Source organism: Mesoplodon bidens (genome assembly GCF_964165515.1).
Source record: "Mesoplodon bidens genome assembly, chromosome: 13".
NCBI classification, from domain to species: domain Eukaryota; kingdom Metazoa; phylum Chordata; class Mammalia; order Artiodactyla; family Ziphiidae; genus Mesoplodon; species Mesoplodon bidens.
The window spans coordinates 86,946,530-87,234,887 of record NC_138169.1 but is presented as its reverse complement, the minus strand read 5'-3'; the positions used below and the strand labels follow the sequence as shown (position 1 = coordinate 87,234,887).

General features: G+C 47.2%; 1 protein-coding gene across 5 annotated transcripts; it reads left to right on the top strand.

Moving 5' to 3' along the window:
- Positions 1 to 132,755: 132,755 nt before the first annotated feature.
- On the top strand, positions 132,756 to 238,670 carry ZNF516 (zinc finger protein 516). Of its 5 annotated transcripts, none has more exons than XM_081252576.1 (6): positions 132,756 to 132,878; positions 178,744 to 180,701; positions 217,361 to 218,767; positions 224,861 to 224,965; positions 225,818 to 225,885; positions 234,492 to 238,670. In XM_081252576.1, the coding sequence occupies exons 2-6, from the start codon at positions 178,940 to 178,942 to the stop codon at positions 234,549 to 234,551; spliced, it is 3,402 nt and encodes a 1,133-aa protein (XP_081108702.1). In that variant the 5' UTR covers positions 132,756 to 132,878; positions 178,744 to 178,939; the 3' UTR covers positions 234,552 to 238,670. The 5 variants fall into 5 exon arrangements, with proteins under 5 accessions (XP_081108702.1, XP_081108703.1, XP_081108701.1 ...); XM_081252577.1 differs by lacking the exon at positions 132,756 to 132,878 and adding an exon at positions 133,182 to 133,274; XM_081252575.1 differs by lacking the exon at positions 132,756 to 132,878 and adding an exon at positions 136,361 to 136,426.
- Positions 238,671 to 288,358: the final 49,688 nt, after the last annotated feature.

Genomic DNA, 288,358 nt, shown 5'->3' with positions numbered 1-288,358 from the left:
GATAAATCTCCAACCCTCTGTATAACGTATTATGAATAACGAGAGTAAAGTGGTCATAGTGAGGAACTTTTCTTACCTGACAAATTTATTTCTTTTAATGGGAGAAGTTCTGACCTAATGTGGTAGTGCTCCAAATGTGCCCCAGGTATCTTGGGAGAACTTTGTGTGATTTCACTGTAAACATTACTTTCTTTATGCTCTAGCAGAGCCATGATATTAAAACAACCATGTCACGATGATACCAAAGCAGTTGTTTGGAAAGGGGGGAAATCTTCACCTGAAAACGTGGTGGATTGCTTGCAAACATGACTCCCATTCTCCACGTTTTCCTTGTCCTTGCCCTTTGCAATGTGACTCTGAAGCTTCTCCCACTGAGACACAGAGTCTGTTTCATTGCCCTTCAAATTGGGGCTGGCCCTGTGACTCTCTTTGACCTTCAAGTATGGTAGAAGTGATGATCTGCTAGCCCCGAGCCAAGCCTCACGAGCTTTTACACACTTTCACTCTCTTAGGGCCACTGCCGTGAAAACAAGCCTGGCATATTGTACTGCATGCTGAGAGCACAGGAGGAGAACTGAGGCACCCCAGCTGACCCGTAGCTGACTGCGGAGATGTGAAGATCGTCCTAGCAGAGCCCAGACTAAATTGCTGACCCATAGAATCATAACTACATGGCTCTTGTTTTAAACTACTAAGTTTGGGGCTACTTTGTTACACGGCAATAGCTATCTGGTACACTTTTTCTGTTTCACTTTACCAAATCCTCCATCCCCCAGTAGAGGCTTACTCTTTTTTTTTTTTTTTTTTTTTTTTTTTGCGGTATGCGGGCCTCATTGTGGTGGCCTCTCCCATTGCGGAGCACGGGCTCCGGACGCGCAGGCTCAGCGGCCATGGCTCACGGGCCCAGCCACTCCGCGGCACGTGGGATCTTCCCGGACCGGGGCACGAACCCGTGTTCCCTGCATCGGCAGGCGGACTCTCAACCACTGCGCCACCAGGGAAGCCCCTAGAGGCTTACTCTTGTGCAAAAAGTCCTGGTCAAAGAATCAGGAGACCTAGATCCCAGTCCTGACTCTCAGACATTTAGCTGTATGACTTTGAACAAGTCCCATTACTCTTCTGAGCATCAGTTTCCTTGTCTGTATGACGGCATACAAGATACTTCTAGCTGGAACATCTATATGAAAGAAACTGATAAAGCAGCTTAAATTCTTATACACATTGGTGTGAATGCTTTTAAGAGGCATGTCTAACAAATCTAGTCACGTTACACATATGCCACTTGACTCAGCAATCCCACTTCTTTGCCCTTATGCTATGGAAGTAAACACACGAATATACTAGCAGTTATGTTCAAGGGTGTCTAGTGCAGGATTATTTGTATGGCAAAAATCAAGAAATAACCTGAACACCTATCAAGGAAAATGGTTGGACAAATAATGGTATATTCATACATAACATATTATGCAGCTATTTAAAGAATTCTCTGGAAGAACTTTCATGATGTGTTTTCTTAAGTGGGCAAAGTGAGTTTCATGATGTATTTTTTTAAGTGAGCAAAGAAACAAAACAAAACACCTTTGTATGAATATGCAGTTTCTACATAATTGTTTGGCCACCAAGAATGGTTCAGAAGGATACAGACCAGGCCGATGGCCTGGGTTGCAGGCAGCGGTTTGTAACAGCAAAAATGTTGAAACAACCTCAGTGTTTACGTTTAAGAGTTTAATTTAATTATGGCACATCCATATAGAGGCAGACTTTGGCGATACTGTGGGTTCAGTTCTAGACACCCCAATAAACTGAATATCACAACGAAGCAAGTCACGTGAATTTTTTGATTTCCCAGTGCATATAAAACTTATGTTTACATTATACTGTAGTCCGTGCAGTGTGCAATAGCATTATGTCTAAAAAACAATGTACATACTTAATTTAAAAAATACTTTATTGCTAAAAAATTGTAACCATCATCTCAGCCTTTCGTGAGTTGTAAACCTCCGCTGAAGCTGGACTCAGAACAGGCCTCTAGGGGGAGCTCTCACTCCCACCATCACCATCAGTTACTCCAAATAGGAAGAGACTTAGGCTGGCATCTCGGACAGGAAGGCGCCTCCACTTCCCATCCAGCAGGAGGAAGACGCCATCGCTCCACTGGACGATGACCCAGCCAATCAGAGGCCGCAGCGGCCCAACCGACGGGAAGCTTCATGCTTTGGACTTCCAGGTTCTCCAATGAACTCTTTGGTCGTCCCATCTCTTCCTAATTCTCTCCTTTTCCCTATAAAAGCAAGTTTCCCTTCACATATCCCGAATTGCCATTCCTCTGGCTGTTCCCAAAGAAACTCACTTTAGCTGAGAAACATATCTGGCTGTTATATTATTGAAGTTGACAGGCCTGTTCCTTAGTCTTTGGCAGATTTATAAAGGCTTGTGCGTGAATCACATGCATCCTACAGTCCAACTGAGTGCATTACTCTCATTTTTTTTTTCCTCTCGGAAAAGAAAATCATTGTTTCTTCTACTTAGACCCATCGCAAGCCTTAGCACGCTGAAAACATTCCAACCACCAAAGGTGTCGTTTCCGGGCATGAAGCCGTCGGGTCAAGTTCGGCGGACACTTGTTTCCTCCCTTAGCCTCTGGACGACTGAGTAGTGACCGGGTCTGTACGTGTCTCTGTGGGTGCCCATTGTTGTATGGGTTCACTCCTCAGCAGCCATCGGGGTGTGTGTAATTGCCTCGAAATGAAAGGCGTCTAAAAGGGCCTTTCTTCCCCCTAATGTTGAAACGTGCCGCTGTGTCACGTCACTCCTGCTTATTCAAGCCTGAATCCCGGCTCCCTTGTTTTAATGGTTTTTTGTTGGTTTGTTTGTTTTTGCGGTATGTGGGCCTCTCACTGTTGTGGCCTCTCCCGTGGCGGAGCACAGGCTCCGGACGCGCAGGCTCAGCGGCCACGGCTCACGGGCCCAGCCGCTCCGCGGCACGTGGGATCTTCCCGGACCGGGGCACGAACCCGCGTCCCCTGCATCGGCAGGCGGACTCTCAACCACTGCGCCCCCAGGGAAGCCCTTAATGTTTTATACATAGATTGTATCAATGTGACTGGTAGGGCACCACACAATTGCCATAGGAATGAATCGCTGCTGTGAGAACAAAGCCTCCGAAATCGCTCTTTAAAACTGTACTTAAAAAGAGTTATTGTTTGGGGGATGGTTTGTGGCCAGAATTAGCACTTTTTCCCCCCAGAAATTACATTCCAAACACAATGAAAACAATCCCGGAGTCGAGAAGTGTTGCCTTTATACAACATCAAGTCTGTACTCACAATGCTCCAACCGGGAATGTTCCCTGTTTCTGCGTGTGAAATATCTGGGTCAGTGGAAAAGTCGGTTCTGGATCTCATCTGGAGAGGACATTTGTTATTAGAAGGCACAGCTTCCCTGCCAGGAGGCGAGTCTGAGAACTGGCAGGTCTGGGGGCTGCCAGCATTATAACCTGTAAACAGCAGGTATCAGCTTTAAAAAATCCCCCTTATGAAACAGGCTGTGTGTATTTCGATATTAGCAGCGTGAGTAAAAGTACGCTTTTTAAGAAGTCAAACTCTTAGCGCAGATGAGAAAATTACCCTCGACATCATTCACTGGAAACTCCGTGCCCAGCGGCTGTGACAGCTGATTGAATGCAGCTGCCCACGGGGCTGCGGTTGACCCACCCTCTGAGTCAGATCCACGAAGCCTAGGGTCAGGTTAGACGCAAATGACAGAGTCTATTTTGAGGGTCAACTACTGAAAGGAACTTGCTGACCGAATGCTTCAATTTGAGAAACAGAATCCCGTCAGTCAGGGCTCAGGAGCCAGACTGGCAAGACACAGTGTTTCCTGACTATGTGGTTTGTGCAAGGCGTCTCTGGGCCCTTCACCCAGGGACCGTCTCTGCAGGCCGTCCACGTGTTTGTGTGTCGTGTAGACGGTAGTGAGGAGAGAACAGAAAACCCTCAGCTCCTGGAGTCTGGCGACCGGAGGAGGAGGACTGTCTACCAGTGCAGAGTCCTGCAAATCACGCTCGTTGGGATTTGTGCTGGGTGCCGTGCAAGAAAAGTAAAGGATTCTGTGAAAGAGTGTGATGGGTGGGCCTGAGTCCCACGGGGGGAGGGGCACCACCAAGGCCCTCTGTCAGTGACATGTGAGCTGGGAAGCCCTTGGCTCCCCTTGGAACCCCACACGGCTGCGCTCAGCCTGCCCACCCTTTCTGGTTGCAGGTGATATGTGGCTCGTTTGATGGTTGTCATCCAATGGTTTCCCGTGGAGTAATACCTGCGTGCCAGAGCACCTGCCCAGGTGTAATTCGAGAGTAGGCAGCTAATGATTAAAGACGGATATGAGAGCTAAGATATCCCATGTGCAGTTTTCATGTGTCACCAGGCCTTGTGGAGGGCACTGCTGGCACGTAGAGGAAACTCATCCAGGCTGCGTTTGACTTGCTCTGCACAGGAATTCATTTAGAAACAGAAGCACCCACTGCAGGCCACCTGACATGGAGGACTCACGTGGGGTCGAGCCCTGCATAACCGCGGATGTCCGAGGCACTTCTGAGGGAGCTCGTGCTGGTCTTGAACAGAAACCGAGCTCGGAGCATCCTCTCTCCATCCTTACTTTACTCCAACCTGTGTTTCCATCAAGCTTCTGATTAGCAGCTGTATTCTAGGTAGTGGCAGCAGGTGGCGCTTCAGGTGAGTGAGCAACTTATCCAGCGTCTGTATCCGGTGCTGGGACACTCGGCGTCTGAGGATCTGGAGCCCGGACTGACCCGTCCCTTCACAAACCTCACACTGGCGTGCTGGTGGGGTAACGCCAGCCTCTACCCTGGAAACTCCTGCTTGTCAGCCAGTGTTTGAAGAAGATTTGAGAGTAATTTTAACACACCCTTTCAAAATAGTCCACTTTAAACGTGGATTTTTTTTTCCACTATAAATGAATCAGCACTTTTGCAGCATCATCGGATCAAGTATGACCTACATGAGAAATACAGGAGTTAGACCCCGAGGTTTAGTTTTATAACTAAACGTGTTCTCCTCACATTATGTGTGAGCCCCACTGTCTTTTTTTGTTTTGAAGTATAGTTGATTTACAATGTTGTGTTAATTTCTGCTGTACAGCAAAGTGACTCAGTTATACATATATATACATTCTTTTTTATATTCTTTTCCATTATTGAATATTGAATATAGTTTCCTGTGCTGTACAGTAGGACCTTGTTGTTTATCCATCCTATATATAACAGTTTGCATCTACCAACCCCAAACTCCCAATCCTTCCTGCCCTACCCCCCCCCTTCCCCTTGGCAACCACAGGTCGGTTCTCTATGTCTGTGAGTCTGTTTCTGTTTTGTAGATAAGTTCATTTGTGTCATATTTTAGATGCCACATATAAGTGATATCATATGGTATTTATCTTTCTCTGTCTGACTTACTTAGTATGATCATCTCTAGCTGCATCCATGTAGCGGCAAATGGCATTATTTCATTCTTTATTATGGCTGTGTAATATTCCATTGTATATAAATACCACATCTTCTTTATCCATTCATCTGTCAATGGATATTTCAGATGTTTCCATGTCTTGGCTATTGTCATCATGAATATAGGGGTGCATGTATCTTTTTGAATTGTAGTTTTGTCTGGATATATACCCAGAAGTGGGATTGCTTGAGCCCCGCTGTCTTTTGCCACTTCTTCATGGGTGCCCATATTTAATCAAGATTTCTTTTCAGTTGGTATCAATACGTTGCTAGAAGCCCCTCCGGTGACAACACACATATCAATGAAGTAACAAAGTAATTCCTAGATTACACATTTCTTTTTCACATTTGCTACTGTGAAGTGTGCTTTTGGTGAGAGGTATTTGGAATCCAATTCATCTCGTTAGTATAATATGCAGCCGTGTTCATTTTGTCGATTAGGTCTTCGTGAGCAAGGATGCAGATGACGTGCATCTGAGAATCTCCAAGTAGGAGCGGAAGCCCTCACCGGAGGGAGGGGCTGGGGAGTGGCGCTCCCTGGAGAGGGAGGGGGGAAAGCCTTTTCCAGTTGTTTCCACGGTGGGGCCTGATCTCCACGTTGGGAGAACTTTGAGGTGGGAGGTTGGGGGTCAGGGAGCTAGGGGCTACTTGTTATGTGTGCACACACACATGCACGGACACACACACCCAGGGAAGGGAATTCGGGGCTCAAGCTGCCCCCCAGCCCATCATCAGCGCCTGGGTGGACACACCACCTTGGGGTCCTGACAGTGTCCACTCACACAGGCTTGGATTTGGAGCAGGAAGAAAGGAAGCGGATGGGGATGGGAACCTCAGAGTTAGAGACGCTCCTCGAGATTCACCTGATGTCTAGAGATTTCTACCACCCTCCAGCACCCACTGTGCCACGGCCTGCAACCCTGCAAACTCCCAGACACTGATGCCAGGCCACCACCCTCTCTCCGAACGTGCTCCCCGCCGCCCCGCAGGCCTGGCAGAAGGTGCCTATCTGTGTGAGATGGGGGCTTCCAGCCTGCCGCTCCCACCCCTCCAGACTCTCCCGTCCATGTCCAGCACCAACTCCCTAGTGGAGGTGCACCCGGAGGGGACATGGGGGTCTGTGCAGCGCGGGTCCGGGCTGGATGCGCCGGAGCCCCCGCTTCTCCAGTGCTGGCCCCGTGCCGCCCGCTGCTGGCCGCAGAGGAGAAGTGGACAGCTGGAGGGTCACATCCAGCTCTGGGGTGGGGGGACACAGGGAGCAGACAGACACTTCCTCTAGGGAGTTGTCTGTGAAGACCCCAAACTCTTCCCACACATCCGGCTCAGACCGCTGGGAATTCAGAAAGGAGAAACTGGCCTCAGTGACAGCCTATAAAAGAAAGGGCTTCCCTCGGTCCTCCTGCGGGCCCTGACGGCCCTCCGTGTGTCCAGCACCTTCAGCCTGAGAAAAGCGCTTTAGAATCGGGGTCACTCCTGGTTCCCACCAGCGCCTCCCTCGCGCGCCTGCCAACCCCAGTTCAGGGCAGTGCCCCTCAGAACGCTCTTCCTGGGCATGCTGTTTGCCCGAGAGCCCTTTGCGGGAAGTTTGCATCTGGCATCTAACAGTCAGAAAGTCAGGAGCCACATAGTCCCTGGAGCTGGGTCCCCAGACAAGGATGCATTCTGCCCTTGGAGGAGACCTGCTCTGGATGAATTGCAAAGGCTGTGGTCCAACACGGGGACCCCCACGTCACCTGCTGAGCTGCTCTTGTGGTGCCATTGGTGCTGCTTACTCTGTGTGTGTGTGTGTGTGTGTGTGTGTGTGTGTGTGACACCCACCATATTTTCTGGTAATAGCTCTGAGCAGACATGGTATCAGTGGCCATAAAACAGGGCCTCTCACGGGAAGCCCAGGAAAGCAGCACAAATAACCACCAGCGACGCACCATAATAGATGAGAGCTAATGAAAAATGACTTATTAAACTCCGCATTTCATTCTCTGGAACTCTTGAATGGGACCACGGACCCCTCCCCGCTTTGCCCTTTCTGGTCACCTGTACAAATCCACACGCCGAGGTCCTCCTTTTGCCTTTAAGCCTGAGGTGTTTAGAAAGACGACGGATTGTGCAATTTCATCTCAAAGACTTATTCTCGGAAAAATGACTCATATTTACAAAGGCTCGATTCACGTGAGAAAGGAATCACTCCTACCTGCTCGGTCTCCCTTTCCAGTGCACGCTCACTGGTGTTGGGGGAGGAAGGGGTCAGAGGTTAGTGAGAGAACAGAGTGTCTGCTGTCTGCAGCTGCCACGCACACCGGTACCTGCACAAAAAACTGGATGTTAATGGATTTGACCGACCTTCAGTTTTCAAAAGTATCTTTTCCTGGACTTCTTGGCGTTTTCATGTTTTTAGGACAATCCAATCACAGTTGCAACTCCGAAGTTTGAGTTTATAAGCAACGTTGACACAATCTGTAGCTCATGAAACTTGCATCCTGGCAACACAAAAACTTATCATGGCGAAGATCTGTTGACGTCAATGCCTTTTATAACTTATTTGTTGGCAAAAGGAGAGACATACTCTGCGTTATTGTTTTGCAAGTGTGGGATCTGGGTCAGTGTGACCTACAAATTGATAGGTGGCCCTGGAATTACCCGTGTGTTCTGAAGAGGAAGAAACAAAACACACGGTTACTAAGGCCTTGCTTGGTTCCGAGGTCGGGCAGTTTCGCAGGCTCCCAGGAGATGGCATCTGCTTTTTGGACAATAATTTTCAAGATATTCTTGTTTCCCTCTCCCGAGGCACACGGAGAGGGGAGTTTGCAAACCCTGGGGCCAGCTGTGGGAAAGTAGGAAGCTGGAAATGCTCGGGTTAACCCCCGTCTTGTCCTAAAAGCAGGCTGACCCAACCACCCCAGGAGAAGGAATAGCAGGCATGTCTCATAACAGGCAGCCACACAGTACAAGGTCTGACCAGTAAATACTGTGTGATTTTATTTTATTTTTCAGATTTGGTTTATTATTTTTTAATTTTTATTTTATACTGGAGTATAAGTTGTGGTAGTAGTGTGTGATTTTAAAAAGTGGTCTTACAGGGCTTCCCTGGTGGCGCGGTGGTTGAGAGTCCGCCTGCCGATGCAGGGGACACGGGTTCGCGCCCCGGTCCGGGAAGATCCCACATGCCGCGGAGCGGCTGGGCCCGTGAGCCATGGCCGCTGACCCTGTGCGTCTGGAGCCTGTGCTCCGCAACGGGAGAGGCCACAGCAGTGAGAGCCCCGCGTACCACGAGAAAAAAAAAAAAAGTGGTCTTATGTACAAGTAGTGGTCATCGTATCCTTTTTCAAGCATTTTGGGGATCACTCAGGCTCTAAACACAATATTTAACCCTCTTTTGCCACCTCAAGAGCAAAACAAAAGCCAGCAACCCAGATTTCAAAAACAAAAACTAAATGGCAATGGCTCGGGGTGTCTGGGTGACTGACACATCTGGGAGGCATGACTGGCCTCGAGATCTTGGGAGGGCGGAGGTCATATTCCTGAGCTCGTGAAGGACCAGGCGGTCCGCCGAGTTCAAATCCATTCATGTCAGATAACCCAGAGGAGCTGTTATCCTGTTTCCTGGGTAAAGAGGCCAAGTCTCACCAAGTCAGTGCCAGCAAGTGTCAGGCAGCAGCCGGGAGCTGGGCATCAATGCCACCGCCTGGGTGCCAGGTGAGGTCCCGGCACACAGGGTCCCCAGTTAGGGCCCCAAGACCCATGTTATCCGCATGTCTCTCCGTGAAGCGCTGGTGAATGTTCTCACCCAGAGGGGCCCAGGGCCTCCAACCTGCTGCTCTGTTTTCTCAACACCAAATTTTTGGAAAATTAGCAAAACCATCTGGAGTTTGCAATCTCAGTCTCTCCAGTTTTATTTCAAATACAGAAAACGGTCTAATGTTGAATGTCGAAGTTGGCACTGGTTGTAGGTTCCAGGACCGTTGCCTGGTCTAACCCCAGAAATGCAGAAGTGCGATTCTCTCTCGGAGTCTTGTGGTCACGCCCCCTCCAGGGAGCATCCCAGGAGCAGGAAGACACAGGGTGGTGGAAGGGCGTGGAGAGGCCACGGGGGGACCCAGTGGCAGGAGGGTCTCCAACGTGAGGCCAGATGGGTGTGGACAGGACAACTCGGCTGATATTCCTTTATCAGGAGTGTTGGGACTGTCCTGGGAAAACACACAGATTTTCTCATTCTCCAAGAAAAGACTGCCAGTTTCACACGCTTCCATAATTTACTCCTGTGAAAATTATTTTTAAAAGTACAACCTCAGAAGGAACGACTACTCTGTAAATCACAGTCGAGTTGACAGAGAGCAAGTGCTTTCTCTCGATGTAAGTAACTCAGCAAAATGCCGTGGCTGCCCTTATGGCATCAAGAACTAGTAAATGGAGGCTTCGTATCAGTTAGTGAGCGGAGCTGCATTCTTCCCCCTTTCCTTCTCAGGCCTCCGGGAAACAACGGCCTGGCGGGGACACAGAGAAGGGGCGCGTGGCGGACCCGTGGCGGGCCCTGCTGAGCCGCCGGGCACTGGCTTCACTGGAAACACATCTCGACATCTCGCTGGCCTCGTGGGGTGCTGGGAAGATGCATGTTAAACCCTGGAAATCTCCTGTGTTTGTGGGGGGAAAGCAGAGATTTGCGCATCCCAGAGCTCAGAGGAACTGCGGAGATCATGCCATTTCATCAATCACTCAATCATTAGTGTTTATGAGACGTGTGGTTTCCCGGGAGTCCACCTTGATGTCGATCTCCTGCCCTGAATGGAGCAGGGGCGTCTGGGGAAAACTGCAGAGGCAGAGGGTGATGGGGAGGCTGTCGAGTGTCACCAAATGAAGGTGACAGGAGGGGAAGGACCCTCCTGCCTGCCCTGCCCGCTTAGCCCTGGGCGCCCCCTGCACCCTGACGGTCCCCCATCGGGAGAGCATAGTGTCTGCTGCAGGGTCGGAGGGGAGGGGGTGTGGGAGGGGTGTGTGGGGGGGTGAAGATCCCCCCTCCGGGTCTCAGTAAATAATACAGCCCTCAGGTCCCGTGGGTCTAGGGGTTCCCATTCCCACAGGGCCCTCAGGCCACTCGCAGCGAGGCTTCTGGCGGGCCCACGGCATCACCCTCAGACACACCTGGCCAGGTCTGAGCTGCCAGGACAGCAGAGCTTGGGCCGGGAGAGGCGTCTGCACAGGCCCTCCGCCGAGAGCCCCAAAGGGCCCCATCCGTGGCAGTACATTCTAGGATTCTCTGCGGGAAAGCTACACAACTGACCTGTGATGAGAAGTCACCGAAGGTAACCCTCTCCTGCCTCAGGTTCTCAAAGTCGGGAACGTAACTGTGGATCCTGGGAAAGGATAGCAGACGGGAATGGGGTGAGGACTGGAGCAGAAGCGGGCCCCGCGCTGGGATGCTCGTTGCCTGCAGGGCAGGTGGACGCGCGGGAGGGACCCAGTCGGGCCTTCCCGTGGGCGGCCGTGGACGGCTGTGGACAGCAGCTGCAGACGAAGGCTCCTCACAGGACCACAGAGGTTTAGAGCAAGAACGTCTGAGAGACCACCCTTCTCTCCTTGGCTGGTCAGGAGGAGACTCCAGACTCTGGCTGTCCCCCTCCTCGAGCCCAAGGCCGTCCCAGCAGAGAGCGGCCTCGTGGCCTCGACAGGGTCCTTGGAGGCTCTCCTTACTCTTCCCTGCTTCTTTGAAAGAGCCGGGATGCATCAGAGAAGAGAAACGGTGAGGCAGCTTAGCGCTGGGCTAAAGGAGTTATGGGCGCAGAGATAAACGGTCATTCAGAGGCCCTTCTGTTCCTCCGGGTCTTGATAGTTCATATCCACAAAGTGTGGAACCAGTAAGCTCTAATCCTGGGGCCGTGCTTAATCTCTGTCTGGGACGGTAACGTAAGAAGGACACTATTTGTCTGCAGGTAACACGAGTGAGCCACTTTAAGATCCTGATTAAAAAAAATGTCAGTTGTATGTATCGTCAGAGCCAAGGCTGTGATGCGGGTTCCCAGCCGCTGATGTTACTGGCCGGCCTGCGTCCTGGACGTCGGGTGTGAAAGGACCCCTGGGCAGCTCTCGTGGGCAGCCCAGCCGGGGACCCCTGTGAGATGGAAAAATAAAGCTTGAGGAGTGTATATCTGCCTTTCCTTGCATTTTTGATTTATTGTATATATAATTATAGAGATAGTTAACTTCTTTATGGGAAGTATATTAAAGTAGAAAAAAGTAGAAAAATAGTTAAGCACAATCTCATTACCCAGATATACCCACAGTTGATATTTTGCCATGTCTCCTCTGGGGTCTTTATTATTGTTTTTTTAAGCATAGTTGAAATCATACAGTATCTATAATTCTGGGAACTTTAAAAAATTTAACATAGCAGAAATATTTCCTCATGCATTAAACAATTTTGTAAACACAAAATGTAAACACATTTTTTTTTTTTTTTTTTTTGCGGTACACGGGCCTCTCACTGCTGTGGCCTCTCCCGTTGCGGAGCACAAGCTCCAGACGCGCAGGCTCAGCGGCCATGGCTCACGGGCCCAGCCGCTCCGCGGCATGTGGGATCTTCCCGCACCGGGGCACGAACCCGTGTCCCTGCATCGGCAGGCGGACTCTCAACCACTGCGCCACCAGGGAAGCCCCAAAACACAATTTTTAATGGTTGCGTAAAACTGAAAATTCTTTCCCTCTTAAGTTAAGATTTTAATCATATTAATCTTGACTCCTGCTCGCTGAGCCCTTACTATTTGTAGACACAGTGTTTAGTGCCATCTATAGATTATCGGTTTTTAATTCTCAGATCCATCCTATGGAGTGAATACGATTATTTTCCCAATATTACAGATGAAGAAACCAGAATCCGATAGGGGCTAATGGTCCTAATCAAGGTGCCAGGGCAGGTGACCCAGCTGAGCATATTCACACCTCCATCTGAGCGGCCCTGTAGCCTGCGTTCCAGCACGCACTCCTGGGGCCCCTCCCCCATGCCAGCTAAAGACGCCCAGAACTCAGACTGGGGGCAGGACAGAGAGCTGGGTCTGCTGTCCAGGGTCTCACTGGCCTGCAGGGCACACAGGCAGACGCTGACCCCCTGTTTCACTTTGGGGAACTTTCCAATGTGCCTCCTCTTTTAACCAGTAGGGACACTAGGACCTGTTGTGAGCATCACAAGGGATGGAGAGGATTAAAACAAGTGGGCTGTGCTGGGCGCCGGCAGCTCCTTCCAGGTGGGGAGGAGGGTTTGGAGGAACAGGAGGTGTGGGTGAGGGTGTGCCCTGACCTGCATCTCAGAGCTGGTGTGGGCAGCAGCCACCTTGCACCAGTGGTTTGCAAACTTTGGTGTCTAAGGACCACCTGGACCACAGGATATTATCCTACCTTAGAAAGGAAGGAGATTCTGACACAGGCTACAACCTGGATTGATCTTGAGGTCTTTATGCTGCATGAAATGAGCCAAGCAAATACTGTATAATCCACTCATAGGAGGCACGTAGAGTCGTCAGAGGCATAGAGACAGAAAGCAGATGGTGGGGACCAGGGGCTGGGGCAGCGGGGTGAAGAGTTAGTGTCTAATGGGTACAGTTTCAGTTTTACAAGATGAAAAAAATGCAGGAGATGATTACTTGAATGCGAATGTTGTGTGTGTTTTGTCACACACACACACACACACACACACACACACACACACACACACACACAAACAAGCACCAGAGCTCTTCTCTATTGAACTGGGCTGTGGAATCACCTTTGAAGAACTGGAAGCACAGCCTTGGTGCTGATTTATCACAGGTGTGCCAAGACCCAGGGTCAAAAAAAAGGAAAGAAAGAAAAGAATCACCTGGGCAGTGACATGAACCATCTCAGAGGACATGCTTTGCCACCTCTCGTGTGTCTTGCAAAGTCTGGGCTGAGCCCCAAGGTCCCCCTGGCACTGCTGGAGCTGTTCTGGGGCTGTATCGCCCTCTCCTTGAACCAGAGCCTCTGGGACCTGCATCCCGGGCCCCCCCACCCGCCCCTCACCAATCATGCTCCGTCCTCGAGTTTCATTTCAACACTGGATTCCAGAAATTTACGACCACTGAAAACCACCAACCCAAAGGAATGAAGAGAATTCCAGGCAGGCCCCCGTGAGAGATTTGGAGGTGGAGTCCGCAGACCTCTCTCTCTTGGGGGAAGGATGGACTAGAGAAAAGGACCCATGGCGCGCAGCACGGTGGTGAACAATGTGGAGAGGCGGAATGCCAGGAGGGTCTGTTTCTGAGGCTGGCGTTGCTGTAATGGCCCAGGAAGGCGGTGACAGCCTCTTAACCAGGGCTAACTCACTGGCAACCGCATTCAGCAGGGCCAGGATCCAGGCTCAGGAAGCAATTGCCTCGAGACCTCTGAGCAGACAGATTAAATGTTACAAAGTCCCTGCGGTAAATCTTGTGCTTTTTGCTGATAATAGAGCCCTTGGGCTGTCATAACCGTCTCAGTCTTACAGACAATTCACCCAAGTCTGGTTACTTGATTTTCCAGCTCACGGTATATTAGAAATGAAAAATTCGGAGGAGGAACTGAGGGGGCTGCCTGAGACAGGTGAAGACAGCGCCATGACCCTGACAGCAAAGGAGGGACGAAGCATTACACGGGAGTAAAATAATTAACAGCTTTGTCGTCCAGGTCATTTACTGCAGCAAAAAATCTCATGCAACGTTACTGGGGATCCAAGAGAAAATCAGAAATGGTGGCCCCAAAATGGAACGAAGTTTTCCTTCTCGTTGGAACTATTGTGACAGAGATTAAGGACGTTTGCCCCCCGGAGGGTGTGCCCACTTAGCTGTGCCTTTTTCTGGACGACAGGCTGAAGGCTACGGACAGAAGAGCAACAGCTTCCAGCCCCTGCTCTGTCGCCCATGTGTGCTGGGGGGTGGAAATTGCTGCTTCCTCACAGCTGGACTTTCCTTGGGGCTCCTAGAAGGAGTACCTCCACCGGATGGCTGAAAACAACAGGAATCTATTCTCTCACAGTTCTGGAGGCCAGAAGTCCAGAATCAAGGTGTGGGCAGGGCCGCGCTCCCTCTGAAGGCTCCAGGGGACGGTCTGTCCTTCTTGGTGGTTCCCAGCATCCCTTGGCTTGTGGACGCATCACTCCAAACCCTGCCTCTCTCTGTCCAGAATTCCCACCTCTTACAAGGATACCAGACACTGGCCCACCCTACTCCAAATGGCCTCCTCTTAACTAAGTACATCTGCCAAGATCCTATTTCCAAATAAGGTCGCATTCGGAAGTTCTGGGCAGGCGTGAATTTGGGGGACCCTATAGGGTCCAGTGCACCCATCCTTTACCCGTTCCTCTTCTTCTCCTTCCTACCAGCTCCCAGGTTTTCCTTTGGAGGAACGCCCGCCTCCACCGTTCTCCTGCTTCTGAGATGTGTTCAGCCAAATAGCATAGCCAGTGAGGGAGGAAACATCCCCCCTGACCTTGGGTCAGACGAGGAATTGCCAGGTGCTAGAGCCACCATTTCACAGATAACGTGGAGTCGGCCTGGGGTGAGGTCCCTGGGCTCCCAGACACCCCGTCAGAGCTGTCTCCCAAAGGCACCCCCTGCCTGGAGTGCTGCTGTGCTTGACGTGGCCAGTCCACCCTCCCCTGGTGTAGGGCTCCACTTGGGTCCCTTTTATCGCCCAGAGTGTCGTAAGCCTGCCTTCATGGGCCCACAGAGGAGAAGTGGGCCCCTCTGTCTTCAAACATGAGGCAAAAAGAACTTTTCTGCTTTGGGAAAAAGTGAGTAAAAAGGCACTTGGTTGCATAACCAAGCCCTCTGTCATTTGCCTTTCACCCAAGGGTGCAGGGCAGTTAACCACGGCACCCAGGGCCTTTGGGGCGATTGAAGACTCCTACCTCTGGACAGAGGATGAAAGCAGTGTCTGTAAAGAATGAATTGGGCTGGGAATACAGGACATGTGAGACCCCTTGACAGGCTCCAGGCCCTGGGAGTCCTGATAGAGCCTCCGAAGTGAAAAGAACTCAAGTGAGGTCTGATCTGGGGAGTAGAGAATGCCCTGAACTGGGCAGATCCCAAGCAAGCCGTCAGCAGTTCTTGTGCTACGAATGCGTGCAAGTAATATGATCAATAAATGCTAGTGTTCGTAACAACAAATCATTGGGGGCAATAAGCCTCTAAAAGATAAGTATCTGTTTATTATTTTCATGAAAAAATGGTAAAAACTTTAAAAGGTGAGGACTTGAGTTATTTGAAAAATTTATTAGAACCTTCTTGAGAACGTCAGATAAATTAAAGTTGCTTAAAAGCATCTCTTTAAGTGTATGCATGTGTCTGCAAGCAAAGAAGAGCCCATTTGTGCTTTTTCAAATGGAGAACAAATGTTAACTGAAATCTTCATTCAATACATAAATGCCTGTTTATTTTTTCCAGTTCTCCTACAAAGAAACAAGAACTATATGAAGACTGAAATGCTGCTTATTGCTAATACACAAGTTTGCAAGAGTAACTAGATGAAGATTTCTCTCTCTAATTATAATTCTTTACTCTTAGGTATGTAGCTAAGAGAAACGAAAACATGTCCCCACAAAGACACAAATGTTCACTAAAGCATTAGTCATAATCGTGAGAAAGTACAAACGACCCAAATGTCTGTCAAGGGATGAATGGAGAAACAAACAGTGGTACATTCACACAAGGGAATATTATCAGGCTAACAAAAGGAATAAAATGTGATACATGTTAAAAGATGAACCTGGCCATTGTTAATGCTGAGTGAAAGAAGCCGGTCACAAAAGGCCATGGGTTGCATGTTTCCTTCTGTGGGAAAGATCCAGAACAGGCAAATCCATGGAGACAGAACGTGCTTTGGTGGAGACTGGGTTTGGGGTGAGAGAGTGGGGTGTGCCTGCTGATAAGTAAGGGTTTCTTTTAGGAGAGACAGAATGTTCTAAAAATTAGAGGGTGGTGATGGTTGCACAGCCCTGTGAATGTATTTTTAAAAGCACTGAATTGTCCACTTTCAGTGGGTGAAGTCAATGGCACACGAATGCCATGATGTATCTCAGTGAAGTTAAGCACCCCCAGGTCCTACCTGCAAAGAGCTCAGAATCACTACATTGAAGGATCTTTTCTGGGCTTCCCTGGTGGCACAGTGGTTGAGAGTCCGCCTGCCGATGCAGGGGACGCAGGTTCGTGCCCTGGTCCGGGAGGATCCCACATGCCGCGGAGAGGCTGGGCCCGTGAGCCATGGCTGCTGAGCCTGCGCGTCCGGAGCCTGTGCTCCACAACGGGAGAGGTCACAACAGTGAGAGGCCCGCGTACCGCAAAAAAAAAAAAAAAAAAAAAAAAAAAAAGAATCTTTTCCTTTAAGATATTTCCATGTTTTTTTTTCTTTCTGATAATTATCCAAATAATTGGGTCCGGGACTCTGACAATTTAGGATTTTTTTTCTTTTTTTGCAAAGGCAGACAGCTTCTGCTAGAGTTAAAATGAAAAAGTATCCCACGTTTCAGTAACAGTCTTCCTGAGATAAGAACCTTAACTGACAGCTGCTTTCACGACCTTCACTTTTCTCTCCTACGTCTCATCCATACCCACAGTTATAAAAATGCTACTGTACTGACAATTCTTTTTAGAATTCTGCTAAATTAGGAAACATTATTTGTGACACAGTGGGAGTATGATATTGACATTGGTAAATGGATATCGATGGGTAGGTGGATTCAGTAATTGCGAACATTTTAGATGTCAGGTTAGCAGGATCCCTTGCTTTTAAGCTTCATGAAAGCAAAATTTGCCTTCACTGAGCAATTTGGACACTACATATAAAAAAGCAGGGGAGGAAAATGTCTATATTATGTTGAAAGTAACATTACCACATCTTGACAACTGGGTCTTTGAACTATTTATGGTAAAAAGAACATCTTGTGGCATACAACTCCGAGATGAGCTGCCCAAAAAGACAAATTAGAGGAGCCCCAGTTGCAACCACAAAACTGTAGGGCATGGAAATATAATGCCTGTTTCAAAGCAGTCCTCTCAGATCCATCAGCATCCCCGCTACCACCCGCAGGAGAACAGTGGCTTACCTTGTGCGAGCTGGTTCAGAATTAAATGAGCTAGTTTACGCAAGTTGCTTGGGACAGTGTCTGGGATACAAAAAGCACTTGATAAGCATCGACTGTCATTATTATTGTTATTATTACTATTATAATTTTTACCTGCTCACCAAATAGCTCTTATAAGTGTCCTGGAACTGAGCCTCCTGACTGTCCCTGGCTTGTCTGGGTTTTGTGTCTACCCTTGAGGTGGTCCCGTCCCTGGGTGGGAAGTGAGTTGCCAGCCTTCAGTGCCACCCAAAGCACAAGGAGTGAGAAGGGGGGAGGAAGAAACCCCCCCCGCGAGTGGACTGGGGCCATTATCAGTGGTAGGCAATGAAGCTGGGTGGCCTGAAACAGCAAATGTCCACCCTGGGGGGCTGGACCAGGGGTAGGTAGGCTGGTGAACGCCGGGACGCGTTTCATCCCGGGAGACCAGTGCATGCTGACTTGTGTTTGACACGAGAACCATAACAGTGGAAGTGCCGAGAGGCGGGCGTGCGCGAGACCAACTGCCGGCTCCTCCGTGAAGTCGTGTATCTGAGCCCGTCCTAGTCGCTGGAGAGGCAGTGCTGGGCTGGGAGGGAGTCCTGCTACCATTAGGGGACGTTCTGGTGGAAGCAGACGGACAATAAACAGGGAAGCACTGGAGTCTTCTACAGAGAGGGCAGGGAGGAGGCAGGAGGCCTCAGGAGGGGGCCCATTTGGGCTCAGTCCTGAAGGATGATGGGGGCGACGTCCACGGGAAAGAACTGCAGGCGTGGGATCCTGAGGCAGGAACAGGCGTGCCTGGCTGGAGCCCTAGGACACTAACAGTGTGTCTCCAGGTCCTCACGGTGAGAATGTAAAATAGGCGTCGGCACAAGGATCGGAAGATAAAACACAGAAAGTCTCCTATCCTTGTAGGATTATGAATGCTTTTAAACTTTTAAAAGTAAATGTTTATACACCACCATAAATCATATTTAAAAGGAAAAGCAGTTACTAACCAGCAAGCACCCACCCAGGACTGCACAGCAGGGCTGGGCGACGATGCGGGGCAGGGGAGACGCTGGGCTGGGGCTTCTGGACGAGGGGGCTGCATCTCTGGATAAAGTGGGACAGAATCTGACATGATAAGTTGCTTAATAAGAAAAGAGCCACCTTCTGAGGATTTGAACCAAGAGGGAACAGCCTGGAGGGCTTGGCCTCGGGAGACAGGGTCTCTGGGTCCCTCAGTGTGGCCCTGGGCAGTGGGGTCTTCATCTGAGCCGCAGGACGACTGACCACGGCTCTCCATCCTCCGGGGACCATCAGGATGAGGAAGGGAAACAGAACGTGGAGGTTCTTTGGAGACTGGAGAAGACAACTCAAAACTCACATGTCATTGACAGCATGGACCGAAACGTACTTACCTTCAAGTGGTAAAAACAAAGAAGAGTGCTTTTAAAAGAAGTCATGTTCCCTGAGCAAGCAAAGAAACACATCCTCACCAGGTTAATCAATCTTAAATCAGCTCTGTTTAAAACCTACAGACTCTCCAAGTATGGGTATATCCTACTCATGGTTGCATTTTCCCTGATGATGGCATTAAACTGTAAATTTAAATAGAAATCGAGAATTTGAAGATGGGGGTTCAGTTTTGGACGAATCACCCCGTAGTAGATATGGTTTGAATGTAGCCACCTGCAGGATGATGGCTTTTCTTTCAGCTTGGATTCCCTGGATATTTTTCAAACACTTAAGTAGCATTTGTTTTCAAAGTTAATAAAAAGATTTTTACATTGCAGTTGAGAGCCGAGCAATAAGAAAGTCAGTTCCAGCTCATTGGAAGCTCTGGGAGATGTCCCGGCCCCTTCTTTGGGGGATGGGGTAGGTAGGAAACTGTGGAAACCCCATTTTGGTTCCAGAACCACTCCGAGTAATGGGGAGAGGCCACCGCATCCAAGGGGATTTTGGCAAAACCAGTGGGAAACGATCCTTTGAAGACACAGTGTTTCTGAAGAGGGTGGTCCCTTCCCTGTTCCCACCCAACTCTGCTTTTAGCTTTAACATGTTCGTACTCGGAAATTCTGATGGTGAACAAAATTTATAATGATGTTCAAAGGCTAAAGAAGCCGAAAACTTGAAGTCTTGAGGAGATAAATATTAATGCCTATCGTGTTCCTAATTATGTTTCGTTAAAGCTTGGAGAAGAGGGCGGCTGAGAAAACATCAGAGAAGATTGTTTTGTCTGGAGAGGAGAGGGCAGGGGAGATGACACCTCCTTTCTAGAACATGAAGAGGTGTTCTTAGGGCAGAAGCTGCCTGTCATTCCCTCCTGGGTCCCAAGGAGAGCAGTGAATTGAGGGGGGAGTGCTGGGCCCCTGGTCCTCAGGCCCCCCTCACCCTGTCTACTGATTCCTTGGTGCCTGGGGGGGTCACACTGGGGACAAGGAGACCCTGGGCTCCCCTCAGGGCAGTTCCCTGCTGGAGACAGGAGGTCACAGGTGTGCTCCACGGCAGCCTGGAGCCAAGAGGGTGCCCCAGTGGACACCTTCCTCCCTGTGTACCCCCAGTTTGGGGGCTGCTTCTCGCTCCAGACCCTTCTGTTTCCTCTGTGACACTCTCAGCTCACCCTGCTAATTCAGTCAGCAGAATAGGAAAGGGAAACAGTAAACAGTAGGGAAATGGGAACACCAAAGGTTAGACTCTAGGGAGACCTAAATCGACAGAAAAGGGCTTCCCTGGTGGCGCAGTGGTTGAGAGTCCACCTGCCGATGAAGGGGACACGGGTTCGTGCCCCGGTCCGGGAAGATCCCACATGCCGCGGAATGGCTGGGCCCGTGAGCCATGGCTGCTGAGCCTGGGCGTCTGGAGCCTGTACTCCGCAACGGGAGAGGCCACAACAGTGAGAGGCCCGCGTACCGCAAAAAAATAAATAAATAAATAAATAAATAAATAAATCGACAGAAAACCCTTTGGACGACCTCACTGGGCTGAACTCAGATTCCCGACACCCTCACGTTTCCAGCCTTTCCGGACACGACTGCATCTGTGTCAGATATTTTTAGTTTATATAGTAGACTCTCTGTGGTGCTTATTATGTGACAGGCACTGTTCTCAGGGCTTTGCAGATATTCGCTTGTTTTCTGCTCTTAGGATAAAGGGAAGCACCCTTACCAACCCTACTTTGCAGATGAAGAAATAGGCACAGCCTGGAAAAGTAGCTCACCCAGACCACGTAGCTGGGAAGTGGGAGACATGGATGGAAAACCTACCCGCTCTGCGGCTGTTGATGTAAAGGGTCATCAAGCCTATCTGCATAGGTGCAAGAAAAAACCAAAATGACCCCCGTGTCCAGGTGTGAGTACGTGGCGGTCATGTGCATCCACGCGGTAAGCAAGGATGTACAATGGAGTCACCTCAGCTGAGCCTAACTCGAACCCCAGCTCTGTTTGTGGGGGTGCTGTATTACCTGCCTTGATAACTTCATGTTCCTCTGAACCGCACCAGCTTTGACTGCTTCAGACAAAGCTGGTGCGGTTAGAGGCCCCACTTGCCCACTTGCTCGTTCCCTATCTGCAGCCCACCGTCACCAGGGCTGAGAGGACCGCACCCGTTTCTCGGGTTGGTAAGAAGGCTGGGCTGTCGACTAGGAAGCTGGCTGGACACCTCGGGTGAGCATCTTCCGTGAATCAGGGCCCCTGCTCAGCTGAGCAACATCTGCCCACCTGCCAGCAAGGAGATGAAGAAGTCAAAGCACATCTGTGGTTGGGGAAACATGAAGGAGCCCACGATTAAACAGACATGCACAATGTCCCAACCTCTTTTGGTCCTGCCAACGTCTTCTGCAATAATATCTAATCTCGAGAGCCCTGGGAGAATGTTTTTAATCATATGATTAGTTTTGCATGGTACATAATGAAGAAGCAGTGAGTTTAAAAAGCATTTGTTGATTGGTATGTCACTAAAGGTTTCATTATAACGTTCATTTTAACACAAATGTTGATCACTTTGATTATACATAAAGACACATTTCAACTGTCCCTATGGCAACAGTGATATTCTCCATTTAATTTATTTTAAAATAATTACATGGTAAAAGCATGATTTGTTGACAAATGCATTTTGTGTGTGTGTGTGTGTGTGTGTGTTACGCGGGCCTCTCACTGTTGTGGCCTGTCCCGTTGTGGAGTACAGGCTCCGGACGCATAGGCTCAGCGGCCATGGCTCACGGGCCCAGCCGCTCCGCGGCATGTGGGATCTTCCCGGACCCGGGCACGAACCTGTGTCCCCTGCATCGGCAGGCGGACTCTCAACCACTGTGCCACCAGGGGAGCCCGACAAATGCATTTTGAAATAAGATATTATATCCTGTTTGGTTTTAGCTCATTACATATCCTAAAATGTAGATGGACATATATCTTCATGTCATAATATCAAAAACAGCAAAAAGCACAGTCATAGTCTATTTGGAATTCTTGCATTTTGTTATTTAAAAGCCAGTTGATATGTTTCCATAATATTTATATTTTTATATGTCCATTATCACATGCACTTAGTTAATACACTTTTAGATACATGATAGAAAATTACTCTATCTTAAATGGAAAATTTTTATATCATTATTTAATTCTTTGATATAAAAAAAGGTTTTTACCATTTAGCAATAGGAAGCCCTGCAAGGGGGTCGGAGTTGGAGTATGATGTTTCTGGCATGCAGTTTTGGGGTTTATACTGCTGGGGGTTCACTCTGCTTCTTGGGTTTGTAGGTGTTTGTCTTTTGCTACATTTGGGAACTTTTCATCCACATTTCTTGGAATGCCTTTTTGGGCCCACTTCTTTCTCCTCCTGCTGGGACTCTGATGACAGGATGTTCGCTCTTTTGTTCTAGGTGCACAGCTCCCTGAGGCTCTGCCCACGTGTTTTTTTCTAGTCTGTTTTCTCTCTGCTCCTCAGACGGGGAAATTGCTGCTGTTCATCCTGAAGTTCACTGGTGCTTTCCTCTGTCCTCTCCCGTCTGCTTTTCAGCCCATCCACTGAGGTTTCCATTTCACTGATTGTATTTTTCAGTTATAAAATTTCCATTTGGTTCTTCTCTGTGTCTTTTCTTTCTTTGCTGAGAGTTTCTATTTTGGTTGTTGTTGTTGTTTGTTTCAAGTGTGTTTGTCGTGGTTTGTTGAAGCAGTTTATTTTGAGGGTGCTTTAAACCTTGTCAAATAACCAACATCCGGGTCATCTTGGTGTTGGCATCTGCTGAGCATCTCTTCTCGCTCCGACTGAGATTCTCCTGGTGCTTGGTCTGATGGGTAAGCTTTTTATTGTAACCTGGATATTCGGATTATTCTGCTATGACAACCTCTGCTCCGGAAGGCTTCCTCTGATACCACCCTAACAGGGCGCGGGGCGCTGCTCTCGCTGCCAGGTCAGGGGACGACCAGTCTCCCTGAGGAAAGGGTGCAAGGCTGGTACCCAGCCTTGCTCTGGGCCTCTCCGACGACCTGGCTGTGCTGGTGTCAGCTTTCTTCCCACTAGATGGTAGTAACCGTTCTGGCCCTAGGGCCCCGCTCAGCCTTTGCTGGGGTCGGGGGTGGCAGTGAGGGTCGTGGATTTCTCCATGGAGTTCGGAAGGTGGAGGGCAGTAACTAAGTCACAATTCTCCGTCCTGCTAGGCCGCCCCTCCGGCCAGAGAGAGCAGAGAGAGCACACTCTTCCTGGGACCTCGGGTCTGTGCCCACTGGGGCTCCTGGGCTGCTGGTTCCCTGTATCCAGTTCAGGGTCTAGGAACGCACTCCCACACCTGGCAGGTCTGCCTGTTCTCTTCACTTTTCAGAGTCTTTGCATGTTTGTTTCATATCACATGCAGGGATTCTGCCTGTACTTAGAGGGGGGACGGGGCGATGTGTGTCCATTCCATCCAAGTCCTCAACTGCAAACCCCCTGCCCTGTCTTATCATATCAGTTTCTCTTGCTCTGTCAAAAATTGTTCTTTCCCTGTTTATTCCCATTTTCCAGAGCTCAGCATGTCCTGTTTGAGACCTTCTGCAGCAGAGTGGACCAGGATGAACGTGCGCTTCGGAATCAGATTCACGTTTCACTCCAGCTCTGTGACTTAGGTGCTGTGTGATCTGGGTAAACCGCCGGCCTCCTGCATGCCAACCGCTTCCTCTGTGAATGAGTATGATGCTCCCTGTCTTGTAAGGTTGGAACACTCACAGCAACGCACGGTACATGGAACCGAAGGCTCTCGGAGGGTGGGAGTTGGTATTATCAACACTCTCCCTTACGCTGGCATCAGATTTCACAGTTTAATGTTGGGTCTGTAAAAAGAAAAAAACACACACACACAAATATTATCTTCAAAGGACAATTATTTGTGATTTGACATCTGCAGTAAAAGTTTCACACATAGGCCCCCTGCACCTATGGGCTCACTCACCTAGCCACCTACCGGTCTCAGCACAGAAGGCCGGCCGTGGGCAGTGCGGACACGGTGGGATTTTCACAGCGGACTATGGCAGGCATCGTCTCCATCTAGCACTAACTGCTCTGCGTGTTCCAGAAGCTTCCCTCTGTGACAAGAGCCTCGTGGAAGTGTGACATTGACCGAGGTGAGTGAGTGCCTTCTACATTTCACATCAAGTTTTCTTGTAAAGTGTGACAAACACAAAGGAGCCGAATCTTACCCCAACGTGGTCTCTGCCATGGGCCTCAGAACATCGCCTGTGGGTGTCCCCTCGTGGCCGCACTTCCCAGGCTGGAGCACACGCACAGCGGCTCTTACCTGGCGACCGTGGACAGTGCTGGCCGTGAGCTCGGAGCCGCTGCTGGGTGGCCAGGTTAGTGACTTGGGCACAAGTGGATGCACAGGGTGGCACGCAGGGCATGTGAGGGACCTTGTGCTGGACCGGGGAGAGGGCCTGGCCTCTCTCCCTCTGCTTCTATCATCTGCCTCTGCGTTCTGCTGACCAGCAGCCCGCACGGACCCACGACTCCTTCACCACGAGAGGATGTGAGGTGCAGAACCGTGCTCATCTCCGCCCTCAGGCTCAGATCTTTAAAGGCTCACTGCTTCAGTGGCACAAAGCCTGGCTCTGGGGCAGCCTGTCCTCCCGCTGAAATTGGAGCTGGCGGATGTCGCCTGTGTAGGAAAACACAAAGGTAATGGTTTGAATGTCTTTAATTTCTGTGTCTTTCTCCTACAAAAATGCCTTTTACTTTTCTCTGATACCTGTTGCTTTTTTACGCAGAGGTGAGTAAAAGCAAATGTACTATTTGATCTCGCACAGAAAGTCATATTTAATGATATTTCGTCGGCTAGGTTAACAGTCCACGTGAACGAGTTTGAGAAACATTCAGGAACAGAAACTTCCACTGTGTTCTTGCGTTTCCGATAACGGTCTTCCTGTTGGCAACTTTTTAGCTGTGTGATCTCAGACATGTTGCTTTACTTCTCAAAGCCTCAGTGTCCCTGTTTGTAAAGTGGAGATAATAAGAGTCCCACCTTCAGAGGGTTACTGTCTGGATCACATGAGTTAGAAGATGAAGGCCCTTAGAACACTGTTTGGCAGAGAACGTGAACCATTTTCCTGCTGTGATTAAGGAGGGTGGTAAAGTGTTACAGGCAATTCTTCTCCAATATTCACGCCACAACTTGCCTTCCCCCTCTTGGTTGCTATGGTTGGATTTTGATTTGTAGGGCCCTCTGGATTTGGGTAGAAAACAAAAAGCTTCACATCTGGAAACTGGTGCCCCCCGCGTGGCCCTAAAGCTTCTTGTCCCAAGCTGTCCAGGGTCAGCCTTGCCCGGATTTGGCTCTTTCAATTTCATACCCTATTATATACATGTGGCATTTCTCTTTCACATGTGGAAAGACTTGCTGAAACTGGTATCATGTCTAAATACACTATTGGTACTCACTCAAGTGTGTCTCACAATACTCTGTGACAGTTTTTTTTTTATATTAGCAGATTCCCTAGTCACCACGGTGCTCGACCTCCAGGCCCATCTCCTGGGGTCCTTTTGCACCCTGAAGACTTGGAGGGGGGCCTTGGATTTGGCCAATTACATTTGCTCTTCCAGAGACATTTGTTGTTCCTTCCCAGGGTCTTCTGCCCTCCTGGTGGGTGGCCAGCTGATTACTCAATGATTTGTTCCAGTAACTTCCCAGATACTGATTCCAAGATGAACAGTCTATAACTAGGTCCTAGGCCATCTCTTTTAAAAGGTGGCAATTCCTTTCGAGGAACGTCAGGAGACTTTTTCTGTCCTCTGGGACCCCTCACATGACGGCTCATGTCCCATTGTGACATCTGCCAATGCCTAAAGTGGTCCAGAGACGCCCTAAGGGAACCGATCCTTTGCTGGGTAATGGTCCATTTTTCCTCTTCCTCTGCAGCCTTTCCTTTCCATCCATCCATCTCTCGTGGGGATTGTGCAAGACGGTTCACAGAAGCACTCTTCAGCAAAAATACTGAACTCAAACATGAAAAATACATATTCTGGTTTTTTGCTTTCCGTTTTAGGGGAAGGCGTTTTCCTTTATTTTTCCTTTCATTTAATGTATTTGAAAAATGCTGAGATTTCTTATTTCTCCTGTGCTGTGGAACCGTCTCAAGCTCGTCACTCTATAACTACTGGTCACTAAGACCTGTCTTTGTGATCTGGTGTGACTGTGAGTTTGTGACGAAGCCACTTTAACACCCAGGTTTGCAGTGCTGTTCTTCCGGATACCATGGGGGTGTGGTCATCTCTACAGGTGTCTAAACGCAGGTCCTTCCTGGGCACAGTATGGACTCTGCAGTGTGGACGCGCTGGGCGGGGCAGGCCCGCTGCTCAGTTCCCTGACAGGCGAGTCCACGCCGTCCCGGCCCCCTTCCGGCCCCGCACCCCCTGCCTGGGTCCGCACGCCCCACGGCTCCTGCCGCCAGGCCCCCTGCACCCAGCAGGTGGCCTTTCTGGATGGGGCGCCACAAGGCGGCCCCTCTTGGCTTCCTTCTGTGGGGTGTGTCAGTCGCAGGGAAAGGAGCCATCGTCACCACTGGGCCAGCGGGAGGGCAGGGGCTCTGGACGGCCTCTGCCTGCTGGGCGGAGGTTCAGGTCTCTCCCTCAAACACACCTGGGTTGGTAGATGGGCATCTTCCTGAGGAGCAAGCCTTCCACTCCCTGGTTGAAAACTGCCTCAGTTCCCCGTGGGTTTAGCAATCCCATTACCTTGGTTTTGGGAAGGAGACATCACTGGGAGTCACGTGACGTCTGCCAGGCCAGTGACTCACACCCCATGCTTCCCCTCCTCTCCCCGGCACGCTGGTGACGCCGTCGGGTGGGAGGAAGGTGGGGAGGCAATGAGAGGACGGGTGAAGGAGCAAGCGGTCTGGGCCTGACAACACGCGAGGCCCTCCTGGGAGTTCCCTCCACTTCTGTCCCGGCTGGGACCCCTGTGTCCTCAGTCTCACGCCTTCCTCTTTCCTGGCTGCATCTTCTCCGAGAGGAAACACGTCCTTCATGAGTGTCCTAAAGAGGCTGCAGAGAAGCACAGATTTTAGGTTCTGGCATGCCTAAAAACGTCTTTACCCTCATATTTTATGGTTTGGTCGGGGATAAAATTATAGGTTGAACATAATCTTCCTCTTGCAATTTCCCTAGTTTTTATTTTATTATTTTTTTAATTATTATTATTTTTTTTTGTGGTACGCGGGCCTCTCACTGCTGTGGTCTCTCCCGTTGAGGAGCACAGGCTCTGGACGCGCAGGCTCAGCGGCCATGGCTCACGGGCCCAGCCGCTCCGCGGCACGTGGGATCTTCCCGGACCAGGGCACGAACCCGTGTCCCCTGCATCGGCAGGCGGACTCTCAACCACTGTGCCACCAGGGAAGCCCCGTAGTTTTTATTTTTGTCTCTTTGTTTTTATAAAGGGAAATATCAAATGGCCTGATAAACTGCCAGGGCCCTGACCCAACCATGTGTCACAGCCCCACGTGTAGCTGTTTCTTTGTCATTGATCATGGACGACACACTTTTAAATGATACACGCGTACTGGTAACTCTTGGTTCCTCAGCTTTCTCTTACTGTCGTCTTGCTGTTGGTTGATTTTCATGGCAGCTTGTAAAATTTCTATTTTTTGAAAATTCTATAAACATACATAAAAAAGAGTAGTATATGAGACCCACAGGTATACCCATCATCCAGCTTGGACAATGACCAGTTCATGGACCATCTTGTGTTTCACTCAGGATTTTGAAGGCTTTGTCTTCTCCCTTCCCTGTGCTGAGGAGTCCTATTCATTCTACTGTTTCTGTGTGTGAACTGTGTTTGCTTGCTGTTCCCGCTTCAAAGCCCTTCGGATCTTCTATTTGGTGATGGTATCCCCACATTTCATGATGATGGACCCTAATGTGGACCCAGTATTTATTTTACATTTGTACATCTTTCAGTGCTGAGAAATTTCCCTTCACTTTATCCTTTAAACTGTTTATAGAAATTGTTTTATTTTAACTCTCACACCTATAAATCCCAAGGCCTTTTATTTATTCCTTGCCCATACATATGTGTGTGGGTGCATGGGTGCCTGTATTCATCTGTTTTTGTTTAATGAATGCAGCATCTGCTTATCTACCTAATATTAATATTGATTCTTTAAAGTTTACTTCTGCTTCCTTCATTTTCATTGACTATTTCCTCTAGGTTAATTTGTTCTATTTTATGTTTTCCCCATCAAATTTCTAGTAATGCTTGACTATCCTCTCATATTGATAACTGAGGTACTAAAACCCAGGTTGGTTGAGCTCACGGTGGGGCTTGTGGATGGGTAAGGGTCGCCCACACCTGGTTTCTGAAGGTCTGGGAGTACGTGGGGATGGGGTTCAAAGAGCAAAGGGCCTTTCCCAAAATCTCCTGCCTGGATACACTCCCCGTGCTGACCTTTGGCGGTGTCTGGGGTCCCACATTCAGAGCACCTACTGTTCACTTTCTCCACTGAATAAACCTTCAGTTTCCTGCAAGACAGAGAAGCGAGGGATAGTGGTCCTCACCTGCTACTCAGAATGCTGGAGGGGACCCTTCTCAGTGGCTTCCTTGAGATGAACTACCTCTCTTCCGTCAATGTCTCCATCTATAGACACTTCCTCAGCTCCTCAAAGCCTTTACCAGTTTTCACTCCGTCCTCTAAGTTCCATATACTTGTTGAAATACCTCACCTGCTGCTGTCTTTTCTCCCATTCTCTTTGTTACTGTGAATAAAACTTTTAAAATTCTTTTGCAGCGGGTTGAGCAGAGAGAAGATAAGTGCATCTGTTCAATCCACAATGTTAAACAGAACACTGGTTTGTTTCCTAGAGTTCTTTTTATTTTTCTGATTTCACTTTTTTCCTTCCCTTGAAATATTGCATCTGGTTATGTGTGTGACTGATTCCTCTAAACCATCCACCTGCTTTATCTTTAAATCTCCCACTGTTTCTTCCCTATTAAGGAGCAGTTACAGCCTCTGTGCTGTTCGATTCCTCCAACATTCTGAAAGAGGAAATTCTCTCCAGTGTAGTCCAAACAGCTATTTGGTGGTCTGTGGTCAGCTGAATTGTTTTTCCAGAATGTAATGGAATTAAACGCCCCATCATAAGTAGATGTAACTGAATGCTTTGGCAAGTTGACCAAAAAAGGTTTCCTCAACCTCCTCTCGGTGTGGATGGCTATAAATAGATTCCATCAAGCTGTGGCCCTCAATCTTAAACTCTTTGGCCTTAGCACTGTCTGGTTCATGGCCTCAGATTTCCTGAGAGATTTTACTCCGTGGATCATAACGTTTATCCCCACTGACGCGGAGCTTTCCTGCCATGATGGTAGAATGTGAGAATGTGCAGGATTTTCTCCCCAGCAAGGAAAGAACTGAATTTCTCATTAACTTGAAGAAATTTTTATGATCATCAAATTGTTCAGGTCTGGTCTTTTCATAAAGCTACCAGAGGGGGCTTCCCTGGTGGCGCAGTGGTTAGGAATCCGCCTGCCAATGCAGGGGACACGGGTTTGAGCCCTGTTCCGGGAAGATCCCACATGCCGCGGAGCAACTAAGCCCCTGCGCCACAACTACTGAGCCTGCGCTCTAGAGCCTGCGAGCCACAACTGCTGAGCCTGTGCACCACAACTACTGAGCCTGCACGCCTAGAGCCCATGCTCTGCAACAAGAGAAGCCACCGCAATGAGAAGCCCGTGCACCACAACGAAGAGTAGCCCCCGCTCGCCGCAACTAGAGAGAAAGCCCGCACGCAGCAACGAAGACCCAGTGCAGCCAAAAACAAATAAATAAATAAAATTAAAAAAAAAAAAGAAAGCTACCAGAGGGAGGAGAACGGGGGGTGGGGAGAAAAGAAATGATGACTATTTAAAAATGGTGTCTTTTGTTCAAGTTTCTAAGCAAAAAAAAATTTTTTTTCAGGAAACAGGGAGGACGCTGATAAAACCCAAAACACTTTGAATGTCAGTAGTCGCTCTGCACGTGCTTCTCCTGGACATTGGCACCCCTTCCATCCTCACAGCCTTTTTCTTTCTGTCCTGGCACTAAAAGGGTTAAATACATACTGGGCCATGATTCAAACTTCCTTCCAGCACTTTAAACTCTCAGAAGCCCATGCAGAGATTATTATCACTTCCTGTTTTAGCCAGGCTCCTCTTAATCTTTGGCAACTGTATTTCACTCGCTCTGTTTTCTCTGAGCCAGAAGGGCCCAGCCTCACCCTTTGAGAACCAATAAAGGCCGCGGTAAAGCAAACGACCCAGACCCAGATAACTGCACGGCCAGAACAAAGCGTTCCTGCCTGACCCTGATGACGATAAATGGCAGCGACATTTAGGCCAAAAAACATCCTAGAGGTGCTGAAAGAAAGGTGCAGTAAGATAGAGGGAGACTTCTAATCTTTTGGAATAAAAAAATTATATATTACTTCTGCTACATACATTTGGAACATGTTTGAAAAAGCAATTGACCTATGTTTTTAGGCAAATTCGTTGATCCGTGTCATCCTATTATATCTATTTTGTGCTCTATTTGGTCATAACATTGTTTGAAGATCATTTGCTTAATCTGAAAAGTGAGAATGGAGTGTTTTTCAAGCAAGCAAGGGGAGAAGTGAAAAGAAGATGTGAAAAGAGCAGGCTGGTCCATATGCTGGTCTCACCAGTTGACGGGGGACTGGAGGGGTCTCTGTTCTTCCTTGAGCAGTGAGAGGCTGGAACTAACCCGTGAAGTCAGCAGACTTCTGTTTCTGAGCATTCCCTGACTACAGGAAATACAGCTGAAGTCTGACGTGCTTATCAAACTGCAGTCCCAAAATAATTCAATCACCAACAAATTTCCCCTGTATAGATGTTTCAGTAGCAGTACACAGTCACAGTTTCAGTATATATTTCACCTTTATGCCCAATGTATAATCAGTTGCTTCTAAAAATATATTGTAATTGTTCAGGTAAGGGAGAAAGTTTATTTTCCTAAATGGAACATAAAAGGATCAATTGCATTTAGAAGGAGAAAAATAGCATAGTAAGTGATGTCTTTCTTGGAGCTGTAGGTCTTGCTATCATCTGGGATTTTTTTCTGTATATATGGGTATAGATCATTATTGAAATAAAAGCAATGGCTTTTTAATATTCAACATTTTTTAGAAACATAGGTATTTATGTCCTGTTGATGAGGGAATATTTTTTAAAAATGGGTCATTGGAGTTATTTTTTATTTTTTTATTGAAGTAAAGTTGATATACAATATCAACTTTAGTTAGTTAGTTAGTGTTAGTTTCATGTGTATAGCCAAGTGATTCGGTTATACATACACGTATATGTATATATCTATATTCTTTTCTTGATTCTTTTCCACTATATTTTATTACAATTTACTGAGTATAGTTCCATGTGCTACCCAGTTTTAATCCTTGTTGTTTATCAATTTTATATATGGTAGTGTGCATCTGTTAATCCCATACTCCCAATTTATCCCTCCCCCTTCTTTGGTAACCATAAGTTTGTTTTCTATGTCTGTGAATCTGTTTCTGTTTTGTAAATAAGTTCATTTGTCCTATTTTTTAGATTCCACGTACAAGTGATATCATGTATAAGTGTCTTCCGCTTTCTGACTGACTTCACTTAGCACAGTCATCTGTAGGTCCACCCATGTTGCTGCAAATGGCATTATTTCATTCTTTTTCATGGCTGAGTAATATTCCCTTGTATATATGTGCCACATCTTCTTTATCCATTCCTCTGTTGATGGACACTTAGGTTGCTTCCATGTCTTGGTTATTGCAAATAGTGCTGCTATAAACATTGGGATGCAGGTACCTTTTTGAATGAGAGCTTTCGTCTTTTCCGGATGTAGCTAAGGGGATATTGAAAACTTTTTCTTCCAGCTTCATTGAGATATAATAGACACACAGTACAAGTTTAAGGTGTATGAATATTAAACTTATTCCAAATTTCACTCTACACAATCCCACTCATTTTGTATTGAGACTTTTCCAAGCCAGTATAGGAAGGACCCCAGAGCCTTGATTTGAGCAGGAGGCAGAATGGCACAGACTCTCCAGTAAGACACCAAAGTTCAAACCATGGCCCAACCATCTGTTGGTTGTGTAGACACTCTATCTCAAAGTTTAGGGTGAAATGGAGATAAACCTGTTCCACCCCGTGGGGTTGTTGTGTGGATTAAGTGAGTGAACGTGTGCAAGATCACTTAACACAGCAACTGGTTGTTATTCCTACTTAAGGGAAAACCTGGACTTACCCAGATAATTGTGATGGTTGAGGCTTTCCTGGTGGATATGGCCAGACATCTGAGGCCCCTTTCTGCTTCCAAAAGTAGACATTTATGCCATAATTTGGGACATGAGCAAGTATAGTGGTGTCTGAGCTTCTGCTTCATTATCAGACATGAATCATACCATTTGTCCTCAAGTGATTTTGCATGGGTAGTACGGGCAGGGGTCTTGGAAAAGCTAATTTACAGATAGGAAGTGGCTTTCTCTCCTCAAGGAAAGTCCTTGATAGTTACTGGTGCCATTTTCAGGGCTGAAATTCTTTTCCTTTTAAAGAAGTTTGAGACACCAGATGAAAGACATTGGAAAGTTGTAAAGTAGGGTTAGTTGAGTAGATTCCAACATTCTTCACTAACTGGGTAGTTTCAAATAGCTAAGATTCACACCTCCTTGCAGACAACAGCTTGAGAGAGGATGGAGGGAGGGGAGGGATTTTGGAAGGAACAGGGTTAGGAAGACACAGTCATCTATGGGAAGAGCCCATGGAAAGGGTGTCCAGCCAGACTGCAAATCTTTCATTTTCCCTTTAGTCAGCTCATATTATACGTAGAGGATAACAGAGAGTTACAAAATGTAATTGATGAACTGCTGGCAGATTTTGGGAAGGCACAGCCTAATTCAGATGAGATCAAGGGGGCCAAGGGCTGTGAAGTGGCTGGAAGGGAGCAGGGGCCAATTGGGGGGCTCTTTGGAGAGGTTGTCTCCACTGGGGGATTTTTATAAACCCTCCCCAGCCTCTTGCCAAGGACAGTTTTACCTGGTGTTCTGTTATTTGCAACTGAAATACCCTAAGTGACATAGGCTTGCAAATCCAAACTATCTCAGATACAAGAATTATTGGAACACGATTGCCAGACAAAATACAGGATAACCAACTATATTTAAATTTCAGGTAAAGAATGAACAATGTTTCAGTATAAGTATGCCCCAAATATTGCATGGGACATACTTACACTAAAAATTATTTGTTGCCTATTTGAAATTCAAATGTACCTGGGGGTCCCGTATTTTTATTTGCTAAATCTGGCAACCCTGTATTGGAATGGGAGTGGATGTATATGGTAACTGAAAATTAGCATCACATATGCCTCAACTCCCAAGGAAGGGGTGAAATTAAGGACTTATCATTTAAGAAAAATATATTCTAACAGTCATAATGCCATATTTGTTGCATGTATAACAGTGTTAAAAATGGGAGTCTTTTATTCCAGTTTCCGCCAAGGCCTCAAGATAATAGGTGTCAGCTAGTCCCATATCCATGCAGGTGCAAGACCTCTGGGGCGCTTTCAAAGGAGGTGGTGAAAGTCAATTTCATGATTCTTGCCCCTCATCAACCTTCTTAGCAGAAGCTACAAATTCACTTTTTTTTTTTTTTTTTTTTTTTTTTTTTTTTTTTTGCGGTATGCGGGCCTCTCACTGTTGTGGCCTCTCCCGCCGCGGAGCACAGGCTCCGGACGCACAGGCCCAGCGGCCATGGCCCACGGGCCCAGCCGCTCCGCGGCATATGGGATCCTCCCGGACCGGGGCACGAACCCGTATCCCCTGCATCGGCAGGCGGACTCTCAACCACTGCGCCACCAGGGAGGCCCTACAAATTCACTTTTAAGCCAGGATAAACTGGGGGAAGAGAGACACTGTCATTCTAAATGAAGTTTGGTACTTTACCATATAGGACTGGGCACTGTAATTTCTGATATAAGACTATTATTACTTTGAGAAGTGACCAGAAGACTGTGTAATTCAAGAGTGGTTGGAAAAGTTATGAGGACCAGCCTGAGATTTCACGCAAGAAAGAGACAGCCGGGGGCTTCCCTGGTGGCGCAGTGGTAGAGAGTCCGCCTGCCGATGCAGGGGACATGGGTTCGTGCCCTGGTCTGGATCCCACATGCCGTGGAGCAGCTGGGCCCGTGAGCCCTGGCTGCTGAGCCTGCACGTCTGGAGACTGTGCTCCGCAACGGGAGAGGCCACAACAGTGAGAGACCCGCGTACCGCAAAAAAAAAAAAAAAGAAAAAGAAAGAGACAGCCGGCAAAGCAGATTAAGAGGCATGTGAGGGTCGAGAGGAATATGGCTGTTTCCTGCTTGTGTCCTGAGTGTCCTGCTCTTCCATGCCATGCTGCATGTTCCTGAGAACCCAGCCCTGGTCTGAGGCCCCGAAAAATATTAGTGCATTCAGTGCTCTCAACAGCCCAGTGAGGTACACAGGTATATTATCATTATCTCCAGTGTACTGGAAAGGAAACCTAGACACATAGAGGTCGAGTAAGTCACCCAAGATTACACATTTACGGTGAGGCAAGGCCAAGATTTGAACTCATGCATTCTGGCTCCAGGACCACCTCTTGTAACCATTTTTAAGTGATTACTATTAATTAATCACTTAATCACTATTAAGTGATTAAATATTATTGTAACTTCTCATTAAGTGAAGCAAATGCAACCAAATTTACATTAAAGGCTTCATATTTTCTATACCTCAATAATTTTATTATCGTCACCACCCCAACCACCATTGTCATCATCTCATCATCATCACCTCATCATCATCATCACCTCATCAACATCATCATGGTGTCATCATCATCACCTCATCATCATCATCATCTCATCATCATCATCTCAACATCATCTCATCATCATCGTCATCATGATGTCATCATCATCTCATCACCATCACCATGATGTCATCATCATCACCTCATCATCATCATCATCACCTCATCATCATCATCATGGTGTCATCATCATCACCTCATCATCTCATCATCATCTCATCATCATCTCAACATCATCATCATCTCAACATCATCATCCTCATTTCATCATCATCTCATTATCTCATCATCATCATTTCATCATCTCATCCTCTCATCATCATGATATCATTATCATATCATCATCATCATCTCATCATCTCATCCTCATTACCATCATCAATTCATTAATTCCAAATCCCCACCAAACACTCTCTATATACTGTGCACCAACATACTTGCACTGTCTTGTATCACAGGAATTGATGATTTTTGAAATAATAGTGCCATGACTAGCGATTATCATTTACTGAGTGCATAATATGTACTGTACTGAATCCTTTACTTATTTAATCCTCTCAACAAGCCCTCGAGAGTTAGAGAATAAACCGTCCACAACCAGTAAGAAAAAGATTTACAACCAGATCTTTCAGATCTGCTGCCTGGCCCTTGACCATCACAGCATCTGGCCTCCCTGACAGGGTTTCCTCTCTCCAAGTACAGAGATAGACTAATGGACTTAGCCTGGGCAAGAGAAAATTCCTCTGGGACGCCGTGGCAATTGCTGACACTCTCTTGCATTCCAATCTTTGTCCTTGATATGTCCACTTATTGGGAGACGATGCTTCAATATTTGTAATTTAAAGAGCAAATATCCTTTACCTTGCTCCCTGAAAAATACTTAAGTAAAAATGATGATTGCCAGCTAGCACAAACAACAGGAGGGCACCCACCTTTCTAACATTTGGATAGTTAAGGAGGTCTGCAAATTTGGAAAACAATATAGCCATTACCAGGCAGCCGGCGTGCCCCTCCTGATGCATTGTGGGTCAGAGAGAGCACAGTGTTTTGTAACCATGGAAACAAACTGAGTTTGAGAAGCCTGAGAGCAAGCCTCCAGCATCCAGATTACCCTTCAAAGTTGGCAAAGGGGGAGAAACGCTCAAAAATCACTGAATGCATGGGAAACTAGTTCTAAAATATCTAGACCTTAATGAAACCAATTATTCTGGCTGACTCAGGAGACAGGGAGAGCTGTGACCTACAGAAGTGTCGGTAAGTCAGTCTCCAGCCTCTAACGGAAGCAAGAGCAGCAGGGAAGCCTCCTCCCCTCTCCCGAACTCACATCACAGGTCTTGCGCTCACTCTGTCTCTCTTTCCGGAAGGATGTGCCTTTCCGAAACTCCACGGGAAAGAATCCACCCTCCCCGGCAGCTCTGCTCTCACAGCCCTCTCACCGTAAGAGAGGACGTCCCCAGCAACCTGTCTCTCCCAGCAGACACCTCGGCAAGACAGGTCCCACCGAGGGACGTCCCTGGAAAATGCAATCCTTCCTTCTCATGTTGGCACCTTCCTGGGTGTTCCGGGGATTATGACTGAGAGTCATGGTCAAATCCAGTGGATCCTGGGAATCCTTTCTAGCCTCTGTGCCTTAGGGAAGCAGGGCTGGGGTCACATCTACTTGTGTCCATTTGCAAAAACAGCTGTTTTAGCTTCTACAGACTCCCCGAGGCCCAAGGAGCCACAGCCCTTACCCTGCGTTCTTGACTTTGGTCCTGGAGAGAGATGGATGGTGTCCTTACTGCCCTCGCACAGCCCCATCTGCTGCTCTGGTCTTAGCTGCATGTCCACCAAGATAAGAACTTTGGGCCAACACGTAGTTTTGTTTTTTTTTTGTTTTTTTTGTTTTTTTTTTGTTACGTGGGCCTCTCACTGTTGTGGCCTCTCCCCTTGCGGAGCACAGGCTCCGGACGCACAGGCTCAGCGGCCATGGCTCACGGGCCTAGCCGCTCCGCGGCATGTGGGATCTTCCCAGACTGGGGCACGAACCCGTGTCCCCTGCATCGGCAGGCGGACTCTCAACCACTGCGCCACCAGGGAAGCCCCGTAGTTTTGTTTTTTGAGAGCAAAATCTTATTGGGTGACTTGGATTAACTGACTCGGGGTGTGGGGTGCCCAGAAGCTCCACATCTCCGTTGGTGCTGAGGACACGTTGGGCGTAAGTGGGCAGTAAGCAGAGAGGATGGCAAGGGGGAGCACACCCCCATTCCTCCTGGCCCAGCAGCTGAGCCCCTGCTTCCTCACGGACAGAGGCAGCTGGACCTGACCTCGGCTTCTCCTGAGGACGCAGCCTGAACATCGATTCCATGAGAGTGTAGCTGGGGAAATAGCCCATAATGCCGCAATTATGGTTCATCTGTTGCTATGGTATTTCTGTGGCCTGTTTGGATTCATGAATGTCTTGATTATCTTCAATTCCCGTTTATAGAACACTCTGTTCATCACAATGGATTCTGAAACCATCTTCGTAGGGTACTCTGATAACAGACCCCATTAGTAATGGCACTATCACAATGTGCACAGGAAGCGGGTGTTGTTTTAATAACTAAAATCAGGGAAAGTGAAAGAAAAGACGTTATGAGAAATGACATTATCATTCTAATAAGGGAAACTCAGCTTTAGTTTAAATTACAGTTGACATAAATGGATGTTTTGATGTCAAAAGATACCATTTGATATCATTGAGGCTTTGACATCTAGTTGGTGGCACAGTTGAGAGGAAATATTATTTGAAGAACAGGTGACTGATTTTAAAGGGACGCATAATGAGGCTGAAGGAGGAGATCGTCAATAACCCTGGCTCGCAAATCTCTGGTTTCCAAAGAAACTATGTTGAAAACTAACTAATTCACAGTTCAGTCTTTTATGTATTGGAGCCTATATTCGGAGAACGTTTACAACTTAGGAATAATAATGTATAATAATTATGCATTATAAATAATATTAATACTATAATAGTGTGAGCAATAAAAAAAGAGAAAAAATAATATCCTCCTATGGGTAAATGAATTACTGTGTAGTCAGGCAACAAAATTCTGTATCACAGTGGAAATGAATGACTTAGAGCTACATACATCAACACCCATGGACAACATACCAAACAAACAGGCAGGAAAAAGCAGAACGCCTACAATATTATACCACTTACGGAGACTTCAAAACTATGCAAGACTAAGCAATATATGATTTAAGGGTACAGTGCTATGTGCAAAAATTACAAAGGAAATTAAGTGAATAAGGAACACAAAAATAAGCGAATAAGGAACATAAAATACACACACACACACTCACACACATATATGCATGAATATATCAACTATGACCTTTAACAATATTGGTCCAGTTCTAATGCTTAAGCTGAGTGGTTGGTCTGGGGTGCTTGTAATATTATTCCTTGTATCTTGTGTATACGTTTTAATATCTTCTTTTGTATTTACGAACCATAGTAATGGCCATCAACTTGCTTTTCTTTTTCTACCCACAAATGTTTATTTTCCCCTTGTCCAGGCAGGGCTGCCCCAGCACTTGCTCCTGCCAAGCAGGGATGTCCAGGCCTCCCATCTTCACAGAAAAAACTCACTTGGGTCAGAGGACATACTCCCTACTGCTCTGTGCAACAGGATTAGAAATGATTCCTAACCCCCATGATTACAAGCCAGTAATAATGAGTATAACTAAGTGGCTGAATTCACAAATATGTGAGTTTCTGTCTACAAAAAGCAATTGTGAACCAGGATGATGATGATCATTTCTATATTTTTCAACAGAACGTGTTGGCAAAATCATACAAAATAAAGTAGATGATCTTTATTGGCTCTCTTCCTTTATATGATTTTTCTGGAATACAACAAGATCAAATTAGAGAGTATCCTACAGTTTCCCTTCCCCTCTGATTTGGAACTGAGGCAGAGGGAGGTAAAGAAACTTATTTAAGGTTGTAAAACACTGAGTGTCCCCAGGGGCTCAGTCTAAGCCCCTGTCTCCCAGATAAGGGGCCGGCCCATACCATGCCCCCCGCCTGTGTTCTCCCCTCTGATACATTACCATGAGAGGGAGGACCACTTGGGAGTCCAGCAACTGTTCTAACACAAAGAGCACTGATTTGGGAGGCAAGAGATCTAGGTTTAAGTGCTAAATCTATAATCCACAATCTACCCTGGGGAGTGGGCAAAATTCCCAACTAGATTCGACAACACATACAAAGGTTTATGTGCAAAATCGAACGTGACCTAAGTGTAGCCCAATAAGCAACGGCAGATGCCTGCTTGGCTTTCGTCTCCATTAGCACCTTTTTATACCATGATCTTTCCATCTTCCAGTATTATTGGCAGCACCCTATTGGGTGCTAAGCCTCCTACGAACACCTTGCAGCTTTTGACGGTCCAGGTGAGGAGGCCTTCAGTAGGGGTCTGGGGCGGCAGTACCCGAGGGCACGCTCTTTATACAAGGAAGAAACCAAGATGGTAGCGGTTAAGGGTGACCCCGAATCTTTAAGAAGGAGAAGGCTAGGAAAACATCTCAGGCCCTGTCTTTGCCAACAGTACACGTCTTCTGGTTGTGTCCTAGGCAGTAGAAGAGCCAGATCACGTCCAGGAAGCAAGCCTGCCTTCTCTCACGATCAGACCCCCTTCTTCTGGTGCTTCCCTCCTGGGGGCTCCCAGCCTCTAGTGCAGACCCATCTGCTGGTGAGCATTCTGGCCACAACCAGAACAACTACATCTGGCTATTTTAAGTACAAGAAATTTATTGGTGGGGTGTGAATGCAGAGAGGGTCACAGAACTGACCCAGGACTCAGAAGGCTGCCAGGAACTCCGGATTTCTGGAAGGTCAAGGAGCAGGAAGCAGCATGGCTCTCTCTTCGCATGAAAAGTCTGGCCAACAATACAGTGACTGTGAATGGATTCTAAGTACCACTTCCCGTCAGTGAGTCAACGAGTTCCCGCGTAAGAGCATCCAGCAGGTCCCGCAGTGGGTCAATGCCAAGTTCAGATGTCACAGGGCTAAGAACGGGAGTTACTCATGGTCCAGCTTTGGTGGGGACTGCCATGCACTGCATCCCACTAACACAGCACATCTTGGGGATTCTGCCAGGACACAAGGAGTGACAAAGGCCCATTGAACTGACTCCTTCGACTCTTCTGGATTTATACATACATACACGCACAGACGCACACATGCACGCTTTCCTCCCTGGATGTTCACTTCCAACAACGAACTAGTGCTCTTTAAAACACTGCGGCTCTCTTTATCTCAAGCAGAAGACACGCTCACTCCTTCACCAACGGGCGACAACCCAAAGCCTCGATGGTCACCCTCCGCGGCCATCCTCAGCACCAGCGTCCCTCCCTCCTCGCATCCCACTCTGTGCCATCTTGCTGTTCTGAAATCTGCGCACTAAATGATGGCCAGCTACCAACAAACTATGTATACAACAGTGAGGAGAGGAATGAAAAATGGAAATCAATTAACTCACAAATATACACATGACACGGCGAGGAAGGAAATACCCATAGAGGCTCCAGCATGATTTCTGCAGCCGCCAGAGCTGATGTTTATGACCCTCTTTCTACCATCGTGTTTGTTCTGCCTTCAGCCAGGATCTCGAATGGCCTGAGGTCCTCTACATAAGGGTTTCCCAAATATGTGTTCTTGAGGAATCTGAGAGTTTGCTGATCCTGTCTGTAGAGGATTGTATTAGTCAGAGTTTTCCAGAGAAAAAGAACCAATAGGATGTGTGTATATAAAGAAAGAGATTTATTGTGGGGAATTGGCTCACACAATTGCGGAGGCTAGCAGGTCCACAATCTGCACAATGGACCATCAGCCAGAGACAGGTGATGCCGCAGTTCAGGTCCAAAGGCCTTCAGCTGATACTTCCCTTTTCAGAGGTTTTTTTAAAATTCCAGCCGTCCTCATGGGTGTGAAGGGGTATCTCATTGTGCTTTTGATATCAATTTCCCTAACCACTAACAATGTGAGCATCTTTCCAGGCGCTTACTGGCTCTCCGTATACCTCCTCTGAAAAAATATCTATCAGGTCCTTTGGTCATATTTTAATTCGGTTCTTTGTCCTTTCGTTGTTGAGTTGTAACACTTCTTTATATGTTCTGTATCCTATAACCTTATCAGATGTATGATTTGCAAATATTTTCTCCTATTCTGTGGGTTTATTTTTTCAATTTCTGAGAGTGTCCTTTGAGGCACAGTTTTTTTTTAATTTTGAAGAAGGCTAGTTTATATATTTTGGAGGTTGCCTGTGCTTGATGTGTCATATCTCAGAAAGTGTTGCCTAATCTAAGGCCATGAGGGTCGACATCTATGTCTCCTTTTAAATCTTTTATAGTTTTAGCTCTTTGATCCATTTTGAGTTAATTTTTGTATATGGTGTGAGGTAGGAATCCAAATTCATTCTTTTTCAGGTGTCCCAGCACCATTCATTAAAATGACTATTCTTTCCTTATTGAATTGTCTTAGTTTCCTTGTTGAAAAATCAATCAGCCATAGATGTATGGCATTATTTCTGAACTCCTGGGGGCATTCTTTTGATCATTGTCTTGATTAGTGTAGTTTTTTATTAGGTTTTAACATCAAGATTTGTGAGTCCTCCACCTTTGTTTTAATTTGTCAGGATGATTTTGGCCGGTTTTGTCCCTGGCACCTCCACATGAACTTGAAGATAAGTTTGAGCTTCTTGGACATGCTTGAATGTGTTAAAATGATAGCAGGGGCTCACAGGAGGTTGAAGAACAAGACTTGTAAAACTCACAGGAAGCCAGAGAAAAGGAGCTCGGGCTGCCCTGGACACGATGTGATGGCTTCACCTCAGCATCTGTGAACAAACTCCAATTGTTCTTTTGTTGTTGCTTTGCATCCTCCAGTTCCAAAGTCCTGGTGTGGGTGTCCAGCTGGCCAAGTCCAGTTGCCATGTCTGAGCTCTCGCTATCTGGGAAAAGGAGAGCAGGCTCACTTTTCCTTTCGACTTTGGTATCAGGAGCTGGGACTCTGCATCAGGTGACAGGTTTTCACTATATTTTTAATAATATTCACTACATCTAAATGGGGATAATTGTTTACTTGTCTGTAACTTCCATAAAAGCAAGTATTACGCTTTGTCCAACATTTTTATCTGCAGTTCTCTGTAAGAAGCATTTTTCCCTAAGGGACTGTGTCTTTTATTTCACAAAAAAAAACCCACATAAAATAAATATGCGTTGAAGCATAAAGAGAATAACAATCCTATAGCCTAGGAGGCAGGTATAATTATTATCGATCCCGTGGTACAAACAAGAAAAGTGAATCTTTAAGAGTAAATCATTTACTAAAGTTCACATAAAAAGTGAATGGTTGGGTGTAAACTGAGGTTTCCAGACTCCAGCGCCCACAGTCCTGGGCACTATTGTACCAGAAGGTCGTGGGCCTGGACAATGGCCTTTAGTATGCGGATCAGTTTCCTAGAGCTGGTTCACAAACTGGGTGACACCACAAACTGGGTGGTGGCTTAAAAACACCAAAATGTATGCTCTCCCAGCCCTGGAGGCCAGAAGTCCAAAATCAAGGTGTGGGCAGAGTTGGCTCCTTCTTGCCCTGAGGGGGAACCTGCTCCAGGCTTCACTCTGAGCCTGTGGTCGTTCTGGCGACCCTTGGGGTCCCTCAGCTTGTGGACCCCCTGCCCCATGTGGGCCTCCATCATCCCTGGGTCTCTGCGTCTCTTCCTCTCTTCTTATAAGGATACTGGTCATTGGTATAGGGCCCACCCTGATCTAGGATGACCTCATCTTACCCATTGACATCTTTAAAGACCCTATTTCCAAATTAGATCACATTTTGAAGTTCCGGACGGACGTGAATTTGGGGAGACACTATCCAACCCAGTTCAGAGTCACACAGACCTGAACTAGGGTATTGGCCCCTCCTTAGCTTCGCGACCTCAGAATCCTCACTCACCCGGCAGTTGTGATGTATAACGCAGGTGACAGTACATCCCGGTTTGCCTCAGACAGTCCCTGTTGCCCTGACATCACTTTAATATTGTCCCCATTTACTCCCCAAGGTGCTTCCATTTGAACAATAAATGGTGCAGTCACCCCACGCGCAATGTGTGTGAATGTCTAATACACAGGAGGCCCTCAATAAGTAGCAACATCTCTTATCAAAAGCAGCAGCATTCAGTAACAGGGCCACAGGTTTTGGGTAAAGGCTTTCTGTCACCTAGGAGGGGAAGGCGGAGCCCACCGTTGACGGCTGTGGCTACAAACCAAAGAGGACCATTCATGTGTGGAGTGTGAAAAGGAGGGTAAATCACGCGCTGACTGGAGTTCGCAGAGGCCTCGCCCATGAGTAGCTGCACCGTCAGCACTGTGGCTATGGTCAAGGGGTGTATTTACGTCGTGGGTTAAAAGGCAGGGCTGAATCTTGTTCACTGACTTCTCCCCTGGCTTAGCACAGTGAGGCAGATAGCACAGCTTCTAAAGTTTGTTGATTTCCTGAAGGAGTTATACAGACATTCCCAAATCGAGGTTCATTACACTCAAGTGGGGTAATTCCAGCTTTCCAAGATGGACAAGCAGAGTCTAAATCGCTTTTCTTTCTTCTTTGTAAAGCGACCTCATTAGACTCTTCCACTAGCTCTTAAGGCAGGGCCTTGAACTTTGTATCGCCCCGTGTCTGCCCCCAGCCCAGGCCTACTGAATACAAACATCCAGGGTAGAGCCTGGGACTCTGATGTTTCAAGACCATCCCTGGCGAGTCTCTGCTCATTAACTCAGGAGGCGAAGCTGCTACCAGGGGTACCTGTGATCCAGCTCCAGCAGGAAGAAAGAAGGAACGAATGGCAAGGGCCCAGCACACTCCCTTTACCTATGTGTCACCAAATGTAGATTCAGAAACAATCCTGATTCTCCCGAACACCTTTTTCCTCATCTCCTTCAACATTTCCCTCAGTGACGCCCTCGCATCTTCAAATCAACTCAAAGGAAGGTGCAACCTTTCTCTGCAGCTTTAGGACTGTGCTGTCCAGTATGGCAGCCACCTGTAGCTATTTAGAGTTAAATTAATTAAATACAATTTGAATTCAGCTCCCTGGTTTCACTTCAGGTGCTCAGTGGCCGCGTGGCAGCTCCTACATTGTATGGTGCTGACATTGGGAGCTTTTCATTGCTGCAGAAGCTTCTATTGGATGGCACACCTCTGGCTCTAGAGGGGTGTCTGCTGACCTTGGATGCAGGAGAGTCACGGGGAGCTTTCAAAACCCCAACGCCCAGGCTTCACCCTTGGCCACTTCATCACAGCTTCTGGGGACGTGGCCCAGGCCTCTCTACCGGTGCCCGGGTCATCTGGAGGGTTGTTAAAGCAGAGATGGCCGGGCCCCGCCCACAGAACTTCAGATTCAGTAAGTCGGTGGGGGGGATGTGAGAACGTGCATTTCTAACACTTCTCCAGGGAGCTTGGAGCTTCTTTCACAGCCAATGCCCTAGAAGGCAGGCAACCCAGGAGACTGCATCCACCCCCCAGAGCACCACACCGTCCCTTCTGGCAGGGCACCCACCACCCTGCACTGCAAGTAGCAGCAGAAAGCAGGCCAAGCCCTGCTTCTACGTTGCTGCCCTGTGGCCCCAGGAGAGGGGCCCTGGAGGCCACTGGAACTACCCAGGGCGGGGGCCAATGTCCAGCTCAAAAGGAAACTTCGCCCTTGCTCCCACCTCCGCTCCATCAATTTTCTCTGCGTCATTCCCAAGTTCCTGAGGCCATGGGGACATGGCACCCTCTCCAGCGCAGCCTGGCTCCAGGGTTCGTGAGAAGGAGGGGCTCACCCTTTCCAGATGTCCCCGCCATGCCCAGAGGGGGATCTTTGCAAGTCCTCCGGTTCTGCAATCCATCCAGTGTTGTCTGCCCACTGGTCCCCCAGAAAATCATATTAATGGGTCCTACCTGGGAAGACAGTGGCCCTGGCCTTATGCAGCCTGAAACTTCTGGAAGCCAGAGCCAAATGGGTAATATTTTAGGATCACACGTTGAGACCCACAGTGAGACCAGCCCCACAGGGACCGGTCTAAAGGGCCCCAGGGTTTCACCTCCAATCTCTGCCTTGGTTCTATTCAAAGGGTTTTCCTCCAGGATCACACGGATTTCCTTCTTTTCTTCTTCTTCTCATCCCATCTCATTTTAATGTGGGCTTCTCTTCACTCTAGATGAAGAAAAGCATTTATAAGGTATGAGAGTCCATCCCTCATGTAACCCATATTTTCCATTAAAAAGCAATGAAGTAGGGCCTCCCTGGTGGCGCAGTGGTTGGGAGTCCGCCTGCCGATGCAGGGGATACGGGTTCGTGCCCCGGTCTGGGAGGATCCCATATGCCGCGGAGCGGCTGGGCCCGTGAGCCGTGGCCGCTGGGCCTGCGCGTCTGGAGCCTGTGCTCCGCAACGGGAGAGGCCACAACAGTGAGAGGCCCGCATACCACAAAAAGAAAAAAAAAAAAAAAAAAAAGCAATGAAGTTGCATGGACGGACCTAGAGATTGTCATACTGAGTGAGTCAGCCAGACAGAGAAAGACAAATACATGATATCGCTTATATGTGGCATCTAAACAAAGGGTACAGATGAACTTATTTACAAAACAGAAATAGAGTCACAGATGTAGGAAACAAACTTATGGTTACCAGGGGATGGGGGGGGAGGGATAAACTGGGAGATTGACATTAAAAGATACACACTACTATATATAAAATAGAGAACTAATAAGAACTTACTGTATAGCCCAGGGAACTCTGCGATACTTTGTAATGACCTATATGGAAACAGAATCTAAAAAAGAGTGGATATATGTATACGTATAGCTGATTCACTTTGCTGTACAGCAGAAACTAACACAACACTGTAAAGCAACTATACGCCAATAAAAATTAATTTTAAAAATAAATAAATAATAAAGATAAATGCTAACAACAACAACGACGAAAATGAAGTTGCTCTAACCTAGTCCCAATTTCTGTGCCTTAAAGAAATAAAGGATAATTGCTTATCCATCAGAGTGGCTGAACTTCACCAAACACCAGATCTTAAATGCCATTTTGAGGCCAAAAAAAACTGCACTCTTTCTTAATACCATGTTTCTATGGGTATATTAGAATACAAAATGAGGAAACTGAATTCTACCACAAACTTGAAGAAAAGTTCCATCAAATCGTTGGAGAGAATGTGTGATAATAAAGTGTAAAGGTTTTTCATACCCTGAAAACACTGGTAAGCAAAGGATCAGCTCCTTGGTCTTGTTCCAAAGACTTCCAGAATAATAATTGTTAAAAACACAAAGAGCAAAACGTATAAAAGTGCAACAACACTGTTTCAGGTTTACACACCCACATGCACGTCTGTGGATTACTCCGGAAATCTAGCCCCCAGTTGAATCTATTTCACAGAATAACATAAAATGTTTACAAAGTCCGTCCTACATCTCCCAGAGATGTAAGTTTCAAATCACATGGTGCTTTTTTTTTAAGCACTTGAGCTCAAGCAGGAAGAGATTCCTTTTACGCTGGAAAGGAATCAGGGATTCGGGTCGCATTTTAGCTCATCTTTCATTTTCAAGCACTCCTCAGACGTTAATAAGCGTAATCCCCTAATTTGGCGAAGAAACCCAGCCCCCCAATACCGGGCTTTTTCCTGGGCTCTAACAAAGAGAGCAGGTCCGCCCCAAAGCGGGGAGGGGCTGCGGACTCCCCAGACCTTTGACCACCCTTTTGCCCCAAGCTTCAGCTTTTCAGTTAGGAAGTTAAAGAGAAGGAAAGAGAAAACATATTTAAAATTCAATCCCAAGAGCGTCTACGCATCATTAAAGACAGACCTTTGTTCCGTCACTTTCCGAACTTTAAATGTGAATTCTTCTTCTCAAGATTACTGCTGGATTTTGTTCTTCTGGGGAAAAAAGAGAACACTTTAAGCACCCTAAAATGAGGCTTTCACCTGATACTAATTTTCTTCTTAGTTATAAAGGCTATTGTTTGCTTGAACAAAGAGAAATAGGAGCTATTAGCAGCTGTTTACATTATAGGAATGAGGGCACCGAGGGGGGAGGGGAGGAAACCTCCTTCATTAACGAGCAGGGGACGTTGATAACTGGGGAACTGCAGGCCCGAAAAAGGAAAGACAATGCTCATATTTTCTAGTCCTTCCACCCATCCAAGGCGCTATATTTACCATCTCTTAAATGCCACTAACACATTTTAGATAGATCTAGGTTGAGTGTGAAATTTTAGATTAAACAAGCAGGTAGAGTCTGATTTTTAAAACAAAAACAACACACCACCCTAGAACTCTGGGATCAGGCTTGTGTGGAAACACTCACTGCAGGGCCAGGCTGAGCACACAGGGCGGCCGGGCGTCTGTGCCATGTCGGGGTCGCCCCCCGCCCAAGGAATCCTGGCCTTTGAGGAGGGGCCGCAAACCAGGCTCTCGATAAATATTTATAGAACAAATGAGTGAATGAATTTCACTTGAATTAAACATGACTCCTCTGTGCCCAGCATAATTCACTTTCATTTCAGTGATTGGAAGCTTGGCTGAAGAGTGTCCTTCTGAAACCTTAGAGCAGAAGTTTCCTGTACTGCCCAGCTCCCTGGAGAGCCTCCAACCTGGCCAGAGGCCGAATGAAGCCCTAACGCACAGCCCTTCATCTGAATATTTTTATTAAGGAAAAAAAAATCGCAAGCGATGATATCCGGTGACTGGCTTCTGCCACCCACCCATCTCGCGTTCCACCTGGTCATGTGCTGGTTTCAAACTCAGGGCACAAGCAACACAAGTCAGAATTGTTTCTTTTTTTAACCTTTGGGGAAGAAACAGAAATGGAGGAGAGGGAAGAGTAACAGGGGCGGATTAAACACGAGGCAGGTCCAGGCTTTTACTATGACTGTTGCTAACTCACCAGCTAATCAAAGCATTAAATGCAGGCGTAATTTGTCCGCGGAGGTCCCTCCATTGTTCCCTGAAGCATCAAGGGGGGTGGGAGTGGGATTCAGTGTTTACATCCACGAATCCTAAAGGCAAGGCTAATGCCCTTTGCCATTAAAGCTGCGGACCTTGCTGTATCTCTCTTGAATGGAACAAGCTACGTTTTGAAGGACCATTGTCTTCCATGTGGAAATATTTATTTGCTGGCCACTGCAGAGCTGCCAGGAAGGGATAAAGCATCTCCTGCTGGAGTTTCAGAAGCCAGTCTCCAACCGCTCGATTATGCTGTGTTCTCTGCCTCTCCCTCACGACTTCATCTTTTTTTTTTTTTTTCTTTTTACTATAAGAGACTTTCATTAATTGCTTCTAGAAAGCCAGGTGCATTGCAGTGGATCTCTTTGGCGGAATCCTTGTTTCATTATGGAGCACCTAAGGTGTGCTGGCTAGTGGCAGCGGGATGCAGAGAGGAGGGGCCCCTGGCCCACCTCTTCGGGGCCACCTTGAGCTGGGAGGGACTCGGCTTTTCCATGACACACACTGACTTAAGTCCTTCAGAGATTTAAAAATCCCCTCTGTGAGCCCAAACTTTCCCGTTGCTGGCCAGAAAAAGAGAGTTCCCAGGAGTTTCGGTTCCTGATGCTCCGGGCAAACAGCATTTGCACAAAATGGGCCTGGGGGGGCGGGTCTCAGAAGTGCCTGTTTTGCACGGTTTACAAACACGCTCAGGTTGCACTTAGCCCTTGTGCTTGCTTTTAAAAGTGAAATGTTGGCATTTTGCATTTAATCCACACTAAAGCTCTTTGGTATCGGGACTTAAAAGGTCTTCCAATGGCCAAGACTTTGCAGCTTGGATAACATCTTTGGAAAGGTTAGATGAGGCCATTTTCTAAAGCCGTTGTGGGCACAAACACAGGACTTTCTGCCCTGCTGGAAAGGCGGGAGGAAACGGGGTTCTGCCGGCCCAGCCTCCCCTCCCGTCTGTCCGCCTCTGGGTCCGCGGGGAGCTGCGGGCGCTGCAAGGCTGCGGGCACTTGCACGAAGCATCCCGGCTGCAACGAGGAAGGCGGGACCACCTCGGTCCGCGTGGCCGCGGCCTCCCAAGCAACCGAAGCCGGATCCGGAGCAGGCCGAGGAGGCGCGGCCCAGACCTGCCAGCAGGGGGCGCCGCGGGCCCCTCCGAGACAAAGGCCCACAGCCCAGAGCCGGGAAATGGGGGCGGCGCCCGGGGCCGAGGTGGGCTGCCAGGGGGGCGGGGCCTCGTGGCCCCCTCCCAGCGCCGCCCCTCCCCCTCGAAGCCGCAGCCCAAGCCCGCCCGCGCCCCGGGGCCCTGACCCGGTGCAGCCCGGCGCCCCCAGGGAGGGGACGAGGGATGACCTGGTGTCTTTCCTAAGATGGTTCCCGTTGGCTGCGCGGTCGCGGGCATCTGCCCCCGTGTCACCGACGGGCTTCCCCCCAGGCGCAGCGCGGCTGCACTAGTGGCCGCGAGGAGGGGACCCCGGGTCCGCATGGGCACGGCCGCCGAGGCCTGCGTGCTCCCTTAGGTGTCCGGGGGCACAAACCCCAGCGTCCCGACCCGGCGAGCAGGCCGGGCAGGTCCTCCCTCCCCGGCCCTGCCGGCCCCGCCGGCCCCTCCCAGCGGTGACCTCATTCCCAGGCTGGGGAGCGGGGTGAGACCGCCGCCCGGGCCCAGGCATTTGCAGGCACGCGCAGCGCGGGCGGCCTCGGCTTGTCTTTAGAGACACCGTAGTTTTGTGTGGCCCAGGCCACCTTCCCGACACTGGAGCCCAGAGCACTGACAGACTCCCTTCAGTGCTGTGTCGCGGGACGCCCAGGGCCTTTTCGCACTTTGCACCAGGCGAGAGCAAACCCTGGCCGCCGCGCAGAGACCCTCCCCGCCGTCTGCACACACGTCCCCAGCCCGCGGCCCGCGAGGGCTGAGGCTGCTGCCCGGCTCCAGTGCGAGTCGGGTCCAAAAGGCTTGACCGGATCTGCTGAGGGAGACCAGGGCCTCGGGGGAAGCTGTGCGGAGTCCTCAGCTCCCGCCGGGTGCTCGGAGGACAAAGAGGAGCCTGTGAGTCAGGCTTCCCTCCAGCCAGTGGGAGACACACCCGGAAGCATCTTCTCCCACGCAGGCCACACCTGTGCCAGCCGCGGTGCTCCCTGCGCTGCGGCCGCTAGGAGTGCCCGGCCCCTTTGTCACGCTGCCCCAAACATTGGGGAACCTAATACAAACGTTACTTTCCCTGGCCACATAGCCAGGTCTTTCCCAACTTTGAACGGGTTAGCTGGAAAAAAAAAAAAATCAAAGCCAAGTTTGGGGATTAAATTTCCTGTGTAGCTCAATCCGTTACAACGGAAATCCAGAGGGGAAAAAAGAATTAGGAACAAACTTCTTCGGTGCTTTTCCCATGTGCCCCAGTGAACCCGAGGCACCCCTCACCCTCCCCTCCAGAGCCAGGGAAGATCTGAATACTGTGATTATGACAGACTGCATTGGATACATTTTCTTTTTTAAGATAAAAGTTTTATTTCAGAGAGAAGCACAAAGCCGCCACTGTCGTGAACAAGCCAGGGTCTCGAAGGGACTCAAGGACCTTCCAGAGGGGAACAAAAGGCATTGGCTCTTGATTAAGGAAAGTCATTGGTGGCCCAGCCCCTGGGCCTCTCTTTCCCTCCTGCACTCCGGCCCCTGGGCTCTCCCTGCAGAGTTCTGGGGGCGACAGACCCGCTCTTTCCCTCTCAGACCCCTTACTCTTGCTAAATCACCCCCAGGCCTCAGCCAGCCCCTGCCCCTGGCTGTCATCCCCGTTACCCCCCAGGGTCCTTGGCCTCCTTAATCGACAGAAGTTGATCAGAGGCCAGACAAGAAATTCAGGCAAGGCTTTATCAGGGCCCCTGCTGCAGCACGAGGGAGCGAGAACAAGCAACAGATTCCCTTGCTGGCTCACTCAAGTGGGGCGGAGCTGGTTCTTTGCACAGGGTGAGGGGTCGGGCTGGAGGGGTGACTTAGGGGGTCTGCCCACCCCTTTGGCGGTGTTGAGTGCAGGGGGCATGCGCAGTGCCCTGCTTTTGCTCCCAGCTCTTCAGAAGTGGCAGTTAGGCTCTTCTGGTCTTTTTGTATCTTCTTGTCCGTAATTTGTCCCAGCTGCACATGCACAGAGTTACTTTTAGTCCCTAATAGTTTCTTTGTATTTTGTTGCTGGAGGAGAAGTTTGTCCAGGTTCAAGCACTGCAGCAAAGGGTCCCAGGCCCCAGGTCCCAGCCTGTCTCACCCCTGCAGGACTGGGTTCACCTCCTGGGTTCCCACGAGATTCTCCCCATTACCCCGTAGAGCCCCAGCCTTGACCTTCCTCCATGCTTCCTCTGGTCATTGCCAACTTGGGGGGACCCCACTCAAACATTCGCTCCCACGACATGTATGGATTGAGCCCCGAGTACAGTCTGAGCACAACTCACTGCCCTGTCTTGGGGGCTTCCATCTGCCCTTTCTCTAGTTCACCCTCAGCTCAAGTCCCAGAGCCACGTAGCCTGCAGGGGAGGGCGTCCTGGACCCTGACGCTTCCAACTGCCCTGAGTCTCTGTCCATCCTCACAGGTGGGCTCTACCGTCTGACCGTCTGACACCAGTCGTCCCTGATTTTCTCCAGGTTTCTGGAATCTCCAGTCCTGGGCAAAGGAGGCAGGGTTCTCTGACTGCTGGTTCAGGGAAGTGATTAAAGCCTGGCTCAGAATTCCTTCTCTTTTTTACCCCTCTCTCCACCAGTTATCCTCCAGAGATGTCGTTTTTAATTTCATCCCAGGCGCTCCTTCCTCTTCTTCCTACAAAGTGAGCACCGTCTCCAAGCCTTAAACAAACAAACAAACAAACAAACAAAGAAGGACCTTCCCTTTCCCTTCACCACCAACATCTTGAAGGGAACAGTTTCCAAGCTGCTTCGGCTCTGTTGACTTAGACCCCTAGAATCTGGCTTCTAACTGAATCCTTCTGTCCTTGTACAAAATTGCTGTCTCAGGGAATTCCCTGGCGGTCCAGTGGTTAGGACTCGGTGCTTGCATTGCTGAGGGTTCAATCCCTGGTCAGGGAACTAAGATCTCACAAGCCACGCGGCGCAGCCAAAAAAAAAAAAAAAAAAAAAATTGCCGTCTCAAAGATCAGTGACCGAATAGCCTATGTTTAGTTTTAATTTGGGTTTAGTGTTCAATGGGCAAGTCACTGTGTCCATCATTAAGCACCCCTGTCACCTCCAGGACACTCATCTGAAAGCAGCCTCCTTGTGGAAGGGGTGGTGTGTCCTGGAAATACCAAGGGCCTCCAAGGGGACAGGACCAGAAGTGGGGTTTAAATCCAGGTATAAAACCAGAAGTGTAGACTCTGGGACACCAAACCTCACAATCCCAGGTACATTAGTTAGCTATTGCTGCATAACAAAATATCCCCAAACTTAGAGGCTTCAAACAATGAAAATCATTTATTGTCTCACACAGCTTCTATGGGTCAGGAATTCTGGACTGGCTGAGATGGTGTTCTGGCTCGGAGCTGCTGCAGAGATTGCATCAAGGTGTTGGTTGAGGCCATGGTCATCTGAAGGCCACGTCCAGGACCGTCGACTCACATGGAGCAAGCCAGTCCCGCGTAGTGTGAAGTCGGCACGGGGATGTTCGTTCATCCCCACAACTGACGGCTGTCTCCCTCCAGAATCAGTGATCACAGAGGTCAAGGCAGAAGCTGCAGTGTCTTCAAATACCACACCAGGCACATCACAGGACGTCGTTTCTGCATTGCGCGTTCAGTTACACAGCGTGGGCGGGATTACCAAGGGCGTGGATACCTAGGGGCAAGGTAGGTCAAGGGCCATTTGGGGGCCCCAGCAGGTGAAATGAGCCTCTGGAAGGCGGAGGGAACACAGCTTTATAGGACTACCTAATTCATAGTTTTCAAACCTTTCTTTATCTCTCTTTTTTTTTTTTTTTTTTTTTTTGCGGTACGCGGGCCTCTCACTGCTGTGGCCTCTCCCGTTGTGGAGCACAGGCTCTGGACGCGCAGGCTCAGTGGCCATGGCTCACGGACCCAGCCGCTCTGCGGCATGTGGGATCCTCCTGGACTGGGGCACGAACCCATCTCCCCTGCATCGGCAGGCGGATTCTCAACCACTGCGCCACCAGGGAAGCCCTCTTTATCTCTTTTTTTAAAGCTGAACGCTTTTATCGAAATCCCTTATGTCAGAATCAGTTTATACAAAAATAAAAATGGAGCCTCCCTCGCTCGAGCTGCGCAAACTGCTGGGTTCCCTCCCCAGCTGTCCCTTCTCTGCACTCCCCTCCCCACCACCATCAAGGGGTCCTTGAAGCTTCTCCAAAGGACAAAGATTTCGACCCAGAGAGCGTGAGGAAATGGTCCTGCCTGCACCGCTGGGGCCACTGGATGTTAGGAACAGTTTTGGGAAAGCAATTTGGTGACAGCTATTAAAATTTAAGTACACGTGTCCTTTGTCAGTTTTACTTCTAGGAATCCATCCCACACATAATCTTTCATAGGTGCACAGAGATGTAGGTACAAGGCAAACTTTTAGAGGCACTTAAATGCCTGTTTATAGAGGACTGCTTACATAAATGATAGGACATCAGGCTATTACGTGCCTATTAAAAAATTAGGGATTTTTACATGTATTAATGTGGAGACATCTATTGTTACATTAGAAAAGCAAGCTGCAGAATACTACTTACAGTTTGATCCTCTATATGTGCACATATAGTCTTCATGGTCAGAAAGAATTTCTGGAAGGTGGTAATGTGGTTTCCCTCTGGGAAGTGAGAACAAGGAATACGTAGGTCGGTGAAGGGATCAAGAGATTTCGTCTTCCGCCTCACCGTGTGGCATGAGGGATCTTAGTTCCCTGACTCAGGGATTGAACCTGGGCCCCCTGCAGTGGAAGCGCGGTCCTAATCGCTGTACTGCCAGGGAGTTCCAAGAGATTTCCATTTTAACTTTACACCATTTAATATTTTTTAAATTGCTTCCGACCACCTTTTGAAGATTCACTTTCTTCTGGTGAAATACAGTTCACATACCATAAAATTCACCATTTTTGAAGTGTACAATTCAGCAGTTTTTAGTTCACTCATAAACGTGTACAGCTATCACCACTATGAATTCCGGAATAAGATGGACTCATTTTCCAATAAACATTGTTGAAGTAGAATGGGAAAATCTTCGATTATTATCTCCTGGTGTCCACGCTTGCTTTGGTGGGCAGGTCACTTAAAAGGACAGCCCGTGGAGGGGCAGTGGCCATCGCATCCCCACTGGGACCTCTCCCCACACTTCAGACTTTTGAAACTCTTTCTGGAGGCCGTCCCCCTACCTCATTACACACTTCCATCCACAGGTGCTCACGTTGTGTATTTTGTTTGCTGGGCGCCTCACTGATTCTGGATTTCTCTCCACCAACTGCCGTCGTGCCATCCATTACCTATGGTCACAGCCAGTGATTTTAACCAACACCACCACTGCTCATCCTTAGGTATGTTCCTGGACATTGCTGATCCTCCTAGGGACTGCACCACGGGTTTTCTAAGCCCTGAGTGCAGGGAAGCAGGAAACACTGCATAGATCCACACCAGGATGAGGAGGAGGTATTCACCAAGACAGCCGGAGCCTACGCTTTCTCCCTCACTGCTGTGATAGTGAGTAAGGATGACCCTCTGTATTCTATTTCAGTCCTCAGGCCCCTCAGGTCTTCGCAGCTGTGTCGCCTTCCTTCACAAGTTCAGTCCTGAAACCGCTAGTGACAGTCCAGTCTTTGGGAACGCGGGCTATCAGAAGACCAGGTTATCCTTGGTCAGACCCTGGCCTTTTCCGTCTTGACTGAGTCTACCTTTGGTGTCTGGGTTTCCCCTGGTGACAGCTGCAAACCCCCCATGCCCGAGCTCTCCATATCGGGGTTCAATCCCTCCCACCAACCAACATCTTGGGTTTCCCCGAGGGCCTACTGCATTCACGTCTGTGGGTCCCTTCCTCGGGCCCAGCTCCGACACAAGCCCTGGACCAAGGCTCTGGACCTGTGGCTAAAGGCATTTTCCCCTCATTACCCTTTCACATCGTACATCAAGCCCCTAGTTTGGGAACTATTGGAGCATGAAGCCCCTCCCTGGAATCACCAGGTCCCAATCTTATTTCCACATTCCTACACCAAGTATATAAAGGTGCTTGGATTCGTAATCCTGGTGCGTGCAGAGGCTGGCCTGACGTGCCACCAAACAAACCCAGAGAGACAGCGACCACTGCCTAGTGGTTGGTATCTGACGCACAGAGAGACTGTGTGCCATTTATAAACGCCACGCAACATGTAATGAAATTGCAGAACCTGTGAGGCTCAGGACACTTAAATGTGTTCTGAGTCATCTTGGTGCCTGTCTGCAGAATCTTAGCAGGAAATGTACTTGAGGAAACAGAGAAAAAGGAACTCAGAACAAAATAAAATGTCAGTGAAACAAAATGTTTTTGCTGGTTCATCTTCCAGCCAGGAAGACCCCAGCAGGACTAGCTGATTTCTTGTACGTTTTGAAGGGCATTTGTATAAATCCAAGGGTAGAGATCACTTTAGACAGAAGAGAAACCAGAATGTATAACTACGAATGTTTCAGTACTATCAAATTAAGTTCAGATTGTTTTGGTTAGTTTACTTCCTTATCTTCACACAAGAGAAATCAAGGGAAAACTTTCAAGGGAAAATTTGGGCCCCTAGACCTCATCCTAGTGGGTTGCTGGTTTTCTAGACTCTCTTTTTTGAGATTGCTTTTGCCCATCCCTGCAAATTTAGATGATACCTTTTCTTTTAACCTGAAATTGTGCAGGCTCTCTCTGTTCCTACACAGAAGAACGTGAGCTGCCTCAGCAATGCTGAGTTGTTTGTTATATCTTTTTCTAAATTAAAAACAAAGAAATAGAGTTCAGGTGACTGTAGGAATGGAAGCCCTCAAAACTGCTTTTGTGGGGACTGCCCTGGTGGTCCAGCAGTTAAGACTCTGCACTCCCAATGCAGTAGAGCCCAGGTTCGACCCCTGGTCAGGGAACTAGATCCTGCATGCCGCAACTAAAAGATCCCACGTGCCTCAACAAATATCCCGCGTGCTGCAACTAAGACCCACCAGCTTAGCCAAATCAATCAATCAATCAATATTTTTAAAAATAATAAAGTAAAAATTCCAAAGACCTTAAAGGTATTGCTTTTGCATCCATTGGGAAGAGGCATTGGATCCCCCAGTGGGGCTCTGTGGACAAAAACAAGCACGTGCCGGTCAGTTGTGGTTTTCTCTGGGGAGCAGTGCAGACTCTCCTTTGCAAAACAGAGACTCCTCACATCTGACTCGGGAGGGACAGCTCTCCAGAGATGCACACGCACCCGGTCATAATCCCTGCTTCTGTGCTCCTGAACTCCCTCCCTTTTATTTACAGGGAATGATATCTTTTAAAAGCCTGTGGGTGAAACTCACGCTCAGCACTGAACCTGAAACGTGGTCCAGCCCTGTGCCCCGAGGCAACATCCCGACCTCCTGGCTCGTGGTCCCTCCTCTTCCCGCTTCCCCGCTTCACCCCTTCCGCATCCTCCGCGCTCCTTTCCTGTCCTGGGTCTCCCCACCGCCTCCTGTTCTGGAACCACGTCACCGTCCACAGCAGCTCCTGCTTCCACGGGCCCCGTGACAGCCCTCCTGGGATGGGCAGGGCAGCACGTCGTCTTCACCGAGAACCGCCCAGCGCCCCCCATGGCCAGGCACGTGTGTCCTCTTTCACAAACGGGAAACCGAGGCTTGGCAAGGTACTTGCCCCAATCTCAGCTCAACAGACGCCGAGTCAAGACTTGAAATCAAATCTGTCTTCCGATTCCGTGCCCTCCACCTTTGCCCTATCACCTCCGGTTGGCTGTGCATTTTCTGGAATAACTGCAGCTACAGCGTAGCGAGCAGTCACGCGGTACCAGGCACGGCCTTCCTGGGGGCACTGTGGTCGCCTTCCCCTCTGCTTTACGGACAAGAAGGCGGGCTCGGATGGGTGCGCTTGCCTGTGACGGCCCCGCTATGAGAGCGGAGGTGGGCTCGTCCTGGATGGCCGGGCACCAGGCTCCAGGCTCTGGACTCCACTCTGCCTCTGCCATGAGCGAAAACTCATTGCGTGGAGACCTGGGTACCAGGCCATAGTGGAGAGACCGAGCATGCAGCCGGGGCTCCGTCTCTCCCTGCCCTCCTTGAGTCTTGGTTTGCTGGGCAGCGGAAGAGGAGGGTCTCCCCTGCCTTGCACAGTCATCGTCCGGTTGCCCCCACCAGGCTTCGGGGCACTTAGAAGGCGCTCGTGAGCGTTAGGGCTTTTCATCGCTCTCTCTGACAACCACCCTGCTCGTGGACACTAACTAATCCTTTGGTCCCTACCGCAGTCGCTTCTTCCAGAAGGACTTGAAATGTTTCCCAAGTTCCTGAGCGGGGGGCTAGCAGGGTCGAGGGAGAGCACTGGTTGTAGCGACATAGAGAACGGCCCCTCCCCCGTGCCTTGGCGGCTGAATGCCACCATCAAGTTCCCTTTCTGCACCATGTGGTCCCCCCAGCCTGCGCCCACCCTGGCTGCCCGTCCTTCTGCGTCCCCACTGCAGTGACCCTGGGCTCGGAGGAGGCCCTCCTGGGATCAGGTGACGGGCGCATCACAGGCGTCGGTGTGAATATTGGGGCGGGACTGGATGGCACCCTCTTCCTCTCCATGTCCCCATGTCTCTGTCGGATACGTATCTAAGTGTGAAAGAATCTGTTTGTGTTTAGAGCTGCCTCCTTTGGAAAGGCTTTGGTCAAGCTGTCTGGGCAGTCAGGCTGGGAGGGGAGCTGGGGCGGGGGGGGGCAGCACCCCGGGGGGGCAGGGGGCCTTCCCCGTGCTCCTGGGGGTGCACTGCCTGGGTCTCCCGTTATCTTCACGTTTCTCTTCCTCTTCTTTGCTTTCCTCTTTGCTTCACCCAAATTAAATGCCCACGATCATCTACGCTAGTCCACATATACCAATATGCAAATCTCTCTCATCCTAGATGGAGGAAAGGATTCTGTTTCGGGTGCCTGCCCTTGTCTGGGATAGTCAGCACAGCCCAAGACTGGCCAGGACGCGAGAACACTGGCCGCAGGGGCACCGGCCACCAGCCGGAGGGCGCAGCTTCAGACACGTTGGCACTGGGCACCAGATGCCTGCATTAGACGTGTCCCCGGGCTGAAAAACACAAATCCCGACAGCAGTAACTCCGTGACAGTCCCCTCCACCGACACACACACGGGCATGTGCACGCACACACGGGCACGCGCGCGCACACACACGCGTTGCTTTTCTTGCATAATTTACTCTTCCCTCTGACTCACAGCATTTTTCCCTAGTGCGTAACTGAAACCAAACACCTCCCATTACACACCCTGGGAGCACACAACTCCTAAAGGGAGATGCTCGAGTGCTTCCATGGTAAAAGTATGTAGTCATTAAAAATAATGTTTTGAAGCCAGAAATTACTTATGCACTGACAGTTTACAAAGGGAGACTGAACACCTTTTTTTCCCAGTTATTCACAGTAATGTCCTACTGTTACCATAGATACAGATCCACCGAGGATGGCGGACCCCTTCTCAGAGATCCGTCCACTCCCTCAGCCCCAGGTCAACAGGAGGGCATGTGGAAGGGGGAAAACTCAAGGGCCACAGTCAACCAAGCCCTCCAGCTTCCCTGTTTTCAGGGGGTGGCAGCTGGGCTTCAGGGGACTTGCAAATGTGGACTCGTACGAGGTTGGCAAAAGTGACACACTCAGAGGAATTGACCCTGACTCGAACCAGGTCATGCCCCGCACCCCTGGGCTCTGCTCAGTGGGCAAGCCCTCACTTGGCCGGCAGAAGCCTTGTGCTCCCCTCCAAAGGCAAAAGCAGTCATGGTTTTTAAGACTTGAAATAATGCACCAACGTGGCTGTCACACTGTACTGACTCTTGTCAGTTCTGTATTCAATGTACTGTATTCTCTGGGAAAAAAATAATTTCAGAACAAAACAAAACAACAAACACTGGGCAAGTTAAGAACCTCTGGAATTAAATACAAAGGGAATAGCCTAGGCTTCCAGATGATGTGACCAAATGAATAGAAAAGCATTCAGAAGAATAGGGCAAATTCAGAAGTCGGTGGGTCCAGGTGAACATGGACCCCAAACTCTAATTCTGGGTTTTGCTTTGAGCTGTGAGTTAGTTCAAAAACCCAAGAGTTTCGTGTTCGTAATAAATGTATCATGTTGATACCCGTTACAGCTTGCTTCTTATTCTTTTATCTGCTTAATTAAGTCTAGGACTACATATTTATGGCGTTCAAATTTGTCCTTTGAAGTGATGAAAAAAAGTTTTGGAAAAGGCTAGTGTGGATGGTTGCACAATGTTGTGAATGTAATTAATGTCACTGTACACTTAAAAAAGGTAAAATGGCACCTTTTATGTTTATATGTCTTCCACGCTAGAAAAAATATTTTAAGTAGCCACCCAGAGATCGAAAAAATGTATTTTGTTTTGCTTAACTAAAATTAGAAACAGAAAAGGAAACCAGAATGGTATGGTTGGTTATCATGTATTTTGTTAGATGCACGTAACAGAGATCACTTTATTTTGCCCAGAGCAATTCAAGGATAAAATGAATTGATTTACCTAAACAAACAAACCTAAGTTGCCCTTTGAGTGCCACGGTTGGAAACAAACAACAGAAGGCAGTATCTGCCCAGTGGAGCGTGCTTCTCTTTCTGCTGTGTTTTAAGGTCTGTGAGGCTGTGTTGCCCAGTGGCCCTGGGGCAGGGATGGTCAAGGTTTCAGGTGTTTGGTCCCAGTCCCTTGGGGATGACTCCACCTGCCCCATCACTGCTGCTGTCTCTGCAGGATGCCATCCAGGGGACCCACAGCTGCCCTTAATAAAGGCCAGTTGTGTCTGAACCTGGTCAGTATTGCTTCGAAGGGTCCTAAAATGGCAGGGTTGGGAAGTGGGGTTGTGAGGACACTTTGCTTCCCCCAGAGGGGCTGGGGATGCGATACGTGGTCTGTATACCTAGACCGGCGTCTCTCTGAGATCTGCGTAGAATATCAGAGATCTCTTTCCACTCCTTCCACCATCTCTCTTCCAACAAGAAGCAGAAAAAGAGTTTGCTAAGAGTGCTTACATAATTGAAATATTCTACTAGATACCATGACATCCTCCATAGATCCTGGCAAAGTCTCCATTACTAGTGAAGAAAGTGAAGACGAACGTCTGAATAGAGGAGAGATTGTACTGATTATAATTCTCCACTTCACATTCCTGGGCGTTTACGGAGGCTTTTTCTATGAGTTTATATTAAAGATGCTCTTTGTGGCTGTGACTGCTATTTGCGTATGTGGACATGACTGAAAAGGCTAAAATGGGACCAATCCTTCCTTCCACTGAGCGTATGCATGAGGATTTTAAAAAACACAGAATTTGCTTGGAGAACAAAATCCGCCCGCGTAATGCCTTGCTGTGGCTGTACACCACCCACTGTGTGCAGCGATTTAACCTGATGGGTGAAAAAGAAATCGACCTTTGGTTTTCAAATGGCAGTTCAACACCGACACGAACCAAGACCAGGAAAGGGTGTTTCATGGTTAAAGGCCGTTTGTCTTGCTGTTATGAATTGTAAAAAATGGTTAAAATATGGACAGTTGGAAGTAGAAGGATGGATGGGTGGATGGATGGATGGGTGGATGGATAAATGGATGGATGCACAAGGACAGCTTGGTAAACGTTGAGCTTTTTAAGGAACGTAACTAATTTTATTTGTAGTTTTTTCAAAACAGGCCATTTCTTCATCTTTTAAACAGTTCACAAGAATTCAATCAGTACTACATAACAATGGTAACTATGGAAAAAATATACATATATATCACGTTGGATCTAATGGGGAGGCATTCCGACAGCAGTTTCCTGATGTATTTTGTGATTTGGGAGAACTTGCTAAAAAGCAACATTTTAAGAAAGTAGAAATCTTTTCCAAAATCACATCTAAAATCTGCTTTTGTGGTCAACTTTATTTAACTTCCTGATTTAGGGGGAAATGTAGATTTTAGACCTCCTTAGAAATTATATGTAATAACTGAATATATTTTAACCTTTCAGATGCACTTATAGCAATTTAATATATAAGAAGTTACTTTGGGGCCTCCCTGGTGGCGCAGTGGTTGAGAGTCCGCCTGCCGATGCAGGGGATACGGGTTCGTGCCCCGGTCTGGGAGGATCCCATATGCCGCGGAGCGGCTGGGCCCGTGAGCCATGGCCGCTGGGCCTGCGCATCCGGAGCCTGTGCTCCGCAACGGGAGAGGCCACAACAGTGAGAGGCCCGCATACCGCAAAAAGAAAAAAAAAAAAAAAAAAAAAAAAAAAAAGAAGTTACTTTGAAGACAAAAGTTGTTATGGAAATGATAGAATTAAAATTCTATTAGACACAAATGAATTCCCATGTAGTTAAGCTTTTCAAAGTATTAATGGATCCAGCCTTATTATTTTTGTTAAAATATTTTTTAGGCTTTATTTTCCCTAATTAAAAGATAAATTCTTGTTTATCCACATGCAAAAAAAAGCTGCATATACTTGACTTTAACGTTAAAATTGATACTCTACGTAAGCTATTTTGCACAAATTCCTTACCAAACTAGATTTATCTATCCCAAGATGATAAAACAAAGAAGGTGATTGGGGTAAGATGTTCTGGTTTATTAGTGCAATCACTGGGCTGTGAGAGGACCTTTCAGAGCACGCGTTAAGAGTTTCAGTAATAGGTCAGAGGAGAAAACAAGATGGGTAATTATGAATTATTTTTAAGTCTGTGAGCCCCTTCAAGACAAGGCTTGTGTCTTTCCTTTATCCCAAATCCCAAGATACAGGATGTCCCTTCAAAAACATTTAAAATATGGATGGATGGATGCATGAACAAAAGGATGGATGGATGGATAGATGGATGGGTGGAGGGATGGATGGGTAAATGGATGGAGGGGTGGATGGATGCACCGGGACAGGTTGGAAGAGGAATGAAACCTATCAGACTTGATTGATCAGTGGCAGCTTACAAATGGAAAGGAAATTTACATTGAATATAGAGTTATTCAATGTACTTAGCAACAGTTCTCAAAGCATGACCTATACATTATGTATGTAAAAAAAGATTGGGGCATTTGTCAAAATGCAGACTGCTGGGATACTCTTCTAAGTTAGGATTGTACAGCAGGGTCCAGGAAAGTGCATTTTCAGAAGCTCTCTATGCATAGCAAAGTTGAAAATCACTCATAAGTAGTGTTACAATATAAAGGAAATAAGACATCTTCTATATTTTTATTATGTTTTCGATTTCTACACCATAGGGTAACTAAGAGAAACAGAAAAAGGAAAAAGAATTCTCTCATAGGGATGACACCCCATAGGCATGGACTGGAAACAAACAAAATTCAGACTGGTTACCCAAGAATAGACTGAACAAGGCATTCTGTACCACAGTGTAGGAAATACATCTCTTAGCCTAAAGACACTCTCTGCAATAATTTGAGGATTATATTAGCAATGTCTGACATTTCCATATAGAGGAAGAGTGAATAATTTTATGAAATGATACTTTCTTTGACAGAAAAAGCATCTTGAACATTTTAATACAATATGAATGGAAATTACTCAGAAATCCCATAGTCTGTTTCCATCAGTAATAACGAGGGCATGCATGTCAGGAGAACAGAAATGTATTTCAATTCAAATGCCTAGGGGCTCAGCACGTTTTGTACATTTAAATTTAAAAAACGCATAGGTGTACGTTCAATATGAATCACTAGAATTACAGGGTAGCTTATGAATTCTGTGCATTTCAGAAACATATTCCCTGAAGCTGATGAGTTTAACACCAGTGTGTATGATTCAAACTATAGCTTCAACATTTATCCTCAAAACATTCATGGATGCGCAGTATATTTTCAGCATCTCCTCTGGGTCATTCTCCATGAGACAAGCACGGTGCCGGGCATGTGTTTATTACACTTCCATCTGTCCTCATGGTCTTCATTTCCTCTCTTGCTCAGCCTACACGGCTGCCACGTCCAACCCTGCTGACATAGTGTGTCAGTGGTGACAATACGGAGGATCGGATATTTTTTGTTATGTCACGTTGCAGGTCACAAGGCACGTGCACATTTAGAAAACGTGATACTGCCCCTTAAAGCCTGGTAAGAGATAGACATCACACAGAACCTTTTCAAAGATTAAAAGACGGGTGCGTTGCAAGTGGAACATTTTCAACACGGTACGCCAACACAAATATCCAACGCACAGACAGTGAGCGAAATTCCATCTCTCCCAAACACTCAAACTGTCCTCATATCAGATATATGGAAATTTATTTGGCACAATTGACCCTCTGAGTCTATTCCCCTGTTTGTAAAATGACAATAATCCCTACTTCCAAGGCTGACGGATAGTCACCTGGCCTGCGGCTGCTGTGTCCATGGCCACATCCATCGTCCATATCCATATTATTCTGGTTCGTTGTTACCTGTACAGGTCATTAAATATTTTGAATATCAACATGCCTATCTCAGACACTTGTTTAAATCAGACGAAATCATTGTAACCATTATTTATCGAATAAGACATTGTTCAATAAATTGGAGGACTTATAAATTAAGCCCTTAAATGATATTATCACGTCAGAATAACTCAACTTTAAAGGTGAAGAAGTGGGACCCAGGTGCCCTCACCTCACAAGGGGCAGCGTGGGTTAGAGCCTGAGTTTCTCTCTCTCAAGCTCTCCACCGTACCCTTTGCTCACAACCTTGCAGCCCCCACCTATTTCATGGGAGCGCTCAAGCGCTGTCTCCCTCTTTGAATGTCAGTCAGTCTCCTCCACACCAAGACTCTCTCTGGCATCAAAGGTGAGAAAAAGAAGCCTTTCCAAGCTAGCGCTCATGCCCGGGCTATTGTGAAAACGGTTATTTTCACATTGAGAATGAGTGAAGAGTGTCATGAAGTCAGTGACAAAGTATAGACAAAACTAAAAAGGGGTGTCACCTGTGACTGCGTTTATAGAAGGGGGCGCATCTGAGAGCTCTTCACCTTGGGTTGGGACCTGGGCGTCAGCAAGCTGGACCGTTTCCAGAAGTCAGAGACGAAGGTGGAGGAAGATCTGGAAAAGGTGACCAGCACAGCACACGACCTGAAGGACTGAAGGTGGTCAGCCTGGAAAGGGAAAGGTCTGAGGAGCATCGCGATGGCAAATTCGAGGTCATCCCTCCACATGGGAAGGAAATTTGACTTATTATACAAGCTCTGGCCTGAGGGCTAGGGAAGAAGGTTGGGGATGCGGATGGAAGTCACGGTGAGGTTGGTTTCAGATTAACGTACGTTCAGATTTTTAAAAAGAAAGACTTTTAAGTTGAAGCTTGTTTCCAGTGGCCTGGAGAGTTCTGTCACTGGACTTGATTAAGTCCAGGCCAGGGAGTACTTGGCGGGGCTGCAGAGCACAGGAAAGCCTTTGATCTATGTTTGGGTTACATGGGCTCCCAATCTTGAGATCCCAGGAATCTGAACTGTGAGCAAAGAAAGATGCTAATCTTTTCAACTTGATATCTTATGCTCAAGACCTGCTATCCATTAAAAGTTTCACGTTGACTCTTGAGTTAAGGGTGGCCATTTGGAAAGACTGCTGGCCATCAAACATTTTCCCGTGGGGAGAAAAGTAGCTATGCATTCATCCATTAGATAGTTACCCAGGACCTACTATGTGCCATACGTTGTTCTGGCCACTCGGATTACATCTGTGAACAAAACAGACAAACATCCTCGATCTTGTGGGTCTTACATCCTAATAGGAGGACATAGACGATGCTCAGTAGTTGTAGAGAACAAGTAAACTACATTGTGTTAGAAGAGCCGTGAGAAAGGAATGAAGGAGGAACCAGTGCACGGGGGTGCAAGTGCGGAGAAGCCATGACAGGTAGGGTGGACGGATGGAGAGGATGAGGACTCCATGGGTCCTCTTGCAGGGAATTCTGTGGATTCGGAACCCCTAGAACTTTCACACTTCCCTTGATTGATGCTAGTCATTGGTCTCAACACTGTCACTAAACTTTCTAAGAGTGGCCCAGATGAAGAGCAAAGCTTATCCGGTGGAATTGTTGCTATTGGCGTTTGTTGCTGTTGGGTTTTCTTCCCATGCACTTGCTGTAGGTCAACACGAGTGTCAGTAGACAGCAGGCAAAGAGGAGAAAGAATTCAGGGTAAGTCACAGATTGAGAGGCTCACACCGAGCTACTACCCTGCCGTGTCCTGAGAACTCCAGCCCTGGAAGTGAGCCTCATAAGAGGATGAGGGGCTGTGATCGGTGTGGAACTCTGCTTCAGTGAACTGGTCCCACACGTTTGGAGGCAATGTGGCCCCATGTGCCTATGCCATAAAAAACGTTCAGCTCCTTGGGCCTTTTCATCTTAACTTTTAAATATTTGCACAGTTTGCACATTATATATATTTGCACATTATAAGAGGTACATCTATTGAATGCCTGTAAATATTTCAAACAATGCAAAAGTAAAAAGAGTAGAAAATGAAAGTGAAGGTTTCTCTAATTCCCATAGATTCACGGTTACAAGTTCTTTGTATGTACTCCCGTTTGGAAACAGCTCTTTCCGTGTTTAAGTATGTATATATGTTTGTAGGGCTAATAGTGCATCACGTGCATGTGTATGTGTATAATAGTATATAGAGGTATGTGTGCTACTTACACGTGTAGTGTCTTATTGAAATGGAAAAGGGCTCGTCTACATTCTGCTCTGTGACTTAAACATCCGTTGTGGACACTCGAGTGTGTCAGTGCAGTACACAGCCACCTCGCTTTTATTTGCAACATTGCATAAAATTTCACTCTATGACAATAGTATAGTTTATTTATCTAACTTCTTTCTGATGGAAATTTAGATTTTTTTCAAAAATTGTACTGTTAAAAAAATTCTGCAAGAGATGTTATTAGACATACATGTAATGAAAATAAGACTCTTGTCATGTGTTGAGTGTTTTTAAAAATAAGTTCCTGAAAGTGGAATTGCCAAATCAAAGGTGTGCATATTTAACATTCTGATAGATATTGTTAGTTTTCCTCCCAAAAGTATAGTGTCACATAACAAGATGTGCCTACTTATTCACATACGTGTTCATCAAAAAGTCGTATTATTATTTTAGTCTCTACCAGTCTGATACGTGAAAATTAATATCCAGTCTCTTACTTTGTATTTCTTTCACTGTCCTTAAACCCCATTGGTGATTTGAGTGTCTATTTCTAGGGACTAGTTGTTGGTGTGTTTCGCATCTCTCTCTCAAGTTGCCTTTTTCTTCTTAATCTTTTGACCTTTACATATTAGAGAGATTAATACTTTATCTGGATAAATTACACATTTTTTCCCATTTGTTTTTTATGATATCTTTGGCCAAATTAATTATTTTTTCCTTTATATTTTCTTGGTCTTGCTTCAAACAACAGCAATAAAACCTTCTCCACCCGTCAAATTAAGGTATTCTCCTCTACTTTACATTTTTATTTTCTAATATACATTAACCTATCAATATAAATTCTTGGGACGTCCCTGGTGGCACAGTGGTTAAGAATCTGCCTGCCAATGCAGGGGACATGGGCTCGACCCCTGGTCCAGGAAGATCTCACATGCTGCGGAGCAATTAAGCCCGTGCACTACAAGAGCCCACGAGCCACAACCACTGAGCCTGCGTGCCACAACTACTGAAGCCCGCACACCTAGAGCCCTTGTTCGGCAACAAGAGAAGCCACCACAACGAAAAGCCCGTGCACCACAACAAAGAGTAGCCCCCGCCCGCCGCAACTAGAGAAAGCCCGTGCCCAGCAACGAAGACCCAACACACCCAAAAATTCAAAAAAAATAAAATAAAAAAATATATATATATATATAATTTCTTTTGAGTGTTGTAAGGTAGCAAGCCAACTTTTCCCTCTTCCCCTAAAGATTATCCAATATCTTTTACTGTTTATTAATCAAGCTTCACTCCTTTGATTTGAAATCTAATGTTTATCATGTAGTTATAAAACCTAAAAATGTGCGTGGGCTTTCTGTACCATTTATTTTGTTCCCTGAATCATCTGCCTCTCTGTCTATTGGAGCGGCTCTGTCACAGCTGGCCCCCTGGAGGTGGGCTTCCCAAGGCCTGCATACCTTTTTTTGTGGGTGTGTGGTACGTGGGCCTCTCACTGTTGTGGCCTCTCCCGTTGCGGAGCACAGGCTCCGGACGCGCAGGCTCAGCGGCCATGGCTCACGGGCCCAGCCGCTCTGCGGCATGTGGGACCTTCCCGGACCGGGGCACGAACCCGTGTCCCCTGCATCGGCAGGCGGACTCTCAACCACTGCACCACCAGGGCACACCTTTTGCTCTCACGCTTGTCTTAGCTGCAGGGCATTCTCACTTTCAAATTGACTGAGGACTTTTCAACACAAAAATGAGATATGAATTGAACTTGTAGTTAAAGGTTAATTTGGGGAGAATGGGTTTTTCTAAATATTGAATTTTGTCATGTAAGCACAAGCTATAGCTCTTCATTTTTTTCAGGCTCTTATTTTCCAGTAAAATTATTTAGCTTATGGCATATACATTTCTTATATTCAATGTCAGCTGTGATATAGTCCTTACTGCTCTTGTGAATCATTATATATAAAAAATACGATAGAATTTTATGTGTTTATATGTATGTAAAAAAGATAATTTTTATATACTTGAGCCACTTTTCTAAACACTTAATATTATACTTTGACTAAATTTTTGGCTTTTCCTAAGTCCACAACCATATAATCTACTCAAAAAGATCATATTAACTTTTAATTTTCACATTATTGTTTTCTTGTCATAATAACAGAACCTCCAAAACAGATCAAAATAATACTACTAAGCTCTGTGGTCTGTTTCTCTCTTGAATCTTCAATCACTTTCTAGAAATGTCTTTATAATTTTAATGAATAAAGGTCTTCATCAGGAATGGCTGTGAAATTTTTAACTGTTATTTTAACATCTATCTAAAGGATCATAACATTTATTTCCTTTAATCTATATGTGTAGTGAATTACTATTGCTTTCCAAGAATGAAACCGCCTTGGTTATGGGATATTGTTTTTTTAAATACATTGCAGATTTGTTTGGCTCATATTTTAAATGAAAATTTTTACATTAATTTTCATAAGAGATATTGATCTGAAGTGTTCTCTTTTTTTGGTTGTTCATTTTAATCTCTGTTTGAAATGTCTCTATACAGTATGTACTTGTAATGAATTGTCCTGCTCTGAGATAATTTAGATAACCGAGGAAATCCCTGTTCCTTGGGTTTATATAATTGAATTTTCCTTTAAAACTACTAGATAGATCTTTGATAATTTTTTCATTTTGTATAGCTTTCAGTAATTTTCCCATTTATCCTTTAGAAATAATAGGAAAATACAGACCGCAAAGCTGTTCATTGAAGCGTTATTTCTATTAGTGAAAAATTGAAAGCAACCTCAATAACCAACAGTAGGGGAATCGCTCTATAAATGACCTGGGTTGTTTGCGAGACGACCATGCAGCTCTTGTCAAGCATGTAAACTACATGCTAAAACAGAGGATTCAGGACACAAAGGTGAATGTGTGTTATCATTTTTTTTTTTTTTTGCTGTACGCGGGCCTCTCACTGTTGTGGCCTCTCCCGTTGCGGAGCACAGGCTCCGGACGCGCAGGCTCAGCGGCCATGGCTCACGGGCCCAGCCACTCTGCGGCATGTGGGATCTTCCCGGACCGGGGCACGAACCTGCGTCCCCTGCACTGGCAGGCGGACTCTCAACCACTGCGCCACCAGGGAAGCCCTGTGTTATCATTTTAATCCTGTAAACAAGACAAGTGTGAAAAAGAAGGGCATCCATGACATGATCTCTTGGGATTAGAGACTGTCTGCTTCCTTTTCATCTTCCAAGCTTCCCATAAAACAGTGTAGAGATGGGAGAGTGGGCGGCCCAGTTCTTACTCCGGCTGCAGGCCTGTGACCGTGGCCAAATCCCACAACCTCTCTGTGCCTCAGGGTTCCCACTTATCAGCTGCAAGGCTCAAACATCCTAATATAATCATATAAACACAAAAGAGTTTCTGGCACGTAGCAAATACTATGTTAGGTATTTCCCAGTTTTTAAAAAAATATTAAAGGACAAAACAATGTTAATTGTTTTCTTCCTCAAATGCATCCCATAAAAACACCTGCTCCAATAATTGCATGTGGAGATTCCTTAACTAAAAGAAGAAGAAACTTGCTAAAAGATAAGATGGAGGTGGGAGATCTCAGCTGATAAGATTTCATTTAAGAAGCAAGACGACCTCTTTTTCAAAGAAAGTATCTTTAAACCAGAAAACATTTGCACAAAAGCCCGGACTCTGGAAAAGTATGGAAGGGAGAAGATGACAGGAGAATGATTTGTGGGGGCCGAGAAGAGGAAATGGGTCTCCATTTCCTTTAAAAGGCAAGTCTTGGTAGAAATGAGCAAGTGGGCTTCCACCATCAGTCAGCCCTCCATGTCCCCAGAGCTGAAGCTGCACCGTTTCTTCATTCTGCTCCCAAACACGCTGCATCTTTCCTTTCTGTGTATTTCACCATCTCGATGGGGAAAAAAAATGCTCCCTTCCTGGAGCAGAGAGCAAATAGTCTGACAATAAGGGCAAACAGTTTTATGGCAATTTGGACCATTAAATCAGGGGACAGAGCTCCCAAGCATTTTCATTTGGCAACAGTCCGGAATGATCCAGGGGCCACAGAGTCATATGGGAGGTAAACACAGTCTTTGGCTGTGTTGGTGATTTCTGTGTGGACAAAGCGCAATATTCCTGGCCCGCGGGTTTCCAGCTGCCAGGACTTCTGGACAAACAGAGGTTGTGCGGTGATTGCATCCCATGGCCCTCACCTGGGGGCAGAAAGCTCTCCGTCTCTGGATGCGCAGGTCTCCTGCTCTGGGGACTTGAAGGTGGTTTTTCTTATCTTGTCTGGAAATTAACACCAACCAGGGCCCAGACGCCACCCTCTGAGCCCCCAGACGCCACCCTCTGAGCCCCCAGGGCTGCCTCTGTGAGATGCGGGAACTGCTTTGTCTTGCAGCTCATTTCCTGTTTACCTAATGGTTTTGCAGGGGAAAAGGCAAACGTCTGTGAGAAAATCCTAATGAGGCCCGTCTTCCTACAGTCTGTCCACCCGCCTTGCAGGTTTCATTAAGTTAATCCTCAAGATAGCTCGGGGCCGTTCCTATTTACAGACAAAGAAATGAGCACACACGGAAGAGCTGGATAAAGATGGTGGCCGTCCTCCTGATACAGGACGCGGCAGCAAGGCCGAAAGCAGGATCTTTAACTTTACCACCTCTCAGTCCAACGCACTGCAGAGCACAGTAGGTGAATCAGACCAAAATTATGAATAAATTCCAGGCCACCCGTGGAATTTGGGGGACAGAAAGGATTCACCACGGTGGCTCTGGTCATCAGAGAGGACACGGGCCCTTAGGAGGGCGTGGTCAAAAGGGGCTTGGAAAAGGCTGAAGGTACCAGAAAGTGTGTTCCTTGCATTTGGTAGTCTGGCGGAGAGCGGGGGCAGGTTTCCCCTCTCAGAATAAGTGGCTCTGGTGGCTGGTCTCTCTGTACGGAGCTTTGATTGATTTAGAGATGAGGTTGATGGATGAGCAGTCATAGCTCTGGTAGGAAACAGCCCTCGCAGCTGGGACCCCAGACCTCATCCACGTGGAGTCCTGAAGTTGATGGCAAACAAGCCCAGAGTGGGGAGCTTCAGGAAAACGGCCCAGTCGGCACCAAACGTGCCAGCTGCGGGGCCTTGGGGAGCTCACGCCAACCCACGGGGCTGCCCCCTACCTGGGCCTCTGGGACCTGGTAACATTTCTCTGGGACACAATTCCCACTTTTGGGAAATGAGGCATCGGAAACCAATTCTCTATAAAATTCCTCACAGTTTTGAGTTCTGAGTCAAGGGTGAAAAGCAAACAGTGAGAACGCCAGGCCAGGTTCTCAGGGAGGTGGGTCTTGCATGGAGGCCTCGGGGCTTTCTGTAGAGCAGTGGGGATCCCCGAGATCCAGGCAATGAAAACAGGGTCACTATGTCCAGAAGGCTAGTCCCATGGCCGGGCTTGGGCGGGGGGAACCGAGGCAGGCACAGTGGCCCCCAGAATAGCTGATAGGGAGCGGCGAACAGACGACAGGGGCCCGGAAGGAAGAAAGGGGGTGATGCAGAAAACAGCACCAACTGGGCTTGTCTCAAAGGCGCAGGAATCCAAGCGCCTCGCGGCTCCGTGCAGGAGGAGGGTGCTGGCTGCAGCTGAGAGGTTAATAGAGAGGTGGTTTAAAAATAGGCCTGACAGTCGTGTCCCCTGTGATTCTGCTCTTGATGCTTCATGGGGGAAGGTGGGGAAAAGCGACACTGGTTATAAGTAGACGCCCAAGGAGCTGCAGAAATCAGAATCATCTTCAGCTCCCTTTTCCTGAGCTCTTAACCTACACCACACAGCCTGCCAAGTGTGGGTTTTTTTCAGTTTTTTAAATTGAGATAAAAGTGGCATAACACAAAATTAACCATTTTAAAGCAAACAATTCAGTGGCCTTTGGTCCATTCGTGATGTTGTGCAGCCGTCACACTCTTTCTGGAACTTCTTTGTCACCCCATTAAAAGCACCCTAGGCCGCTAAGCAGCCTCCCCCCAGCCTCCCCCCACCCACTGGAGCCTCCCATCTGCTTTCCGTCTCTATTCCGGATATCAGAGAAATGATCTCATATAGTTTGTTGCGTTTTGTGACTGGCTTCTTTTACTTAGAATGCTTTCAACAAAGCTCATTCACGGTGTAACGCGCCTCAGAACTTTAGTACTTTCTACAGTCCAATAATATTCCACTGTGTGGCTGCAACACGTTTTGTTCACCCACCGTCTGCTGATGGACATTTGGGTTGTCGCCCCCTTTCGGCCGTTGAGAAGAATGTCACTATGAGTATTTAGGTCATGTGTTGGGTATTGCACGCGTCTCACTGTTTTCAGAAAGTCTCCAGGCAGCCCCGTCTTCCCGGTGAGGAAGTCAGGTGAACAGGCCACAGGGATCTGACCCCGGACCCTGTGCTCTGAGCCTCCATCCTGCCATCTGATGGGCTTTCCCTCAACGAGCCTGCGCAGGAGAGGAAGATCCTCAGCCTCAGGATGTGGAAGCCTCATTGTGCGGGGCTCCCTGCGGGGTTCTGGACCTTGCTGCACCCTGACCACTAGAATGCAAATGACCCGTCGCCCAGCCATCCTGCCCTGGGAAAGGCCCTGCCGTCTGGAGGGAAGTGGGGACCAATGGGCCTTGGGAAAGACCTTCCTGTGGAGACAGGTGGGTCAGCCGGGTCTCGGGGAAGATTCCACCAGGAGGCTGTGACTGCAACCTGCTCTAAATTAAATTTAAAGACAAGCTTAAAAAGAACGAGGGGGGAAGAAATCAAGGACGTGCTACTGGAGCAATTAGAGTTTGGGGGTCAGTGCATAGAAGCGTGCGCCCTGGAGGGGAGGGGGATGTTCTGGAAGCCCCTCCCAGCGCCCAGCTGCACCACAGCCTCGAGGCTGGGCAGGTCTACGTTTTGGTGGGGGGGGGGGGGGCGGAACCAGGGCGTTAGGGCCTGAGGGTTTCTCACTGTGTTTTACTGCTCACGATTTCAGCACCTTTCCCGGACCGAATTATTTGAATTATTCGAGTCTCTTCCTCCTCTAGCAAATGTAAGTTCCGGGGACAGTGCTTGCGGGATCCTGGCTTTGCTGGGCAGCCCTGGAAAACGAAGGACCGGTGAGCGTGATGGAGCTTGCCAGAAGCTCGGCTATTTATAAGACTGGTGGTTGTGAGTCTTCCTAAGAAGCTCAACAGACCCCTTTTAATAGCTTTAGAAAGGAATTAATATGCCTCAAGGAGCAAAGGAAAGATTCCGAATGCGGCTTGCTGCTGGTAAACACCTTGCAGGCTCCAATCCTGGGGGCACGGTGTCCTTGCTGCAGTTTGCAAACTAAGCCCCACCTAAAGGAAGTTTCTTATTTTACCAGAGCTTGACCTTTCCTTGGCTCCCGCAGGGGGTGACCGTCCCTGTAACTGTTAGCATTCCATTTCCTCCCCAACACAGCTCCTCTGAGGCCGAACTGTCAAGAGAGCACTTCTTACCAGTTTATTATTTGCATTTAAAAATGGCTCTGAGGCCATGATGAAATCATCTCAGATGGCTTTAGCCCACACTGAGCCCTTTTTTCTCTGAACCCTTTAAAGCACGAATAATCTGTGCCACACAGTTTAGCGCATAATTACTGTTCTCTTACTTTGTTCCCTAATTGTCTCGTGTGTGTGTGTGTGTGGCTTCCCTCCCCCATCTCCCGATCTAAACTATAATATTATCTACTCTTTGAGAGACAAAAACTGTACTTTATAATTTCCCCATAGTTTCTCCTCTTTCCACACTACACCCTAACATGGTGCCAGCCGCATGTTAAGACATAAATTTTGATTATTAGGTAGTTGGAAACCAATTTAGTTTCAGGATTTGAAAAAAAAAAAAAAAGCGTGGTGAATTTCAGGGACCGATCATAGAGGATTCTTTGTTTCCTGTATTCAGTGCACGGCCGGAGAGAGGCCGAAGTCGGGAGAAAGCACATGTTTCACAAAACCGGTGATTTTAGGAAAGACACACACCTCCCGGGTAACAGTTTCAAGCAATTGTTGTTGCTTTCACAGAGTCACACAGGCAATCAATCACACGCCTTTGGGTCATTTTAAAAGATTTAACTGCATAAAACTTGGAGACAGGGATCATTTTTAGAGAAGAATAAGGAAATCATTTCAAATTCTGTCGCTGGCTCTGTGCACATTCCTCCGTGATTTGTTGTCTCAGATTTTCCCCGTGTCCTGGGAGTCAGAGGCCGGCCGGAAGCCGACGGTGGGAGCCCTAGGTCCTTAATGTCCATAAAGTGGGATTTGGACGGGAAGCCGCAGAGACTCCCAAGCCCCACTCTCCCTTTACCCTGGCCAACTCAGTTTCAAACCAGCGTGGCAGCTGAGCCCGGGGATGGTCACTCTTACTGTGATGCCTCTGCTGCTTCCGCGGACTCTGTTTTCAAGCCCGAGACTCCTTCTTAGACTTAAGCCTTCTCTGCGCCGGTGAAGGACCCTACAGCTTCCCACCAGTCGGGGGTTTCTAGGGGCAGCTCCTTATCTTGATGGGGAAGGATTTGTGTGTGAGAACGCGTCTGAGGACAAAGAGGGGACTCTGTGAGTAAATCCAAAGTGTTCCCAGATAGGGTTCTGTTTTGATCCTTATCTGTGTAACCCTATCTCAACGGGGGAGGACTCATTTCCCGAGGTTCCATTAGCACTCAGAGACCATCCAAGCATAAACCCCTTGGCAAGATCAGAACGTTCGGCTGAAACCGTCCAAATCTCCCAGAACTGGTTCGAAAGTTTGGCTGGATTTTAGAATTGGCCAGTTTAATATTTTGACACAATTTTTACAGATAAAACATTTTGATTCGATTTGTGAGTTTTTTCTGTTTGGGGTTTCAGGGTATTTTGTTTCATTTTTATAGCTTCCTAAAAGCAGCCTGACATTTGGGGGGAAGTGAACTAGTTCTGGGTTGAGAGACTTTTCGTTTTCATTAGTGATGGGGCTATTCATTATTCATTAAACCTCTACGTGCACAAGATGCTTGTGTTGCACATAATTAAAGTAAAAAAAAGGACAATAAAAGCATTTATTTCAGGCTCTAAAATGACAGTCCGTGCTTCATTGCATAATCCTAGTACGTGACCTCAGCAAGTCCTCTAAAATGACATTATGAGGAGCCAGTTCAAATTATTAGTGGCTCATACAAGCACAATGTGATTATGTTTTTTTCTTTGGGGACAAACAAACAGGTAGTTGTCTTGTAATGAAGATGCCCTTTAGACCTTTAGTCATGGAGAGACTGGTTTATGCGATCAAGTTTTTTAAGAGCTGTTTTAGAATTTGTGGTTGGTTAATTTTGTGTGTCAGCTTGGCGAGGCTGTTACGCCCAGTTGCTTGGCCAAACGCCCGTCTAGATGTTCCCGTGAAGGTGTGTTCTTAGGTGTGATTAACATGAAATCAGTAGTCTGGGTAAAGCCGATCACTCTCCATAGTTGGGCCTCATCTAATCAGTTGAAGGGCTTAAGAGCCCAGACAGAGGTCTCCCAAAGAGTGAATTCTCAACACTCCAACACAGAAACCCTTCCTGAGTTTGCAGGCTGCTGCCCTGTGGAATTCAGACTCAGGACTGCAATCTCCACGGGGCTGCAGCCTGCCAGCCTGCACAGATTCCAAAGACTTCAGCCCCACACCATCTTGTGAGCCAACCTCTTAAACCTGTCTCTGTCTCTGTTTGTATGTTTCTCTGGAGAACGCTGACCAATACAAATATCGTATGGCCAGATGCTCTTAAATAAGAGCGTTTAGGTTAAAATAAGCAAAGAATCCTTCTCCTTCCCAAGTAGCTTGAGTCTAAAGAAAAACAGAATATACATCTTCACAGTTGGAAAAGAGAGGTTCATGTCACTCAATAATTGTAAGATTGGCACATGTACAATTTTTTCATGAACAATCTTAAGAAAAACAGTTTGTAAAGTAAAATATTTAGAGAAACTAGAGGTAACCAAATGTTATTTTAAACAGCAACAAAAAGATTTATTCAAACCTGTATGTAGATATAGACAGTATAAGTGGTCAGATATTAGCAGTTAACTTGCCTGGAAAGAACTACTCCCCCCCAAAAACCCCAAAACAAAACTCTATAGTTCGATGCAGAAAAAAAATACGGTACTTGTTTGCTAAAAGTAAACAAAACTTACAGCTTCATTGAAAACAATTTGTTTTGTGAACAAGTGGCTTTTTTTGATTAGCCTCCGTCCCACGTCATAACGAGTTTGTAAGAGAAGGCCAGCTTCAGAGCCCAAGCAGAAGCATTTCAGATTCTCTGCTCAGGAGGATGAACCCGTGCAGATGAACTAATGGCTCAGTGAACCCAAAATAAGTATAATTGACGCTAATGGCCTTCAGGTCCATATATAACCTTTCCCAGGGAGGCCTCTATATTGTTGGACAAGAAAAGCATTTGCCCCAGATTATCTGGGATGCGAATGCCAGCCAGGTAAGTAAACATCCTAGGAGAAGCAGTTTGCCGGCACTCCCCCTGTGATTGTGTAAAATGAAACTTCATTTGCCACATAAATAAAATTTGATCAGTTTCTGAGACGTCTCCAATTAAAAAGTAGAAGTAGAAATTTCAGTATAAGTCGATATAAAAAAAGGAGATAATAATTTATATTTACATGGCTTGTAAACTTTGCAAAGCACTTTTCCCCCTTACTTGTATCTTTTTCACCTTTAAAAGAATTTTATTGAAGTATATCTGATTTACAATGTTGTGTTAATTTCTTCTGTACAACGAAGTGATTCAGTTATACATGTACATACACTCCTTTTTATATTCTTTTCCATTATGGTTTGTCATAGGATATTGAATATAGTTCCCTGTGCTCTACAGTAGGACCTTGTTGTTTATTCATTCTCTATATAACAGTTTGCATCTGCTAACCCCAAACTCCCAATCCTTCTCTCCCCTACCCCCCTACCCCTTGGCAACCACAAGTCTGTTCTCAGTATCTGCGAGTTTGTTTTTGTTTCATCAAAAAGAATGAAATAATGCCATTTGCAGCAACATAGATGGACCTAGAGATGATCATACTACGTGAAGTAAGTCAGACAGAGAAAGACAAATACCATGTGATATCACTTATATGTGGAACCCCTCACCTTTTTTTTTTTTTTTTTTGTGGTACATGGGCCTCTCACTGCTGTGGCCTCTCCCGTCGCGGAGCACAGGCTCTGGACGCACAGGCTCAGTGGCCATGGCTCACGGGCCCAGCCTCCCCGCGGCACACGGGATCCTCCTGGACCGGAGCACGAACCCATGTCCCCTGCATCAGCAGGCGGACTCTCAACCACTGCGCCACCAGGGAAGCCCCCCCCACACTTTTTTTTTATCTTGACCTTTACAATAACCTCAGGTGGTAGGAAAATCGGGCATTTCTATCACCTTTGAAGAGCATAAAAGTGAGATTCAGAGAATCTAAACGGACTTGGGCAGGGGGCTAACAGCCCTTCTCCGCAGAGCCCAGGGTGGGGCTCCCGGTTCCTGACTCCCAATCCAAAGCCGTTTTGTAACATGTAGGGTTACGTTACACAGGGGCAAAATGTGATTCGACAGTGCTTTTATTTCTCTGACTAGAAAGGGGCCTTTGAAATCAGATGGAAACAGGAAAGGATGAGAAGATACATTTACCCGAATGTCACGGGGGAGGGGCCCTGAGCACGTATTAGGAAACTCTGCTACTTCAAGGAGGAATCACGAAACATTTCTGTGATATAACAGAGGCGTGTCTGGGAGAGTGCTGACTGCACCCCTGTGCAAGACCCCAACTTTGCCTCAACCCCCAGCCTCCTTGCCTTTGCCAAAGCTGCCCTGAACACGTACCCCTGGGCGCTAAGTGGTGGCCATGAGTCTCCTTAGTGGATGGGTGTTGAGATGACACCTTCCCCCCTTTTATGGCTGCTAGGTGTACACGGGGCCCAGTTCTTTCAGGCCTGAGAACTGTCACTGACAGAAAGTGGCCCTGGGTGGAGGTGACTAACAAAGTGTGTTACCAATAAGAACTGTGAAAAAATATTCATTAGCTTAACTGAAAACTCTCCAAAGAGAAATAAATGTAGAGAAGCACAGTATGTACCTGACGAATGGAAGAGGAAAAGGGAAGCTAATTCCAGTTTGTTAAAGAAGCACAGCACAGCCACGGGAATGGGAGATGGGTTTGTCTTCCCGATTGTCAGATAGAGGTCCTGTGATCTCAGCAGAAGATGGATGGTCATTAGCTAAGCAGACAGATTGGAAAGAAATTTGATAACCGTACAAGGTGCAGAGATTCTATGACATGCAAGACAGTAGACTAGCATCATATTAGCCAAAAAAAGACCCACGCTGTTATAAATTGCTTTTAGAACAGGCATACATGAAAATATGTAAGTAACAGCTTAGGGAAAAACCCAAATGAACTTTCTGGCCAACCCAATACCTCCTAACTAAATGATTCTTGTCTTTTTCTGTGACATCAAATCCACCTCTAACTTATATCCATTTATATACTCCTGCAAGTTCCACTTTCTGGTTTTCCACATCTTTGACTTGAACAAATACACACAAAATTAGGATCGTCTCTAATCTGGGCATCAGAGTATCTCCATCCTTTCTCTGAAGTTGGCCTTTCAGCTTCAGAGACAGCGTCTTCCCTTTCACCTGGAGCCAGACTGGAGGTGGAAGCAGAGGTGTGCGTGCCTGAGGCCCATGACAGGGCAGGGGCAGGGCCCTTGTGGGAGCGTGGAGACGTCAAGGCTGAGTCAGTGCGGTGATCTTAAGCAAAGGGTGCTGGACCCTAAATCCTCAGGGCCGCCATATTTGGAGACTTTCGGCAAATAAGAGATGCTGCCGATGGCCTCCACTGCTCTGGGAATGAAGCGACGTCACACCCGATGGCAGACAAGCATTCCAGGAAGTTGGGTGACACTTCAGCTGTCTTAGAATGAGCTCTGATTGTCCACAGGGTGACATCTAGAGCTGCCCCCCTGCCCCCCATGAGTGTACTGGCTTCCTGGAGATGGGCTTTCACGTCTACAATATCCCCACACCCCCACCTCAGTGACGATCTCCCAAGAATCTGCTAAGGGCCAGTATCTGTAATCCATCAACAGATATTCAGAATTTCGGTACTGATACATCAATCCATCGTTGTCATTGGTTGAACACTCACTATGTACTACAGTAGGGACAGCTCTCATCTGCTTTCTCGTCTCCCACCCCTTATAACATCTCCCACCACCTTATAAGCAGGAGTTATTGTTTCCACTGGGTAGAGGAGAAGCTGAGATTCTTGAGGAACTAAGTCATGTGCTTCTCACTCCTAGTAAGACACACAGAGACTCAAACCTAAACTCATCCCCTTACTCCACAAATACTCACTGAGAGCCTGCTATGATTCTAAGTGTGAGGTTTATTTCATTGGACCAAAGCCTTCCTACGTCTCTGCGCTTCTTTGAAGGATGAGGAAACTGAAGGCCAGAAAAGTGACGTTCCTGATCGGCTAAGCTCGTGACCGGCAGAGACAAGATCAGGATTCAGGTAACTAATTCCAGATCACTTATCATTGTTTTCCTAATGAGTCTGTATATTTTATTATTTGTCTTATATAAATATGTCTGACTACCTACATATGAGTCTTGTGAGTTGTTTTCAGGCGTCCTTAACAAGTTCCTTCTAACTTAATAAATAATCTAAGAACACCTCCAGCTATTATTATTCCGGTTGGTTATCAGAGGAGACAAAACTAATTTCCCATTTCCAGGCCTCTGTCTTAATGAAGTTTATTTCTGTCCAGAGTTCTATGCATTTCACCAGCAATATGGGGGGATGACATAAAAATACGTGAATAATTTCTGCCCTCACGTTGGGAGTTAGGAGTGGTCGGTTTGGAAAGAATGAAATAGATGAACACAGACATACATGAAGTGGTTTAAAATTGATTTTCAGGTGGACTCTAACTTCTGAGGGGTTCCTGGAATAAAAAGGGAAGGTGGTAGGTGATCAAGCATCCAGGTCCTCAGAACTATTCATTCTACCTTTAAGAAAGTGTGTGACATTTTGGCTTTTAATTAATTAATTTATTTATTTTTGCGGTACGCGGGCCTCTCACTGTTGTGGCCTCTCCCGTTGCGGAGCACAGGCTCTGGACGCGCAGGCTCAGCGGCCATGGCTCACGGGCTCAGCTGCCCCGCGGCATGTGGGATCTTCCCGGACCGGGGCACGAACCCGTATCCCCTGAATCGGCAGGCGGACTGTCAACCACTGCGCCACCAGGGAAGCCCAACATTTTGGTTTTGAAGCCCAGAATGTGGGGAGTTCCCTGGTGGCCCAGTGGTTAGGATTCCGGGCTTTCACTGCCGTGGCCTGGGTTCAGTCCCTGGTCGGGGAGCTGAGATCCTGAAAGCTGTGCGGCACAGCCAAAAAAAAAAAAAAAAGAAAGAAAGAAAAGAAACTCAGGATATGAACTCATATTTCCATTGACAACCTATGAAGCATCAAATACACAAATTGAATCCTGTAGACATAAGAGGACAGATAACAGAACGTTGACAACAGTGAGCTGGGAGTAATCATGGAGGGCTCCCTGCAGGAGGTCAGTCTTAGCTCCACCTTCAATGTCGTCTCTGAATTGTCCTGTGCTCTCTTGACAGAAAAAAGAAGAAATCACACCTAGTCTGAGGGACTGCCTCCTGCCGGTGATCAAAGGCTGTGTCTCTTTTCTGTGGTTTCCACCCTGTCCTCGCAGGTACACTGAGAAGAAAGAGACAGCAAGAAAAACCAAATGCAGGGAGGAGCACAGAGAAAAGAGGGTTTGCCCGAGGAAGAAGATGCAGAAAGTGGCGAAATGCAAGCACTCCTCCCACTTCTAAGGGGACCTGCCAGGGGGAGCCCAGGCTGTATCCCCGAGATGAGATGCAGAGTGCACTGCACAGGATCAATGTTTAAGGAACTGTGTGTTTCCTTAAACCGCGTGTATCCCACTTTCTAGGGACACCACCATTGTCCATAATCTTAGACTTTCTAAAAGTCCACAGCCTCTTCCAAAGGTGGAAATTCCCGTGTTTGGCAGCCTGGTAACAAATACAAATGGCCAGCTAACCAATGGATAAATGCAAGGGAGCATCGACAGTCACAAGGATAACATGTTCAGCGTTTTTGCAGAAGAGATACTCAGTGTTAAATGAGACAAATGAAAGGAGTGAAAACTGTCTCCGCTGATCTAGTCCGTTGTCTGAACTTTCCAGAGTCCACTGAAGGCTAAAGCCCCCTACCTCCCCCCACCAACCCCGTGTGAATGAGGACATCTGTAACGAATCTGAAAGGTTACCTGCTGAAGCTCCTGCACTCGCTCAGTGGCCCGCTGGGCTCTGGGATGTAAACAGAGAAGACAGGTAGGACCCCTGTGCCCGGGGTCTCTCTCCACCAGGCCCACCATCCACGTGAAGCTCTTGGTGAGCACAGAGGACCGAGCCGCCTGGCGGGACTCCCTGCCACGTTTGCCTTGCCACGTCCTTTCCGGGTCACGGTCCACACACGGCCGTCCAGCAGCCCTTCAACCCCTGGTCGCCCCCCAGTCCCAGGTGGGACCCTTGTGCTTTGTGAGCGTCTGCACACCATCCCATGGGAGGGGGAGGTGGGTGTGTGCCCGTCAGCGCCCTCACCTGCACCCGCCACTCTGCAGCAGACCCTGAACAGGGGTGGCCAGACCACCCGCGTGTGTCCCGAGCCCCGGGCCTGCCACCAGCACCCTGCCCAGCACGGGTCCCGCGGGAAGCTCCTGATTGCAAATCCCAGAGTCCAGCCCCCAGGTCCAGCTGGAGGGCCTGCTCTGCACAGTCTTCAAGTGCCAGGGGAGACATCCTGGCACCTGGAAGTCTCCCCGGGAAGAGGGTGTACTTAGAACATGACTCGAGCAGTTACCCTGCTGGGAGAAAAGTTGAAAGCTTCCACTGAAGCACGACTTTACCAGCAGGAGCCTCTGGGCCGGGGGCTCAGCTCAGCCTCCGCGCGTGGAATCGCGTGGTTGGAAGGACCCGCTGGGCATCGTCTGTGCCACGGCTCCTCACGCCTGTTCTGGAAGCAAGATGGAGACCAGATGGGGGCCGCCCTGGGCAGCACAGATGCGGAGAAGGGGAGGGCAGGGCCGGTTCTCTCGCGGTCCCCGGCCTGGTCCTGCCGGCTCGGGAGGGATCTGGAGGGAAATCAATTGACTTGACGTAAACTGCTTTCAGCCTGAGGCCCAGGGAAGACCCCTTGGATCCAAACAGGGGCAAAGACTCTCCCTCATTCTCCTCCAGTTTTCTGAGAGCTTGTGCATCTGGGGCAGTTACATAAGGCACCACACATGTCAGGTGTGCGGGAACCTCTGGGGGACGCTCAGGAGGAAGGTCGCAAGAGTGCCCGTCCAAAGCTGGGGTGCCATCCCTGCCAAGCCCTCAGAAGGGCCAGCCTGAGGTCAGTGTCAGTTGGGACTTCGCAGTCATAGAAGATATTTCCCTGCTGCTTCACAGGGAAGGAGAGTCATAGCGGAGATCCATGGAAACGTTGCCTGTTCTGGGCACGTGACAGATGGTGAATTAAGCATGAGTCGAGTCCTCCATTAGGAGGACAACAGGCTGAAGTCAGTCCGAACCAGCACAGCCAGCTGTGCAGTTTGGCTGCAAGAAAGTAGTCAGAAGAAAGTAAGTCAGTTGGGCTCACTTTTGCCCCCAAATTCTTCAGACTCTTGGCATGTGCTCTGAAGTGTGTATTGATTTCTGTCCTGCTCGGTGGTGATTGCTTAAATGTCTCCAGCTGGGGCCTCGGCAAAATGGATGGTTAAAAATAGGGGGCAACGTGGTCAACGTGGGTCAGACAGAAACAGCTACCCAGGTAGGGAGAGAGGAAAAATGTCTGTCAAGAAGAGAAAAACAATCCACTTACAGCCATAGCGTCCAAGGACACCCTAGCCATTCAGTTCCTGAAACTTTTCAGTTATGTCTGAAGTTTCTGGAAAGAAAATCTTGGCCCCAAATCTAAATTGCCAGCCTCAGAGCCTGTTCTCCTGCCCCACTTCTTTAAAAACCAACTCATTCTGATGCAGGCAGGAACCAACTCATTCTGGTTGTTTATGGTGTTTACACCAGTGAAACAAAATGTAAGAATATTTGGAGCCTCTCTGTTCAGTACGTGTGTGTAAAAACAGTTCTGGTCAACCAGAGTTCTAGGCTGAGATTCACTGATCAGTGTCACCAACACAAAACCAAAAGAGCTGGGCCTGAATTCATCCACACCCACCTCCCCCAACCCTCTACAGAATTTTTCAGTTTCACATGACTTCTGCTGAAAGGCCTGCCCCCGTGGACTTCCTAAATGGTACTGAGGTATTTTGCATGTGTCCCTGCAGGGATTTCACGACTCATCAAGTCTGCTTTACCTCTTTGCTCTCCGCTTTCCCTGCCCTCAAACCCCCTGCACACAGATACGCAAGCTTTTATTCAGAGTGACCGGGTCCCAATAGTGAACCACCCGTGTGAATGAAGCGTGTTTTTGCCACCCTGAGAGCCACCTGGTGACAATGGTCTCCTGCCCTCTGGGTACGACCTCTCCCCATCATCTCAATGGCTTAAGTTTTTACTTTAGGATCTTAATGTTTTCAGAAACTACCTTGTAGTTATTTTAATTTTTGCACTATTTGTAACATGAGACTGTTACATTGGCTTCCCCCCCCATTTCTTTTTCTTTTTTAAAAAATTTTATTGGAGTGTAGTTGATTTAGAATGCCATATTAGCTTCAGGTGTACAGCAAAGTGAATCAGTTATACATATACATATATTTATTCTTTTTCAGATTCTTTTCCCATACAGGTTATTACAGAATATTGAGTAGAGTTCCCTGTGCTATACAGGAAGTCCTTATTAGTTATCTATTCTATATATAGTCGTGTGTGTATGTTAATCCCAAACTCCTAATTTATCCCTCCCTCCCTCCCTCTCCCCATTTCTTTGATGGAACAACTGAGGAAATGTCAAAAGTCTAAGCTGGGGTTACAATTCCCAGGCTTTGGGTGTCTAGACTCTGCCTCTTCCTCTCACCTTCGTGTGTGTAGATTTCCTGATAGAACGAGCTCACGGACAGCCGTCTCTCACTGCAGCCTATGGGATCACTCTACCTCTGTCCTCAGGGCCGTGAGACATCCGTCCCACCTAGACACCAACTATTACCATGGGATGCCAAGACCAAAACTTCCCCAGGGTGTCCTGTATTCTCAGCCAGATGCCACATGCACTGCTATCCTCAGAGGGGATTGAGTTCAAGCCAGGAGAGACTGGAGATCGGTGTCATCTGAGGACAGTTGTTCCCAGGAAAGCCTGGCTAAGGAAAATCCACTTAAAAGAGAATGAAGGGCTTCCCTGGTGGCGCAGTGGTTGAGAGTCCACCTGCCGATGCAGGGGACACGGGTTCGTGCCCCGGTCCGGGAAGATCCCACATGCCGCGGAGCGGCTGGGCCCGTGAGCCATGGCCGCTCAGCCTGCGTGTCCGGAGCCTGTGCTCCACAACGGGAGAGGCCACAACAGTGAGAGGCCTGCGTACCGCAAAAAAAAAGAAAAAAAAAAAAGTGATTTACGGAGGCGTCCCTCACACTAATTCTCGTTAGAAGTTGCCATTGACCTGGCTTAGCCCCACAAAGCCTGCAAGAAAGGAGTGTGGGTGATCCCATGGCTAGAGACCAACCGCTCCGACCTCACTGGGGAGAAGGATGCAGAAAAGCGAACCAATCAGGAAAGAGCCCGGGAGGAGGTGTGTCACTCAGGATCCCTCTCCTTTTTTTCCCCCCATGAGCCCCATTTGTCCAAACTCTATATTATAAAATGTTAATCGTCTATTCCTCCAATAAGCTCTGAAGCCAAAACAAACAAACAGGAATCTCTCATGTGTAGATATTAAAGCTCTCTTCAGTTTTCTTATTCACTAACTTGCCACCAAAATTAAAATACTGTGTCATTTCTGAAGACCAGAGCAACCCTGGATTTCCCCTGCAGCCCCTGGGACAAAGGGCACCAGCCGGAATCCACAGCAGAGACGCAGCCCCCGCATAGGTGTGGGAGGGCCCTGCTGCGCTCCAGCTGAGAAAGTGCCACCTCCCTTGGACAGAACATTCTGGAAGGTGGTTAGGATGCAGATATCTACTTTCCATGCCTCCCACTCCGCCCCTGATTGAAAAAGATGGCCTCGTGCAGCAAAGTACTACTGAAATCTCTCTCGTCTCTGCTGACCCAGACAGAAGAATGTTTCCTCTGGGTGTCAAGTCTGTACTTTATACTATATTTTATTCTGTGCTTCTATAAACGTTTACTATTGTACACTTTTTATACAAGATGCTCTACTTTGAATCTTCCCTATCCCAGTGCATGGCTTGGAGCCCATAACTAACAGGAAATGTACCTACCTACATGGGGAACCTCATCTCGGTGCCTCTGTTGCTACCACGTGGCTCTGTCCTTGAACTTACAGGCCCTCCCAGAGCTGCCCTCTTGGGGCACAGTGTGGGCTCCTGGAAGTCTCTGACCTTTTTAAAGCCTGTAGCCCCTCCCCCTCCTTCACTGCGCCGCCCCCAGCATCCTGCCCAGGGGGTGGGCACATCTCTCACCTAAGCACCTCTCATCTGCCCCGGCAGATGGACCCTCACGACAAGGCTGCGGACATGTGCACAGTGTAAGGTGTGCACGGTGAACACCTGCAGGGCTCCCAGGATCGGAAGGCAGCCCAGGGATCAGCGATGGCTGCATTCCCGTTCTGCTCGCGGCCCAAGTGGCAAATGACCAGTGTTTCAGAGCCCCTACCGGACAGCCAGGCTCAGAGCCATTGTCCTGTTATTCTGGGCCAAATTGGGTCCCCGCAAAAGATGTTGAAGTCTTTGACCGCCCCCCCCCGCACCGCCCCGTACCTGTGAATGGACTTTCTTTGGAATTAGGGTCTTTGCAGAGAATAAGTTAGGATGAGGTCATTAGAGCAGACCCAACCCGGTGTGTCCGTGCCCTTATAGAGAGGGTGCGTTTGGACACAGAGACGGACACGCACAGGGAGCACATCAGGTGAAGGTAGAGGGAGAGCTCACAGCGATGCGTCTACAAGCCAAGGAGCTCAAAGATTGCCAGAAGCCACCAGCAGCCAGGGCAGAGGCCAGGAGCACAGTGCCTGCCACAGTCGGAAGGAAGCTGGATCTGGACTTCCAGTCTCCAGGGCTGTGAGAGGACGGATCCCTGCCGTGTGAGCCATGCAGCCTGAGGCCTTTTGTTACAGCAGCCCAGGAAGCTCATCCAGAAGTGGGCTCCCTCAGCACGCGGGGAGCCTAGGGGTCGCCGGCCCGGGTGGGCACGCGCTGTCCCCGGCCACCTCCCCTCAGTGGTCCCCAGGACCCATCCAACCACTGGCCACGGCAGAGACACGGACTCGCATCGTATAGGCAAGGAGAGGGGTCCTGCCAGAGGACTCATCCCAGGGCCTGGGGCCAGCGGGCAAGCCAAAGGGAAGGAGAGTTCCTCCCAAGTGGGCCCAGGGACAGCAAAAGGACGCGGGTCCCTCTCCAGGGGAGACAGCTGGTTAGAGACACACCCGCCCGGTTGGCTGCAGCAAATTTGGCCTCAGGCAGGTTCTCCTTCTTTAGTCCTGGCACGGGTGGGATTTTGTGTCACGTCAGCTCCAAGCTGTGCCCTGAAGCCCTCACTGACTAATTTCTCAAGCCAGTCGTCACCTCCGCCACTCCTCAAGTCCCCAAGGAGAATATTCCCCTGTTTCTTTTTTGCTGGTACTTAGAAACCCTCTATGTCACACACCATCCTCCCTGCCCTCCCCGAGGCGGGGCCCAGGCATGTGAGTGCACACAGACCCCATGCTTGTTGAGAGACCGTTTAAACCTACAGGGAACAGCAGGTTTTTCTTCCTGGCATCTTCACATAGACACACGTTCTTCAAGGCGCACAGAGAAAGCAGCCCAGGCAGCCCTCTTGGATGGCTCCCCGCTGCCTGCTTGGGTGGGTCTGGCACAAATTACAACTATATTTGAGTGTTTTCTTCTGGGTTTTTTTCCCCCCTGGACAGCTTCATTTATACAAATATCAACATCTCACTATTACTACTACAGCTAGCATCGCCCTCTGAATTCGGCAGTGCCCAAGTCCAGCGCACGGCTGTGTAATGTTCCTGGGGCAATACACAAGTCCCTCGCTCAGCCGGGCACTTTTTTCAGGACTTGGGAATGAATCCTTGTAGAGGATCCATTTTAAACCACAAGCCTGAATGCACAGTGAGAGCCAGTATCTGGAACAGCAGATGATCAGGTCACACTGCAAAACAGAAAATAGGAAACATTAACTTTTTCCTGTGTGAAAAATATTTTAAAATAATGGAACCAATCTGATAGCACATCGAGAACATCTTTACTACTCTGAAAAGCTACAAAGAAGAGCTCAGTCATTGTAGGGTTTATTTCATTTTTTTCCTCTGCCTGAGTTGCACTTTTTCCAATTTTGGAACATCACTACCTTTGCAAGAATGGGTTTTGCTTTACAAGCATTCTCTCTCACACGTTTGCCTTTTTGCAGGTACTAATGTCACGTTGAGACAAAGGAAAATACCAAGTCATAAATCAGGGTATTAATGGGCAAAGTAAGTCCACGGTGCTGAGGAAGCAGCCATTCCTCGTCTTCCTCAGGTGCAATCGCAAGATGGGCAAGATTGTAGTCTTCTGACAGCTCCACCCACCTGAACGCCGCAAGCACATGTGAGATAGTTATCTTCGGATTGCTCTAGCCAAGGAGTAAAAGGAAATCTTAACCAGAGCTGTGACATCCCCCCAAGGATATATTTCACCGGCCTGGTGGCACAGCGGAAAAGTGGGCTGCGACTTGCAAATGACCTGAGCAGATCCCCCTTCCGATTGGCTGAGCAGCCTCCCCGCCCACTACCTGAAACTTGAGTTCCCCGCATAAATATCCGCAAGTCACACTGCAGGGAAAGACCATCTCAGAAATGCTGCCTGCCCACAAACAATTTCCCCCAAGAAAGGGATCTTGTAGAAAGTACAGGGAGACAAAGGGACCATTTGGAACACACACGTTGAATATGAACGATTTCTTTAATCAAATGATAAAATATTAAATAAACCTTCTTGGGCACAAAAACACTAAAAGTCTGCATATTCTGCAAGCATAATGAATCAGCAAGTTGTTTTTTCAAGCCTTCAATTTTAGTGAAATTGACCTATAGTTCAAGCTAAAGCCTATCTTTGGCTTCCCACTGCTGCCAAAGCTTTTGAAAATTTAGAAGGCAACATTCCAGCTCTGGAAAGTCTGACGCCTTCCTGACACCTAACATTAAGGTTTGAGAGCAAGATGAGAAGCCCGTGCACAGGTGCAACTCTGAGTAGCAGGAGATATCAAGATCGCAGACCAGGCACCAGCTGGGCGTCAGACGCCTGGCGGATCTTGTTAGGAGGCTGCACGTCAGTGATCGGATCCATTCCCCACGGAACCCTGACAAATAATAGGAAAGATGGTGTCCATTTTACAGATGCAGAAATGGAGGCTCAGAAGGGCTAAGTAATTTGCCCAAGATAACAGAGCTAGGAAGCGGCACGCATGGAATTTTAATCAAGCCTCTTTCATTTCAACTATGACCAAGACCGTCTTCTTTAAAACATTAAGTAACTACATGTTAATGACAAATTGCTTTTTCATTATTCATGAAATAAACTGCCAGTATTGTTCTCACCTTTGGGAAGGAATCAAGGACCACAGACAAAAAGACTTTCTCATTTAATCCTTCCTGAATATAGCACGGCCGGTGACCACACAAATGAAAGGGCTACCTGCCCAGAGTGGGTCACTACTGCTTTGTGACACTGCTTTCCCACATGACTCAGTTTACAGAGCGTCCTGCCATGTGTTTCTACATTGATTGTTGTAAGAATTCTTCCCAGTCGTACACCGCACGTATGAGTCATTTTTCTCATTTTGCAAATGAGGAAACGTAGGTTCAGACACGTCAAATGATTCACTTAAGATCACGCAACAGGAATCTGAGCTTAGATGACCGTACTTGAAACTCCACGATCTCTAAAGGAAGTTCAACCTTGAGGAGGCAATACCCAAAGTCTTCTCAGTTCTATCCGTTCTAAAAGTTTATTCGTAAATTCACATGTTCTAAGGATTTTTGGAAAATATTCTGGGGAAAATTCTCATCTGATACTCTAGTTCCATAGATGAATTCTTTTTATACTGTCATTTCCATTTAAAAGGGAAATATACAATTGATGGATTTAGGGTATGAAGCCCCGACCATGAGGGCACAGGTCACAGAAAGCAGGTCCCTTCCAGCGGGCAGCAGGGCCTCTGAGGTGTCCTGTCCTTCCTGTCATCCCCGAGTGGACTCCTCACTTACCCATAACTAACCTTTTACTGCAGAGAAAACTGGGATCCAATCATGACTGGGCAGCAGTGGACGCCAGTGGATTCCTTTAAGTCCACAAGCACTGCTGGTCTTCCCGTGTGCACACGCAGCCCGAGGCCTCACTGCGCCTGCTCACACCTTACCTGGTCCAGGTGCCTGGGGACTCTGGAGCACAGCTGTCCTGTTTCTGGATGGCACTGCCCGCCTCTCCCTGTGGGGTAAGTTCTGAACCACACCCTCCCGACACAGCCTGGTTCGGGGGTGGGAGACGGTCTGTCTGGGTGGCAGGTGGGAACTGGAGTCCAGACAGGATGAGGGGACCCGGGGTGCCCACCAGGAGAACAGCCAGCACACTGCGCGGGGCAGAGCGGGGCAGGGGTTTTGAGTCTGCTCAGGCGGCCATGATAAACCCCATGGGCTGGGTGGCCCGGACGGCAGGCATTCGTTTCTCAAGGTTCTGGAGGCTGAAAACCCAATGCCAAGGTGCCAGCTGAAGGGACCCCCTGCTGGTCGCTCTGCTGCAGATGCCACCTTCGCACCGTGTCCTCACGTGGCCTGTCCTCGGCACGTGCACGTGGAGTGCCCTCTCCTCTTCTTATAAGGACACCAGTCCGACCAGATCAGGGTCCCACCCTTCTGACCTCATTAATTACCTTAATTACCTCTCTAAAGGCCCCACCTCCAAATACAGTCACACTAGGGATTGCATTGAAGCTGGAGATGAATTTAGGGAGTATCTTCATTTTACTGTCCAGTCTTCCAATCCATGGACATAGGGTGTCTTTCTATTTATTCAGTCTTCTTTAACTTTTCTCAACAAGGTTTCATAGTCTTCAGTGTACAAGTCTTGCACTTCTGTTGCTAAATTTATCCCTAAGTACTTCTTGTTGATGCTACTATAAGTGAAATTGTTTTCAAGGAATAAGGAAGTGTGGTCATTAATTAATTAATGACTGAAACAAGGATGAGACCCAGCCCAGCCCCCTGGGGGCTGTGCATCAGAGGAGGAAATACAGTTAACTCAGCCCTCTGTCAGATACTATGTATATGCACATACCTTCCACCTCAAGTGTGTTTCCTAAAGTAAATCCTGAAGATATTTTCTGTGTACGTTTCATTCACTGTAGGAGAACGGAATGAATGGGACACCTGCTAAAGCAGGCAGGGCGGGGAAGACACTCGCGGTGGGGAGGAGGGGCGGGGCAGAGATCTGAAGGTCTGGGGATAAAGCAAAGGACACACGTTTTGTGCCCTGAGATCGTGCATCTTTATGAGGCCCTTTAACCCGTGATGGACAGGGTTTGGTTTGCTCTCCCACACAGTTTTCTCAAATGTAAGGATGAATCACCCGTTACAGTACAAGCGTCAGAACAGCTACTATTTAATGTATAAAGAAACTCCCAGACTGCGAGTCTGCCATCTCTAACAAACCCCGGAGGACTGCCCTCATGGTCACCATCCACCCCCAAGAGGCTTAGTGGCAGTGTCAAGCTTCCCAGCTGGCGCCCACTAACACAAACGAATATTTTCACCCTTTGCACGCACACGCTGGGTAATTTCTTCCCTATATGTAGTTTTACATACATTTACAATTTATGCGCCGCTATCTCCCTCTGCCTGATTACAGCATATTAGTGACATTTTTGTTCGCCAGCTATTGAAATCTCAAGTGTGTAATTAACATGGGTGGTAAAGGTTCAAATCCATTTCTATCAGTATCTCTTAGAGGATGAGATGCACCAGACAATGCGTTGCCGATTTCCCAGGCGAATGAGGGGGCCTCACTCTTGGAGTAATGTCATTCCGAAGAGGGCTTGGCACAGAGCAGAGTAAACAGCTCAGGAGATGTTTGGATAGCGGCAAGGAGACATGTTGTAGCACTGAGTGCAGTTAAGTCTCAGTGAATTCCTGGAGGAGACTGTACGCTCCATTCTTGGAAACGCCTAAAAGAAAACATAGTGGAGAAAAAAATAAAATAAAACAAACCCAGGACTTCCCTGGTGGCACAGTGGTTAAGAATCCGCCTGCCAATTCAGGGGACACAGGTTCGAGCCCTGGTCCGGGAAGATCCCACATGCTGTGGAGCAACTAAGCCCATGAGCCACAACTACTGAGCTCGCAAGCCACAACTACTGACCCCGTGTGCCACAACTACTGAAGCCCTCACGCCTAGAGCCTGTGCTCCGCAACAAGAGAAGCCATCGCAATGAGAAGCCCGTGCACCACAACAAAGAGTAGCCCCCGCTCGCCACAACTAGAGAAAGCCCGCGCACAGCAACGAAGACCCAATGCAGCCAAAAAATAAATAAATAAATTTATTTTTAAAAAGTAAAATAAAATAAAATAAAACAAACCCAGTGCAGACAGAGCCAAGTTAAGGCAACGAGTCTCCATAAGCCAACATGGGACGGATGGAAGAAGTAAAAATACAATACCACTATTCTTAATGATTTAAAGTCCCTTCCTGCTCATGCTTTTAATGATAACATCATGTAGAATTTTGCTGAGGTGTGTTTTCTGAGGTTTAGAATTCTGGCCAATCTGTGCATGTCAAGATTCATTGCACAGTTTTACGAGGCATACTTGAGACTCAAGGGCAGAGAGACAGAATAAAATAAAATTCTCTACCACCCAATCTCCTGATTTCCGCGGCAGCCTCAAAATTACTTCCAGGAAATCTGTTTCCTCCCAGCCTTTCTCCCTGCCTGTTGTTAGAAGGAGGTGGTGGCCCAAGGAGGACAGCATGGAAACCCTCATAAAACAAGGCCACCAAAGAAAGGCAAAAAAAGGGAAGAATCAGATTCACAACTGATTCTGTATTTAGAAAGATGAACAAAACAGAGCAACTCCACACGAGGCCACACTGTCCTTGCCTCTTCACCCGAGGTAGATGCGTCTTTAGCCTTGCTGTTTCTGTCCAGTGAAACACGACGATGACGGGACGGATGCAAGGAGCATGTTTACGTACCGCTTGCTTGGTTATTTTCAGCAGGAAGACCACAGTGTCGGAAGAGAAGCCGGTGAATAAACTAAGGAGGGGCCCCAATCACTTCCAGCTGAAGCAGGTCTCCGAGTTCCTGGTTCCTGACACCTTTTGAAACAAAAGGAAACGTGCCGCTTTCTGGGTCCTGCTGTCTGCTTCTTTGGAAGTCTTTATGTTTGAGACATGGCAACAGAAAGCAGCAAAGACAGTCACTTGTGAAATTTACTCCTTCTCTCTCACCGAGCAGTTCTTTTCCAGGGGGGACCCCTGACCTCCCCCCCAACCTCCTTGGGGTGCTTGACTAGGACCCATGGGAGATGTGGCAGGTCCTTCCCACTCGGATGTGACAATATATTGTGATGGGGACGCCCCCGGCGCGTGGGGAAAGGGGTCATGACGTTAGGGTGAGTCCTGGGCCTCTGTGAGGGTCTCATGGCTACAGGATGAGGCATCTGAGCAGCGCTGTGTCCCCTCCTGCAGGCAGGACAGACTACAAACCACAGCGCACTCTGACCCTCACGGGGCCGCAGGACATCCCTCCGTGACCGCAGCACCTCCCAGCCCTTCTAAGGAAAAACACAGGCTGCTAGACAGAATAAAGTTAGCGACCCGCAGACGCCCGGTCCCGAAGCGGAAATGGAGCCTGAGATTCTGTGCCTTCTGCCCAGACTCGGTGACGAGGGACCCGCGTGTCCTACCTGAGGCCTTTCCCAGGGACACGTCCAGGGCGAACCCCTGCTTGCTCCGTGGCTCAGGGTCCAGACTCGCTGGGAAGACGCGCCGTCTTCCGGATGTCGTGGGCTGGACCCTCGGAAGATGGATTGGGCTGATGGACGGCTAACTGTACCCTGCAGGGTTTCAGGTGGCGCTGGTGTTCAGACAGGGGCTGGGGACACAAAAGCACAGGGGGCCTGCCCTGGGCTGAGGTCTCCGGAATATGTTAGGACTTCACCTGCGGGGAGGATGTTTATACAGCATCTCCAGAGGAAAACGGGCACATGGTCCCTTCTCTTCCAGATCCAGGTCTCTTTTTAACTTAGGGGTCGTCACAAAACCATTTCTTTCTTTCTTAAAATGGTTTCTGCAAGTCAGACTCAACTGTTCAAGAGCATTGCCTTGATACTGATCATAACCCTAAATTTTTGAGTCATCGATTCTTAGCACACACACACACAGGCACACACACAGGCACACACACTCACACACACAGTCACACACGCACACAGACACATGCACACACACTCACACAAGGCACACACACGCACACACACGCACACACAAACATGTGCATACACATGCACACGTGCACATGCATGCATGTACACATTCACACGCATGCACACGCATGGAGTCTCCAGCGCCCAAAGCTGTTTAAGGTATTTAAGCTTGTAGTAACTTCAGCTCGTTCTTGGGGGCAGGTGGAAGCTGTGAGGTGGAGCTACTGTCCCCATTTGGCCCACAAGGAAGTGGGGACCCAGGAGAGGAGGCTGGTGTTCCTACATGGTACCATTGACGGGGGGCGGGGGGGCGGCGCGGTTTGCAAAGCCATGCTTGTCACATTTTACTGCTTTACAACGTTTACTGAGTGTTCCGTGCACCAGGCACTGCGAAGCAGTTGATGGATAGATTTTTTTTCAGTTAAAAAATTTTTTACTGAGGTATGATTGCCATGCATTTTATTAGTTTCAGGAACACAACATGATATTCGTATAGATTGTGAAATGATCACCACGATAAGTCTAGTTAACGTCTGTCACCATACATAGTTACAGAATTTTTTTCTTGTGATGAGAGCTTGTAAGATTTATTTTCTTAACAAGTTTAGAATATGCAATACAGTGTTTTTAACTATGGTCACCATGCTGTACATTACATCCCCACAACTTATTTATTTTATAACTAGAAGTTTGTACCTTTTGACCTCTTTCATCCATTTCTTTGAAGAGAGTAAGTGGATAAGCAAATGAACACACATGATGAATGCCCTTGGCCTTGGCGGGGGCGGGGGCAGAGTCCTCCACCTGCTCGAGGCTCAGGTCAGGCTTCCTGGAAGAGCTGGGAGACGTTTGCTGGAGATGCCGTTCCCTCTACGCTCACTTGCTTCTCTCAGGACATCCTTCCCTTACACTTATTTCAGCCCCCAAATCCTCCTCCAGCCCAGACGCAGCAGCCTGCCAGGCCTGCTTCCAGAGCCACAGAGGGAGGGAAGTGAACTGAGAAGCCAGTTCACACTCAGCTGCTAACGGCGGTCATGATTTCTGAGGTTGCCCGCCCCTCCCCTGCAGGGCTACATGTCAAAAGTGCCTGCCAGCATAGAATAATTCTTTCATCCAACTAACTGAGTGTTTAATAATGTAATTTCACAAATCAGTGGCAGATGAGCCACTGGATTTGTATATTTCGCAGATGCCTCTGCCTGTTCATGAAACAGTCCTGGTTAGAAAACGCACACGGTTGCTCATTCACTCAACAAACATGTAATGAGTGTCTCAGTGTCGTGAGGACAGGCTGCAGAGGTAAAAATGTATGGCATACCTGTGCAGAAGAGTCCCCCAGTCGGAAGCGTGGAGCGGAGATGTACACCGTTAAAGATGTCAGGTGCTCTCCAGGTTGAAATCGCAGGGCGCCTCAGGAAGCCAGCAAACCACAGGGGTTTTCCCTGCTGAGCACGGACGTACAGGCCTCCCCTCCAAGATCTGCTCAGCGAACCCGAGCCTGATGCATCTTCGCTTCTGTGATTCCAGCCTCACGTCTGGGCTGGCTGCCTGTGTCCTCCTGACTTGCCTTGGAGGGTTTCTCCAACTCTGGGTGACGGTGCATTCACCAAGGCCATGGGCTGCATCATCACACAAAGGGCCAGACAACTCTGCGGGATTCCTGCCTTGTGCGAGCCTGGTACCTTCCCCCCAACTGTTCGCCCCCCCAACTGCCAAGGGGACGGCCCCGCACGTGGGTCCTTGCCTGGGGGGCTGGGTGCACCCACAAATGCAGAAATGAGATGGTCCTGTTCAGATTTCAATTCCTCCCAAGGAGGGGGCGTCACGGGCCCCTCCGCTGTCCCGCTTCCACCGGTCCCCCTGCTACCTGTGGGCGGCCCCAGCCTGCTCGTTTTAGAGGTGGAGCAAGGTAGGAGGTAGATCGGGGATGTCACGCAAAGAGCCCGGATCATCCTGCCCCTCCTTTATCTGGCGGTGGGGTGGAGGGAAGGCAGACGCGGGAGGCCAGGCAGCCCTCCCCCAGACACCAGGTGGAGACGGGTCCCTGTACGTCAAGTGTAAAGGAGATGTGTCCTAGGTGTGAAGGTTATCAGTAAGTGCTTAATATTTTAACAGCTAATATTTTCATTTAGGCCTTATTTATGCTACAATAGATTTCTTATCTTGTTATATGCAAATCTGACCCAATACTGGGCTCTGTTCACATAAGCTGCTTCTCGTGCATATTGGATCAGGGACGGAGGCCTATGGACTCGGCTGCGGGGCTGAACTGGAAATCAGGAAATAGGAAGTCCAGTCCTGGGAGCGTGATTAACCTCTTTGAGACTCAATTTCCATATCTTAAAAATGATGTGAGATGAATGATCTCTGAGGTTCTTTTTAGCCCCAGAATGCAACGACATGGAGCATAATTTGACTATTTAAAATTAGTGTAGGCATCAATCATCATTGCGGCTTTGCTTTTATGACATCATGTTGATCGTGGACATATCATTTATTTGGTGCCAATGTTTTTAAAGGAATACAGCCTCCAACTAAAAACATTGTTTGAGAAAAATATTCAGCTACACCCCAGGAAACTGCTGATTTTTGACCATCTTTGACGTCACAAAAGGCAATTTCATGTGGGTCAACCTAATATTATCTCTTTTAAAAGGATGCACTGGGCTTCCCTGGTGGCGCAGTGGTTGAGGGTCCGCCTGCCGATGCAGGGAACATGGGTTCGTGCCCCGGTCCGGGAAGATCCCACATGCCGCGGAGCGGCTGGGCCCGTGAGCCATGGCCGCTGAGCCTGCGCGTCCAGAGCCTGTGCTCCGCAACGGGAGAGGCCACAACAGTGAGAGGCCCACGTACCGCAAAAAAAAAAAAAAAAAAAAAAAAAGGATTCAGTTTAAGACGTGATTTCAGATATAGTGTGATTTTAAAAAATTCTGTGGAGAGCTACAATGAATACTGAGAAAAGAAAAAGAATGTATCATAAAACATATCCACTCTGACTTTTCACACTTCTCATTTTATACGTGAAAAAAATGAATAGAATGAAGATTTTTCCTTTCCTTAGCCTCTACCCATTAAATAATCTGACCACATTGCAGAGTGTTGTATTGTCTGAAGCAGCTCTTACGTGTTGTATTTAATCACGCTTAAGAAGTGGGCGATGGCTCCATCCCAGGGTTACAAAGAAGAAACTGAGGCACAGGGGAGTTAGGGCGTCTGCCCCGAGCCCCGGGTAGTGTCTGGGTTCAAACCCAAACCTCGGGACTCCAGAGGCCTCGCTCTCGCCCCTCCGCTGGCTGCCCAGCACGTGAATACCAACTGCCGTTTATCACACCCAAGCTGGAGGGTTTGAGGTCCTCGCGTCCACACGTGAAGGACGCACGTCCACACAGAGCTGTCGCATGGCAGATGGGTTGCTGTCCTTCTTATGGCCTCTGGTGTCATCTCGGAACCAAGGGAGCTGGTAGAGCCCTGGCTCCGGGCGTCACCTCCTGGGAGTTCCCTTCCTGGGCATTCGTGGCCAACCTGAAGACCTCACTGCATAAGCCCCAAAACTTCTGCTCCAGGAAGATTCCCCTGGGAATGGAGGCAGGCCTCCCTCTCCCTCACAGGGCTTCTTGGAAGTGTCTCAATAACATGGATTCTGTCAAAGGGACGGTAAATTCCCATCAGAGAAAATACGATAACTTGGCAAACCCCCAACTTTAGGGACCCAGGGTCCAGGTGCCCATGTGGATTTACCGCAAAGGGGTGTGATAAAGGTAGAAAGGGACTATTAATCTCTGCAGCTGTGAAGACAACAGTTACTGAGACCTGGGGACAAAGAAGAATTATAAAGGAGATGAGGCTCCGTGAAGGGGTTCGGTAGAAAACCGCTAAGAGTTTGTGTGGTTGGACTGGCGTGGTGAATGTAACATTTATTCAGCAAATTATATTCTGGTGTTCCTTCAGTGCTACACTTGGTGGGAAATGTCAAGGTGACCTGTTGGTGCGTGGACCCTTGCGTTTGAAGCGTTCTGGGGAAATGAAGTGCAGCTTGACAGAGAAGCAGAGTCCTGGGAACCTTAGGTACCTGCGAAGCTCTGTTGACCCTTGGGAGTGGGAAACTGACCCTGGACACTGGTTTATACAAGACTTAAAATATTGTCTCTGCATTGAATCGCACGTACCTGTTTGATGCATTGCAACATTCATTTGTTTACAGTGGGTGGTAAAACTTTGCTGTGACGTTTACAATGGTCTGGGCATGTTTTGGGTGTGGAGGTGGCCATCAGAAAGAAGGCTCCTTGGAAAAGGCTTAAGGAAGTAGAGGGCACTAGGACTGGACCTTGAATGCTGAGCCAGACGTGGACGTGTGGCCATGAGGGCAGGGAGGGGCAGGAAGCTGGGCAGAAGAACCAGACAGGCCGAAGAATGGCCTCTCCTGCCGGCCAGTATGCAGGCCAACCCAGGGCTGGCGGCCGCTGCCGGTGGGATCCGCCTCCAGGGGCAAAGGTGACCTTTCTTTAGCTCTTGCTGTGGAGAAAGAGATGCTTGGCATCAAATCCTATGCCCTTCCTGTTCTAGCGTTGGACATTGGCCAGGTGACCGTTTCTTCATCTATGAAATGGGGTGATGGTCTTACTCCCAGTGTGTGGTTACCAACAAGACTAAATAAGATAACCTGTCCCAAGGACCCAGGACAGTGCCCGGCACTGAGGAAGAGGCCAGTATGATGGACCTCAGTACCATCTTCACCAGCTTAACCAGCTTCTTCACTGTTTTCATCAACATGGCCTTTTGTTGGGAAAGCCCAGAAAGGCATAATGGGCCTCAGTCTCGAGCTCTGAGCGTTGGGAGAATGTGATGTGTGTATTTTGTAGGGTGGTGGGTGATGCGGATTAAACATCGCATTACTAAGACAATACTGCGAGCGGTGGTGCTGATGGTAATACACACGGGAGAGGCAGGGTAGCAAAAGGACAGCAAAACTATAAAAAAATTGTTTGGGCTATGTAAATGAAAAAACCACGTATTAGTTGCTTTCTTTACCTTTATTGCCTGATTTTCAGACAAACTGGTAACAATTATGCATATCAATAAAAAATGTGGGGCTTCCCTGGTGGCGCAGTGGTTGAGAATCCACCTGCCAATGCAGGGGACACAGGTTCGAGCCCTGGTCCGGGAAGATCCCACATGCTGCGGAGCAACTAAGCCCGTGCCCCGCAACTACTGAGCTTGCGCTCTAGAGCCCGCGAGCCACAACTACTGAGCCCAAAGCCACAACTCCTCTAGCCCACGCGCCTAGAGCCCGTGCTCTGCAACAAGAGAAGCCACCGCAATGAGAAGTCCACGCACCACAACAAAGAGTGGCCCCCGCTTGCCGCAACTAGAGAAAGCCCGCACGCAGCAACGAAGACCCAACACAGCCAAAAATAAATTGATAAAATGAATAAATTTATTTTTTTAAATGTGCCGATTAGCTTACTCCTTTTTAAAAAAATTCTAATCAGTCTTTTAAAAGTAATTTTTATTTGATTTTCAAAGACTAAGCCAAGTTCATGTAGGCACATCATTTACAACTTCTGAACTATGTAGTAAGTTCACCTGCTAACACCCGAGGGCTGGAGGGGAGGAACATGGCTCGAGCCCAGATGGTATCGTTAGTCTTCTTCATGGCAAGAGTCGTATATGGGTTCATGAAAAAAATTAGTATTGACAATACCATTTCCCAAGCAATATATCCTCAGCCTAAAACATTCAAACACAGGAGAAATGTATTGTCATAAGTCTGTTAGGTCCTGTGAGAAACTCCCAAGTCCAGAGTCTATCACCTCCTCGTCACACCTGCACCTGCTCTGGCCTCAGAGGCACCTGGCGGTCACCCTGCATCGCTGTACCTGCAGCCTTTCCTCCGCACCCTCGGATCTCCAAGGGTGACACGCAGACCAGGAGCATCAGCATCGCTGCGGAACTGGATGGAAAACAAATTCTCAAGCAGCCCCAGATCTGCTGAACCAGCTCTGCCCGCTGGAGGGGGGCGGTGATCACGTTTCCACAAGCCCTGCAGTGACTTCACACGCGTGCGAGGCCGCCGGGGATCCACACTGAATTAAGTGTGCAAACACAGACATCAAGACCCCGGGATTCTGCGGCCTGGGCTGGGTGTCCTTCCTGACTCTTCATCTTGAACTAGACTTTTAAGGAGGAAAAGAGACAAGTGTTCAGTGAAGAACTCCCTAGGATATGGGGAAAAAAATAGGCCACTAAATGAATCTAGGGTCATTAAAATTTAAAATTACAAAATTGTCCTGAGATGTTTCTTACCTGTGAAATATATATACACACACACACACACACACATAAAGGTACACAAATGTGAAAGAATAAAGAATGGCCTCCGCGTCTCCACCGCTCAGCTTAAGAACGAGAACACCACCAGTCCAGCCGCCTCGGCTGCATCCTCACCCGCCCCTTCCAGCCCCAAGCCCATAAGGTAATACTTCTCCAGGTTAAGGACAGATCAGTCTATGGGCAAATCAACTGAAGACTAAGAAACACACAAGAGGAAGGAAGCTGTGAGGAGAAACAGGGACACACAGGGACCTTCTGAAACGTCTGGGGACCAGAGACCTTGGAAGCAGAGGCAGAGGCAGGGGGGTTGCACCTGGAGGGGATGGTCCCCCCTCAATGCAAGGAGTGGGGAGCCACAGATCCTGGGGCGGGAGGTGCCAACAGGCTGGGATGAGGACTCAGGAATTTGCTGGCAAGGCCTTTGGGAAGCGGAAGGCATCCCACTGGGATGTGATTCTGACTCAGTTCACTTTGCAGCCGTGCAGCCATGTATCAAGTCAAATAAAAATAACACCTCGACAGCTCCACCATTGATGAACCTGAGTTCCATCCCGGTTTTTGGCCATAGGTGTTATTTCTGTCTGGCTCTCTCCGGTGTGTCTAAAACTCTCTCCAAATGCAGAGAAAACAAAGACACTCGTTCAAAAGAAGATTATTTAAACCATATTCTGGGAGAAATTTCACCTGCTTACGTCTATGCCGCTTATCACGCGACTCAGAAATGTCCGTTGTCCAGGAGTTTCACAGAATCCACTAGGTCTGTGTGCGTCATCTTTTTGAAGATGAGGATGTCATCTTTTTACAGGATTTTAAAGTAAAACGTTTCCTTCAGCCAACATAGGCTCTGACTTTGCTCTCCCAGTGTTCAGAGTGCAAAGATAAGGAAATGGTAAAAAGTCAAACTGTCTGTTCTTATCAATGTACTGAACGTGTCAGATCTATTTATTTTTGGAACCATTTTCTTCACTCCCTATTATTTATTTTCAACTTCTACATTATTTGCCATATAGTTTTCTAATTCCTAGAAAATAGGTAAGATGAAAGGGGGAAATCGTGGCTGAATTTTGCTCCCCAGAAGAGTAACTTATTTATTTAGTACACTGTTAATCTGCACTCAGACACACAAATGCATTTGTTCATTTTTAAATGCATTTGTTTTAAATGCTCTTATATGAGGTTACGCATTATTATAATCATCTGGAGTTTTCAGATATTTGTGTGATATAAAGACAACCCTGAAAGATGGCTATTTCTTGAAGTTGCACAGAAGTTCACACAGAGGCAGAGGCAAAGTGAATCTAAACATATTTCATTATTGGAAGGCGAGGGCTGGAGAAGGGAAGCTAAACAGATACTATTCCAAATTTTCTCTGGTTGACCGAAGGTTTAAAATAACCCTACTTAGAACATCTGAGGGTTAAATGAAATGCTATTACATATGTGTATATAAATCTAAATAACGCCGTGGATGGCACAGAAGAAGCGCTCAGAAACTTGGCCAGTTATGAATTCTGGCTCTGTATTGGCTAGGGAAGAGAGCTCACGGGGTGAGGAGGACAGTGGTCTTGGGGCAGAAGAGGAGAGAGGGGGACCGAGAGGAACCCAGTTGCTGGAGCTTTCCCCTCCCCGCCTGACAGAGCCCTGCCGGACATCCAATGCGTGCTCAGCTGTCAGCCCTGCCCCTCTCCCCTTGGCCAGGGAAACTAACCCTCTCTGGCCACCCCCCGCAACTCCCCCACAGGCCCGCCTTCCTCTCACTGTTGGGACGCCGACCCATTTGCACGAATACCTGTAGTCATCCGGATGGGAGCTGCCTGACCTGCTCCACGGCCACTTTGTCTGGGGAAGCCTCCTGCTCTCCCGCACAGCACCACTCTGCCTCTGGACCACTCCTGCCCCCTTGCCCCGGGACGGCATCACCTTCCTCGTGACCAGTGTCTGTGTCCTGACGTCTGTCTCCCCTCCTGGTGGCCGGCTCTGTGAGGGAGGGACAATCTTCTTATTTACGATGCGTCCCTGCCCCTGGAAGTGTAGGTTGACTCGGTAAAGATCCCCGAGTCCTTGGTGAGTCCTTGAACTTGGACTTTGTGTACTGCTGTTGAACGTTACAGAGTAACCATTCTAGACAGGTCCATCTACAGTGCCAGCTAGAAGGCCACACTGATTGCATTTCAGCAAGGACTCTTCATAGGTGACCAGCAGTCAAATCAAAATCCATGGCCAAGGTGATGCCGCAGCCATTGCTGGAGAAACCTTCCTTTGTGTGAAATTCTAATGTTGCTTTTGTGTGGATTGACAAAGTCTGAAAATGTTCATTTAGATATTAGTATTGTCCTGGGAGAGATTCTGAGTCTTTAGTATTACAGATGAATTCAATCAAATAGCATCCCACGAATTAACTAAGACTAGATCACCACTCTTCATCCCAGTGGAATATTTTAGTGGCTCCAGCCACAATGGTTAGCCATGAAAAGTCACACATCTGGATCACTACCATTTGGGATGGGAAGAAACAGATTTGGCAAGCTACTGGGTGTCACACAAACATGTTCCGCTTTCTACATGAATAGCACGTGGTCACAGGGTGGAGAGAAGGGAAGGCTCTGAAAAGGGCTGATCGTGAGCCAGGGGACACAGGGATGCAGCCACCTGCCCCACAAGTCAGGTGTGGAGGGAGCTGAGGCCACCTTATTTTCACTGTCACAGAGGTTTGCGTTTTGGAGACAAACATCTTTTTCCACTTTTAATCCTGCCATCAGCACCACTGAATATAATCCCTAATCCCTAATGGGAAAACAAAGAAGCAATAAACAGGTACATTGGATCTACCAGCATCATAAAACCCGATTTTTCTTGAGGGCTTCTCTCTCGTGGTTATCTTACCTCCTTTGCCAGGCTTTAGGCAGCAGGTGACCTCTGGGATCCCCTTTCAACTCCATAAGGCCCCTCTCAGAGGATGATACACTCCTTAAAGAAAACCAGCAAACACACACATGCTCTCAGTAACTATGTTTTTATGCCATTTCGGTTTATTGACCTATAAACTGGGCATAAAAATGCAGACTGGGGGGCTTAAACAACAGATATTTAGTTCTCACAGTTCTGAAGGTTGGAAGTCCAACACAAAGGTGCTGGAAGATCCAGCATCTGCTGAGGGCCCTCCTCCTGGCTTGTAGAGGGCCATCTTCTCCTTGTGGCCTCACACAGTAGAGAGCAAAAAAGAAATCCCCTGGTCTGTTCCTCTTCTTATAAGGGCACTAATCCCATCATGGGGGCTCCACCTCATGACCTAATCACCTCCCAAAGCCCCCCCTACCTAATACCATTAGGGGTTAAGTTTTCAACATCTGCCCCTGACGGGGATGTAAACATTCAGACCAAAATAAACCTTGACAAATTACAATCAGTGAAAGAAGCCAGGTACAAAAGGACACGTAGTGCAGGATTCTTCTTGTAGCAGTGGTCCCCAACCCTTTGGGCACCAGGGACTGGTTTCGTGGAAGACAAATTTTCCACAGACTGGGGTGGGGGATGGTTTCAGGATGATTCAGGCATTACGTTTATTGTGTACTCTGTTTCTATTATTATTACATTGTAACGTATGATGAAATAAGTATACAGCTCACCATAATGCAGACGCAGTGGGAGCCCCGAGCTTGTTTTCACTTGCCACTCACTGATAGCGTTTTGATATGAGTCTGCGAGCCATTGATTTATTATGGTCTCTGTGCAGCCAAACCTCTCTGCTAATGAGAATCTGTATTTGCAGCCACCTTGCAAGTCTTGAAGCACAAATGCTGCCCATTAAATTAAATTATGAAACACTGAGAAAAGTGATAAAATAGTGGAAAAGGCAAAATACAAAACAATATTCTGTAACAAGAATGATAAGGGAATATGGGAAAAACTAAATGTTAATGTGTTAGTAGGATATAGTTGGATTTCGGATGAATTTTATTTATTGAATTAATAATGAACTTCATGGAATAAATAAAACAGGGATAAATATAACTCATTTCATCGGTATGTACATACACTTATTGTATATAGACATAACATATACGTGCATACACACACATAACACACATAGACATGCAGCAAGTTACACAACCAGAAATTATGGAGCTCATCTGGTTCCACTGTAAGGAACTCTGACCAATAGAAGTTACTGAAAATGCCAAATGGGCACCATGGAAGCAAGGGAGGACCTGCATCTGGAGTTCTGGAATGTTCCCCAGCGGTGGGCCGGCCCCTCCCATCCTCCCAAGGATGCAGGTGCAGAAGGCATGAGGGTGTGGGGTGTGATGCGGCGGGGCTGAAGCTTCAAGGCAGGAGGAGTTTGTGCCGAGGTGTGGATTCTGTGGGGACAGGCCACTCTAGCAGTGACAGAATTCTCTGCAGGGTGGAATTTACTATTGAATTTGGTGGCTGTCATGGAAACCTCTTCTGGCACCTATGTTTTCAAAAACGTGGGAAACAGACCAAGAATATTTGCCGGATTTCTTGCTGGGTCAGTCCCGTTCTGCTCTCATTCTAGGGCCCAGCAGCACTTGAACCGGAGGGCGGCACCATTCTTCTGAAGACTCTTCCTGTCTCTCTCTCCCCTTCCTCCACCACGGTTGCTCCTGTCTTGAATTATCCCTCACTGCTGGCACTTCTTGAGAAATGCCCCTGCCGACATCACCCCTCACGGGAAGGGCGCTGACTGCCTCAGATGCCTGTGCACCATAGCCCAGGGCACGTTGAAGGAGACCCCCCACGCTCTGCCACGGGAGCGCCCCTCTTCCCAAGCTTCAGTCCATCCTTCATCCATTCCACTGCCCAATTCCTCACGGAGCAGAGAATATCAGGATGGAATCTGAGGGGTAACGGTGTCCTTAGTCACACAGACACAGAAAGAGGCAACCCAATTGTCCATCAACTGGTGAATGGATCCATAAAATGTGGTTCATCCCTACGATGGAATATTACTTGGCAGTTAAAAGGAATGCAGTACTGACACATGATACAGCGTGAATGAACCTTAAATATATGATGTTAGTGAAAGAAGCCAGACACAAGAGACCGCATGTATGACTCCATTTATATAAAACGTCCACCACAGGAAATCCATAGGGACTGAAAGTAGATTGGTGGTTTCCAGGGACTGAGGTGATGGGAGAGTGGGGAAGGATTGCTAATGGATCTAAAGGGTGTTTCTTTTGGGAGCAATGAAAATGTTTAGAAAGTGGATAGAGGTGATGGCTATACAATACTGTGAACGCACTAAATGCCACTGAATTGTTCCTTTATAACGGTTCATTTTATGTTATGTGAATTTTACTTCAATTAAAAAAAAAACTTAGATTTAAGGCTCAGAGAGATTTAGGGGTTGGAGGCTAAGGGTTTAGGATTCAAAAGGGATTGATTAAGCGACTTAGAATTCTAAATATATTTCCTGTGTCATTAGGTTACCAGTCGACCTCTCTGGGCTGCCTTGGAATCCAACGACAGTGAATAAATCACATTGTTCCGAGTTTCAAATAGCTGATTTACAAACAAACTTTCGGAATAAAATCCTTTCCTTTTTAATTGTTGAGGACCGTCTGTAATTTAGTCTCTGGAATATAGTCAATCTTTGGCTTTTGTCCTGAATTCATCGATAAAAAGACATCATAGTGGGAATCTTTGGGGAAGTGAAATTCAATTTAATCCATGTTTTCTATTTGTTAGGTCTTCCGGTAATTGGTAAATGGGGAAGAAGCTTGAAGTTCTTGGTTAAATAGAGGTTTTTGGATTATCTGTGAATTTCAATTATCCATGCTTCACCTGGCCCCCAATTAGCACTAATAATTGAGTTAACTGAATAGAAGTCATTCCCCATCATATCAGTTTAACTAGGGGCTTATTTCTTGTTTCACTAATGGAGACCCCCAAGCACAAAGCCCCTTTCTCTAACCGGCACCCATACCCCCAGCCCACAATTTGTCAAATTAACGTTGTTTAACGGGCACAAAGTTAACTGTATAGTTAATAGTATGAAACAAATGTTCTTGATAACAAAACATATGTTGCTAAGAAGTGTAACCAGAAATTTCTCAAGCGCTCTGGGTCATCCTGGCATTTACAGCCAGAAGGTACTGCACAGCGGATCTGAAGCAGAGTTAGAAATCTTAACCAATGTTTTCAACTGATTTGTATTTTCACTTTGCGTTGAGATGGTTATTGTCTTAATTTACCCCCGTTTAGAATAAGACAGCTTTTCAAAGTGCCAGTTCGTTTTAGCATGCTGCCCGTTTTCAGACGCGGTGTTTATGTTTACACACCACAATCCATGGGACTTTCAAGGTTTCAGTTTCTCTCCTTGGACACATTTGTATTTATATTAAACACAATAAATATCTCCCATTCCAACAGCCCCCTTCTGACCTCCTTTGATCTCTGAATCCCAACACCCCTAAACGCGACATATAAATTAGCCCAGCCCCTCCCGCGAGCCAGGGAGCTGAGGGCAGGGTTTCATGGGCTCTGGGCCCTCTCTGTCTCTCCAGCCTCGTGTTTTTCCATTGCCATGGAGATGTAGTTCTGTGGATGGAGCACAGCAAGCCCAGAGAAGGGAAAAGTCCCTGCTAGGTAGAATTACTAACTAAACAAACGATCATGGTGCCAGGGTGCCGGGGAGGGGTGCCCAGGTTTTCCTTTCCTCCCCACAATCAGATTACAGGTAAAAGTGCAAACACTAGAGAGGAGAGGACGCAGCTGCTCTTTTAAAGGCACAGCAGACACGTTACTCTGCAGAAGACACCGCAGCTGGGGGTGAAAACGTGGAGGGTTTAAGGCTCCTTTTGTGAAGATACGGCTGTCCCAAAGCCCACGTCGAGGTCTTCCCGGTGCATGAAGAAATAGAGCCCAGCAGTGGGGACTCCAGGAGAAGCCTGCTCGAACAGACGATCCATATTGTCCTGTGTGGGTGAATAATAACCCTGCTCTCACCAACACCACAAGCAGGCACTCGCACGGGCAGTTTCTTTCAAGAATTAACAAACGAATCAATAGATGGTTCTTTACTATGGTTTCTAAAATAAGAAAACTGCCTGTGCAACCATCTGAGGATCAGATAAACAGCCTCCTAAGTTTTGCTTTTCTCAACAGTATTTGTTTCTTTTATTTGCATTTCTTTTTAATGATATATTGGATTTTGGTGGAAGCATCACTGATCAGTCTCTAAAGGACATGAAAAAAAACTGGAAGACATAGATCTCTGATGAGGAAGTAAATGGGCGTTTTCATGTAAAGGCATCAGTGATTTTTTTTTTTTTTAGGTTGGCAATCTGCAAAGATTTTCTAAATGCAAAAAATACACAGTAGCATCTAAGGATTAATTATTTATTCTGTTACTTTGGTAAATATAAACTGATCACAATCTGACATAGGAAATGTGACGGTAGTTGGGAAATTCTCTCTTCCTCATCCAACTTTTGTGACATGTCTCAGTCACTTTTCTTGCAAAATGTAATTGAATTCTGTGTGCATTGTCACTTTTATATCATGTGTGCACATTGCTGTGCTCTTACCAACTTTTCATTTCTATTTGATTTAAGGTGTGCAAACCCTAAGCTGTCTCCAGCGATCTCAAGTCAACAAGACACGGGGGCCGAGGTCCTGGTATCTTATATTCAGGCCATCCAATGCCTTTTAAAAGTGATATTAATTGGCCTGTTAGTCTTAACAATCACTGAGTATTTTTTGGTATTTATTCAATATAATTCTAGATATTGGATTTTTTTTTTAAGACAGCAGTTTTTCTCATGCCCAAAGACTGTTTTTTACCCCCATTTTCGACTTTCATTTTAAAGAACCAAAGTGACTTTAACGTCCCTTAGAACTTGTTTCTGGGTAACAGAGATCACAGTAAAAAAAACATGCTAAAGTCCACTTAATTTTCCTTTTCTAAATGCAACATAGTTCATTCTTTCACGTAAGTCTTTCCCCTTCGGTATGAAGACCAAGTTTCTCCTGATAAGATCCTCATCCCAATGTCAAACCTGGTTCTTTTAAATGGGCTTTTAAAATATCGACTTCCCCGAAATCATTTCAGGGCTTTTGACAGTGCAAAACTGACATGCTTGGAGATCTATTTATAAAAGAAAGGAAGTCTCAGTAGAAACTTCTCTGGTCTTGGTGACATATCATAATATTAGTGCAGGTGGTCATTAGTTGGGGATTTTGGGGAGAAGAGAGATGCAGAAAGGGTAGTCAAAATTACTGATATTTGACAAATATTCATCTACACAGTTTAAACACCTGTTTCCTAGCAAACAGGAAAGCCCCATCTCTACTCTTGGTGGGTTTTTTATTTTTTTGGTAAGATATGCACTACAGAAAATAAGAATATAGATTAAGAAAATGGATATGCCATAATCCTTGCCATTTTCTGTCATTATGGCCCTAGTGAAATAATTATTTTCATTACTGTCAATAATGTAATTTTTAAATGATCTCTATAACATTCCTAAGGGTTTCTGATAAACATTTTATGTACGTATGATGTGGCCTCCTGGATTCGGCCTATCCCACCAGTGTTCCCAGATGTAATATTCTAGGAATTTGCTTGCTTTCAAAACAAATGGGGGGAAAAAAGCCTCCCGAGTACTGACCAGGAGCTCTTACCTGCTGCCGTGCTGAATGCAATTTCCACTTAGCTCAGAAGCAGCTCTGTGAGTGGAAAGGCCTCCGATTCAGCATGAAAGGCCATGGACCCCGAAACACTCAAAAGGCTGCCTCTTTTGCACCCCAGGATCACCCAAACCTCTACTTTCTCCCACTCTCCCCAAACTCCTCTGGCCCATCAGCACACAGAGAACTCTGGCTGAATGTTCACTAAAAGCAGAGTTGTCTTTGTTCAAACACTTCCGAGTGTTTTACTGGTGAAAATCAAGGGTGAGGTCTGAAGGTTCACGTGTGTGTCTCCGGGTTAATAACCTGGTGTCACTTGGTGAATGCTGCCACGAAAACTTGGCCTCTGTGGCCGTGTATCTCAAGGCCCCGAAAAGAGACTCCGTGAGGTCAGCTTGTAAGTGGCTGACGTTTCTCAAAGGCTATTAACAAGAAATGGCTTCGGATTCTTAGAAATCAGTGGTATCCTTTGAAATTGGTATTGTTATTGAAGTAACAAAAGAAATCCCCTGGGAGCCATTTAGAAGCAGTTTGTTATGACCAAAATTCCCGGTAGTTTAATTGTACTTTTCCTGTGAGCCTGTACACTGTGATGTAAAGAATGACCCAAACACTGTGCTGGTTGCGAGTGTGGGGTGTGTGCATGATACAGTGTGTGTCTCATGTTGCTGCCGTCCTGCTAGGGCCAGCGGTGTGTGCACCCTGCCTCACGGTGTGCAGTTCAGGGGACCCCCTCGAGTGCTCTTGTTCCGGGACGGAGGTGCCCAATAAACCCATGATACCATTTGAGACAATAAGCAATTAAAAAGTAAGCTTTAGGGGGCTTCCCTGGTGGCGCAGTGGTTGAGAGTCCGCCTGCAGATGCAGGGGACACGGGTTCGTGCCCCGGTCTGGGAAGATCCCACGTCCCGCGGAGCGGCTGGGCCCGTGAGCCATGGCCGCTGAGCCTGCGCGTCCGGAGCCTGTGCTCCGCAACGGGAGAGGCCACAACAGTGAGAGCCCCGCATACCGCAAAAACAAAACAAAACAAAAACAACAAACAAACAAAAATTAAGCTTTAGGGATCAACTGTGTACATTATAGCAAAGAAATCGGCCAAAGAAGCCTAAAACCCACCAAAATGGCAGGAAGGAGGTGGTTCGAACCTAGCAAATCATCTTTTTCAAGTAAAAAAGAGACTTTATTTTGTAGGAGAAATGTCAGCTGTGAAACTTGTCTTTTGCAATGCAAAGACCTCTTGCAAAAGAAATGTCCCCTCTTGTGGCAGAGGCAATAGACACACAGCTCTTTTTAGCCTTAGAGTTTAAAACGCTTTTTCCAGTTACAAAAGTACATGGCCATTTTAAAATCTATAATTTGGTGCATATAAGTAGCCTCTTAATAGGTTGCCATGAGTGAAAACTATTATATAATTGTGAAGAGCTACTGACAAAGAATGTTATTAAGCATTTAAAGAAAGCAGGCGACCACGCTGAGGTTTTCAGGAAAAATCATCTTTTCCAGTTTTACTCAGAACAAAGGGAAGACGATCTCTTTTTCCTGGGATGTGGAGGCCGTAGATTTCCCCCTCTGCTCTCATAGTAGAGGCTGGCCCAACAGCAAGGAAGGATTCAGGTTCGGGCCTTGCAGTTCTTAACGTTAATCATTAACTTCTCTGAAGTCTTGATGGCATTTCAGTGGAACTACAAATATGCTACTTTTCCAAGTAGCCTTCCTTGTAATTTCCCATTTTACCCCCAAAGTCTAGTTAGAAGCACCGTCCTAACCTGACTCCCATAGAGTAAGGGAAAGACTCAACCTGCCTCTAATTTTAATGGAGAATTTGAGTTAAATAAGATGGGTAAAAGGACCACGAATACTCTTATACTGAATACTTAATTTGCATGTTCAAAGCTGATCATTAATCCTATATTTTAACTCTGCCAACGTCAGGAGGTATTATTTTCTGACGCGTCTGACAGTTCTAGGGATAAACTAGACTGTTCTGTTGCAAAGCCCATGAATGGATGTAAGAAGCGTTTCTGTATCAAACCTAAAGACCATTCACTAATACTTGGAGAATAAATTTGTTATCACATTAAGACTAAGGGTAGGAATCCTAGAACAAATTGTAACCAAAGTAGAATCATAACTGGAAGACAGTGTTTATTAAAATCCAGTTATAAACGTAATACCTATACATCTATACTCACCTTCACACGCTGTAGGGTTGCAGGGTCTGTCTGCAGCTTCGTGTTATTGAAGTGAAATAAAGATAAGATTTCTAGTGGCCAAAGGACCATTGATTTGTTTTTTTCAATGTTGGAGAAAACCCAGAAACAGAGATCCAGCTAAGATGCCTGGAACACAGCTAGCCAAACGATGTTTTCAACTGATTCAAACATGAAATCAATACGACCAGCAACAGCTTACGTAATTCTGAGAAATCAGCAAATCAAATAAATAAAAAAGCTGTCTTTGGACCAAATTGTAGTTTCTAACAAGGCTACCTACTGTGGGTTAGGGGCCTGCTCATTAAGCTTTTAAAGCCGGGCTTCACTAATGCCACTTGAAGCGGGGGTGGGCTGCTCCCAAGCCAAATACGGGACAATGCTCTCCTTAAGCTTATTAAGTTTACGTTTCATACAAATGGCTGTTTGAAATGATTTGTTCATAGACATGCACACGGCTTTCAAAATAACAGTCTTCATACCCTGTAACACAAAAAGGAAAGGGAAAGGGCAGTGGAACCAGTGATGAGGAATTAGGCTGCTGATTTTGTTTTGAAATAGAACATTTGAATATGTTCCTCAAATCTTAAAATTACTTTTAAAAGATAGTAGGTCTTAAATAAAGCTTGTTGACAAACTAATTATTGGCTGAATGCAAATGGTCGGCCTGACAGGGCAGCAAAATGTAGCCAATCCCCTCCACCTCCAACACTGGATTTTACATTCTTTTAAATCTCAACAGAATTTTCTGATCTTTCTAAGAGACACTTGAAAGGAAACAGGTTATTTGTTTAAGCTTAAGTTACATTCGCTGTGTTAAAGCCAGGGACACACGGTTATCCATCACTGAGTTGGCTGCAGAGATGAAGCATAGGGTGTAATGAGGCTCCAGCATCTTAGCCGCAGAAAATCGACCCTATCTCCTTACCCCGTGGAAGGAGGGGCTGGGAGTGGGAGAGCTCACTCAGAAACTAAGGGAAACGCCTAAAAGCTCTCCTTCTAAATCCTCTTCTCAAGCCCAAGTTTTCATCTGGGACAAGCCGAAGAGCCGCTTTCATACCTTGTAAATTAAGAGCACCGTTTCCATTTTGTGTGTTAACAAAATCAATCACATCTCGAACCCCGCCAAACGCCATTTCACTATATTTCGTCCAGTTTATCTTATAAAGACGAGAGTCAAGAAGCTCAATTCTGTAGGTGTTTCTAACTTGTACTCTCAACCAAAATTATTTTACACTCCTCCACATAAGAAGAGGTATAGATTTCTAAAATCTGAAATTCGACATGCCACCAAGGACATTTAAATGGAAAAACAAACAAACAGAAAAAGACTCAGATGGGGGCTATTCTGATTCTGACTCTAAAAGAGGAAGGAGCTTTTCTCAACAATTCTCTCTAAGTTGAGGGTTCCGAGCACCAGAGGAAACGCTCCCACACCAGCGGCCGTTTTTGGCAGGAAAGCCAGCAGTGGTGGGTGGACAAGTAAGAGGATCTCTCCCCTCCTCGTCCGCCCAGAGATTCTGATCAGCATGAAAACCCAGCAGAGCCGGGGCAGAAACAATGCGCAGTGTATTTCGTGTCGCTCATTTATTCCACCTCTTTCTCCCTCTCACCGTTGAAGACAAGATTTTAGTGTTTTTCAAAGAAACACAAAGCAGAAGCTAAATAATTAAAGTCTGCTGTTACAGGCCCAAGAGGCAATTATTAACTAGAGAATATTTATGCAGTACTGTCAAAGCTTCTTTTGAAATATTGAAAATGCTCCCAGAGAAAATGCAGTACTTTTTAGCGTTTTCGAAAAAACGAAATATATATCAACTTCCCAAACACTAGGCACATCTGCTCATCTGAAACTCAATACTGCTGTCCTTGTAAGGTTTTGTATAACTCACTTCCTGTCTACATACTTACACAACAGGATATTTAAATAACAAAACAATGAAGAAGCCAGGCAAAACTACAGCACCCCTGACATCACATGTGCATTTCTTCCTTTCCTAATCCCATCTCTATGTGTTCTGAGTTGCAGAAATAATGAGCACACACAAGGACATCTTTAGACTAGTGATTGCCTATAACTGCACACAGAAGTAGGCAAGGACCCAGTGTTTATCCGGGCCTGTTTACGTTGCAAGGGGCTCTTTGCCTCCCAGAGGAAAAGCCACTTGTGGCCCCATTGCTCACGTGCTTCTGAGGTCCACTATGATTTCCAGATCAGTTTTCCCATCATAATGAACAAGCACATGGAGGCACATGTGGGCAGATGTTTCATGTCCCTCCCAAATCCACCAAGACTCTTGCCGTATTTAACAAATTTTAGACCTTCAACCATATTTTCATTCACTTCTTAAAATACATGACTTTTTTTTTTGCAAGTCAGTTGGTCTTTAATTAGGAAAACATTGGTTATTTCCACATGTCTTTTTCCTCTTTTCTACCTAAGGTTAAAATACATGACTTTTGTTTCAAGCTCACAGAGATGTAATGTCATTTCAAATGTACACACTAAAAATACTTCAGTTAAAGGAAACCTTTTCCATTAAATTAAAGTGCTCTCTGCCTCGTGTAGATCAAGGTTTCCTGGTTTGGAAATCTAAACTAAAAGGAATCTTCATTGTTTTATTACTTCCTTCATTGGAACATTACTGAACATATATTATAAATTATTTTACCACAGCTTTCATCTTGTCATTAGCGCGGATCTATTGTATGTAATCAAGTTTTGCATATGAAAGTGTAGGATTAAGTATCTTGCTGATTCCTGTGTTCCCTTTTATTGGGAAAGGTGCACTAAGGGTCCCCTCTTTCCCTCAGCGTCTGTGTGAATTAAGTTAGCACAAGCACATGCATTATGAGAATCAAAGCTGTATGCCAAAGACTATACTCAATCTGAAAACCAAGAACACATTTAAACAAAGAAAACAATCCTGTATAGAAGAATTCCAACTTTAAAAACTCCCAGGGGTTGTAATATCTCCACTCATCACTGGAAAATTACAAATGTCTTGCATCTGTATTTATAGATTTAACAGACTTGTATTTCAATGAAGTTATCACAACTTAACATATGCAATACAACACTTAAGAGATTTTTTTTTCAAATATAAAATTAAATATGCTTGTGTTATGGAAGAATTGAGAAACATATGAGGGTAAAACACTAATCACCCGTCATACAAGACAACCACTGATTCACATTTTGTTACCTATTAAAAAAATAAACAAATACAATATGTTTTCATAATTATGTTAATATTTACATATGCCATTTTAAATCTGAATCACAGAATTCTAAAGTGGGAGAATTTATTTAGTTCTGACTTCTCATTTTTCAGATGAACCAAGTCCCAGGGACGTTAAGTGACTTGACAAAGGTCACACAGGTAATCATGGCAAAGTCAGGGCAAGAAGCCATTCCTTCCACCTCTCTCCTTCAGATGCCGAGCTGTCACTCTTCACACTGGCCCTTCTCTAAATGACCAGAGGACCAGGGAAGCAGGGCATACTTGAGAAAAAACAACTTGTAATATAATGTAATACCTAGGAAGATGCATTGTCTTTCAGGCCATCAAATCCCCTTTTTGTGCATGACAGACCCAGACCATTGGTAATGACCCCGCCATTTTTTAATAGCAGCTTTCTTGAGATATAACTCACATATCACGTACCTCACGTATTCTGTCTGTACCTTCAGTGGCTTTTGTAACATACACAGCAGTGTGGAGCCATCACCTCAATCTAGGACCCAAACACTTCCATCACCCCACATCCATCAGCAGTCCCTCCCCACTTTCTCCCAAGTCCCCCACCCCTGGAAACCACTCATCTACTTTCTGCCTCTATGGATTTGCCTCCTTTGGACATCTCATGTGAGTGGAATCTTACAATATGTGGCCTTTTGTGCCTGGATTCCTTCTCTCAGCATACTCTTCTCAGAGGATCTTCCAGGCTGTAGCGTGTAGGACAACGTCATTCCTTTTTTATGGCTGAATAGTTTTTCATTGTATGCTTATACCACATACTGGGATTTTTTCTTTTTTTAAATTCTTTTGGCCGCACTGCGCAGTATTCCGTATCTTAGTTCCCCGACCAGGGATCAAACTCATGCCCCCTGCAGTGGGAGCGCAGAGTCCTAACCACTGGGCCACCAGGGAAGTCCCACATATCACATACTGTCTATCCATTCATCGGGGGTACACATTTGGCTGTTTCCACTGTTTGGCTGTTATGAATAATGTCTCTATGAACATCCATGTATAAGTTTTTGTGTGGGCGTATGTTTTCATTCCTCTTGAGCATATACCTGACAGTGGAATGTCTGGGTCACATGGTAGCTCTGTGCTTAACCTTTTGACGGGCTGCCTGACTGTTTTCCAAAGCGACTGCCTCAGTTTACATTCCCACCAGCATTGTATACGGATTTCACCACATCCTTACCCACACTTGTCATCATCTATCTTTTGATTCTCACCATCCTAGTGGGAATGACGTGGTATCTTGCTGTGGCTTTGATTTGCATTTCCCTAATGTCTAATGACGTTGAGCATCTTTTCTTATGTTTATTGGCCATTTGCATATTTTCTTTGGAGAAATATCTAGTCAGATACTTTGCCCATTTTTAAATTGGGTTATTGGTCTTTGAATTATTGAATTGTCAGCATTCTTTATATATACCAGATACAGGTCCCTTATCAGTAGGATATAAGATTTGCAAATATTTTCTCCCATTCTGTGAGTTCTTTTCACTTTCTTGATAGTGTCCTTTATCAGTTTGATTGGGTCTGATTTATCTGCTTTCTTTTTTGCATGTGGTGTCATATCTAAGAAGACTTTGCGCGTATTCAAGTTCATGATGATTTAATATATATTTCCTTCTGAGAATTTTATAGTTTTAGCACTTACATTTAGGTCTATGATCCATTTTGAGTTAATTTTTGGGTGTGCTGTGAGGAAGAGGTCTAATTCTTTTGAATTAGACCTTTTCATTCTTTTGAATGTGTGTGTCTAATTGTCCTACCACCATTTGTTGAAAAGACCCTGCAATTTTTAATATGAAGCAGGAAAGCATGACTTTTAGATGATTTCAATAAAATGTTTTTGTGTGTGTGTGTGTGTGTGTGCGGGGGGTTTTGTGGTTTTGTTTTTTGTGGGTTTTTTGTTGTTGTTGTTGTTGTTTTGGCCATGCTTCGTGGCTTGCAGGATCTTAGTTCCCTGACCAGGAATTGAACCCGGCCCAGGCAGTGAAAGCTCCAAGTCTTAACCGTTGGACCACCAGGGAATTCCCTCCAATAAAATGTTAAAGGAAGAGAATGTAGATCTGAAGTAGGAACAATACTACAGTTGTCACACACTATTTATATCCCTTTAAAAAATCTGGGGTATTGTAAAAACAATGTAAAAACTTTACACTAACTAACTGATCTCTTAATTGGTCCTAATCTTAGCTTTTCTGCAGCCTATGACTCTGTGATTCATGAGCTCCTGTAGATAGCCTGACAGAATCCTGGCAGTTTAAGTAGGGTGACCTTAGACTTATTCTCACTTTCCATTTTTGATATCTTTCTTTTCCACATTGTGTCCTTCCAGGAAATGGTCACATTCTTTCCAGTTCTCAGCCCACAGCCTCAGAAAGGGATAATGGCTCATCAAGATTTGGATGGACACTCTGTAGGTATTTTCTTTTTCTTTCTTTCTTTTCCTTTATTTATTTATTTTTGGCTGTGTTCAGTCTTCATTGCTGTCGTTGTGCTGCGTGGGCTTCTCATTGAGGTGGCTTCTCTTGTTGTGGAGCATGGGCTCCGCACGGGCTTCAGTAGTTGCAGCACTCAGGCTCAGTAGTTGTGGCGCACGGGCTTAGTTGCTTCACGGCATGTGGGATCTTCCTGGACCAGGGCTCGAACCAGTGTCCCCTGCAGTGGTAGGCGGATTCTTAACCATCGTGCCACCAGGGAATTCCTGTAGGTATTTTCACTTCAGTGAATTACTTGGGGGAAATGAACACGCAGAAGGACTAAATGAGCACTTGGAGCATCATGGTAGATGCTTGAGGGAGAAAACTTGCTTAATTCCTCCCGACAGGAAGTGCAGGTCGTTTCTGACCTGAAGGAGAAACATGATTAGCAATTCTTTTTACTGAAAAAAAGATGGGGTTTTTGGGGATATGCATATAGTTTTTAAATGGTCAGGTTAATCTGGAAAGTTTTTACTGCGAACTTTGGTTTTCATTATTATTCTGTCACACTAGAACTGATCATTTCCTCAGTGCTGGTGGGAAGCTAGCAGAAGTAACTTGTTCTCTTGTTTCATTTGAAGACTTTTCCCCAGTAGTCTGGTGGAAGGGATTTTTGCAGGTTTTTAAAAGGTTGTCTGTGGGTGTTTATTTCTTTGAAGCCAGGGATGATTGTATCCTACAATATATTGTGGTACATCCATACAAATGAATTCTGTGCATCTGTCATATTATTCACATGGAATGATGTCATGATATGTGGTTGAAGTTAAAAAGTAAGTGTAGAACAATGTATGCTGCAAGATCTCTTTTTTGTAAATATATATATGTATATACATGTATATTTGCCTGTTTGTAGTTAAGAGGGTTAATCCCAGGCATTGGAGTTTGGATAAAGGAGGGGGTGGGGAGATAATCTTTTTACTGTATACACCTACATATGTTTGAATATTTCATTTAAAATAAGCATGTATTACTTCTGTAAGTTAAAAATTAAAAATTTTTAAATAACCCAACTCCATAAACCATTTAATCTGGTTCTGGTGCCTTTAAAACAAAATATCCAACTTTATTTTCAAATTTTTCTGAAATTATTTTGTTTATTTAAGGATGCTACTTATTCTTTAAGTCAATTTTGGTAACTTATATTCCTTAAACATTTTTAGAAACTTTGTTTCTTTTGGATTATTAAAGTTATTGATATACACACATTGATATAATTACTCTTTTAAAATTAAAAACATTTTCATATCTTTTATTCCTAATGGTTGATTATGTGTATTTTCTTTTTGTCTGTTGATTAGACTTGGCAATGTTTATCTGACTACTGATTTTTTTTGTTAGTGTTACTGTTCAACTCAATTATTATTATTATTATTATCTATTTCATTAAGTTTTTTGACTTTTACCGATTTTTTTCTCTTCTACTCTTTTTAGGTGGATTTTATTTCATTTTTTTGGACAACTTTCTGAGTTGAAATCTTACTTCATGTTGTTTATAATAAATGTATGCTTATTTAAGACTTTGATACATAGAGCTGTCTCTTCTTTTTTCCTCTAAGTGGTAATTTCCAATTGGTTTTTCTCTTTAAAATCTTTAAATTTCTATTATATTACTTATATATGGTATTTTAAATTTTTGTTCTATTATTATTATTATTATTATTTTTTTTTTTTTTGTGGTACGCGGGCCTCTCACTGTTGTGGCCTCTCCCGTTGCAGAGCACAGGCTCCGGACACGCAGGCTCAGCGGCCATGGCTCACGGGCCTAGCTGCTCCGCGGCATGTGGGATCTTCCCGGACCGGGGCACGAACCTGTGTCCCCTGCATCGGCAGGCGGACTCTCAACCACTGCGCCACCAGGGAAGCCCTTTGTTCTATTATTAATTACTCTTCTTTTCTAGCAGGTGGTTGGCTATTTCTGTATTGTTAATTTCACGTTGTTTGCATGGTGGCTCAGAAGAATGCCTGTATGATTTCTGCACTTTGGAATTTATCCGTAGTTCCTTGTGGCTTTTTTTTTTTTCTTTACAATGACTATTTCCTAACTATTTGCAGAGAGGGTATATTCTCTCTTCATTAGCTAGAGTATTCCATGTTTTATTAGTTCAGCCTTATTGATTGTGTTATTCTCAACTATTTTTGTTTCTTTAACTTGTGATGTCTGTTAGATGTGTGTTGAGTCCCTTAATAAAGTGGATGATTTATCTATTTTCTTGATATTTTTTAGTGCTTGCTTTATATGAAGCTCTTGTGTTAGGTATCTAAATGTCCATGACTTTAATCTTCTTATAACTTTTACCAGTTTGAGCTATCCCTTTTATTTCTTTTCATCCTGAATTCTATTTCATCTGTTGCATCTATTACTACATTTAATTTATTTTTATTAATACTTGCTGATGTCCGTCCTTTTATACTGAACCTTCTTGTTTTGTTTATGGTTGTCTCTCATGAATAGCATATAACTAGATTTTAAGACCAATCTTGGAGTCTCACTTCTCATTTATTTTCATTCCTAATACATTTTGACTCATTTTACACTGTGTGTTTTCGATTTACCATGATTTCTCCACATTTGTGAGTTTTAAACAAATTTTCCTCCTTCTGATTTCTTTTCTAGTTGTTACTCATAAATTTTGAACACATATATTGAACCTTTCTTTTTTCCACCCAACACAAACAAAAATCTTACCTTTTTTTTTTTCTTCCTTTTTTCTTTTTTTTGGCTTGCAGGATCTTAATTCCCGGACCAGGGATTGCACCTGGGCCCCCAACAGTGAGAGCACCGAGTCCTAACCACTGGACCTCCAGGGAAATCCCACCATGTTTTTTTTTCTATCTCCTGTGGTCTTGAGGTTTGGAGCAATTATTATTCCAGATAGTTATTGTTATATTTCTTATAATCAACACTTACTTAAATGCAGCAACATGTTTTTTTTTTTCTTTTTTTCTGATTTCTTCACTCACCCCTGCTTCTTCTGTCTCTTGTCTTCTTTTAAATTTATTTTTTATTTCCAATTTCCCTTAGTCTGCAGTTCAGAAGAAGAATCAAGGCCCTGAGGTTGGCCAAAACTTGGTGAGGGAACAACATAAAGTTCCAATTCCACATGTCGAGGGGATTTTCATAAGGGAGTCAGCAGATACAGAATGAGACGTAACGTCTAGATTTAGCATCGAGACGGGCCTTGGGCCTGAAGGACAGGAGGGCGGCTTCTGGGGTAGGTGCCCTGACAGCCAAGACATGCAGGGCCTCAGAATAAGCCTTTCAAGAAGAGGTCCAGGAGGTGTTCTTGCTCCCAGCGGGGCAGCCGGCCCACATAGACCTGGGCTGGTGGTGCTCCCCACACACACGTCAAGCAGCCCCTGTTTATAGGCTGTGGCCAGTCAAGGGGCCCCACCGGCGGGGAGCCAAGGGTCGTGTCCCAGATGCCTGGGGCCACATGGTGTTTCTCAGCCTCCAGAATCCGTGCCTTCACTTATGACACATTGGCATCCCATCCAACACGCTCACCTCTGTCCTGCCGTCCGATGAACCACAGTGATAGAAAGGCCTCTGCCTTGACCCCAAGACCCTTCCAAGTAGGGGCTGAAGCCGGCTGGTCTCACGGCCAATGTCTCCCCATGGCGGCAGCATCCGCGAGGTTCCCGAATCCAAGGGGGGCACAGTAGTGTCTGACACCCTTGGCCCTTCTCTCTTCCATCAGATGGCCTCTTCCACCTCCAGGAAAGAAGGGTGCCTGCTGGGTACTCCACCGGCCTTTCTTTGTCCTCAACCTCCATCCAGGACCCCCGTCTTCTGCCCAGTGTAAGAGGCCTCGGGATTTTGATCTTCAAGTTCAGTGAGACCTTACCTCTTAATTGATTTCTCAGCCACCAAACCTTCCTCCTCATTGCAGTCAGAGCCACCTTTAAAAACAAATCTGGGGGCTTCCCTGGTGGCGCAGTGGTTGAAAGTCCACCTGCCGATGCAGGGGACGCGGGTTCGTGCCCCGGTCCAGGAAGATCCCACATGCCGCGGAGCAACTAAGCCCGTGCACCACAACTACCGAGCCTGCGCTCTAGAGTCTGCGAGCCACAACTACCGAGCCCATGTGCCACAACTACTGAGCCTGTGCTCTAGAGCCGGTGAGCCACAACAAGAGAAGCCACCGCAATGAGAAGCCCGCACACTGCAAACAAGAGTAGCCCCTGCTTGCCCCAACTAGAGAAAGTCTGCAGCCAAAAATAAAATAAGAAATAAATTAATTTAAAAAACCATACCTGATCGTGTCCTTCTCCTGGTTTAAGTGCTCTGGTGGCCGCCAGGCGCCTTCAGTGAAGTCCGCCTTCCTTTGTTCGGCCCGGGTAAGTCCTCGACCACTCTGGGCTCACAGACCAGGGAGGGGCTCTTAAAGCAAACAGCAAGTTCAAAACCAGATTCAGGCTGCTTTCAACTAAGAGCAACAGAAATCCCTGGCTCAAGGCTGAAACAAAAAGGGACACTCATTTGTTAAAGTCCAGGATAGGGTGTCTGCTCCGAGCCTGGTGGAATCAGGGGCTGCCCACTCCTCCAGGGTGGTAGGTGGCCCCAAGGCACCCCCGCTCCAGGTGACCGCCTTGAGGGGCAAGGAGGAGAACTCTCCTCCACCTCTGTGATCCCTTTCGTCCACGAGAAGGCCCTTGGCTAGAAGCCCCTCCACCCCCACCCCAGGCAACTCCCCGTCACGGCCCCCGGCCAGCAGTGGCATCACCTGGACATATGGAAACCAAACCCCAGCCGGGGGAGTAGGGCCACTGTGTCAGCTTAGACCAAACCGTCTTCCCAGGCAGCATTGCCCGAGCATGGGCTGGACAGCACTCAGGGTAGAGGAACGGGCTGGAGTGATTGCCGGTGGGGAACCAGCAGAGTCTGCAACAAATATTGGAACCAGTGGGAGGGCGGTGAGGACAGGGCACCGTGGGAACATGCGTGTGGGTGTCTCCCCGAGAGCCAAGGCTCCCAGGCTCCATCCCGGTGCAACGTCTCTGTCGAAACCCCTGAGCAACGTGCAGCCCGAGAAGTGTCCTCACAGCTGGAGACCCAAGGCCGAACGCAGTTCCTCACCACGAACGTGAATTCAATACATATGAGTTGAGTGAATGACGCCTCTGTCTCTGCTCATCTTCTGTGTTTAATATGTTATTATCATTGTGATAATGTCAAGTGCCGTGACGGAAATCACAGCGGACGTTTTAGGCTTTATGACTTGCGTGTGGTTTTACTGATACTGTGTACATTTAAAGTCAGAGGTTCCTTGTGTTCCTTTCGCCTCTTAAATTTTGTTTAACATCATTCATTTTTTTTTTTTGAAGACTGTTAAGGTTATCATCATATGTGCAGTTGACCTTGGCAGATAGAGTTGAGTCTATCCAGGAATTATCCCAAATTTGCGGCACCTCATTGACTGCTACATTTTGCGAGAAAATCTTGGCTAGAGAAAGAATCACCATTCTTATTAAAATTTCTCAGCATCCGTATACCAGGGAGTGTGGAAATTATACAGAACAGAACAAGGGCATTGTTCTAACTTCAAATATCATAACAGGGCAGAGTCACACTCACACAACAAGGAGGAAAGTCCTTCCTGTAGTACGTGGGACAAATGGATTTTAAGAGCTGTACCCTTAGACACATAATTCTTAAAAACATCATACGAATTCAAAACAATTTGGCTTCTAAATGACTGCGCCACAAAGGAAACACAACCACTTTGAGTTTTCAAGCTTTAAAGGAGTTAATAATTTTGAGCCATTTCACTTTGCTGTTATGAGCAGAATTAAACTAAATGAAATAAACTATACAAAATGTAGTATGTGTAGTTATTATGATTCCATAGGACAAACCCTTTACTTCTATTTCAGAAGGAATATAATGGTCATCTGTTCTGATCACAGCTGGTGTAGGGACACAGAGACTCACAAAAACAACAGTGCCTCCGTCTCTGGAAGATTAGACGTTCCACAATTAACGCACTCTTTTTTTTCACTTGTAAAGAATCATCTATAATTCATAGTTCCTGCCTTCATATCTGTGGCATTCTCTAGCTGTTAACTTTGAGTCAGAAAATAGGTATCTCCACACACAAAAGAGAAAAGTCGTTGTGTGGCTTTTATGACTCCACCCTAACGTGTACAAGACCAATACATACGAAACTCCCATCACATTTTGGAAATACGTGTTCCGTGCAGTGTTCATGGGACAAAATTTGTTTTTTTACTTGGTTTCTATATTTTTCTCAGAGCGTGAGACCACCAAACTTTTTACAATCCCTTGTATAAGTGTTCAGTATTTATTCCCTGTTTGGTTAATCAAGACTAAAATGGTACCGAAATGAGTAGGTAGGGTATTTGCACCATTATCGTCCCTGTAATTTTGCACAGCAAGGGAGGGTGAAGTAAGACTGCACGATGATGTGTGATGGGGGATAGAAAGACGTCCATCAATGGAAATAATATCATTACAGCTTCTTCTAGAGCAGAGTTTCATTTTTGGAATCCTTTTGTGTTGTTGGTGATTGAAAGAAAGTTTCATCAAATTTTCAATTGGGGGTACATGGGAGCACATCACCGTGTTTAAAAATAAGATTTAAAAAAAAGATGAAATTTCCTGGCTTTGGAAGGGTAAGCGTAGTTGAACAGTTATCTACGTAATACTTCATGAATACAGTTTTTTTTCCCCATTAGGCGTTTTTGTATTTTCTAAAGACATGTTCTTTACCATGAGAAATATTTGTAAAATCATGTTTTAGTAATGTGTCCTGGAGAACGCAAGCTCTAGGATGGAAGTTTATGATTAGTTTGCCTAAAAGTTACTTCTGTGCTTCAGTCTAGGAAGTCCCAATATAAACAACTGGATAACCTCAACTGCAAAAAAAAAAAAAAAAAAAAGTGGTGTTGGGGAGAGGTTGGAAAGTAGAATATTGTTTTCCAGCCAATAAGTATGGGGTAATTTATTTGCTAAAAAAAGACAAAAGACATATAGAAAATCACTCCATTTTTAAGGATTGTTTTATTTTTACCCATACCCTACTTTACTGAGTTATGATAACTCAGAAGCAAACTAGAGAGAGAGAAAAGCCACCAGCCGCTCCTTCTGTTGGCCCACTTTGCCCACACGACGGGGAGACCCCGGGTTGAGTGGCAGCCCCTCCTCTTTGAATTTCCTCGCTTTTGTAAATTTGTCAGTCTGTCCATGAACTTTGTTTGAAGAGAGTTTGGCACTTAATGGATGATTGTATTGTATTGTAACTCACAGTGTAAGACATCTTTTCTGTATTTATTTTAAATAAAGGCTTTCTAGAAGCCAAAGGGCTTAAGCTGCAGGAAATAAAGAAGTAAGTGTGTGTCCAGACCTGCCAATGCTGCATGTTACTCAAATGCCCTGACGTCCACACCCCAGAAGTTTAGGCAAACCCAGGGCAGTCGGGAGGCCTCGCTTGTTGCGGGAGGTGAGGGCAGGTTAGCTCGTTTTTGCTGGGGAGAAGCCAAGAGGTGACAGGTTCTGGGTCTGTGGCCCCAGGGAATCTGATCTTTCTCTGCCCTGGGGGGTGGGCAGGGTGCCTGGTGGGGGAGGAACCTACGTTTCCCATCATACTGGAGAACATCTAGATCAAGTATTGAATGGAAACAGTTCTTAAACATTTGCAGTTTGGGGTGTGAATCCCAGATTCGCTTAGGCTTGACCATACCAGTGGCATTTTATGAAAACAAACAAGAGTTTGAAAATCAGTGAGGATGGGGTTAGTAGATGCAAACCATTATCAATACATACAGAATGGATAAACGACAAGGTCCTACTGCATAGCACAGGGAACTATATCCAATATCCTGGGATAAGCCATAATGGAAAAGGATATAAAAAAGGATATGTCTATGTATAACTGAGTCACTTGGCTGTAACAGCAGAAATTCACACAACTTTGTAAATCAACTATACTTCAACAACAACAAAAATAAAGTGACTTATACAATTGAAAAAAAAGAAAATCAATAAGGAAAAATCAAACGGTTCTAGAAATGATCCCCATTTCAAGAGTACTAATACAATTTGGGATAACATTTCTGATGCCTTCAGTTGTTTTAAAACAACATAGTAAATGAACATATAATTTTATAATAGTGATTGCGTCCCTATGTGGCCAGGGAGAACCTGAATATTCAGAAAAGAACTTACATTTGTCCACATAAATACACTGTTCAAACAATGTCAAGTGATTACACATGTTCACTCTTCTTGCTCCTAATAACTCGGAGGGCAATTCCCATTTTGCAGACAACGTACTCAATGTACATTCTTACTAAATTGTAGGTTGAGAGTTTCACCTCCAGACTACAGTGAGGCACACTGTCTGGACTGTGTTGGTTTGGTGAACCTGTCATCGCAGATGCAGTCCCTCACAGGCTCTACCAGCACTTCTTCCTGAGAACCTGTAGGAGGAGGTTCACGTAGATACCACTATTAGGACATAATGTTCTTTGGTGGAAAAATGGACGTCTCATTTTTCAGGTAGTGCAAATCTTGTAAAGAATACTACTTCCCTCTTCGTTTTGGATGCTAGGAAGCTCAGAGGAAAATGCTGCTACCTCTTACAGCATGTGGGATCAACGTGTGCTTATCTTAAGCCTGGTGAGCTGATCTTGACCCTGATTTAATTGTTTTTCTACTCTTGTTTTTCCGAACCCAATTCTCCCACTGCTTACCTTTTGTATTTTATATGTCTTATAAAAACCAATTCAAATCCTTTGAGAAACTAAAGATTTTTTCATAAAGGTTCTCTATCCACCAGTGAGCACGTTTTCCCGCACAAATATGTAGCACACGTCACGTGTCCAGAAGACAACAGTGCTTCGATGTGAGTGACAAATGCCGACCAGGGGCTTCCCTGGTGGCGCAGTGGTTGAGAGTCCGCCTGCCGATGCAGGGGACACGGGTTCGTGCCCCGGTCCGGGAGGATTCCCGCATGCCGCGGAGCGGCTGGGCCCGTGAGCCATGGCCGCTGGGCCTGCGCGTCCGGAGCCTGTGCTCCACAACGGGAGAGGCCGCAACAGTGAGAGGCCCGCGTACCGCAAAAAAAAAAAAAAATGCCGACCGGGATGACACACATGGTGTGAGTGCAGAGGATGTGATATAACTTATGCACGTGCAAACACCAATACACAGAGCCGGAACTGGGTACTGGAGCTCATGCCAAGCTCCTAAAGCTATTATGAGGAGACACAGATTTGGTTTCATCCACCTTAGAATCATCTTTAAAGTAGCCGAGGCCATGTTCTCTGGCTGGTGGATGGGTTGACGTAAGGGTTAGTGACGCGTTCCAGGGCGGCTGCCTCCCCACCCCCTCCCTGGCGCTTGCCAGCTCTGCCCGCTGGACGGGGCCATGAACACTGAACTTGAGCATGTGTAAAATGGGACGATAGTGACACCTACCTCGTGGGATTATTGGGAGGATTAAATGATATAAAATGTAAGCTCTTATGTAATAAATATTCTTTGTTAAATGAGCGCTTAATCTAGTGCCTGGCTTAGGAGTAGTAAATGTGGAATGAATGAACGAAAGAATGCACAGTTGTGAAAAATTAGGATTTAAAATTTTTTTGAACTTTCGTCATCGTGTGCTTTAAACGATGACTGCTTACTTGAAGTATTTTTTAAATTGTTCATTGTATTACATGTTTCAGCGACCTAACGTGACTCCCTCACATTCCCAGCTCAGCTTGGCCACCGTGTTGCTGACATGAAGAACGAAAGCTTTTCGGTGACTCAATTAGTACAATTTAGTGACTCAATTGTAGAGATCCAGCCATTTGTCTCTTTCAAAAATTCCATTTTGGCCCCCAGGTTAAATTGCATGCTATGGGTTCACTATCTATTTGGGGCACACCAAAACACCTCCACGTGCCCTAGAATGGAACGTCTGCTCACTGTACGCCAGTGAGGCCCCAGAGATACACACGTGCCCTGGTTCCATCGCCAGAAAGACGGACCCTCTTTAACCAAAGGCTTTCCTTGGGGCCAGAAGCCTGGGGTTGTCTTAGTGCCTGGCTGCATTCGTGAACACATCTCAGGTGCCGGCAGGTCAACTTCACTGTTCCTTTTTATTGATTTTAATTTTTAATTTTCGGATTTTTAATATGCTTCCTCCACTTTGGGGGGATGTAGTTTGGTTATAAGTCATCAATCAGCCATGAAACTACTAACCAGAGAGTAGTTAACTCAAATTCGACGTTAGGTTTGCTCTGTGTAGTTTCAGCTGCACTGGTTTCCATTTGGGAAGAAGATGGGGCGTTTCTCATATTTCTCCTGAAACTTACAAGGAGGCCAAGACAAGCAAAGACAGCCAGATAAGATTATCATAAGAGAAGATAAATTCTTGAGAATTGTTTTTATTGAGATTGTAGTCACTTTGTTAATCAGTTTATTTGGCAAAGTTCTTGCCAGCCTGTATATATAACTGCTACATCTTTTATAAAGAAGGCAAAATCGTACCTAGTTACATGCTACAGCGTGGATGGACCTTTGGGACATTATGCTCAGTGAAATAAGCCTGACACAAATAAACAAATATTCTGAGATCCCACTTAGATGAGGTTCCCTCGAGTAGTCGAATTCACAGTCACAGAAAATAGAATGGTGGTAGTCCGGGGCTGCGGGGTGGAGGAGATGGGGAGTTGTTGATGGGGACAGAGTTCCTCTTTTATGAGATGAAGAGAGTTCTGCAGATGGACAGTAGCGATGGTTGTACAACACTGTGAATGTACTTAACGCCATTGTACTGTACACCTAAAAATAGTTAAAATGGTAACTTTTGTGTTATGTCTCTTTTAGTGCAATAAAAAGTCACTAAAAAAATTGTACCCAGGGCTTCCCTGGTGGCGCAGTGGTTGAGAGTCCGCCTGCCGATGCAGGGGACACGGGTTTGTGCTCCGGTCCGGGAAGATCCCACATGCCGCGGAGCAGCTGGGCCCGTGAGCCATGGCCGCTGAGCCTGCGTGTCCGGAGCCTGTGCTCCGCAACGGGAGAGGCCACAACAGTGAGAGGCCCGCGTACCGCAAAAAAAGAAAAAAGAAAAAAAAATTGTACCCAATCTTATTCAGCCATAAAAAGGAATGAAATTGTGCAATTTGCAGAGACGTGGATGGATCTGGAGACTGTCATACAGAGTGAAATAGGTCAGAAAGAGGAAAACACATACCGTATCATATCACTCACATGTGGAATCTAGAAAAATGATATGGATAAACTTATTTGCAAAGCAGAAATAGAGACACAGATGTAGAGAACGGACATATGGATACCAGGGGGATGGGGGGAGAGGGATGAACTGGGAGACTGGGATTGACATATACACACTACTATGCATCAAATAGGTAACTAATGAGAACCTACACAGTTCCCTGTGTATAGCACAGGGAACTCCACTCAGGGCTCTGTGGTCATCTAAATGGGAAGGAAATCCAAAAAAGAGGGGATATATGTATACGTAGAGCTGATTCACTTTGCCGTACAGTAGAAACTAACACAACATTGTAAAGCAACTATACTGCAATAAAAATGAATTAAAAAAATTGTACCCAGCCTTCCTCATCAACAAAATGTCTTGACTCCTTAATTATGACAGCGACTCACCCGTATCCTGACCACTTCTTTTCTTATGGTTCTGATTCTAATATCATCAAACCACCTAAATGTCAAATTCTGCTTTCCTTCAAACTGTCTTCTGTGATGTGTCCAATGAGATCTCACGCGAAGGTTTCTGAGCATTTATTCCCTCCTCGGTTTCATTACAAGTATATCTGCCTACCCACAGTGAAAGAGATGTTGCTGGTTCCCTTATTTTATTTTCAGTTCTCTTAGAAAAGTTTGCATCAACATGCACATGTAATCAGTTATGCATGGGGAAACATAATGAGATTTGGGGGCAGAAAAAGTCATTGGTTTTGCTGTTGTAAGAAGTAAGAAGTATGGTGTTAGTAACAACCTATCTGCTAAGTAATTAACATACTGTGGGATCCTGTGATAAGAAAAACACTCCCTCCCTTCCCGAACATGGGAAATCTTTCCAAAGAAGAATCCTTCCTGAATTTGTCTTTCCTTAAATGAATTCTGCTCTGTGGCCTACTTCCTTTTATTCTTCAAGCCGTTATGAACTGCATCTGTGGAATTCCGTATCAGCTCTTCTGCAGCCAGCTGCTGCCAAGACTTACTTAAGTTGACATTAAGAACAGATTTGAGGTCCCTCTACCTGCTGTGAGGTCCTGATGTAGTTACCCCAAACTGCAAATGGTGAGAAAACGTGCCTGCAAATCCCGGGACTGTTAGTATATTTTCTATGATGCTTTTGCCTCAATTCTGAATCTGCACGAACGCTCTGACTGAAAGTTATTAAAGATATCTTTGTCATTAGCCAAAATCGGTGCACAAGAGTAAAAGAGAACCCGTGCTGCATTAAGAATAGGAGTAGGGGCCACCATGGAATTTTCCTCTGAGCAGAAAACCAGGACAGATTGTTAAAACGGCTGATTCCCTGGGAAGGTTAGGGTTTCTGCCGTGGGGAAAAATGAGGAAACCATTCTCTGTGTCGCGCATATGGGTCTATTTTGCACAGATCTGGAAGAGGCGCTTTGCTGATTATTAAACTATTGAAAAATTCAGGTATGGCTTTTAAGGTGTATTCAGAGTCGGACACCGCGGAGAGGTGAAGAAATCGTCACAGAAGTCTTTCAAACAACACGCAGGTTTCCACCATGACTGACTAAGCCTAAAGCCCAGACAGGCTGACCCAAATTGTCAAATTTACACAAAAGACAGCACCAGAGAAAGCTGCTCAGTGAGAAGCTAGGAGAATATGGGCAGGGATCACATTAGAGGTAATGGTGTGTGTGTGTGTGTGTGTGTGTGTGTGTGTTTAGAAGAAACATATAGTGTCTATTTCACTACTACAGTATTCATCACCTTCCATAAGAATTAAAATTTAAGAAACAACCGAGATAGTTTCCTACACCACGATTAAAAATGTTCTGTTGGTTAACTTCGGATTCAAGCAGCCTGAAACCATTTTGTAAAGACTATTTAGAATATAATCACAACTTTGCCTCTCATCAGGGCAGGGGGTCACCATATGTTAAATTCCATACTGAATCACTCATGCTGATGGGCTGTTTTCCCTTCCTCCGTAATCTAAATACAGCAGATTCTCTGAGTCTCCAGGTTCTAAGGAAGGGAAAGATTTTAGGATAGAACAGCAAGTTAGGACTGCGGTAATGTTTTTGAAACCATCAGTGACTAAATAAATAGCCAATTTCCATTTATACGTGAAATTGCCACCTACTCCAAACAGTATAAAGGCAGGCAGCAGCTGTACTGTTCTTAAAACAGCCTTTACCTAGGAATACTTGTTGACAATTTAAATCAAATTTATCCCTAATCCACTCTGAAATCTCTAAATTTAAGTTAGTTCAGAGAGCTAAATATTTTATACCTGGACTTAGGTATATGATGTCATTCTCCTTTCTCAGATATAATTTAGAAAATCCTAAGAAATTCACACAAAGACTTAACATTAAATATTTACTAATAAGTAGTGCATTTAAAAATTTGAGCATGCATATTTAATAAATATTTTTAGTTTGTCTTAGATTTCACACTATAGTTTAGAGAGTTTCACTTCCAGCTTTCAGACGGACAAGGCCTTTTAGGAGGTTCTTTTTTTTTTTTTTTGGTATCTGTCTGTTTTTCACTTTTAACTATTCTTTAATGGAATCTCTTAGGAACCTTTCTGATCTAAATGCCCAATAATCACACACCATTGCCTGACTCATGCAGACAAGCCATTCAACACTGTTTCATTAAAAGCCATTTTCCTTAGCTTGATGGGTCAGAGTCCCAAATCCTGAACAAATAATTCATTAGATCATAACAAGGGAAAATAAGTATTTTTTCTCCAAGTATTTCATTAACCAGAATTCTTGTCTGTTATAAAATTATAAATAACCAATGTATATCCAACCATTAATCCATCAGGCTTGCTGACTTCTCTCCACCCAAATACTGTAATTTACCGAAACATTTCAAAATAGGAGAACTTCTTTTGGGGGATTTCAGGGATGTATATTTTGTGCAGAAGCAGTGTCCTTAATCTCTAATGGGGACTTTAAGTGTTTGAATATATTAAACAGTTGAAATTTTGACAATGCTGAATATGTTATAGGAGTAGTGTGAGAACTCATATATTTTGTTTTGATACCATTTTTAAAATAGTGTGTTGACAAATGAACAGTAATGTAAACACATTCAGCTCACGAATGGTGCTCTCACCAGTAACAAAACCGAGCTGGTCCTCAAGCTGCCATTTTCCAGGATGTAACTCTTACGGCCTCTCAAGTTACATTCTCAGATTCTGCATGCATTGTAGAGAAACAGGGAAGAAAAGCACACTATTATTGTAGAACCCGCGTGGCCCTGAGTGAAATCACATGTGGGTGATAAGCAGGCTGGAGAAAGAAGGCAAGTCATGAAAATCACAATTTTATGTGGAGGAGTGTGGAAGTTTTGCTCACTGATTTTTGGTCTAACTTGTCAATTTTCCACACATGGAAGTTATTAGTGCAATCCTGTAGTCTTAAATAGACCTAAGAATTTTTACCATGGACTCAAATCCATTCCAAAATACTACACAAAGTATTAAAGTTTCAATAGGCAAATTTTAATCTCTTTGGGGGTGCATACATATATACGTGATAGTACGTCTCTATATGACATTTATATCCATGTAATCAGTGCAACGGGGGGATACTTTTATTTGTGCATTTATACTCTGCATTGTAAAGAATTGTGGGCACTTCAATACTTTTCTGTGAATCGGGCTTAAATTTGATTGTTCAAGAATACATCGCACTTAGGCATTCAGGCTGAAACCAGCAACAGTCGTCAACGACCTTTACCATGCCTGCTCTCCGCATTAGTGCAGATCATTAATCATATTTTATGACCAGGGATCCTTCTCGCAAAGGTTCTCAGCCGTCTTGCTCCCTCCCTGTCTCTCTACCCCCCACTCCCTTGCTTCGTGGAAACGCACGCACATGCACACACACGCACACACACCACACACCCTGCACTCACGTTGCACACATGCAGAATGGCCCACTGGCTGAGAGTCCAGCTTTGCAGGCACAAGTCCCTTCCTGGGCGCTGGTCCGTAGTGGTTTCTGTTGTAAATGCCCTGAGCTGGAGCGGGCCCCCGAGCTGCTGCAGCAGCCGTGAACATTAGCGAACGTTAGGCTCCGAGAGAAATGCCACCGCGGAAGGTAAGGCCTGGACCGTAGCGCGGCCTCCACAGCAGAGCCACGGCCGTGTCTTGGATGGAATCCATATCCACTGCGGATCGTCACGAGGTGAGCAGAACACGGCCAGGAGCCTGGTGGGAGAGGGCAGCGTTACTCCGCGCAGGCCACCGCTCCCTGGGTCTATGTCACACCCCGGCTCGCGCGTGCCGGGGTGGGGGGCTCCCGCTCCCACAGCCTCCCCCCACCCCGTCACCTCTCCTCATTCCCCTCCATCTGCCCCCTCCCGCCCCTTCCCCTCTGCAGCCCCCCACCCCCCGTTGAAAGCTTTCTGGAGTCAAATTGGGATTTCCGTTCTCAGGCTCGACTTAGTGCAACAGTAACTACAGCCCACGGAGAATAGTAATTGGGGTGAGAAAGTGGAGTTTGAAAAACAAAAATTAAAGTGGAACTTTTCAAGGATAAAAATAAAAAAAACAACAGGCATTTTTTAATTGACAGACAGCAGAATCTTGTTCTGAAGTCTTTCCAGTGGGACCCCATCTTGATTCCGGACTTCATCTGCAGATACCCTGTGCCTGAATACCCCCAGCACCTTTATCAGGAGGTCAGGTGAAACGCACACCCTAAGCGGTTTGTAAACCACGCGCGGCTGGGACCACCGGAAGGATACCCGCCTATAAATCTGGATTCCAGGCTTAGTGCTCAGGTGCCCAAGCCGGCTGAACATGCATTCTCAGCACGCCTGCACGTATGGATGCGTGCCTGTGTGTGTATCCGTGTGTGCGCGTAAACAGCTTCCCGTAACTGGATCTGCGGCAGCGCTAGTCCTTGGGAATAAGGGGCGACAACTAGCCGCTGGGATCGGGATTCAGTGCTATTAGGGGAAGAATTATCAGTGTCTTGAGTCATCGCGAGCCTCCAGACTTTCCCCGCAGTGTGGCAGAACTTTGTGCTGATGAGACAATAGTGGAGCGTGTGCGTTTCCTACAGGGCAGACCATTCCGGGGCTGGGGGAAGCCTCGGGCCTGCGCCGGGCCGCTGGGGCCCGGTCCCCTCCCCGCGCCGCGCACCCCCCGGAGCCCGGCCGGCGCCGGGGTCCCCGCGGGGAGGGCGCGTCCGGGGCGCGCGCGGACGGCGCGGGGAGGGGGCCGGGCGCGTGGTGGGCCCCGCGCGCCCTCGCGCGTCCCCCGCGCCCGGGCGCAGCTGGCGCGGTCGGTCTAGTGCAGCGCTCGGCTCCGCGCCTCGGGCGCTCGGCTTCACCTTCAGAGGCGCGGGGCGTGCGCGTCCTCCTCCCCGGGCCACCCGCCTCCCCGCCAAGGTAGGGGCCGGGGTGGCGGCGCGGCGGGGCCCGCGGGAGGGCGGGGGGCGCTGGGACCAGGCCTCGACGTGTGTGGGACCCGGCGTGCGCCGCGGGGGTCGGGGCTCCGGGAAGGGACTCCGGGGCGCGGGGAGGGTGGTTCGCTTTCCCGGTGGCTAGTTGCTCCGCTCCGCAATTCCGGGAGAGGGAAGATGCAACTTCGGGCGGCCCAGCGAGCGCCCGGGAGGTGGCTTTTACCGCAGTGGAGGGGCGGGGTGGGAGCGCGGAGGAGGCTCCGGCTTTGTACACTTCGTCAAAGGCGACGCGGGAGGAGGGGAGCTCGGATGCGCTCTCCATCCATTAGGAGACAAAGAGCAAATTGCCTTACTTTAAAGTAAAACGCTCCGGCTAATGAAGGTGGGTGATGGGGCCTCGGGGCCCGAGGAGCCGCTCCAGTTATTAAGGGTTTGGTTGATGGGGTCGATGCCAGTGGGGACCGAGCGCTGCTGCCTCGGGGACGTGCTTGCGGGGAGGGGCGTTGTTCCCCCCTCCCCTGGCTGCGTGCCCATCAGCTGGGAGCGCATAAGTGACCCTAACATTATGGAAGTGAGAGCCCGGAAGGGAAGTTAGGGCCGGAGTGGGGTTGGGGACGAGGGTTCTCGCAGTGACTGAGGCGGGGTGGGGAGACGGGGTCTGCGTGGCAGGGGCTCCTCGGAGATGCACCCAGCCTGGCGTGGCTGGGGGCGGAGGAGGTATTGATCGCGCTGTATACCCGCGTATATACTAGAAAAGAATACTTGGGGTGTGTGTTTGGGGGTGGTGGTGGTGGAAAAGCGCCTCGTCTGCCATTTCCAGGGGGAGCTAACCTACTGAAGAGTTACGATCAGTATTTAGATTGAACCGCCTCGTCGAGTTTTAAAGAAACTTTGTATGAATAAGTTTGTTAAAAGACAGCCTAGTTGGGTATTTGAAACAGTGGTTCATGAAGGAAGGTTGGTGTGCGGTGACAATCAGCCGTGGTGGGCTGGGGGGGGGCGGTGGAGCTTTGCTATTAGGGACCCGAGAGACCGAGCCTTTTACCCGAAAAATGTGGGTAAGTCAAACTCGCTTATTATCAGCGTTAATAAGCTCCCCGCAGCAGACCGGGATGTGACCAGGGGCTTCTGGGGTTGTGTGTCTGTGTTTTACTCATTCCGCTGGGCTTACTGATAAAGAATTACTTGGTCTCCGGGTGTGCAAAGATCAACTTGCTCAGCCCTCTTTTAAAATATATTCATTCTGTGCCTTATTTAATCCAGATGCACAAAAAGCCATTTGCTGCTTCATTGTTGTTTTACATTTTTTGAAAAGGCGACTGGTGTAACCTGTGGAATTTGAAATGCAAATAAAAGCCTGTGGGAGTCGAGGCAGAACAAATCAGCGTTTATAAAGTGGAAAAGATTTAATGTCTTTGAGATCATTGCGGAGGAAAAAAACTGGAGAGGGGGAGTGATTTTTCAGGGAGTGAATTGTGACGTCAGGTCTTTTTGGAAAAGATGTTATTTTTAAGGTCTGAAACCCGGGTATGTAAAGTGCTTACAGGAAAAACAGATTACAAGATTAACATCTGTTAACATGATCGTTTATCTCCAGCCAAAAATAGGTCAGTTCTTTCTTAAGGAAACACGAGTGCTGGCGCATGCTTAAATAATAAAATTAAAATAATGAGTTCATAAATTAGGACCAGCGTTTGTTCTAATCTGACCTGTGAAGAACATTTTTTAATTTCGAGATCAATGAAAGGTCAAAGTCCCTTTTGGGTGTTGAGAACAGCTTCACCCTGCGTCCATCCCCTCCCGGATGACCCCCTCCTTTTCACCGCGCTCTCCCTGTCCTCCCCCACCCCGATTGCTAATTTCCCCTTTCATCCATTGAGGAAGTACAAAATATATTTAAACGGATATTGTCTGACGCCCCCCCTCGTTAACGAAGGCAAACTCTCTCTCGGCGCAGATGGCTAACTTTCAGACCTCTGCTGTTGTTTTACCAATAAATGAAACGGTAGGGAAGGGGAAAAAAGGAAACAGCCTTGCGAAGTCTCCCTGCCCCCTGGGTGTGAGTGACGGCTCTCCCGGCCAATCCGCAGCGGCTTTCTCCATCCCGGAGGTAATTTGGGGTGTGAGTGTGTACGCGCGCGCGCGTGCATGCGCCCATGTGTCTGCACACTGTTAAATCCGACCAGCCCCGCGCGTCCTCAGGCTCCTGATTTGCACAGTTGTGAGCTGTAGACGTGGACACGCTTTTATCTGAGTCTTTTCAGCTAGGTGGGCACGCGGCAGTCCAAATGGAGACCCTCCCTCCGCCGAGTGTCCCCCCGTAAGGAATGGGCGTAAGAAGTGCTTTCGGATTCAAGTCGAAACCTGCAGACGGGGAAGAAAAGGAGTGATGCGATTGTGCTTCTCAGAGACTGGGGAATCGAAATGTGTGGTTCCTTCCGTCACGTTCCCACGCGGCAGGCGCGCCCTGCGCTCTTGGGGTCGGAGGGATGGAGCCCACTCGCCGGGCGCTAAGCGTAGCCAGGTCGAGGATTGTTGAAACTGGTGTTAACTGTAAAAGTGAAGGGCTCGTGGACCTTCCAACCTCACATTTTATTTTCTCACTGGCAGTTGATACTTAGTCCATGGCAAAGGCTAGAATGTGACCTGCTCATGGTCAGCGTTCTGCTGCCCACCCGACTTATGAATGCGAAGGGCTGGCCGTGGCTCCCGCGCACAATGGGCACATTCACGGGCGGAGCGCGTCACGGGCCGCCACTCGTTTCCTACGGGTTTAACCCGGCACCAACTTCCCTAGGAATACTGGTAGTTTTGTGTGTGGACACATGCTACTAGCCATGTAGCATCTCTGTTCCGTGTTGCAGTGGCTGTGCTGCTTCGCTCTGGGATGGATGGCGATGCTGCAGGGAACGGGTTAAGGATCCACATGTGCCCCCTGCTTCTCCGATACCCCTGGGAGGCATCCTGCGACCCGGCCTGGTCCACGCACGGTGTGTCCGGCTGCAGAGCCGCGCGGAGGTCTGCCGGAGGGTCCCCGGGCGACCTTCGTCCTCTCCCATCAAGATCCTAACTCGGTTACAAGGTGGTGTCGAGAGCCCCGCGCCTCCCGCCCGGGCCATTTCCGCCCCCTAAATCCGAGTACGACTAGATTCTCTTCCCCCCGCCCCCCAATCTCTGTGAGCTCGCGGACTGAGGAATGGGCAGAAGGGGGAGGCGTCGCTAGATTAAATCATTCCTATTTCTGTTGCTCCCGCTGGTGCGGCGCTGGGCCTGGGGCGCCTGGGGAGGCGGGGGCATTTACCTGCCCGCCCCGGGGGCGGCGGCCTCTCGCGGCCCGGCTAACTGGGGGAGGGCCGTGGGCGGGGCGGGCGGGGCGGGGAGGTGGGGGAGGGCCCGGCCCGCCCCCTCCCCTCCCCCCGGCGCCCGCCCCCCGCCCCCGTCATGTGGAGCGGACGTCACACGCCTGCACTGTAACCCAAGAAGTGAAAGAGACGGGGACCCACGGCCCAACTTCGCACCGTAACAAAGGCGGGGGTCCGTGCGGGCCGGAGAGGGTCTAACTGGGGAGGGGTCGGGACGGCGGGAGGGGGCGAGGGATGAGGTTGGGGGTGGGGAGTGCAGGGCCCGGGGCTGCTCTGGGGCGGGAGACTGGGGGGCCCGGCCGGGGGGTGAGGGCCTGGTCTGGGGCGGGGTCTGCGCGGGGCGGAGGAGTGCGGGCCGGGCCGGGTTGGGGCGGGGGGCGGGGGGCGGGCTGCGCTGGGCCCCGGCTGGGGCGGGGGTGTGCGCGGTGGCGGGGACCGCGCTCCGGGGGCCGAGGCGCGGCGGAGGCCAGGTAATTGGTTTCTATTTTAAACTTCACTTTGTCCTGGCGGAGGTGGGGCGGTGGGAGAGGCGTGGCCCCCGAGCGATTACATAAGTGTTCATACCTGACCTGGTGCCGGGCCGCGGGCAGCGCGCGGATTTGTGCGCGAGGGGCTGGTGGGCACCGGGCCCGGGCGTCCCCGTGCGGGGCGGCCGCGCGTGGAGTTGCTGTGTCCTGCGCGTGGGACCTGGTGCGTGTCGGCCGTGGGGACCTCGCGTGCACTCTGGGCTGCGGCTGGAAGCCCCGGGGTGTCCGTGGTTGGGGGCCGGGCCTGCCGGCGGGGTCCACCGCGTAACAAAGGGCAGGGCTGCGGGACCCTGGGCCGCGCACCGCGCCGACCTAACGGCAGGTCACAAAAGTCTTCATTAAACGTGTAACAGACCGGCATTTCCCCCATGAACCTGCCCGTAGGTCTCCAGTCTTGATTAAAGATGACTTAAACATTGAGGTGCTCCCCCCCCGCCGTGGCGGTGTGATAAATACCATTAAAGGTCTGACCGGAGGAGAAGCAAGGGTGGTTATTCCCCCAACAGGATCTTCGCCAGATTATTTTTCATGCCTTCCTGTTAGTATGATCGGAGTATTTTGGTTTAGGAATGTAAGTGCTACTTTAAGGAACTAGGCATGCATGCAATTTGGTAGGATCTTTCTACTGCCGCGCAAAAAAAGAGAGCTCGTTTTATCATTTGTTTGTTCCTCCTTCATTTTCTCTTGCATTCTTTGATTGTGGCGTCAAAATAGCTGTGTTATTTATGTTGACACAGACTGGCCAGAATTAACTATCCCACGTGCCACTGCCGCGCAGTTTCCCCGCCTGTGTGCGAAATTGGAGGGTGCGGATCTGGGCGGCCGTGCCTGGGTCTGGGAGTTCGGGTCCCGGAGAAGGACAGTTTCACGAGAGCAGCTCCCATGCTGTCTTGAATGGACCCTGGGAGACCCTGAGCTCTGAGCGAGACTCCAGTGTTGTGGTAATGGAATTCGAATTTTGATGTGTTAAGGTACAAATATATTATGTCTGGTATTTTTCTTAGTTCATGAGTAAGGCTTTATTTTGTTAAATTTGCTAATTTGAATAAAATGAAACGTTTAGAGCACATTAACATTCTAAAAAAAATAACAAGCCCAAGGGATGTGCCATAAAGCTAACTGAGAAGAATGCGAATGTCTGTAAAATGAAACAGAACAGCCAAGGAGCGTATTTGGTAGGTACAGGATTCAACAGTGGAAAAAGAGAGAGGAGTTTTGCTTCGTTTCATTTCCGAAAGCTTTTGTTTGTCAGCGTAATCTTTCCAAATGGCTTAGTATACTGAAACTTGCTCCATCAAGGACTTTTAACTTTTGGATGTGTAACTGATACTAGTCAGTGATGACTTGAGAATAGTTTTCATCACTAGTCTTAATCCCATTGTTATTTGTAGAGGACCTTTAAAGTTGACTGACTAATTTAGAGATTAAAGTTTCCTTGGGGCTCTGAAGTCCCACATTTCTAACTTTATGAGACATCTGAGAGACCAACGCAGAGTGAATAGAATGGGAGATGTCTGTGAAAACAGGTCGATGCTGAAATCGCCTTGTCTCCACTTCCGGGAATTAAACTTTAACTTCATTTACCTTACTTGCTCCTACGTGGAGATATTTGAGTCTTACAGGTGGAGCATTTAATGGGGAGATTAAGTTTAGCAACAATTATGTGAAAAAGAAAAGGAGACTTCTTTAAAGAAGAACTCGAAGTGGGGTAAACTCTAACAGATGGTTTTCAGCGTTACTAAACAGGGAAAAATGATAATGTGACCTAGGAATTTAAGTAGAGTTTAGTCATGGATAGTTCTCGAAAAACCAGTGCTCAGTTTATTGGGTTGCTGTGGATTCTTATTTATTCATTTTCCAGGATACGTATTGGTCTTATTCATAATTTACCAGAAGGACTCTTATAAAGAATTTTGTGGGAGTGGCTCTAAGTCTGGCTGGAGATTGTGTTTAGAGTTTCAGCTGCATTATACCTTAATGGCATAGAAATAGGAAACTGAAATAGAAGCTGATTCTGTTCAGGGGGAAGGAGCTTGTCCGGACGTGTGTACTTTCCTTTCATAATATATTTGTTTTCAGTGTTCAAGACGCTGAACTCTTTTGGTTTTTATTCCATTTTCAACATTGCTTTTAGTTATATCATTAAAAGTGGTATTTTGCTTATAATGTAGCTAGATTTCCAACTGAATAAAGCAATGCTGTTGTGCAGGAAACAAATAACTTTTTCATTGGTGTTTCATGGCCAAATTTAGCTGGAGACAGCTAACCTTTCTGGGTGATAGGCATAGATTTCAGCTGAAGGCATAGAACTAATGGTAGAAAGCAAAAGAAAGTGAAATGTATTTGATCAGATATCTGCAGTTATAAATATTTGAACGTAGAAGTAAGGTTCCTTCTTCAAAAGCAGACATCTTACATGCTGTAAATGTTTATACCTAAATTTTAGCACTTGGATGGACTTATTCTGGCACAATCAATTCTTTCAAAAAATGCATCTCTTTGCTGCCCTGACTCCTCCCCCTCAAAAGCTCTAGAGGCTGTGGGGAAAGTTCCATTCACTCTCTTCTTACTGAGTGCCGTCCAGAGGATGCTTCCTAGTGGGCCTGTGTGCTGCATTGCCCTGGCCCTGCTGCCGGTGTCCCCCTCGCTGTCCTTACACCACAGAACTAGCACCCAGCACGTGGACCCGCCTTGGCTTGCTTAGCACTGGGCACCTTTGATCTTTTCTTCCAGAATTATTAATGTCTAAATAGGAAGAATTCATTGCATCACTGTCTTTAGCTCCCAGACCCTTATGCTCTTGGTAGGAAGTCTCATCTCATTTGGATTTGCATGTTTCAAGTGAACAGAGCCGTGTCAGGAGGTGGATTTGTTCTGAGGTCTGATCAGGTGGTGTTTGGACTACATCTCCATGTGTGGTATAGAGACAGGCTAGCAGGATGGAGCTTTGAGAAGGCAGATGTGAATGTGGAGTGTGGGTGTGCGTCCCTGGGCTGCCGTTCTGTCTGCTCTGGAGTTCGGGTACCAGCAATTTTTCGACTCTTGTTCTGCGCTGGGCTTGGTGCTAACTGGTGGCATGAGTCACACAGGTGACGGTGGCTCTCTTCTCCTTCCTGTCTTCTCCTTGGGGATGTCACCGCCAGCCTTTTCCGTCTGATGTGACCAGCAGGATGTTGGCAGCAGCCTGTTAGGGTTTGAATGTGCCTTGGGACCACAGGAGTGACAGCATTGTTTAGATTCATGCCTTTGCCTCCATCCTGTCTGGACCCAGGAACGAGTGAATTGTGGGGGGGACGGTAGGGAGGTGGGACATTTCTCTTTGATGGAGGGGTGACCTCTGCCCTGAGTGAGCTGAGATCCCGCCCTACCTCTCTCCCCAGAGGGGGAGTGATTTATGGGAGGGCATCCTCGTTATCCTCTGACTCTAGCTATGAATACCTTACAGTTTTTAGAAATTTCGGCAAATTGTCACGAGCCCATTTTAAGAAAGAAGTCACATCAAATGTTGATTTAAGAAGAATTTCTTAATACAAGGAACCTCATGGGAAAAATAAAGAAACACTTTCACTATAAATTTAAAATGCCTCATCCAGTTCTTTTAAAAGCATCTTTATTTTAAAATTAATTTTCTTCAAGAGAGGAGTATTTGAGGGTTATGACTTAAATAGTCATAGGGAGGATACATATATAGGCACTATAAATGCATTGCTTGTATTTGAAATTTATACTATCTGCTAAGGTATATCAAGTATATTTTAGATGGACTGGTAAAACTTAGCAGTTGCAACTGTCTGTTTTGTGTATGTATTCTTTATCCCTTGCATCTGGCTACACGTGATTTGAACAGCTGAAGCTTTTCTTTCCAAAGCTAGTGCTGGTTGTCATATTTATGCCCAGAATGAAATGTTTTCCAGTAGCATACATTGGAATCGTAACGAAGTATAATTTTGTGGCTTTCAATATCCCTTAAAAGTAGTTTTCCGAAAAAGAGCTGGCATTTAGTCTTCAGTGCCAACGGTACTGAAAATTACAAAGCAGAAGTAATTAGAAACGCAACTATTTTTAGAACCCAAACATGTAAATATGTGTAAAATGATGAGTAAAACACCACACCGGTGAGTCGAAACAATACATTTAAAAAGCAGCTCCATTGGGTTTAGATATGTTTTACAAATATATTTCAAATATACGTTTTACAAATATATTTTACAAGTATAGTTCAAATATGTGTTCATTTGGTAGATGTTCTTTCTTTTTCTTTCTGCTCTTTTGTTGTTGTCGATGATGTTTTGCTGTCAGGAATTTAATCAAGTCATTGCATTCCAAACACTGACTTTAAGAGACATGTGTTTTATGTGATTGTGAGGTTCAGACACCTCCTCAATGGAGTGTTGAAAGTCGGTTGAGATGTTAACGTATTTTATTTTCAGGACTAAAGTAAGCTGGTGTTTCATTCCTTCAGAAGCAGGTAGGCTTGTCTCTCACCGGTTCTGGCACCCGGAGGATTGCTGTTGTCCGCTCAGCCCTCGGATGCAGCTGTCTTGTTATTTTCTTGCTCATTTAGGGGATGGGGAGCTAGGCTAACTTGTGGTGTTAGCTTTCAGGGTGGAGTTGAAGGGAGACTGAAAAACTGAGGTTCTCTGGTAAAACTCTAGTTTTTCTCTTAGGCAGTAAGAGTGAAAGAAGAACGCTTTTTTCAGCATTATTTGGTCTCACTTGAAAAACCCTCCCCTCTTCACCTCTTCCCATGTGGAAAGAAAGGATATTTGTTTAGGAATTTTTGTCCTTTGTCTCAGAAAAGGGCAACATGCGCCTGTGTTTGCCATATGGCACTGTTTAACCTATGTTGCTTTGGCTGACTTGGGCTGCATGAGGTACTGATTCATTTCAGCATTCCAGAATGTTCTTCGAAAGTTAGGGCAGTGAAGGATGCAACCAGAGATGTGCCGAGAGGCTGTTCCTGTCTCTAGCAGCTTCTCATTCTGTTGATATTTGAGGGCTGTGAGCAAGTGTCACTTTTTTTTCCTGAAATAATTTTTGTGGGAAAGAGTTTGACATTAGATGTTGGCTGATTGTGTTGATTCAGGAAGACACACAGCCCAAAGTGAGCAGTTAATACTTCTGCTGGTTGTAAACAGGCTGAAAGTTGGGCTAGTGAGACAGGACTTTCACTGTTTCGTTCCTGATTATTCTGGTGACTTTGACCTAGAGCTAAAAAAAAATGTGTTGTTTTTTTTTCCCCTTAAAGAATTAGCTATTTTTTTTAAATGGATGGATGAGCCAGTGGACAGATGGGTGATCCTGTTCTATAGTTTAAACTTTTGTGGTGCTGTTCTGGGATTATCTAGATGTTTTCACCTTGTTTTGTTCACACATGTTATTTTGAATTTTCAGATAGACGTGGATTTAATCACAAGGGTAGCTCCTCTGCTAGATGCCATGTCTCAGGAAGCTGTGGACGTGGAGAATCAAGATTTCTGCCTCCATTTTTAAGGTCCCGTATGGCTGTGGAGTTGCCCACCAAAGCTCATGTGTGTCCAGATAGTCTCCTGCTGAATCTGTCTCATTAGTTTTAATCATACTGTGTTTCCTGTTTTAAGGAGAGGAGTAAACACATTTATACTCATTCATGTGTGTTGCCTGTAAAGCGTATGTGGGCATATGTGGATGGGATGGTACCTCAGAGAATCTGAGTGGTGTGATTGAAGGCTGCTTTGGGTGACACATCATTTATATTGACACCGTCAGTGCCCCGGGGAGATTTTTGTGCCAGTTGGAGAAAATATGATCATTCACATTGATAATCATAGTCCCACCAGATGGAGATTCATCATACCAGAGCTTTTTGTGTCTTTAGCATGACCATTAGCATAACGGTGATAATTTGTTCCTTTGAGTAACACCAAGCATAATTTAAATTAGTGTTATTGTGATGACCCAGCCAGGTGCTCAGGTGGCTTCCTTAGTTCAGACGTGGCTTTTTACTTTTTAAAACAAGAGGCAAGGACGATGATCTCATTTCTAAAACCAACTTGAAAAACACAACTATGGGTAAATAACTGAATTCCTAATGTAAAAATACTTGCCATAGCAACGTAAACTTGGGACAATTCTGCAGAGTCATGGGATTAGTGGTTTAGTGGTAGGATTAAAATTGGCCTCAGTAAATTACCCTGGTGACAGAAAAGCAGAATCTGTTAAGGGTTTTACAGGAAGATTGGCTTATCAGTTATTTTCTAGGTTGATGAAAGATTATGGGCTGCTTAAAATTTGAACTTTACAAAGGAAGGTTAATTTTCCTAATAGCTACACATTTTCAAGTATCTGTCGGGATTGGTTAAAAAAAGAGGTTACAGCAGTTAGAATTTGGGATTTTTTGTGCATGTGGGAGTCCATTGGCCATCCGTGTTCATTTAGCTACAGACGTTCAGAGGGCAGTTGAGAGTATGCATTTCAGCCAGCGGTTAAATTAGGTCTTTCCAGTGTCCATGGAAATAGTAGACTATTTTGGAAAGTGCATTAGATCTTTGGGGCCACAAAGGCACCATTTAGACGCTTACTGAGCCGTACCTTCGTGGCCCGAGCAGGTTACGGGAGTGCATTGCTCCAGAGTAGGGTTTTCATGTCTATCGGGAGTTTTCAATTGATTCTACAGAATGACCATGAAGGGAAAAACTTACTTTCCTGGTTATTTACTTTCCTTTGTACATTTATGGTATTTCTATTTGGACTTGTTTAAAAAGGCTCATACTGAGAGTTATATGTGTGTTATTTGCAGCTGACTTAGAGATGATTTGGGGGTGAATCTGGACATTTTACAGGTACTGAACTGCAGAAGGACTTAGTGATTTGGCTGAGGCCCCAGTGATGGAGCCGAGCTCAAACCCAGGTTTCCTGAGTCACAGTCTGGCCTCTGCCTGGTACCCCGTGCTGAGCACACAGAAGAAAGCGAGGTCGCAGTCTGAGTCCAAGATGAGCCTGTCGAGAAGGTGCAGCGCTGATCGAGCTCTGTGAATGTAGACCCAGCAAAGTGGTGGATTATTTAGGACAGGAGGGAGAGGGCTCCACTTCACTTTCACTTTCTGATGCTTAAATCTGTCTCCAGAGAGAAGAAAAAATGTTGACTAGATTTTTGCAGCTCTCCATGGGGATATCGTGTTAGTGGGAGAACTGGATAAGCCGTCCCACTTCAAGGCCACCCAGCATCGCCGAGCTCAGACTGGGAGGAAACGGGGAAGCCCCGTCGTCACCCAAGACCTGGCAGCTGTGGGCACCCGTTCCCAGCTCAGCACGGGGCCCGGGCACAGATTTTCTTGGGAAACCCAATGGTAACACCCTACTCTCATCACTTTTTATAAGAGAGTAAATATAGAAAGCAAATCACCAGCAGGGGATAGAAAGTCCTAGAAGAAAATAGCAAAACATGCAGGACAAGGGGTCCTCGAGGACCAGATGGCTGAGATAGACCCGCAGTCTCTGGTGGGCCTCCTGTCTGAGGCCGCAGCAGAGGTGAAGCGCACGCTGGTGCAGAGAAGGGCACGTGCAGGGCTGGGCTCTCGTCGCGATGGAGTGGGTGACTGCCAGGTGGGTTGGCGAGAGCCACAGGGGAGACCAGAGCAGGTGGGCACCTTCCCTCGTGCACATCTTTGGTGCAGGTGGACAAGGTGGCGAGGAAGAGGAAGACAGGTGGGGGAGAGGGGCAAGCCGACCATGGTGAGACCACACTTCCCTTTTCCCTGTTGGCGATGGCAGTTCAGACAGGTGACCACGGCACCCATGGGACGGGCTGGCGGGGTCTTGCTCTGCTGCTGGATGCTGTATAGGGGATCCGTTCCCTCTACCTGCTCCGGCAAATTTGGGAGCCGGGCCAGGGTGCCGTGAATTTGTCTTCATCGTGCAAGAGCCGCTTAGAAAACCTGTCTCCTTCGCGTTCTCCACGTGGGCAAACATAGCCAACATTCTAGGTTTTCGCTTAAGGGGAAAAATCAGTAAACTGAGACCCAGATTTTGCATTTGTTTTCCATTCTCTTTAGAAGATAGTGCTGAGTGCTTCTTCATTATTTTCCTGACACTGTGCCCTAGGTAGTTTGCTACCTTTCTAGAAATTTCTCAAAATACGTAATGACCCATGTAAACTCAGATTGTAGAGATTTATTTAATCGGTGTATGGACATCATCCTGTATTCCCTTCTGTGAGGATTTTGGCAGGCTTGTTGGAGAATCTGGTGACTGAAATCCTGTTGTTCGTCTGTTGGTAGGAAGAGTTTGCTTGTTTATCCCCATTCCATAAAGGGTATGAGGTACACTTGAGGTCTACATTAAATATAGAGTAAAACTTAAATAAAAGTCAAGAACAAGGAAATGAAATAATAGGTCCTGACAAGGGGAAAATAGGATTCCATATCCAGATCATCGTGTTCCCTCCCGTGGGTATACTTGGACCAAAATTTATAATCTGAGCTTTCTGGTCACTAAAACAAGAGTGAAACAGGGCCATTTATATGTCGAATTGACAATACAGGCAAAACTCACCGGTTCTGTGAAAGAGAAGCCTTTTCTAGCCTGTAACCCTAAAGGAGACCCCTCACGTTGATTTGTATGTTGACCTTTCTCACAGGCCACGTGTTTTCATGTAGACGGTCTTCAATGATGCTCTTAGGGTGGGTCGGCGGTGGCTTTCCAAAGGCGGTTCCTTGGAGCTTCCCTGGTACGAGGAGCCGAGGGCATCAGAACACAGTACCCCACATTGAGAGCTATTTTTTGAATCACCATGACAATATGATCCCAGGTATTGAGCATTAACAGTTTCTTGCTATATTAGAAGTTGAATTTTTATTACCAAGGACTTAATAGACGTGAATCAAATTGGGTGAATGCCTGAAAAACCAGCCCCCCAAATAAATAGCTCATAAATGTTCTACCAAGGCTCATTTCCTTTCCACAAACATCCATCTCACACCCGCTGTGAGCAAGGCTCCCACATTCTATGTGTATTTTTTTTTTTTTTTTTTTTTTTGCGGTTGGCGGGCCTCTCACTGTTGTGGCCTCTTCCGTTGCGGAGCACAGGCTCCGGACGCGCAGGTTCGGCGGCCATGGCTCACGGGCCCAGCCGCTCAGCGGCATGTGGGATCCTCCCGGACCGGGACACGAACCCACGTCCCCTGCATCGGCAGGCGGACTCTCAACCACTGCGCCACCAGGGAAGCCCTTGTGTGTATTTTGTTGAGTATTCCTAACAGTTAGGAAGTCATTCTAGTCCCCTTCCCCCCACCTCCTTAACCACTGAGACGCTCGCGGTTAAGGAACTTGGGTTATCTGAGCAGAGCATCTTCTGGGCAGTCACCTTGAGTATGACCTTCCGCATGCTCCTTGAAGCCTAGAGACTTTGAGTCTTGGTCTGAGCCATCTGGAATTGTGTCGCTGTGGAGATCACATCGTGGAAGGCCAGTGTTCCTCCTCCCGGCCCCTCCCCCTTTCTAGGTGGCCGGGGTTACTGATGGATCCCCAGGAGGAGCTGGGAGCCAGTGTCAAGGGTGCCCTGAGCTGGGGCTGGCCACCTGAGCGTGTGGGCCCCCGCTCAGCACGTGGCCATGTCTGCTGTGAAGGTGAGCGGAGGTTTCGAGTAATAATCCATCAAGAAAGAGGGTGGTCTGGGGATTTGAACCAGGGAAACTCCTGCATCAGCGTCCAGCCGTCTGGCCAGCTAGGGGGGCTTGGCCCACCTCAGCTGCCTCTTCTCCTGGTCGGCTTAGCGAGCCTGCACCAAAGCCCAGAGGGTCCTGAGCTTGGGAAACTGGGGTCTGTATTTGCAAATCTCTAGGGCAGGCGTCGGCAGCCTTTTTCTTCCTCCTTCCTTCCCTCCCTCCCTGCCTTGTTTCCTTCCTTTCTTTCTTTTTAAAAATTTTTATTAGAGTATAGTTGATGTACAATGTTGTGTTAGTTTCAGGTGTATAGCAGAGTGAAACAGTTATACATATATATATATATATATATATATATATCTCCACTCTTTTTTTCTTTTTTTAGCTTCTTTTCCCATATAGGCCACTACAGAGTATTGAGTAGAGTTCCCTGTGCTGTACAGCAGGTTCTTATTAGTTATCTATTTTATATATGGTAGTGTGTATATGTCAGTCCCAATCTCCCAGTTTATCCCTCCCCACTGGCAGCCTTTTTTTGTAAAGGGCCAGATAATAAATATTTTGGGCTCTGTGGGCCAGAACTTCTTGTTAGAGCTAATTCACTCTGCCTTGTAGCAGTTATAGAAGCAGCCTCAGACAACACATCAGTGAGGAAATAAGCTGTATTTGTGGACACCGAAACTTGAATTTCATGTCATTTCGTGTGTCACAAAATACTGTTCTCCCTCTGATTTTTTTCCAGCTACTTAAGAATGTAAAAACCATCCTCAGCTCACAAGCCACACAAAAACAGGTGGTGGGCAGGCTGGCTTTGGCCTTGGAGCCGCAGTAGGCTGACCAGCACACTAAGACAGTGCTGCCTGGTAAACAGAATGCTGCTGTCGGTTTCAATTTTCTAGTTACCCCCTGGAAAATGGTTAAAGACGTGGGTAAAATTAATAATGTGTTTTATTTAACCCAGTAGATCCAAAATGTTCCGTGAACACGTAGATGACATAAAAGTTACTGCTGAGTTAGTTTCCGCTCTTTATTTCACACTAAGCTTCGGAAATCTGGCGTGGCTCTTACACTTAGGGCTCAGCCCGATGTGGACTCGCCCCTTTAGCCCCCATGGAGATGGCACAGCTGCGGGGCTGGAGGTGCTGCCCATGCAGGCGCCCCTGCCGTCAGCCAGGGCCTGGTGCTGAGGTCGATGAGGAACCTCCACTCCTCCAGTTCAGCTGCTTGTAGACAAGGACTCTCAGGGGAGATACGATACTTTGGAAATATCTCAGTCGAATCCGAGCAGCTTAATTAAGGGAGAAAAAGTTCTTTTTTACCACTCTCAAGCCAGGAGCCGGGGTCGGGGGGCGCTGAAGGGAGGCTGGGGCCTGACGCCGCATGGTGTCTGTCCCTTGGCGAGTCCCTAGTAAATTGGCCCAGCACGCTGGGAATCGGGAGCCTTCCTGTCTCCCTGTTCCCTGCTGCCGAGCCCCGCCTCTGCTGTAGCATCCAGAAACTCAGAAGTGTTAATCCCGGGTTGTAGGTGTGTGGGAAGGAATTGTAGTAAGAGGCAGCCTCTGGCTTCCAATCCAACATCCAGTTGTGGTACCTTTTGGCCAGTTCTGGAGCCGGTATGCCTTTACTTGTTCATCTGTGAAATGGGGTGAGATGCTGGCCTCCCTCGAGGGCCAGTTAAAGAACGATGTGCTTTGTACCCAAAAGAAAGGGAGCGGAAAGCAGACTAAATTACTGATGAAGGTCACTTACCCGAGAAGTTCAGAACACAGAAGGGTGGTTCCAGTTTATTCTCTGTCACATCTAGTGGTAACATGTAAACGTATAAACTTTACATCCAGCATAAAAAAGCATTTGGTTCTTCCTACTTTTTGCACATTAAAAAAAATCACCTGTTTATGTTACAAAGGAGGTGAGGATCGTGGTCTAATTCAGTTAGACAGATGCGCCTTATATTGAGCATATTAAGCCTTAAACCTGTTTTAGCCTCATTTGCCACCTTTTTGCTTTGTTAGCCTCACAAGATAAAAAGAAACTTTAGGGCTTCCCTGGTGGCGCAGTGGTTGAGAGTCCGCCTGCCGATGCAGGGGACACGGGTTCTTGCCCCGGTCCGGGAAGATCCCACATGCCGCGGAGTGGTTGGGTCCGTGAGCCATGGCCGCTGAGCCTTGCGCGTCCGGAGCCTGTGCTCCGCAGCGGGAGAGGCCACAACAGTGAGAGGCCCGCGTACCACCAAAAAAAAAAAAAAAAAAAAGAAACTTTATAAAATATAGAAGCTGTTAACTTCGCTTGGGGGCTTAAAGCATCTGGAGTGAAAACCCTGGGCAGAGTTCATTGATTATTTTGTACATCGTTGTTGTAATGACGGTAGGACACCAACAAAATGCCCTTTGTTGGAGGAACAGAATATTTTTCTGAGATTATGCTTTTGCAGGGCCTCCCCCTGCATTCTTCACGGATGAACTCGTGCCGATCTCATTTCTGCTCCCAGGTCCTGGGGATGTGAAATACGGTTGTTGGATGAGAGCTCAGTACACTTTGAGCTCTGTATCAAAGCTCGTGAAAGTGCTGACATAGGGGGTTTGCACTTAGGAGGGCCGTGTGGATGGAAAGGCAAAACTCCTTTTCCTCAAAATGGATCTGGAACCAGTGTGTTTCATCAGTCTTTTTAAAATAGGTCATTTCCATGTAATACTATTAATAATAAGAAAAATGAAGATTCTTTCCCCCCAAATGGGTAACAATAATGTTCAGAAAAGGTGTTTCTCAGAGGGAAGAATAAAGTAAGTAACTCAAAGCAAATGATCTCCTTTAAAAGATGCTTCTGGGCTTCCCTGGTGGCGCAGTGGTTGGGAGTCCACCTGCCGATGCAGGGGACACGGGTTCGTGCCCTGGTCTGGGAAGATCCCACGTGCCGCGGAGCGGCTGGGCCCGTGAGCCATGGCCGCTGAGCCTGCGCGTCCGGAGCCTGTGCTCCGCAATGGAAGAGGCCACAACAGTGAGAGGCCCACGTACTGCAAAAAAAAAAAAAAATGCTTCTTTCAAGGAGATGAGGGTTAAATACAGTGTCATGAATTTTTATTCCTTCATGTCAGCAGTATTTTTGACTATGATTTGTATATTATTCATGTGCTGTTAGGAATTACAGCCAGAGACACAGGTCCTGCCCTGAAGGACTTTACAGTGGGCCATTTTGTGAGTGTTGCAGAGATGCTTGGGGGTGGTTTGGCAGCCAGCTGGAAGGGGATTTATGGGTATAAAATTGCAAGCGAGTCACATTGTGTTGGGATATTTATTACCTGCCACAGGTAGGCACAAAACCCTGCCGTTTTAGAAGACGGCGCAAAGCTAGTCTGTATCCCCATGTGTCTCAAGATTGCTGTTCCGTTTGGTTATTAGGTTTTGTCACCTTTTGAAGGTGAGACCTGGTGAAATTGCTTCCTCATCCTGGGGCTGGTCCTGCTCTTTGCCACGATGCTGTGGTTTACCTGCTATTCCTGCCTGTAAATCCAGGTTCAGGTCAGCAAGTTTATTATTTAGACTGAAGGTCACGTTCCATATCTTGCCCTATCAATCACTGAAATGCTTCTTTGGATAGTTAAATGGTGTCGAGACAGACTAGAATTCTGTTTACTCTCTTGCTTGTGGACTCGTCGTATCAGTGTTCAGGAAACTTATCGGACTTTAAAAAAAAATAAGATCGACTGGCGTTCAGGTAGGATAACAAAGTCCAGATCCACATTGTTCAGCCCTGATAAAAAGCACTGTTTCTCTTTTTCTGTTTCATTGGCCCAACAGAACAGTGCTTTGGAGAGGTGTGCAAGTTTAGGCAAAGGGATACTTCCACTCAAAGGAGAAGTGAGAACTTCTTAGGATCACCGTTTTTTAGTGTGTGGGCCTGACATTCTTTGCAGAGTTTTCTAAATTCACATGCATCTCGAGTTAGATTTCATACGTTGGCTCTTATCTAGGGAATGATTGAAGACCACAGAGCCAGTCACCCCAAATTGGCCATACATCTGGGGGACTCAAGAGCTTAGGCAATTTCTACCCAGTCACGTGCAATTTATGGGGAGGCATTTGCCTGAGGATCTGCAAGTCAGATGGACTTCAATATGACAATAAATGCAAGTGTTCTGATTAAAACATCCCTTTCGTAGACAAACCATGGCTGGGTTTGGAGGCTAGTGGAAAACAGACACAGGACTGCAGGCTTACACTGAATCACTCAGGGCAGAATTTCTTTCCCGTTCACTTGGAAGTGACTTTGTTTAATGCACTTTAAGATGTCTGAAGTTGGAACTACGAATATGAGCTCTGTCCTACTGTTGTAAAATAAATTTATTTATTTACTTATTTTTGGCTGTGTTGGGTCTTTGTCGTTGCGTGTGGGCTTTCTCTAGCTGCGGCGAGCGGGGGCTCCTCTTTGTGGTGGTGCGCAGGCTTCTTATTGCGGTGGTTTGTCTTGGTGCGGAGCACAGGCTCTAGGCACATGGGCTTCAGAAGATGTGGCTCTCGGGCTCAGTAGTTGTGGCTCGCGGGTTCAGTAGTTGCGGTGCACGGGCTTAGTTGCTCCATGGCATGTGGGATCTTCCCGGACCAGGGCTCGAACCCGTGTCCCCTGCATTGGCAGGAGGATTCTTAACCACTGCGCCACCAGGGAAGCCCTGTCCTATTTTTAACTGAGAGGAATTGTAGTAGCTGAGCACAAGTGGGGTTCCTTTCCCGTTACCCCTTAACTTTGTTTCTTGTGTAGTATCTCATTTGCTGGAAGGGAGTTGATCTGAATGTCATTATTCCAGGGAATTAATATGAAGCTATACATTTAAATTATTGAACCAGAATTAAACGTGGACAGCTGGGACCCGAGGTCTTACACTGCATTTCTCTTGCATAAGGGGGTAAAGACACACAGTACTTCACTTTGAAGACACAGAGATTTTCAGAAATAAATTATGTAGAAGTTCACAAAATGCTACGAAGACACAGCACTTTTCCGTTAGGGGTGGGTGGTGTGGAATTCACGGCAGATAACACGTTAGTTGATTTTCAACCACATATTTGAGTAATTGAGTTATAGCCAAATACTTAGGGTAGTGTTCCAGTTGCCTAAATTAAACTATTCCTTTTCAGATAAGTATACAAAATGCAAAGTTCGTAGACTTCAAAGACTCCATCATCTTTGCCGGCAAGATATTTACCATCCAAAGAGGAAATTGCATTTTGAGAAAAAAGAACGTGTGAGAGATTTCACAACATGAATGTAATTTTATTTTATGCAGGCTACGATTTGTTGAATGCCTTCTAGATGCCATTCGCTGTATTAGGCATTTAAATCCAATAATAGCTTAATGAATATATGTAGATTTTTAATATACATATATAAACTTTAACTTAAAAACTAAAATCTGACCATGTTATGTGAGTTTTCCTGCAACTTTAAAAAAAGATTTATTTTCCCAAATTAGTCCTTTTTAAAAAAGTGTTTTATTTTGTAATCTTTATTTATCATTTTTGCCCATGCTGCACGGCATGCGGGATCTTAGTGCCCCGACTAGGGATTGAACCCGTGCCCCCTGCAGTGGAAGCACAGCGTCCTAACCACTGGACCGCCAGGGAAGTCCCTGCAACTTACTTTTTTTAACATAACCTCACAACTTACTCTTTAAGGGATGGGTGGAGTACAGATGTTTGCACACCCCGTCTGTGGTTTCCAAATGCCCAGTACCCAGTGTGGTCCATTCTGATGCATCGGAAGGGAATTGGGGGTGAGCATCAGCCAGTGGGAGTGGGCCACCTCCCGCCAGGTGGATGTTGCCCGGGGCAGCTGCGCTGTGTTTGTCCCCGTGGGGGACTTTGTGTCGCTACCCATTTCCTAGTGTGCAGTATACCTCTGTGATACACAATTTTGTGCACGTGTGAGAATGTTTCTTTGGGATTAGTTCCCTGAGGCGGAATTTTTGGCAGGAAGAGGCATTTTCATTGATGGATGTGGACGCATTTCCCAACAGGATATCAAAATGCCATTTTACAGCCCCGGCAGCAGTCAGGGACCTGCGGCTTTCTCTTTGTCAGCACTTGGTGTTATCAGTCTAAGTCTTGGGCAACTTGATAGGGAAAACACTGCATTGTGTTTTAAAAATTTAAAGCCACATTTAGCGTTTCTTAACGTTTGTTGACTATTATTTCTCTTGTGAGCCACCTGTTCACTTACTTGGTCGGTTTTTCCACTGAGTTATTCATGATTTGTTGCTTTGTAAGAACATTTTGTTTATTTAGGACAGTAGCTTTGTGCTTTGCTGTTGCTCCCCAAACATTCAAATAGCCTACATCTGAGTTGTTTCTCAAAAGGTGTGTGACTGAAACTGATTTTTTTTTTTTTTTTTTTTTTGCATTTGAGTGGGTGAAGGAGTGTGTAACAGTTCTTCTGATTTCTTACCTGATTATTGTTCTGGTTACTTTTTCTCTTGATTCCTGGATAGATTTTGGACATTTATATTTTATTAGAAAATTAGTAATTTCTTTCAATATTATCACACTTATTAATGTTTTGAAGAACATTGTATTCTTTTAATTTTCCTTCCTTTTGTGGTCAGTAGACCTAATTTTCCCCAGCTCCTGCCTTTTTTTCTTTTGATTAGGCCAGCTTGTCATTTTTCTCCTTCATTGGGCTTATCAAAGAGCCAGTTATGGACTTCATTTATCAGTTTTGCTGTTTTTTTCTTTTTTTCTGCTTTGTGGTTACCTTTTAAAATTCAAATTTAAGGATTTTAATTTTTCTTTGTTACTTTTTGATTTGAATATTTCACTTACGTATTTTCTTTATTTTTAAATCCTGCAGCTGGTTATACTTTGAGTTTTCTGTGTGTCCCATAAATTTTGACACAGAGGAGTTTCAGGAGAGTTTTGCAATTGCCCTGTGATCTCCTCCTGCCCCAGGAGTTGTTACAGAGAGTTTAAAATTTTCCAAATGGGTGGACTTTTGTTAGTGTTGTTTTTGCTTTCACTTGTTAATTTTTGGTATCACAGTACTATGTACGGAGCTTGGGAGATCTGTGCTGTTTCTGATTTAAGGAACTGTTAGAGCCCATCTTTGTGGTCAGCATGCAGCCACCTTATCTCCTATTGTCACTTTAGCAAAGTGGCTGGTGTGGGGTTTGATACTTACATACTAGATTGGACTCTATTTTTTAATTCAAGTCTTCTATTGTTTTTGCCTCTTTAATCTGCCAGCTTTAAGAGAGATTTGTTAAGTCTCCCAGATCCATTTTCTCTCTTTTGATCTTTCCATGTATTCACTGGGGTGTTTGCTTTGTATATTTTGTTCTCTGTTATTTGAGTTTAAAGGTGTAGGACAATCTTATTCTTTGTGATTTCTTTTTTTTTTTTTACCCTTAATCATTATAGTATGACTTGTGTGCAATTGAATGCCTTTTGAACCATGAATTAAACTTTTCATGATATTTCTATCTTCACTGTTGTTTTTGTTTGCATTTTTCTGGTATATTTTGTCTGTGTGTCCAAATTTTCTGAGTTCCTTCATTTTGGGTGTCTTCTGTACAGGGCATATAGTTGGATTTAGTTTTTAACCCTTTCATTGAGTCTTTTAAATAAGTAGATTCCATTTATATTTTTTGCTGAAACAGATTTCTTAGGTGTTCTTTCCTAATTTTTTAAAAAACTTTTATCTTGTTTTATGCTTTCTTCTTTTTTCTTTGTTTTCTGTTTATAGGTGTATGAGTTATGTTTCCTCTCCTTTAATCCTTGAAATCAGAAGGTAGATAGAAAGTCCAATGTTTTCAGTTTTACTAGTGGTTATATTTATAACTTTTGCCTAAACCCCTGTTTCTCAATTTATCAACTTCAGTAACAATATAATTTGACTTCCTCTTTGGGAAGGGTGAAGAAATGAGTGCTTCTGTTACCTTCCTCCCTTTATCTCTTCCCCTCTCCCCACACAGTGTTGTAATTCCTTTTTTGGATGTTGTTTTAGTCTACTATTGTTAATTTATTATTTTACATTGTATATGCTGTCTTGCAAGAAATGTAATAATTACATGTTTATATGTATGTCACAGTTACTTAGACTTGATTCTATTTACACTTATTTCTTTGCTTATTGGGTTTAGTGATCATTACCAGATATTTTTCGTTTTTATTTTTTTGCCTGTGAGTTCTTTGAATCTTCTTTTGTTTGGCCGGATTCCCTTTCCAAGTAGATGGGAAAGGATGGTTCTGGGGAGGACAGGAGTCCTTGCTGGAGTTAGTTTCCTGAGCAGGAGAGGGTGCTGGGGAAGGACCGAGCAGCGGGCAACGGTCAGAGCCCAAGAGAGCCTCGAGGTGCTCGTGTGTGTGTGCGCGCGTGGGCATGTGTGTGAGCACGGCAGGTGACGTCTGAGAGGTTGTTAGGGGCTGTGAGTGATCTTGAGGATGCTGGGTTCTGTCCACAGGGTAGTGGGCGTCCTGAGGGCTCCCACCAGTGGTGAGGTGATGGGTTCTGGGTGGCCCCTCAGTGGTCCTCAGCAGGGGGCTCACTGGCGGGGGGACTGAAGAGGGGGCTGTTTAGGGAAGGCGGTGCAGGGCAGTGCGGAGGGAGGGTGGTGCTCGGGGCCAGACCTGTGGCCGTGAGACTGGAGAAGGGGGACCCGAGAGGGGCATTGGAGGGTGCGGTCCTGGAGACGTGGAGACGGATTGGGCCCGTGGGAGATGGAGGGAGGCCCAGCGTAGACGTGGTGAGTGCGGGGCCCGGGCTTCCAGGTCTGGCCCTGGTAGAGGCTTCACCCAGACGGTGTGGTCCAGCTTCCTAAGACGGGCAATGTCTCCTGCGCTGGGCCAGAATCTCTGTCCAGTTACATCATACAGTTCTGTGAGGCCATCAAATGTTCCGGAAGAGGCCTGACTGCTCCTGCGGGAATGTTTCGACAGCAGTGGCCTGGGCCTCCCGGATCCCAGAAACACTTGTGTTCCCTGCACCCCCGACAGAAGTGGGCAGGTGACAAAGCACTCAGTCCACACACGGGCACAGTAAGGGCCAGAGAAATAACGCAGAGGCCACACATCCCGGTACAGAGAAGGGGGGGATGAGGCCCAGGAAAGCTCCCCGCAAGGGGTTGCTTCTGTCTCATGCCAGGTGTCGGAGGGGATGCAGTGCCTTCTCACCTGTCCCACCAGCATGCTGGTGGCAGAGGATGCCTGCCTTCTGAGTTCAGGAGGTTGAGGGTTTGATGGCTGTCATAACCTCTGAACTGGTGATACATTGTACACACGTGTAGAATTATTCTTTAAAACTTCTTAACAGCAATCGTGTTTTTATCTGATTCTAATTTCTTCTGGCCAGCAGGTTGGTGAGGGAGACCGTAGGTCATGTCTTTGATGCGGGTAGAATAGGCATCTAAAAGTTGTCTTTTAATTAATCAGCTTGCAAGAATACTTTTAAGAAAACTACGTGGGAAGGAGAAAGGAATATAGAAGGAATTTTAAAAATCAGGTTTATGGAACTTTATGGAAACATTGTCAAGGGAAGGGTAAGCCCTGCAGTATGTAGGATTTAACATAAAATCACAGAGAAGAAGTTCTTAATATGAATTAGGTCAGAGCTTCAGTGCTTTTGGCCGAGGATGGTTGTAAAATATTTGTTACCAAAAAATGAAGTGGATTAAAATTCTCAGAATAAACCAGAGAGCACAGAAGAGGATTCGTATGGAATTTCCAGCCCAGGAAGAAGTGGGACATTCCAAAGCTGATTTATAAAAGGGCTCCTTGGATCAGAACACTGCACAGTGTCAGTTAAATGCCGCATCTAAAATAACTTGAACTTGGAATTTCTCAAGCCATTAGTGCAAAAAAGAGTCACTGTGGGAAGCATATCGTGCTGGATAGAAATATACCCTTTATGGGTCTCTTCCTTCCATCTTTGAATTAGAATTGTATTCTGAAAACTTCTGGTTTGCTCCAGAGCTAAGTTAAAATTGGGGGAGAAAAAAAGGGACTCTTTTCTGTAAGTTTTTGGCCCAGACAACTCAGCAGAGAGCATGAAGTGTAACAGGGAGTTTACAAACAGGCTGTTCCAGATGCAGCCCATGAAAACTGGCTGCCTCACCTAGAAAACAAGTTTTTAAGCAGTTCGTGGATTCTAGTGATGACCTCTGACATCTATAGGTCTAATCCTCATTTGAGGATAATACTGCTTCCAGAGCAACATATTTTAAGTAATTTTAACAATTGATTATTGACCTCATGAGGCCTGTAAATATTATTCACTTTTGTCTTATGATCTTTAAGGTAGTACAGTATTCAAGCATTTTAAATGATTTTAAGCATTTAAAATCTACATTGTTTTGGCTTTTTATTGTGGTAAAATATATAGAAGGTAACATTTGCCATTGTAACGATTTTTAAATGTACAGTTAGTGCCTATGCTGGTTTTTAAATTAGTGAATATTAGTTGAAAGGAACATAAGACAACACCATGATTTTTCTAGGTACAGTGTGACTTAACCTTTCAGATTCCAGGGCTTGAGAATAAAAGAAGATAAACATAGAAAGTGAAGTCTCTGTTTAGTCCCAACATTAAAATTATATTTTTAAAAATCTTAAAGTTTCTGGTCGGGAGACTAAAGTTACCAAAACCCCTTTTATCTGAAAAGTGAATCTCCTCCCTTGGCTCAACTCAGTAATCTTATTTAATTTCTTTTTACATTGAAAGAAAGCACTTTTACTCTTAATGCAGTAGTGGAAACTATTACTAGGTTTTTGGTTATTTCAGTGTGGAAGGGAAAATATGTAACCTGAAATCATGAGTACTTTCTTTTAACTGTCCGCTCTGTACAATACATACATTCATAGATCTGTACTAAAACTTACTTTTAAAGAGCCCTCTAAATATAAGGATGTAATGAGTGTAGCTTTCTTAGTAAATGTAAAAACAGGACAGCAAATCCCTGATAATACTAAGTTTGGGTGTCATTTTGGGCTGGTGACCTCACTGTTGCTGCACAGTTTACTAATTTTACATTTTGCAGGGAGAAGGTAAAACCTTTCTCCAGGGCAAGGGAACTTTAGCACAGCCTGACTTGACTACATCAGCTATTTATATTCAGGCAGACGGAGCTAAACCTGTGGAAAGACTGTAACTTCATTTAAGAAAGACTCTTCAGGAATGAACTTTGAATGCCTCTAACATCGGTATGGGAGGCTGGAGGCTTGGGACCTGGAAGCTTCCTTTCAGTGCCGTATTTATTCCTTCTTTGCAGTGCTGTGCTTCGATGGTTCAGGATCTTTCATGGTTGGGGGAGCACAGAAACTGTGAAGCACTGCTAAATGCAATCTGTACACCCCAGGCCCTTTGTTGAGGTCTAAACAGGGTAGGTAACGGGAGTGTGGATCGAAGTTTCCATTTCTTCCCCCCGAGTGAGAGTTTCTGTCTCATAAATACCTAGTGTGGTGGGGTTTCTTATTAAGGGGACGTGGGCCTGTCCCCAATCACAAACGCTGAAGGACACTGCCAGTCTTCATTTTGCCGTCTCTAATTTCAGATAAATGAACACATTTCTGCGCAAGTGGGAAGCAGAGATCGGTGGCCCGTTTCTCGACCTTTCTGGTCCACAAGAGCAAGTCTCAGTGTCGTGTTGTCACATATGCACCAGGAGACCTCCTCCAGGTGCCTGTCAGCATGTCTGGAAGTGGCGCTGAGGCTTCTGTGTGCAGATGGGCACGGGCCGGGCTGCGTTTACGGCCGTCCAGGGTTACTCAAGGTGTCCCCTTGTTCTCAAGCTCAGGTCTGGAAGAGGCTATGGTGCCTCTTGGGGAGAGGCTGTCCGGCAGGACAGAGGGGCTAGAGATGACCAGGCAGTGGCCAGAGGCGCTCAGACTGCCCTGCACCTATTCTTACTTTTCTGTAGTTGCCTTGAGGGTCTGTGATGCATGTGGTTACCTTATCCAGGGAAATGCATTTCTCTGGTAACAGAAAAATCAGGAATTGAATGTACTTACAGTTTGAACATGTCTGCAGATGCAGGAAGTTACTAAACTTCTGCTTTGAAAACGAGGCTGCCCATCAGATTGCAAAAGATTTTTGAGGCTCAGACTCTAAATTGATTTGACGTGTCGTGTCTTTCTGAAGATCACAGTCAGCGCCGGGGCCAGGACCTGGCTTCACATCCCCTGGCCAGCACCCTCTATGAGCCAGTTGTAACTTGCAGTCCCTGGCGGAGAGGGGTCACTTCTGCCCCCGGTGCTCAGAGGGGTGGGCCTGGGCAGAGAGACTGGTGGGAGATGTTTGCTTTCACCGAAGTTGTTCTCTGAGGCGAGAGAAGCGGGACCAGCGGTCCTTACATTCCTCCCGGCCGCAGATTCCTGGTGATGCTCCCCGAGACCCAAGGTCGCTTCTCATGGACTCTACATCCCGGACCCCAAGGCCTCACGTCTGAGCCTCCGGCAGGCCCTGAACTGGCCTCTGTTTTAGTTTCTCCTTGGAAATCTAGTCCTCGGCCCCTGCCTCGCCTGCCCCATTCGCGTGTCGCTGCAGGGTCCACGGGCCGGGCTCTGCAGGTTCCCTGGTCCTCTACCCATGGCCACAGCACGTGGTAGCTTCCTGTGTCCTTGACAGTCTGACTTCAGGTCCTCCTGGCAGTGAGGGCCTTCATCACCTTTGCCTTCTTTGTCCACTTGCCCCCTGTTCCCCGCCATGGTCCCCTCCCCTGGGGCCTGCTTCCCTGCCAGGGCCGCCTTGCCGACTCCGTTCCCCAGATTCGGGGTGCGCACCCCGAAGGTCCCCTGCACCCTCTGGCTCTGCCGCAGCGTCTCCTCCTGTGCGTCTGCGGGAGCCCCTCCTCCATCCCTGCTGCCTTGGTCTTGATTTCCCTGGAACCGACCGCATGCACGGCGCCGCCTCCGCCCTCCCCGTGGGCTGAGCATGCAGGTCCGATTTGACCCGCCGGGCGGGGTTCTCTTTCGGGTCCTCCTCATGCTGCCCGGGGCTTGTAGGGTGAAGCCCGTGTGAGGAGGAGGGTCCGCGTGTGGACAGTGGCCGTCGTGCAGGAGACTGGGTGGTCTGGGCCGGGCGGGGGCCAGCTGGGCGTGGAGGTGACAGGAGGTGGAGGAGGCCCTGGAGCCACACGGGAGGAGTGTCCCCTGGGTGATGTCACCGCCCCTGAATCAGCAGAGAGGCATTAGGGCCCCGGCGGTAGGGGCAGCCACACAAACGTGCACTGTGCCCGTTTTTCAGCAGGACCCTAATAGCAATTAATGTAGTCAGTGTCACACATCAAGAATATGGAAGGAGGGCTTCCCTGGTGGTGCAGTGGTTGAGAGTCCGCCTGCCGATGCAGGGGACACAGGTTCGTGCCCTGGTCCGGGAAGATCCCACATGCCGCGGAGCAGCTGGGCCCGTGAGCCATGGCTGCTGAGCCTGCGCATCCAGAGCCTGTGCTCCGCAACGGGAGAGGCCACAACAGTGAGAGGCCCGCGTACAGCAAAAAACAAACAAACAAACAAACAAAAAGAATATGGAAGGAGCTTGAAATAATATTTGCTCCCAAGGGACCTCAGCAATTTCCAGCAAGACTTAGACGAGTCACGGGGGACAGGGAAAGTCCGAGAAGCAGCAGTTGGAAGCCCGGGTCCGTTTTGAATCCAAAAAGCCTCTGTGCTTCTAAAGCTTGGATCCAGGGTGCAGTGAGCACAGGAGAGTATGGGCGGAAGCGGGTCTCTGCAGTCCTCCCCGCTGCTCAGGCTTGTCATGTGCCTCCAGCTGTAGAAGCTTCTCCCTGCCTGGTCCTCCGTGGGCCTTCGCCCTCCCACGCACGTGTGTCTTCTCCGTTTCATCTTCTCTGTTCTGCCGTCTTTATTTCCAAGGTGTCCTCTTAAATATCCAAGTGTGGAGCTCCACCCTCTGCTTCTCCCCGGTCAGAGCGAGACCCCCAGCTTCCCTGCCCGCCCAGCCCTTGCCTGGCCACCTCCGTGCTGTGTGACGTTAGCCATGTGCTTGCCTTCTCTGTGCCCTACTTGCCTTATTTGTAAAGTGGAGAGAATGACCATAATTACAGGGGAGATGGAATACGTGTTGAGCTCACGCCTGGCACCTGGCAAGCCCTCAAAACATGTTAGCTGTTGTTGCCTGTCCACTGAGTGGCAGCCTCCGTGGGGTGGTGTTCAGGTGCCCGCAGGGAGATCTCGGAAAGAAGCCACGAGGACCCTCATGTTGCTCCGTGGAGGCGGGTCCATCGTGTGGTTGGCTGGGCCGCGGCAGGGGTGCTCACATCTTCCTTAGTTTGGAGGGACCTGTGTTTCCCGCCTCTCATGTGCTGGCCTTCTCTTTACTCTCTCTGTAATTTTGTTTCAGTTATTTATTTTTTTGCAGGTAGACAACATTTCATTTAAATGAGACAGCCTTTGTAAAAGCATATGCTCTCTAATAAAATGTTTTGTTTTGATTTTAATGGGTGATTAAATGGTTTTCTGCACAGCATGCAAGGCAGTGTAGTTTTATTTTAAAGTCTGGACTCATTCTAGATTTGCAGAAAGTCGCGACAGTGGCTCAGAGCGTCCCGTCTCCCCTTCACCCAGCTTCCCCTGATGCAACACCTTAGACAACATCAGTGCTTTGGTCAGGCCTGCAGGAACCGCAGTGGTGTGTCGCTCGGGGCTGACTTCCGGGCCCTGTTGGGATTCACAGTTCCGTGGGCGTCCGCCTCCTGCCCCAGCCGGGTTCTCCGCTGCATCTGGTGGTTACTTCTCTCCAGTTGTGATGGTTCCTTGGGCCTCCTTCGTTTCTCCTGGCCTTGGCAGTTTCCAGGAGGACCAGTCCGGTGTCTCGTAGTTTGTGCCTCCGATTGGGTTTCTCTGATCTCCTCCCCGTTAGACCTGGGCTGAGGGTTTTGGGAGGAAGGCCGTGGGGAGGGGAGGCTTTAACATCACAGCACGTCAGGGGTCAGTCTTTTAAGAATTGACTTAGGCTTCACGGTCTTTCCAGCTCTGCTTCCTTAGTCTTTTATTGCTTAATGAATCTACAGATAAGGGTACAAAGCGCCTGTCGTCAAGGCGCTGGCCCTGAGATTCTCCCTTCTGACCGTGTGTTCAGCTGAATCTGGAAGTTTCCTCCCAGGTGCCATGGGGCATCACAGTCTCAGAGCTGTCCTCGATGTGGACTGGCTCCCTTGGCCCAAGGGAACCGGTAAATAGAGTTTTTAAATGGCCTCTTTCTTCTTTGAGTTTCCTTGACTAATGAATCACAGCCAGAGAGTAAAATCTTTTATGTTTCCTCTCCCTGTTCACCTTCTGTGTCCAGGAACAAGGAGTGATCTCTGAACACACGTGACTCTGAGATATCAGTCAAGGAAAAAAACTGTCAGAAAAAAGTTCATGCTTAGTTTTAAAAACTCAAACGTTGAAGACAAGTCATCCAGCTGGTGTGAGATAATGAAGAGCCTTTGGGCACCTAGAGAGTCTGGTCCTGGGGCCTCCTGGTCCTGGTGGGGGCCAGGGCCTCTGGGAGATCCCCTGATGGTGAGGCGGCAGTGAATTCACCACCGAATGTCGTTCTCACACCCAGTGCTGCTTTTCTGCATTGCTGATGCTGCTTAGATGATATCATCCTTTCTCACTGGCCCTGCTGCATCGTCCTGAGCTGCCCAAGATACATCTCAGGTCTTAAAAGATATGTCCAGTAAGTAATTTCTTTAAAAGGGGAGAAAGGAAAGGAAACGTCTCAACCTCTTCACGAGTGAAATGACCAGGCCTGGGGTGCAGGAGCGGCCTTGCAGGCCCCCCATCACCTACCCTGCAGTGGGCTCTGCACTCCTGGACCCCCGGGACCCTGGTGCCTCCCAGCAGCCCTTCCTGGACACCAGCTGCTAGCTCGTGGGATGTAGTCTGAGTTCCCGCTCCTGAGCCTGGAGATGCCAACATGTTACGTGATCGTGTAAAGAAAGGGAACTTACCAGGAGCTCTTATGTCCAGGGATCCTCGCCTGCCTTGCTTCATTTATAAAATAGTATGTTTAATTTATGGTTAAGGAGATCGACTTGCATGCACTGCTTGTGGGTCATACAGCAGAAGTACTTCATTTTAGACTTAAAAAGATGTCTGCAAGTGCTGTTTTTACGGCTTGCTGTCAGTTATCTACTGCAGAAGGCCTTTTTTTTTTTTTTTTTTTTTGTGGTATGTGGGCCTCTCACCGTTGTGGCCTCTCCCGTTGCGGAGCACAGGCTCCGGACGCGCAGGCTCAGTGGCCATGGCTCACGGGCCTAGCTGCTCCGCGGCATGTGGGATCTTCCCGGACCGGGGCACGAACCCGTGTCCCCTGCATCAGCAGGCGGACTCTCAACCACTGCACCACCAGGGAAGCCCCCAGAAGGCCTTTTGAATGCAGTGAGGACAGTAGCACACCCCAGTCAGACTCCCGATCCAGTGCTTGGCCTCGTCAACACAGACGAGCAGGGCAGGATGAGGTATGGAGATGCCCTAAGATCCGAGGTCCAGGACAAGCAGCCACCCGGGTGCGGTGTTTCTGGTGGGGCTCGACCTGCAGGGAAGCACAGTGTCGCCCAGGAAAGCACGTCCTCGGGTCTTTGTTGGTGATGTGTGACAGCCTGCATCGGCGGACAGTCAAGGTTATGAAACGAAAGGCCCTGTGCAGTTGCAGCAGTTTATTTCTTTCTTAAAGAAAGCCAATAGCAAACTTTTCTTAAAAAATTTATTGATACTGTAATACCGACTTTTGATCATTTCAGATTCTGAGAGGCCGGGAGAGTCCTGTCTCTTCCCCAGAGCACCAGCGTCAGATGAGGGGGCTTATTACTTCATTTAACACGTTCAGGGCAAGTCAAATTTGGTTCAGTTAGAATTCCTTCCTATTTAATCCGTCGGACTTCCGTTCCGCAGACCTGGGATCGAGGGCCGGCTAAGCACCAAGTTGTTACTTTGACCTTGGTGTGGGACCGCTTTGCCCGGCTTAGCTGGAAACTGTTAAAAGGAGTTTGATGGTAAATAGAAAAATAACTGAGCATTGAGAAGCCCTCTTATCACCTCCTTTTTATTAGGACCAAAGGATCATAGAGTGAATTTGAGCAAAACTCTTCAAGACTTTTTCCCTGAGAGGCAGCTGTGTAAGCAAATCTGCAGAGCCTATGAGGACTTTCACTTTTATTATCTGGGAAAGCCTTGCTGAAGGACATTAGTTTGCATATGAGTAAGATTTTTTTTTTTTTTTGCCCACATTTGCATAGCTTGCTGCTCCTGGGACGGTATTTTTGGGCAGAGTGCTTCTGAGATGCAGAGAGCTGACCTTTCCCTGCTGGGAGGAGCCATCTCAGTGCAGAAAGCAATAATGCGATCATTTATAAACTTTGGGATGTTCCTGTTTCCATCTTTGGTTTTTCTGGGTGGTCTTTAACGAGAGGGGCTGTAGGTCTTTCTCTGCACCCTGTGTGCCCCGACATGCGTGGACTCATGCCTTTGTGGCTTCGGTGTTTCCACCTAAACAGACCTTCTAGACGCTTAAGTATGTTGAGCCTGCAGTTCCTGATAAGGAGATGGACGGTGGTGACACTCTTCTTCCTCTTTCTCCAGTAATTGTGTGGATTGTCCTTTGATTAAAGTCATGAAATGGTTTGATTTGAATTTGTACGAAGGAGTCTCTGGGTTTGAAGAACGGAAACCTCAGGTGACATTCCTCCCCCAGCAGGATCCCACGCGGTGCCTGGCGTGGCGATGGGCAGGCATGGTCTTGTGACTCCGTGTGGCCACGGCAGACTCACCGGGGAAGCCTGGATGGTGCTGCTCTAAGTTTAGAAGCCCGAAGGAAAATACTAAATGTGATTTTAATATGAAAGATACTACGATGCAAAATAGGGTGGAAAGGGAGAGCTCATACGTTTTCTTTCTGGATTTGGGGAAAACCACTGGATTTTCAGTGTCAGAGAAGGAGGGAGCAGAGGTGGGATTTGCACATGGAGCCCTTGGGGGCGGGGCGGGAAGAGGTTCCTTCTGGCGTCTGCGTGCCTGGGGCGAGGGTGTGGGCCCGGAGCCGGGAGCCGGTGACAGCATGTGAGCTCCTGAGAAAACCGTGGACCCTCGTAACTCAACACGACGCAGATTCTCTTTTTGAAAGTTTCTTTCGGCGTGGCTTTTCTGTAAGTGCTTGTGACATCAGGAATCAGAGCTACAAGGGATAATTCGCTAAATGATCTGTGATTATGAAGCATCTGGAGAATACGGTCTTGCACACGTGGAGAAGTGCAGTGTGCACACGTGCTGGGTGAAACTGACCCAACAGCAGTGGGTATCCTTTCAAACAAATAGCTGTGCTGCACGTCAGGACTTGAAGGTGAGTGAGAGGTTTACCTCCTCAGAAGAAAAGGGAGATTTCCTGTTTGTTTCCTAGTGAAGCCATGTCTTCAGAGCGTGACATGGGAAGGAATTATCCTGATTGATTGCAGGACAGGGTGAGCGTGTTCTTAGGAAAGGAACCTCCTTGTGTTAAAACAAAACAAAACAAAACACGTTGATTATTCCTTCTGCACGCATCACTCCTTAAAGAGAGCATGGTCTTACTCGGTTCTAATTTTGAAGGGTCTCCTGTCACTTACTTAGCTTATTTAGTATAGTTTCCCTTGAGAGACTTAAGAACTAGTTTGAGAAAACTCCCATTGACTGAGAAAGCAGTGAGGGTTTGCTTCTCTAAAATGCAGGCAGGTTCAGTTTAAGGAGAAAAAGCTTAAGTGTTTACAAATCCTGCAGCCCTTACTGAGAACTTTCCAAGGAGGAGCTTCTAACATGCAAGGAACTTATGCAGATGTTTTCTCTGCCCCGCCCCTCCCGTGGTGTAATAGGCACTTACCTATGAATTCTCAAAACTAAGCATCTTTTGTTGCGTGTGTGGGTCTTACTGGCAGGTCTCGGTAACCTTCCCATGAGCCCTGCCAGCTTAATTCAGTGGAAGGACAAGTCTAAGGCCCGAGTGTGGTGGCTCACCTTCCCGTGGCATTTGCAGCCCCTGTAACTGGGCACCCTTAGTGCGGCAAACCCATTTCGGAAAAAAAAACAAGACAAAACTCAGAGTAAATGTACAACAAACCGAAAGCAGTTTTATGGTGTACATCTGTACGAATCACTTGCTCATGTGAGTTTAAGTGTGGAGCTGAGAAACCAGCAGTACTGTAGACTCAGAAGTCACAGCCCACGACTCCCCTGGTGGCGCAGTGGTTAAGAGTCCGCCTGCCAATGCAGGGGACAGGGGTTCGATCCCTGGTCCGGGAAGACCCCACATGCCACGGAGCAACTAAGCCCGTACGCCACAACGACTGAGCCCTCGCGCCTAGAGCCCGTGCTCTGCAACAAGAGAAGCCACTGCGACGAGAAGCCGGCGCACCGCAACGAAGAGCAGCCCCCGCTCACTGCAACTAGAGGAAAGCCCGCGCGGCGGCAACGAAGACCCAACACGGTCAAAAAAAATAAATAAATAAACATTAAACACACAAAAAAGAAGTCACAGCCCGTATCCACCCCCCAGTGAGTCAGTGATTGGTGGCCGCATGCGGCTGTGTAACTAGGGTATAACTGGTCCATGGTTCCGAGGGTCCCAGTGAAGATTCTTGCACAGCCCGGGGCACCCCTGGCTGACGTCACGATGTGCCTCTGTGTGTCTGAGGGTCTTGAGGCCCCGGGCTGGTCCCTCGTTCAGGGCAGCGGTGGTGCCTGGGGCGGCAGCTGAGGAACCTGGCGGTTTATGTGACTCGCCACCGGACATCTAATTGTCCTTCGATTTTGCAGCTGACCAGCTTGCACTTGGCTGTTTATGGATAGAAAGAGGCTCGAGCTTTGGGGCTGTAGTTGAACGAGACCCCCAATGTGTTTTGTTCCTCTTGCCCATGAGTCCCACGCGATGGTCCAGACCTGGCTTTGGAGCGCGGTCCCTGAAATGGTACAGCTGCTCGTCGCCGGTCCAGAAGGGCGGAAGGGTTTTGCTAGATGGAGGCTGGCGAGGCTGGCTCAGAGTCGGAGTTAAGGGAGCCGTGCTGTTGGCTGTGAGCCCGCTCCGGAGGGGAGCGGAGCCAGAGCATCTTCCTCCAGGAATGGGGGCCTGTGATGGCATCTCAGGTCGCTGGGACCTGGGTCCTCCTCGAGTGAGGCAGGAGCGGACTGCAGTGACCCATGTGCCCTGTCTCTGGTTGGGAGATGGGAGGTCACGGCGGCCTCTGATCATCAGCCGTATATTTGTCAGGTAACATAATAGAAGCTCATTCGGACGATTGAGCTGGAAACGCATACTTTAGAGCAATTGCATTTTGTTTCGTTTCATGTGAATTCTGTGGGCAGGCTGTGCATGTCCCGCTGTTTTCTCCCCCAGGTCTGTGCTCACGGGACACCTGTGTGTAGTCACGTGGCCCTGTTGTGTGACAGACTTGTGTTGACCTGTGTCCTGGGTAAAGGACACGAAGTTTATGGGTAACTGTCTCTTTCACCAAACAGGTGTCGGCAGGGTTCGTGTCGGTGAACTCTAGGGCCTGAGTAATTGTCCCTAACCTGGATGTCACAGCCCCTGAGAACACGAGAGCCGCCGCCCTGGCTTTTGGGTCATCTGCCTTCACCCCGCCACCTGTGCCCACGCGGCCCCTCACCTTGTCTGTTGCCGCGATGCCTGCAGGGCTGCTCACAGCACCTGGTGGAACGGGGCGAGAAGGGCTTCCGGGGTTGGATGTGTAGCAGCCTGAGGAGGTGGGGGAGTGGAGGGAGGGAGGGGCACCCCCAGCACCCTCCAGTATGGCCCTGGTTCCGGGCCGGAACCAGACGGATGATCCAGCTGTGCTCGCCGAAGCGGGGTCCTGGTCTCTGGGTTCCTGGAAAACGTGCCCACTGTTCCCTCTCCATTCACCGCAGGCCCGCCCTGTGGTCATAAAGCGCGACACTTCCCAAATAATCCAGGCTGGGCTGCCGGCGGAGAAATTCGATTTCAAGTTCGACATCTTTTCTCTCCAGGGACGGAGGGGGCAGGAGCTAGGAGCTTTGGAATTCAAGAATGTGCCTGGTTTTATTTTATATTTACTGTTTCCAAAAGCTGTTGCTGGGTAAGATGCTGTGGCTTAGAAAAAGCCCGTCCTCTTTCCTTGCAAGATCATTTAGGATCACTTCAGGTACAGAATTTTCTTAACTTTAGTAGCTGAATCACACAATAATGTTGTTATGGGGACTGAAAGTGGAATTTTGCTTGTTTATTCTTTTCTCCTTGCAAGGAAAGTATAGATGGTCTTTTATCTTCAGAACTTAGAACTTGCAGTGATGTGTCATTAACTGTGCTTGAAAATATATTTTTAGACAAGCAAGGCAGAATAAATCCTACAGCCATGTGATATCATGTTCTTGTCAAGAACTGCTCTTGGTAGGGCTTCTTGGTAAACATTCTGTGATAGATCACTCTCCTGAAGAGGCTGAACTACCCAGCTGCTTTCAAAGGCGCTGCTTGGGTTAGTGATAAACCAGGTCATGTTAACAGTAGTTATTGCTAGTCAGGGATCTGGAAAATTTAAACTGATTATGGTGTATGCGCTTTATCTAGTAAAGCATTTGGGGAAGAATTTGTCCTTTTATAATTTTGATCCTCTTACAGTATTGATTGGTGTTGGTACAATGGCAAACAAAGTCGTAAATAACTTCTTGCATGATATACCTTTCTGCTGTCCTACCAAAATGGATTCAGTTCAATCAATTCCTGTATTCTTACAGGAAATGTTTGGTAAGCTGTTGCTTAGAATTTATTAAAATTGATTCTTGAAGTATTTATCTGCTGTGTGCTCTTCATGAAGGGATCTTTGGGGGCTGAGTTCTCTGCTGAACAGAACTACCTTGGAGGGTAATGTTTAACAGAATGGTTTATGGTTTACTGCACATAATTACCTCCTTCTGTATTCTTGGACACAATTCTTTCTTTTACTTTGTGGTGGGGACTTCTAGGTGCTTTCACAAAAAGCACAGAAGAAAGAGATACATTTAATAGGTGTTAATTGCGCTCTATTTTTTTATACTGGGAGAGAAATGTTGGTTTTAGGTAAGAGGCTGGAAAACAGGTCGGTGTATGCATGTTGGAGGTGAACATTGCCCTTTGCTGTTGATTTACATGAAATAAAATCCAGCTTATTTCTAGAAACAGATTTCAGTTAAAATATATTTACAACCAGCTAATACACATTTCAAGGAAGTGTTCCATAGGAAATGCAATGCAGTGTTTCTGGCCATGACTATTTTGTTTTCACTGCTGGTAATTTCTAAACAACAAAAAATATGAAAAACAATTTAAATTGGACACCGAATTGGTGGCAGTTTCTACACGTTTGAGGTTAGGCTGAGTAAAAACCTACAAGCCACTTTTAAACGGGATTTTCCCCTGCCATTTATCTAAGGCCTTCTGGTGTTCCATGTTTGTTTTAAAAAAGAAATTGATGAGTCTTCATTTTCTCTGGCGTTCCCTGAGTTTTCAGTGTTTCTGAATTAGTGGAAACGTTGGCTTTCATCATCTTGGTGCAGGATGGAAAAAGAGTGAAAGTAAAAACTTGTGCTTTTGTGGTTCCCGTACTGAATAGCAAGTGATTTTCTTCTATTTTTGTAAAGCCCCTCGGTGACGACAGATTTCATGGCCGCCCAGTTTGGGGGAGATGCGGTTCTGAGCTTCTGGAAATGCAGCTCTTAATGGAAATGTTGACAAGATCATTAACTACTCCGGCAGTGCTGGCCCCTCCAGGAAGCTGGATTTAACTGCCAGATCTCAGCTCTTTGTGGTGGACCCGGGGCTCCAGCAGGACACCTATCTGCAGAAAATTACAGAGCAAGCCCCTGCTCCTGTGACTTTTCTTTTTTTCCGGCTTTGTGAAGTTTCCTTTTGTAAGGACAAATAGATTGATAAGGCTACTACTTAATATGAGACTTAGGAACTAGTAAATAACAAGTATCAGTAAGGTATTCATTTTGGAGAGCAGGAGAAAACGCAAGTAAAAGGATGCTTCTTTACTTAAACAAAATCCATTGCCTTTATTTTCACGTGGATGCTTCTTTATTAAGTCTCCATAACCATTTTGGATTTTCCAGGATATGGAAACGCACGCTCCCCCATTTATTCTTGGCCTTTTCTGAATGTGGTCAAGAATTATATTTGTGTATTCATCTGCTTTGGTTGTTCCCCTGTAAGGTCGGATTTGACCACAAATTTTTGTATTTTAGTAAGGATGTGTGGGCAGCTTATATATTAATGTTAATTTGTATTTTCTTTAGCAAGTATCTCAGTATATACTGTCTTTACCGTGAGGAAATGTTCTTCTCTCTGGAGCTAAAGATGGCCTCTCTCTCTGCTCAACCAGGAATTTACTGGGTTTTTGACAAACTGTGGTAAACAGCTTCATCGAAGATAACCTACTTGTGGAATAACGGTTAGGTCCTCTCTGCGTTTCTGCTGTAAATGGAGCAATGATTCCAAAGCTGTGGTGTGAGGTACAGAATGGAAGCAAGTCTTGCTTTTCAATGATCGCGGAGTTTGCGCAATAAACCCTTATTATGGACAGTTAGTTACATTTGGGGACTCATGCTGGCACTCGCATTGATTTATGTGGGGGTGCTAAATAATTTAAAGGACACCTTTGTTTCAGAAGATGGACTTTTGTCCCCACTGTGTCCGTGCTTTGTTCACATCACCTTGTGTCCTGAACAAAGCGTTTTTGAGGTTTACCTTTAAAACGAGTGCTTCTGGCAGAAAAGTCCAAGCACACGGTTCTCTGGCTGCTTGGAAACAGGTCTGCCGGGTCCACCTGAGCCTCCCCCGTACTCTGGGACAGCGGGTTCGTGTCCTTCTGCCCAAGTGAGGGAGGCGGGGTGGACCCCCCCGTGAACGTTGCCATTCTGGTCGCTCGCGTTCGTTTCTCCTTATGAGATGGAAATGGGGTCTGCTCTATAATGGATTATTGATTGGCTCTGCCATCAGCGCCCTGGCTCTCCAGGCAGTGAATGCACCACTTCATGGGGCGGCTCGGACCCCGTCTGGGGACTATAAGCCTGGGATTGTTAATCTGGGGCAGATTGGCGAGTGGGGAGAGGAACTCCTAGTTGTTGTGGAATTTCTCCCCATTTGTTCACAGAATGGGCTTTTTGTCTCCGCAGTAGATAAGCTTGTGCAGGATGTTAATGGTGTATTTTAATTCACGGCTCATAAGACCGCAGTGTCACTGGGAAGGCCCGTTGCATTGTCTGCTGGAGGACAGACGAGCAGTATGTGAAACCGACAGCAGCACCCACGGGCCTTGCAGCCTCACTGCCTCACGGCCGCCCTCAGGAGGCCACTTTTTAAAGTTTATGACCTGCCTTCTGGGGCCAGAAGATCTTGTAAATATCTTGAGGCTTCCGTCTGCCCTGAGCTGTTTTCTTTGTAAGGGCATCTTCCACACAGCACCCATTCCCCACATTTCCCGAATTCTCCTGTTTCCCCCCACCCCGCCCGGGACAGTGCCCCCCCCCCCCCCCCGTGAGCTCAGCCCCCATCCCTCTGACTCCCGGAAGCCCCCCTCTCCCCCGGTGGCCAAGGGAGAGAGAAGGAGAGAGACCACAGGGCATCGGGGAAGCCAAACGATCTCTTAGTGTCATGACGTGGTTAATTAATGAACTGGAATTGAAGAGACGTATTGGACAAACAGCACGCGCGTCGGGCTTTGCATCTGTCGACAGAAAGGCCGCAGACCCGGTGTGGGAAACGCCCCTTCCAGCTGTCCTGCAGCCCCTCGAGCCCCCCTGAGGTCTGCAGTCTGATTTGGGTTCCCTTTAAAGAAACTTGCACAGTTGTTTTGTTATGCAGATGACTCTAAATATTAGAGGTTATTTCAAAAAAAAAATCAGCCTTCTGATTCCTTTTCCAGGATATGATTTCGACAGAACTGACTTCGATGGTTTTGAGGGAATCAGTACAAAACCGTTTGGCTTTTGCTTGGTGTTGGTTTACTTCACAGAGCAGAAAATGGCAAGGTTTCCTGTAGAGTCAGAGCGATGCTTACTGTGTAAAAATACAGGATGTTCTACCTTTTCCCCCGACAACGCCACATTTAGTTGGTCAGAAAATGATTGTTTAAACTGGGGAAGATAAACCCCGGCAGCCTTACTGGATTTTTGCCCTGGGACGCGATGGGAGGATCTTCCCCAGTGCCCATGTCTTCATGGCTTCTTCATTTTGGCCGCGATGGCTGACTTTGCACTGTCTGCACCAAGGCTGGGCCCCATGGAGCTTTGGGGAGATCCCTTGAATGTCTCGGGGCAAGCCTCTGGAACACCAGCAAACAACCTCTTAAAATACTGCTTTCATGTGGACCGTTTCATATTGTTCAGATGATTTTTCTTTCTTTGACTTTCAAATACTAGAATTTAACAAAAGGTAATTTTCCCAAAGTGCATTCCTTAGAGACTTTTGAGCTTCCTGGGGGCCTGGGGAGGGGGAGGGGAGGGATGGGGATGGGGGAGGGCCCATCGGGCTGTCCCAGAGCATCTCTGCTTCCCATTGTGCTACTTACTGGAGTTGCAAGTGGGAGTTATTTTTTTAACTTCTTTTGTGAAAAACATCCAAAACCCATAAAAATGGAAGGAGTAAACTAATGAATATCTATACACCCACCATCTAGCCCCAGCAGTTGTTAGCATTGTGATGTATCTGCCTTCTCCTCTCTTTTGTAAACCACCTCTAAAATACTTCATTACACATCTCCAAAAACTAAGAAAGTTCTCCTGTGTTACAGACCTAACAAAAGTAATAGTAATTCTCAAATATGGTCTAATACCCAGTCTATATTAAAGTTGACTTTGTATGGAGTCTTGAGCTGGGACAGGTTTGCACTTGTGTGCTGTGGATGATGATAGCTGTTCGTGGAACACTTTATAATTGTATTAAATAACTTCTGTGGTGAACCTGTCAGGGCCCAGTGAATACATGCAGGTTACTATTTAGCTATTTCTAACGTAGCTTCCTAAACTATTATTTCCTCCTTTTGAATTTATTAAACCACACAATGTCACTGCCAGTGACTAGGTATCTTTGGGTACTACACTGACATCTCATTCATTTATTTAGCAATTATTAATTTATAATAATACCTACCATATATTGGCCATTTGCTGTGTGCTCAACATTGCACCTTGCATGCATTACTTTAAATCTCACAAAAATACTGAAATATAGTTCTCATTACCATCACTTGCATTTTAAAAATGAAGAAATGGACTGGGGAACTGAGAGGTTGAGACACTTGCTCCCAGTCACACAGCTGATCCCAGGGAGTGGCAGAACTGAGTTTAGATCTCGGGTAGCCTGACCTCGGAGCTCACGGTCTGGACCACCTCTCGTGGTGCCGTGATGCCCCTGCGCTGGTGTCAGGACTCAGTGGTACTTGGTGGGTCTGCCTTCACAGAGTAGTATGCCTCCCACACGAGTGACCAGTTAAAGAAGCGGTAATAGAAGCACGTCCAGGCACGAGCTGGGATCGGGCCAAGGCTGGGGGGTGGGGACTGTGCCTGACCTGGTCACAGGGCAAAGGGGGTCAGGAAGGGTCTCTTAGAAAGACCACACCTGAGAAGGTGGACGGCGGGTGGGACCCGCACACCTGAGGGTTCCGAGGTGGGAGTGAATGCACGTCCAGCTGGGGTGTGGGGCAGGTGAACAGCCATTGGCTGGGGGCCCAGGGACCCCAGCAGTACGGGGGTTCAGGGCCTTAGAAGCCCCCTTGGGGGAGTTTGGGCCTCATCTTCAGGGTGTGCAAAGCCTGCGGAGGGTTGAAGCCTCAAAGAGGTTGCCCAGCTCTGCATTTGGGAAGATGATCTTGGTTTGAGATGAAGGAGAGCGTGTGGATTCAAGTGTGGATTGGAGGTCCAGCCCGCAGGATGATGGGGTTACCCCTGGGTGTGGGTGAGAGGGCTGGGGCTTGCTTGAAAGGCTAGTTGGGCCCACACGCACCTGGGTTTCCCTGGGGGAGGTCTGGCCACCCTTGGCTAGGGCAGGTCATCACTTCCCTCCCTGCTCCGCTGCTGTTCCCTGTGTGGTTACGTGTTTCTTTCTGACGTCTGGGTCCCTCGAAGCCAAGCCTGTTGCTTAGTTATCCTTGCCCTTAGGCCTCATAAGTGGCCTGGTGCCCAGTAGCTCTCAGGGATCGTGATGAAACCCTCATTAACTCGCCCCGCGACTGTGCTGTGGGGCTTCCACCGTGGGAGCTGCCACGGGAGGGCGTGCGGGACAATGACGGACTGTTGTCCCACGTGGATTCTTACAGATCTGACAGGTTCGTCACAGGGCTTTTCCTTCTGGTGTGTGTCCTGGATCCCAGCCCTGCAGCTCTTGTTCTGGAGGGAGTTACTGTCGGCAGGTGGAGATAACCGGGTCCTTGACGCTGTTTCACAAGGTCACCAGGGATGCTGCAGGAAGTGACTTTTCTGCCTTCTGTTAGGTCCAAGACTCAGTTTCCAGGGTCCTCACTTACAGAAGTGGTTTATTCGTTGAAACCTTTACCCACAGATTAAATGTATCCCAAATCCAGTGAGTGTAAGCGGTCTTGAGAAAATCACCTTATTTCATTTGTGCTGTGCAGGCATGAAAAGAAAGAATCAAAAAGAAAGAATCTCTCTAAGGTATGGCAGTGCCCTTACATATATGCATTTAGACCTGGTGCTTTATTTATTTATGCCCTCACATGATGACGTCTTAAAGTTTAGCTACATATTTTATTTTCAAAACGTTTATATTTTGCCCTCTCTTAAACCCCTTCCCCATCTCCGTGATAATGCATTCTATGTTATGAATACAGATTTATATTTTCTGTAATAAGCATTTTACTTTTTCCTGTTGTTATAATTGTTATCATAAAATTATATCGGCAATATATATAAATATTTATGTAACATGAAATTACCTAAATTTTTCAAACAGAAATTTCTTTCCAAAATTATGGAAGGCATTTTAAAAAAGTAGCTTCAGACTTTTTGTCACATCCCTATGAGACACACACACACACACACACAGAGGGAGAGATGCATTGGAAATCTATTTTAAAACCCTAATCAGCAAGCCATTTTTATGCCTAAACAATTAAATTACAGGCTTGTCTGGCAAGTTCCCCATTACAGCCTTGGAAAAAGTTTGTAATATACTAACAACAAAACTGTGGTTCATTATGGGCAAAATATGATTCAAATGGGGCTGTGCTCTGTGTGTGTATGTTCATGGGTCGTATGCCAGCTGAAACACACGTGTGGATTTTCTCTCCCCTTTACCTCCTAATATTTGTGTTGCTAGAAGACTTTCTTTAATCGCTCTGGTCTGAGTAAAAAGCTAGCATTTACTTACACGTTTTGTAAGGTTAGTTATCTTTAGGTTAACGCGTTTCAGGAAAAGTTGGAACACCAAGTCGCACTCGGCGTGCGTTTGCCTGTGAGAATAAAATAGGGACAGCTCGGCACCGGAATGTATTTGCTGAAACCAGGTAGTGTGACACTTTATCACGGGGCGGTGTTTGGATGAGAACTTCTCACCACCAGAGACCCCAATCAATGTTGACAAACCGTCTGAGACCCTCCTGGCTCACAGAGGCTGGTGGGCTTTTTTTTTTTTTTTTTTAAAGTATAGAGTCAGTTAGTGCTGTGGGTTATGGGGCTAATAAGGTTCCCCTAAGTCTTCTAACTGGGGCGGCTGCCCCGCTGCATTTTCACATTGGAAGTTCTGAGGACACCATTCTTGTTCTTTTGGGGAGAAGAATTTTTGTCTGCAGCTGAAAAGAATGGTCACGAAGATCTGTTGATTTGGTCACTGACTAAGGAAAGCCAGTTGTGGGGAATTCCTTTTTGACTGTTTCTCTAAAGGTTTGCAAAAAACTTTGCCAGTCGACTGTGGGCTTCAGGAAGGGGGCCACTTAGTGGCCTCTTTCAAGTGGAGCCAGTTTTGTTGATGTTATGATTTCCTTAAGATAATGGTGTTTTGAGCTTAAGTGGTCATCACCCTTATGGTATTTTTCCATTTTCCCCCTCCACATATTTTTAAGTTCTTTAAAAAGACATCTCCTGTCATTCTCACAGAGATTGACAGCAGGGCTCAGTGTTGGAAGATGGGGGTGGGCAGAGAAGTGGAAAACAAAAGAGAAAGAAGAGCCGGTTGTGCCGATTCATGGGTACCCTGAAGGCCCTTGCTTGAGAATTTTCTTGTAAATTGCAGGGCTCTGCTGCCTTTGCGAGTTTTTAAGCAAGTTTTGCAGGAAGCCCGAATAAGAAATGAAAAGTATATTCTCTAGCGTTTGGGTTTCTTGAGGGGAAGTGTGTAGGCTTTGGCTGGGGGTTTGGGGGTGCTGGGGAATCAGAAATTTTACACATCAAGGCTGTCATGAAGAAATGGAATGTGGATTTCTCTGGTAGCAAAGATGGCAGCGCTAAGCCTTTTTAAGTGTGCAGAAGAGACTGAGGTCCCCCATGGGAAGAAGGGGGGCTGTGCTCACATCTGATCCTCTTTGCACTTTGCTCTGGGCTCGTCCAGCCGGGATGCTACCTGGTAGTACAAGCGAGGCCCCGTTGGGCAGGTGTTTTATTGTCCGTGGACTGTTCGCTCTGCACTGTGACTGGGGGTCTGAGTGGCACTCGGAGAAAGTGCCTTGCAAGGGGCTTCGGTGTCACACGGCTTCCTTATGTCCTTTCCTGACTCTCGGCACCTGACAGGTGAGGGCACGCCTGGGTGTGAAGGACACCTTCTGAAATTCACCCGCTGGCAAACGGGGGACGGGACTCCCGTTTCAGATGTTTAATTCCCGTGAACTGGAGAAGTTCTGACATGTAACATCCTTTATGACCCAACTTAGTGGTCCAGTGAAGCCTGTCAAATTACTTCAGAGACACCAATTTCTGGTGTTGTAGTTGTTTTTTCCTCTGTAAATATATTCTAGACGGTTCTTTAAACTCCGAAGATTTTTGTACCCAGATTAGGTCACTAAGTTAAATGTAAATAGTATGTTTCATTTATATTTTTATGTATTATATCAAATTCAACATTTGGGGGACTGAAATAAGCCCTGGGATGGCAGGGGATGCATGCACACCATTTGTCTGATAAAATCATCATGAATAATGTGCAGCCATCGAAAAACAAATTAGTTTAAATTGTCATGAAGAAGTGTTCTTATTCATCTCATTTGTTTATCCAAGTTTAGGGGAGATTTTGTTTATTTATTTTATTGGGAGTTTCCTGTCTCACCTCTTTCTCCCTCTCTCCTGGGGTGTGGGAGTGGCTCCGTAGTAGGTGTAAAGAGTAAGGAATATCTCTGAGCAGCTGTGCTTCCTGCTGCTTTCCAGAGTTTGTTGCTCAGACTGAGTTGGTTTCTTTAGGTGCCTGGGAAACTTGTTAGCATGAGGCTTTCCCGAAAGAAGTTTGAGAATACATCATCTAAATGAGATTTCTGCCTCTGGCGTGGGTCTCTGGGAGGAGGCATTTGGAGAACAGGAGTTGTGTTGTTTTTTTCAGAAGGCGTCTGTCCCTCATGGTGAGTGGAGGAATAGAGTGTCATCTATTGGAACCCCTGGGGATGTTTGGGTGACACACTCCCGCCCCCTGCCTTCCACCATCAGCATCCTTCTCTGAGTCGGCTCGGGGGAAAACATGGCAGGTCGGAGCAAACAACGCGTTGCTGCCTGGCCTCGTCTCTGACCAAACGATGTGCATTGTACACTGTCTGCTTGACAATCAGAAACACACAGCTTCTTCACATTTTGTTGCTTTTCAAACATGAGTTCTTAGTGTGCCTGACGTTGAAACTTTGGAAAAAATGTGGCTTCCTTTCTACATGTTACAGCTTTTTTAAAAAAGGAAATCTGTCCATCGGGGCGCCTCTCTGTGCAAGTCTGGAGCCCCCAGTAGGGAGACCCTCAGAATCATTAACTCAGTTACTTCTGTTTAGAGATAAGAAGGATAAACAGACTGGGCCCCAGGGGCCTGTGTGTGCGGCGTTCTCCCCACTGCCCCACTCCTGCTTGCTTTTTAAAAAAATTTTTTTTCATTGAAGTGTAGTTGAATTACAGTGTTGTGTTCATCACTGCTGTACAGCAAAGTGACTCAGTTATACATATATATACCCATCAAAATACCGTCCAGAAAGACACTTTACCTCTCACATCCCTTCTGGTCAGCTGTTTTCTTTATTCTTCGTATCGTTGAGTCAGATGGAAATTCCTGAGATAGCTGCTTGTCAGTGTGTACTGTCTTGGGCCTGTTTGGCAGTTTATAGGCATCTGGGCTGGCTTCCCTGCAGCCCAGATTGTTGCCCCACGCGTGCCAGGCACAGCGCTGGGCCACCCCGTCCACTTCCCCTTCGCCTGTGCACAGGTGAGGGAGACGCCCAGGCGTCTGGAGGAGCAGCCCAGAGCTGTCCCGGCCCCTCATTCTCCAGGGGGTGGACAAGCATGAGAGCGACAGTGACCCCACAGTGTGACCCCTGCTCCTGCTGGGCTCAGACCCCGCCTCCCATGTGAGGACCTGCCGGGGTCGGGAGGGTGTCTGCACTGGGGTGGGACTCGGCCCTGCGGCCAGTGCAGGAGAGAAGGGACACGACCAGGTCGGGAAGGGCACTGTGAGGCCAGCCGGTGGGGGTTGGGCTTTATCTAAGAGGCAGCGAAGACTGAATGTCGTGGTGGCAGCGGCCTGGCGGTCACACACCCCTGGGAGTGGTGTCCGTCGGGGCAGCCGGCGTGGGTCGCCAGGTGCTGGAGCAGCAGATTCAGGCCCAGATGTGGAAGGACCTCAGGGTTCTGCTCCTGACCTTCGTTGACTCTCTTTAATTAAGTCATTTATGTTTCACCGAGACACAAAGATACATTTGTGAAGCGCCTTTTCCGGCTGTGAACGCCCTCCTCGCGGCTCACGTGTGCTGCACGTGCCCCAGCGTTTTGCCATCCTCTGCCTGGCCTGGGTCTCTGTCCTTCATTCTCAGACGCGCTCCTGTCCCGTCGCCCGTGTTCCGCACACTCCCACGAATTCTCTCACCACAGTCTTTCCTTAAACATTGGATATCTTTGATAAAAAATTATTCTAGTGCGCATTTACAATGATTTATTTTAATGATTTAGCACACAATTCTTATCAGTCATTATTTGTTTAATTACTGATTTTTTAAAGGGAAGCAGCTGCTCGTACGTCTGTTTAAACTTTCGTGGGTGCTTCCTTTCTTTAATTTGGACGGGATTGGCTTTCTGAAGGAGGAGCGTGCAGATCGCTGTCCGTGGACGTTACCGGGCTCCTATTTATGCGGGGAAACCTGGTTCCTAAGATCTCCGTGTCTTTTCTGTTCCAGGTGCTTGCTGCCCTCTACCATGCTCTCCAGGTAAGACATGCCCCTCCGCGGCGCAGGCGCACTTCTGCAGCCGGCAAGCGGGAGTTTTGCCTGAACATGGAGAAATAAGACGCAGGCCCACGTGACCGAGCGCAGTGCGTGCCCCGCCCCGGCCGGGCGAGCCATCGTCGTCGTCGTCGTCATCGTCGTCGTCGAGATGGACCGCCCCCGAGAGGCCGAGATGGAGCTGAGAAGGGGCCCCAGCCCACCCAGGGTCAGCAGGAGCCCCGAGGCGGACGGGGACAAGGCGCTGAGCCACAGCTGCTGCATCTGCGGCAAGAGCTTTCCCTTCCAGAGCTCCTTGTCCCAGCACATGCGCAAGCATACGGGTGAGAAGCCCTACAAGTGTCCCTACTGCGACCACCGGGCTTCCCAGAAGGGCAACCTGAAGATCCACATCCGCGGCCACCGCACGGGGACTCTGATCCAGGGCCATGAGCCCGAGGCGGGCGAGACGCGCGTGTCCGAGGGCCTGGACGGCTGCGCCAGCCCCACGAAGAGCACCTCGGCCTGCAACAAGATCCTGAATGGCGCCACCCAGGTGGACAGCGGCAAGATCCTGCTGAGGAGCAGCAAGAAGGAGGCGGAGGGGGCGGCGTGCGCGGCGGAGGAGGCCAAGGCGGCGGTGGCGGCGGCGGCGGGGCAGTGCTCCTTCTGCAAGAGCAAGTTTGAGCGCAGGAAGGACCTGGAGCAGCACGTGCACCAGGCGCACAAGCCCTTCAAGTGCCGGCTGTGCAGCTACGTGACCCTGCGGGAGGAGTCCCTGCTCAGCCACATCGAGAAGGACCACATCACGGCCCAGGGGCCCCGCGGCGACACCTTCGCAGAGAACGGCAAGCCTGAGCTGCCCCCCGGCGAGTTCCCCTGCGAGGTGTGCGGCCAGGCCTTCAGCCAGACCTGGTTCCTGAAGGCGCACATGAAGAAGCACAGGGGCTCCTTCGACCATGGCTGCCACATCTGCGGCCGGAGATTCAAGGAGCCGTGGTTCCTGAAAAACCACATGAAGGCGCACGGCCCGAAGGCGGGGAGCAAGAACAAACCCCGGAGCGAGCTGGACCCCATCGCCACCATCAACAACGTGGTGCAGGAGGAGATGATTGTGGCCGGCCTAAGCCTCTACGAAGTCTGCACCAAGTGCGGGAACCTGTTTACGAACCTGGACAGCTTGAATGCGCACAACGCCATCCACCGCCGGGTGGAGGCCGGCCGGCCACGGGCCCCCGTCGGGGAGGGCCCGGCGCCCGGCCCCGCCGACTCCCAGCAGCTCTTCCTTCAGTGCCTGAACCTGCGCCCCGCGGCCGGCGCGCCCGCCCTCGGGCAGGCCGGGCGGCGCGTGGCCGAGCTGGACCCGGTCAACAGCTACCAGGCCTGGCAGCTGGCCACGCGGGGCAGGGTGGCCGAGCCGGCTGAGTACCTCAAGTACGCGGCGTGGGACGAGGCGCATGCTGGGGACGTGGCCTTCGACAAGGAGCGGCGCGAGTTCATCCTCGTGAGCCAGGAGAAGCGCAAGCGCGAGCCTGAGCCCGGTGCGCAGGGGCCCCCGCGCAAAAGGGCGGGCGCGCCCGGGGACCCCGCGCCCGGGCCCCCGGACCCCCGGCCGGCCGCGCGCCCCAGCCGCCGCGCCGCCGCCCCCGCCGGCCACGGCAAGTCGTCCGAGTGCTTCGAGTGCGGCAAGATCTTCCGCACGTACCACCAAATGGTGCTGCACTCGCGGGTGCACCGCCGTGGGCGCCGCGACCGCGACGGCCCCGGGGACCGCGCGCCCCGCGCCCGCTGCGGCTCGCTCAGCGAGGGCGACTCGGCCTCGCAGCCCAGCAGCCCCGGCTCGGCCTGCGCCGTCGCCGACTCCCCGGGCTCCGGCCTGGCCGACGAGGCCGCCTACGAGAGCGGAGAGGAGGGCGCGGCCCACCCTGCACCAGGTGAGCACGTGCGCCCGGGTGGTCCAGGCGCGGGTGAGGTGGACTCGGGCGGTCCCGGTCCCGGTAGCCCTCTGCCTGGGTCACCTTTGTCCAGGTATCTCATGTCCAGCTGGCTTGGGCTCAGGTAGCCCTGTGTCTGGGTCACCCCCATAACTAGGTGTCCCAGGTCTAGGAAGCCCTTGCCTGGGTGGCTCACGCTCAGGTGGTCCAGGCTCAGGGAGCTCTGTGCCCGATGGCCCTGAGCCGGGGAAGTCCAGGCCCAGTAGACCGCCGCCCGGTGGCTCAGGCCAGGTAGTCCTGGTTCGCCCATCAGCCATGTCCAGGTAGCTGAGGCTCAGGTAGCCCTGTCCCTGGGTGACCCAGGTCCAGCTAACCCTTGCCCAGGATCTCATGGTCAGGGAATCTGGGCTCAATTAGCCGTGCCCCAGGTGACCCGGCTCCCTGGTTTCCCAGGCCCACATAGTCTTGGTGCTCAGGTAGCCTCCTACTTGGTGGCCCTACAGACAGATAACCCTGCGCTTGGTGCCTTTTCCCAGGCGTCCCAGGCTCTGGTAGACTTGTACTCAGGTAGTCTGTGCCCAGTGTGTACTTGGAGCTCCTGTCAGTTCCACTTGAGGCTCCTGTTTGCTGACTGCCCATAGTGTTTGCATAAATTCGCACTTTTGGCTATGTAGGTGATGGTCTCTCTGGGGCATCAGACGTTTCTGAGCAAAGAACAGGTGATGGAGTCCCTCCAAGATGTGCCCTTCTCTTCTCGCCATCAGCTGGGGCACGCATGCTTTCCTCCACCCCTCTCCTTGCACCAGACAGCTGAGTGAAAGAGGGACTTTGGATTGTGTGCAGTTATAATTAATCTCTTTAGATTCAAGTAACCCTGTGGGTTTAGAGACGGCTAATTGGAACCAGATTACTTTCCAAACTGCAGCTATGTAAATATTTAAAGATGCTTGGCCAACTTTATTTTCATCATTTTCCTATTTTTTTAATTTTTAAACATTTCGATATTCATAATTTTTTGTTTTGGGTAATTCTTTTAAGTGTAAGGTGATGTTTCAGTTACAAACTTGTAATCTTCTCCACGTAGCCAGGAATGTTTTTCTCTTCTCCCTGAAAATTGGTTAATAGATGTTGCTTGTACTGAAAGGTCAGAGGCGATAGAGATCCAAGTGCTTCAGCTGGGCTTTTTATATTCTGTAGTGAGGAAGACTGCCCCTGTGCATGTCTTAAAAAACCCCACAAACATATGTCATCTTTCCCTTATTAAAGATTTAGCCAATTCTCCTGAACAGAGTTTAATTATTACAGGTCTATACAACGTATTGTGTGAGCATCTGATACACTCAAGTATATGTGGAGTCAGTAAAAGTGTAGAAAAAAGTTGTTTCTTTGCTCCTATAAGGGCAATCAATCTATGCTGAATCTGCACATGTATGTACGTAGGTAAATGAAAATAACACGTTTTTAAAAATAATTTATTTAATTTATTTTCGGCTGCGTTGGGTCTTTGTTGCTGTTCGCTGGCTTTCTCTAGTTGTGGCTCGCGGGCTCTAGAGCGCAGGCTCAGTAGTTGTGGCGCATGGGCTTAGTTGCTCTGCGGCACGTGGGATCTTCCTGGATCAGGGCTTGAATCTGTGTCCCCTGCATTGGCAGGTGGATTCTTAACCACTGCGCCACCAGGGAAGCCTCCCCCTTTTTTTATTAATTTATTTTTGGCTGCGTTGGGTCTTCGTTGCTGCTCACGGGCTTTCTCTAGTTGCGGAGAGCGGGGGCTCTTATCTTGCACTTCGTTTCTTAGTCATTAACCTGTGGGAAGGAGCAGTATAATATACTGTTCTCTGAAAATGCAGTGCTAGTTCTGTGAGCTTTTTTGGGTTCTTCTGGCAGCTTGTCACGTAAGATGTGGGGAACCCAATTGTGACCCCCTGGGTGGCATTTTTGAAGATTAATTTTTGTTTTTCCTTTTAAAAAATGTTGATGACAACTATAGATTTTACTGGTCATATTCCAGTAGTACTATGGCTACTTTTTGGAGTACGTTGGATGAAATATTAAAGCTGCCAATAATTGTTTTCCTACTTTGAGGACAAATATTTTTAATATTTGGAAAAGCTGTCCTTACCTGCATTTATTATGACGGCAGTTAAATGATTAGTAATAAGCTAATTCAGTAGTGCTTTTAATGTCAATATGTGGGAAAGATCAAATTACGTTCACTGTAAGTTGGGATTTACTCTTTTTGTTCTTTCTCAGGTTCATTAAATTTTAGAGATTATCATTTGGTTTTTAATGAGATTATATCTCTTTTCTCTGTATTAATCAACTTTTTGAGAACTGTGATATCTCAGGTGATTCCATAACAAGATTATATATGGTGTGGCTGTAACGAGTTGACAACAATATTGCAGCTTATTGAGAGAAAAAGAAATTTATGGCATGACAGTGGCATAAGATGTTGAATGACATTGTAGGTCTGCACGGGTCACTTTTTGTAGCCCCAGAGGACAGTAGCTTTCCTCCTAAAAACACAAACTTGATATCGTGGCAGGCCTTTAATGCTCTAGCTGGCATTAAATCGCTGCTTCATGGATGCCCCTTAAGGAGAGAGATGTGTTATATGGATTTAATACTCACAAAGCAGTCTCATTAGCAGGGATTGGCGAGGCCTTGGAAGCAGCTACTTTGGAAGAGCAAATGGGTACGTTGAATCCTCTACTTTGATCTGCAGTGAGCCTTTCTCCTTAAAAAATGCCTTCAGCTTTGGAAAATACTTACCTTTCTTGTCACTAAAAGATGACTTAGATCTTTAAACAGTGACATGACTCTAATAAATTCTCAGAACCTTGATGGGATGACCGGTTAAAATGATTAGAGGAAACATGTAGAAATTGAGGGGCGGAAGGTCATGCTAGTTCTCAGGAAAATGAATCCGGCTACTTGTAGTAGCAAAGTTGACATTAGAGTTCAGATCTTTGTGCCCCTTCCAGTAAATCCCATTGTGCCATAATTTTCCCCACAGATTTTTTGACATCCAGGGGTGGATTTGAATGCTGCCCCTGGATCTAGAGACAGTTTGCATTATCAGATTAATTGAAAGAAACTTGCTTTTTTCATGAAATATTCTTTGTCGAGTGTTGCGTCTCCTCCTTTGGAAGGCTCTGATTGTCCCATTACCTTTATTTCCACATCAGACTGGCTCCCAGCAGCCCTCATTACAGACAAAATAGTCTAAGAGCAAAGTTGTGAATAAAATTCAATAATTTAAAATGTGTTACGGAGCTAGATTTCAATCTTCATTGAGAAAGTGACGTGGCACTGATAGAAAGTACCCTTTTGGAGTTCACAAAACTTAATCCTTTTAATTAGGGAAGAGGAGCTCTGAAAGGGCATTTAGTTGAAATTTAGAAAAATTAACATTTTCAAACACAAAGCAGAGTCATGGTGCTCAGAATTTATTACTGAGGACAGGTCAACAGGCCAAAGTGGAATTCTGCTTAGAAAGCGTTAGGATGACTTAGGAGTGGTAGAAGCCTGCTGACTGTGTCTCAAAGGACTCTCTTCATGAAGTCCCTGTACTATAAGACGTGGTGCCCTTGGAAGAAGCCTTGCCTGGTGCTGGGGGCCTTGCCTTGATGCAGAACCCATTCCTACTGTTTATCTGCCTACTGTTTGTTTTGGCTGAAAGTTAGGTGACTACCCCAGGTATTTTTTTAAGTGCAGTATAATTGCTTTACCATATTATATTAGTTTTAGGTGTACAATACAGTGATTCAGTGTTTTTGTAGATTATACTTCGTTTAAAGGTGTTACAGAATAATGGCTCTGTTTCCCTGTGTTGTACAGTATACCCTCGGTTTTGACTATGTTTTGTTATTCTAATTTCTGTCGTATCAAGCGTATCGTCTGCTGAGCCCACCCTCTCTCTATATCTTTGGATACTGATTGTAACTTAATTGATAGTAAAACCCCAAGTTTTGAAATTGCAAATACAAAATTGCAATATTTGATTTTTTTTTTTTTTTGCGGTACGCGGGCCTCTCACTGCTGTGGCCTCTCCCGTTGCGGAGCACAGGCTCCGGACGCGCAGGCTCAGCGGCCGTGGCTCACGGGCCCAGCTGCTCCGCGGCATGTGGGATCTTTCCGGACCGGGGCACGAACCTGTGTTCCCTGCACCCGCAGGCGGACTCTCAACCACTGCGCCACCAGGGAAGCCCTATTTGATTGTTTTTGACTGACAAACCCTATGGCTCAACCTAATAGAATAAAAAGTTCTTAGAGCAAGTGCCATAGCGTTATATGTAGTTGGAAGAAGTAAGGAGAGAGTTTTCAGAAATAAAAAATACAGTCCAGGGAAGAAAAGATGATTAGAAGGAAGACATGGATTTATTTCAGAAAGCCTCCACTTTCTCCTATCTCTCCGCTTGCTGCCACCAGGGCAAAGTCTCGGACGTTAGAGCTCATCTTCTTTCTGTCGTCATTGCAAGAAGAGCCACAATGTTTTGATTATGTTAGTCGAGCACGTGCTGTGAGACTGACCGACCGTCCGCGTTTGTGCGCGCGGGTCACACGGGCCAGGCTGTGGTCATGCAGCTCTCCCAAAGGTTAACCAGCCAACCTTCTTCTTTTTTTTTTTTGATAGACCATGGACGGTCATCAGAGCAGCTTAGGGAGGAAATGTTGTTACACGTCCTCCCATTGCAGCAGGATTGAGGGGGAATCAAGGGACAGAGATCAGAGTGTGGAGTGTGAGGTGGGCCTGGGAGGGGTGTTGGCAGGGGCGGTCGGGCCTGCTGGGACGGGAGGCTTTTATTGTTGCTTATTCTTAGCGGTTACTTTGCGGTAGAGCAGGCGCTCCAAGGGGACGGGTTCTCCCCACCGTCCTGCTGGTGCAGGGCGAGCATGTTCTGAGCAGGGAAGCTGGGACCTGTTTGCAGCCCCGCCCGGTTCCCATCTCTGAGGCTCAGTGATGGGGAAGGACTTTTGTCTTAACGCAGGGCTTCATCCGTGCCTCCCCCCACCGCACCCAAGAGGCTAAAAATGACACCACAAAGAACGAGGGATAGGAGACCGAGGAGGAGAGAACGTGAATAAAGTGAGAGGATGGGAAGTAGAATCCGTGTAATTGGGGGAAAGCAGCAGGCACGTCTGGGAACAACCCTGTGCAAGTACAAACCCTGTGATCCTGGGCGGTGTCAGTTCTACGTGGTACCGGGGCGCCCCATTGAATAGGAGCCTTCAGAATGGATACAAGTGAAATCAGGCGGTCGGCTCTCCTTGGACACTGTTCAGTCCAGCTCGCCGGGCCCAGTTTCCACATCCCACAGGCATCTTGAGCGATACCTAATAAATGTCCATACACAGGCTGGTTGGCCGCTCTGGGAGTGCCCCGGCCGTGGTGATGCTGGCGCGGGTGCCAGGCCACAGAGCTTGGGATGCTCTCTGCCATGTGCCAGCCAGTGGCTGGAGCACAGCACCAGGGTGGGGACCGGTGACAAGGAGAATCCGGACAGCAGAGATGGAGATCAAGGAAGAGCTGGTTGATTCCAGATTACAGAAGAGGGACCGTAAACTGCAGACAGATGCCTTTCAGCCAGATGTGAGGGGGCCCCACCCTTAGTGTTTCCTACTGTCCTGAACATCGAGGAATGTACTTAGTTGGGAATAAAGTGAGACTTGAAAACCTTCCTATTAAATTCTTATTCAGTAGGAAAGTGCAGTGAAGCTCTTTACGAAAAATATCCAGATGCACTTGACAGCCTACTGCAGAATGCCCTGTGGTTTAGTCAGCATCTTAGCAACCGGAAGCATCTCTGTCAGCATGCGCACGGAGATGACGGTAATTATTCACTGGCCCTGTGGTCCCCTGATATGCCTCCGAATTATCACAGGAAGATTGCATCATGATGAGAATAGTGCCTTAGAAGTGTGCTTATTATACTCTGATTCTTCCAACGTTGGTCATCTGTGCATGCTGTGCATGCTCATATTTGCTGGAACACAGTGCTGCATCCCCGACCTTCCAGAATGAATTTATTATGCTGTGAAACGCGTTAGACTCTGGAGATTGTATTCTGGATTTTCTTCCTGACACTGAGACACAGACGTGGGATGCACGGTCCTCAGCATCGTTAAGCAGACACCACGCAGACCCTTTTGTTGGTTAGCAAAGTTCAAACACTTGATTCGTCGTCTCTCTGTCTCTACCTCTCTCTTTCGCACAAGATAGAATCATAGAATTTTAGAGCTGGGAAGAAACTGAGGGATGTTGGTCTGCACCCCCATTTTAACAGAGAGGAAACCAAGGCGTAGGGGGAATCATTGTAATTTGCCCGGAGCCTCCAGGTGTGTCTGTAGCCTGAGGACGGCATGGGTGGTGGAAGGCACGTGAGCAGGGTCGCCTAGGTTGTGGCTCTCCTTTCGCACGAAGTAGCTGTGTGTCTTCAGCCCTCAACCCCTGGGTGTCTGGCTTCCTGGGTGGCACTGTGGGGGCTGGGATTGCCACCAGCAGGGTTGTTGCCACCGTGTCCCTGTTAGGTGCCCGGCATGGCCTGGACATCCTCTCCACACGGCTCTTGTTGGTACAAGAGTTAGAACCAGAATCAGGGTCCACAGGGTCCGTCTCCCAGCCCAGGAGAGGGTGTGTGTCCTGGCTTGTCACTTGAGGGGCTCCTGGTCCCAGGATGGCTCAGGCCCCGTCCAGGGCTCCAGCTCCCCAGTCTCCACTCCCACCCACCCTGGAGGCGACGGAGATGGAGGTAGCCCTGCCGAGCTCTGTGGAAGCCCGTGCTTGGCGGCGTGGGGTGCCGGCTTCACCCTGTCACCAGGAGGCTGCCTGCCTGCGGTAAATATCGAGTGGGCGTTGTCTGAAGGCGAACTTAACGATGTTCCTGGACTCCAGGAAACATGCCTGCACTGTGTTTACAGACTCTGACTTGATGTGACTGTTTTTCCGTCTTTCCCGTCTCTGCCTCGCACCCTGAGTCCTGTTATTTCCGTCCTGCTGCCCTGCTGGACTTCGTTTCCCCCCGTCTGCGGTGTGGGTGATGCTGGTTCCGGGTTTCGGCTCTTTCCCTGTGGTGCACACGTCACGAAGCGGAGCGTGGTCCCCTCCAGTTCAGACAGGAGCTGTGACTTCTCATGTGAAGCACGAGACCCCTCTTGGTGGATGTGACCCCTCAGTAGTGAGTAGAAGCAACTGAATTCGGGTCTTTCACCCCAGTCCCCTGAGATGTGGCCTTCCGTGTGAAGAGGTGGATTGAACTGATTTTGCTTCTGAACCATCAGTTGCTGGTCAGTGGGGGTGTGTCCCGGTCAGCTCTGCAGGGGAATGACCCTGGGCTTTGGAAGTGAGGTTCACACCTGGTGAGCCGGGGTGTCACCTCCGAGACGGTGCCTTGTCCCCGCTGTTTTAGACACGTCATTCCACCCGGCACTGATGGCCCTGCCTGTGTTTGTGACCATCATGTTCGTCTGGACCTGTGATGGGGCACACCTGACAGCCCCCCTTGTTCATACTGTTGGGTGAAAGTGCACAGGTGGCTGATCTGCTCAGCCCTTGGATGCTGTCATTGCAAGCCGAGGAGTTCCCGCTCGTGACACTGGCTTCCTGGGACCACAGCCGTGGCCCTGACCTGCCTCCCCGTCTCCCCAGCTGCGCCTTCTCTGCGCCCCGAATGCCCTGCCCAGAGCTCCCCACTTACCCTCTGGGGGCCCGAGCATCCCGTTTCCCCGGCCAGCACGTTGGAGGCTGGAAGTCCCTCCCGCCCTCTCGGCCGATCCCGGACTCCCACCTGGACTCTCACTTCCAGCCCTGACCCACTGTGTTCCTGGAATTTCTGCGTCTCTGCAGTTTCATGGCGTCGGCCTCGTGCCTCACACGGTGGGCACATCCTTTCCCTGGAACCGCGCTCTCGGTGGGCAGGGCCCAGTTGTAAGTCCTGGCGCCCCGTGGTGATCTTGACCGCGCAGTGGCCGGCAGCCCCGCCGGGAGGGATCGGTTTGGTCCATCCTCTGTCCGCGGTGGACTCCCAGGAGAGGGACGGAGCCCTGGAGCAGCGGGGATGCTCACCCAGGTGTCTGGTCGCCACGTGTCCGTAACAGTAGCAACGACTAGTAATAGTAGCCATGGATTAACCAACAGCGTTTAACGTGAACTTCTTGTGATCCTGCAAAGTTCTTAAGTTGAAAGAGCTGCTTTAACGTGAAATAGTGTCGTGGCCTTTTTGGATGGGCTGGAGTTAGTTATGTTTGGGGTGATTTTTGGTGAGTTTGGTATTCTGCAAGGAGCCTTTCTCACGACCTCTGATCCTGCGTGTTTCCTGTGGGCGCCGTGACTGGGGTCTGCGTCCCGGGTTCTTTGTGAGCCTTTATCACCGGAGGAGCAGAAGCGGGCTCAGCGCTTCCAGGGCTGGGTGGCCGAGTGCACGGCAGCTGGTGTGCGTGCGGTCAGCTCCGACCTCGTTCACGGTCATGGCTGGCTTCCCAGGATGTGGTGACTCAGGTCCCCGAGGGTTTCCCACCTCACTGCCAGGGTCCCCGTGCCTGGCGGCCGTAGAAGGATCGGGAGCAGGGCCTGGGGCTCTGGACGCCTCGCCCACCTGACCGCCCTGGGGCTCAGGGTCCACGTGCCACACGTGCGCTTGGGCTGATCCCTGACCCGGGCTGGGGCTGTGACCGGAGGGTAGGCCTGGTGCGCAGTCGGTGGCGGACACAGCTTTGGTGCTCGAGGGCCCAAGACTGGGGCAGGGTGAGGAACTGCGGACTGTCTAGGGATTGTGTGGGGCGCTGGGACTTGGAGCCCTTGCGGGAATCCTCGGTGCCTTTCCAGGGGAGTCCTCGGTGTGCAGATGCTGAGAAGCTGCAGAGACCCTGTGCCCTCGCCCCCGGCCCTGGGGTCTTTCCTGCTGAGAAAAGCATCCCTTTCCTGCTCCTGCCTTGGCCCAGCCCACTGGGAGTCTGAAGTTCACAGTCAGTGTCCGTGACCTCGGAAGCAGACCCACCCAGAGCTCAGGCAGCCCCTTCTTTCAGGATATACTGTCCTTCCCGTGGCATGTTCTGGCTCAGCCAGTTCTGTACCGTGGGTGCTGTTCGATTTGTATCATCCTTGGTCTGCATGTTCATTGTGGGTACAGTGAATCATTTAGTTAGCTGAGATTCCCTTTTCTCAAGCATTTAGGTTTTATTCCGTAAGTGTTTTTGTTGTGTACATATCTCTGGCACAAGTTCTTAATTTTTTCATTTGTAAGTTTAAGGTTTTTTTTTTTTAAGTTCTTAATTTCCTGTGTGCCTGACCTAATCTGAGGCTGGGTTTTCATGAAACCTTTGTAGGCTACTGATATGATCCAGTATTTGCATACACAGTTTGTCTAAGCCTTTGCGTATTAAAAACAGATTGTGGTTTCAGGTCTATATTTTACTAGAATTGAAAAAGCTAGGGATAGTCTCTTCTGGATTAAAGATTAGAAGGTCACACCTTCATTACTGGAGTTTTACCGGTATCTGTGCGTGCGGTCAGTGTAGTCGTATCCGCTTAAAGGATGCCTTGTCTTCTGTTTTATTTACAAAGGCAGCCACTGATTTGAGAGAAGTTTTTTCACAGATTAGTAAGACATTTGGGCTGACTGCTGGCTGCCAGATATGTTCCCCTAACAATGTGCCAGATCTGAGTATTACTCATGTTCTTTTTGAGAAATCCAGAATAATTACTTTCAGCGCTGTGACTAAACTGTATTCCAGTTTTACTATGACTACTCTTTTCATGTAAAAGAATAACCTGATTGGTTACTGAAATATATCATTTGAAATGATAACCCAGTGGTACCCTCTGACGACGGGTTGGTCATCCTATAGAAAATGCCGCGTGGGCCTAAACCTAATATCTGAAACCTGCTGGGGGATGGCAGCTTCCTCCAAAATCATGAAGTCAGGTGGTCCCTGCAGACAATAACCCAGTGATTGAAGAGTTCATCAGTGGACTGGCCCGTTGGAGAGCATCATTTTTGATGTTGGAATGATGGTCAGTTTCCCAGTCTGACTCCTAGGTACTGTAATTGCTTTGATTTAAAACTTGTCTGTGATGTTCTTGGTTTTTTAAAATTGATTTCTGCAGAATTCATGAGATATGATTTATCCAGATTATTCCAGTATTGGACTTGAAATGCATAGTAATGGGGTGGAATGAGCATTTTCATTTTTAAGAAATATGATCTGGGGCTGTTTTTTCAGAAATGATGAAATTTGGTAGGGCATGGCCATGAAGTTGAAAACAGGCATTAAACTCTTAAAAGCTGTTTTTCTTGTAAAGCTCCTTGGCTGACAGAGGAGTGTCATTACTGGCCTCACAGTGCAGTTAAAATGTGTCACCTGGGAGGTGACTTACCGAGTTCCTGAATTTCAGGTGTGAAGAAAGGGATTGCAAAGCCCTGACTTGGGAAATTTTGGAAACTCTGAACACGAGGTTCTGGACAGGCTGTGTGTCAACACCAACGAGAGAAAAGAGTCTCTGCAGTTTTCATGGTGACAGCCTACTCACAAGTCAGAAACCAATTCTTGATATTGTTTTGAAACCCCAGTTACAAAAGGGCCTCGTGCTTGAAAGTTAGGTGGGAAGACATGAAATCGCTTACACAGAGCTGCCTGGTGAGCCGGACAGCGCTGGGCAGATGTGATTCTTGGATCCCTTTTAAATTGTCCACATTTCTTTTCCGTTCTGGGTCTGAATTTCTTGGGTTTTCCTTCTTGTGTTGAAGACCTTTTCCTCTGAGTTTAAAGGTCTGGTGTATGGGGGGGTGTAGTAGAAGTTCGTAGAAGTTTTCGGAGCAGTGCCGCATCTGGAAGCCTCCCAGAGCAGGCGCACAGGGCAGGTGAGGGGCCGGTCTTTCCTTCCCGCCATCTGTTGGTCCAGCGTCAGCCACGCCCACCAGCTGGCCACTGGTCAGCTTCATCCTGTTCAGGCTCCTACCCCTCGCTCCTCTTCAGTCAGATGGGCAAAGGGGAGTAAGGAAGTGGGAGGAAGCGGGACATCAGCTCACACCCAGTGCTCAGCATGCACGACCCGGCTTGATGTCGGGCAGCAGTGGGCCCACGTGGCAGTCTGTCCAGTCTCAGGGGATCCTGTGCTTGTTGTCTTAGCTGTGTCCCAAGGCCAGAGACAGAATCCCAGACTGTGACCAGTGTGCCCAGAACAGATCGCCGTGACCCTGACCTTGTCATTCCCACAGGCCTCCTTCTGGGAACCTCCACCGCTGCCATCCCCCAACTCTGCCCCCAACCCTGTCCCTCTGCCCTGGCTGCAGGGGGCGTGTCACTTCGCAGCTCCCTCGGATGCCCTTGGTGGGCGGAGGCCTTCCAGGGCAAGGTTAGGGTACCCCCAGACCTGGTCTTCCTGCCTGAGGACTGCTCCTACCGCTACCCCAGCTCTCCTGCCCCCATCCCGGTGAGGAGGGGGGCAGCCAAGGCTGCCTTTGTCCAGCCCCGTGCCCAGGCTGACGACTGACTCTTCTCTGCTTCTTTCCTCCAGAACCTGTGTCCCCGGCCCCCGTGGGTCACGGGGGCAGTGATGGAGGTGGACAAGCAAAAGGGCTAACATTTCACGGGCTGGATCCCAGCTGGCACGTGCAACTGATGTTAGAATTCTGTTCATTCTTTGCAAAACGGACAAGTCTTTGGTGAATACGTGGCGAACAATCCACATTCTGCAGCCGTGCTTCCCCACCTCAGCCACTCAGGAGATGTTTATTTTGTACCCTCAGCTCTTTAAAGAATATTTACATACGCAGTGTATACACGTGCACCAATTTTTTTTCTCGTTTTGATACTTAATAAGATCATTTTATTTGTTTTGTTGAGCGATTTGCTTTTCTAGCAAACAGCATGTCTGGGGAATCAGCCACATCCATGGAGTGTCTCCTGACCTGCGTCAGACGGAACGTGGTCATAATTTATTTGCCTGTGGATGGACATGGAAGTTTTTTCCCAGTTTTCATTACAAGTAGAGCCTGCAGTAACTGTGCTGAGAACACTCAGGAGAATTGCATGATCGATTTCTTTAATGAGATTGCTGGTTTGAGGGGTTTGCACATTTCATATTTCAGAAGATTTTGCCAGATAGGTTGTAACATCCTCACATCCACCAACAGTTTATGAGTTGGGTCCATTGTCCCAGACCTTCAACAATTCTGGGTGTTATAAAGGTACTACAGTTTGCTGCCCCAAAGGAAAAATGTTATACGTTTATTGCTTTGATCTCTGTTTTCATAGTTTCTGTGAGAATAAGCCTGTTTTCATGTTTGTCGGTCATTTGTATTTCTTGTGTGATATACCTGTTTATGCACTTTGCCCGTTTTTATAATGTGTTGTTTGTCCTTTTCTTATTATGTTATAGGAACGCTTCATATATTGTGGATATGAATCTTTGTTTGCTTTAAATACTGTCTCCTAGTTTAATAAAAGACTTTTTTATGAAGTCTTTTATTGCAGAAGTTCTAAAGAGTCAGAATTGGCAGTTTTTTTCCTTTAGGGTTCTTCAGTTTTACACACCACTTAGCAAGGCACCCCCTACCGTACTGTTAAAATATTTTCATTGAATAAAGCTAGTTTGCCTTAAGACATTTACCTTATTACACATTGCGCTCATCACGTGGGACTTGTGACATATTCTGTGAGACGTTTTCACATTTTTTCCATATTGTTCTCCAGTTTTTCCAACATACTTTATTCTATCATCAGTCTTCCCTCCACTGGCTTGAAATATCCTTATTGCACACGAATGTCCATGTGCTAGCCTCTTCACCCAGCGTCTGAAGGCGTGGTAAACCATCCTAACCCAGTGGGGTGTGGGTGCTAGTGGGGAATCTCAGGTAGAGGATCAAGGACGCTTTCTCCAGATCGTGCCAGTTACAAGCGTTGAAGCCAAGTGACTCCAGACGTCAGGAGCTTGTTCTGTTACGCTGCTTGCACTGGCTGGGCAGAGGCAGGTAGGAGGGACCGAGGAGGAGCCGGTGGGAGACTCCCTTGCACCTGCTGGAGTCGTGCCTGTTCTCTCCTTGGCTCTTGGACAGTCCAGATCCTCCCCTTCCCAGCCGTGCTCTGCCGCAAAGCCCAGCCCAGCAGCAGGGCCTCGGGCCGGGGACTGGGGGTGGGATGTCTTGGCAGCCTGCCCAGAAAAGGTGCAGGAATGAGGGGCTGCAGGTAGGCCCTCACTTGCACGGGAGGGACCTTTGGAGTCACTGAGGCTCCGAGAGGCCCCATCACAGGAGAGACTCGTCATTAGTTAAGTGCCTGCCCTGTGGTTTGGGTCCTTTGAAGGTAATACTGGCTTCTCCTCTGTTTTCCATGAATACATTCAGCTCTTGTCAGTAAATGAACGATACTGCATCTAGATGAGAAGTAATTTTCTTCGTGATACATAACGTTGGTGTTTCCATCAGCGTTCACACATTGTTTTTGGACCGTGCGTCTAATTCACACAGTGTTTCCTTTGAAGTCATTCATGTAAATAATGCATTTGTTCAGTTGATAACATGTTAGAGGTTTAGTAAATAAAAAATACAGGGTGCCTGTTAAATTTCAGATAAACATCGAATACTTTTTTTTTTTTTTTTTTTTTTTTAGTATAGGCACGTCCCATGTAATGTTTGAGACGTATGCTAAAAGTTACTTGTCCTCGGTGTGAAATTCAGATTACCTGGCTAGCCTGTGTGTTACCTGGTGCCTGTCTCTGGGTGAATCTTCTGGCAGGTGGTTATTTCAGGGCACCCGGGAAACATCTGGTCTTGTTTCCTGGCCTGCTGGTTGGCCGACTAAAGCCTGTTTAGCGGCTCTGTTTACTACTAGATGGATATGCTGTGACCTCAGGCTGTGAATGTTCAGAGGATAATTAGCTGAGGAAGAAAAGGGGAGGGCCTTCTGGTAGAGATACCTCTCTTACTGTTGTTTACATGCGTTAATACTTTAAACACATGCATTAGCTCTGTTGAGGGTCAGAACAATGCTGGTGAAAAAAGAGATTCAAGAGAAAACAACAATTGCCTTTAGTCTGTTTGCGTGATGAAAAAAAATCTTAGCGTTTTCTAACACAGAAAATGTTCAACAAAGCACCTGGAGCCAGAATGACGTGACACATTTGAGTGCACCACACAGCACGAGGGAACCGTGATGCTGAAAGCTACTGAAACGCGTCCTAGAGAAGAAGAATACCGCAGGGGTTGCTTCTCTGGTACAGACGTCAGGCATCAGAACGGAAAATTCCATTCTGTTTGGAATTTGGTAGCTTCTGGGCTGAAGCTTGCTGTTGTCTCTTGGGTCAGTGCTGTTTCGTGGTGGGGTGTCACTATTCCGTGGTGGGTGTAGTATTGGGGTCACAGCTTTGCCCTGACTTTGTGGGACCCTTGCAGATGCCCCAAAGAATCTGCTAAGAGTCAAGGTATAAAAATAGAAGACTCTAGCCTTAACCGCTGAAACTTAGCTCACACCCACGGGCCTATCTCCTTAATTCAAAATAAAAAGGGACCCAAGACTCCTTTAGATCCTGCTCTAGACCTGGGCTGCCCAGATGTAGAGATGTGTCTTATAATCTCAGTGGTCCGTGATCTGTAGCCCGTGATTTTCACAAATAATAGTCAATAATGACCGACGACTGACTACCCCTCCCCCAGAGCAGCATAAGGAATTCGGTTCTAGTCCTGAAGTGGTTTATTTACTGGACATATTTCTTCTGATTCTGAATTGATTTTGCCTGTGTGTGATCTACCCTTATTTAGTTTTGGTTAAGAAAATATTCCGTAAATATGTGAAACAAAATCTGGCAAATCACCACTGCCTTGGGAGTCCTTTGTCCCGAGTTTGAACTGTTGAAGAATTACTGACTTATCAGTTGTAGATTCCACGATGCACATGGAAATGTCCCCAAGCAGTGGGCTCCTCCCAACCCTGTGACGTCACAGAGTATACAGAGAGCTCTCGAGTTCATTTTAAAAGGTTGGTCTGTAATTGAAATGGAAAGTTCTGGAGTCTGATGTCACCTTGAGATGAGGCCTTCCTGAGTCAGCGGAAGGTCCTGACTCCACCTGAATGCGGTTCAGAGGTGAGTGTTCAGACATCTGCCAACAGGTGTCTCGTCCTATCTTGTGGCTTACCTGGTGTTTGAGGCGAGGTCCTTCCAGGTCACATCAGGGGAGCATCTGTGGGAACGTGCAGGAAGGCCTGGGCTGCGTCTCTCTCCCTGAGGGACTTCAGAACTGCAGAGTTTGATCCCTGTAACTTCTCCTTTTCCAGCCCATGAAAGGGCTTGTGGGTGTTTGCCTTCTGGGGATTCTTCCCTTGGAAAGACCGCACGTGAACCCTGGTGTGGAGCCCTGTGTTCGCTGACCTTTTCGGGAGGGCTGCTTGCTGCTGGGCCGACTCCTGGCATCTCTGCGTGTATCCCAGTCTAAGCCTTGAGATGCGCTCAGCGCAGGGTTTCCATGCCGACGCCAGTCTGCAAGATGATGCAACATTTGGTTGCAGGACTGCGTACGATTTTGAGAGGACCGCTTGTGTTCTTTTATTAGGTAAAACTCAACTAACCAATTACAAACATGAATTATCTCTGCGTATCTTCAAGATTTGTGCAGAGGAGAATTATGTTAGATGGTTTTATTTTTCCAGTTTGACGTATTTTATAATCTGAGATTTCCTTCTCGCCTTTACTGCCTGTAATTTAAACTCTTTAGCTTGTTCTTTTCTTGGCAGCATCGGAAACACACCTCTCCTCTTCCTAAGGTCACCCTCCTCGCTGTGGTCTGTGTGCGCAGGTGTGTCTGGTCCACGACTCCTTTCCGTTTAGTCGCTGTCTGGATGTCTCCTGTCCTCACCTCGCCATAAACGTGGAGACACTTCTTCTGTAGGCTTAGAACTACCTCGTACTTAGTTCTTTCAATTCGAAACAATGCTTGTTTCGACTGTTGCATTGACCTGCACTTCTGATTCCTCGGTTTCCAGAAAGTTAGTGCGCAGTCTCACGGTCTCAGGGATAGCCCTGCTGTGTCTGATCCCCAGCGTCTGCCTGGGTCCACAGCCGGGCCCTGAGAGCTGAGCAGGGGGAGGGCGTGTGCTTCACCCTTGATTCCTGAAGGGGAGGGTGCTGAGACCTGCCACCTGGAGCCGCAGCCCTTTGGGTGGACAGACACCACCTAGGGGGTCGGGATGGCATTGTCCCCTGGCTTCTCTCCACGAAGTGTCTGCCTCGGCCTCACTTAGGCCGTATCCTCCACACCCGCAGCTAACAGCAGTGACTCACTGGGCTCTGATCAACGCCACCAAAGACCAGGTTGGCATGATTAGCATGTATAATAACTCGGCTGAATTTGGCTGGGATTTACTTTATTTTATTTATTTTTTAATTTTAAAATTCTGTGGTTTATGAATTCTTCTCTTACAAAGAAAAAAGGTATTCAATGATCAATTTCATAGGGTTAATCCATAGGAGGTCAGGATACTGGCAGTCCTGTCACAAATGCCCAAAGAAATGCATATCCTTGCTACCCTATGGCTGATGGCTTTTTTTTCTCTTGAAAGAGCATGTTCTTCATGCATTTCTGTTTTCTTTATTAATTTTTATTGGAGTATAGTTGCTTTACAATGTTGTGTTAGTTTCTGCTGTGCAGCAAAGTGAATCAGCGATATGTATACATAAATCCCCTATTTTTTGGATTTCCTTCCTATTTAGGTCACCACAGGGCACTGAGTGGAGTTCCCTGTGCTATACAGCAGGTTCTCATTAGTTACCTATTTTATACATAGCAGCGTACATATGTCAGTCTGGTTGGGATTTACTTTAAATTGCTCAAGTAGCCATACTTTTACTTAAAATAGCAATAAGCAATAATAATCATTGATTTTTCTGGTGCATTAATCAATTAAGAGTAAAAAAAAAAAACCCTTCCTTAAAATGGCCAAAGTTATACAGATTGATCCATGCATGAGACAGAAAGACCCATGATGGCTTGGGTGCCAGACCTGCCTGGTGACTAAGATCTATGGAAATGTCTTCAAAAACTCCTTTTTCTCTTGAAAATACACATTCTGTGGCACAATGTATATACTGTTTTACTGTAAGTAAGACCAAAGAAATGTGAAGTGTTGCCAAAATATAGGCATCCCTCTGTGTAGTTTAGAGCAGTTCTTCTATAATAACTCCATCCATCGTGGGCTTGGGAAAGTTTCATCGGATTTACTTTAGGATGATGTGCACCCACCGGTCCTGCTCGGGTGTTTTGAAAAGACACTGGCTGTTTGGAGAGTAGGGAACTCCAGTGGCCCGTGTGTCCTTCAAGCCAGCCCTTGCCTTGAGCTGTCCAGCAGGTTTCTTTGAGGGCAGAGGGAGGGACGAGGTGGCAGCTTTGCCAGAACAGACCTCACCAGGGGCTCGGGCTGGATTCTGTTCCGCTCTGAGACAGGGTGGAGCCCGAGGGCTCAGGACGTGCCCCAGACGTGTGACCTGTCCCTTAAATCAGGAAGCCTTGACCTGGGACCTGCCAGGTTTGTGTCCATCACCCCACTTTCTGCTCCTGTGCAGCGGCACGTGGGCCAGGCCATCTGCCCGGGCGGCCAGGAAAGCAGCAGCAGCCGGGCCAGAGCTGTGCTCTTCGTGAGTTTGGCTCTTCCTTTGTCTCAGGGCTTATGGCACCCACCCTGAATGTCACCTCAAGCTACGTCTCCGTCCCCCTTTCCGACATGCCCCAGCCTAAACTCAGGGTGACTCCTAAGCTGGCACCACTTTTGAACATTTCTGAGTCAGTGGTCTCCCTTGACGGTGGGAAATATACCTGAGAATAGTGTTTCAGTGACCTTGGTAGTGTTTCACTTGACCTTCAGAATTCAGAGGTCTTCTGCCTCTTTGTTCTCTTCTGTTTTTCCTTTTTCTTGTGGGGGGGCAGAGAATCACCAACATTTTTTGGGTCTGTTATTAGTGTCTTCAAAAGATTGCCGTAGTCTGTGGAAGTTCAGTAACCTTCAGCAGTTGTCGGGTCAAGTACTTGTTTGGGGGAGAGTCTGGGAATTTAACTGCCCAACATAAAACTTTTTGAGAAAAAAATGCGATTTTATTTTTGAACAACTGGTTTATATGTACTTTGTTTTTTAGAATATAACACTTTCAGGGGGTGTACCCCCCAGCATTTTAAGACGGCATAAAGGCATGTGAAGCATAAACTTTTATAGCTACAAGAATTGCTTTTGTGCCCAAGTTCTTTTGATCATCTCTCAGATTTAGAAATTACTTTCTTTAGGTATCTGCTGTTTTCCATAAAAGAATGTAACCCTTGCCCCTGCCTCCGCCTTCCCCACATGTAAATAGTTCCCCAAATAGTGTATTTGCCCTTAAAATGAGAAATCTACATGACCATAGCTTCATCTGGTTGGGTTTTCTCCCACATCTAGTATTTTACCGATTCTAGCAGTTTGACAGGTTACTTTTCTGGGACTTGGGTATGTGGTAAGGTGCCCTGTACCGAGATAAGGGGGTGGGATGGTGACAGGAGGGGGGCCGTAGGTAAGAGGTGCTTTGAAGGACTTCACAGCTTCAGACAGTTGAGCGGTTGTGGTTGGAGATGGGATGCGCAGCTTCCTTAAATCTCAAGCCGAGCAGGGATCTTAAGGAAATGGGGGCAGCAATAAGTGACTCCTAAGAATGAAGAACTACAGAAACGCAGGTATTAGACAAACATTAAACAAAAAGCATCCTCGCCCCTGGAGCTGTTGGCGGTGTCAGAGCCACCGCGGTACCTGGCTGCCATCCTGCCGACCTGGCCGGGGTTGTTGTCTCTGCCAGGCTTGGGCACCAGGATACCGGGCTCTTGGTCCACGGGGCCTTGCACAGCCCCAATTCCTTGGCATTTGGGCATAAACGGATGTAAAAAGATGATGGTTATGAGATGATTCGTATTTTTAGTACGCATATTCTGATGAACGTTCCTGGATTGTTAGGTTACGTACAGTGTAATCATTGTAGAAAATGCAGATAAGGAAAAGGGAAACAAAGTGGCATCCTTACTCAGAGGCAACTGTGGTTGAGTGTTTGGTCCAGCCGTGCCTTCCTGTGCATCTCCTCTGGCTACACTCTTTATACACAAACACATTTGTATCTTACGTGAGTGCGTATACACATACACTTGCACACATCTGACAAATAATGGTTCTGTTACCCATTTAAAAAAACTTGATATATTATTAGCTTTTGTTTACAGTTTAACGTACAATTCTGGACAGTTGGTGCCCACGGGGTCTCGGAAGCTGGAGATGTACCTCATTCCTGGCCTTCAGAGACAGAGGGGACAGCCTGTGACTTCACGGGTCTTCTCCCAGCTGACGGGCTCTATTTGTGAGATTGCGTGAGATACACAGGAGCCCTGTCGAAACGGGGTTCCAGCCCCTCCTGGACACCGGCTCTCCACAGACTTTTTGTGTGTCTTTTCTTACCTGGGAAACGAGGCCTTGGGTCCCATCCAGATCCCCTCTCCGCAGCCCCTGCTGCTTCTGTGTGGCATTTCTGTAGTTGCCTCAAGCAGAAAGACATCTTCACTTAGTAGCAAACTGGGTCTGTCATCATTTGTTCAGCTTTTGACACACAACTAAATTCTTTATATTTTTAAAGCGATTGTTCCTTTTCCTCTTGCTTAGCACTATATTACAGGTTTTCAAGAGAAAATAGAGATTAACTACATTTTGAATGAAATTTTTGCTAAAGCGTTTTTGTTTTCACCTTAAGTCTCACATGTAAGGCTAGTCCAAGAAACACAATCTTCTTTTTCCTTTTTTTTTTCCCCACATATGAGGCCAGTTTATTTCAGGCGGGGATCTGAGCGAGTTACTGCTGATGGAGGATGTCCTTCTCAGCAGTGAAACCATGTATTGGGGACCCCAAGAGCATTGGGAAAGAGAAATTCTAAAAGACTGTATTTTACTGACATACTTATTTTATTCATACCAACAGACTGCTTATAATTTACTTTTAAAAATTCACAGTTGTATTTGACCCCTAAGCGGAGAAACTTGCAACTTGAAAACGAGCAGAATGGTAGGATTTCACATTTAATAGGTGAGCACCGTTTTGTCCGCTGAGTGTTTAAATAGCATTTCTCTTTAGAGGTGTAAATATTGACCTAGGAACTTCTGAAACGTATGCAGACACTTACTGACAGCAGCCATTCCATTAAAGGGACGATGCATTTCTTTCTTTTTTAGGAATAATAAAATCTCCTATGCAGTATTTTCTCTCATTGAAAGCTACCAAGTTAATATAATTAATTACCTCAAAGAAAGGGATTAAAAACTGCTTCAAGTTTTATTACTTCTTGGCTTTAAATAGCAGAAAGGTGTCCGATGTGAATTCTGAGATAACAGGTTTTTATTGAGGTTTACTTAATGGGATAGGTTAAAGCCATAAAAAATTGTCCTTGGATTATGCGCTTATTTAAACATTTAACAAAGTGTGAGTTAGAGAAATGGGTGCACTGCTTGCAGATATCCTCGGTAAAGACAAAAAGCCATGACTGTTTTCAAATTGGGTGAAGGCAGAAAAGTTTTCAGATTTTGAACGTTCAGGATGCCTGGAGTTGTCCATCCTGGTGGCTTTGGTTTCCACGTCTTCGTGGGCTCATAAAATGCTGACAGAGCCGAGAGCATCGTGAAGTAAAACATTGAAGGCTGCAGCTGCGCTCCCAGATCTCGGCCCTTGCCGGGGAGAGCGCGAGCCTGTTCTCTGAAGTCAGGCATCAGGGACCAGATGAACCACTGGGTGAGTTGTTACAGAGTGGAAGCATTCAGAGTTCAAAGGCATCTCGCGGAGACCCTTTGCCAAGTTTCATTTCAGAACTTTACAGCAACCATCAAATGGTCGCAAGCTGCGAAGCATTGTGAAAATCTGTTTATTTCTCGGTATCCCAGGCCGTCCTGACCCCGTGTTCTCCGGGTTCCTTATGGAGGTCTTTGGGGCTGTGTTGGCCAAGCATGGGAATGGCTGGGTGGACATCCCTGCCTGCATCCTTCTTTTCCTCTTTGCTTGCTGATTAACAGCAGCCGGAACTGGAGATGAATTTGGAGGAGGGAGAGTGGAGAAATGGAGGACATGTTTTTTTTATCTAGACTCAACTTGGGAAGGAGGCAGTATTTAAGACGGAGGGAAGCGTGTATCTTCAGAAAGACTTTTTGCCAAAGATGAAGACTTTCCCCAAGTTTTTCTTCCTATGACTCTAAGCCTTGGTCTCCACTACTGTGGAGGTTCCGTGTGTAGTTACTTCCCATCGAAGATGGCTCTACATTGACTGTTCAAAGATGTTTCAGATGAAGTCTCAGGGTAAGTAGTCTAGGAACTGTTGCCTTCTGTTTCTTAAGGGCTATAGAGAATATAAGTCGCAATTTCCTAATCAATCTGATATTTGGGCTTGGGTTACATCTTATGATTTGAAACAGGATTATATATTTGACTAAAGATCAAAAAGCCCCAAACAGTAAGTTTGGAAAACTTGAACATCTTGGCTTTGGTCACTAATGGGCAAATTCAGGGCCGTTGACATGGTCTGAAGCATGTGCCACCGTCCCAGACTGACTGTCCAGGTGCCCACGGAGCTGGGCTCGGGGGGCTTCCCAGCTCCACTTGAAAGAGTGAAGGCCATGTGTCTTCTGCGATGTGTGTGGCACACAGGGGACCTCTCTCCCTGTGGAGCTGGCCTCCTCCAGTGGGACTGAAGTGTGTTCCAACTATGAAGCTTTCATCCCTTTCATAAAATGTCTTAGTGCCCTGTGGTTTCCATCCTTAAAGTTTTGTCTGTCTTTTCTGTGGGCCTGGCCTTCCTCTCGGTGAGATGCAGTGATTCAGCACAAGGTACGGGGAGTCAGTCTTTCCTTCACAGTATCTGTATGTCTAGTATGGAGGGATTATTGCTGGCACAGCTCACGCTGTTCGTGGAAGTTAGCAAGGAATTTCCAGGTGTTGGAGAAGGTTGCTAATGGCGCATTGACTCTTTTGCAAACCTAGCTCCTTGCTGGTTGGAACCGAAACGGCTGCGAAGACCTTACCTTTTACAGTCAGGCTGATGCTGACTCTCTCAGCAGTGCTTTGTTGAGGGACTGGAGTGAGAAGCTCCGAAACAAGCTCTGTCTTCAGGATGCGCTCACGCGGTGCGTGTATGGGGTGTGTAATGTGTACATTTGTGAGTGTGACTGGTTTGTGTCTGTGTGTGAGTGTTTGCGTGCATGTACATCTGTGTGTGTGTACGTGTATCGCTTCTTTTGAGAAAAGGATTCAAGGCCGGACTCACTGTGTGTTTAGTGTCCAGTGTTTAGTGGGAACAGGAATGGCACATGCACGTTTATATCATCCTTCTCATGACCCGCCATTAAAAAAATTAAGACCGTTATTTAGGAACAAAACTAGAATTTACTGACTTATTTTACCTTTCACATAATTAGATGATTCTAAGCCAGTTTGGCAAGATGCAGAGCGCTTTAACAAGCTTCGCTGCTAACGAAGTAGGTAAACATTATTTTTGGTGAAGACAATCTAAGAAAACCTAAGAAAAGGTAACTTTGACAGTTCTCAATAGATGGGAATATAGGTTGGGGCTCAAACACTGAGCTTTAAAAAAGTCACCAGACCCAGGAAGGCTGTTACGGGTGCCCACCTTGCGCCATCCCCTGTTAGGGTACCTGCCTCTGATCAGCTGACTCTTAAAACCTCACATTAAACTTGAGGGGTGCAGACTTTTAAAAAACGCCCTGAATGAAGAAAATCATAGCTGGCATGCCAACTTTACCTAAGATTATGTTTTTCAATGAAATCTTACTTAAGTACATGCTAGTGTGCTATTCATGAAAAAAAAAGGGAAATGCCTCGTTTCAGAAGAAATAGGGTTTTTTTCCCACAGCGGGATGGTGAGCAATGAGTAATGCCAAAAGCCAAGCAGTCATAAATGATGTAGTTTATTTAAGTACTTAGGAATGTATGTGTGTATATGTACGTGGAAGTCTTTCACATTCTATTAGAAGTACAATTTTAAAGTGAATTGGTTCAGAATAAGGTCAGAGGATAATGTGGTTTTGGTGGTATCAGTTTCTCCAAAAAGCCTTTTTGTTCAAATATTTAATTTTTTTAAAAATAAAAGTTAAATAAAATTCCTTAAGCTATTTGGTAGTTATATAAGGTGTTTAAATAGGGTATCAAATTTGAGAAAACATTTGACAAATCCTTTTAAATGAACAGATGTTCACGAATTTCGCATACATAAATGTTGTGTTGGAACATTTTCGTTCGTGGAATTTCATGAAGGTTTGAATGGGTGGCTGGGCCTTGTTTAGCGGAGCTGCTCTCAACGCTTTGGGTCCCAGTGTTCAGGGTGACCTTACTTCCAGGTGTTAAGGAGATAGATGATTAAACGCTGATGCTAAATATTTCATAGGAAAATTTGTCCGCCGAGGTAGCCCCTTACGGGGCTCCCCAGGACAGCTCTGTAGAGGTTGTTTCATAGCAATTAGAGAACAGAGACAGTCAGCCTGGAGACACGCACAGCTGTCAGCTTTGAAGCCTCTTCTCGGACTTCTCTTGTCCCCTGCCCGGCTGCCTGGGTCCCTCTGGGTTTGGGGGGATAACACTGATGCAGCCTCGTGACCAGTGCCCTGTGGGCTTCCTCATGGGGACGGCAGCCGTCCTCGCCTCCCATCGTGAGGCGTTTTCCACTTCGCGGGTTCTTGGACGCCCCCCTTTAAATCTCAGGGTGAGCTGAGTCACCCTCGGTCCTGCGTCCTCCCAGTTCCCCGGGGGCGGGTCGCACAGGACTGAGGGTCCCAGGGAGCGGCTGGGAGTCGGAGTGGCTCCCGGTCACCGGCTCACAGCTCTGCCGGGAGCCGCCGTCCGCTTCGGACAGCAGTGTGTGGTTAGGGACGCACGTCCTGACGGTGACAGCAAGGTCATCGTGACGTGTGATGTGAAACGGAGCGCATTTTCCCCTCCTACCAGTTTTGTCCCCCGGGACCCAGACCGCTCCTCACCCCTCCGGGACATGAGGCCTCGTCTCAGTTCTGGTGACACTCCTCCGTCCTCGTCACCCCGGGAATTCGTGGGACAGGCGGCCAGGCCAGCTTGGCACCAACGCCGAGGACGGGAGAGCACGCTGACCGCACGGAGCTCGCAGGTCAGGGGTGTCCCGGTAGAAACGGGGGTAGGAGGAGGGCGGGGTGGGGACAGCTGGGGGCCAGAGGGCCTGACCTGCAGAGGCACGTGGTGGCGCGGGAGCGAGCGCCGCAGAGCCCGGGCTGGAGGCTCCGTGCGTGTGTGCAGGGGGCACGGTCGGGGCTTTGGGGGGTGGCAGCGCCTGCTTCTTGACCTGGGTGTGGTTACGAGAGCGATCGCCTTAGAGTAACTTATTGAACCGTGAACTGGTTTTGTGTATTTTCGGAATCTCTGATTTATTTTGCCATAAAAAGGCTCAAAGAGTTCGGGGGGATGGAGGTGTTGCCTGGGATGGCACGGTAGACAGGTGGCTCGGCTGGTGTCCGCTGCCCTGTGAGGGGACGGCCGTCAGGGGCTCGTGTCCTGCTGATTTGGGGCTCAGCCCCTCACAACGGAGGTGTCAGCCCATTTGATAGAGGGGGGAGCACAGCTCCGAGTTCACGCCTGCGCACCCTTGCTCGGAACCAAGAGAGCCTGGGTTCCGACCGGTGGGTCTCCCTGCCGGGGGGACCCTCCCAGGCTTGGGTGTCCGAGGATGCCCAGGCAGGGGCCAGGTCGGGGCAGGGAGGCAGCTAGGCTGCAGTCTCACCTGCGCACTCAGAGCTCCGCGCCTCTGACTCTGAGAAAGAGATACACTGTCTGTTTCAGGATCGTCCGTGGATTCAGGTGGGACCCGCCGCTGATGGTGAAAAAGAGGGTGTTCCTGACACCTGGGCATTTGTACATCTCTTGGGTCGACAAAAAAGTTTCAGCAGAAGCCCAGAAATCCTCACCCATGCCGACAGGTTAGCAAAGCTGTGAAGGGTTAGCCTGGAAAGGGAAGGCCTTGGTGAGACGTGAAAGCTGCTTTCACAGGCTCTGCTGTTTGTTTTAAAAAGAAGAATTAGATTAACAGTAAGGCCTCAGGTGCAGAAGCAGGCAGGCCGTACCCAGTGGTGAAGGAGTCCGGTGTCCATGGGCAGGGTTGCTTCCTCACGATGACCGAGATCGGGGCGTAGCGGCCGGGGATGTGGGCCCTGAAGGAGAGGCCGGCTTAAAGGTCCCAGAGGCCGTGCTGCCCTCCAGGTTGCTGCTGTTCTGTGGCCTGCTCCGCCGATGTCAGCACGCCTCTCCTGTGGACGTTTCATGGCAGGGCGTGGTGTGGCATTGGGATGACATGTCAGAGTGTGGCCCTGTGCCGGCTGGCTGGCGTGGAAACCGGTCATCCTGATGGACCCCTGGCGGTCAGCAGACCCCTGGCCTGGTGCAGTACCAGGCTCGATGTGTGCCCGCCGCCCCAGGGGACTGCAGGTGGGTTTCCAAGCCACGGGGAACGGTCTTTTGACCCCAGGGACGCGACAGGCCTTCTCCTCCGTGAACCCAGTAATGAGGCTCTGCAGTTAAAGCGACACGTGTTTCTCGTGTGCCATGTGGGTGAGTCACAGACTAACAGACCGATGTGTAAAAATATGGAAGGATTTATGACTGGGGTTGTCCGTAGTGGGTGGACGCTTCATTGTGGTTTTTAAATTAACCGTGAGGACACAACAGCCTTGAGTGTCCGGAAGGTAAAGGGGACGAGAGGCTGTCCTCGTCACCCCCCAAGGACGTCTCCTGCCCCTCCGGCGCCGTCCCGCCCCTCCTCATCTCCAGACCCATCCGTGTCGTACCTCTGAGCCTTTCCTGGGTTTCCTGCCCTGCAAGCAGGGCTGCAGCGGCTCCACATGCAGCCGAGGTCAAGTCTGGGCCGGGGCCGGGGCCCCTCAGCCCCCCGTGTGACGCTGGCGCACCGCTTCGTGGCCAGGCTGTCCTGGGTGCTGGGGGCGCGTTGCAGCCTCTGGGGTGCTGATCCGTTGGACGTTGTGTGAGCATCCAAGGGGTCCAGCGTGAGGGGCCGCGGGGCTGCCTTGGATCCTGGTGCCTTTGCAGATCCTGCTCTTGGGGGCGACTGTGTCCCCTGTTCCCTGATGGGTTGCGCCATTGCTGTGGCACCGGGAAGCCATTTCACCAGGCGCTCCCAAGGAAAGTTCATATCCGCTGACCCTGTTCCCGCCTGAGCTGTGGCTTTGGAAGATTTGCAAGGAGCAAGGGGCAGATGTGTGTCGCAGAGTTCACTGCCGGGGACCATGAGGGTGGATGCACCGTCTCCTGTGGCTTAACAGATTCTACAGTCTCCTGGGGACCACAGTGCACATGCATGTACCCAGGAGCACACACATGCACGTGCACATGCACACGGGGGTGATCACGGGGTCACTGGGGCTTGAGGGGGTAGTAGGGACGGTGACCGAGGGTCCCCTGGAGGGGCGCTGAGGCCGTCCATGGAGCATCCCCCGTGCCCAGCAGGCAGGCAGGCAGAAGTGGTTGACCTCCGAGGTCCCTGCTTCGCTCACGGCGTTTGCTGAGCTGTGTTGCCGTCTAGCTCAGGCCCAGAAGTCGGTCCGTGCCTGCTGGGTGCTTTGCAGAAGCTGCTGGGTGGGAGTGGAAGGCCGAGGTCCTCTCCCTGGCCACCTGCCCCCCGCAGAGCGAAAACAGGGCGATTTCGGCCCCAGGGCTGGTGCCCCGGGTGCGTCCAGGGAACTCGTGGCACACAGGCCGAGCGGTAGCCTTGACTGGTGCGCAGAGACCCGAGGTGACCCGTGTGGATGTGTCGCCATGGAGCTGTGGTTCCGAAGACACAGCGACCAGGGCGAGTGGCTGTGTAATTTTTTCCCAGATTCTAAAGATAATAGCCATTTCGTGTTTTGCAGTTATGTGTCTTAGGTTTGGTGAATGTGTTTTCTAGAAATCGAGAAGTTGATCGAAGTCTGAGTGGAAGAAAGAGGCGGGGACCCTGGGTTCCTGCTTGTGTGGCTTGTGGTGGTTGGCCACTTGATGGTTTTCAGGGTATGGATTGATGCGCTCAGCTTTTAAAAATAGCCCCAATGCACACACACACATTTTCTCCTTTTAAAGAATGGTGTATTCATTGGGTTTTGAATTCTGGACTTTGTAATTGTCTGGCTGTGGGAAAGGGAGCGAGTTCTCAGGACTCGGGGTCACGTGGGCAATTATCTGGTTGGACAGTAGCTGCCTCCGGCGGCCCTCCAGCACAGATACGCCGTTCTCTTGTGGGAAACCGCGTGTGTGTGTGAGCCTGTGTGTGCACTGCGTACATGCCTGTGGCTGGGCGTGCATCTGCGCACACGTGACTGTGAGTGTGTGTGGCCACGTGACTGCCTGCACGTGCGTCCCCTTTGTGCCTGTGAGAAGCGAAGGCTCAGGACGGACAGACACAGACAGGGGAGGGTGCCGGCTGGGCCTGGTGATTCCCAGCCCCGGGATGACTCGGCAGCTCTGCAGATAAATCACGTTCATGAACACGCTGCATCTTTGAATGTGCTTTATTATGGCTTCAGCTCTGCCGCCAGGATCAGTACATCTTTTCAGTCCCGTATAAAACTGTAAGCTGCCGGCATCTGTAGAGTCGTGGAGATTATAGATGAAGGGGGCTAGAACCCCAGCAGCCTGGTGAGGGTGTTTTTTAGGTCAGAGAGAAAAGAGAGCATCAGTGGCTGCCGTTCTTATAAAGTGGGTTTAGGTCACAGAATCTAGACATTCAGACCAGTGGTGACTTTTCAGATCGCTTCCCATCTTACGTCTTGCTGTTGTCCAGTCCAAACTCAGTGTCCTGGGGAGGATCCGGATCCCTGTCCCCAAGGGGCCTTGGGAGGTGGGTGCACAGGGAGAACGCAGGTCACAGGCATGGTAGGGCGAGCAGAGCGGAGGATGTGGGGGAACCTTCCGGACCCTGGCGCGTGGCCGGGCCGCCGCCTTCATCACCGCGAGTCCGCTTGTTTGCTGGCGGTTTGATTAGTAGCAGCCCTGTCGCTGGGGGAGGCTCTTGTGAGGGCCACGTGTGTGCTCAGCTCACCACTGAGTCCAGCGAGAAGCGTCGCAGTCATGCCTGGGTTTTATACAAAGAGCGAACAAGTTAATTAGTATTGACCGAGATGGCACCTTTAGCGAGTGGAGGACACGGGGCTGAGACGTGACTTGTGTCCTCAGAGTGTGTCCTCCGAGAGCCATCCCCACCCCCTGGGGTGGCCACCGCCCCCTCCCACGCGTGCGCACACGCACAGGCTCACGTGCACACACTCAAGTGCACACATCACTGTCAAGGAGGTGCCCACACTCAGCCGGTGCACAGAGGATGCTGAGCGCGCCTGAGTGCAGCGGGGCCTGTCATGGGCTGAGTGACAGTGGTGACCAGTGTGTTTGCTGATTCCCCCCCACCCAGAGATCTCTCCACACGGGTGGGCGAGTTATTTCGGGCTGGGCGGGAGGGACCCCACAGCTGCAGTTCCCCTTAGACAGCCTCGGATGGGATGCCAAGCCCGTGGAAGCAGAGGGACCGGGGTGGAGGGCCTTCCCTTTTGAGTTCAGCTGATAGAATTTGACAGAAAACCCTCTACTTAGCTTTAAACATTTTTAATTCATAGATTCACAGCTCCCAGTTAGCCAACGAGCTCCTGGAAAACAGTCACAGAAATACGATATTGCAACTGCTTCTCAAAATAGAAATATGACTAAAGGATTGAGAAAATAAACGTTAGTAATTGGGGCTTTCCTGCGATTTTTCTGTGCGGCATTGCTCCATCGGGGTTGTAATTCTTTGTCTAGACTTTTTTTAAGTCTGGATAAATTGAAGGTGAGCTATCAGTCAGGAGAAAAACCAAAGATATGCAAGAAAGGAATACAGCTATTTCCTCTTTATTAAAAAAAAAAAAGGGAGAAAGTGAAAACCAAAGAGTGAAGTAGTTCATGAAGAAGAAACGTATGTATGCTTTGTTTTTGCATTTTAATGGAAAACAGTATAACTACAGCCCCTTGTACAGCAGGCCTGGGCAGCCTGCCGAAGAGTCCAGAAACAGTTTAGTGATGTGATTTGGGAATATTTGCTTAAATTATTAAGTAAAATATAAAATAATTCTTGCCACTAAATGTCTCTGGGGGAGTGAAACATCTGAGATTTGATATTTATAAAATAGTTTGAACTCTTTATGTGAACGATACAGAAAATCTCTGTATTTTATGCTCACTTATATATTTATAACCATAAAAGGCTAGAGAATCAGCTTCTGGTGGGGATGAGATGACTAGGCAAACAAGCTGGTGCTGCTTAGTTAACAATCGCCGTGGTTCCTTCCCAGGCTCACAGCTTCCTAGTTCACAGTTAACTCCGTGTGAGGTCAGGACCATCCTTGTTACACATCAGCTGGTGCCATAGGAGGAGGGATGCTGGACCAGGCGAGATGGGATGCTTATTGTATACGGTCAGCTTCGTGAAATAATAAAGGTTTAACTTTGCGGGCATGTAGATGCCAAGTGCTCAGAAATCGTGTCTCCAGAACATTTTGCCCACCCTCAATCTGAAGGCACATATGACAGTGCCCCACGAATGAAAAGAAGTTTGGGTTTCATGTAGACAGAGTTCTGTGTGGAAGGACATCAGGCCATGTCGTGCCTGTCTTGGGCCGGTTCCCCTTTGAAGCACCCCGGTTTTCTGTGTGTTTCTGTCCAAAACTTGGACCTTTGTAGGTGCTGCCTGTAATCTAACCCTCACGGTCTAACGGCATAGACAGATCATTTCACCTGAATTAGCCAGATCATCCAAGTGTATCACTGGTTTACAGCTCTCCACATTTTAACCTCTGAAAATGCTGATGAACAGAGACACATCAAGATGTATGTAAGACACTTCAAGAGCTTTTGATGAACTACTCTTACCCATTTCACATACATTCGGTACTTGCGAAGCCCTTTCCGAGGAAATATGCACAACTGTACTGATGCACACTTAAAGCAAGTTGTCGGTGTACCTCTTTGGCTGACATGTACCTGTTGTTCAAAAGTCATGCCTCCTCGGTCCGTTTCTGAAACCCGGAACGCCACGCGGAGCGCGGGCGCCGGCAGCGGGGGTCTCGCGTTGGGAGCGGGCGCCATCTAGTGGTGAGGTCCGCACACGGCGCCGGAAGCCGCGGCTCCGGGGACAGCCCGGCCAGCACTGTGCCCCAGAGTGGCCTTTGTTCTGCAGGTCAGCACGTGCTTGGTTTTACATCTGAAAGATTGTCCTGATAAAGAGTCCCAGTTTCTTTAAAAAGGGTCATTATAATTTGTTTGTAAATACACAGAACTCGGGTTTTGTATCTCGGGATAATTAAGCAGCAAACTTTTCAACCACGTGAAGGCTAGTTTTTGTCTGTTGTAATTGTTTTTATGTTGGAGATTTACAGGGTGACTTCTCTGCTGAAGTCTTGCTCCGAGCTTGGTCTCTTAAAAGGCAGCTTGTGGAAGAAAAAACTAAGGTGGTTTAAGGGACGTGCGTTCTTTGTAGCGGTTGAGGAGCTGGTGTACCCGTCCTGCCCGTTAGGAAGCAACAGGGCTGGAGGGTGACGCAAAAGAAGCATCATGTGCTAAGCTTCCCTGGGCTGTTCCTTGCTGCACCTTCTTAATGACGTTTTAAAGTCTAAAAGCCATATAAATGCCTTCTTTCAACAACTACTTCGGCTTCAACATACTTCTTTGTAACATTCGATTTACTTTCTCTTTGCCGTAGTAAAGTGGAAATGTTCATTCCTCTTCAGAGCGTGGTTTGTAAAGTTTTGTTTAATGGTTTCTTTTCATTTTTACATTTGTTTGAATTTTGTCACGGGGACAAGTTTATAACTTCTGTTAGGATTTGGGGGTGAAGGAGGGTGTATAAAATGGACAGTAGCCGTGAAAATAGACTTGAATTCTGTTCACTTCAGCATGGATTCGATTTAAAAAAAACACACACACAAATGACCCGAGTGACACATTTTTATGGTTGCGTCAGTGAGGAAGCAGTTAGTAAGTTCTAGATTTCTAGAATGGGATTATGTTTCATGGCAGGACGGACTACCCTCTAGTTACTGGAAGCTTGGGTGGAAACGCGAGGTATTTGATTAACCTTTAAAATGTTGGTTTTGTACTCTCTGAATAGGAATGTTCTTGAAAACATTATTTCCCAGATTTCAAGCTTTAAGTGTCCTTGTGGAACGGTGGTTACACTGTTTAGTCAGAAGTCCTGTATTTAATCTGTAACTGTTTTTCTTCAATCAAAATCCGGCTTCCAAAGTGCTAAGATATTTACATATCTTTCTATTAATGCAAATAAATTACAGTTTTGTGAGTTATTTATGTGAATAGATTAATTACTTAAAATGAAAACTCCTCTACTGTATCCAGACAGACAGAAAACCAAGCAGGAACGATTTAGGGAATAAAATATTGGTTCATTTATAAAAATTTAAAACATGATTACTCAGTTGTCACTCATTGTTCCAGTTCTGTCTGGTTTCCTTACTGAAACTTTATTGTTGTTATTATTATTAATTATTATAGTTCCCATTATATGTGTAATGAGCAAGAGAGCTTTGAAACACTTCTTGAAAAGAGATTTTTCTGACCATAGCGCTGAATAGCCCTTGATAGATACTGGGCCATTAGAAGCAGTTTCTGTATTATTCTCTGTGGAAACAAAGCCTGTCCTTTTACAAAGGGTGAAGTGGGCCAGAGCTGGGACTTTCACTTTGGTGCTGGTGTTGTTCCTGGGCCTGGAAGCCCTGGTGATTTCCTTGTTTGCTGTAACCCCTCCTTAAAGCAGCCTCGCAAGTAGGTCACTTGGTCACGTGCTTTTCTGGATGCCCCTCTGTATACGACCAATAATAAGCGCGTCTTTGCCCCTTGGTTATTTTCCTTTATTTTCCCAGAAGGAGAACTTCCAGATTGAACCAGCCCGGGGCAGTGTTTTTCAGTGTTTCCTTTGCTTCACTTGCACAGAAAGCTTATTAAACCGTGTTTGTTAATTGAAAAGCCCCATGGATATTGCAGCTAAAACGTTTTCTTAAGTCATTTCTGTGTTGTATCCAAGACATCCTATGATAATAATAATCCTCTTCATCACATTTCATTGAGATTCAGTGTTTCCGAGATTCTTTTAGCTGAAATATCTTTCCAGGGACTCTTTCCACCCCCAGACACCTATGCAGTTTTCTCTTTGTTAATTTCTTGCGTTTTAATCGTCTCAGTTAACTCTCAGGTTTCAGCTAAATCTCGATGCATAATGGCTCTCATTTCTGTTAAGACATCATACCTTTTATTCTGCCCTGTATCTATTTTTGTTAGCAGCTTTCCCTTTTCTTTAATTTTTTTATTTAAAAAATTTTTAATTTTGGCTGCATTGAGTCTTCGTTGCTGCGCGCGGGCTTTCTCTGGTTGTGGCGAGCTGGGGCTACTCTTTGTTGTGGTGCGCGGGCTTCTTATTGCGGTGGCTTCTCTTGTTGCGGAGCACGGGCTCTAGGCGCGCAGGCTTCAGTAGTTGTGGCACATGGGCTCAGTAGTTGTGGCTCACGGGCTCTAGAGCGCAGGCTCAGTAGTTGTGGCGCACGGGCTTAGTTGCTCCGCAGCATGTGCGATCTTCCCGGACCAGGGCTCGAACCCGTGTCCCCTGCATTGGCAGGTGGATTCTTAACCACTGTGCCACTAGGGAAGTGCCCCAGCTGTCCCTTTTTAAGACAGGGTAAAAAAAAAAAATCAGAAAAGAAGGGTCTTCTGAGACACATTATTTAAAAACGGATATTCTTGCTGTCACAACAAGTTTTTGGTAACTGGTAATATTTGTTATAAAAGTTACTAGGAACTCACAAATGTTAAAAAATAACCGCTGAAATCTCAAAATTGCTTTTAATCCGGGAGTTCTTAATGGTGAGAATTCTTCAGGCTTACAGTACTTGGGATATTGCGTCTTTCGGGAGAGAGTTATTGTTTGTCCCATATAAGGCTCAAATCACAAGAGTAACTTGGGTTTAGGCTATTTTCTGTCTCGAGAATCTCCTTAACCCACTCCGCCTTCATACACTCGTGTGTGGAATTAGTCTGGTGGATCTTTCTTTTCAACGAAGAGGAACAGCTAGGAAGAGGCCGGAAGACAGTCTCATGGTCACAGCCCCTGGGGTTGGGAGAACCAATGACCTGAATGTGCAGATTGCTCTCAGCCTTGAGCACCAGCTGCCGGTCGTCACTACAGATGTTACATCTGGGTTTTAATTCAGGGATAGGGCTGCTGATGGAGTCTCATACTCAGGTTGTTCCCGGATCACCTCCTGGGGCAGGAGGAGGGGCCGCAGGAGAGAGCATCTCTTCCTCTTTCCTCTGCAGCTCGCACACTTCCTGGGGCCACACGCTGGTCCTGTGGCCGTGGGGCATGAGTCGCTGGGGGCGGGGAGGCCGTGGTCCTGAAACCTCTGGGCCCTGGGAGGCGGCCAGGCGGCCCTCTCCAGCGGGACCAGGGTCCATCAGTACTTTGCGAACTGCTTTATCTGGCCGCCCTTTTGAGTTTTCCTGCATTACCATGTGCTTGTGCATCCTATTTTGGAGAGAAGGTTCGTCTTCTAGAATTGCAGGACCTGAAGTCATCTGGGGTCCAATATGAAAAGTTCTAGAAACTTGCTGCACACGGGAGGCTCAGTACTTCACCTTACGAGCACCCAGCCCAAATCTGGGTAAGTTTTTGGAAAAGTCAAGTTAGGTTTCCCCCATAGCATCTGATTCTCCCCCAGCAGTTACTGGATAGGGTCACCTCCATCCCTGCGGACCCTCCCCAGCCTTGGACACAGCCGGTGGACGAGGGCTGGATGGCTAGGGTAGGGATCGGGCTCCACCAGCCACAGTAGGGCCTTCTGGAAGCTGTTCTCTGCCCCAGTTTCCTTACCTGCAACGCGGGGGAGAGCAGCATCACCTCCTGGGTGTGTTGAGAGAGATGACAGTGGGTGTAGACGGCTCCGCTGGGCTTCTGGCTCCTGGGGAAGGGGGAGTCCTCCTCCCAGCCCCGCGCTGGGTGCTCCCGGCTGGCCGGCAGCTCACCGACGGGAGCCAAGACACTTCCTTCCCCTTAAGGGCGACAGCCTTTCATCTTGTGCCCAAGACCGTCAGGGGACACCAGGTCCATGTGTCCTTCTGGCCCCTAAGTGACCAGTGTGGTAAGCCTCTCAGAAGAGGGAATCATGGGCTTTTACGGCGCTATTGCTTTTTACCCCCTAAACCAGAGATACAATATTTTGAAACGGTACCTATTTTATAAACCGGAATACCAAGGCTCACAGAATTGATCTAATCTGCTTTCTCAGCAGGTCAGTTGAAAAGTGTGTTTTGATCAGTGTTAGCATAGCTACAAACTGCTTCCTTTGCTACTCGATACAATTTAAGACCCATGCACAGAGGTGAGAAGCTAGGGAAGGCGTTTCAGAACCCTCACGCAGGTGTGCCGGCCCGCTGTGGCGTGCGGGGGTCTTCGGAGCCGTGTCTCTGACTTGCGGTGCTGTGATGGAGGACCTGCTGTAATTTTTCACTTGGTGTCTTGGTCAGAGGTACTGGAGGTACCTTTGTGGGACCATAACCTCTGGGGGCTCTGACAGATGTGCTCTGAACACCTGCAGATGTGTAGTGTCAGGTACAGTGGCCCTGTTGTTTCAGCTAATAGGCTTCGGTGTGTGTTCTCATAAATCCATATGCCTTTAATGCAGGAAAAACGAGGTCCCCCAAGCTGCCGTCCTGACTCTCTTCGAAAATGTAAAAGTGAATTTGTCAGACTGAGCCTCAGCCTGAATTAAAGGCCAAGACGATCCCCTGCATTTAATTCCAGGTTAAATGCCCTTTTTATCATCAGAGCTTTCCAGGGCCGCCCGATTTGCTTTCTGAGTAACACTAGGTACCCACATGACAGGCCGGTATATCTAACTTTATTTAAATGTTAGCTTTTCAGAGCCTATAGGATCAGAAAATGTATTCCTCTTTTGTCTTGTTTCCTGACTAATTCTGCCGATCACTACATACTGGTAACATTTCTTATGTGGAGGTAATCCTTTAAAGTTGCTTGTAAGTGGCTGTCTAACTACCTACTAATTGAAAATGAATATTTGTTACTGTGTTCCTTCAGATCTCGGGTAAATGCCTTCTGTGAAGGACACTTTCCTGCTTTCCTGAAGATCCCTTTGGAATACACTTTTTTTTTTTTTTTTTTTTACCAATCTGATGTGATTACTGTTTTAACTCCAAAAATATACTTAGAAAAATTTTGTTTTATTTTTTGTTTTTTATTGAAGTATAGTTGATTTACAATATTGTGTTAGTTTCAGGTGTACAGCACAGTAATTCAGTTATATGTGTGTGTGTGTGTATATGTATTTTCAGATTCTTTTCCCTTATAGGTTATTACAAAATATTGAGTATAGTAAAATACTAAGTTTAGAAATAGTAAAACATTGAGTATAGAAAAATTTTAAAGAACATTCTGTGTAAACAGATACCTACATTCCATGAGACTGTTAAAATCTCTAAAAAATTCTTATTTAAAAACGAACAGTATTGGGCTTTCTCATAAAAGAAAACCTAAGATTTTAGTCCATCCCCGCTATGACACCTGTAATGAGAAAAAACACCTCTGAGCTTGTACTGATGGGAAGTATCCACACTCTGTAGTTCGGAAAGGTTTAAGACATCCAGAGACGTTTGCGCACCTTCTAATTGAAATAAACCCAAGGTCGTCAGTGCGACTTCAAGTGGGTTTTTTGTTAAATCGTGTCAAATCCACTTGCAGTGCAGTCTGGTCGGGGAGAAGCTTTGCAGCCTCGGTGCCCAAGCTCAGGGAGCCTGGCTGCACTTGGGGTGATGTCGCCGGCACTCACCCGGGAGGGTGCGAGGCCGCCCCGTGGCAGGGAACCCGTGCCCGGCCAGCTCTCCTGTAGAAGGCTCCAGGCAGACCCCACAGGAGCGGCAGCGGGCGTCCCACCCAGGGAGCACCGTTTCTCCCGGGCGTTCCCCCCGGGAGGCGCGGGGATGAAGAGTGTGACTCACTCCCTTCCCTCTCATGCCTCCGAAGGAAACTGCTGGTGTCCAGGTTTTGGAGCTGAATGTTTCGGGCTTTGCTAGACAGTCACGGGGGCCCATCCTGAACCGGCCCGTAGGTTCTGAGGCAGCTTCAGGATCCCTGGGGGGAGAACACACTGTTTCCCAGCCCTGCCCCTCTGTGACCATGGGCTGAGGGGTCCTTTGAAAGCCACGGAAAGCCTTGTACCGTTATAAAGAATGAAGTCGTTCTTCCTGGTTTTTGATAGAACTAGTCCCCCTCTGTTAACTAGTCACAGTGTAGTTATATGTCACTAGATAGGCAGCTATGTTATTTTCCCCTGTAGTCTACTGAGTCATCTAATTGGAAAAGAAGCCCCACCCCAAATAGCGCCATTTTGCCCTCAAGGTTGATCTGCTCTTAACAGAGCTTGCTGATCCAGGTCCTGGATCGCACTGTTCCTGAGACCCACACGCTTCCCTCCACACGTGCACGTGGCGGTTTGGGTGTGCTTCTCTGTCTTCTGTTCTGAAGAGAAATGGTAACGTCACGTTTTCCATTTCGATCCTCCAGGGACAAAGCCACACCGCTGCTGCTTTCCTGAAGAAGTAGCCTCCGCTGCGCTCTCCAACGGAGACCAAAGTCACACACTTGGAAATAACCCATCGGGAAGAGCTGCCAGGGAGCCCAGCGCGGGGATCGCAGCTTCTGTGTCCGTACTTGAAAGCAGTGGCAGAGACACTTCCAAGAGACCAGAGCAGCCTAGGTTTTCTGTGGACTTAAAGATGCCAGCATTTCACCCCAGGCAAGAAGGCCCCGGCTCCAGGGATGCGGCGGACTTCCCTTCTCATCCCACTCAGACTGCAGACCTGCAGCTCCCCTCTGAGAGCCAAGCCACCCACTCAAAAGAGAAGCTGTCCGATTTGCACAATAAGCAGCATTCCGGGGGAGGGAAACGGGCGCCGGCCCCAGACCTGATCCCGCTGGACCTGAGTGAGCGGTCGACGCGGGAGGACCCCAGCCACAAGGAGCTGGCCTCCTCCCTGCAAGCTGCTCTGGCCGTCCACCCGTGTCCATACTGCAACCATAGGACCTACTACCCCGAGGTGCTGTGGATGCACGAGCGCATCTGGCACAGGGTCAGCTGCCACTCCATGGCCCCCCAGTGGATTCAGCCCAACGGTTACAAAAGCATCAGAAACAACTTGGTTTTCCTCACCCGGAGTGGACGCACGGGCCCCCCGCCTGCCCTTGGGGGCAAAGAGTGCCAGCCTCTGCCCATCTCCCGGTTCACCCGCACTCAGGTGCCGGGCGGGGCGCCGGGCCCCAAAGGGAGCCCCTCGCCCCTGGGGGTGCCCACGAAAGCCGCCGGCTTGCCCAGGAGCAAGGAGAGCCACCCCGGGGGGCCCTGCGCGCTCTGGGCGGCCGGCCCCGATGCGCATCGGCAGACCAAGCCCGGCCCCGGCCCCGAGCAGCCCGGGGCTCCGCCGCCCCCGTCCAAGCCCAAGCAGGAGGCCAGCCCCAGACCCGGGCCCGCGGCGGGCAGCGGGGGCTTCAGCAGAAGTGCCACACCGACGCCCACCGTCATCGCCCGGGCGGCTCCCCAGCCCCCGGCCAACAGCAGGCAGGGGGACAAGTATGGCCTCCCCCCAGCGGGGGCCGGCCTCGGTCCCCCAAATAAGCACAGTGCCCTGGACCCGCCCAAAGCCAAATTCAGCCCTCAGCCTCAGGGTCAAGCGCACGGGAAAGGTGACGGGGGGCCCCCTCTACCTCCCCGAGAGCCCCCCGCCAAGGTCGGCTCCAGAGGGCCTGTGGCCTCGCAGGCCCAGCCCGTCCTACACATCATCAAGCAGGAACCTGCGTCCGAGGGCCCCGAGAAACGCCTGGACATCCTCAATATCTTCAAGACGTACATTCCAAAGGACTTGGCTTCTCTCTACCAGAGCTGGGGCGGTAACGGCCCTGCGCTCGAGCACAGAGGTAAGGGCTGTGGGCCCTCTCCCCGCCCTCCCTGGGGGCTCTGGGGCCTCACGGGGGCGCCCCTCCTTAGAAGGGCACAGTGCTGCCCACTGGCTGTGTCTGAGCCCCGACGCAGTGCGCCCTGGCTGCTGTGCCCGGCCTCCCGGTAACGTCCCCGGCACACCCAGTCCCGCCCCCTCCACGCCTAGCAGGCTGCCTCCTTGGCACTTCTCCACTGGGTCATTTTATCTTATTTTTATTCTTAGTATTTTGGTGGCCGTACCCGCAGCTTGTGGGATCTTAGTTCCCCGACCAGGGGTCAAACCCAGGCCCTCTGCAGTGAAAGCGCCGGGCCCTAACCACTGGACTGCCAGGGAGGTCCCTTCATTTTGTTATTTTAAGGAAGAATCAGTAGGTGTTCATTGTCTCATGCCTCTCCAAAGACAAGATGTGCATTTGAAGTGGTTACTTAAGTTTTATATCTTTACACGTATATAATTTTAAAAGCGCACATCCGTACTACAGCATTCATTAGCAGAGCCTTTGCAGATTGTGAATGTCCCTTACCAGGTTTGGGGAATTGACTCATGTTTAAAATTCTGGAAAAAAATTATACATCAGATCATTATCTTCCTTTCCTCCCAGTACCTTGGTATTAATACTTAATAGGAATAATAATTAGGAATTGTCAACGAATTTCCACAGGCTCTGCTGAATGCCTGCATGGGACACGATGCCCTCCTTCTTGATTGTAAATTGAAGGTAGCTGTCAGTTAACATCCAGAACACTGGGAAATCTAAGTATTTCCATTAAAAAATAAATAGACAAAAACCCCTTTGGGGCTCTGGCTGTCAGTTACCTTACCTGGGTGGTCCTAACCCTTCTTTGGATACAACTGTATATCAAGCATCTGTGATTTATTAAAGTAGGGTACCATTTCAGATGAATTGTGAGATCCAGTCCCTCCAATTCCAGGAGCTCAGAAGCACCTTTGGGGACAAAGTTCAGATCGGGGGAGTCACGCGCACAGAGGCACCCAATCCGCTGTGTGGGATGCCTGGTGGCCATGGTTCCTGGCAGATGGATGTGCGTCTCTCAGTTCCCGGTTTCCTCCTGTGACTTGGAACCTGCCCAGCTCCATCGCTGGTGCCACGTTGGTGTGAGGAGGAGGCCTTTGGTCCATGTTGACCCTTAGAGAAAAATGAAGGTGTTTTTCAACTAGCAGAAAACTCAGGCGTCCCACAGGCTTAGAGATTTTGCCAGTGGGGTCCTTACCCCAGGTGGTTCTGGGGCCGTGGCTCAGAGACAGAGCTTCTCGAGAATTTCTAGAATGAAGCGGAGGCCTGGCTGCCTGGAGGTGGTGGAGGCTTTCATTAAGATGCGGTGCACAGGGCCTGTCCTGGTTAAGACTCTCATCCCCTCCCCTGTGCTTCACGTGCTCTGGGCGCACGGCCCTTGGTAGGTGGGGAAAGGCTGCTACCACGTAGCTTAGCGTTTCCACCTTTTTGGATGTTGTTGAGTTTAGTGGGCTTTCCATGTTCTCAGCAGTGTTTCCCAGTCGTGCAGATTATTTGAGATGGAATAAACGAATATTGGTTGGCCTTTTGGGATCTCATGCCAACCTCAGTTCTCTAGATACAGGTTATCGTGGACCCTGAAACAGAGAGGACTTAGATATAGATGATGGTGAGTTTCGTGGGCGCTGTGCTCCTGGTCACCTTCTCCCCTCCGTCCAGTGCCTCCTGGAGTCTATACCCGGCTACAGGGTGAGTGCAGTCAGCACCAGTGTTTGGATGACTTCCACTTAGCCAAGCAGACTTGAACTTCATTTGTTACAACCCACAGCCTGCCCGATCACAGCTTTAAACCTGCCAGTTCGCACCTAGTAAGCGGCCCACATGCCCACTTCCTAAAGACTATTTGTGCTGCGTGTGGACCTGCCTTGTTGCTTTTTTTTTTTTTTTTGCGGTACGCGGGCCTCTCACTGTCGTGGCCTCTCCTGTTGTGGAGCACAGGCTCTGGATGCGCAGGCCCAGCGGCCATGGCTCATGGGACCACCCGCTCCACGGCATGTGGGGTCTTCCCGGACCGGGGTATGAACCTGTGTCCCCTGCATCGGCAGGCGGACTCTCAACCACTGCGCCACCAGGGGAAGCCCTGTTGTTGCTTTTTTTCCCAAAAAAGTAGAAGTGAGTTTTAAGTTAAGGTTTAGAGAATTTCAGATGACAGACTTTGAAATACAGGTAACCTAAAATGTTTTCCTTTTCCGTAAGATTTTTTAAATAAATGGTTCTAAGGCTCCCCCCTCCCCTTAAACAGAGGTTAGATATTTATCTTTTAAACGTGAGAAGTGCTAAATCGTCCTCAAAGCGTGTGTGCTGTTCTTGGATGATTTACTCTTCTCATGTCAGGTGTAAGTGTGCAGATTTATGGTGTTTTCCCTCACCCTGGTTTGGGTTTCTTAGGGGAAGTGCTTAAGTTTTTTTGGCCTTGATGTGTGAGTTCGTAGGTGTGGTTTGAGAACCGAAGCTCTTGGGTCTAGGGAAGAACTGAGGCCAGCTGTGTAAATCCTCGTTGGCCTGCCTCAGTTTACCTTGAATGCCCCACCAGGAGGGACTTGCTCCCCCGCCCCGATGGCCCCTTCTCTCCCTCATGGACTCGGTTTGGCTCCTGGTCTGGACTTGGGGGTAGTTCAGAGCAAGCCCAGAGCTCTTCTCATCCCCGGCCCATCGCGTCTTCAAACCCTGTCCTTTGCCTCTCCTGCATCCCTTTCCTGGTCCAGCGGTGGACGGGTATCAGTCCCTGCTTGGCCTACGGGGGGCCTTCGCTGGTTCCTTTCTCCTTTGAGTGTTTGTTTATGATGCTTTGAACATGTAGTAGCTGCAGGGAAACGCAGCAGGTGTGGTGAGGTCTGTTTGAGAGGTGAACAGAGAAGTGATGTTTCCTGTTACGGAACTCTGCGTCTACTGTTGCAGCCTAGGAACTATGTGCAGCCCCCTCCCAAAAATTACATTCCCGACATGTTACTGAATTTGCAGTAACTAAACTCTCAAGGTTTTGGTTTCTACCCCTTGCTGAGCACCCGTTTTTTTCTTGAGTACATATGTGGTTGACTTTGGCATCAGAAGTCTAGAGTCTAGAATCTGAGCTAATTCATCTCCATTCCAAATAATCTCTGCGACTGTCCTATTCCACGAGTCTGTCAGCACTTTGGGGGCTCACGCTGTCCTCTGATGCAGTCTTGCTGTGTTTCCCCGAGGGGTGTCATCTGCCAGGGAGGATCGCAGCCTTCCCACGGGGGCCGTGGGTGACACGTATCGCGGTAGGAAGGCAGAAAGGTGCAGAAGGGAATCTTGCAAAAGGAGAGGCACTCACCTGTTGTGGACACGACATCCTTGTGGTGCTGGAGGTGTGATGCTGTGAGTCTCAAGGGAGGTATTGTCTTGAGGCGGAGAACGGTGCTCCCGGGCGATGCCTCTGAGACATCAAGGTTTTACGAGGTTAAGAGAGAGAATTCTCAGAGAGCTTTTCCCCACCTGTGTTTTGACCAAATGATGTTTGTGTAGAAATGAATAGTCTGGAAACTCTGCCAAAAGAGAAAAGATGTTACATGGAAACGATCATCGTCACTTCCCTTAGGGACTCGAAGCCTAATCCTTTAAGGATAAAAAAAAAGCTACATTTCCTGTGATCATTCTGCTGTGTAGATCCCAAGTCTGGGAACAGGTATGAGTGTAACGTGAGTGGTTTGTTGATAGAATAGTCATAAAATAGTAAATTATCTGTGTTTCCAGAATTTGTGTCCAGCCTGTAGTAGAGGATGATACGGAGTTTAGAATTAAAAAAATCGAAAATAAAAGAACAGGATAAGTCTGGATAGGATGACATATAAGGTTTTTTGTTGGGACTTAAAAAAAATCTTGTATGCCCAAGACATATTAATAGGATAATGACAGAAGCTTTGTACTTCCTTTGTGTGAATCTCGGTAGAACCTTTGCAGGGTCCTTCGGTTTCCTTCCTCCCCTGGCGGGGGCAGGGAGGACCTCTTGCAGCCTAATGAAGTTGAATGAATGTTGGCAGGGCTTTGGAGGAGAGTCTGCAGGTGCCCCCGAAGACCCGCCAAGGCCTCTCCCTTTCCTTTCTGAGCCCACTTGCTATGCACAACTTTACTTCTGAGGTCAGAGTGTCAGAGCTGCTTGCCCACCAGGTAGCCTTCAATTCAAATGAAGTTTGTAACCTTTCTCACTAGCTCAGAATTTTGCAGTAGCTTGGGCATAATATTATTGACCGTAAAGGGCAAGGGTCTTTTCTTTAAAAAGTCGGGAGAAAATGGTATGATCGAATGCATGGGAAAACGTGTGTGTGTGTGTGTGTGTGTGTGTGCGTGCGCACATGTGTGCTGATGCATACTTAATTCGAGGAAATCAGGATGGGTGAGTGGGTACAAGGGCTGTGCTTTTCCTGCTGCTAGTTTGGATGGGAATTACTTAGAAAAAAAAGTATGATAGTGGCTTCATTTTGCATGTTGTGACCATTAGGTGCAAAGGCCACATGGGGGAGTCATCATCATCGGTGGGTGTCCTGGAGGCATCCTTAGGACCTACATTTAGATGCAGCCCCATTATTCTTGGGAAAATCCAGGCAACCACAGCTGCTGGCAGAGAGGGTCTTCTTAGGAGCCCAGCTGGATGGCGCTCACAGTGAAAAGGGGGGAGCAAAAAAGGCGAGGATAAAGTTGAGATGTTCCTGGACCAGAGTCAGAGGAGGGAGGGGCCGCCCTGAACGGCTGAGTGTGTTAGCCGGTGATAGAAGCCGTCTTCATGCTGGCTGCCTGTGATCAGAAGAACTGGGGTGTCCGGTGCACGCAGGAGGCCCGGTCCCCCTCTTGGGCCCATCGGTCAGTCATCCAGGGACGCCCTCCTCAGCTTTTCCTTCCCCCGACTCGGCCTGGTCAGAACTCCAGGAAAGAGGAGGCGGGTGGTCTCAGCACATGAGCCCGCGGCTCCCGGGGTAGCGTGGCCGGGTGACACTTTCCGTGTTTTACCGGGAACCTGACACCCTGATGTTTTACTAATGACAGGGCACGAGTGGGTGAAAATGTGTCTTATCGTTCTCCTCGCATCCTTGAAGGAGGTGGTGAGGAAGCTGAGAACTTTGTGGGCAGATTCTTCTCTTTCTTGGAGACTCACATTCATGACTTGTCCAACGAGAAATCCACCAAGATCTGCCCTACAATTCGTGCATTTCTTTGACTGTTATCTCCATAAACATTACCTGTAATGTAGAAACAATTTTATATTATTTTTATGTGTTGTGGCTTCTGAATTAGGACAAGAGAATGATTTGGTTTCAGCTGTTTTGGCTAAGACCCTTGGTCATCCTTTCACTCACCTTTTACATTCAAATGTCAGACTTCAGGTGTGTAAATACTCAGCTCAGGGAACATCATTTAAAAAAATTTGTAGTTATAGGCATAACTTTTTCTAGTTAGTATTTTTGATTTTTGTTTTCCCATTGAGTTGAGCTACCATTGAGCCTGATGGGGAAGATTAAGCTCAGGGAAGTCATTTCAGAGCTACTGTTACATGAAAAATTAGGCTTTTCTTCAGAGAGATGCCCTCATCCAGAAAAGGCAGACAGACGAGTATGCGTCTTCTGCGTCCCTTTTCTAGCAAAAGCCAGACATCTTTTAGGGTCAGGAGGGAACAGGAGGTCGGTGCTCTAAGACCGCCCTCCTTCCTAGGTGTCCCGCCTGTGCTCTGCCCGGGATGCGCAGGACACACAGGTAAGGGGCAGGGGGGGTAGGTGGGGGTGGCGCAGCTCCCGGGCGTGTGGTCCAGCATCGCCTTGGGGGCAGGGCCCAGCCCTGCTTCCTGGTCCCTCACTTGGTCTGGCCGCATCACTCCATCGGCCGGATGCCGGGGTCCCACACGCCTGAGGGCGCGTCACGGGAGTGGAATTTAATCCTCTCAGATCTGTGCTCCCTCGCGGTCCTGCGTGTGCGGGCCGTCCGGGGGCCTGGAGGTGCCTGCCGTCGGGACACAGCGGAGGGGCTGACGATGTTTTCCTCTCGCCCCCTTCCTCCCTCCCCCGCCCCTGCACCGCCGCCCAGGGACGCTCCGGACGCCGGCCCACCAGGGAGACTTGGTCTGCGTGGAGTGTGGGAAGTGTTTCCACCAGTCTAGCCATCTCCGGGCCCACATGCGGGCTCACACAGGTACCTGCCCGGGGGGCCCAGGGTGGGGGGCAGTCTCTGTTTTCCACAGTCGGTGACAGGTTTAGATTTCGCCCGGGTGAGGTGAGGGGGTCAGGCCTTCTCTCCTGGGATTACACTCTAGGCTGTCCCATCCGGCACCTGCACCTGAAATGATTTTTCCTTTGCATCCAAGTGCCGTGTGCTTTAATCTGAGATAAACCTGTTTTGCAAATGCTCCACTTTAATTAGAGTGGACTCCTCAGAAGTGCACGGGGTAATGAGTTATGCTGCCACCAGGAAGCACTGAAACCCAAGTCCCCCATCGGCATGACACCCGGCTGCCTGCTTTCCTCTTCGGCACCAGCTGGCCTCTGTGGACCGGTGGGTGCTGAGTGGCAGAATTCCTCGGCCTGTTTGTCAAGAGCTTGCCTGAGATGGAATCGGGGGGAAGCAGTGTGTGTGTGGTGGGAACACCACACAGCCGGGCGAGGCGGGGCCGGGGGTGCTTTATCCCAAGCATGAAGGATGCATCCGTACCCGGGTCGGGTCTGATGCAAAGTGACAGGGGCCAAACGGTAAGTGACGCAGAAGGAGGGGCCCTCTGCACGTGCCCGGCTAATTAATGTTGTCACTGACGGGTCTCTTTGGCGACGAAGCCTGAATTAAAAAGGGCACCAGCCCCAGGCAGCGTTTTCAGTCTCTTACAGTAAGTGTTATGGTAAACTGGTATTTTCCGGCCACAGACTGGGCGCTGGGTCTTTTTGTTGTTGTTGTTGTTGTTTTTGCCCAAGTGCTTTAATCTGTAAGGGACGCATGTCACGGGGCGTCGGGAAGCTCGTGTCCCCCTGCTAACGCACGTCCTTGTCCTCACAGTGTTGTTTGAGTCTAACGGCCTCCGAGGTGCTGAAGCCCACGCCACCTCCGCAGATGCCCCCAAACAAGTAGGTCTCCCGACTCACGGGTGTGTGGGTTTTCACGTCATAGCTGGGAAAAGGGGTGTCACGATGGTCATCGCAAGGGTACCACGTGGTGTTTTACCAGATGTATAAGTAGCTTTTCGTTGCTGTGAACCAGAGCCCAGTCCTGCGGGACAGTCTGTGGATGCCTGATAATCACTGGAGGTGGCTCAGGCCGTGAACGACACGGTCGGGGTTGACGCAGCTGCGTTGGGTCTTGTTGGGGGTGACGGAATTGGTAGAGACCGGTGGTGATGGAAAATACCAGAAAGTCATACTTTTCCACTCAAGATGTTTTGCTTGGAGGTTAGCTTGAGAACAAGTTAGGCTTTGTCTCTTGTCTTCAGAACCGTATTTTAAAAAATTTTTATTGGAGTTGATTTACAATGTTGTGTTAGTTTCAGGTGTACAGCAGAGTGAATCAGTTATACATATATCCCCTCTTTGTTTAGATTCTTTACCCATCTAGGCCTTACAGAGGTTTGAGTGGAGTTCCCTGTGCTATGCAGTAGGTTCTCGTTAGTTGTCTGTTTTATCTATAGTCGTGTGTGTATGTCAGTCCCAGTCTCCCAGTTTGTCCCTCCCCCTCCCTCCCCTTGGTAACCAGAAGTTGGTTCTCTACATCTGTGACTCTGTTACCGCTTTGCAAATAAGTTCATCTCTACCATTTTTCTAGATTCCACATGTAAGCGACATTATACGATTAATAATTATCTTTCTCCGTCTGACTTACTTCACTCTGTATGACACTCTCTAGGTCCATCCATGTCGCGCACATGGCATTATTTCAGAACCGTGTTTTTGAATCACTCCATAAAAAGCGTTCTGCTGAGTTTGGTGTCTCAGGGCCTCATCTTTGTCCTGATTTGATTCTCTGTCTAATGCACGCCACCGGCTCGGCCATAATGCGTAAGATACCCGTATGCGTGTATATAGAACGCGGGTCACCGTAGATGTGTGGCCTTAGTGCGTTCAGTCTACAAAAGGTGGCCAGCTCCTGGGCACGAGTGACTGTGGGATGCAGTCTGTAGCTCTGACGTGAGGGGGCACGCGCCATCCTAAGTGGTCTATCCCGTCATCCTGGGCCAAGAGCACGTGGTTTCAGAGCTCTGCTTCCTCTCTGCCCGCGACAGGATGTCACACCCGTCCTCGTTCTCCCACGAGCATTTTCTCGTCACCTTCTTGCTTCCTGGTTGGTTGCCGTAGAAGGTTCTGTAACTGCAACCTCCCCCCCTTGTAAATGAAGAGGGGTTTCCTTGCTGCCAGAATAAACACCCAGGACCCGGTCCAGGTGGTCAGATCCAGTGAGCACACCCTGCCTGGACACGTGTGGGATTCACGGTCGTTGACAATGATGATGGGGACATAGATGTCAGAAGAACCTCCAGAAATTCCAGTCCGTTTCTCTAGAAGAGAATAGTGAGCGATAAACACACGGCCCAGAGAGCCTGCTGCTAATTAATGGTTGAGCTGGCCTTAGGATGGACGGTGCCTGATCAGAGGCTTTGGTTTTGTTTTTTATCGAACTTTCAGAATCCCTGTTTTTTGTTAAAAGCCTTTTCTTCATATGTCATGGACAGAATGCCTTTCCCTTTGTTACAGTTTTTAGTAAGTGACTTCTCTCTTAATAAAACCCATAGTTTTAGAATGAAAGCTGTTATTTCACGATGCTGTGACAATTGATGAAAAAAATAACAGCTCACTGAACACAGAATTAAAAGATTTCTGGACACATGTGACCTCAGCTCGAATTAGGCAACGCTCTCCTTTTAAACAGAAGTAAAACCCCCTTTCGACAAGGCACACTGTGATGTGTCTGTGGGTTGTAGCAGCAGCAGGGTCGTGCCGTAATTGGCGAATTACATACTGACAGTACAAGTGAAGTCCAGAGCATTCCTGCAGACACAGCGACCCATTCAGTCCACCTAAGATGCGGCTTTTCCAGAAGAGTGTTTGATGGGGCCAGGAAGCACCAGGCAGGTCTCTGAATAACATAGTGAGATTCTTCAGGAATACACATCAGTTTATCTGGTGCACATGGATTCTACCTAAGCCTCTTTAAAAGGCTTCTGGTACAGGGAGAAATAGATCAACAAAGCAAATCACTAAGACTGTATTTAAAATTAGTTTTTTGTTACTTATAGTTATGCTGGGAATTCATCACAGTTGCTACCCATTCTTGGTGATGAAAGAGAAAAGATGTATCTATATTTTTGTCTTTGTCTCTGTAAACCCGAGTTCTGCAGTTTTGTACTTACTACCAGCCAACCTCTTAGTTTCACGTGTACAGTGACTCAATGCTGTGGTCTTAGGAACTGTTTACTCCTGTTGCAAGGCCTCCGTGGGTCATCTGGCCTGCTTTTCAGTCTCCGGACCGTGGTTGTCAGGCCCGTGACACCAAAACTGAGCTGGATTTCTACACCTCTCGTGCTGGCATATTCGAGATATGGCCTCTGGAAGTACTTCTGGTCCTCTGTTACATTAAAAGTAGCTTTTGTTGATTAATCCCTGAACATTTTGGTTCTTGAAGCAACTTCTGTTTTCTTTAACGTACTTTGGAATTTAAGAATTCTCATAGAGATGTGTCTGCCAGGATAAGTGAAAACCATAGCAGTAGTAGTTATCGGCTTCTATCTTACTGTTCTTTCTTATTCTGGAGTTCTCATTGTTTACAGAAATCACAACTGCTGTCTTAGATTTAAAATATGGTATAGATTCATAGGACAGTTCTGTGGTTATTTATGTCGAGAACGGGACTCATTATACTTACCAGCCATGTTCTTTTCCATGCTTAGTGTGCTTTACAAACATTAACTAATTAATATTTAAATCATTCTTTTCCTTTAGAAAAGAATGGGCTTTAGAAGCTGTGGATCAGGGGAGTTTTTAAAAATCACACAACACTGTATTCACGCATAAATTATTTGATGTAACACTAACAGTTGATAGGCTTTTATAGATACACGTAATAGATGTTAAATTATCTGACTGAAACAGAATCTGGGAATTCAGTTTTACAATAATCATTTATTCACTCATTAACGGTATTTATTGCGCACCTCCTGTGTGCCAGGCTCTGTCACATTGGTGGAGATAACGAGGATGTTGGGAGACAAGGTAAATAATTTTCCTGCTTTCATGGTTCCTGAGGTCCAGTGGGTGGTTTAGATAAGAAGACAGGGCAGAGAGGTGCAGCGCTGTGATAGGGTGAGGGTCCTGGAACCAGGCTTGGGGCGTTGAGAAGCCCTGTGCCAGGGCTTCCCTGGTGGCGCAGTGGTTGAGAGTCTGCCTGCCGGTGCAGGGGACACGGGTTCATGCCCCGGTCCGGGAAGATCCCACATGCCGCGGAGCGGCTGGGCCCGTGAGCCATGGCCACTGGGCCTGTGTGTCCGGAGCCTGTGCTCTACAACGGGAGAGGCCACAACAGTGAGAGGGCCCGCGTACCGCAAAAAAAAAGAAAAAAAAAAAGACTGTGCCAGGGTGCGGGTAGCCGGCAGATGCCCCCGCCGATACCCCCCGACCCCAACCCGGAGGTGGAAGAGATGTCTCGTTGGAGGAATTGTATGGGGGGAGAGCTGGGCGGGTGGCCAGGCGCTCAGGACGTGAGCCTGGGGAGACACACCGCCGTTGGGTACCAGCGCAGAGTTGTGGGAATTCCATCCTGAGGGCAGTGGGGGTGACGTCACCAGTGTCGTGTCTGTAGGAGAGTCAGGTTGGTCTGGGTCGGGGATGGATTGCGGAGGTTGCGGACAGTGAGCTGAGCCCCACTCTGGAGGTGCTTGGGGTCGTCCCAGCGAGACCCAGAGGCAGCCCGAGCTGGGGTGGGGCTGCGGAGAGCAGATGGGTGTGGGGATGTTTGACGGCGGGGAGAACTTGGGAGTTGGATGCAGGATGGGAGAGGGGGGAGGGGTGGAGTGGACCCGGGTGCCGGCTTCAGGCTCCAGCTCTTGGCAGGAGCCACTCCTGGAGCCTGGAACGTGGCAGGAGGAGCTGGACAAAACCAGTTCCAGCTGACCTTCAAGTCAAGTTTGTGATGCCTCTTGGCAGGCGAATATGTGGGTTTGAAGTGGGTTTGATCCTGGTGGAGAACATGTAAATATTTAATAGCTCTCAGCATTGAAGATCAGCCAAGATCAGCCCGTTCTACTCCGAGGGACCCAATAACCTGAATCATTAAGATGTTGGGTTATTGAGTAGGAGGCTCTAACCTAGACCTCAGCTCAGGCAGGGGAACTTCACCTGAGTTTCCTCATTTGTAAAATGAAGACAACGGCAACACGTACTCCTGTGCTTGCTGAGAAGATGAACGGGGACGGTGGACTGAGCCTGGCGGAGACCAGACGTCCAGCACGTTAGCTGTTGTCAGTTATTCCAGGAGTGAACAGTTGTCCTGAACAGCTGGGGAGACGTGGGCGCCGTGTGTATGTACGGTGCACATGCGTGTGAACATGTAGCCGCACGTGTTGATGCCTGTATGGATGGGCCCATTGTGGACCGTTGTGCTCAGTCGTCACGGCCACTCACTCTCCTCCTCATCTCCCTGCTTTGTCAGAACCTGGTCGTGTGCCTGTAAACACCCTGGTTTTGTCCTGTTTTGTTTTACAGTCTAGCTGCTAGTTGTGCCTTAAAGGAAGGATGGGAGAGCTCTTAGCTTGAGAAAAGTGTTGTCAACATAAATGTAGTTCCCTAGTTTGCTGCCTTGTGTTCAGACGACATCACGCTGGTGGGCAGACGCCACGTCTGTACCCACAGCCATACGGCAGCTGCCCTTACTTTGCTGTATTAATATCTGAATTTTCTATGTGGGGTAATCCTAATGTCATAATATACATACGTTGGAGTGGATTAAATTCAGTTAATTTAGTTACTTGAGGAATAAAAGTTTCCTTTTTGTGTTTACAAGGTCATACATGTAGTTTATTTATTTTTTCTTTTCTATTATGGTTTATCACAGGATATTGACTATAGTTCCCTGTGCTGTACATTAGGACCTTGTTGTTTATCCATCCTATATATGCTAGTTGGCATCTGCTAATCCCAACCTCCCAACCCATCTCTCTCCCACACCCCTCCCCCAAAGAGTTTCGTTTTGATGTGTTTTTGGTCGTGGTCTCTTTTCTGCACGCACACTGGCTAAGCCCCTTCTGTGTTACAGGCTTACGCTTGAACTTGGGGATCCCAGAGCAGTTTCTTTATCAGCACATTCCTCTGATGGGTGGGGTGGAAAGGATTACTGACTCCTTAGAAGTTAAAGGTCTGGATTAGGTCATAGTATGGTATCGGATAGTTTGTTCCTGGGCACAGTATCTATTCTCTAGGCATCCCATTCCTTTGCATTTATTGTAAAAGGGTTTGAGCCCTGGCAGTCAGGAGCCCTCTTCATTAGTGGAGCTTCCCTAGCTGTGGGGATGAATCTCCCAGCCCTCGGGAATAAAGGCACCCCCTGCTGGTGCTTGTTGTATTAGGAAGATAATTCTCGTCATAAGAGAAGCTAATATTCCAAGCAAAACTCTACATAAGAGGAGGAATTCATGTGTATCATCATTTTCAAGATGCTTTGCTATAGATTTAACACAACTGAACATTTATTTCTAGTAGTCATCAAAATTCATCATTAGAAAGAACATTTTTTGAAAATAATATGCTTTTTAAAATATTGGTATCACTGCGCTATGGATGTTAGAGAAAAAAATAAGGGGTTTCTTCAATGTTGTGGAGAAATTGTATTTTTCCAATTGTATTGTTCATTAAATGTTAGAAATTAAATAATGGTCTTTCTAAAACCAAGAAAAATTAACCCCGTCTCTCTCCATTCCCCTGGTTTTGGGATTTAAAAGACCAGACCGTCTTTTGCTGAAATATGAAATCTGGTGTTACGATTTGTTTGGATTCCTTGCCAAAATTTATAGACTATGATTAATAGTTTATTTATTATTCTAAATGTTATTTTAAAATAGTTAAGCTGGAGAAATAATTCCATTAATCAAAATAAAGGGAAATGAGAAGAAAAATGGCAACTTAATTTGTCTCATTTTTAGCTACAGAGGTTAGAATGCAAACGATGGAGAAATCCCATAGGCTGGTATATTTGAATCTATGTATGATCTGTTTTCAGTATCACTTTTAGATTCTCAGTATCACAGATCGCATTTCAAAATTCAGCTGGTTTGTCTCAGTAATTTTCTTACTCATGTAAACCAAATGCCTTGAAACACAGCATCCATTTTCTCACTCAGTATAACATAACGTGAAAAGTCGTGAATATAACTAGTGATTTATCCAAAATGATCTGTGATAACGCGAGTCCCAGCTAACTGTTGGCTTGTTGGGAAAGGTCCTTGTCAGTAAGATGTTCCCTGTACGCCGTTAAGCATTTAGTATCACCACGCATGTCTAATGCAGGCCTTGGTCCACGGAGGCCGAGAGACTCATGTGTGTCCCAGGGGTTATAGGCTTTTGTGTGTGTAGGTCACTTACTCCCACGCATGAGCACACATGCATTCCTTTACCTTATAAGACAAAAGGGGAAGAAAAAGTAGGCCTCACCAAGTTCCAGAAGTCAGTATTCATCCCTGGAACACTGAAACGCCTTAAAGAAAGATAATATTTATTTCTGAATAAATATTGTTCAGTTTTACTGAAGAGTCCACAATTCACACAGCTGCAATAAAGAAAAGCCAAATTTTCTAAAAGCGTGCTTCTGATTTTCTGATGACTCTTTCTTTGTGGGAGAATAAAAGCAACTTGTTTGTGCTCAGATATCATGTGTCCACTTAATTTAAGTATTTCTGTGACTCCTTTCTTCCACGGCTGCATTTTCCCCTGGGCCTCATTTCTCAGATGAATTTTAGTCATTTCTTGAAAGCCCTATACAGGACTGCTGTACTGAGGAATAAGGTGTTGGTCCCAACGAATCGGAAGTGAAAACAGCTCACTTAAAAGTGAGATGCTGTTTGGACACACCCCCTCATTTATAAAGAGAAACTTGGCATCTGTGCCTCTGGATTTGTGGACTGAATTAAACAACCTGGTTATTCGGGTTAGCCAGATTTTGCAGTCCCTCTGAAATACGTAGCTTTAAAACTTTCTGAGCCTGCAGTGTAAAAGTCCTTTACGGACAGAGGGCCATCTCCATGCTTCTTCTCTAACCATCCTTTTTCCTTCTTCCAATACAAGTCTGTGTGTTCTGGTCCAAAGGAAGGGAAATCCAAGGAGATGCCTGGATTGTGTATACAGAATCTAGACACACACAACACACGTGTTCATACACATTCTTTGCCCATTTATGGAATCCCCAGAAAGTCTGTTTGCTACATACTTCCTCAAAACGTTCAAGGCCAGCCACCTAACAGCTAACAATAACTCCTGTTTTTCTGTCCGTAAACACAAAGGCCATTTTCCGTCCTCGAATGTATCTGGAACCAGTTCCAAATGAGCCCTGTCGATGATGGATCTCCCCATGGCGTGATGTCGCTGTGCAAAAATGCAAAACATCCTTGTCAGTTTACTGCAGGAAATTCACCATCTACTTAAGGAAGTTTTATCACCTCTCTCATTCCGTTACTGTTTCCTACATTTCAAATAAACTACTGTCCGTACCACTGTGCCCACTCCCCCCAGCCCCCCATAAAATTTTGTTGAGTATCTTTCTGACTTCCGCTAGATGTCAACTGGTGAATGCAGAGCTAGTTTTACGTAGGAGTCTTCTGAAACTATTAACTAGAGAGAGGCACTTAATTCATTATGTCAACCAGACCCCCCCAACACACACTTATTTCTAGGGTTCCTGCAGGCATAGCTGGAAACCAGTCGGAATTTCACACGAGTGCTGCATTTTATGTGTGCATGTTAATTTCAAGCTGTTGGTTTTACTTCCTCGAGACTTCAGCTGAAGGTTAATGCAGTTAAGTAAGATTAATCTCGCCCTGTTGTGTCCTCAGATTGTAAACTCCATTGTTCAAACAGTGATGCTTCACATGTCATGTGAGAGCCTTCTCTGAGAGCTTCACCTCTCCTTCATTCTCATTTTCATCTTGCAGTTCCCTTGACTTTAGAACACCCTTTCTATTTTTCCAACGTGGTAATATTTTATGGAAATGGGTGGAAGCTCTCTCAGGTGCTGAGAGACCTATGGGAGTGCTGTACTTTTGGTTCGTATGACCCCCAAATTCAACCCTGTTTTGGCACTGTCATTCACCTGTGAACCCCGCTTTGTATTACTCATGGTGCATTGTTGTTTTGAATCCTCCTCCGGTCCCATCTGGCCATCTTTTTAACCTTTCCTCTGGAGCTGGTTCAGGCACTATGATTTGCTGTTCTTGCATGCGGAACAGAGATGGCTAATGATCCTCTGTAGATCATTGGGGGTGATTTTCTCAAGCTGCCTTGGAAGGCAGGAAGGCACAGTGCAGACATATCCTGCTCGTGTGCAGTGAGTTAAAGCTGAAGCCAGGGGTCTCTGCCGACCTGACTCAGTGGCTCTGTGAAGGTTGCTATTTGTGCTTTGGGCGTTGCTAAGAAAATTAATAGGAAAAATGCACTTGGAAACCAAAGGCAGAAATGAGCTTTTCTCTTGTCTCTTTTTTCCCCAGGGGAGAGACCATTCTAATGCAGATACTGTCCAAACAGTGCCTCTCAGAAAGGGAACCTAGAGACACGCTTTCACCATCCCCGGTGCCCCTGGACGGTGTCCGCAGTTCCCTTGTGGATGTCCCGACCGTGACCCTGACCTCCCCGTGGAAGAACTCCCGACCGGACACCTCAGATCTGCAGCCGCTGGGCGGAGCGGAAGCTGAAGGGAGGGCTTCTCCTTGTTACACATTAAACATCAACGAAGATGCTCGACTTAGAATTACATGTAGATATTCTGTATGCATATACGTGCTCACCGACCATAGTCCGTATTTTCTTATAATAAACGGTGGAGGTGGGAGGCACGGTAGGAGCACAAAGCATCGATATCGTTCAAGACAGGTTTGAGACACTGGAAGAAAGATGCTCATGTGTGTCGGACAGAGTAAAGCAGCCAAGCACTGTAACAGAAGCCGCCACCGATGCTCAGAGGCCTGTTGGAGGTGACGTCAGAACGGACAGCGGAGGGGTCCAGGTTGATGGAGTTTTGACGCTCTGGCCTCTCCTTGTCTTAGTGGGTATTTAAAATAGTGAGTAAAAGAGGAAGGATGGGCGTTGAGGTGCTGTGGAAACAGGCTCGATGGGGGGCGGGTGGGTGACGAGGTCCTCCTTCCTCAGTGGTCCCATCGCATCCCCTTGGGGGCCCCCTGCGTTTCCCAGGTGTGTCCCTCTCTCCCGTCTGTGCTCAAGTGAATCCGGCAGAGGAAACACATCCACGGGAAGGCTTTTGTTGTGCTTCGGAAAAGAGCTAGTTGAACACTAAGAAAAGCAGGCTTCTTTGTTTATTCTCAGGACCTTTTGGTAACAGGGCTACATTCTGCAAACTGCTTACAACGGAAGACTGCCTGTCTTAACAAATTATCTAGCCACTGAACCCCCCTCGATTTGGACCCTTTTAGTCGTAGTGGGAGGATCCCTGAGCCCGTGGGGGGCCCAGGTCGCTGGGGTCCTGGTGCTCTGGGGCCTCCTGTGCCCCCCTCCCTCCCTGCCTTCCTGTCCATCTGTCCCAGCAAGTAGGCATCTTTTCTTCTTGGGCCGGGGGGCCTCCATGGGACGAGTCCCCTCATTCCCAGAGTGTGGAGGCCCCCCGGCCCGTGGGTCGGGCAGCTTTATATACCTCTTCCTCAGTCGCGCAGATGCCAGTTTTAGCGGTGGGGCGTTAAGGGCCGTAACAAAGGGTCTTAAACCTTGGCAGTGTCCGCAGTTAAATTGTATTCCACAGATATAAATATTTTCTTTTCCTATTACCATGACACCATGTGTGATGGTAATGTTTCTGAGAGTTTCAGATTTTTGCACATAATGATTTTATGCATTATCAAAAGTTACTGCTGCCTTGAATGAAAATGTTCTGTGAAATTTTTTGCAAAAGCTTTACTAGGTTTTTTTTAATTGTGAAATTTTGTAAAGGCAGGAAGTGGATTAAAACGAGCATGCTAAATATATTTTTCAAAAAAGCAATAATTTTACATGTACAGAAATTATCCTAATCTTTAATACTGGTGAGAGCGACAGTTTACTTAATACAGTAATGGATTAGTGCAGTTTTTGTAGAAAATGGGCTTCTGATACAAAGACTTGTTTAAACACACACACACACACACACACACACACACACCCTAAAGTGTGGTTTTCCTGTTCTAATGATTTGTTGAATTATATTATTATTATTATTATTGTTATTGTTGTTGTTTTTAGTTAATGTTTGGTTCTGGATTCTACTTGTTACTGAATTTAAATTACTTGACGGTTCAGGTTACTTTGCAACATTTGCAAGCAATGCAATGTAACTGGCTAGCTTATATCTATAAATATATATATACATGTATATACACACACATATAGCTGCATATATGTGTGTGTATATATATATATAACTTTTTTACTTATTTTTTCCTGATATTCTTACACCGGATATGTACCAGAATGATCTGTCATGTTGGTGTCATTAGGAATGTCCTTGCAGATACGATTCAGTGACTGTCCTCTAAAGTTATTTTGAGCAAAGTTTCAGAGATACATTCCTCTGTTCACCCTAGAAATCAACATGCCTTTCTGTTGACTTGTGTTTGATCATTTCCATAGTCTCCCCACAGTGATGATTTCTGCATTTCCTGGCTTTTATTTTCTTGGCTGACAGTGAAGGGTGACAGTTCAGGAACGCACAGGGGCTCGTGATTCGGTCTGTTTCTCTGTTTTAGTTATTCAGAGGAATTCGTACCCAAAGTGACACGATCGTGTACTTTCTTACCGTTTCAGAGGCGGCCTTCAGAGCCGCAGGTGTCACCCCGGGAGACCCCTTTGCGGGGAGCGGGGTGGAGAGGGGCGCGTTCTGGGGTCCCGTTGGCCGGACACGCAGCCTGAGCCAGTTGGAATACTTGTTTCCGCCTGGAGCACAGAAATAAGGTTTTCCCTTAATTCAGCAGACAGGGGTCGGGGGGCCGTCCAAGAACACCACCCTCCAAGGCAAGCTGTCTGGGGGCCCGACTGTGCTTCCTTTCTTCCACTGAGCATCAGTATTGTATTGGTTTGTTCATGTGTTTATGTCAGTTTGACCATAGTATTTAATAAGATTTGTGTTTTTCTTATTTATTTAGCCAATGTGTTTTGATTCACTTTTTTTCGATGGATAATTTCCGCATGGTCTCTCTTGTAAGTCACCCTCTGACTGTTACAGACTTTCTACTACCTCTACCAATCTGCTGTTTCCTTGTTTCTTAACAGGATTTGACAGTGTTGGCGTCAATGTAACTTAGACAATAAAGGGTTTGGTTGTCTACACTGCAGCTTCTCCGTGTGTCTCCCCGCCCCCGCCCGCACACTCCTGCTGCTGGTGTCACTCCTCGCCCTCCCCTGCTTGCCCTCTTCCTCCTTGTTGTAACACAGATAATGAGCTTAGAGACTCTTTCAGGTTATTCACTCATATTCCTTAATTTGAAGAATGAACATTTAAATTCTCTGAAAAATCAGTTGTTGGAGCATCTTCTCCGGGCACTCGTCAGCCGTTCTGTCACTTTTCTCCCCTGGTTCCTGGAAGGCCTTGGGGCCATCTCAGGTGGATGCGTTTCACCTCGGTTATGGCACAGTACCGATTTTCAAGCCAAGTGGATTTTGCCATTTTGGTTTTGAAAAGTATTCAGTGCTTTACGAGATGGCCTCCCAATATTTACTTATTTATTTTGTAAACCAAGAAAGACACTAGTTTCTTGAAAAGAAGGTGCTCCAGGAAATGGCCCCGGGGATGACAGATGCCACTTTGGCAAGCTTACGGAGCATTGGTTCTGCCCAGGATGTCGAGAACCATCTTCAGATCTGGCCGCTCTGTCACAGGTTGTACAGTGTCAGGCAGACAGTACACGGAGGCACGTGCACATGCAGGGTCATCATTCGGCACGCCTCTGGGATGTGGCATTGGACCCAGCAGGTCGCAGGTGACACCTCCCTGCTGTTTCCCAGGCACCTGGCTCAGGTAGCTGCACCTTCTTTCCACCAGGAGATAGAGTGTAGCCCACAGGGTCACAGAAGGTAACTGGCAGTTCTCAGTCTGTGCCTGGAACGCAGCACACCTCCTGGGTTTTCATGGCCAGATTCTCTTTACCAACGTGCCGTCTTGAAAACAGGCAAATCACCCCCAGGGGGGTGTGATCGATGCACAAAAAAACGACTGCGTTTGTACAACTTTACTTTTCCACTTTCAAAATGTCTCCGTGTCTGAAGTAGTGTATGCTGTTTCACTGCTTTTAACTTGGGTGCGTTCTAATCGCAGGACATTTTATACACTGAGCAAAAAGAAAGAGAATAAAAAAATCACAGGCCAGGACTTCAAGTGATGGTTTAGGTGCCCCGTAGTGTGTCTGCGTGGAGTGACGGAGGGAAACTGTTCATTCTTCAACTTTGCTAATTATGCTTTGAGGCCGTAAAATGCAAAAGACCATAGAGTTTGTATTTCTTTTTTAAAATACAGTTTATAACATTATATTTTGTACTCTTTATATTAGAATTTGTAACTAGATTGATGTATTTAACTCTATTTCTGAAAAAATAATTCAATGTTTCGGTTGTGTGATAAAAAATATTTAGAGAAAACATATTCATTCTATTGGAAATTGAAATCAATAAAAACATCTTGGAGTTCTTGAGATTTGTAAGACCTTTTTCCCCTATTTCAGGAGGTGGCTTCAATCTTCTGACAGCCCGTCTGGATCTGTGGTTTGAACATTTTTGTTGACTGAACACAAACCCGAGTGTTAGTGTTCTGTAGTTATATAAGCAGAAGAGATTTTGGATGATTCACAAGATAGTTCCTCGAAAAGGATGCCAAGATGGCCACAGGATTTTTTTCAAGTCTTTTGTGGACTCCAGGACACGCACACTTTTTTTCTTTTTTAAAGGTGACCCTGTATTTCTCATTTCCCCCGGGCACCTCTCATTTCCTGACGCCAGATACACACACTGTTCTAAGACTTGCAGTAGATTTACTGCTTAGATGTCAGAAACAGGACTTGGGGGCCTCAGATGCACTAACAGAATTTTAATGTAAAAAGATAACACGTGGGCTTCCCTGGTGGCGCAGTGGTTGGGAGTCCGCCTGCCGATGCAGGGGACACGGGTTCATGTCCCGGTCCGGGAAGATCCCACATGCCACGGAGTGGCTGGGCCCGTGAGCCATGGCCGCTGAGCCTGCGCGTCCGGAGCCTGTGCTCCACAGAAGGAGAGGCCACAACAGTGAGAGGCCCACGTACCGCAAAAAAAAAAAAAAAAAAAAAAGATGTGTTTTGAAGGTAAAAGATCTGTGTCCCAATTGGCAGGAAAAGGAAGGGATGGGGTGAGGACCTGAACGTGGCTTTCACATTGTGTTGGTGCAGAAAATAGAGCATCCAGGCCTGGGTCACTGGTGGCCTCTTCATGCCCCTCCATTCTTAGATGAAAATGCCGATTTGAGGAGCTTGTGGAAGGCCTTGTGAGTTTTGTAAACTGCAGAACCAACCTGGCGCGGGGGAAGTTTATGACTCAGTTTATCTAGAACCTCTCTCTTCCCGGGCGGCGGGTTCTGAGCAGAAGGGTGCTGATTGTAAATGAGGAGGGGCAGTGCCAGCCTGGTAGCACTCTTGGTGTGCGACACGACCAAAAGAGGCCCAGATCTGTGTGTGTGTGTCACCAGGTGTGGGGAATTCCCTCCAGGGAACACAGGCGTGGGATGTTCGTGGAGTGAAACCCAAGATAGACACTTGCCCCGGTTCTGGGGTGTCCTACCGTGACCGTGCTCCTTCAGGAAAGCGGCTGTCCTTTCTCTCTGTCCGTTCACTGGTCACCAGAGAGCGGTGTGGATGTCCTGCCACATGCCCATGCGATGTCGTCCTTGGCGGTGGGACTCAGGTGGCAGACGGCGCCTGAACGTTCGCTGTAATCTACCCCTTGCCCTGCTGGAGGCAGTCTGGCTGAGCTGCGCACACAAAACAAATCACTCCACTTGTGATGGCACCTCTCTTTCCCCCTCGCTGTCTCGCTGTTTGAAAACAACAGCGGTGCATTCCTGATCTGTGCTACTCATGTTCTCAGTCTTACCTTTTAAAAAGGCGAGGTGTTCTTCGAGAGATCAGCAAGATGATTGAAACAAAATGTGAAATGCGCTGGTCTTCGCCTCTGTGACCAGTTCTTGGAATGTCTGACTTCCTTTCTGCCAACTGATGCACCAGCCCTGGCAGGCTTCAAGGTCGGGGAAGTCCTGCAGGAATCTGGAAGCATGTGATGGTCACACACCCCTCTCCGGTCAGTTTTCTTTATGGGAAGAGGAAAGATGCAGTGAAAGAAGAAGATTGCACTGAGACTATTTCCTTCCCCCGCTCTTCTCTCCCTCCCTTCCTCCTTTCCTCCCTTCCTTTTTTCCTTCCTCTTTCTTTCATTCTCCCTCTCTCTTTCTTTTTTCAACTACAGAAGACATAATGGAGAGACCCATTCCAAGCCCCCTCTCCTAGCGGGATGTCAGATCTGCTAAGAGTACGGCATCAGAGTGAACCCTTAGCTTTGCTGCCAACAGTTCCAATCTTGTAAGGGCAAGAGGAAGCTGGCCTTTTATCGTCCTGGGATTTGTCAACAGAAGAGCAGTATTCAGGTCACAAGAAGGGTCATTCCCACTTGGCTTTGTGCTCCACGAGTCTCCTTGTGTCATGTTCTGTTCAGTTTTGGGCATGACATCTAGAGAGTGGTTAAGACAAACTAGAAACATTTCCAGGACGGAGTAACAGAAATCAGAAGAGGGGGTTTCTTTCAGAGAAGACAGGTGTCACACGAGACAGGTGAGCAGTTACAAGGTGATTGGAGGTCTGCCCTGAGAAATAGCAAGTCAGAACTTGTGGATGTTTTGCATTGCAGACCTGGGTCTAGTGGGCGGAAGGTACAGGCTGACTTTGGCTTAACAGACAGGATGACCTGAGGGTCAGGCCATTCAGCAGTAGGACAACAGACTCCCTGACCCCGGAGAGGTCAAACAGAAGCTCCATGTTCATGTGTGAGGGGATCAGTGTCAGGGCCCCTGTGCGGAGAGGGCAGTTGGAACCAGATGAACACGCAAGTCTCATCTGATCAAAATACGTCAGGCTTCTCTGAAATTGTGCAGAAACTTTGACATTATATGTTCATTCAACACATTCTGGGTGCCTGCCGTGGCTAAGTACAGGCAGGCCTGGATACCAGGATAGAAAGAGGAACAAAATAGCACATGCTCTTGGCGCTCCCACAGTCGGGGAGGAAGGCAGACGTCAACATGAGTTCTGAGCCAGAGGGCTACAAGCTCTGGGGGCGTAGATGGAAGAGGGATGGGGTCCACCTGGGGAGAGAGGTCAAGGAGCTCGGAAAATCAACCAGATGCCCATGTGTCCCCAGGACCGGGTGGCACCCGCCTGAAATTTTGGAAACAATTTTATAAAAAGCTTGGGGTAATGACTTGGAATTAAAACAGAATCTGCATCTGGCATCAAACCTTAGTCGACTTGGATCATCTGTAAGAAGATCTTGATGTGAGAGAGAAAAGTGACATATGAGTTTCCGCGAGGAAGAGCCTAAGGAAACGTATTCTGCGAAATGCCCCTCGGTCCATTTAGAACATATTTTGAATTGTCAAATCTGACAAGAGGAAAGGGGTGGAGATCATTGTCAATTATCCCTTGATGACATTAACTCAAAGTGAGTCTTCAGGCAAAGATCCACAACATGTATCAGTGGGGAAGTTGCTGTGACAAAACCCAGCATCAGCACAATAGCCTGCCTTTGTGTAGATTTCGTGCATCTATCCTGAGTTCCTGTGTGTGTCTGTCGTCGTTCAAGGACTAGAGACAAGCCAGGGGTGGACAGTCCAGGGGTCAAGGGGAAGCTTGAACATGAGACAGAGAAGGTGAGACCTTTTAGGTAAGAAAGACAAAGGCCAGGAAGGACATGGGTCAGACCGTGTTGCACAGTGAATTATCTTAGTCTAGGTCTAGGTGATACACCTTTCAGTCTTGAGGTATACATTCAGGACAATAGCGACAACGGGCTAATGTTTTAAAGGACTGTGTGCTAGGGACTGAGGTAGAAAGTTTTCATCTATTTTAACTCATTTAAGCCTCACAGCACTCTTCAAAGTAGGCATTGCTAGCTCCATTTTATAAGCGAAAAAAATAGAAGGTCAGAGAAGGAGATAGAGCCTAGTCAAAGTGACACAGCCAGTAACTTGTGGCCACACCATCAGAGCCCAGTTGTGTTGGGCTTGCGAGCCCCCTGCTCTATTCTGCCTTGATGCCCTGCATGCAGCCTAGTAACGATGAAGATCTTCACAGGACGTGCTACCGCTTTCCAAAGCACTGACACCCATCATCCTGTGGGTCCCTGCAGCCATCCGCCAGGTAAGGGGTGTGCATACCATAGCCCGTCAAGAGATGGGCGGAGGACCATCACTGGATCAGAACAAGACATTTTGGATTTCTGAGTTCATATTTCAGAGTTATCAAAGTTTCTCTTGGCTGACCTTCTGTAAGTTAAGAACTAACATACATAGAGATGAAAACACTGGCTGCGATTTCTGAGTGTGACTTCCAGGTGGGTCCTGTAGTGAACCATTAGCCAGTCTTGCCCAGACTCGGTCTTTCCTCCTCTCTTGGTTCTTTCCTTCATGCTCCAGACATCGGCTTTCCTAAAACTAAGTTATCAAGGCCCTTATAGTCGTATATTGGGATTATTTTTCCTTCTATTCTACATTTATTCTAACTTTTTCTTAATGGAAAATTACACACACTCTCTCACTCATATTCATCATCCAGATTCCAACAATGACAACATTTTGCCAAGATTTGTTGGTATCTTTTTTTTTTTTTTTGCGGTACACGGGCCTCTCACTGTTGTGGCCTCTCCCGTTGTGGAGCACAGGCTCCGGACGCGCAGTCCCAGCAGCCATGGCTCACGGGCCCAGCCACTCCGCGGCATGTGGGATCTTCCTGGACCGCGGCACAAACCCACATCCCCTGCATCGGCAGGCGGACTCTCAACCACTGCGCCACCAGGGAAGCCCATGTTGGTATCTTTTTTTTTTTTTTTTTTTTTTTTTTTTTTTGCTGTACGCGGGCCTCTCACTGCTGTGGCCTCTCCCGTTGCGGAGCACAGGCTCCGGACACACAGGCTCCGCGGCCATGGCTCGCGGGCCCAGCCGCTCCGCGGCATGTGGGATCTTCCGGGATAGGGGCACGAACCCGTGTCCCCTGCATCGGCAGGCGGACTCTCAACCACTGCGCCACCAGGGAAGCCCAATGTTGGTATCTTTTACTTTGTTGTCGTGGTTGTTTTGACTTACAATCATTTAAGTAATTCCCAGATGTCATGACATTTCAACTGTAAATATGTCAATGTGCATCTCCGAGGGATGTATTTTTAAAAACCACAATAACAGGAATGTTGCATTCCTTATATTCCTTGAGCCTTCCATGGAATTTCTTCTCAAACCTCGCTCCTCGCTTGGTTTTCCATCACCCAGTGTCTGGGTCTTGGTCCCAAGTCTCATTCTCAGGAGTGAGGTGGTGGATGTTTTCTGGGCATGCTCTGCTTGGGGGCTGGGCGGTGGCTGGGGCCTGGATATGGGGCAGGGGGGCCTTGGCTCACGCCCTGGGATGGTTTGAGTGCCCGTCCGGCGTGGAAGGTGGGCTGAGGTGCCCCGCAGGTACCACCACACCTGGGAGCGATTAGGCTGTGCACTGAGAGTGTGGGAGGGTGTGGGCATGGGGAGGGAGGGGCTGCCACTTCCGAACCCCCAGGGCTTCTTGGCTAATTTCCCCAAGAATAAGATCGGCGCCCATCCCACGGTTGTCTGTGTAGCCTGCGGTCAAGTAATACCTGGGATTTATTAAAACGCCTGCTGGTGGATCATCACAGACAGCGATTCGGTGCCTGTTTATGACGCTGTGTTTGGCCACCTATGTGGCCTGACTCGCCCCATGCCGGGGACGCAACGGCTCACAGAGTGGCAGGCCCACTCCCGTCTCCTCAGTCCCATGTCTTTTCAGCTTTCTCGAAGCCTTGTTAGGATTCCACATAACCGAGGCGCAGGCTAACGTATTAATGAATCCTGTAACATTTCATCTGGGATCAGCACCCTTCAGTTTGAGGTGAACCCTACAGAAACATAACAAACCACTATTCAAGGAAATATTTGAAAAGTTCACACCTGTCATGAATGTACATTAAGGTTTTAGTTAGGGATCTGCCTAGAAAACTTGAAGGTTGTAAAACCCCCAGAGACCACATCTTCCAAAATTCTTGCTTATACGAAGGAAGCTGGGGTCCAGAGGGGTCACGTGACTCCCTCGCACCCACAGGTACCTGGAGTTTGCAGTCTTACTGCATTTTTGTAAACTTATGTAGTGAGTGTGTGTCGTTCGGGCATCTCTGTGATTCCTGACCCGTGCTTTCTTCACGTTTCCCTCATTCTCATCCTTCCTTCTTCTCAGTTCACTTGAATGTCCCCCCACTGTCTGTAGGTTCCCCAAGGAAACTCGGAACGCAGTGTTGCTGTACTTTTCAGTCAAAACTCTGTACAGATCTGATCCCCCCAAAGTCGGGAGAAAAGCAGATCGTCCCGCTGGAGCATCAAACACAACCACGAATATTTGCACAGTCTTACCTGTGGGACCACTGGAAGCTTAATGTGCATTTATTTATCTGGGGCTCCTTTTCCTTTGCATCATTTACTTTGCTGGGGTTTCAACGTGTTACCCACCCTACTCCGCAGTAACGTGCAAGATTTGGCTCCACAGCGGAATGCTCAGGGCTCTTCCTACAGACGGGAGGATGGAGGTGAGGGGAACCCCGACGTCGCCCTGGTACCCATAGGCCTTCATCCCTGTTCATCTCCCTCACTGCTTCTCCCAAGCTTGTCGTCCTGAAGTTGCCCGCTCTCACCACTAGATGGCAGATGGCGGTCACACTAGAATGTAAAGGAACCCCCATTTCAAACTCATTTTATTCAACACTTTTGTCAGCAAACAAGTATTGAGCACCTACTGCATGCCAGACAGTGGGCTTACTGCCTGGTGAGGGTACTGCCAAGATGAAGACATATGAAGGCGCTGGGGGCGCGCAGGCCTTGGCCGTCGGCGGCGATGGCATTCCTTCCGCTGTCCCCGAAGTGAGCACCTGCTGGACTCCCGCTGGGATCCAGGCACCTGGGATGCGCGGGGTGCAGCGGACGCCAAGTGCTCGTCTCTCAAGGGCGTTTACGTTCTCCTGGGGGTACACTCAGTGGTCAAAAAGACAAATGCACAGCTTTCGGAAGGAGATGAGCGCGGTAAACAGAGAAAGGCCGGGAGTTGTGAAGAGGACTGTCGGTGGCCGGCAGGGCCTCTGCGGACGTGTACCCTCCTCCAGAAGGACAAATGTCACAACTAGGCTGAGGGCGAGAAGGACAAAGGGCTGGAGGGGAAACCACGTGGTGTGCGCAGCCAAGGAGGCCCCCGAGGCCGACGCAGCCGCGGGGAGGCAGGGCTGCAGGAGCTCAGACCGGCGGGGGCGGAGCCAGAGGAGCGGCCGGGGGCGGAGCCGCGGGACCCTAGAGGTCGGGGTCGCTGTGGGCAGACGTGACCTCCCTCCTGTCTGTCGAAGGCCACTCGCTTTGCTGTTGGCGGAGTGGATTGTCGTGCCTGCGGGAAGTGTTTGGGTCGTGGAAACGAAGGACCCTGTCCTCGGGCTCGGAGCAGACCGGGCTCGGACGGGGTCCCGGGTCCCGAGCGTGGAGGAGGGACAGACAGGCTGTAGGGGGGACACATCCCCAGGCTCCCGGGACGTCCTGCTTCCCGGGCCCCGACCAGGGCTGTGCCGGGCCTGAGGCCTCCACGGGGGCCTGGGTCTCGGGGCATGTGCACGGCGCTCTTTACCAAAACGGCGGGGCGGGGACCTCGCATCCTTAGAGGTTTGGGAACAGGGCAGGGCAGCTGGCCCCGTGGTCTGCGCCGGGCGCAGGAGAGGAGCGCTGGGCTGCAGAGCGGGGGCAGCCAGCGTCTACACAGCATCTCCGGTCCAGAGCCCGGGGGACGCTCCAGAGAGAGAGCCGAGGAGGGCAGGGCTAGCAGGCTGGCAGCTCTGCCTGGAGGGCACTGGGAAGGGCCCACGGTTCAAACATTCTCACGGGATGAGGGGAAAGAGGCCGCCAGCCCCGCGGGGAGAAGGGCCGGGTGCTGTGGCCGTGTGAGCGGAAGGAGGGACAGGACGGAGCCGGGTGGGGAAACAGGAGATGGGCCGAGGCTGGCGGGGGCGGGGAGGGTGGAGAGGGCTGGGGCTGCCACGTTCTTCCGGGGCAAGGGGTGCAGGAGGTGTGACTGCAAGGGACGCAGGCTCTTGTATTCGGGGAATAACATTGTCCACCTTTTTGTGATATAAACGGAATACTGAACACATTTGTCCGCTCAGGCTGTCGTCACAGAGGACCACAGGCTGGGCAGCTTAGACAACAGAAATACATTGTCTCACAGTCTGGGGACTGGAAGTCCAAGAGCAGGGCGTTCTCAGGACTGATTTCTCGGGAGGCCTCTCTCCTTGGCTTGTGGACAGCTGTCTCCTTGCTGGGTCCCCGCACGGCAGAGAGAGAGAGGTCTTGGGTCTCCTTTAATTTTTAGAAAGGCACAAGTCCTGTTGGACCCCCGTCAGTCACGCCCCTAAAGCCCCATCTCCAGACATAGTCACACTGGGGGTGTGCATCACCAGTGGATGTTGGGGGCTGCAATGCAGTCCGTAACAGTGAACATCTACCCGAAAGGAGCCCAGGGAGAGAGGGCGGGCGGGCGGGGGAGACGCAGGAGGAGAAGGGGATGGCCATTTGGACACAGCATCCGGGGACAAGGCGAGGGGAGACGGAGAAAGCTGCCCCCATCATGCCTGGGGTCAGCCCTCCGAGGACCCCCTCTGCCAAAGGCTGGACCGAGCGGGTCTAGGCGGTGAGCTCTGCCCTCAGGCCTTCGGGTCCCGGGGACGAGAATAAAGGCCCACAGGGCTTGGGGGTGGGGTTAGGCAACTGGGCCCTCTGCGCAGAGCTCCGATGTGGCTTTGGTGGGTCGGTGGCGCACTTGTCTCAGGGCTCCGGGGCTCGCGAGTGAGTGAATTGTCTTAAAGGTGGGAAGACGGTGCCGACGGTGGAGAAGGTGGGTGGGGAAGAAGCGCGGGCACCTGGGGGGCCTTTGGGGCCAGGCCAGGCCCAGCGTGGGTCACACAGCAACTCCCCCCGCCCCCCACCGGCCCCATACGCGCGGGTCTTGCTGACCCCCGTGATCCAGGTGTGCAGACCTGGCGAGGGGAGCGTAAATCCCGGAATTTGGCAAAGATGAAGCGAGAAGCATGGCTCCCGGTCCAAGGCCACATCCCAGGACACGAGCTGGGGGCCCAGGCAGGACACAGCCCCTTCCTTGGAACTGGCCCATTCGTCTGCCATGAATGACTTCAAACGACCCTGGGGTTTCCTACTTTACTAAAAATACTGGGAAGATTCTGGAAAACAGTGCTTGGCGAGTGAAATGTAGGTGAGTAGACTTGTAAGGTCTTTCTAGATTTGCAGATTTAAGCATTTTTCTAGATCGAACGCGTCAGTGAGTCCACCTATAAATACTGTTAGTTTCACTAATGCCGGAAATACTTCTGGTTTGGGGAAAGACTCATATCTAATTTTTTTGGTCAGCATTTGGAAATATCGCTAAAGCCCAATATACACACTATGCTTTTCCACATTCTGGTGAACAAATATGCAGCGTTATCTGCATCCCAGGGAGTGGGCTACATGTTGTGGTGGATATATATTGTCCTTGACAAAACCTTTGTGCTTCTTGGAGGCTCTTTCCCTAGATCTTCGCTTGACTTGTTCCCTCACTTCGTCCCACCCCTTCTCCGAGCAGCCTGCCCTCCCGCACTGTCTTACCTAAATGGAACCATCCTCCTTATTCTCTATGCACTTCTCTGCTCTGTTTTTCTTCATGGTACTTGTCACTATGTGTCGTGTATGTGTATATACATATGTTTGTTGTTGTTTATTTGTCTCACACACTGGAGTGTCTTGATCTCTCAGGGATCTGCAGATTTATTAGACTAGGTTGTTCTTCTTTCTGTCCCTGTAAATTGTCTGCTGAATGACCATCTTTTCCAGAGGCAGGGATTCCGTCCAGGGCAAGAGTGAGGTTCTGATGATGTCATCATCACCATCACCATTCTGATCACCACCATGCTCACCATCACCATTACCCTCATATGTAAATGACAGCGTTCCAGAATAAAATAAAATAGCTGGAAACATAGACCTAAGATTTAGGGAGTAAGATTGAAAATAAAAATTTGTATGCAATTAGTCGCTCTTGGCAAAAACCGGGAAAATACGTGTTCTCTTTAAAGAAAACATAAAAATGAAAAAGAGAACAAAGTACTGCTAGGTGACGATGCTTCTGGAGGAATGAAGGTGGAGGAACTGTAGCCAGTTAAGGGTCAGACATAGAGCTGCCGGGACGGGGAGCATTCCATGCCTGAGTGAGATCAAGGAAGACACAGATCATGATGAGGCTGCCGTGCTTTGGAAGAAGCCCGCCTTTGTGGATGGGGAGGGGGGGCTTTCTGGGGAGTGTGGAGACAGAGTTCAGAGTGCAGGGCGCCCCTTTCACGGCGCCAGACATGGCGGAACTTCTGCCACCCAAATGCCTTTGCTCCTCAGAAGACGTACAAGTCTGGCCCTTGGCTGGACACCTGCTGGGTTTGTAATGAACCAAATCAAGGAGCCTCTTTTGACATGTTTGCTTGGAGAACTAGAATTTAAACTTGCACTATTAATAGAAAACATTTAGAAGCCACGTAAATCAGTAACATAACTACTCAATGGAAGAAAGTGGTCATTGGAGATTCTCAGAGCATTTCTTTTATCATAGTATCACTTCAGGAAGCCACGAGGAAGCATCTGTTACAATGTAAGACTTGAGGGGAGAAAAAGAGTGAACTTACTGCAGGAATTACTGTGATGAAGTTACAGTGTCACTGGAATACTTTCTCATTAAAATAATTTGCAAGGCAAATAGATAAGTGACTATGATATAAAATGTCTGGCATCAATAAAGCTGTTTATGATTTTCAGATAAATTCTAGATTATGTAACCATGAGCCGATACATTGTAAAGCATTTCTCAAGGGCAGGGACATGTTTATGTGTCTAATACCTTACACTGTGACTGGCACTTTGATGAAAGATGGGAGGGAAAAGAGAGGGGTTCAAAAGAATTTGTGGGGTTAAAAAGAAGTGTTTCCAAGATATTTGAAATTCCTTTGAATGTCCTGTGCTGGATCAATTCCATCTGAAGACATGGAAAGACGTTGCAGATGAGAGCACTGTCAGTGACCTAAGAGGGATTGTGAAAATTGAGGAAGTGCCAAGAAAGAGACAAATGTCGCTCTAGTTTTTTTAAAAATAATAAGATGGTAGATTCACACAGTCCATACCGGTTTGCTTGAGCAGTCTTCTGGAAGATGGCATTACGGAGATGGTCTGAGAGCCCCTGGAAGAGACAGCAATTCACTGAGAACTGTGTCACAGGTCCCTCCACATCATCCCCTCCCAGCCCAGGGCTGACATATCACTGTATTCTGGAAATGTCTATTGAATAAATACAAATGATTGAAACAATCACGCTGAGTCTAACCGCATTTCCTCCTTTGAAAGCTTTAAAAACATTAGTAAATGAACAAATTAAGAGAGAAATCATGTATCTGGACTGCAGCAAGGGATTTGACCAGCTCTTCTTGCAGAAAAGTGAAAAATATGACCTGGACATATGTACAAATGAAAAGACCTCTTCATGAGTTATTTATTTGTTCACTCAAAAGGTATTTAATGAACCCCTATGCAAATACATTTATAATGACAAATTGATATATTTTAAATTTATTTATTTTATTTATTTATTTTTGGCCGCGTTGGGTCTTTGTTGCTGCGTGTGGGCTTTCTCTAGTTGCAGCCACTCTGGGGGCTACTCTTCATTGCAGTGTGCGGGCTTCTCATTGCGGTGGCTTCTCTTGTTGCGGAGCATGGGCTCTAGGCGCGAGGACTTCAGTAATTGTGGCGCGCGGGCTCAGCAGTTGTGGTGTGAGGGCTTAGTTGCTCCGCAGCATGTGGGGTCTTCCCAGACCAGGGCTCGAACCCGTGTCCCCTGCATTGGCAGGTGGATTCTTAACCACTGTGTCACCAGGGAAGCCCCCAAATTGATATTTTTAAAATGCGGGACCTGATCTGGATTTGGGGTCAGGGAACTCTCAGCTGAAGGGCTGTGGAGGCTGAATCCTGAAGGCTGAGCAGGGAGGCGCCAGGGGAGGCGGGGGAAGAGCTTGCAAAGGGAGAAGCGTGGCTTAGTAGGGAAACGAGAGGGTGCAGATGTGGGAAGAGTCAGGATGTGTAGCGGCCAGAAAGGCAGGACCTATTGCTGTGCCCGGGCCAGGACTTCCGGTCCTGATTTTAAGTGAAAACAGGAGACACGGATGGCTCTCAAAAGCAGATGATGACGTGATCTGAACTGTATTTCTGAAGGCTCGTCATGGCTGTTGGGGGAGGAGTGGACTGAAAGGGCCGGGGAGAGGAGGATGTTGTGACCCAGGGTGGAGGTGAGGAAGACCAACACCAATGTACCGGGGGGCAGAAGCGGCAGCATCTCGTGATGCTTTGGACGGGAGGGGACCGGATGAGGGCGTGTGAAGCTGCTCCCAGATTTCCTGGAGGAGAAGCCCATGGGGCCCTTTTCTGAGCGGGGGAGTCAGCGAAGGGGGAGCAGGTACCTGGAGGGAGGGCAAGGGTCGGGCCGGAGCCACGCGTAGTGGAGCTGAGAGGACGCCGTCATCTGTGTGCGGCTGCCTTGGGCTCCGAGCTCTACCGTATTCATAAGAACGACTCCCACGAAGACGGAGAGGACGCAGGAGGACAAATGCTGAGGGGGTGAACAGGACCCCCGTGGCCCACCGTACGGGCACAGAACACCTTGCTCCCGGCCCTCTGCTGACTCATCCCAAGGGAGACTCCCACACAGAATCTTCGCGGCCCGCAAGCGCCCCTCCCCGTCCCATAAACGTCACGTCACTGCTCTAACGTGGAGAAGGAAAGAAAGAAAAGCACGTGAAGGACAGAAAGCTTTCGTCTCTTTTACTCATCACACCGAAGCTCCTCCCCCAGGGGAGGAGGACCCACTGCGTTGGCCAAATGATCCAGGTACCTGTCAATGCCGCTTCCTAAAGCGGGCTGGGAGGTGGAGCTCGCAGAGGGCGCGAATTAATTAAGGCAACCGTTCCAATAATAGGGCTTCCGGAACTCTCCATCTTCTAATGTCGTGGCCCTTGTGCGTTCCTGTGGACACACCGAAGCAGCGTGAATAGCATCGGACCCTCGATGGCGCTGTCCTGTGCTCTCACACTGAGGGTTGGGGCCTTTGGGAGGGATGTCAGTGCAATATTTTTGTCTCTGTTTTATAGTTTGGAAACCTGGAGCCCGGCAGTGGGTGCTCTGTGGTATAGCCCCTTGGGATGAGCTGGAGCTGGAACTGACCGGTCCCCAGGTTCTCTCCTTCAGGCTTGGCTCTTTCTTCTTTACCGCGCATCTGCTTTAAACCTCAAGTGTGCCGTTTTCCCTGGGGTTCTAGGATGAACTGGCGGGCTCTGCTGAGTTTCCTAGGGTTTTACGAGCAAACAAGACTGGGTAAAGAGGGTGCCACGTTGTCTGCCCACCTCACCCAGAAACGGACACGTTATGCGCTTGTATTGTTTAACCTTTGTGTCCCTCTCCTTGTATAAATGTTCTCCCGAGGCATCCTTCACCTACAGAGCTGGAAACAGCACAGCCTGGAAAGTGAGGTTGACTAAAAGCTCGGATGATGTTTGGGAATCTTCGGAGAGCGTGTGTCCCTGTGAGACACCTGAATGCAGTCTCAAATAAACCAAAAAGTAAGGGCGGAGGTGAAGAGCTAGTTATAGCCCTTCTGTGCTTTGCATTAAAATGATGCATGCCCCTCATGTGTCCTTGTAAGTTGCTTGGTCCTTTTCCCCACGTGCAAATGATTTTGTGCCACGTTTGCAGCGGGAAATCTCGCTAGCCCTAGGCTCAGGGTGAAGCTGGGCTGATTCTTTCAGGGATGTGGTGTGTGTCCTTGGCTGGCGCCCAGGAGAACACGCTCAGATGGTGTAGAGCAGCATGACGAAGCCCCGTCACGTGGGGCTCAAGGGGAGAGCTCCCCTCTGGCTGATCTGTAAGAGGTGGGGCTTGCTCTCAGGGGCGTTGACCCAGGAAGCAAATCTATGTCATTGTTACAATCGTTCACATCCTGTTTCTTTTGGAAAATGACCCTTTTATAGGTTTGTCTTGGCAGCAACACCAAAACCATGCAAATTATTTGAAAAAAAAAAAAAAGTGGGCATTTCCAGTAATCTGGTCTGGAGAAAGCCATACAAGATCCAGCCAGCTTGCAATGAGCTTGGCTTCACCGTAGAAATGAGGTTAATGAAAGAAATGCTTTTCACCCAGGAGATGCCATGGGAATGGCCTCGATATTGACGAGGAGTGGAAGTGATTGGAGGCTACAGTGTTCTCTGTGGGGGGCTGTGGTCCTGGGCCCGGGGGCTCTGAACTTCGGCTCTCCCTCACCTGTGCCCGCAGGCTCCCCAGGAGAGGGGCATCTTTTCCATCCGAAGCGGCCACCATCTCCAAGCACCTGCCCACCACCATGTGCGGTGTGTCCCTTGCTGTCCCTCAGTGGATAGCGCTGCTGGCACCACTTATCCAAACATCTCCCTCATCCTGCCAGCGACGGTCTTATTATAGATTTGTGTGTGCGTCTGCTTCCGCATCACACATCCATGTTTATTTTAAAGACATGTCACCTGTCTAATGAATGACTATTGTCTGGGCAGCCTTGCCTGATTTTGGATTTACTGACACTATTCTTTTAAATGAATTAGTAGGAAAAAAAAGTCAACGGGTGGAGTATTATGTGTGCTGAGTCTCTAGCTAATGATGGACTATTAAACTTACAATGTGCTTCGGAAAGCCAGGCATCTTCTGCCGTCACCCGGGGCTGGTTTTGCAGGCTTTGTTTCTATTACGTTCAGAAACAGAGAAGGAGACCATGACTAGTGCTTGGTCTCACACTTTGGAAACAAATGGATGGGGCTGATCATGGACAGAAGGAAGGAAGCCTGTCTGTCTGTAGCAACAGCAGCTGCATTTCTGTATCACCCTGCCTCCTCTGCTGTGTGCTTGTGGGCTTTTTCTTTTTCTTTTATTTTCTTTATTTTTTTAGTATGTACTATGACTGGCTATTTCTTCCTTTTCACTTTACTTTTTAAAAAATTCCAAATGGTTCCCTTTTAATATTAGACTAGGGCTTCCCTGGTGGCACAGTGGTTAAGAATCCGCCTGCCAACACAGGGGACACGGGTTCGAACCCTGGTCTGGGAAGATCCCACATGCCGCGGAGCAACTAAGCCCGTGCGCCACAACTACTGAGTCTGTGAGCCACAAGTACTGAGCCCGCATGCCACAACTACGGAACCCGCATGACACAACTACTGAAGCCCACGCGCCTAGAGCCCGTGCTCCGCAACAAGAGAAGCCACCACAATGAGAAGCCTGCGCACAGCAACGAAGAGTAGCCCCTGCTCGCCGCAGCTAGAGAAAGCCTGCACACAGCAACAAAGACCCAATGCAGCCAAAAAATAAATAAATAAAATAAATCTATTAAAAAAATATTAGACTAAACATGTTAATTTTTTAAAAAATTAGAAAAGACTGGTTCTCAAAAAGAAAAAGCAACTATCTGAAATCCCACAGTGAAGGGATAACCACCGCTGTTAGCATTTTGGTCACTATGTCTCCAAAGAGCTTTTATATATGATACGATAGCTAATATAAAAGGATAGAGTATCCTATGTTCTCCAAAATGAGATTATATTTTACATGTGTTCTATAACCTGTTTATTTAATCTATCATGTGAACATCTTCCATGCTAATAAATTTTTGTCTACAATATCCTTTTTAGTGGTTGCAAAGCCAACTGTTTTGTGGATGTATTATTTACTTAACCAGTTTTGTTTTGAAGGGCCTATAGATTATTTTCTATTTTTGAAAAAAGTTAATATACGGAAAGCTCTGATAAGCATCCTTAGCTCACCCATCTCTGGGCACTGTTCCAGTCTTTCTTGTACCCTGATCTGAAAAAGCAATTGAAACATTTTGTCAATGACCATCCAGACAGGCTCTATCGGTCCTCCTCTGCTCTGGCTCCTTTGCCCCCCAACCTAAACATTTTCATTAATTTCATTTTAAAGCAGGCCCCTTTCTTCTAAATTTTATTTTTATTGACTACCTGGTTCTTGTCTATTTGCCATTCTCATTTCGAGCCAATTCTCTCATCTCTGGTTTAAAACAAGAAGGTAGGGCTTCCCTGGTGGTGCAGTGGTTGAGAGTCGGCCTGCTGATGCAGGGGACGCAGGTTCATGCCCCGGTCCGGGAAGATCCCATATGCCGCGGAGTGGCTGGGCCCGTGAGCCATGGCCGCTGAGCCTGCACGTCTGGAGCCTGTGCTCTGCAACGGGAGAGGCCACAGCAGTGGAAGGCCTGCGTACTGCAAAAAAAAAAAAAGAAAAGAAAAAAAAAAACCCAAGAAGGTAGAGATTCGGATGCTGAACCAGTCTCTGACTTTCAGGGACCAGGGATGGACCCAGTCCTGTAACCTTAGAAGTATCTCCTTTCCCTTCTCTGTGCCACCCCAGGGCCTTGACACCTCTCCTGGGCCTCTGCACAGAGTCCTCTGTGGTCTCAGCGGTGAGTTGTGTCTAGGTCTGTGGGGTGGGCCCCTGGGTCCCTGAATAATAAAGGAGGGTGTTATCCTGACTGCCCTCGTGCTCACCTTTCATCTGTGCTCAGTTAATTTTTCAGTCAATTCCTGAACGTTTCCACTGTTTTTCTCCAGGTAGTAAATGCTGTTGGGGAGGTAGACATTTGCCTCTACCCTGTAATTTGTTTAGCTCTTTGTGCAATAGATTTCATTTAAAAAAACAAGAGGTTTATTTATTTTGACAAGTCCACGTGCCACCCTCGTGCTGTGCCATGAACATGTCATAATATAAAATGGTCCCTGCAATTAGTTCGGTGGTGCTATGACTTAGAAAATGGCTGCTTCACAATTTTGGACAATTTGAAACTCAACCAAAGCGCTCTCTACAAACACCCTCGTTTATGAGATGGATGCTTCATGAGTTTCAACGTGGGGGAGGGCAAGAGAAGCCCCCATCTCCATCTCTCACAAGCAGCGGTGGCTAGAGAACCGCCAGAAGAGTTTAGGCAAAAAGTCCACAGGAACAACAGTTGGGCCGAACAAGGAAGCGCCCCTCCCGTCAGCACCTCTGATGCCATCATCCGTCTGTCATGAGTCAGGGGATGGATTCTGCTACACGGAACATCAATGGAAGACGACTTTGACTCTCTACATCCTCCATCTTTTGGTCCAGGCTTGGAATCAGATCTAAGATATACACTCACTGGTATTTCTAGTAATTTCTTCCCGAAGAGTAATTATTTTTCATATTTCTCGACATTTCTGGTGCCATTCTAGCTTTGGTTGGAATCTATTTTTTTTTAATTAAAAAACTTTAAAGTTATGGGATAAAGATACAGCCAACAGTAAGCCTCCTTCTCTTTTTTCCCCACATTTCTCCAGGTGTTCTGGAGGGTGTGTGTGATGGTGTACTTTGCAGACATAAATCATACACAGCATTACAATAGCACCATGAACTCTACATTTACTTTAAAACACCACCAAAACATCTGACTGAGACAATTCGGAGGCTGGTTTTATGTCTTTGTGATGGTTAAGCAAAAATAGAGACCATGTTATTGTCTGTGTTTGGTAAAATGTCTTGCTCATTTAACATGCTTTATAAATAATAACATTAATAATAGTGCAGCTGAATCACTAAATGTCTTCTCAATTTTTTTTCTCTCGCCAAGTTCGAAGCCAGCCTTTCATTCTCTCCTCTTCCCACTCACCCTGGCTTTTCATGGCAGCTTAATGAGTTACTTTCATCTAAAATATATTGTTGTGTTCTTCATATACACGTCTTATTTATATCTACCTCTTAAGGATGATTTTACAATTTGCACTTTGGAGAGTCAGAGCTAGTAATATCACCACTCTGGGGCTCAGAGAGGTTAATTAACTTATCAAATGTCACCCCATGAAAAGTGGCAGAACCAGGATTGGAACTTGCATCTGTCTAGTTCCAAAGACTGACTGTTTTCTTCGCTCTGGGGCTTTGCTGCTTTAATGCTCTGGGGGCCTCAGACTCGACAACTTAACGACAGCTGGGGTCTTGTCCAGTGCTACAGAGCACCTGGGGGTCACCGGGAGCCTTTTGCACAACGTGCATGCTGCTTTCTGGGGACTCAAAGTCATTGTTAATAAATGCAGCCACCATACGCCTTGTCCACTTTGCCGTCCACTTTGCCAGCAGGTTCTGTGAGCTCGCGTCACAGGCCACACAGCCAGCATTGCGCGGTTACGGGTGTCGGTCGCCTGCACGTGATGGAAAGGTGGCCCCGTTCATTCATTAAGAGGCTGATCACACCTGGACAGGACAGATGTGGTTTCTGGTTCTGGAAGCCCAGCACCCAGATGGACAAGTGGGCTGCACTGACACACATGTTGTGATACATGAGTGGACGGGAGGGCAGGTGTCCTGAGCGTCAGCTGAGCTCTCTGGGAGGGCTTCCCAAGAAGGGATGCCTGGTTCCCGGGCCAAGACTTGAGAGGCGAGGGAGACTGGAAAGGGACTGAATCAGGTCTGGGAAGATCCCACATGCCACGGAGCAACTAAGCCCGTGTGCCACAACTACTGAGCCTGCGCTCTAGAGCCCGCAAGCAACAACTACTGAGCCCACGTGCCACAACTACTGAAGCTGGCGCATCTAGAGCCCGTCCTCTGCAACAAGAGAAGCCACCGCAGTGAGAAGCCCGTGCCCCGCAACAAAGAATAGCCCCCTGCTCGCCGCAACTAGAGGAAGCCCACGCACAGCAACAGAGACCCAGCGCAGCCAGAAATAAATAAATAAATAAATAAATATGTATTTTTAAAAAGAGGAAAGTGAAGGTAAAGTTTTGCTTTTCACTTTTCCTGTTTTCAGAAAATGATGGATGTGAATTCAGGGGTGACCCAAAGCCTCTGCACCAACAGTGGATTTGTGGAGAGTCACTGACAGGTGAGCCGGTGTGGAGAAGTCTTGGCGATTCTCTGTGTCCTCACCTGAACACAGCCCTTCTCCCTCCTGAGGTGAAGGCGAACAGGACTTCTCAGTGCCTTTATCCAGGTAACCAACTGCACCACACTGAGAAGACGGCTGGGTTCCCTTCTTAGATCACGCCCCGTCACACCCTCAGGCTTGTGACCAATCTTAAGCTCGTGTGAGAACTGATGAGTAGGAAGACCTGGCTTTACTTTCTGCTTTTTCTCCTGGCATCCTCGCCTTCTTAATTTCCCCTTCCTCCCTTTTTTCTGAAAAAGAGAAAGGAAGCAAAAAGATCGACTGCCACTTGCCTAGTCCAGGATCATGGAGGAGAGTAAAGCCTTTGGGATGAGACCGTGAGCTCCTGCCCCAAGGGGAGCGGCGAGTCAGGAGTCTGTGTATTGGGAAAGGGAGGTGAAGAAGAGAGACATGTGCCTTAATCCACAAAGGAGTAGTAGCGCCACATCCCTTAAAACAGTGTGGAGATGAGTGCAAATATGTTTGAAATGTCAGCTCTACCCAGCACATGGAAAGGCTAAGAGAAGAGAGTGGGTGTCAATGGCATAAAAAGAACGCTGCTCCTGGTTTCAGTGTCCACCGCCAGACCCCACTGTGTGTTCCGTGTTTGGTCGGAAGGGCTAGAATTTCCCGAAATCTCAGTGGGGAGTGCAAAGCCCGATTCCTCCCCTTTTCTCATCTCACCTCTGTGGCTCTCATCTGATCAGGTCTTACACATACGTGCCATGTGCAGTAGGTGAAATCTTTGCCCCCAAGGAAAACTGATCCTCTGTGGTAGGTGTTCTATGGAAGTTTGATCTGCCTTTCACTGTAATTTCAGAGGTTTAAGCAGCATTGCTTGAAGAGACTCTTCTAGAAGTTCAGCAGCCCAGGGTCTGCAATGTCATCTGGCAGCCTTTCTTAAACTGGCCATATACACCCCGCTCTTTATGACTTTTGAGAATGCATTCCAAGTTAGGAATGAGATCAGGGTGGGGGACTGCTGCCTGAGAATAAAATTGAAGACACAGCCACGAGAGCAGCAACACATGATTTTAAATTATTTATGGGGATAAAATACCATTCGTGGCCTTTATCCAATGCCACGGAAACGACATGATTCAGATCCCTAAGATGGGCCAGGGTAACCCTTGAGCAAAGAAGAGAATCAGGGATGAATTGTCTTTTTTCACTCAGCTGAAGGCAGAACTTCCTCTTATTTTTATTGTAGTTTTTTTGTATTTAATATACAAGAATTTGACAAAGTACTACAGTATAATCATCTAATAATATCCATTTTACCCCATAAAATTATTATATCCAGTCTTAAAATGTTAAATATGTCACTGTTACAAGTGAGTAACATAAAACTCAGTTTATAATATTAAAGCTCGTAACGTGACACAATGTTATCAATCACATTCCCTGTAATATTACACTTTCCCCATTTTTCTTTAATTTTGCATTTTTAGTGTAACAAATTGAGATTAAAGTAGCAGCTCTTGTTCATAATCTCTTGGCAGTGAGTGGCAGAGAAGTTACAAGTAGAGTGATGACAAAGCAAATCACACGAATCCCTAATATTTAATAATGTTTCAAATAGATTACTGAGATTTAAGATCCTGAGCGGTAATCAGCCCTGGATCAGTGTGGAGGGTACAGTAATTACAGGGTCGTTGCATTAGACCACTTTTGAATAAATCCAGGTCATTACAGAAAGGCTTGAATTAAATTGTGTAGCTTGGAAGAAATTGAGATATTCCTCTTGGAAGGTTTCAGTTTTCTCTCTGTTTTTTTATGAACTCTCTGAATATTTTACTTTAAAGATTGAGCAGCCTGACAAACATGGAGTTATTTTTTGAATAAGCAGGTTAATATAGCTTAACACAAAGGACTGCCTCTCTGTATCTTCCCCTGGAACACTCAAAAGGCAAAAATATTTTCCCGTGAGTGTTTAAAAATGTGCCAGTGTACTCACTTGTTATGTTTCCTAAGACAACAGAGCTGTAAAAAATTGCCTTTTAAAATTTTCCTAATAAACAGGGGGACATCTTTTAAAAGTTGTTGAGATTGGTTCTGAATTGAGGACTTTTAGATAATTACGTTTTTAAAAATGTACAGTTAGCTGGACTTTCTCTTGGCCATCATACACACATCAGTTACTTTGTAATTAGTTATATAGCATCATCTAGGTCATCTAGTCAAACTTTTCCACCCAAGTCATAAACCCAGCAGTATCAGCCTCTGCGTTGTGTGCTCCAAGCAACATTTAACCTCTCAAGAAAGAGGTACTTTCGTGGAAGCTTTGGGTAAATTTACCATAGGTGCAATAGCATTTGACCCGATTAGTCACTTGGTAAAATGAGTGTGAGCTTTCCAAACAAAAAAAGGACTCCCTGTGTGCTGTAATTTTCACACTGAAGTTGAACGTTCTCCTCTGCACACATCTTGAATGTATCCATTTCACCTAAAGTGTGTCTCTGAGAATTTTTATGGCCAAGAAATGGAGACGCTGGCTACCGTGCTATGAGAAGACCCCGTGAGTTCTCCTCCATTATTACCAAGAGTCTTTGCTGTTGCCAAGGAGAAGCCTCATGTATCCACAGCAAATTCAGAATTGGTTGCATAAGGCTACATAATGATATTTACCAGGGAGCTTTGTTGTCACACTCCTGTAAATGACCACAGCCAAGACAAAGTCTTTGCCTGCCTTTCCAGAGAGGGTTACCAGCCATGAGCCCCAAAGGACACAAGTAGGTTTTACACGGTTTTTGAGCACTGGGTACGAGCCACATTGTTAGACATGGAGACACGACCATCGTTCACATCATACAAGTACTTTCTGTGTCTATAAAGAAAATGCTGCAGAAAGGGTTAATTTTCTTGTGGAAATGGGAGAATTGAGGATGTCACGGGGTCGGGGGGTGACACTGGGAGTTTGCAAAACCGTGAAGGAGGGAGGCGGGGAAGGGGGGGTGACCCTGGCAAGGTATTAGGGATTCAGGGATAGAGCAGTTTCTAGAATTTATCCCACGACTCAGCTACTGTGTTGGAAACAGTGGTGACACGTGACGGGAAGCCCTTCCTGTGCATAAGCTCATTGACCCTCACAACAATTTCATAAAGCACGTCCTATGATGCCCATAATATTGATGAGGAAACCGTGCCTTTGGAGCCAGAGCTGATGGCCTGAGTCTCGAGTTAGTGGTGTGGCCGGGAATCCCCCCCAGGGCTGTCTGACCCAAGAGAGGAGTCTAAAGTGAGACAATCTACAAAGTGCAATTTTAAAATATATTATTTAGGCCTCTTCTATGTGGTGTTAAAGCAATGGTTCATGCAACTGAAGATTTAGTTGGGTAAAGGATTAGTTAAACTGGATTGACCTCATATAAAGGAAGAAAATGTAAAGGAAGAAATAAAGTTGGTGAGGAAGAGGAACTGCATATACACATATTTAAATGATTGAAATCCATATGTATGTATATATATTCCAGTTTCCTGTTGCTGCTGGAACAAAATACCACAAAGTTGATGGTTTAAAACAACACAAGTTTTATCTTACAGTCCTGGAGGTCAGAATCTGAGATGGGTCTCACAGGCTATGGTCAAGGTGCTGGCAGAGCTGTACTCCTTCCAAAGTTTTCTGGGGAAGAACCTGTGTCTTTGCCTTCCCAACTCCCAGAGGCCCCTGCATCCTTGGATGGCGGCCCCTTCCTCCGTCTCAAAGCCAGTGGCCTGTTGCCTTCCAGCTGCTCTTTGCAGCTGCTTCCGACTTCTCATCTCTGACCCTCCCGCCTCCTTCTTTCCCTTATAAGGATCCTTGTGATGACATTGGTCCCTTCAGGACAACCTTGGACCATCTTCCCACCTCAAGACCCTTAACTTCATCACATCTGCAAAGTCCATTTTGCCAGGTAAGGTGACATAGTCAAAGGTTCTAGGATGAGGATGTGGTCATCTCTTGGGGGGTGGTGTGTTGTTCTGCCTCGTACAATACCTACAACAATATATAAACACCACAGTGTACATAAATATCATGATGTGCATTTCTTTATATGCTGATTAACATATTTCACACACATAACACACTGACACCTGTTGATTATCTATTATTTTTCTGCCCTTAACATTTTCAACTATTTTTTTTAAATTAATTTATTTATTTTTGGCTGTGTGGGGTCTTCGTTTCTGTGCGAGGGCTTTCTCTAGTTGTGGCAAGCAGGGGCCACTTTTCATCGCAGTGCGCGGGCCTCTCACTATCGCAGCCTCTCTTGTTGCGGAGCACAGGCTCCAGACGCACAGACTCAGTAGTTGTGGCTCACGGGCCTAGTTGCTTCGCGGCATGTGGGATCTTCCCAGACCAGGGCTCGAACCCGTGTCCCCTTCATTAGCAGGCAGATTCTCAACCACTGTGCCACCAGGGAAGCCCAACTATTTTTTTTTTTGATAGAGTGTTGTCAAGACCTTGTGTTTTTATGAGGACACAGCTGGTAAGAAAATTAAGGGATTGAAAAGCCTGCTCTCCACCATCGTGGGCAAGTCACGCTGTCCTTAGGCCTTGCTTTTCTCGCTGGTAAAGTGAGGACACTGGGTTTCTTATAACTCTGAATTTCTAAATCTGTGCTGCACTTCGATTCATGATCTAATCACAAACCACTTACCACTTTGAAGGGTTTGCAACAGTGACCCTGGTTCAGAGTGTGGGTATAAAAGCTAATATTTCCCGAGTCTGCTTTTGTAGCTCCTGGATTTGGTCTCTGAGTGTAACTTCCTGCCGTGTGGTCTGTCACCATCTCAGATCTCTCACCCTTTACCTCCGGGCCCCCCGTACGCGCCCGGGTACCATTGCCCAGCCCCCAGCAGGATCAGGAGTTCTGATGGTGCGGCCTCCTACCTATGGTCCTGCCCCAGTGTTTTGTCACCGATAACCTCCATGTATAAGAAGCTTGCCTGGCATTAGGTGAGCTGTGTGAGGCCCCAGAGGAAAGCCAAGTTAACTGGGGGCAACAGGAGTCTACAGTCTGCTTCAAATAACTAGTCCAGTCAGCTAGTCCCCAGCAGGACTGCTGCCTGGGCTAACATTCAATCTGGGTATAAAAGTTACATTCATGACTCTCACTGTGCATTTTATGGGCTCTTGGAGTATAAAGCAGAGTGTTTTCTTGAGTTCTCAAAGGTCTGTTCCATATCTTCTCTGCACCAAGGGCCCGTGAAAGAGGGACAGAGAACTATTCAGAGAACAAACTCTTTTTATATAATCGTTTTGAACTTCAGTGCCTTGGTGATTTTCTCGCCGGGTAGGAGTGTTTTCTAGAGAAGGGGGAAGAAGATAAATGTTGAGGAACAGGGTGTGTTTGGGTAGAAGAGTGTAATTGTGTGTTGTCACCGTGGTTACCCTGGTCGAGCAAACATCCGAGCACACGTGAACCCAGAGGGAGGCAGCCCTTCCCTGGGTGTTCACCTCAGTCACCATGTAGAGGAAAGAATGTGTATTTGCACTGAATTGTAAAAATTGGCCTGACACACGTCTGTGTGGCAGGGTGGTTCTTGTGCAGGCATTTTCCTCTTGGACTCGGGGCCTGGTCTTTGATGGGAATATTTTGAAGGGGAGACCAAGTGTTGGTCGAAAACCGAAGTCTGTGCACACGGGCCTTCCTTCGGTGCACACGGCCAAGAGCCGCACCGGCCAAGCGCTCCATCAGTATAATGGACTAAGTGTCGTGTGCAGCTTTGTTTTCTGAAGCAAAAGCATTTGTATCTGTTTCTGAAACTGTCAGGGATCAGTCAGGCAAATATTCCCTTGAAAACGAGAAATACACGTTTCTAAAGCTCAACCAAACTTAGCCCTCTCTGCCGTAAGGAGTAAATTCAAGGCAAAGCTGTGCTACAGTGTGGAGCGTTTTTGAGAGTTGCTCCGACCTGGAGTCCTAACTGATGTGTGAAATAAATAAGTCCTCCTCCCCTTTTACATCAGCACCCAGGCACCTTCATCAAATCCATGGGCTGCGCAGGAAGAGCCACTTTTCATCCGAAGGCAAGGCGCCCGAGAATTCAAGGCACCGGGTGGGTGAAGGAGCCGGGGGGTTGGGCTCCAGGCTTCCCGCCTTTGCTGTCGAAAGGGGAAGGGATGTGGTCACATCAGGCAGAAGATGCCGTCCAGGTGCTGAGCACAGGCCGTCCACAGACCCGGAGAGGACGGCCTCGTCCCAGGTTCTGCGAGGAGCCCACAGCGACAGCACAGCACTCCTCAGCCTGCCCTTCCTTCATGTCCAGAATCTTCCAGACCGCCTGGCTTGGAGCTCTGCACACAGCTGCTTCCTCCCCCTTTCCTCTGCAAGCTCCCCACTCATGTAGCCTTTAATGACCAAGATGGAGGTAAAATCCTTCCAAAGAAATGGTGAGTGTTTGTTTTCTTTTAAATAAAATGTTAGGATTCACTTTTATGAATAAGGAAGCAAAGTGACCCAACTCTCTGCCCATGTGCACGCACAGTGAGCTGTTGGGACTTGGAACCTGTGTTAAAACGCTCGTGGATGCCTATCAGAGCCGTGTTCGTACCCTCGAAAGAGTGGACAGACCGCAGTGCTGAAGTCCATTGGACTTGCCTGGTTGAACGGAACGACGCTAGTGCTTGTGGACTTACGGGTGTTCTCCCTTTCCTCTCATACTATGTTCACAGCCCGTCTATTCTGGGGAGGCTTGAGTTGTTCCCAGAGGTTTACAGAATGCTCAGCTGCTGCCGACGTGAGCTGAGGTCTGAGGGCGGTGCTGAGAACGGCCCCGCTTGCAGGATCTAGGTCTGCTCTTTTGGTCAGATATTTATTCTTCTCCTTTGCATGAACGCTTTTGACTTTGGCAGACTCTGTGACTCCCCATAGCGATAAAAGTGTGTCTCGGAGTAGATAATCCTAAACTGAGAATAATCCTCAAGCCGTTTGCGTCTGTTTTGGGAAGGCGTTTGTACCTGCATTGTAATAAGAGACAAGAAGACTACACAACCCATAACAAAGCTGGATACGGCCAGTCTGTTTCTGAAAGTGGCGAGAATCAGCCTTTTCACTGTATTTTGTCATTCGGACACAATTTATTGCCCCCTTCATGCTCGGCTGGGGGAGGGACATTAAACTCTTTTGGATCAGATATTTTCAGAACAAGGGGCTCTTCAATGAGGCGGTCACCTCCTTGTGTCCTGTCCATCACAACCGAGATACAAAACATGAAACCAATGAAGGGAGAGGAAATACACACCTGTAATGACCTCGTGGTCAAAAGCAACGGCCTGAGGTCAGACCCAAGTTCAAATCTCTTTCTTGCCATCATCAACCTTGCTGTGATTTTAGACAAGTTAATTTCCCTCTCTGAACCTCAGGGTCCCCAGCTGAGAATAAAATTTCCAGCTCTACAGACGTTATAACAGTGAGTCTTAAGTAATATGGTGGAAATAACTTAGGTAGCACCAATATTGGCATATAGTAAGGGCTTAATAAATGATAATTTTACTTCGCAAACCAGCTTCCTGTCTGCAACACACATGCAGGAGTCAAAACGAAAAAGTCTGAATGCTTCTTATGCTAAAGTGAAGATTCCTTGCCGAGAAAATGTGTATTATTTCAACCATACTTGTTTCTCTAACCAAGCTAAAGAATTAACATGTTTTTCTAGAAGCTAGGGAGAAAGCATTACTTGTTAACAATATATTTTCGAACTAATATAATGCAAAGATGATATTCTTTGATTTTATGGATTGAAGTATAATATGATATCATTTGCTGTCTCAGGTGTTTTGAAAACATAGCTCTATTAGATACATATACTTTGTTTACAAGGTTCTGGGTGGACAATCAGAAAGATGCAAAAAGGTTTTGAGAAAAGAGAGGAATAGGGTTGGAAAATGGGAATAAGAAGGAATATTAGGTGAAAGAATAGAAGCAGGTTATGAGTAAAGATCTGAAGAGAAAGTAGGGGAAGGATGTCAGCCCTCCTGTGTCTGGAAGGAGTGTTGTAAATGTCCACAGGACTCACCCACTCTGGTCTTCTCAACTTTGTCCTGCTTCTTACCCCTGTGCGTCTACCAGCCCCGTCATTTTTACGGGGGGGAGACAGATTCCCACTTTCATCATCCAGGGCAGACTGGACAGCTTCAAAACATAAAATTTAAAAATACCCTTGTTTCTCTATTGAACCAAACATATTTTAAATGATGCTCAAAAGCTTCAGGTGGGAATTAAGATACGTGAGAGAGAAAATCCTTCTTGAAATATGAAGTTCCACTAGGCATCCACATGTGCGAATATCCCGGGAGAGAGACCATTTGGGGAAGAAGATAACAATAACATATCTGTCTTTTCAAAACCACAGTGCAGCTCGAGCAGCAGATTAAGGGAGATTTCTAAACTCTGTTTCTGACGAAGTCCAGGAGATTCCTCCATTTCACTGGTAGAGGAATTCGATGCTCTGTTTCTTGGGAGACCTCTACCATACCTCATGGACACATTTTCTAGGTTAAATTTTATTAAAAAAAAAAGACTCAGCAAAGTAACCTGGAGTTGATAGATCTGTTGGGCCACTGTTTCAGTACTGGAGTATGGCGGGCTTCAAGAGTCTATGCAGCAGCAACAAGCCAGCCGAAGACTCAGCACAGCTAGTGGAACAATGTGATTTGGCAAATTAAAAAAAAAAAAAACAGCATACATTGACCATGCCACATAAACAGGAGATGCTCCGTTATTATCGAACATCCCAGAGTCCTGACTGGTGATCTCTTCCTATACAATGATGCAATAATTCAACGATGTTCTCACAAATTCCAGTAAATTTCCACCAGTTCAAATCTTATTGAGGCCATTAAATCAAGGCTGATTTGGACATAAATATTTCTCTTATACGGTAACATATAAATGGGATCAGATGGTCAAGGTAGTTCGGGTAAGTGGCAACTATTAATTTTATTGAAAAGACCTCCTTGGGTTGATGTTACTGGTTTGAATGACTTGCCCATCTTTAAGGGGTTAACGGCATCCCATTAATGGAACCACCATCACGAGACAAAGTCGTATGGTTTAATGCACCCTGCTTTGAATTCAGAGTTCATGCCGAGTCTAGACTAAAGGCCAAACGAATTTACAGCACTTCATGCATTTCTGTGGAGGAACACTTTTACTGAAGGATATGTAAATATTGCACTAATCAGAGGTTCTGGAATTCCAAATGCCATAAAAGGTTATGACCCAAAGCTCTGTTAATATATGAGTGAAGGCGTAGTCTACATCCTTCTGAATGACAGCTAACACGGGGTGTTTTGCATGCAAAGTAACCTCTAATAAATGACCTCTGCTTTTTTCTTTTCAAACCTGTGACAGTAATGAACGGGAAAGGAGGAGCCTCCTACTCAGGCAGTGTTATTTACACCTAAACACAGGAAAGTCTTGCATGAGTCTTGGCTTCCGTTCAGGAAGATGGAGGGGCACAGAACTGATCGCAGAGGACAATTTATTCTCTTTCATTCTGGGGGCTTCCCAAGGAGCTCCAAGGAAAAGGGGGAGACGTACAAACATGTGCGAAGGTGTTAAAACAAGTGTTTCATTTCCTAAAGAATCCGTTCCGTTGGAGGGTAGGGATGCCGTCTTGGAATGTTGATAAAACCTTTCTTGCTCCGAGAGCCCCTGACCTTTACCCTGTCAGATCTGTGTCTCTTGCAGGGGAAGAGGGTGTTTCAGCAGCTTAGGATCCCCTTGGGGTTGCTTTCACGTGCACAGAAGGTTCTGTTATTTTCCCAGATTTCAGCTGGATCCAAAAAGTCACATACCTCCTTAAGTGATGGAGAGCTACTCCTCTCCCCAATGGGACAGGGTTTTTCTGTATTTTATCTTTTAAATCTGGTCAAAGATCCATTCTATTTGCCTTTTTTTTTTTTTTTTTACTCAAAACATTTGACCAGTGCTTTGTCACGCCTCCCTAGACGTGAAGCTGTGTCAGGCCCATGGCCGTGATTATGTTAGGGGGTTTCAGAGGAAACATCTCGTTGTGTTTGGCCAAAATTTTGCTTTCCAAAATTTAAATCAGGCTACTACCAGTTAGATCTCTTTGGATTTTATCTCATGATTTCTTTCCAAGTCTCAGGTTTGTGCTGTCTTAGTATTTTGGGATGCTCGTGTAGCTCTAGGTTTTCATTTTCCCAGAAACTCTTCCCCTTTTTGCTGCTCAGCTGTGAGTTTTCCTCCACTCAGCCTCTTTCCGAGGCTGCGATTTGTCTGTGCACTTCTCACCTCCACAGAGCTGGTTCTTTGAGCTACCCTTGGGAAAATGTTACCCCTTGAAGTTCAGTGGTCTTCTTTTAGGTATTTACAAAAACACCACATCTGGTTTCCCTGCCTCAAAGCTCCCCTCTAGGCACAGGGTCTGTGACTCTGTCTATTTGGAGTGGCTGTTTTGTGGGCTTTGGGTAGCGACCCAGGGCCTTTGGATTCGGATTTAAAACCTGACCTGAGATCTGGGGTGTATGGGAAGAAGCAACCTCACAGTTGGATTCTCTAGGCTGTACCTCTGAAATTAAGGCACTCGCTGAGCAGTTTGACTTTTAATGGAGAAACCCCTCCTGGCCTTTTAGGTCAGAATCATTCCTTCCGGACCTCGGAGTGTGAATAACAGCTGACCTTGAAGCCGAATCTGACTTCTGTTCCCTGACACCGAATTAAATCTCGGAGACAGAGTTTTGGGTGAAGTAGAAAAGAATAGCTTTATTGCTTTGCCAGGCAAAGGGGACCACAGCGGGCTCATGCCCTCAAAACTGTCAAAACTGTGTGTCCCGACCTGGAGGGGGTAGTGAGGAGTTTTATAGTCATGGTTCAAAGGGGGCGTGGTCAGCTTGTGGACATTCTCCTGACTGGCTGGTAGTGAGGTAATTGGGAGTCGGCATCATCAACCTTCTGGTTCCACCAGTCTCGGGTCTATGTGCACGTGGGCAGCAAACAGTTAACTTCTCCCACCTGGCAGGGGTTTCAGTAACTGTAAAACAGCTTGAAGATATTGTTCTGTGTATCCCTTGAGGGGGGACCAGGACCCTCCCCAAGGCTGCACTATTGTTTCTCTTGACTGTTCCTCCCGGGTCTCTGCACCCGCTCCCTTCCCTAATTAGCAACTGTTTGGACCTGCCCATTGGAACTCAGGGAAGGTCTTGGAGGCTGAATGAAGCCTATTTCTTATAATCAAGAAACGGGGGACACAGAAAAGCTTTTATGCCCAGGAGCCCCACGGGGCCCTGCTTGGTTTCAACCTGCAACCCACATGGAATCACCTTCTTACCCTAAAGAAAACTCTTCCATGTACACTACAGGACCAATGAAATATAGGCGAGGAGAGAGAGGGAAGGCATTTCCTTTGGTCAGATTAGGAGTGAATCACACAAGTCTCTTTATGCTGTTCCTTCCGTGTTTCAAGGACTGGGCTCCTCTGTTAGACATTTCGATGAAAACAGCCACGTTGGCCTCAGTCCTCCACAACCCACGTCCTTAGGGAGAAGTGAACGTTTAGTCTACTGTGTAGGCTCAGTGCTCCTTGTGTAGACCTGTGTTTAGATTCAGTAAGCATTTATAGTGTGACTCGAGCCTGGCTGGCACCAGACCAGGCAACTTGAAGCAGGCGAGGAATGAACCTCTTGCCCCCATAAAGCTAGATTCTTGATCCTTTGGGTGGAGAAAAGTAGCCATCACCAAAATCATGCTAAGAAAAGGTTTACACCTTGATTTACCCTTAGTCTTTCATAGTGAAGTAATCTTTGTGTTTTCTTTGTTCCATTTTTTAAACTTGAATTTATTGGTGGAACATAATGATACATACATAATATTCCACAATTACTTATGTGAGGCTGCACAATATTTCAATCTGAGACTGTGTCTTGAGAAAATAAATTACATTCAAATTCTACCTCTGCACATGCAGACCATTTCTGTGGACTCTACACAGTACAATGCTCATCCCAGCCTGAGGTTTTATCATCTGGGGTTTTTGCTTTGGAATAATGCAAGAAAACTTTACCATTAGCTTGAACAGAACTTTACTTTGATAGCAAATGTGCTACAAAATCTGTATAATACAATCTCAGGGCAAATAATTTGGGATTATGTGCATGGATCTTCCTAAGTGTTTGAAGAATCCATGAATTGAGCAAATATATGGGCTTGGTAAATTCTTTCTGCATAAGAAATTTAGACTATTCTGTCCAACTAATCCATTTATCCTCCTGTGCTCACATTTGTTTCAGTGTTCTTTCCGTTCCTCCTTAATTCAAACATTCATATAGTTTATTTTCTTATAACTAAAGAAGTAACTGGAGACAATAGATGTTTCAAATTTGTATCTTCCCTTCAATTATTTCTTCATTATAATTGTATCTACTTATTGTGATGCTGGAAGATCTCAATCATGTGAACAAAATGCTGAATGGGTCAACTGGAAAGGAGCTTCATCTTGGTTGTTACAGTTTTTTCCTAAAGTTATCCTCCAGAACCAGAGCAAATTATAATTTTATTCAGAGATGCAAAATGTCCTCCCTACACATATGCACTTGTAGTCAAATTTTGAATCTGGGTGACAAAATAACCTCTGATTGAGCATTATTATCTTAGATCAAGGAAAAATGACATTTCTGACATGGCCCAGGTGAGGACTTCTTTTTAGCTGGGATGACAGAATAAAGACAGCTGAGCAGAGACCAGTAGAACTACAGTAGACCCATCATAACATATAACATGGACAGCAATAAACTGCTGTTGCTGTAAGCAGCTGCAATCTTTGGGACCATTTGTTACGAGGAATGACCAAGTAAGAGCTGACTGATACACGTAGTCAGCACAGGCCTGAGGCACGTGCTCTTCCATGAGTCAGAGGACAGAATCAACTCTGTGGAATTATGTGGTTAAGAATGGAGAGATAGGGGCAGGACTTCTGGAAAGACAGACTGAAGACCTCCTTAGATTTGTTTGTAGCAGACAGAATAATGGCTCCCCAAAGATGGTCATGTTCTAATTCCTGGAATCTGTGAATATGTTAATTTACATGGCAAAAGGGGTTTTGCAGATATGATTAAGTCAAGGATCTTGAGTTGAGGGATGATCCTGATTCTCTGGGGAGGGGGGCAGTATAATCACAAGTCATGTAAGTGTGGAAGAGGGAGACAGGGGAGTCAGAATCTGAGAAAGAGATGTGACGGTGGAAGCAGAGGTTGCAGAGGCGTGATTGGTGGCTGTGAACATGGAGGTGGCCACCATCCAAGGAATGTGTGTAGCTGCTAGAAGCTAGAAAATTCTAGAAAACAGATTTTCCCCCTAGAGCCTGCAGAATGAATTCAACCTTACTAACATCTTGATTTTAGTCCTGAAAGACTCCTTTCAGACTTTTGGTCTGCAGAACTAAGATCATATATTTGCGTGGTTTTAAGCCACCTCATTTGTGCTAATTTGCAACAATGGGAAAGTCATATGCCACTCATCTATAAAAGCAAAAAAAAAAAGGGGGGGGCATGCAAAATCAACTTCTTCAGAACTCCAGAAATTAACCAAGGGCTTGCAACCATCTGAGAGGCATGGGAAAAAGAAAATGGTTCTTGAAGGGGCCCAGATATTGGACTTTCTAGGCAAAGATTTTAAATTAGCTATTACAAGTAAGTTCAAAGAACTAAAGGAAATCATGTCTAAAGATTGAAGGAAAGTATGATTAAAGAATTAAAGAAAGTGTATTTGTCTCATTATTAACTTGAAAGAGTTATTTATATGTTCTGGAGACAAATACATCATCAGATATTTGTTTTTAAGTCTTTTCTTGTAGCCTATATGTTCTCTTAACAGTGATTTTTTTTTATAATTTCAATTTTTTTTATTGGAGTATAATTGGTTTACAATGTTGTGTTAGTTTGTGCTGTACAGGGAAGTGAATCAGCTATATGTATACCGATATCCCCTCCTGTTTGGACCTCCCTCCACCCCTTGATGAGCAGAAGTTTTCAGTTTTGCTGAAGGCTAATTTATCTTGTTTCTCCTTTATAGTTATCACTTTCTAGTGTCCTAGGTACATGCTGCTTCTCAAATTAATTTTTGTGTATAGTGTAAGGCATAAGGTTGAGGGTCCTTATTTTTTTCAACAATTTTTTTTTTCCAATTTTTGCAGAACCATTAAAAAAAGACTTTTCTTTTCCCCATTTAATTATTTGAATGTCCTTTTCAAAACTATTTGATTACAGAAGTGTGGGTCTCTTTTGGGAATCTATATATTTTTAAAGAAACCCTTTTTCCTCTCTTTATGCCAACACTATACCCTCTTGATTACAGTAGCTTTATAATAATATTTGAAGTCAGGTAGTGTGAGAATCAGGTTTGTTCCTCTTTTTTTTCAAGATTTTTTTTTTTTTTTTTTTTTTTTTTTTTTTTTTTTTTCTTTTTGCGGTATGCGGGCCTCTCACTGTTGTGGCCTCTCCCGTTGCGGAGCACAGGCTCCGGACGCGCAGGCCCAGAGGCCATGGCTCACGGGCCCAGCCGCTCCGCGGCATATGGGATCCTCCCAGACCGGGGCACGAACCCGTATCCCCTGCATCGGCAGGCGGACTCTCAACCACTGCGCCACCAGGGAGGCCCAAGATTTTTTTTTTTTTTAATAACTGGGTTCTTTGCATTTCTGTATACATTTTAGGAGCAGTTTGTGAATTTCTATTGAAAAACATGGTGAGATTATGATTTGGAATGAACTAAATCTATACATGAATTTGTGGAAAATTGATCTCTTAACAATATGGAGGATTCTAACTCATGAACATTGCATATCTCTACTTTTTATATATTTCTGGATTTAATTTGCTCAATTGTATTAATTTTTGTGTCCATGTGAGATATTAATCTATACTTTTCTTTTCTCATGTCTTTAAAAGCTTTGTTATGATAATTATCTTGGCCTCATAAACTGCTTTGGGAAATGATCTATCCTGTATTTCTGAAAGAACTTGTATAAAATTGGTTTAAATTTTTTTGTAAATATTTGATAGAACAGACTGGTGAAAAAATGCGGGCTTGAGATTTTCTTTATGAGGAGTTTTGATAATTTGAGGTAATAGAATATATATATATATATATATATATCTCCAATTCCTGGCAAGAGGTCCTAAAACCCTTGTAATTTCCTAAGTGATAAGACCACTAGGAGAATCTTTTATCCTAATATTTGGTCTTTGATCCTGGTTTCTGACACTGAGTTCCTAAATCCTTAGAATAATCTGGGTGATAACAGTGTCTTTGGTTCTAAGGAGGTGAGTCTTGGTGGGCTCCTGGATGGGGGTCAGTCACCAGAAAGACCAATCCGAGATTAGAAGCTTGGAATTTTCATCCCAGCCCCCCTTTCTCCATAGAGGGGACAGTGGCTGGAAATGAATCCATGATTGATCATGCCTACATGATGAAGCCCACATAAAAATCCCCAAAGTGTGGGATTTGATTAGATTCCAGGAGGGTGAACATGTGTAGGTGTTGAGAGGGTGGCTAGCTCAGAAAGGGAGTGGAAGCTCCACCCCTTTCCACTTAGCATCCCTATGTGTCTCTTCCTTCTGGGTGGTCATCCATATCCTTCATCACATCCTTTTATGAAAAACTGGTAAATAGCAAGTAAACTGTTTCCAGAGTTCTGTGAGCCATTCTAGCAAATTAATTATACTTTTTATTATTATTCAGTTCAAAATATTTTCTAATTTCCTTTATATTGAGTCTTATTGTTATTTTAAAATGTATTGACATGTGTCACCTGCTGTATTAGTCAAGGTTCTCCAGAGAAACAGGATATTTATATTTATCTATATCTATCTCTATATCTATATCTCACATCATGGCTTATAAATGATTTTGGTGAGTCCAAAAATCTGATGGGCGGGGTCGGCAGGCTGGAGAGTGGGGATGTAACAGGAAAGAGCTAAGTCGGACTCCATGTTTGGTCTGTGTAATTTTTTTTTTTTCTTTTTGCGGTATGCGGGCCTCTCACTCTTGTGGCCTCTCCCGTTGCGGAGCACAGGCTCCGGACGCGCAGGCCCAGCGGCCATGGCTCACGGGCCCAGCCGCTCCGCGGCATATGGGATCCTCCCAGACCGGGGCACGAACCCGTATCCCCTGCATCGGCAGGCAGACTCTCAACCACTGCGCCACCAGGGAGGCCCTGGTCTGTGTATTTGACTTTAACCTTTGCTTTTCATTGCTTTTGTTATATAATCATATATAATGGCCTGCCTCAGGGAACCCTGCCCCACTGCCTGAATATTAAACCAAAGTGCCTTTGTATCTCCTGACCCTGTCCACCTGTGGATGGATGCAAGAAAGAAGAAATTAACACATCCCCTCCCCAAGACTGGCCATTCCAGGGGACATTTGCAAAACTTATGACCTTTTTACTTTACTTCCTCATCTCCTCCCCATCTCTGTGCTATAAAAGAAACCAGCATTCAAACCCCAATAAGATGGTTTTTCAGAGACGCTAGTCTGTCATCTTCTCAGTCTGCTGGCTTTCTGAATAAAGTAGTATTCCTGGCCTCAACACTTTGTCTCCGATTCATTGGCCTGTCCTGTGGCTAGCAGAGCGAGCTTGGACTCGGTAACAAGGAGAGAGCGGTGATTTGAGTCCACAGGCTGTGTGCTCTAGAACCAGGAGGAACTGAGGTTGCAGATGAAGTCTGAAGATCATCTGTTAGAGGACTCTCCCATGCTCGGGAGTGGTCAACCTGTTCTATTCAGGTCTTCAACTGACGGATGAGGTATATACATGATGGAGGGCACTTTGCTTTACTCGATGTGCACCAGTTTAAATGTAAATCTCAATCAAAAACATCCACACAGAAACATCCAGAATAAGGTTTGACCAAATATCTGGGCACCATGGCCCAGACAAGTTGACACATAAAATTAGCCATCACGCTTGCTTTCCAAAATCAGAACTTTGCAGTTACTTTACTGACTTTTAATTTAACCACATTGTGGTAACAGAACATGCTCTATGAGATTTGGATCCCTTTAAATGTGCTGAGACATGTTTTACAGCCCAGCATATGGTCTATCCTGATGAACTATCCATGTACAGTTCAAAGAGTGTGCAGTTTATAGTTACTGTGTGGTTGACCATGTTATCTAATTGTGCAATAAACTACTAAGAAAGTGGTGATAAAATCTCCAACTATGATTGTACTTGCATCTATTTTTCCATTTAGTTCTGCCAGTTTTTGCTTCAGGTATTTTGAAGCTCTTTTATTCAGTATGTGCATATTTATGGTTATTTTGTCTTCCTGATAAATTGATCCTTTTATCATTATGAAAAGGTGTTTTATCCTGATAATACTCCTTGTCTCAAAGTCTATTTTTTTCTGATATCAATATAGCCATTGCAGCTTATTTTGATAATAATATATATTCCATCCTCTTTCAGCTTATATGTTTATATTTCATTTTATATTTATGGATATCTCTAGTAGCCAGAACAGAGTTGGGTCTTATTTATTTATTTTTTTAATCCAGTCTCAGAATCTCTGCCTTTTACCTGGAGTGTTAATCCATTTACATCCAGTGTAATTACTAATATTATGTGGTTTAGGTTTACTCTTTTGTTTTTGGTTTTATGAGGTTTTTTTCCTCTTTATTCCTCCATTTCTGCCTTATTTTGGGTTTGTAACTCCTCAGTTGGCCTTTTGACTATAGCACTTTGCATCATTTATTAGTGGTTGTTCTAGAGACTACAATGCATCTTTAATAACATTCTGCTTAGAGTTAATATTATACTATTTTACATAATAAGTAAGAAATGTACAATAGTATAGTTTTCTACACTATACTATTGTTACATATTGTAACTTTGTGCCGTAGTTATTATATATTACAACTACATATGTCATTATCCCTATAATACTTGCTATAATATTTGCTTTAAATAGTCACATCTTGAATGAATTTAAAAATAAAATTATAACTTTTTATAGTAACATATATCATTTCTAGTGCAAGTTTTTCCTTCTGGTATCCGTCTGGTGTCATTTATCTTCAGCCTGAAAATTTATTTGGCATTTCCTGTTATGCAGGTATACAGAACAAGAATAAATGCCTTTAAGTTCTTTTTTTTTTTTTTTTTTTTTTGCCGTACGCGGGCCTCTCACTGTTGTGGCCTCTCCCGTTGCAGAGTGCAGGCTCCGGATGTGCAGGTTCAGTGGCCATGGCTCACGGGCCCAGCCGCTCTGCGGCATGTGGGATCTTCCTGGACTGGGGCACGAACCGGTGTCCCCTGCATCGGCAGGCGGACTCTCAACCACTGCGCCACCAGGGAAGCCCTTTAAGTTCATTTTTGAAAACTATTTTTGCTTCATAAGAAATTCTTCTACATTGTTTTATACTGAATTAAAATTTCTGGGGAATGTGCCCAGGCATTGTGTTTTTCAATACCTTAAGTGATTCTAACATACAGCCAGTTTGGGAATCAAAACAAAGAAATGTGAAATTAGACCTGAAGGGGGTTTAGTTCCAGGTCACTTGGTTTTTCTGATCTTGAACAAACATTCACTTTGAGTGATTCTAGAAAATAAGATCACACACACACACACACACACACACACACACACTTTCTCTAGGAAAGGTCGAGGTAACTAAGTAGAAGTCTCATATAAGAAAAAAATGTTAAAATTTTCAGATTCAGATAGAGTAATCCACACTATTTTCAATGTGTGGTCCTCCCTGGGGCATAGCTAACTGGTACATTTGCCTGTCAATCAAAAGGCATCGTGCCACCCAGGTCCTGGGTTAGGCAGAGAGACAATGACAAGTTATGTGACCTAGAGCAAGTTCTCAGCCCCAGTTTCTCTGTAAAATGGGATCAAAACCGACTAATTTATAAGGTTATTATGATAACTAAAGATGGCAAGTAAAGCACATAGGATATAAGAGACCTCAGAAATGATATCTTTTTGCTCTGTACAAAGACTAGGAAGTGAATTAACTTTTCTTCTGTATCTTGACCCCAGATAGAACAGATGTTTTTCTGTAAATAACCTCTCACAGGTGCAATTATTTACATATCTGGCTCTGCTATTTGAAGGATGTATACACAAACAGTTATTTGTAGGGAAAGGAAATCTACCCTTCATTTCTACAACCGCAGTTTCCTAAGTTTCCTCTCTTAGAGGCTAAGAAAATAGTTTCCACTCTACCTACTTCAAGGGTACTTATCATGGGCTAATGGCATGAAGACTCTTTATGAATGACAGTTGGGTCAATTGTTTTGAGAGTAACCTAAGATAATTTATTTTGTGAGCTGGCTGGGATCATTGCAAAGTTTTCCCATAATAGTAAAAGATCTTGAGAAATGAAACAAATAAACAAATATATGAAAACTATTAGTTAAAGAAGGAGACACAGGGAAATCATTGTGGAAATACTGAGTGTTAGTAAGATTGGGAAATGATAGAACACCCCTCTCTGAGGAGCTTTTGAAAACACTGTACCTTCTTGTACATCTGGGACAGTTGGTCTAGAAGTTGTGGTTTAGCCATCTTTGGAAAGAGGGATAGGAGAGACCAAATGCATAGCCTGACCAGTTCGGGGAGCATTGAACTCATTTCATGTAATGTGGCTTCAAACTGAAGCCCCAAAGAGGCGGCAGATCTGAGAGGGGAATGCTGAGCCCCGAGCCAGGCATCCTCCCCTCCTCTGCCCCTTTCTCCAATGTCTGGTTGTCATCCTGGGACAAACCCCCAGAGAACCCACAAAGCTGTACTAACACTGGCTTTGGATAATGAGCCTAAGAAGCCCTTCCGCTCTTTCCAGTGACCCCCAGGCTTCAGGGAGGGGCCTGGAGTGGCACGTGGGCCAATTCCTGCACAAAAGAACAAGTTGATGTGGCTCCTGTTTCCCGGTTTACACCAGCCTGGGAGTCAAAACTATGGGCACAGCAGTAAACAGTGGGCTCCATGCTCACCTCCACCCGAGGCTCCCAGGCTTCTTCCGGTGGCCCTGGGAGTCTGGGGTGGGTGGGTGGGCTCCGCTCTGGGGTCTCCACGCCTGGCCGCGCAAAGGTTTTGGTATCAGGCCGATGCAAGTTCATCCACATTTTTGCATGCGTTAGCACTTCGTTTTTTATCATGGGGTAATATTGTATGGATGGACCATTCATCTGTAGTTGGACACTTGTGCTATTTCACTTCGGCTGTTTTGCATAGAGCTGCTATGAACTTGTGCCAACTTGAATTTTTTGTCCCTATTTTCAGTTCTTTTAAAAGACACAGAAGTTTCTCTAAACCAGTCTTTTAAAAGAGTTTTGATTAGTTGTCAACAGTAAAAATTATCTGTAAGTCTCTTTCTACATTTTCTTAAAATATTTCCTGGTTTTGGCCAGACTCCGGAGGGGATGTGTTCATTTCTTCTCTCCTGCAGCCACTCACAGGTGGGCCTGGTCAAGATGTTTCCTGTGAGCTAAACAAAGGTATTTTAGCTTAAGACACAGGCATGGGAGGCAAGGTTCCTGTAGATGGGCCGCTATGTATACTTTAAGCCATAGGCAACATTCCTTTAGTGATTAACTTGTAGCTAAAGCAATAGAATACAAAGGTTACAGCAAAGGAAATGATCCAGTGCAGAGTCAGGTTTGCTCTTCCCTGTTACATATGGATGTCAGAGTAGCTTTATTTGTAATAATCCCAAACTGGGAACATCCCAGGTGTCTGTCAGTGGCTGAATAGTTAGGCAAGCCGTGGTCCACCCACACAATGGGACATTATTCAGGAATAAAATGGGATTTTGTTGATGCAACGACCTGGATGAATCTGCAGAGAATTATGCTGAGTCAAAAAAGGCAATCCCAAAAGTTACATACTGTTTGATTTCATTTACATGAATTCTTTTTTTTTAAAATTGAAGTATAGTTACAATGTTGTGTTAATTTCTGCTGTGTAGCAAGGTGATTTAGTTATACATACATACATACATATATATATATATATATATATATATATATATATATATACATTTTAAAATCTTCTTTTCCCTTATGGTTTCTCTCAGGATATTGAATATACACAGTAGGTGTGCTACACAGTAGGACCTTGTTGTTTATCCATTCTATAATAATAGTTGGCATCTGTAATCGTGTGCATCATTTACATAAATTCTTGATGTGATAAAATCATAGAAATGGAGAGCAGATCAGGGTTTGCCAGGAGTAAAGGAGCGCGGGTGGGGCTGCAGAAACCTGGTTGTAGATAAAAGGGCCACGACATGGGGGGATGCGGGGATGGACTCGTCCTGTGTCTTGACTGAATCCATGTCAGTTTCCTGGTTGTGCTTATTGTACCATCATTTTGTAAGACGTTACCATTGGGGGAAACTGGGTAAAGGGTACATGGGATCTCTGTAGTATTTCTTACAACTGCATGCAAATTAACAATGATCTCACAATAACGAGCTTAATTGAAAACAACAACAACAGAAGTATGGGCATACAAATTTGTATGATTAGCAACAGAAGGTCCGAGGTTCCTTCTACTTCTGGCACAGAGAGCTTCTAGCACAGGGAAAGTGGTCTCTCTTCCGCCCAGAGTTCATTGGCCATTTGGGGACCAACCTTTCTTGTTGCTGATGGACATTTTTGAAACCCAGTCATGGCTGCAGGCACTCAAATGAACACTTATCCTCGGTAGGAAATATGGGGCAATGGTTGTGAAGAGACCTCTGTGTTTCTCTAAACTGTTGAGACAATTCACGGGCTTCTCTTCCTCCACAGAACCTGATTTGACCTTTGCAATGGAAGCACGGGGTAGGAACACACAGCCATCATGGAGCTATTCTAAAGAGCATCTCTCACCTCTAGTCCACTTATGTAAGGCCAGGTATAAAAGGCAGTGGGGGAAATTCTAAGCTGTCTTGACAGACGGACCCTAGTGAGGTCAACACATCTATGCAACAAAGTGTGTGACCAGGGAGACTGAGTTCTTCAAGGCTCTAATTATGATTCTGTCACAAGATCAAGAACCTTCCATAGACTTTTGCTTAGTTACTGTTCCGATGAGCTGATTACAGGAAATTAAAGGCAATTGGCACATCTATATGACGTAAGGATTCAGCACAATTTAGCTGGTGATGGTTTTGGAAATACAGTATTAACCAGAAATTAAAAAACCCTCAGCTTTTAACAATATTATTTCATTTTATGGAACAGTATGAATTTGTTTATGGCCCTTGACCATCCACTGTTTTATTTTGCAAACATTTATTTGATACTTATGTTATTCTCACCCACTGTTATCAGGCAAGGTCCTGTATTTTTGCACCTACACTTTCATGGAAGCCTTTAATTTTTGGCAAACAGTCATCCCCATATATTGAAACAAGAAAAAAGGGAAAGAAGGTCTCAAAAACATATTCTTTCTCTTCTGTTCATGCTTTCATGATGTTGGCACTAATAGAAATGACCTTTAGGTTCTGCATGAGTAAACGTTACAGAATAAAGGGGGAAGATTCCTCAGCTCAGAGCTGGCTTCCCTACGTGGAGGGTTTAGATATCTTTGCATTTTTATTTCAATATCTTCCCTCTGATGAGTCCATGTTTGCTGTGCCAATAGTTTCATTTTCAAATAAGGTATCTCGTTCATGGCAAACCTCAGAAAAGCCTCGTTATTTTCCTGATTCTTTTCATTACTTTCACTGTTGCTTTTCTGCTGACATGGAATCAGTTAAACTGTTCTCAAGTCTAGCTTAGACTGAGACGTTTGTGCTGAAAAATATATGCACTGAAAAAGGAATGCTTACTAGGAACCATTTTGTCCACAATTATATCCTCTTGTTTTTTATGTAACAGTTTATATTCTGTGCAACCATTTTCTTAGATTTTAATGTTTCATTAATTGAATCCAGTCTCCCAAATTTTCATCTATGAATTTTGCTCCCTTTTGGACCAAACTTACTGAAGGTGAAGTGCCATTTTCTCTCCCCCTCCCACAGAACTCGTCATGTAGAGAGGATGCTAATGAGACATGACTGGGGAAGGGTGCACAGGTGTATTATACGGGCTCAGATTGGCAACCCTCTGATACACACAACACAGGCACACACACACACACGCGCACACACACACAGAGCCAGGCCTGATCAAAGACTTCCATTTGGTTTAACTTGGCAATGATTTTGAAATGTTGACAACTGTCAAATTAAGATCACCCAAGCCATTTCACAGGCTCAAATTTGGATGCAGGTCTCAGAACAGAAGGAGAGAGCTACTGGCTACTGCCCAAGTGACTTTATCATTTATCATTGGGTTAGCGATGCTTTACGAAATGGAGCCACACCGAGATGGGGAGCGGAGGGGGTCAGCATCCAACTCTAGAAATCATTTCTTTTCACATTTACCTTGATTTGAAGGAAGAAAATACATTTGTCTTTTATCAAAATGTGCAGATAAGGAGCTTGGTTAAGTCCCTTTAGTTTCTGTTTTTCATGCTCCCTTTTCTTTCCCCACCAGCCTGGGAGAAGCATCATGTCTTTCAGTGGGCACGGCAGGGTGGGGAGATGAGGTGAGGCGGGGTTAGTTCTCCAGGCCTCTGAACTGCTGCGTTTCCATATTCGGTCATGGTGATGTATTCTGTTGCTACACATCCCGGTGATGCCTACTTTTCACTGTCCATCCTAGGTGAAATCTTCATGTGTCTCTTGTCTTCCTCTTGATTTTAAGCCTGTGAAGAGCGATGGCTGTGTCCTCTCTATCTTGGTCAGTATTTTTGCGCCCAGCACAGCATCTGCCCAGAGCAGGGACTGAATAGTGATACCAACACATGGAGAAGAACAGATGACTTGGGTGCATGAGAATGAACCGTGATCTTTCTTGAGTGGCCATCTTGATTGGAACTGTAGCAGAACAGAGAAATTCAAATTATTTACTGAAAACGGTTTCTTTGTAATGTTAGATTAGTTATCTATCAGCAGATGACTCAGCTGACATTTGAACTGAATCCTTTTAGTTAGAAAAATGAATATTCTGTTTCCAGGAGGGATTCTGGTCAGCACAGTTATCCCAGACTTCAAGTTGAAGGTCTGGGAATCTCTCTGCACACACAGTAGATGCCGGGAGAGTGCTGTCTGGGAAGAAGCCAGGCCACGTGCTGCTCAAAGCCCTTCATCCCAGCAAGAGGTTCCAGGGAGTCGTAGAAATTAAACCCCCAACTAACTTCAGGGTCTGTTGTTAAGTATGCAGAGCCACTCAGGTCACAGCTGTAAAGCTCATCTGACAATACTCCTAATATGCTCCTGCAAACCTCCCAGGCCTCTGAGTTTCTGGGAAAAAAAAAAAGCAGCAATACCATTTTGGACTGCTTGTGTGTCAAGACCACAGGATGTCAGCTGTGCAAATCGAAAGGTAAATTAAACAATAGTTATGAAAACGCCTGGAATGGTAAAACTGGTACAGTCAAGATGAAGCGCTGAAATAATCATCTTTGGAAATAATGAACTCCAATGCAGTGTATTTGGTAGATCAGATGTAAAAGAGCGTATGTACTCGAAGTGAAGCGGATTCACTTGTATTCAGGATCTTAGTGGGCTTGGAACGTGAAATGTGGTTTCTTTAAAAGAAACACATTATTATACCATTTGCTTTAATTAAATAATGCTTTGTTTTTCTGAGTGTCAATAACTCAAAAATTATCCAGAACCAGAACTCACTGCTTTAAAAAAAAAATCTCAAAATCATTTTAATAAAATGTGAGTAATGAGTATACAACTATGATTGCACAGCAAACAAATCATCCCCCCAGTTCTAGGGCTTTTGGTGGGAGAGGGTCTGGCAGACCCGGGGATGGTGAGGCTCGGCCACTGGGAAAGCGGGAAAGTTCCAGTGGGTGCAGGAGGGGGTCCTGGCGGCTGCTTTCCAAGCCCAGCCGCCCCCTCGCTCCTGAGTAATGACGCGGAGAAGGCGTGAGGAGCGCTGTTGCCGGCTCCGGCCACAAGGTGTCGCTACACGGCTCGGTGTCCACCGGCGTCACCGCGTGTCCTGCTCCCGGGATCAGCGGTGCCTTTAATTTCTGGGTACACGGCTCGGCTCTCTGGCATCTTTATTGGAGGTGAGGCACAGGGTGCAGGCGGAGGGCGGGGGAACTCTTCCTGTAAGAACTACATCCATGTAAATCGCAACATCTTTTAGGAATTCCGCGGTATGGTACCCCGGAAACGCAGCAGGGGCTGTAAAGACGGGAAGTATGAATAGGTGTCAGCAAATTGTCAGTGACCTGCACCAAAACGGAGCAAATACACACACTGATCCTGAACCACACGGGTTTGAACAGCATCAGTCCCTTTACAGGAGGATTTGTGTTCAATAACTACAGCACCTGTCTTTTCATTTTACAGACCTTTCCATTAAGTACGTGTGGGGAGAAATCGTGTTCTGTTAGAGATCACGGTAGGTTGGGATCCAAAGAACTGGGGTTTGACTCCTGGTTCTGTCCAGTCTGTTTTGGCTTCCTGTCCTCGGGTGGGTCATTTGTCATCAATTCCTTTGTTTCAGAGGCAGAGCTGGCAGGACCGGGCAGGGAAGGGAGGGGGTCTGCATCCCCCCCGGTATTCAAGGGTCAACTGTACACGTGTGTGGAGAGGCTTTTGGTCCCAAGAGTAGGATTGGACAACTTCTATTACGTTTTGGTGAATAAGGTCTATGCCAGTGTGTCTTCCCTGGTGACCTTCAAACGTTAGGGGTGTTTGGGTGGTCAGAGGGTTAACAAGGGCTGGACGTTTTGTCCCATCAGAGGGCGGCAAATTAAGTGTCAGCAGTGCACGTGTACTGGATCTCAATGCAGACACAACAAACACAACGGGACCCCGAGGCACGCTTCTAAGAGCCAGAAGCTTCCCTCCTTTAGAGATGCTGCCCAGGCCGGGCCCCGTGTCTTTGCCATCTTCCCGGGGCCTCTCTTCCTCCTTCCCCTCCCCACCCATCAGGGGAGTCTGCCTCCGGGAATAACAGACATTTTATTCTTCTCACCCAAGGAGGGCAATTGTTCAAGCCCAGTTTCCCTGGGAAGCACAGAAGGGCGATTTTGCGGCCCCAGAACTGTGCAGTTCATGGGGACTTGAGTGTGAGACTTGTGGTCCCGGCAGGTGGCCGCCTGGTCTCAGCACAGGGGGGCCCACCCTCGTGAGGGAGGCCTTGGCCGCCAGAGATCCGTCTCCTGGTTATTTCCTTCTCTCCGCTGTAAATCACGCTCCCCAAAGCGGCAGGATCTTCTTTCACACTTACAACCAAGCCCGTCTTTTAAACCGGTCACCTTGACAGGATAGATAAACTTTTGAAAAAAATGGCTGTAGGCTTATCTGTCTGTCTCCCCAGGAAAGGGGGCGTAGGGGCTCACACAGTTATATGGCAGGAGGATAAGACACTAGACAGAGTGTCAGGGTGCAGGATGGTGTCCTTCCAAATGGGGAGTGGTGAGGGAGGTGCTATTAAAATTGTGTACATCGAAAATAATATAATAAAATTACAAACCGACATATATTTTGTGGGTTAAATCTTTAAGCAGTGTATTCTTACTCTGACCCAACTCTCAGGGGTTCAAAATCAGTTTCTGCATAGTTATGTTTTTTCTTTTCTGAAGGTTTGAATGCATCCTGAAAAGACACTTGTTCAGTGGCGCACCTGGCACCACATTTCCTCTTATGAGTGGTTCAGCCCTGATTAGAAGTGGATTGGGGTTCGTTCTGCATGACACTTATCCAATTTTTTTAAAACCCTATTGGATATTTTTAGGCCTAATGTACATGTACTTTGATGGAGGAACTGTGACTAGTGAGTATACAGTAAGAGCACAATAAAATACTGAACATACAATCCGGGCAGACCTCATTTTATTGTGCTCTGCTGTATTGCATTTCACAGCTATTGTGATTTTTTTTCCAAATTGAAGGTTTGTGGCCACCCCGCATTGAGCATTTCTATCAGCACCATTTTTTTTTCAGCAGCATTTGCTCATTTCATGCCTCTGTGTCACATTTTAGTAATTCTCGTGATATTTTAAACTTTTTCATTATTATTATACTTGTCACGGTGATCTCTGATCAGTGATCTTTGCTGTTACTACTATGACTCATTGAAGGCTCAGATGATGGTTAGCATTTTTTAGCAATAAAGTATTTTTAAATTAAAGTATGCCCTTTTTCTTAGACATAATGCTATTTCACATTTTAATAGACATTATAAAAGTAACTTTTATTCGCACTAGGAACACCCAAAACTTGTGTGACAGGCTTTATTGTGATATTTGCTTTATTGTGTGGTCTGGAACTGAACCCACAACATCTCTGGGGTCTGCCTGTAATAGCACACGGGATTTTTCTTGGCCTCTATGGATTTGGGTGACCAAATACCTCGCGAGTATCTGTCAAGGTCATGGGGGGCCTTGTCTTGTCAGGACGGCCATCCTCACCACGGGCAGCAAGACCCTTGGGCCACTGCTGAGTCTTTCTGTGATTCATTGCTTCACAGAGCTACAGAGTACAGCTGTGGCCTGGAGGTTTCCCCAAAGTATGTACAGTACAACGAAGTGTTAGTGTCCCAGAAGAAGGTGATGCATGGCCACATGGGCCCCTCTTCAGGGCCAGCCTTTTCCCAAGGGCAGTGTGATAAAGCCCGTAAGGGCTCTAGGTCTCATGATGGACGGGGACCTCAGTCTTGTATGTTATGTAAACAGTGATGCCCCTCCAAGTCATTCACAACCTTGCACAGCAGGGCCCCCAACTTCCTTTCTATCCCTGTTTCCTGATGGTCCTTATTGTGGGTTGAATTGTACCTGCCAAAAAGGTTTGTGGAAGTTCTGATTCCCTATGAACGTGACCTTGTTTGGAAATAGGGTCTTTGCAGACGTAATCAGGTTAAGAAGAGTCCATAACTGAGTAGATGGGCCCTAAAGCTTCTAAGAAAAAGACAGTCTGGACAGAGACACGCAGAGGGAGGGTGGCCATGGAAGACAGAGGCAGAGACTGGAGCGATGCTGACACCTCGGAGTGGTACTCTGAAGGTGGCCTCAAACCACTAGACACTGAAGAAGCAAGGAAGGATCTCCCACCTGGGCCGTTGGAAAGAGCAGGCCCGTACCTTGATTTTGGACTTCTGGTCTCCAGAAGGATGAGACAATAAGTTTCTGCTGTTTTAAGTCACCTGGCTTTTGGTAGTTTGTTCCAGCAGCTCCAGCAAAGGAATACACCCCATTGTACATACATTACGCTCTCATGAAACCCAGGTCCATCAGGTTCCCTGGCCGGGCTCCACACTGCCCCCCCCCCCCTCAGGCAACCTTCCTCTGCCTCTCCTTTCTACCCCATCACCTCTCCTCCTGCCAAAATCACATTCATTATTCGAGCTCCAGCTCAAAAGCCTCCTCTGTGAAGCCTTCTCTGATCTTACATATGCTGAAGAATTTCTCTTCTCTAAATTCCCACAGGACACTGAACTTTCCTCATAGCGTTTGTATTCTGCATTCAATTATATTTATCTCTTCCCTGTATCTTATCTCTATGAGATTAAAAGGTCTTTGAGGGTAGACTATGTACATTTTGTGTTTTGCGTTCCCTAAAGCATGTCACACTCATGCAGGAGGGCATCAAAATATTGATAAATTGAAATCGTTTAATTCTATTTGGAAAGCTATTTGGAAATGACCAATGCCTGAGATTCTTTCAATACTCATTAAGTTTGACCTGTCTGGTTAGTTCTCCCTTCTACGTGGCTAGTTCCGTGCAGCGTTAGGAATGGACCATCTGTCATAGTGCTGGGATATGGCAGATGTCCAATGAATATTTGTTGAGTGTTTGGATGCATTTATGCTAATATGACTAAGAGATAATTCTCACCCTGGAAAAGCTTCTAGTCTAGTAGGGAACAAGTAACCAGTATTTCCACCGTGTGTGGAACACGTGGTGATAGACTTTGCACGGTTTCTCCATAGCAGAGAAACTCCTAGCTCAGCTCCGCAGAATGTTAGAAAATCCCTGAGGGGCTGGTGCACGAGCTGAATCATGAGTGACAGGAAAGACTTGGGTGGGTGAAGAAATGAGGGGGGTCAGGGAGGTGGGGAAGGAAGGGACGTGCTCTGGACACGTGCTCGGCATTTTCCAGTTTATCTTCTAACCCAAAGCAACCTTTTCTAGTTCCTTGTGTATTTATTCAAGTTGATGAATCAATTTATCAGGCCCTGGACATGGTCAGATTTTAAAAGAAGGGGTGCTCAGGGCAAAAGCCACAGGTGAGTGTGCAAACAAGACATGATGACCTTGGAAATGGGTTGAGTTGATGGATTTGGAGCACTGTGAGCGGTCCTCAGGGCAGATGATAAACTTTGATCATTTTGCTAAATACTCACACATAGAAAATGTACGTCAAATTCATAGGACATTGAAAGAAATGATTTGAAAATCCTGTTCATGTTGACCTCTGTATGCAAGCTACAGAGAATATTCTTCAGAGCAAAAGTGTGGACCTGAGTGAACTCTCCTGGCCACAAGCAAAATTATGATGAAAATGATGATAGCGATGATGGTGGTAACGCCACCATTGATACCTACAAGCATCACGAATGACATGAATGGGCCTTGAACTGCTTAAACTGTTCTAAGACCTGTCCATATATTATTTAATTCACATATAGCTTAGGTTAGCTGTATTTTCATATCAGCTTAATTTGATTTTAATGTAATCTAATAATCTAAATTAATTAACTAAATTAAGCTTTAATTAATTTTTGTTAAAAAGTTAAATTTCAATATTTTAATTTAATTCACACTCAGCTTTAGTTAGTATTAGGTAGCATTCGTGTCCCCATTTCACAGATGAGGAATCAGGGATTCTGAACCTCTTGCCCATGACCACGACGCAGCTCATGCCGGGGCAGCTGTGGTTTCCTGCTCTCTACGGGCAAAGCTCCACGTCCTCAGGGTCGTGACAGCAGGATGAGTGTTGGGCTCTGGGGGCTGATAGACCTGGCTTTGAACTCTGGCTCTTTTCTGGATGGGCAGTTTTGGGTGATTTGCTGAAGATTCTGCACCTTAATTCCATCCTTTGTGAGAGCAGCTAACACTGCCCCCTCATCCACTTGCCACCAGGATGAAATGGGGTGAAATCTATTAGATGCTCTGACTGCTTTTCAAAAGTAACATCTTAGGACGTTCGTTGTTTGAACTCTTGTTCAAGTCTAAGAATTGTTGATACAAATGAACCTATCTACAAAACAGAAACGGACTCACAGGCATAGAGAACAGACTTCCTTGCCGAGAGGGGATAGTGGGGGAGGGATAGATCGGGAGTGTGGGATTCGCAGATATAAGCTTTCATGTATAGGATGGATAAACAACAAGGTCCTACTGTACAACACAGGGAACTATATTCAATATCCTGTGAGAAACCAGAATGGAAAAGAATATGAAAAAGAATATATATATGTGTATAACTGAATCACTTTGCTGTACAGCAGAAATTAACACAACATAGTAAATCAACTATACGTCAATAAAATTTAGAAAAAGATATAAAAAGACATAAGAATCACTGATGGAAGAATGTAGTAAAAGGAACATAGAATTTGGACACAACACATTCAAGTCCTTGGTTCCCCATAGCTGGTGGACCTCGGGCAATGTAGTTAGCTCTCTGTGGCTTGTGCTGAAAATATTGACCACGCTGGGCTGTTTGGAGTTGCTCAGGCGGGTGGCGGCCTGCCTTCCAGCAGAGCTCAAAAAGACACTAACCAGAATAGCCACCGTTTGTCACTTTGTGTTTACACCACACCTTTGAGGTAAGTGGGGAAGATGCTAGAATTCCCATCATAGTCGACAACAGAAGCTCAGAGGAACACACCCATTTTCCCCAATCTCCTACCAGGTCAGGGTGTGTACCCTTCAGCCGTGCCAGGTGGCTTTCTGAGTTTATTTCCTCAGTGGGCCCTTATTTCCCTCAGTTTGTGTACCCCAGGCCTTAGATGTGTGTGTGGCCAGAGGTCCACGGAGAGCCCGGGGCAGGGC

Excerpts from the sequence above, each read along its gene's own strand:
- ZNF516 (XM_081252576.1), top strand. The coding sequence starts at position 178,940 with ATGGACCGCCCCCGAGAGGCCGAGATGGAGCTGAGAAGGGGCCCCAGC. Across the intron at positions 180,702-217,360 it reads CGCGGCCCACCCTGCACCAG|GGACAAAGCCACACCGCTGC; the intron begins GTGAGCACGTGC and ends TCGATCCTCCAG. Across the intron at positions 218,768-224,860 it reads CCCTGCGCTCGAGCACAGAG|GGACGCTCCGGACGCCGGCC; the intron begins GTAAGGGCTGTG and ends ACCGCCGCCCAG.